This window comes from Pseudorca crassidens, chromosome 14 (genome assembly GCF_039906515.1).
Source record: "Pseudorca crassidens isolate mPseCra1 chromosome 14, mPseCra1.hap1, whole genome shotgun sequence".
Taxonomy (NCBI): Eukaryota; Metazoa; Chordata; class Mammalia; order Artiodactyla; family Delphinidae; genus Pseudorca; species Pseudorca crassidens.
In genome coordinates, this window is record NC_090309.1 from 75,597,887 (window position 1) to 75,886,244 (window position 288,358).

At 38.5% G+C, this 288,358-nt stretch overlaps 2 long non-coding RNA genes across 2 annotated transcripts; one reads left to right on the forward strand and one right to left on the reverse strand.

The window, feature by feature from the left end:
* Nucleotides 1–19,605: 19,605 nt before the first annotated feature.
* Nucleotides 19,606–157,625, reverse strand: LOC137205709 (uncharacterized). Its single transcript, XR_010934267.1, has 3 exons — nucleotides 157,312–157,625; nucleotides 79,475–79,607; nucleotides 19,606–20,278 (listed from the first exon to the last, which is right to left on the reverse strand). It is a non-coding gene; the product is annotated as an uncharacterized lncRNA (long non-coding RNA).
* A 32,101-nt stretch (nucleotides 157,626–189,726) lies between these two features.
* LOC137205710 (uncharacterized) lies at nucleotides 189,727–195,928 on the forward strand. The gene is made up of 3 exons (XR_010934268.1): nucleotides 189,727–189,882; nucleotides 193,133–193,241; nucleotides 194,548–195,928. It is a non-coding gene; the product is annotated as an uncharacterized lncRNA (long non-coding RNA).
* The last annotated feature ends 92,430 nt before the right edge of the window (nucleotides 195,929–288,358 follow it).

A 288,358-nucleotide genomic window follows, 5' to 3' on the forward strand; every position in this document is an offset into this window, starting at 1 on the left:
AAAAAAATGGTTCTGAAGAACCTAGGGGCAGGACAGGAGTAAAGACGCAGATGTAGAGAATGGACTTGAGGACACGGGGAGAGGGAAGGGGAAGCTGGGACGAAGTGAGAAAGTGACATGGACATATATACACTACCAAATGTAAAATAGATAGCTAGTGGGAAGCAGCCGCATAGCACAGGGAAATCAGCTCGGTTCTTTGTGACCACCTAGAGGGGTGGGATAGGGAGGGTGGGAGGGAGATGCAAGAGGGAGGAGATATGGGAACATATGTATATGTATAGCTGATTCACTTTGTTGTAAAGCACAAACTAACACCATTGTAAAGCAATTATATTCCAATAAAGATGTTAAAAAATTATTCACTGTCTTCATCTATCAAAAGATTATAATAACAAAATGTATTATTTATATTAATTCATCCTGTAGTGTATTTGAAATGAGATATTCATGGAAAAGCACTTTTAATACTTTTGGCAAATATTAAGCCTTTACTTATACTTAAAAAAAAAAACCTATTATGACAGTAGCATTTTTAGATAAAACGTTAGGCTACAAAATAGCAGCGGGCATCCTTTGTTGAATATTCAGAACAGACTAATGTGTAAACAGAGGCGAGTTGAAGGGATTTAATGTTGACGGACTAGGGAAAATAATCATTTAAGCATTTTTTGGGTGATTGGATAAACGGAATTCAAATTATTCTAAGATTCTAAGGTTCGCTAGGACTTGAGGATGGGGGTGGGACTCAGCCCAGCCTCAGCATGTAGATTAAGAGCTTCGAGGTCAGCAAAGAGGGAATTCAAGGTTTCTAAATTTTTTAAGCTTGACTTTTAATCTCTGATGGAAATGTTACAAAACTGACAACTTTTGCATCGCCATTGCATTCCAACTGGATGGCAGTGGTCTTATGGGCAGGGGTAGTTTCATCTCTCCTGAAGCAGATAGAACAGTAGAGGGCACAAGGTAGATGTTTGATAACAGCCTGTTGATTGATTTGTTTGCTTCATTTCAGTTCCATCTCTAAATAGAAGGCAAAATGCCATTTGATGCCTGAAATGGCAACATTAAATATTTTTATGGATGTGGTACCATGCATCTTGTGAAATGAGGGCCAAGTAAATTGCTCTTAGGACACACGCCCACGCAGGGCAGTGGCTCTGACCTGCCTTTGTGTGCTCACATTAGCACAGACCCCATTCTCAGGCACCTACATTTATTATAGATGGAAGAAATAACTCTGAGTGCTTCCACCCAAACCTAAAATTGCTGCTGCACTACACAATAACTGTCTAGCTTTCCTTATCCCTTTTCTTCTATTAATAATACATTAAACCTCAGTTATAAAAAACTGAGAGAAAAAAGAGAAAGAAAAGATGATAATGATTTCTTGACAGATCTTGAATGAAAGGCTTTAGCACAGCGTTAACTGAGCTTGACACACCATTTTTAATGTGCAAGTCCCTTCTATTTCCCAATCTCTTCAGACTTAATTGAGAAGTCCCACTTAGGGATGAAGCAAAGAGTTTAATGAACAGCCTTCCTAAAATCATTAATTCAAAATATCTGATGTTGATTATGCGTTTTGGGTGATAAGTGCTCTCCCTAGTGATGTCTGCATAGAAATGGGCTGAATAACCATGTTTTGTGAATAGAAACCACACTGTTCAAATTGGAATGTTTTATTAATCACAGTTCTTAAAAGATATTGAACATTGGAGGGGGTAGATCAGGAAATAAATAATACATACTCTTGAAATGGCCCTGAGATGAGTAGCTGTTCTCTTTATAAATATTACAAACCTCACGTAATCCCTTAGGTAAAGACACAATATTCAACACACATAATGATGAACAACAACAAAACAGCATTTTAATTTGAACCAGAGTAGCCCTGGTTATGGTTTGCTCATCCTGTTAATACAATATTCCCTTAGGTCTTATAAACTAGGCTTAAATTGGTAGCCCCCAGTAATAGATGATTATACCAAGATGTAACAATCAACCCACATAGTGATACATTTGGTCACTATCAGTGACTATATTATATGAACTGGAAGAGATAATTCATATTCAGGAAGAGTGAACGAGGGTATCTTTTTAGTATCATGGCTGGTATCACGGCATACAGGTGTTTTATAGCTTCTTTAATCATTTACCTACAAAAATAGAACCTGCGTGTTGCTGAAATTTGGAAAATAGCTTCAATTGAATTTATTCTTTAGTAAGAATTATTGTGGCATACATTAGCACTGTAAAACTAATTGCTCTAATTAGCAAATGTTATCAGTGAAAAACTAACACAGAGCATTTTATTTTCCACAACTGTCATTAGTATTTTTTTTTAACTAAGAAAACGAAAAGGAGTTTTCAAATAGCCATGTGTATGTCCCTCAGGTTTTCTTGGACCAAAATGATGCCTCATATTTCTTTTTCCCTGACTTTTGGCTCCAGCTTCTGAGATCAGGGACTGTAACTGGGGTACCTCAAGTTCCCGGAACCCTGTCTTCCCAGCAGCTCTGACATTTCCGGCTGCTGTTTTCACACTGATCTCCCACTGTCTTTATAGCTAATTATCTGTTGACATGGTTCAGGCTTGTCTTTTCTAGTGGAATGAGGCAGGACAGGAAACTATGTCTAATTCATCTGTGTATGACCAGTATCTGAGCCTGGGATAGTGTCTTTTTACAATGTCTTTATACAATAATAGGTTCACAAAAAAAGACAAGTTGACTGATTGGTATTTGAATGACAAATCAACTTAAGGACAAGCCAGCAAGTTTTCTTTCTTTGTTTTTTTCTTTCTTTCTTTTTCTAGTTTTTCTCTGCAAATATAAAAGCACACCTGCTTACAGTATGTTTAAGTAGAAATGATGTATTATATATTTCCAGTTCCTGATTTTGTGCAGAGTACACAGTAATAGCAGATAGCCCTATAAGGCTCTCCTATAGAAAAGCATACTTATGAGAACGATTTTGCTTCATTTTACTAAACATTTATTTTTGAGGACCTACTATGATCAAGTCATTGAGGATGCAAAACTATGTAGAATAAAGCACTGTCCTCAGGGTACATTTTTGGAGAAAACAGATATAGGTTTAAGCTAGAAGGAAAAATAGAAACAAGATAGAATTAAAAGAGTTTTAAATAAACTCACAATAGACTTGTTGTTACCTGAAATTTAGGATTGTTACACACCTTGTTGAATTTGTAAGCTCTTTGACTACAAGATCTACGTTTTTATTTCCTCTTGTGTCTCCATTCCCAGCAAGTCCTACGAAGAAAATCATATTATCAGACATTTATCCAAAAAGGATATTCTATAGAAATTTCTCTTCTGATTTTCTTTGTTGTAGTTCTGCAAGCTAGTAAGTGCCTCATATAGCCAACCTGTATGGTGGGATCAACAGATTTATATCCATGTTTTTCTTCTCATCGTGTGACTGGTACCTCAGTGGGAATAACACACAGAGGTCAGGAGGCAGCTGTTCTCTTAGAAATTGTTCAGCTTGTTCAAAAGGAACAAGGTGTTTGGCAAGAGAAGAAGTCAATTCAGCAATTTAATAATACTCTGAATATTTTATGTCTTCAAATACTTCATTTTCAAATAAACTGAGAGCTCTACAGAAGTAAAATATAGTCATGTATTGAATGAATGATTGAAAGGATCAACACTCTATGTTATATATTAAAGCCTAGCACAGGGAGATCAGCGCGGTGCTTTGTGACCACCTAGAGGGGTGGGATAGGGAGGGTGGGAGGGAGGGAGATGCAAGAGGGAGGAGATATGGGGATATATGTACATGTATGGCTGATTCACTTTGTTATACAGCAGGAACTAACACACCATTGTAAAGCAATTATACCCCAATGAATATGTTAAAAAAATAAATGAATAAAAAAATAAAAAGCCAAGAACAGCAATAGGCATGAAATAATTGCAAGAAATGAAGTGGACTTTGTTTACTTTCCTGCTATATTTGCATATCTGTCTTGCTCCTTTATTGGGGTGGGGAAAAGAGGCCCCTATTTTGGAAAGGTGGGGCTGTAAATGCAATTAGAGTAGAATTGCAAACATCACAAATCAAAGTGCTTTTTTTCTGAAACTGGTTTCAGTGTTTAGTAAGGTTTAGTAAGGTAAGGTAAAGTAAAGTAAGGTAAGTCCTGCATTATCATTTCCAAGCACTTCATGTTGAGTTCTTTATGAGTCAACTGAAATCCTTCTTCCATCACATTTGTGTGTATGTATGTGTAAGTGTGAGTGTGAGTATGTGTGACTGAGGGTGAGAAAACCGTTCCCAGGAACTAGGCCAGAAGAAGTGCACAAAGAAGCAGTGGTATCAGGCTTCTGGAAGGTACCGTGTTTTACAGTAAGTTGAAATTCACAGCAGTAACTGACCACCTAGCAAATCCCCCCATGATTTGCTCTTTTATAAAGTGAAGCTCACTGGGAATCAGAAAATGTACCCCCAGAGCTTTTGTGGAACTCTTCCTGGATTGTGCTGAAAGAGCACGATCTGGTGCGTATTCTTGGTTTTTCTTGTTACAGGTATTGTGTTGAGAACATAGGAGATCGGGGCATGGCACTCTCCTCCTGCCTCCTCACAAAACTCTTTCTCATCTCCATATAAAGTTTTTGGCAGAGCCCACGCAGTGAAGAATTCAAGGAATAGAACCCCGAGTTTGTTCGGATTCATGAATCCAACTGTTCAGAGACCTTAAAATAAAGCATCTCTGCTGACCACGGCAGTGAAGCCAGCACAGTGATCTTGGGCAGTTTACAAAACCTCTCTGCAGCTCAGTTGACTGATCTGTAAAATGGGGCCAATGAGGTAGCAGTCTTAGGGGACTGTTGTGAAGATTAAGTGAGTAAGCATATGCTAAGGTCTTCAAACACTCCCTGAGAACTGTGTAGCATCCGACATATCTAAGTCAGGCTGCTGACATTATTCACTGGGTCCCCAATATGGAGTTTGTTGGAGATCTACTGTACCATTAGAAGAATGGAGACAGAGAAACTCCTGAATCCTTGGAGACCAGGAGCTTGACGGTCATTTTCTTAATTCCTCTTCAGTAAGTCTCTTCTCCAGAGCCATTCACTTAATGGGGAACAATGAACCCATCTTCTCCCTGAAACTTTCCTGCCCACTCCAGGCTACACTGATCCCTAATGCAGGTCATCTGCACAGTACAGTTCACCATTTCATTTCTTAGTTGTGCATGTGTTTCTGCCCTGCTGTCCCACCGGCTGTGAGGCTCTACCAGTCCTTGGTGTTTTATATAACTTGAAATTCCTTATTGTCATGGCTCACGCATGCAGGGTAGATTAAGGCTTGTTAAGGCAGTACCTGGTCGGAAGTATACGTGTGTGAGTGAGGCAGTGCTGCTTTGGGGGTATATTACTTCTCCTTACCAGTCGGGGCACCAGAATTCAACGATAATTGCAGGTTGTATCCTCCTTGCCCTAAAACTTACATTTAGCAATCCCTGAAGTGGTGCTTAGAACTGTATATAAAGGCAATAAAGATTAAGCAACAATGGCTAAACCCAGTTTATAGAAATATCACTATGTAGTTTTCTAACTTAAGCATAATTAATGTATTTAGCAAACTATAAGTTGAAGTTGGAAGTGTGCACAGAGATGTTTCTTCCATTGTTAAGGCACTGCAGAGGCTTTCAAATGACTTTTCTGTTCTGTTTTTAATATATTATTTATTTTTTACCTACGCGCCTCTTTCTTCTGATAAAATCTTATGCTGCGAACCAAGTACATAAACAAAAGTGAGAGAGAGAAAAGAGTGTATGCAGAAGAGGGAGTGATTGGTAGCTGGTCCATGAGGGAGCATTGAGGGAGGTCATAAGGTTAACTCAGTCCTTTCCTATCCACTCCCTTGGGTACTTTCCATGGATATTTAAGGACCAGTGAGACCTACTGACTAGAAGGAGAAGGAGCTCTGGGATGAGGCAGGTTGGAGTTCAAGTCTTAGTTCTGCCACTTACACACAAGAAACTGATGGGCCAATCTTGACATCTGTGAGCCATAAGATAAAGATCATAATAGTTAATATATTACCTTCAAGAGTTGTGAGAAATTAACAAATATGTGGTTTAAGATAGAACATGTCCTCCTACAAGGTAGATACTGGTATTCTTTTCTGTGTTTCAGATCACTGGGGGCCTTGTGCCAACCTGTGTTGAAATAGCTGCTTCCTTGGGTAACATGATAGTCACAGGCTCTAGTGGAGAAAACAGAAATAGACCCATCATCGTTTGTATTTGATACTCACTGTTCCCAGTGCCCTGCCTGCTTTAGTACAGGAAACGCAGAGTTAAGACTCATAAATTCTCCGAAGCGAAGGTGTGCCCTCTCCTTGTTATTCACGGCTCTCACTTAAGCCCCCTGTCCTGAGGGTGCCCCCAAGGTAGTGGGGAAGGGCAGTACCTCTGCTCAGTTATCTTTTTATTTTTTTTAGCATTTTTATTGGAGTATAATTGCTTTACAATGGTGTGTTAGTTTCTGCTTTAAAACAAAGTGAATTAGATATACATACATCCCCATATCTCCTCACTCTTGGGTCTCCCTCCCACCCTCCCTATCCCACCCCTCTAGGGGGTCATAAAGCACCGAGCTGATCTCCCTGTGCTATGCAGCTGCTTCCCACGAGCTATTTTACATTTGGTAGTGTATATATATATATATTTTTCACTCTCACATCTTCCAGAACATACTCCTAAGTTGATGATGAAAACACACTACAAATAGACCTTGATATAAGAGAAACCTTTCACTACCCAGGCAAAAGGAGGCAATGGTTTTCCATTATTACTGGTAGCTGGGGCTCCACAAAAAGAGTTGCCTAAATTGGAAGAATTACAATGGTTATTGACATGGTGCTGACACCTGATGATCCCAGGTAGCCCAGGGACTCCTGGCCATGCTGGGTGACACCCAGGTAGGTCAGAATTTTGCATCCATCGTCATCACTGCCTCTAGACATCCACGTGCACTGCTGATTTCAGGAAGTGAGTAGAACAATGTGCCTTGGCTCTGCTCAAATGGGAATCAGAGCAAAGTTTTTTGCACTCCAAAGCACAGATCTTTCAAATCAAAACTACAGTGAGGTACCACCTCACACTGGTCAGAATGGCCATCATCAAAAAGTCCACAAATAATAAATTCTAGAGAGGGTGTGGAGAAAAAGGAACCCTCCTACTCTGCTGGTGAAAATGTAAATTGATTTAGCCACTAGGGAGAACAGTATGGAGGTTCCTTAAAAAGCTAAAAATAGAGATGCCATATGATCCAGTAATCCCACTCCTGGGCATATATCTGGAAAAGGCAAAAACTCTAATTAGAGAAGGTACATGCACCCCAATGTTCAAAGCAGCACTGTCTACAATAGCCAAGACTCGGAAGCAACCTAAGTGTCCACTGACAAATGAATGGATAAAGAAGATGTGGTATATATATTGGGTTGGCCAAAAAGTTCATTCTGGATTTTCCGTAACATCTTACAGAAAAACCAGAACGAACTTTTTGGCCAACCAAAAGTATATATAGATATATCTATATCTATATATCTATATATAGGTATATAGATATAAAATGGAATACTACTCAGCCTTCAAAAAGAATGAAATAATGCCATTAGCAGTAACATGGATGGATTTAGAGATTATCATACTAAGTGAAGTAAGCCAGACAAAGACAAATATCATATGATATCACTTAATGTGGAATCTAAAAAAAAAATGATACAAATGAACGTATTTACAAAACAGATGCAGACTCACAGACATAGAAAACAATCTTATGGTTACCAAAGGGGAAGGTGGGGAGGGATACATTAGGAGTTTGGGATTAATAGATACACACTACTATATATAAAATAGATAAACAAGGTCCTACTGTATAGTAATATCTTGTAATAACCTATAATAGAAAAGAATCTGAAAAAGAATATATACACACATGTATTTATATATATATATATATATATTTGTATAACAAAGTCACTTTGCAGTACACCCGAAACTAACATAACATTGTACATCAACTATACTTCAAAAAAATATTTTAAAAAAGGACAAAGTAGTTCTTTCAATGACCATACCCAGCTCCCTCCTTCTGCATACCTACAACCAGCTGGAGGAATCTGAATGAGTTCTAGCATGAGGTGATACACTGAAAAAGCAGTCACTGTTATGATATGGACTGTGTCATTGTTCAGTAATTTTCATAGATGTGCACATGAGTAGTTTTTATGCTCACTGTTGTAGAGTACATGAGCCCTGAGCAGGGCACACATCAAAACACATTTAGGACTTATTCATGGATGAGCCACTTCATAGATGACCCTCATGTGTGCATTACCTGAAATTAGAAATTCTTCAAGTGAGGTCCCCTTCCCCCTTTCAAAGGTGGACAGCAGGAAAGGAATTTGGGGTGTCCTACAAACTGCACATGCCCTTTCTCCTATTTCCTTTTAAACTCTTAAATGGAAGGTTTCCCCCTTTGGACCTGTTTGCTACCCTGGGGCTCTGCCAGGGTGGAAGGAGAGGGAGATTAGCTCAGGGATGAAAGGATGGACAGAAAGCCATCCTGTGCCCAGTAGTCCACCCTATTTCCATCGGTCTCTTCTATTCTGACTGCAATTTTCACCTCACCCAGGTGTGAAAACCTTTCCTGGGGAGAGGAAGATGCAAGCCTATCAGCAGCAGGTTGAAGTCACTGTCCTTGTTACCGAGGAAGTGGGTCTGTGGCTTGGCCTCTGATTTTGCTCAGACACTTGAACTATTCATACTCTATTAGACACACATGAAAGAAGGAAATTGGACTTTCTCAGGTTGCAGATGTATCAGCAGGGATGTATGGCTGAAAATTAATTCCCTGACACAGACTGATGAAGCCAGCAGTTTCCTGTGATACTGAGATTTTTAAAAATATTTTTTATAACTCATGATCTCAATGTTACATATTTTCCCTAGCTCAAAATGCTATTGATATTTTAACAGTGTGACCTGGAACCCTCCATTTTCACAACGTTCTTGTCAATTAGTCAAAATGTCAAGAAATTGGTCAGTGTGTCTAGTAATGAAATACTCTAAAGAAATCTACATATTTTTTAGCGATACAGAATATCATTTAATGGTAAAGTGTTCAATGAATTAACACACTATTAAATCTAGAGTTTATTTAGCACTAAAAAACTAAAGGCCCCTTTTCTTAGTGTTTTTATTTATCTCTGAAGTTCACATCTTTACACATATTCTTTCTTTTCCTTCCCTCCTTATGTAAGTAATAGCTTAGGCATTGCTGATTACTCAAGATTCATTCATGATGCATTGGTGGAGGTCATTCTTAAGCCAACCTTTCTTATTTTAAAATCTGATTTTTTTTTAACTTTTTTACTTTAATTTACTAAGGTCTCATACAAAACCTCTGCCATTAAAATTTACACGTCACTTATTATCCATGGCTCCTAGAGTAAGTCCCTTTATTTTTCTGATCCCTTGTCCTCTTACTTGAAAGAGGGCAGTAGCTGATTTATCTCACGTGGTTGTTTTGTGGAATACATGGCTGATGGATGGAGAACTTCAAAACCTATGAAATATTACACAGATTTGTAAGACTGTTGCTATTACTGTGTCATTATACTAACCCATATTGTACTTGGGAGCAGAAGCAATAATCTAATCAAGATGATTAAAATCTATAACAAGAATAGCATCCAGAGGGTGCTCAATATATTGACTGAATGATAAGGTGGAAGGATTTAATGAGAGTTGGCAGGACTCTCTTGACTGTGCGTCGAAGCCAAATAATTGGGATCTTTCTAGGCTACAAACACTGACATCATAGAACACTTTTAGAAACAGAGAACCATGCTGAAGAAAAATGGCAGAAACAAAGACTCAACAAGACCCAAGGGTTACAGATTTCCCCAAAATGCATCCCAAACCAGCTTCTCCTCTGCCCCAGCAATGGCTCACGCCTGGGCTAAGTTCTGAGATGAAAAGCAGTAGTCGTTTTTGAATTTTAACATACTGAGTAATATTTGAGAGATGAGTCTTGTGGTCACTTATCAGTCAAATCTCTGCATCTTCCTGGGTTTTAAACAGATCACTTTATAAAGTGAGTCTTGAAAAGGATTTGAGTAGACCAGCCAATCTTACTGCAAGCTCATTGAAGGAGTTCATTGCACCCCAGTGAATGGCCTTTTAGTTTTGAGTTTGGGTGTGTGTGTGTGTGTGTGTGTGTGTGTGTGTGTGTGTGTGTGTGTGTGTGTGTGTGTGTGTGTGTGTGTGTGTGTGTGTGTGTGTGTGTGTGTGTGTGTGTGTGTGTGTGTGTGTGTGTGTGGTTTGTATGTGTGTTTCCTTTTGGAAAACCAGAGACAGTATAACCAGATGCTAGTGTTTCTGAAAGTGGTTCTCTGTGCAGCTCTATTCCATTAGTTTAAGATAAAATCTGGGATAGCAAGAAATTAAACCATCCTGTAGGTTTTGGAAAGATGGCAGGTGATTTACATTGGGCTTATTGATGGATGGGATCAGGAGAGAAAATGTGGGTAAAAGAAGCACCAGTGATAGAGAAGAGAGGACGCAACTGACATCATTCTGGTTGTTTCTGTTATTTCTAGGTTGAAAAAAAACACTGGGAGAACCATAAGGAAAGGGAAGTGAGTGGTTGCAGTGGAATCCTAAGAAAAATGTCATTTTTTTCAGGTAAGAAGGTACTTCTTTTCCGATAATAAGGTACGTACTTATCTGTTAGAATATGGAGACTTGCAGTGCAATGACCGTTAAAGGCTTTCAGAGTCCCTGTGACCCCTTCGAGCTTCAAAACACATTTACCTTGATCTTTGAATGTGCTGGTGGGAGGTGGGAGGGGTTCAATGTTCTTGACTGTTCTACAGGAAGGAGCCATTTGGAAGTTCTCAGAAACGTATAGGCAACTCCTTGATTGTTGTTCTCTTCTCTGTTCAGCTTAATATGAAAATAGATATAATTTATAATAGTTTAACACTATATTTAAACATTAAGCTTTCTTTCTTTTTTTTTTTTTTTTTTTTTTGCGGTACGTGGGCCTCTCACTGTTGTGGCCTCTCCCGTTGCGGAGCGCAGGCTCTGGACGCGTAGGCTCAGCGGCCATGGCTCACGGGCCCAGCCGCTCTGCGGCATGTGGGATCTTTCCGGACCGGGGCATGAACCCGTGTCCCCTGCATCAGCAGGCGGACTCTCAACCACTGCGCCACCAGGGAAGCCCCAAACATTAAGCTTTCTTGAATCTATCTCTGCTTTGTGCTAGGCATGTTGCACCATACTTGGAGGTGTATGCTACAATAACAGTATAAGAATAAATCCTGCGTCTCGAGCTTGAGGAATTAATGTTATGCTGAGGTGTACTGTAAAAATAAAAAAGGAAATGCAGTATTTATTACAGATGTAGTGCACTGTAAATTACCTAAAGGTTAGCAGGCCTGATGGTGGAGACTTCAGTTCAGTGAATATTTATCAAAGACCTCTCCTGTCTCTTTCTGAACACTTAGGACACCAAGACAAATCCATCACAGCCCAGTTCTCTGCTTGCTTAAAAAACTTAAAAAAAAAAGATTGGACAAATAGAAAAATGAAAATAAAAGTATAGGTTAGAAGTCGGGCTGTTATTTTTATTATGGGGGAATTGGAAATGAGTTAAAGTTAGCTCTAGTGTGAAAACAGCCCACATGCAACATTTTAAACCTAATACCATTGCTTTCCTAAATGAAAGGTCCAAATTTCCCAGTATTTCTACATGATTCCATATGGAAAATTGGGAAAGAGATGGACTGAGTCAGCTTAATCTGATAAGTGACTTGGTTTTCTCTCCAAGCCTCTCAAGTCATTTTGAAATCTCATTCCTATAGGAAATGTTCCTTTTTCTGTCCTTTATTATTCAAAAGACCTTTTGTTCATGAAGGATGAGAACTGGAAAGAAAGAGTTTGGAAACCTCACTGCTCTACTTGACATGCCAACAAAATACTATTAAGTATTCTTTCTCAGAGAAGTGAGAAATTATGCTTGGTTTGTGTATCAGGAAAGACTTCAGAGAGTAGTTGGAGTTCAAAAAGAAATCTAAATACAGATTAAGAATCTTATGGGGGAGAAAGCTGAGGGAGGAAATTCCACTTGCAGAGACTGAGTGGAGACACGAAAATCAAACAGCATGAGACATGATAGGGACAGTGTGTAGTTATATTTTGTGAGATCTTAGCCTATATTGATGAAAAATTATGAAGTCAATCCTGGAATGTAGGTGTCAACCACATTTTGTAAAGCTTTAAATGCTAAGATGTGTAAAAAATCCAGTAGACAGTGGGAAACTCATAGAGGCTTTGTTGGAGATAGCAATACAGTTGAAGTTTATATTAGCAAAATTAGTATGGCTGTCAAATGTGAATTATCTAGAATAAGGCAAGCCAGTGTTAGAGAAACCAATTAATGAGCCATTAAATGAGTCAGGGCAAAATATAACAAAAGTCTGAATTAATTAGATGGCAATGGGCAGGGAGAAGAGTGGGTAAATGAGATCCATATCATGAAGGTAGAATCTTGCATGACTTGGCATCCACGATTTAGAATACAGTGAGTGGTTCTGATGAATATAAGGGAAACTGGAAGGGTGAGTGAATGTGACTCTAAGAATATGTGTCTGGTTGATTAGGAACATGAGAGTGCCACACTGGAAACTAGATAATCAGGAGGAGAAGCTGGTTGTTCCAGGTGATGGATGCAGAGCCACTTGGAGGTCTAGATGTTTTAGAAAGAGGAATGTATTACCTGCAAAGCCATATTTTAGAGTGATGGATTTGGTGGGAGTAAGAGGATGGACTGAAGGGAGTAAGTGCTTTGAATAGCAGTTTGTTGATTGTTATTAGAAGCTTCAAAAGGACCATCACAAAATGGCACGATACATAGTTAGGAACTAGTGGGGCATCACAGTAAACAGTGACAATTTGTGATTGCATAACTAAATGGACTTTGTGTCTAGCAAGTGGTCATGCACATTGATTTTTAAGAAGAGGAATTTTCAGGGGCATAGAGCCTACGTAATTTAAATATGGAAGTCAGTTTTCGCCAAAAAGAGCAGTCCTTACTAATCCTTCTGGGAGGCGCACACACATCTACAGGAAAGGAAGGGAGAACTCCACATATTTTCACTGAGGGCCCCCCTTAGTCAAAGGATAAAGACAAGAAAGACACATATTGATAAAGAACTTTTAATAACTGGAAGGAAAGGATAACACTTTTCAGCTTACAGAACTTGAGTACAATTACCTGACATATATTTTTTAAGAAAGAGAAGGAAATTTAATTGAATGCACAGTTAGACATCTATCAAAATGAATTTTCTTTAAAAACCTCATATAACAATATCCCATTTCTTTCTCAGCATAATGATTTCTTACAAACAAAGCCTGTCAGTGTTTCCTAGAAGCAATATTGAAGTGACTTCTTGCTGGAAATTCAGCAAATGAACTTTTTTTGCTCCCAGAATCTGTCTCCTCATTAGGCTAGTTAGAAATTCGCCCGGGGCTCCCAGCCCTTCTTCTCTCTGACGGATGCTAAGTGTAGAGGAGCTAATGGACACTTTAACTGTTAAGGGGTTTTCGATTCTATCCCTTGCAGCCTGGCAGCTCATTCCAAGTCCTTTCAGAAGAGCTGCAATCATATGCACAAATATGATGATTAAATATGGGCTGGAAGGGAAATACGTTTTTGTTTTTTTTTCTTCATGACTAAAGGAAAATCTTGTTAAAAACAGGAAATAACTCCTGAAGGTTTCCAACAAGCTGGGACCCTCACCCCTTTAAGAGGTCCACCCCCAGTGGACTTGTCCCTATAGCAATTTGCTCCTAACAAGGAGAAAGTGGGGAAGGAAGCCTTTTCTCTAGTTCCGGCTCTGCTGATACAGACTCCTACTATGGGCCATAATATCATATTATTTTTTCTTTAAAATACCATCTAATAGCAATTGCTAATAGAATAAAACAGTTTTAAAACAGTTTGGATTTCAAATAAAGAAAAATGTATAAGAACCCTGTGAATGTGAAACACGTTTCCATGTAAATGTGTATTATCCGAGAATAGGTACAATGAGCAGTTTTCCCAGTTACTTTAAATTTCGTTGATTCTCCCCTCTCTTCTCTGTGCTTTTCTTGCCCTAATATCAGCACCAATATATTGGTCAGTGATTATTCTCTGATTGTCTGTATCCCCTTTGTTCTTCCATCTAGTTGGAAGGATTTTAAGTGATCATTTCTTTTCTTTCACTTCTCAGTTTTCTCCCAACAAGCCTGGGCATTGAGGCTCTGCTTTTATAATTTTTGATTGCATTCTTAATCTATAGGTTAAATTTGGTTTGCGGAATATTGGTTCGATGTTTCAGATGGTTTAGATCCAATAATCCACAAATGTCTAGACATTCAAATGAGGTCAGGAAAAAAATCTATTCTTTGAAATTTATTTAGCAATTCCAGACATCGATTTGGCGAATGTGTCTTCCATAGGCAACGGAAAGAGAAATTTGTTCTGGTTCTAAATATGAATCAAAAAGGCAAGACCCAGACTGTCCTATCTTTCCAAATGTAAGCTTTTTTTGAAATCTGTAAAGATAACTTCTCTGAATTTGTGTGGTGCTGTAGCATTAAGACACAATTTATCCAAAATGACTGCCATTGCTAGGAGTCAAGAGCTGAATGTAAAGGGACACTGCTTTGCTAAGGTACTGGAGCTCAGACCTCAGTACCGATGATGGTGTTTTCTCCAGAATGTTACCTCATGACTTCTTCAAGACAATTGACTGTTTTCTTTTCTTGGAAAAAATATATTTTTCATGGTTGACTATAGGACTTGATGGTATAAAATCCAGCTCATGTACCTCCCAAGACTGTGTAAAAACCAAGGGCTTTTTTGAATCTGTGGATGTCTATACGCAGCTGCTCTGGCAATAGCACGTCTCATTGTTAACTCCTATGGCATGACCTAACATAATGTGACACGTACTAGAAGAAGTAATGTGACAAAGTGGATTAAGCAGGCAATGCTGCACTTGAAAAATATGACATCTCATCTGAAACCAATCCTGCTTTCAGCAAAGATACCACCTCAAAGCGCACGTTGCTTTTGTCCACATCCTTCAAACTTCTGGATAATATGAGGGCCACATAAAGGCCACATCTGTAAGCAGTAAGCAGTATCCAGGTAGTGATAAAAGGCAGTCCTGGAGAGCTGATGTGCTCCAGAACTCAGTCAGAGGAGGTGTAGTTAGGCAGTGAGCATGAAGATGAGCTACCTCTGCCACCACTAGGTCTCCAGGACTGGCATCTACAAGAAAGTGGTCAAGTTGTTCCTGAAGCAGATCAGGTTGAGTGGATGCTGTTGAGAAAGCATTAATCTGTACCATTGAGACTCCATTACAGAGAGTTTCACAACTTGGTCCAAGTTCATTTCCTCCTTTAATTAATAGAGTCCATGTATTTATTACATGTATCAGCCTGGAGGCAGTCAGAAATATAGAAACCACTCTAAGAATTTCAAACAGAAGAAAATTTAGTACAGAAACATAGTTTAAAATTGTTGGAAAGGATTACAGGGAACTATAGGGAATGTTGGTACTGCCCAGAGATCAGAAAGTAGAGGAGTCAACTACCCCCCTCTTCCCAGGGCTAGAGAAGGAAAAGTGAGGAAGTGGAATCAATTCCTCACCCCAACCCACAAATACTATTGGAGCCCAGTTTTTTTCATCCTTTATCTGCTATTTCTGTTGCTAGAACCCAAACCCAGGATCCATCAGACAATGAGTCCAACAAATGTAGTTTCCAGTCTTCCAACCCCTGAAATACAGAGCTGAGGACAGGTAAAGGGTATAGGGTGGAATAGGGATGGAGCTTAGTACAAGAAGACAATGTTTAACATATTATGCTTTAGTTATTTTGATGAAAGTGAAACAAAGCAAGTATATTACTTACAAACTGGAGGTAAATCTCGGGTAAAAATGTGTTTACTGTTAGCTACCTTCATCTATTGGAATTGGACAATAATATGTGATATGTATTATTACTAGTGGGATGCAGAGAATGCGACATTATCTAAAGATACGGCCTATTTAGCTACAGGGCATATCATATTATTTAACTTTAATCCTATTTGCCAAAGTTTTTGCAAATAATTTTAGCACTATATTTCTTAAAGTTTGGAACGGATGTGCAATAGTGGGTTAGAACTGGTGTTTTGCTATTTACTGTCTCCTCAACTTATAAACAATAAATATGTGATATTTAAAGATTGACCCTAATAACCATGGAAGAGAGATACATGTTTAATACATTACTATAAATCTTATAGAACACCACATTTCTCTTTTTAGAGCAGCATAAATAGAAAAAAGACAAATTATGAAAAATAAAAGAATTTACATTTGAGTCTCAAAAAGAATTTTCTAGAGCAAGCTTTTTTTTCACATGGCACAGAACTGCCTTATTATATTGATCATCATTGGCAAAATGAGGTGCTCCATTTAGCTGTTTTTTTTCACATAAGCAGAGGCTGTCTTTTTAATTTATTTTTAATCATTGTAATGTTTTAAGGGTAACATTTATTGTTTTCCTGCATACAAAAAAAATAATATCTTATGGAGGAGTTGGAACACGATTGCAAACTGAAGTCGTTTTTCTACTTCCCTTCCCACTGAAAGTTAACTGAAATGACAGAAATGCTATTAAGAAAGAATAATTTTATATAAACACTAGAAAATAAGAAAGGATTCAAAGCATAAACTTTTAGGAGTTGGGATACATTTTCAGAGGAATCAGAACATAGAAAATTGCCTAATACAAATAATAAGAACTCCCCTTTAATACAAGTTTGAGAAAATCCAAGCTTTATGACCACAAATGCAAAACCAGTAGAGGCCCATAGGATAATAAAACTACTGTATTTGGATTAGCTGAGCAAGCTGGATGCGTCCAGCTCTCCTACTTATTCTGTTTCTTTTTTCCTATATACTGTGTGTATGCATGTTTTAATTTTATTGAGAAACCAACATTGACACTGAGATTTCTTCTGCTTCTTAATGTAAATATTTTTAAGCTGGATTATCCTTTATAATCTGAGTACAATTGTATGTTATCAAATATTTTCTTACATACTTATATTTTAATTTAGTTGTTCAATTGAAAGAGATCAATCTGGGTTAATATTTGGCAGTACATGGTTGAGTAGGGGCATGGATTTGACTGGGTCTTTTTAACTTGTCCGACTTCTAGGATGACTGGCTGGAGGGTGAGCGGATAAGAATAACGTTTACCAAATTTCCAGTGTCCTGTAACCTCGATGGAAACTGTTCTTGCTATATGGTTTTGTTTGTATGCTTCTTTTGGGGTTTTTGCCTGTTTGTTTGTTTTTTAATATACAGAAGGGAACCTAAGGAATGTGTATTTAGTTCCTTGCCAGAATTAACGTGTCTAGATCTAAAACTGCCAAAATGCATCACTCCTACAACTCATTAAAGAGCCACCCCCTTAATTTCAGCCATCAGCCATGATTTTTACTTGGAATTGTCCCAGAACAAATTTATAAGTTGATGTCTAAGTTAGAGGGTGGAAGGGGGGTGGTATTCAGGAGTGAAATGGCCCTGGATACTTCAGAAATTATTTTTCCCATGTAGTAGGGGTGGAAATATGGAGTTTGATTACTAGCCTACTGGCTTGCAAATTTATCAAATCACATTGAAGGTGAGTGAAAATATGCAAATGTTTTCTGTCTGGACAAACTCTTCTTTCTCAGGACCACATTCATGCCTTGAATGGTTGAATCTCATCCTGGGTCCTGGTAAATTTTTAACCAATGATCTCCTAAATTTCAGGATGGTTGAAATCCGGCATCCCTTGTACATTTTCATACTTATTTTAATCAAATAATGTTATTTAGCCACGTTCTTCATTTCAAAGTCCAAGGGAGGATTATCTGCATTCTGAAGAGACAGAATTTTCCCCCCTTAGAGCAGTGTAGCAATTTTAAGAAATTTGTCGATGATCAAACAGCATGTAAAGTGGTGGATTCAGGATTTAATTCAAGTCTGTATGTTACTGAAGGCCATCCTCTTTATTTCTTCTTTTTAAATTTATTTTCATCATAGAATAAATCAACAAGACAGTTGATTTAAACTGGGGCTTACAAAGTAGAAAGAGTTTTAACACCCAGAATGACAGAATTAGGCATACCAAAGGATGAGAAAAGTTGGAGAACAATTCAGAAGCAAGAAATTACATAACATTCAGGAAGACGTCTACTTTCCCTGGAGTATAGAACATATGTAGAACATTAGTGGCAAATAAGGCAATGATAGTGAAGGTATTGTATCTCAAACTATTATACCCCAAACTGAAGAAATTACACCTGCCTCTGTAAGAGTTCATCATCATTAAAGTTGACTTATTTTTGTAACCTAGCAAAGCATGCTGTATAGATTGGAGTAGAAGAGGGTGTAAAAGTGATAAAGGCAAGTTCAAGCATTTTGTGATTGGAGGTGATCTGTATGTGGAATAAAATTAAGCTTGATTCAAGGGAATTTTGAAGAATTAGTTAAATACAACCTGGAGATTTATATATGAGTGGCTAAAATAATATTCACATTATTAATATGATCACATTAACCTAAGTAAGAAGTAGGTAGATTCTTATTTTCAGAGTAAAGTGATAAGTTTAATTTTAGATATGCTTAGAATGAGGAGATTATAGATTACCCAGGAGATGGTGTCCAATAGACAATGTAGGTTTAGATCCCTTAGACAGCTGAAGGTTGAATTTTAGAGTATTCTAAATAGAGGTGATAAATTGTATCTAGTACATAGTAATTGTTCAAATTAATTAAACTGAATTAACTTGCACTGAACTGAATTGAATTGAACAGGGTTATCAAGTACAACAGAGAAAAAGAAGTCAAACAATCAGAAGGAAACTAAGGTAGTGAAGCTGTAGTGTTACAGAAGTACAGGAGGAGCAGGAAGGTATCCCATAGGCTAGGCAGGGCAAGGGCTTGAAAGAAGATACTGGAAATGGAAACACAGAGTGGTCAGTATGGTAGCCAGAGTACAAGGAACTCTGGAATATGTGAGCAATTTTGCATTTCAAAAAAGTCATATTTATTGAATGTCTCTTATAGTAAGTACAGCAAATATAATAGTGAGAAGCCATTCCATGGATGTAGGTATTGCAGTTCACAAGGCAGGCAACTCTGCCAGGTGCTAAGGTAGTACTGAAGTGAACCTTAGATACTACCTGTCCTTGAGGGGCTTGCATTTTTCTGAGGGAGATCAAACAAGTGGAAGAGCAGAAGTGTCAAAGAAAACAACAATTTTGCCTTTTCTGCAAAGTCATTCACATTTTAGTGACATTTGGTGCTTCCTCATTAATTTCTAAGGAATTAATGAGAGCATAAAATACACCCTTCCTTTGCTAGGCTGTAAGCTCCACAAGGTCAAAGCCCATGTTGGCTTTGTTCATGATACTTCCTCAGCACCTAGAACAGAACTTGGCACAAGAGCTCCTCAAGAAAACACTGTTGTTTAATTAATTTATTTTATTATTTATTTTTGGCTGTGTTGGGTCTCATTGCTGCCCATGGGCTTTTCTCTAGTTGTGGTGAGCGAGGGCTACTCTTTGTTGCGGTGCGCAGGCTTCTCATTGCAGTGGCTTCTCTTGTTGTGGAGCACGGGCTCTAGGCGCGCGGGCTTCGGTGGTTGCAGCACGCAGGCTCAGTAGTTGTGGCTCATGGGCTCTAGAACACAGGCTCAGTAGTTGTGGTGCACGGGCTTAGTTGCTCTGCAGCATGTGGGATCTTCCCAGACCAGCGTTTGAAGCCGCATCCCCTGCATCGGCAGGCGGACTCCTAACCACTGCGCCAACAGGGAAGTCCCAAGAAAACATTTTTGAAAAAAAAAAAGAATTAACGGATGGATGGAAGGGTGAGTAGGTGAATGGCTGGATGAATAGATGAGTGCATCCCTGACCAATCTTCATATGTAAATATACTGCTTTACGTTGCCACCTTTCTTTTCTCAGTTGTATTTACTCGTTTACGCGTTTTTCTACTATTATTTCAGCCCTTACTTGAACCACAACAAAACAGGTGATGAAGTACTCAGCAGCATTTCTGTTTGAAATCGGCCACATTGTATCTCTCAGCCTTATGTCCTTGATTTGTTCCTTCAACATCATAGCAGCGACAGAGGTGCCTTAAAAATACAATAAAAGATACTGTCAGATATTTTTGAAAGATAGAAAAATGCAATTTTCTTCACTTTCTCAAAATGATATAGCTTTTGAAAATATTAGACTTCTGACCAACTTCCAAATTCAGAACTAAAGAGTTGCCTTTCAAGTACTTCCTACATGAACATAATGTGATTTGATATTGTCACCTGGTTCGAATAAATGGGAAGTTATTTGCCGTTAGTCTGAGAGGTTCTGAAGGACTCTTTTTGGAGAGTTGATCAGATTTTGCTACACTCTGAAGTCCCTGGGATCCCTGCAACCACCCAAGTACACCAACTTATTTGAGGGGGAGGTGAGAAAACTTGCTCTGATTAAACTGAGACTATTCTTGACTTTCTAAACCTCCAGAGGACTTAGGAACGAATGCACACTGCACACGTTTCTTTCTGAAATGTTCTCCACCTTAGTTTTGACATGAGAGTGAAAGCGCAGTTCTGAAATATATGAAGACATCTGTGGGTTCTGCAGACACAGGAAATGCGTGACATAAATCTCAGGAAGGCATCTTATCTCATAAATTTCCTGGTCAATTCCTGCTATTGTGCGAGGCTGGCCTCTTCATCTCTATTAAAATCAGTCTGGAAGCATTTGGAGATGACTTCATGAGAAATTAATACTCCTGCAGATTGGACCACAGAGGTCAACGGTATTGGTGTGCCTTAAAATTATATTGTAAATTGCATGGCTAGATTTGTATATAGAGTATTTGTTTGGGGCACTGATGGGCTTCAGGAGAGAAAGGACACTGAGCTCACACTTGGGGAGTTTTTAGTGAAGTCTAGGGAAGTATATGTGTTAAGGGCCAGAAAATTTGATATAGGATTGACATGTCAGAATTTCTTTTTCTGATAACTTCCATGGGCTGGAGAGGGGAGAGAAAGATTTATGCAGGATGCTGGTGAAAGGAAGCGAGAAGGCCTGGTATATTTTAGATGAATAGAGGAAGGGCCGTGGTACTCTAGTGGTAGAATACTCTGCATTGGAGCAAAGATCCGAGATGGATGAGAAGGCACTAGAGGAGCCACGTCTAATCTAGCAAGAGCACCCAGGAGAAGTGCCACAAAGGAGGCGGGGCCTCTGGATGTGTCCATACACAGGAATTTTCTGCTTACTTTTTACAATAAAGCAGGTTTTCTGCTAAGTGGAAATGCTTAGACTTGATCTCTACACATTTAAAAGCCATTCTGTGTCCTTGATATGGAAAAGCATTATGATAAAAGTAATGTTTTAAATTAAATCTGCAGTACTTATTGATAACAGCTAGCTTTTTTTTAGCACTTAGTTTATGCTAGGCACTGTTCCTTTATATTTATGAACTAATTTAAACCTCAGAATAATCTGATGAGATTGCTACTATCACCTCTGTTTTTCAGATGCATAAACTGAGAATTAGAAAAGTTAAATAACTTCCCCCAACAACACACACGTAATAGAAGGCAGAGTAGGGAAACCAAATCTGGACATTGGGACTCCAGAGTCTGCTGAATTGCTATGCTATGATTTCTGTTTTCTTAATAGCTTGTTTGTCATATATCTTTAAAATACAGTAAAGTTTTTACAACAAAATAACTTTTAATAGTTTCATATTATTGTTTGGTAGGAATATATCAAAAGACATATACTCAGTTCTCTTTTTGGTAAACAGTTTGTTTTCCATTTTTGAAAAATGCTATGATAAACAAAGCTGTGTGAATTTTTATCTTTGCAGACACACCCCCAGGAAAAGTTAGTGCTTAGCAGTGAAATGACTGGATCAAAGGGTATGCATTTTTAAGGATTTTGACATATGCTATTGTAAATCACTCTCCAGAAAGAATTTTCCCAGTTTGCATTGCACCATCAGAGACTGAGACAATCAATATCCCTACACTCTCACCAGAAGTTATTATTATCTTTTCTTTATCTTTGACAGTTTCATAATCTCAATATAACTCAACATGGTTTTAATTTGAATTTTTGATTGCTAATCAAAAAAGTTGACTATTTTCATACATTTAACACTGATTTACATTTCTTTTGTGAATTAAATGATCCCATTGTTGCTTAATTTATATGCAATAATGTTTTGTAGAGTACAATTATCACTCCTTTTATTATATTATTGAAAATATTTTCCCTAGAGATCTAATTTTATACTTTTTAGATGTAAGTGAGCTTTAAAATTTACACAGTCAAATATATCAATAGTTTTTTTTTTTTTTAAATCAGCATTTAGTTTGATCCTTAGAAAAGCTTTCCCTACCTTCAATATTATATAATTTTTCCTCTTATTTTGTATTGGTCTTTATGGCTTTAATTAAAAAAAAAAATTAGCTGTGATTTTTTTCAATGAATGATCTGAAGTAGGTAGATTGTTTTTTGTTTTTCCTCAGATAATTAGCCACTTGTCTTAAGTTTATCAAGTTACTTTCAGCCAGTAGTGTCATTATAATCATAATTTTATTCATACAATTAACATGAATTATACTATTAACATATAATATTAATAGATTGAGTAATGTCATAGAACTTCATTAATTTATGTGCTAATATGAATCAGCTCTTTTCCTTGAGATCTTCATCTTACTTATGCTTTTTTTTGTTTTATTAGAAAATAACCTGTTTTTAATTATACAAATGATACAGACTTATTGCAGAAACAAATCAAACACACAGTAGGAAAAAAACAGGTAATAATTGCTATTAGGTGTTTAGGTTAGATCCTTTCATCTGTGTTGGTGGTTGTTTTTGACATGCATTTTTCAAGATATTATACATCTTGATTTGTAATCTATTTTTAAATTCAATAACAGCAGAAAATTTTCTCTATTTAAATATACATCTATAACATCAAGTGTAATGACTACATAGTTTTGCACCAAAAAAAATATTGTGCTGAAGTTTATGCAGTGAATCACAGATTGTCTTATATTCAGTTACTTTTCAGTGTTGCTGACAAACAATAATATAACAATCATATATCAAAATCTTTGTGGAAAGATATGTTTGATTGTAAGAAGCTAAAACATAGGTTTTCTGGGGAGTTCTAACATTCTTCCCCTTCATTCTGTATAACATACCGCAACCAAAATTCTCTTTTTGAAGCATTGTTTTAAATTAAGGAATAATTTAATATGCAGTGAGGTGCCTACCCCTTAAGTGTACTGCTTTTGAGATTCTACTTACATACCAGCCCATGTAATCACCACACAGGAGGCTCCATCGTGCCTGTGCCATTCAGGCTCTATCTACTCTCAGGTTTGTCTCTCAGCTTCCCTGCCCATGCCCACCCCCCATTTTTCTTAGAGGCCTGGAGTTTGGGGGCTGCACCTGCAGCCCTTCTGCTCCACCCTCAGTCTGGAAACTTAGAAGGTTCATAACAGGCTTCTCTTAGCTGCCCGTCACTCCCATCACTCTAGGGAAGGAGGATCTTTCAGCACCACTCTTCTACCTTTGGCATACTCCTCAATTGCTCCATGAAGGCATGTAGAAATTTGCTGGCAATGTGACAGACACCTGCTCAGTGGTTTGCCTTTTTGGGATTCTATACTGTCAACCCTTGTCAGCTCTGAGATAGTTAGTTCAAAGCCTCATGGATGTTCTTCTGGTTTACCCCTTCTTAGCAGATTCCTCCTCCTTCCATAATGGCAAGCATGAGAGAAATGGTCTCAACTTGCTTATACGAAGAAATTCACTTTCTGTTGTTTAGTCCATTTCAGTTTCTTTGAGTCCGTAGCCCTTGAGGGTTTTTCAAAAACTATGATATTATAGCTTCTCAAGCTTGTTTTGATGTTTGGAGTGAGCTCTATATAGTTTCTTGCAATTTTCTACATTAGAACGAAGTGCAGGACTCCTAGTGTTTTCAATCTTGGGCTATATGTTTCTGTAGCTAAGGTTATAGCTTCTTTCTCATTTATAGTGCCAGGAACAGTATATGCTCTCTCTCATTTCACGGATGATGCTTGCTAGAATTTGTTCTGTTGTATGGGTGTTTTAAAAATTTTAGTTATTGACTAAATCAATTCTACTATGACTTCTTTTTCTAATTGTATTAATCATGTTTCTATTTTTCTTAAACTCATTTCTTCTAGTGTTATAAGATTTACTGTGTTGCTCTTTTATAAGCTTACTTAAGCTTAAATATTTTATAAGCTTTAAAAATAAAAGTATGTAAATCTATAAGATTTCTCCTAGTTACACCTTTGTTTTTATCTCATACGTTTTTGTAGAAGTTTTTCACAGTGCTTATTGATAAACAGACTTTTATCAGGGTTTTTTTTTTTTTCCTTATGAAACCATTATTTAGCAGAGCTTTTTTTTTCCCCCCCTAGTGATCTGTTACTGGGCTATCTGATAGTAAATAATTACTATTAGTATTTCATTATGTGTAAGGTACTGTTTTAAGTTTATTTAAGTATTCTTTATTGAGTAGAATATGATCAGTGTTATTTATAAATATTTCAAAGGCAATTTTGTTTATAAGACATAGAGTTGAACATTTACCAATTAAATCAAGTCCAGTCATTGGTTCCAATTCTCTATATCTTTATTTTTACTTACCACATTTCTCAACAAAAGAAAATTATTATAAATATTAACCTGTTGACTAGGTGACTCAGAAAAAAATGGAAGAAGAGCTAACATTTAGACCTCTGTCTTAAAATAGGATAGATTAAAGTCCTATATAAGAGTGGTGGCAGTGAAACAGTGACTCAAGCAATCAATAAATCATCGAACTAAAAAGATAAAATATTAATTTTATACTGATATAATGTTTTACCTACCGAAGTTATTTTGTATGCATTTTATCCTGTATTTAGAACAACTAAACTTTTGGGTAATACAGTCCCTAATTCAAAGATGCAGAAGCCTATAGAAACTAAGCAGTTTCCCTAACATCACACAACTTTTAAGTAGCAGAGCTAAAGCTTGAACTACACTGTAATGAATATTATTATTATTATTATTATTATTATTATTATTATTATTATTTTGCGGTACGCGGGCCTCTCACCGCTGTGGCCTCTCCCATTGAGGAGCACAGGCTCCGGACGCGCAGGCTCAGCGGCCATGGCTCACGGGCCCAGCCACTCCGCGGTATGTGGGATCTTCCCAGACCGGGGCACGAACCCACGTCCCCTGCTTCGGCAGGCGGCCTCCCAACCACTGCGCCACCAGGGAAGCCCTGTAATGAATATTAATTGTCTTCCCACAACATTGGAATTGTCTACATAATTAAAAGGTCTTGTTACTAAATTAATAGAAAAAAAAAAGTCAAAATTGTGCAAAAGGCCAGAGGTTTGTTTAATTCAGTAGCTCACTCAGGGCTCAGGTTATTTCCATTTTTCCCCTTCATCATTCTCAGAAAAGGTGACTTTTGTCCTCAGGCTTAACCCCTTATATTCTCAAGAGAGCTGTCATGGCTGTAAGTATCACATTCTCATACAATAATGTCTAAAGAGTCTCCTTCTCCACAAAAAGGAAACAGTTTCCCTTATTTGTGTCACTTTTTAAGAATGAAGAAAACTTTCCTAAGACACTCCTCAGCAAATATCCCCTCAGAGCTCACTTCCAGAATTGTATCACATGCCCAGTCATAACCAATTATAACAAGGAAAATGAAATTACTGAAATTAGTTTATACTTACCAAGATTGAGACCTGAGAAGGTGACCTCTGATGTTGAAAAAGAAAAAAAATCATTTCTATTGTCAAAAATAAGGCAAGGGGGTGGCTTTGGGTAGGTGACAGTGTCTGTGAGACAGATACAGATATTGGAGATAAGAGCGAGAGAGGATGAGTCAAAAACTATTACAAACCATACATTCTGTGAAATGGGGAAAATAGATTATTATTGAGAGAAACAGGAAAAGAACAAAGAGATGTCAGTCTTGATGGAAAGATGATAGCTCTAGTTTGGCTCAAGTTGGTCAAAGAGATGGGATTTTTCAAAAGGAATTTCAGGCACATAGTTACAAAGATTTGAAGCACGAAAGAGCAGCCAGAGTACAGACTGGGTCCTGAAAACTTTTTCATAAATGTGGTATCATTGTCATGCAAGTGAGTACAATGACTGGAAAAGAACAAAGACTGAGCATTAGGAATCATTTCTAATTAGTACAAAGAGATGCATAAATGGAGAAGGTACAAGTGGAAACAAAATAAATATTATTTTTAAAAAGCCAATGTTACTCCATTGCAAATATAGACTCTTAAACTCCACACTGAATTATTAACATCCTTCATCCTTTTTCTTCTCTTTAAGTAAATAGCATTTAAAAAATTGTAAATGTTCCATCAGGTGGCTGAACCATTATTTACTTAATCATTCCTTTGTGGTAGATATTTACTTACTTACAGTTATTATTTTTTTTTTTAATCTGCTCCTCTAATCTAGTCTCAGCATTCCACTTCAGAATCTGAGCAAGAGGTATATATACTCCCAGAGCAAGAAAGTAAAGGTATTTTAGCATGATAATTGGTTTGTAAGCAGTGTTTAATGGAGAAGGAAAATGCTTGAAATTCCTTTGGTATGTTGTGAAATAAGCTTGACTTATGAAATCATATATAACCCCTCACTTAGTTCAAGATGATATATTTACCCTCACCAATGCTTGACCACAAGGATGGATTCAGGAAGGAGAACATGACATAAAGAAAGTAAAAGAGAACCCTATCTGTCTTGTCCTCAATTATTGTGGAACAATAAAAAGGCCACAGAAGAAGTGCCTGATTAGATGGGTGTCCCAATATTTCTTTATCAAACTTAAACCTAAAGGGATCAAAATGTGTCATATTAATTTTTTAAAATGGGGGCTCAGAACACAACTATTCTACATTTGGTCATGTATAAACATGAAGGGGGGCCTGCATAATTAATGGATGATGTTTTGTGTCCAAAAGTGAGGATTCTAGTTTGTTTTCCTAAGCTTCTCTTAATTCTTAAGTGGCCTGGACACTGTGTGACAGAGTTAAGGTGACCTTACAACATAAGCTGGAAATGAACTACTACGGTAGGTAGGGAGGAAATGACATAGAATCAGAAATAGTCAGAACCTGAATGAGAGCTGTGTGGCCATTGGGTTAGCCAAGAGAGATTCATTAGCCTTTCTTTGAAATGAGAGCAATTGATTTGTGTATTATCAGCTAAATGTATCAGTAGAGGCCAGCAGAATGCAGTGGATAATGTGGTAGCTTGTGTTCAAAGTGGCCACAATGTATTTCTTTATCCTGTATGTGCATGACATTCCTCTATCAATAAGTAGGGTCTATGACTCTTCCCTTTGAATCTGAATTTCTTTTGGGACCTCCTTCACCAATAGAATGTGGTAAAAGTAATGTTTGGGATTTCTGAGGCTAAATCATTAAAAGCCTAAAGGCTTCCATGAAGTTCTCTGGGAACACCAGGCATGAGAAGCCCAAGGCACATGGAGAGGTCAAGTGTGGGCTCTCCACCTGATAACATAAAGTGAACTCTCATCCATGGATAGCATCAGCCATCAGCCATCTTGAATATCCAGCCCAGATCAGTCTATAGCTGCAACCCTGAGATCTGAAGATAGAACCACCCAGCTGAGCCCAATCCATCCACAGAACTGTGAAAGTTAACTTTCAATGTTTGTTCTAAGTCACTGTGTTTTGGGGTGGTGTGTAATGCAGCAAGCAGTCCAAACACACCCCAATAGATGCCTCTGAAGCCAACCTCACAGTGGATCTGGAAAAGGGCATTTTGGTCTGAGGATTCTTTCACCATGTAGGCAAGAGGCTATGTAAACCATTTTCCTAAATGCATTTTCAAGTAGAGCAGGAGTATGGAATAGGCAAAGAAAGATGAACCTTTTTTATTTTCCTCAAATGCTAAATATTACCTAAAATAATTTTTAAATTACTATATTAGGCTAAATATTAAAACATATTGAATATACTCAGTAGAGGCTTATTAGGGAGACTAGATCATGCACAGGCAAATAAAAAACATGTGTTTTACACAGATTACATTTGTAATTAAATAGAGCCATGAACAGTCCATCACAGGCTGTTTTTTAAAATAAAGTTTTATTGGAACACAGTCATGTCCATATATTTACATAATGTCTGTAACTGTTTTTGAGCTAAAACAGTTGCAGCAAAGACTATATGGCCGGGGGACCTTCAAGATGGCGGAACAGTAAAATGTGGAGATCACCCTCCTCCCCACAAATACATCAAAAATACATCTACATGTGGAACAACTCCTACAGAACACATACTGAACACTGGCAGAAGACCTCAGACTTCCCAAAAGGCAAGAAGCTCCCCAGGTACCTGGGTGGGGCAAAAGAAAAAACAGAGACAAAAGAATAGGGACAGGACCTGTACCTCTAGGATGGAGCTGTGAAGGAGGAAAAGTTTCCACACACTAGGAAGCCCCTTCACTGCCGGAGACGGGATGGGTGGAGGGGAAGCTTCGGAGCCACGAAGGAGAAAGCAGCAACAGGGGTGCAGAGGGCAAAGCAGAGAGATTCCCACACAGAGGATTGGTGCCAACTGGCACTCACCAGCATGAGGGGCTTATCTGCTCACCCACCGGGGCAGGTGAGGGCTGGAAGCTGAGGCTCCGGCTTCGCTTCGGAGGTCAGATCCCAGGGAGAGGACTGCGGTTGGCTGCGTGAACACATCCTGAAGGGGGCTAGTGTGCCTCAGGTGGCTGGGAAGGAGTCTGGGAAAAAGTCTGGAACTGCCCAACAGGCAAGAGACCCTTCTTTTGGGGTGCGAGAGGAGAGGGGATTCAGAGCATCACCTAAACAAGCTCCAGAGATGGGCACAAGCTGTGGCTATCAGTGCAGATACGAGAGATGGGAACAAGGCAAAGTTGCCCCACTCTCACCACTATTACTCAACATAGTTTTGGAAGTTTTAGCCATAGCAATCAGAGAAGAAAAAGAAATAAAAGGAATCCAAATTGAAAAAGAAGAGGTAAAACTGTCACTGTTTGCAGATGACAAGATACTATACATAGAGAATCCTAAAGATGCTACCAGAAAACTATTAGAGCTAATCAATGAATTTGGTAAAGTAGCAGGATACAAAATTAATGCACAGAAATCTCTTGCATTCCTATACACTAATGATGAAAAATCAGAAGGAGGAATTAAGGAAACACTCCCATTTACCATTGCAACAAGAAGAATAAAATACTTAGGAATAAACCTACCTAGAGAGACAAAAGACTGTATGCAGAAAACTGTAAGACACTGATGAAAGAAATTAAAGACGATAGGGCTTCCCTGATGGCGCAGTGCTTAGGAGTCCACCTGCCAATGCAGGGGACACATGTTTGAGCCCTGGTTTGGGAAGATCCCACATGCCACAGAGCAGCTAAGCCCATGTGCCACAACTACTGAGCCTGAGCTCTGGAGCCCGCAAGCCACAACTACTGAGCCCACGTGGCACAACTACTGAAGCCTGTGCACCTAGAGCACATGCTCTGCAATGGGGGGTGGGGAGCACGGTGGTGAGGGGCCCACGCACCATGGCGAAGGGTAGGCCCCGCTCGCCACAACTGGAGAGGGCCTGAACACCGCAGTGAAGACCCAACACAGCCAAATAAAATAAAATAAAATAAATAAATAAAAATTAAAAAAATAAAAGAAATAAAGATGATACCAACAGATGGAGAGATGTACCATGTTCTTGGATTGGAAGAATCAACATTGTGAAAATGACTATAATACCCAAAGCAATCTACAGATTCAATGCAATCCCTCTCAAACTGTCAATGGCATTTTTCACAGAACTAGAACAAAAAATTTCACAATTTGTATGGAAGCACAAAAGACCCCGAATAGCCAAAGCAATCATGAGAATGAAAAACAGAGTTGAAAGAATCAGGCTCCCTGACTTTAGACTATACTACAAAGCTACAGTAATCAAGACAGTATGGTACTGGCACAAAAACAGAAATATAGATCAGTGGAACAGGATAGAAAACCCAGAGATAAACCTACATATGGTCTCCTTATCTTTCATAAAGGAGGCAAGAATATACAATGAGAAAAGACAGCCTCTGCAATAAGTGGTGCTGGGAAAACTGGACAGCTACATGTAAAAGCATGAAAGTAGAACACTCCCTAACACCATATATAAAAATAAACCCCAAATGGATAAAAGACCTAAATGTAAGGCCAGACCCTTTAAAACTCTTAGAGGAAAACATAAGAAGAACACTCTTTGACATAAATTACAGCAAGATCCTTTTTGACCCACCTCCTAGAGAAATGGAAGTAAAAACAAAAATAAACAAAAATGGACCTAATGAAACTTAAAACGTTTTGCACAGCAAAAGAAACCATAAACAAGACGAAAAGACAACCCTCAGAATGGGAGAAAATATTTCCAAATGAAGCAACGGACAAAGGATTAATCTCAAAAATATATAAGCAGCTCATGCAGCTCATTATCAAAAAAACAAAACAATCAAAAAATGGGCAGAAGACCTAAATAGACATTTTTCCAAAGAAGATATACAGATAGCCAAGAAACACATGAAAGGATGCTCAACATCACTAATCATTAGAGAAATGCAAATCAAAACTACGATGAGGATTGTAGTCCCCACACTGGTCAGAATGGCCATCATCAAAAAATCTAGAAACAATAAATGCTGGAGAGGGTGTGGAGAAAAGGGAACCCTCTTGCACTGTTGGTGGGAATGTAAATTGATACAGCCACTATGGAGAACAGTATGGAGGTTCCTTAAAAAACTACAAATAGAACTACCATATGACCCAGCAATCCCACTACTGGGCATATACCCTGAGAAAACCATAATTCAAAAAGAGTCATGTACCACAATGTTCATTACATCTCTATTTACAATAGCCAGGACATGGAAGCCACCTAAGCGTCCATCGACAGATGAATGGATAAAGAAGATGTGGCACATATATACAATGGAATATTACTCAGCCACTAAAAGAAACGAAACTGAGTTATTTATAGTGAGGTGGATGGACCTAGAATCTGTCGTACTAGTGAAGTAAGTCAGAAAGAGATAAATACTGTATGCTAACACATATATATGGAATTAAAAAAAAATGGTTCTGAAGAATCTAGGGGCAGGACAGGAATAAAGACGCAGACATAGAGAATGGACTTGGGGACATGGGGAGGGGGAAGGGTAAGCTGGGTCGAAGTGAGAGAGTGGCATGGACATATATACACTATCAAACGTAAAATAGATAGCTAGTGGGAAGCAGACACAGCACAGGGAGATCAGCTTGGTGCTTTGTGTCCACCTAGAGGGGTGGGATAGGAAGGGTGGGAGGGAGACAAAGAGGGAGGAGATATGGGAACATATGTATACATATAGCTGATTCACTTTGTTATATAGCAGAAACTAACACACCATCATAAAGCAATTATACTCCAATAAAGATGTTAAAAAAAAAAAAAAAGACTGTATGGCCTATAAAGCCTGAGGTCTTTAGTCCCTGGCATTTTAAAACAAAAGTGTACTGACCCCTATATAAAGTTAAAATTGGAATCACGATTCATACTTATTTAAAATAATCTTTTGCTATTATAATTTCGGGGTAAATTCCTAGAAGTGGAATTGCTAAGTCACAGAGTTTGTACAACATTAAAGACTTTCATATATTTTGGCCCCAATTTATTTCCAGAAAAACTGTTGGTTAATATACAATCATCTTAATACAAGATGACTAAATTCCCTATATCCTCACCAATCTCATAAAATTGAAATTTTGAGTCTTTTATTTAGGAAAAAAAATCTTTATACACAATACTTTATCTGTATTTATGATCATTATTTAATATATTTTCCTATGAGCAAAATTATAGGGTCAAAGTGTAGTGTATTAAATCCTTTGCTATATATTGCCAAGTTAATTTCCAGAAAAGTTGTATCAATTTACACTCCTCTTTATATGAAATTGACATGTTTATTTTACTTAACAAATTAATGTCAGATAAATTGACATTTATTTCATTTCATAGTATCAATTACGTTGTTCACGTGTTGGGCAAAAATTGTATTCCATAACTTTTTTTATTGGAGTATAACTGCTTTACAATGTTGTGTTAGTGTATGCTGTACAATGAAGTGAATCAGCTATATGTATACACCCCACCCGTCTAGGTCATCACAGAGCACCAAGCTGAGCTCCCTGTGTTTAATTCATTCTTTATTCCTCGAGAAATGTAAGCATTTCCTATAAACGTATTAACCATTTTGATAAGCGTAAAAGCCCTCTTAAGATTTTTCCAGCTTTTCTTTGCTCTTCTGATTGTGTTTATATAACATATATTCAGGGATACATTTTTAAAAATATTCATATGAGTCTGTTGCTGGACTTCTTATTCCATTTCTGTGTTGATCTACTTCTATACTAGTACTATTCAAAAATAATTATTATGGATTATGATATGTTTTGGCATCTGGAAAGGCTTAGATATATTTATTGTTCTTCTTTAAGTTTTGATTATTCATATGCATTTTCTCTTTTAGATTATTTTAGAACACACTGTCAAAGCCCATAAAAATCCTTTTGAGATTTCTGTTGAAATTGACATGGTATGTTTGAAATTCTATCCAATTTTCTACTGAGATGTTTGTCACTAAAAATTATTTTGAATTTATAAGTTAAACATTTTTTAGTATTTATGAGAATTACAATTACCTTTTAATTTTTATAATTGTTTTTTGCACAAAGATTATTTTTGATTCTTTAGTTGTACTGATCTTTTAAATTGTTTTTTCTCCCCCTAGTTGACATATTTTAAATGGCATTCTCTATTGTGTACATGGTTAAATTGAAATCTTACCTCAAGAGAAGAAAAACATGATAAACTTTCTGTGTTGTAAATATAAACTATAAGTGTAAACTATGATGTAAATATTAACTTAAATGTAAAGTATATTAGAAGCTGTTGAGATTTTAAAATAGGGAGGCTAGCTTGGATATAAATAGAGCCTTTATTATGAGGAATTCAAACAGTGGACATAAATAATTTTGACTGTCAGGATAGAACTGTTTTAGGTTCAGACTTCATGTCACTCAGGCCTCATCGGTAGTTGACCCTGGAGGGGTGAGGTCCATGAGTTCATGGTGTTTCTGACTAATTTACATATCAATCTAGTAGAATCCTTAGAATGGCAGCAGGCGTTCTTTCTTGGTCTTACTATTCCTTAGTCTGATTTTAGACCTATTTCACTTCAGTAGCCAGAAGGAATGGGCTAGGCTGTGGGACTCGCTCATGACTATGAGAGTAGGATGCTGTGAAACTCAGAGTAATAGCCAACCTGAGTACTGCTAGTGGAAAATAATAGCAATAATGGGGTCCTTAGTAGATACTATAGGGATTAAGCCACAAGCAGTGAGTGTTCATCTTAATTCATCTTAAAGTGGGGCAGCCAGTGAAGATGATATCAAGATCCCTAAAAACTTCTGTGAAGACAATCCAGAGTCAAGCACAAGTTAATATTAGCCTCTATACTAAGCAAAGCACAGTGAAACAATTCCCATGCTATACAGCTTGAGATGCAAGGGTTTATGCCCATTGACCCAGGGGTTGCCAATTTTGTTGCTTTTTCATACTGCCATCCCTGCCATGGATGAAAGGCAGCCATCTTTGATGACAATCTTGACACTATATTATAGTCCCCAAATATGAAACACAACTTTGCCAGAATCATTCACTCTCTACCGTAACTCTTAGATTCCAATACGCTCAGTCCCAAGCACTGAAAAGGCTTATTGGAGAAAAGTGGAACATCACTACTTTTCCCAATTTTTGGTCTAAATTAGTGTCCTAGCCTGGCTCCAAGCTGGAAGTTTAATGCTCTGTATTTTGGAAATGTCAGAATCTGTTTAAAGAGTGTCCCCACAGGATCCTGACCTACACACAGGCGTTCAAGCTGCCATCTCCTTTGTTCCAAAGTCTCCCATGGTAGCTTTCTTCTCATCTTCTCTAACTTTCTAACTCACTTTTCAGTTTGCCCATGTCCTCATTCTCTTAACTTTCTCTCAGATTCTGATTCCAAGCTATTTTGGCTCTAGTTTTGCTGTCTTCCCAGGCATAACTAACCCACCATGAAGATCATGGTTTTTAACCAGCTCATAAACTCAATAGCGGAAGTGTGGACATGAAACAATCTTACTTTTCTCCAATAGCTGTTCCCAACTATGCTATGAAAATATTGCCTTCCTACTGGCAAATATATATCCTCATAATATTTGGGGCAGATTCCATAACTATCTTGCCACTTAGTTATTAAAAGAGTCAGTCTAATTGAGTTTAAAACTAAAATTTCATATCTACATCAAAGCTGTCTCTTTTCCATTGCTAGCCACAGCTGTGACTCAGGAGATCTGAAGCAGGAAAAGGTTATGGTCTGACTCTGGTATACATCCATTCAACAATACTTATTGAGTAATTACTCTGTGCAAATATTAGATCTAAGCAATCAGAATTCATCAGTCACCCTCCCAGCAGGGTCTGCTATATAACTTGTAGGGCCCAGTGCAAAATGAAAATGCAAGACTCTGGTCAGGTCCTCTTGTCTCATGAACCCACTGTACCAACTCATCACAGACAGGTGGACCAAAGGCTTTAAACCTCTGCTTAGGAATGCACCAGTTCCTGGACTGGAGATGGATGAGAGGGCACTTTATCTCCCAATGAATACACCCTGCATCGCCAGCACAAGGCAGAAACCTGGGCTGCTTGAATTACTTTGACTTTGACACTCTGCGGGGTTTGCATCTGGACCCTCCTGGCACCAAGGCGCCCCCATCAGGCAGCAGGGCAATGTCAGAATGCAGGGCTTCTACTTCATTGGAAAGGCCCCTCCCTCTTTTGGCTTTAAGCATATTTAATTCTTTAAGAGTGTGTGTCGGTGCAAAATAATTTATAGTTGCATTTTTTCATGCTAGAGATGGAATGCTGCTTTTAAAAGTGCTGGTTACAAATTAATCAACATTATGTGGGAATAATCTGTGGGAGGTGGTCAAAGTGAAGTAGAAATAATATTTCCTGAATGGATGCCCTTAGTATCATCACAGAAATGACATCTCATATAAGGTTATCACAAGTAGCACATTCACAGAATAAATTATAAATAAGATTAAATGAAATAGGAAACTAGGGAGGATTATGACACCAAGGAAAGAAAAATGTTGGTAGGGAAGTGAAAAATTATAAATGGTTGCACATAAAAATTGCAGGTTAGGACAGGGAAACTATTGGAATATAGACAAGAAGATTAGAAGATGGATGGAGAAATAAATCCCAGGCAGGGACAGAGAGAGCTCTGCAATTGAACAGTGTCAGTCTTACTTCCTTCTGGAAGGAGTTGGTCTCCCCAAACCTGACAGGCACACTGCACCAAAGGGGACACAGCCAGAGTTGTGGGACACCTCAGTTTGTCTCCATCCTCCCAGCAGGATCTTCCAAGCTCTGTTAACTGCATGTCTAAAGGAGTATTTTCTCTTGCAACATACAAAGAAGGTTCAAACTCTGTAAGTGTTAACTTAAAAAAAATCTTGTTTGTACTATTTTAGTCTTTAGACTATAATCTAGATTAATTTAATGCCCAGTTACTAGAATATAGATGTGTGATCTGAATGGGGGAAGTATCAGCCTCAGTACCACTGCTTGCTGGATCGACACAGTGAGCTTTGAAAAATAGCTCCTTGATAGCTCCCTGAAAGGCAGAAGAAAGGAAGAAGGCCTTTCTACCTTATATGTGGCAGTCCCTCGCTCTAGCTAACCACAGAGTTTCCAAAAATTGGTGTCATGATCCCCTCCAAAGGAAGGAACAAGATGTTCTCCAAAACCTGAGAATATGTTGTCCGCATATTCCCTTTGTTTCTGAGCCTTGATTACCGGTCAGTCCTTTGTGGAGCTCTAGATACAGAGGAAGAGCATCAATTCCAGGAAATAGATGAAAAGACCTGTTTTGATCCGTGGCTGGAAAATTCTGCCTCTGAGTAGCTCCTTGATTTCACGTTAGCAGAGCATACAATGACCTGTGAACGCAAACAAAGAGTATCTACAAACTCACCGGCGCTCATCACCTTAGTACGGTTTTCAGCCTTCACTATGCATCAGAATCATCTGCAAGGTTTGTTCAAACACTTTGCTGGATCCCTCCTCCAAAGTACCTTCATCAGTAGGTCTAGGGGGAGCCCTGAAAATGTGTATTTCTAACGAATTCCAGTTTGTTAGCTGCTGATGCTTCTGGTCCAGGACTACCCTTGAGAACAGCTGTTCGATATTATACAGTGGTGAGTGGCAGTGCCAGGACTGAAGCTGGGGTATTCTTACAGCCAGCACAGAACTCTCCCCATGGAAATATGCCCCTTCCCCCTCCATGCTCCATGGCCAGCACACTCATCAGTCTATGTATTTACCTGGTCCAGCATTTCCTAGTAGGGATTAATTAAGCTATTATTAAACAAGACAGAGGAGGCTCTATGACGTCTTGCTAATTCTATTTGCCTGGTTTTCAGCATCTCAATCTTCAAATAAACCACATACACACACACTATTTAAACTGGTTAAACTCTGCAAGCAGATCACTCTTAAACTGTCTGACCTTTGGGGTCAGGGAGGTACAAAGATGCCGAGTGGCAAAGTGTAGTTTACCCCTTTGGGTCTTCTTGACCCACACACTGTAACCTGTAGCTAGGCACATACACAGTCATTTCCACAATCCATCCAAGGTGCAGTTCACCCCATCTGCCCTGTTACTCTGTGCCTTCATATTCTATATTTTAGCTCCCTTTAACCTCGGTGCTTTTGCCCTCATATATGCTGAGTCTTTTTAAACAGGATTTTGGCATACACCTTCTGGAGCCACCCACTGCCATGTGAGTAACAAAACAGCAGGCAGGGGCTGGCCACCCACCTGTCACACCTGTCTTCCTGAAGATGGATGCAGGTTAGAGAGGAGGATCAGAGAGAAACACGTTGTGCCTAAAAAACAAGACATTGAAACTAAAAGACAAGACTCCCTTGAGAATACAGCTTAAGCCTCATCACATTTACCGCTGTTACCATACTGCTCTGTATCTACCTTTTACAGGAAGCTCTAAGGTGCCGCAGCCCAGAACTCTCTCATCTGAACTAATAAAGATCGGCAGTAGCTGTCGGTGGCTGAGCCCTTGCCAAGCCCCTGGGGAAACACTTTACTTGTAGTATGCCATTTAATACACAGATGTACATTCAATACAAAGATGTTAATTACAACACCTTTAACAGAGGATACTGGTTTTCTACATTTCACACGTGAGGAAATTAAGATTTAGAGAACATAAGTAACCTGCCCAAAGTTACACTTCTAATCTGGGTCACAACTAGTACTTCAACCCTGTCGGTTGGATGCCAGACGTCACACTTGTGCTGGTGTGATTTCTGCTTTTTTATGGAACAGACAGCCTCAGCCAATCACACAACACTTTCACAGTTTTTGTTTGACAGATTTGAGATGAATATCTTATGAGCAAATGTACCTCAATTCAACACAGACATGGGACACACCATTTGGGCTTCCAGCCAGCTGTGTGCAAGGATCCATCACAATTGGGTAGGCGGTGGGTGGGTAGGGGAAACCATTGAACTTGGTCCCTACCTAGGGAGAACTTCTATATGCAAGTAAGCTGTGGAGAATTGGTCAGGAGAACATATGGCTAAGAGGTCAAATGTGTGAAAAGCAAAGTATAAACTATGTATTTTAGCTAAAACTGAGCATTAAAAGAGGCTAATTAGGCTAAATAGTATAGAGGAATATCTTCCAAAATCAATGACAGCTGCCCTCAGCTCAAATGGTGACAGACCGGCTGCCTAACGTCCTAGGGACTTAGGCATGGATCCGTTGCACTGGGGGTATTTACGATGCCCTCTCATTTTAATATTTATTTAGAAGTTAATTACTGTCAGTGTCAGCTCTTTTATCTCAGCAACATTTCAGAGAAATGTATTCAGGCATTATGTGACTCGTAAGTAAGATTAACAAGAAAGTTCAGAGAAGTGTAATAATCAAGGGATTGGCTGTTAATAAAGAACTTAATGAAAAACAAATGAGTTAACACCACACAGAATTTGAACGTGGCTAAAGCAAATTCTAGAATTGCATACAGTAGACTTTCTTAAGTATTGTTCGTCTACAGTCAAAATTAATGATCAATGATCACATTCATGTGCAAGTGAGCAATGAGAATAACCAATTTAGAGGGTTGTTTTAGACTCACAAGCCATGGCTTAGCCCTGTATTATTTAAATCTTTAAAAAAACACAATGTGCTTTCCGGTGGGCTTCATTGGGTATATTATCTGCATTATGCCCAAATGCACACAGACATGCATGCAGACATGCACACACATACACGCACACTCACTACTGATGCGTTGCTAGAGTGTATTACTCTTGCTTTACAGATGGCTAAAGGGATTAAGCAAAATCTTTGCTGTAGCATGTGGCTGAGCCTTTGTATTCATTTATAAAGTTAAGGAAGTCACTGAAGAGAAAGAGAAATCATGCAACTGGAATGGAGAAGAAAAGCTCCAATTATAGTCCCAGAATTGGCTGCCACCTTTAGTGTTAACAGAGTGTGTGCATTTCTCAGAAGTGACACCTGCATTGTCTACTGGGAAACATTTAGTTCCTGAAGCTGTATTAAGGAGGCTGGTGAGCGTACAAGTGAATAGAAATGATGTCAGTTCGTTCCGTGATAGAAGAAGCCGCACTAATTTAAGTAGGAGCAGATCAGGGGTTCTGTGGACCTCTGCTAATTTGATTCTGGTTGCCACGTACAGTTCTGCCGCTGCTGAATACCTGGAAATTTCAAAAACATATGACGATTTGAATGTAGATATAGTCCTGATGTTCCCACTGTCCTTTGTATGTGCCTCTGTCCATGATTTGATTAGCTTGTGTCTCTCCTGCTAAAAGGGAAAGCACTTTGATTTAACGTAGTACAGAGAGTGACCAAAATGTGCTGTATGCAGATGGCCGGATATGGGGATATGTGGGGAATGTTTACGGAATGAATGGCAGTGTATCTACAAAAACACCCTCTTTTCTCAAGGTCACCTAACCAGCAGCCTCATCTATATAGACCACAGCTGAGAGAGAAGAAAAAGTTCTTCTGAAGAGTCAGAGTGGAGGTAGCAATGAGGCCCCAAATTAAACTCTGTGCTTTATCTAAAGGAAATGCTCTTGAGCCTTCACATAACATCTAACTTTCTATCCTTATTTTTGTCCCTAATAATTGTCGTAGTGCTTGGGACATAGTTGGTGCCCAATATATGAATGTTGTATTAAGAAAGCATTTTGTTCATATTGAGAGATTTTTCATATCTGAAAATGTTGAATGTGCTTAACTTTTGGGCACTGAAAAGCGTGTTCTGATAATCTGAGGGTGCTGCTCATAGTACTAGATGATTTTCTTGTGATTCCAGAAAAATGAAGTGGTTTTGTATTTTCGAGGCTGCATCACTGACTCGTCCAGATCAAGAGAGGATCTGGGTTGCTCAGCCTGCTACTGAGTTTGCTATGAGTGTAAAGTCAGGACACATGCAGATGCTAACAGGACACTGACACCTTTTCAGATAACTGGCTTCATCTGCCTGTGTGTGGAGAGAGCTGATTATCAGCCATGTGCAAGTGCAAGGGGGACCGATCTGATCTCTGTGATGTTTTACACCATAGGCAGAGGTTTCTTGCTAGCCAACATTCACTCAGCGAGGCAGAGAATATAATTAAGCGCTCATGCATATTCCTGTAGCACCCTGAACAGTCATCCAATTATTAAAAGAAGAAAATGAGCTGGTGTCACCACTGCTTGTTTGTTTGAGGACACTACCTAAGAATTTAAGAACTCTGGGAAGCAGGCAAAGGGCTGTAAGCAACGTGAGGCATTGGTTAGATAGGGCGTTTCTTAAGGAAGTCATGGAGGGGCAGAAAGGCGATCGTGAGCAATGATTCTGCAATGCACACAAAGTCTGCAGTGCAGACAAAGTGTATTTAGTCAGAAAAACAGAAGCCAGAGAGATTTTAATAGGAAAATTTAACCTCAACATTGAACTGTTTAAAAGAGTGCAAAGTACTTAGCAGTGGTCAGTATTGCCATAGTATGGTAACTGCTGTTTAGGCTCAACCTGGAGGGACAAGGGACTTTACTGAGAAAATCTGAGAGGCTGTGAATACAAAGATACATTGTTGAATTAACAATCATAGACCTGATCTGAATTCCTGTTCTGTTATTTATTGTGTGAACTTAACCAAGGTAAGTATTAGAGCATCAATTTCCTTATCCAACAAATGCATATGCTAATTCCTAATCATAATATTGTTGTGTGGATCAAATGTAGTTAAAGAAACACGTAGGCTGCCTAGACTTCAAAATAAGCTGTTCTTAGTTTTGTCGACACTTTGTAGTTGTTGTTCCCAGAATGGGCTCCATGAAACACTAGTTCTACCAAAGGTAAAACAAAGCAAACAGGGACATAAAGTTAGAAAGTGCTACATACTTGATAGATATAACACACGCTAGAACTGTCAAGGCTCTTAAAAGGCCTGAAGTTAAAACAATAACAACAACAACAAACACCTGTGCGGTTAGTCAGCATTTTATAAATGTTATTTGACAATGGGCCCTGCGTTTCTGATATTCAAGTTTTACCAGTATGTCTAAGTCACTAATTGTGACATATATTACAGATTATATTTTGGGAAGAATCAACTTTGTCCAAATTGTTCAGTTTCCAGGTCTCTACTGCCTCAGAATAAATCTCTACCCTATGTCAGGTTATGGCCCTTATCGTAGGACATTTCTTATCATGTTGCACTGGAATCTGACTCCACACTGCAATCAGCTGGAGTGTTTAAGAAATTACTGATGCTTGGATGCTTGGGTCCCATTCCTAGAGATTCTCAAATAATTGGTACAGGTTGTAGCCTAAGCACATTGTTTGGAACACCCTAGGTAATTCCAAAATGCAGCCAAGTTTAAGAACTAAATAATCCCAGGGTTATCATTTCTCACACTGTTGACATATTTTTCATTCAGATTTGAGAGTTAACCTGCAATCTTTCTTACAAAGCTCAGGGTATGATAAACACTCCGTGATCATAAGCAGCATCCTTCATTCTTTAATTCATTTATTTAATAATCATATTCTGGTCACAAGGGTGGTATCAGTGTTCAACAGGTTCTGCTCAACCTTCACTCCTGACCACTCCAGTTCTCAAAGCTCTTGTTTCTCTAAAGTACAACTCATCTGATGGTTTTTTTTACCATGCAGAATAGCATATGCATATGCGTTCTGCCCAGGTAATTATCTTTTTGTGTGTCTAGCTCACTCCTCCCTCCACCTAAGCTGAAACCATGAACTCATAAATAACATAGATACCAGCTGTGGAAATGTAAAGGCAGAGACAGCATGGCACGGAAGAGGAAACAAGAGCTTCAGAGTAAGACAGACATGAGTGTAAACACTGATTCTACCTCGGAGCAATGGTGTGGTCTTGGACATTTTCTGTTTCTTTTAGCTCAATTTTTATCTGTAACATAGAACTGATTAATACTGACCTAGAAGAGTTGTTATGAAGATCCAATGCAATAAGTTCCACAAAGTTTGTAGACCAAGTCATAGCACAGCAGAGATAATCAAACAAAGGAACCTTTTATTACCATCCATGCTGACCGTCCTGAGATTTGCCTTGACTGCACCCACCTGTGTACCGCGCAGGACCGCTGACTCAAGTGCAGTCTTGCAGAAGTCATATCTCCAGGCCCAGCGAAAAGACTCATAGAATTTTATGTAAAGTGAATTTTCCCTCAATTCATTATTTTTCTGCTATTAAGAAAAAAGATTTGCAGGGGGGAAATAATGTGGTGACATTAATACATGAAAGGAGAGAGGAAATGTATTACCCTTCTACGTAAGTAATGTCTTTAAATAGAAATAAATCTGAGGACATTTTATTTCAGTTGGACTTGAAGGTATTTCCAGTAAATATCACTAGAGGCCAGGAGAGAGAGAATTGGCAACTTATTTTCCATGCTAATGAAAACTATAAAGAAACTGCCTTTAAAGATACAGGGAGACTCCAGAGCATGTGGGGAACCAAGTGTGGTTGACGTATGACCTCAGAGCTTTAGGGCTCTGGCTGTGCGTATGTGCCAGACCTAAGAATATCATCATTGGCATTCACGCTGCATCAAGCATTAGCTTCTCTTTTATTGGTGGCCCATCAGTATCAGCAAACACACTCCATTTCTGTTTTCTTTGGGCTTTACTGACTCACCGCTGGATTATCTGTATGGCCCTTGCTCCTCAGAATAAAACTGAAGTTGTGTGTAACGTGGTTTTATAGTATTACCTGTCTTAGCTTCCCACACAGAAGAGACCTTTTCTCCTTGTGACCATGCAAAGTTCAGAGCAAAAATTATTAGGGAGAGAAGCAGAATGGGAATGAGAGACAGGCAGTGACTGAATAAACGTCAGGTCACAGGCATGTCCCAGCATCTGTTATTGCCTGATGAGTTAGTCCCTGCTTCTCTGAAGACTCTATCTGGGGCCTCTGGCCCCTTCCTAAAGCCATCCAGCCAGAGCACAAGATCAGAGACTCAGCACCACCAGCAGAGGGGGTTTGGAATCTTGAAAAGGGTATCCCTAGGTCCACAGAGCCCCAAGAGGACTCTCCACTCAGCTTCTGCTATATAACATATGCCCTAGTCTGTTCACCAGGGAATATGTCACATTTGCATTTCAGAAAAAAAAAAGTACAGTGTTAAATGCATGTTTAGCACAGTGCCTGGCAAATATTTAACACTCAATAATACTGTTAATCATGAAACAAGAGGAGAAAGGTGTAATATCAAGTAATACAAAAAGGTCTAGTAAGACAAAGAAATTTAAAAGGTCATTGGCTTTGGCAATCTGAAGGTCATTGTTACCCAGATAAAAGCACTTCTGGCAAAGTGCACTGAGTTGTGAACGGAAGGTGAAGAAACTGAACAGAGAGTAGAAAACCTTTCAAGAAATTAGCATGGAAAGGGTTGGCAAGGGGCTAGGCTGCAGCTAGAGAGTGAACCCCAGGTCAGTAAAATCATTCTTGTTTCTTCTCACCCAGGATGGGGACACCATGTGGTGATGCCAGAGTCTGTATCCCAGCTCTCCTGAATCTCTCACTTTTGTGGTCTTGCCCCCTTGATGTCCCCTGTGGCATTCATGGCTTTGCTGGTATCTGGGCACCTTCCAAGAGCAAAACCTTCCAGGACTACTGGATATGCTTGTTTAAATTGCTGGTCCACAGGAAGGATGTAAGAAATCAATGGATAATGTTCTCCCCCCATATCCTTTACATACAGCTGTGACCTCAAACTGAAATATTAGCACCTTTTTCTTTCTTAAATTATGACTCATTTAATCATCCTTTCAGAGATCTAGAGGGAGTGGGTAGACTCATTCAGCCGGGGCTTGATGGCCAGAGTCTGAAGAAAGTCCCAGAGCTGCTTAAAGGGCATCTGTTCTAAGGGGTGACCAAACAGAGGGTGACTGACTCCAAGAGGAATCCAGTTCCTTTCCCTGGAAAATGACTCAAATGCAGTCTTCTACTTAGAATTGGCCATTCCACAGGCTACCTTGCCTTTGTGTGAGGTCTTCAATTTTCTCAAAAAAGATTTCCGAGAGCCTTTAAACTCCACTACAAAAGCATTACGTCTTCAAATCATTTCTACTCTGTTTGTGTCATAGCTTTGTTTTTGCCAGTTTTTAAAAGAGTATTACAAATTGACAGTTGGTCAGTAAACATTGGTCTGATCATCTCTTCTCCCTGAAGTCCCTTAAATACATTCATTTTCCAGATTTCCGTAGGGTTTATTTCTTCATAGTCTCTCCCTTAAGTGTGTTAGTGATTCTTTTCTTCTTTCATTGGTCATATTTGCAATGTTTTCTTATTGACAAAATAACCATTGAAAGCAGCTCAGCAATTGGGCTTACGATCATGTTTGTGAATCCTTGTATTCTATGATTATCCAAAACTGGCTGGTTGGGACACTTTGCAGTGTATCATCTATCTCTGTTTTGAGAAGATGACGTGACCTGACTTCAGAAACTTCACAAAAGTTGACAAAAGAATCAATGCCATGGAAAGTTGTTTTTGTTGTTGTTTTAAATTAAGATGGTGTGTTTTTTTTTTTAAACTCTGCTAGCTCTCTATTGCCAGATAGACCCTCTGGCATAGCAAAAAGGTATCTTAGAACCAAGTGCTAGCATACTTCCCTAGCATCACGTTTTGCGGTTTTCTAAATCTGTGCTCTAAGCTGTCGTCCTGCATATATTCCTTGCATTTGCACATGCTGTCTCCTCTGCTTAGAGGTCCCTATTTCCATACCTACATCGAATTGGAAATCACTCCTGATAATTTTATATCCAATTCAAACATTAACTCTTCTATAAAATTTCTAGCAAGTCCCTACATGGAAATCTCATGCATACATTCCTGTACCGTGAATTGTATTACATTCATTTCAATTGGCTGGTTTCACTCACTGGGGGCATCCTACGTTAATATCTGATTCTAAATGTCTAGCTCAGTTCCTTGTAAGTAATAATTAATAAACAAATGGAATGTTTACATTGTTTATTGCCTACCTCAAGTAAATTGGTGACATTATTTCCAAATTTCTAAAGCTTGTTTAAAATCTGATAGTCATTAATTAACCCTTGATTAGCTGGTGATGCCCCCACATCCTCCTAAAGGAGCTTCATCTCCTTATTTTAATTCTGATTTATATTAGAGAATCTCCATTGCCTTAAGAGAAATCAGAATGTGTGAATGGTTAGATTTCAGTTTCTTAGTAGTATAGATGCTCCCAAATGGAAATTTGGGAGGAAAAAAAATGTAGTGCTTATCTGTTTCATCTTATTTTTGCTAAGTATGGGAAGAATCAAAGAATGGGTAAGTGGCTGGTCCCAAGCCAAGCAGTGATCTGGAATCAGATCCAGGACAAGAATGTAGGTCCCCTGATCCACATTTCTAGAATTACTGAAGATAAAATTAGATTAAGATATCTGAGTCCCATTTTTGGCTTTGCCATCAATAAACTGGGTAATTTAAAGCACGATCCTTATACTCTGAGTTTTGGTTGCTTTATCTGCAAAATGAGTAAAATCATACCTATATTATAAAGGCGTTACGAGGATTAAGTGTGGGAAATGGAGAGGCAAGGAACATTGTGTAAGTCACTTCGCATTATGGTATGTTTATCATAACTTTTACTACAAAATTAATTCTAGTTAATAGTTTTGTGGCAGATGAAGAACGCTGTAGGTCACAGCTCTGGCTGAACTCTCCCTGGCTTTGCCACCTCCATAATGGGAGAACGTTCTCATGGAGTGACTACTGGCAGCTTGTCAGGAATATGCCTTCATGTTCTTTGGGTTCTTTGCACCACTCAAAGGAGAGGTGTTTTATGACTGGATTTCAGGCATTTCAAGGGAGAAGAAAGAAAGGACGCAGTGGTGGAGTGTTTCTCAGGAAGCTCATTATTCACAATGGTCTCATTTCATCCCAGCAGGCCGTGTATGTCTAGTCCAGGCTGCACTGCTCGCACCCATCCAAGTCTCCTCTCTAACCGCCTCAATTGTTTAGCCACTCTGTGACTGATAAATACTTGTACAAAGATGTCAGCAAGAATAGGACAGATGCCCTCACAGCTTTCTGTGCTCCGTAATGAGGTTGGTGGGGCGGGATGCTTGGTAGGGGAGGATAAAAATGTGCCCATGCACAAAACCTAGTTTTCAAACCTACCTGTACAAGCCATATGTCTTCTACCTCTTCGTACCTAGAATAGTATAATACCGTATAGATATAGAACAGGTACATATATATGATCAGTATAGAGGTAAGATGGTCTCCTTCATGGGCAGCATTTCATGTGCCTTAGCACACACCAGACAGAGGTGCCAAGCCCTCCATACCCTGTAGACTGTATCATTAATCACTTCTTGTCTAGATTGCTAGTATCACTGAATGTGTATATGCTATGTGTGTGTATATGTATTAGGTAAAGCTTCCAAAGTCATTGCCTGATGGAGAGAGACGTTGCTTGGTGGATACCTTGATAACTTCTTATTAATAAGATGCCCAAAGCTCAGATTAACTCCCTCAGACTTTGGAGATTGCCTCAATGGACTCTTCCGAAATTCAGCATTATAACTACTGGTTACCCTTTAGCCACCCATTTTGAAATTTGGATATAAAAGTGATCACACTTTCTTGCCCTGTTTCATTTCCCCTCGTGGCTCTCTTATCACCAAGGGACACCCAGACTTATCTGCCTTAATAGTGTATTTCATTGTTTTCCGTAGGACTAGATGGATTCATAAAGAAAAATGGAATTGGATTTTTCTCCTTCTTTTGATAACTTAGTAGGAATTCCAAAATTATTACTTGAGAAATTTTCCTCACTGTGACTAGATTATTGTCCATGCTATAATTTAATTTCTCTTGCCTATATCAACATTTATTTTAAAAAAGATACGACCATTTAAGACATACTGTATTCACTCTGGATCCGAAAAAAAAGAGGTGAACGAGCTTCTGTTAACTAAAAGGTGTGCTGGAGGGGGTGAGATACTTGGGGGTCATTCTTTTGCTTGTTAATTTTGTGGTAAGTAAGCTGTGTCTGATTCACTATCACTTCGGACATTTAAATGTTAGTTATCTCAGTTTTTAAAATTATTGTCTGTCACTTTTCCATGCCCAGTGCCCTAGACATTATAAGCCATTACTGAGCTTGTGTTCATAAGGATATTACAGCTCCAATTTCTTGCCTGATGGTAGGATGCATACTTCACAAAGAATTGTAAAGAGCTGACTGATAGTGTTTTCCAGTCTGCTGGGTTATTAGGGGAAGAAGCTACAGAACGAAGAGAGGAAGGGACCGGAAACTTATATGTGACAAGGCAGGGAAGTAGGGCCAGAGTGGAGGTGAGAAAGCACTAAAGGAGCCACAGGGAGGTTGGCGTGTTCGATTCTGGCTAAGACAGCTGGGCACATAAGGGCAGGGAACGGCTGGAAGCCTGGATGGCACAGCAAAGCAAGTTCCCACAAGATCGCCTTCTTGATAACGAATCTTAACTGACTTCCCCCCACTTTGTGTGTGTGTGTGTGTGTGTGTGTGTGTGTGTGTGTGCGCGCGCGCGTGTGCTTCATGACATTAAATAGATTAGCTACATTGATTTTTACTTTGAGATCTCCGGGCAATCACACAATGCTTGAATTTTTCAATCCTATTGCTACATTATATGTTAATAAAAGCCAATAGCAAACATTTAAAAAGTTTTCCTAGATTAGGACCCTTCCAAGAATCAACGATCTCACTGACATGCTTCTAAAAGCCGTCAGTTCTATGAGAACCACTAATGGCTGCAGAAAGCGTGCATGTAAATACCACCAGTCTCTCTAAGTCATCAAGAATTCTTGATGGCTATTGGAATTATGAAAAACATAACACGTGTCTCACACCTTAAGCATTTGAAAAGGATACATGTCAGGCTAGCTGGCGTCCTGTTGTCCAGGACAAGGCAACTATGGGTTAGGCCTTGTTGATCTGATAACCTATACCTGGAAAATACCTTCTGGGTTCTAAGATAGACAGTCATAAACATTACTCATTTGACAACCAGAACCACCTTGTGAAGTGGAGAGGAAGGTAGTACACTCCTTATGTTGTGAATTCGTGGAGAGAAGAAGTTATATGTTGGCCAACCTACCTTGGGGAGAGTTGGGAGTAAAACTCTTCTGAGTCCTGTGCTTTCCTCTTGCATGGTGATGGATGTCCACACTACTACAACTGTAAATGCAGTGATTACTTCTTATTTACCAATTCTCATTGAGCTATAGTTAGGGAGTTTCCAGGGAAACCTGAAAACTAGTAAAGGATCCAGATGGGTCAACTACTTAGAGTACCTCACGTACGTTTATATAAACACAAAAGAGTACTCATTGAAAGATAAGAACTATACTTTTTCACGCTCTTCAATTGTCTCAGTGGTTACTGGAGTCTCTCTACTCTCTCAGGTGGGTGGTATTCGGCATTTCTTCCCATACATTCCCATTTTAGAGGGAGATAATGACGAATGGAGCTGAACTTAGATACCGGCTCCTAGTTCTGCCTTTTATAGGAACGAACAATTCTTTTATCCTCTAACATTGTAATATCTTTTCTGTAGCTGATTCTTTGGTTGAATATTTTTTAAATACAAATTTTTATTAAAATAAAAAAATATGTTTACAAATGAAATGAAGGTTTGTCCTCAAAGAAACAGAATTAATAGGAGAAAAGAATGTTCCTGGGAGCTCCTCAATGCAGTAATGAATTCAACATTCTTCAATCAAATTTAAAATTTAATTATAGGTAATCTTTTTTTAATGATGTACTTTTGACATAATGCTCTGTTATTATATAATTAGAAAATTAACTCCATTAATCACTTTCTAACTTTTCTTTATGATTTTTCTTTATGTTTTCTTTAAATATTTATATACTGCACCCATTTTTACAGCCACAAAGCTCATCGTAATCAGGAACGTGCATCAGGGTAGGCTGAGGAAGAGCTTAGTGAAGGATAGCCACTGTTATTTCCCCAAGGGTATGTCTCATGCTCCTTGATTTATCAGAAAATCAAATGTTTGCAAAGTAAACATATTCTTGAACCTATGATAGGCACTCAACACTTAACCTACCATTTGCTGACCACCTAATACGTGCCATTCAAGCACATTGCTGGGCCTGGATTCAAAGGAAAGAGATGGAAAGAGATGACTAAGACATAACTTTTGACCTAGAGGAGCTGACAATTTTCTTATGGAGAATCCGTGAAGGATGCTCATGGCTCCTTCTCTTAAGAAGTTCATGGTGCAAAATAGGAAGTCCAGTACAATACCTGTCACAGATGTGAGAACTAGACTGAGAGCCCCAGTGATGGCAGGAGAGTTTTTCCGGCTGCATCCAGTCTTGTTCTGGTGACCCTGACCTGGTTATGTTTTACATGTTAACTCTACATTACACATGAGTCCTTACAGGCTGTGGTAGACAGTTCACGTCCTAGCTCACATCCTTGTTTCTCAGTTGATATACTAGCATGGAGTGATACTCATTCTCCACATTTGCATATGGCCAAAAAACTATATTTAAACTCCATTTATCTTTCTCAGAGGCAGTTATAAAAACCCAGCTCTGCAGTCTGTATAATCTTGGGCAGATTACTTAACTTTGCTGTGCCTCAGTTTCCTCACTTGTAAAATGGAATATTTATGGAGTAGCAAAAATTTTAGAAGTTAATAAATACAAATCACTCAGAATAGTTCCTAACACACAGTAAAAATGCAAAATGATAGGTATTATTTTTATTCTATTTTTATTTTCGTATTCTCATTAACTAGACATGTAATGAAAATGGACTTTGTCAATGCCTTCTTTCCTGTCTAAAACTCACATCTGAATATCCATGAGTAGTTTTCATGGGAGTGTTTGAAGGCTTGTGCGTTTTATAAACCTCCTTGTTTTTAGGAGAAAAAAAAAATTTAAAAGACGTTTGAATTGACTGTATCTTCTCCATTGTTTTGATGTCCCTAATGGCTGTTTCCTATGGTTATTGCACTAGTGAATATTCTATTGGCTAAAGTAGTGGTCTCACAAAAAAATAATAAATAAAAGAAAAAAAAAAAAAGAAAATGAAGAGGATGCAAGAAAAACAACCTTCCCTTACTGCTGACTTACTAGAACTTTATTGTTTAACTGCTTCAAATTTACTTATATGTGGTTCTGTACAACTGATTTGTTGTCGTTGTGGAGAACCATCCACATTATGGAAATGCATCTAAACCCTAGGAATTGAGAGTCTCCTATAGAGGAACTGTCTACTTTGGGGAGGAAGTTCCTGAAGAAAGCCTTAGGAATGTCAACGTTAGTTGAGAAATTGAATGATTAAATATTGTAGAAACAAATATTTTCTCTTGGAACTGTCCCAGAATCATTTTTTTCTTTTCTATAATTAATAAAAAAGAAAAGAAAACAGCATATGCTAAAATAAACACTATAATGAACACCCAACAGAGTATACTGTGGGTTTCATGCTAGGTGTCCATGATGTGCTGAACTTTCCACAGAAGGGGTGTATGAGTCTGGTCAATGCATGTCTCACTGGGAAAAGTGACATCATCCACCGGTTGGCCCTTTCTTCACAGCAGTGGAAACTACGTTTGCACAAAAAGATACAGCCCATTGGAGATGAGAGGTGGAACTGAATATTTCACTGGGATACTGAGAAATATAGGGCAGAAATTGACCCATAAATTTTAATTTTTCTGTGTTGTTCTTTATCTTGTCACTAAACATACTGAAACTTCTTTAAAGTTGAGGTTCATATATTCTTTTCTCTTTTCTCTAAGCCCCTAGCTCACTGATGCTTGGTTCAGCAAAGGAGACTTTGTTTATTGATCGTGGGTGAGAACTAATGTGATAAGTGCTGATACTTAATGAATTATGAGTATGTGCCAAAAGCTTTGGAAGGTTCTATATATACATTATCTTATTTAATTCTCACAGCTATTCTCTAAGGTCAATAGTATCAGTCCCAATTTTCAGATGAGAAAACTGAGGCTCAGATAAGCTGAACAATTTTCCATAATCAAAACCATGTTTCTATCTCAGCTCCCTCTTTGCACATTTCCTGAAAGAAATCAGGTTGATGACACCTTTTGCCCACTTAATACTTCTCTCCCAGTTAACCGCTAATATTAGAGACCTACATCTTTTTCATACAATTATTCACTAAGGTAGCAGAATGTTTTGAGGATTTATAAGAAAGGAAGAAGGACTACAATTTGAGGTAAGAGTAAAAAGGCTTAGAAAATACCCAGAGACAAAAAAGCATACAAATAATATTCTGGAAGTATGCTTCCAACAAATTGCTTAACCAAAAATGAAGCCACATTTAGCTCCACTGGTACCAACAGATGTCCAAGCTCTTAAGTTTGTTCTTTTAAATTGCATGACCCCAGGGACTTCTTGAAGGATGTGGAAAAATGAAAGTGGGTGTTGATTAAAAGCAATCATGTGTAACTCATCAGGTGACTGGATGCAGAGTTGTTGGGAGAAACTGAGACCACAAAAGATAGACACATTTCACAGTCATTTACAATCTAACCTAAAGTGAGATCCCCTAGGGCTCAGAAGCAATACGAATCTCTCTGAACCACAGTTTTATAACCAGTAAAGTTGGAGAGCAAAGGCCTGCCCTCCCTCTTACAAAAGGAGAAAAGGTAGGTGGTAGTCACATGTAGGGACTCAACAGCAGGACACTTCTATGTTGGGCTTCCGTCCTCCACTTGTGAAACTTCAGAGCCCACAGTCCTCTTCCTTCCCCTCCTGGCCACATCCCTGTACCCTGGCTGAGGTGCTGTTTGAGAAGGTTGCACTGAGGAGCAGTGCATTCCTGCTTTGTTCTCCAAGAAAGAGCAAAACAAGGCTTTTAAATGCACAGCTCCTACCAATTTCGAAAAGCAGCTTTTTTCAAAACTGGACAGAGCTCCCAGCACAGAGCAAGCCCAGTGGGCCAGAGCTGCTCAGTAGCGTCTCTCGGGGGGCTAGGAACTTGTGATGCTATACCTAGGGTTTGATAAGGAAGTCTAAATACTATCTGCCAGTCCTGTCCTGGCTATGTCAAGTGTACCCCAGACTGCCTCGCAGGGGACCCTCATATGGTACCAGTTAGTTGATGAGTAGGGGTAAGTTAGTGACGGCAAAGGCCATTTTCTCTGCGTGGAATGGGTTCAGATGCACTGAAAGTACTGGGTCAAAAGTTCAAAGCGGTGCTTGTTCATTCTTCTAGCAGAAGTAGGATCACAAGGGAGAAGGAGTTACACTTTGCAGGAACTGAAAAGAGTGAAGATTTTGAAGACATATCAACCAGCTCCAGTGAAAGGGCAGCTATACTGCACTAGATTCCTAAGACTACAAAAATTTCAGGCTGACGCTGTAACTTCATTCTGAAGGGAAAAATAAAAAGTGTTTCCTCTAGCTCTGGCAGCCCAGCAAGGAAAAAGAGGTATTAGCAGAAGTCTGAGCCTTCAGGGTTCTGGCCCACATCCCAGCCATATCCTGAGAAAATGGCAGGACTTCCAAAAATTCTTGCGGCAGGGATCTGCATTTCCTGTCCTAAATGGTTAGGCCATCTGGAATGTCTGTTATGGAAGCATTAAACGTATGGAACTGTCCTCACAGGCTCCCGAAAACACTTCAAGTATTCTACAGAATAAAAATAAGTGGAATGAAGCAAACCATGCAGATTACCAACTCTTCCAGAGGGGCAGGCACAAATGTACTGGAGTGACATGGAAATATCAAAACATAAAAAAAACTAAGAATTTTAAAGTACGTTTCACTGAGTGATATCAAAGAGTCAATTTAAGATGTAGAACTGAATTTAATGTCAGGCCATTTTGGCCACGATTTTCTCCTGCAGCTCCTACAGCTATTTCCCTTATGTAGACAAATGGTCTCCATACAGGCAGGACCAAGGAAGACAGGCAGATCCATGCAACAGCCCACACCTCCCAGAAAGCAGCCACAGTGCTTTAATGATGGAGAGACAGGCATATTATATCTATACACAAGACAGCATTACTCTTCTTTAGATAGCACTGTCATTTTAGAATGTTCATGTAAAGGAACTGACAAGTTAAAATGCCTAACAGGAAATCTAGGCATAATGCAAACATGCACATGTAGTGTATTAGTTTTCTGTTACTGCATGACAAATTACCACAAACTCAGTGTCCTTAAACAATACCTACGTATTATCTCCCAATTATGTAGGTCAGAAGTCCGAGCAGGCTTGACTGAGTTCTCCACTTTGGGTATCAGAAAGCTAACATCAAGGCATCTGCCAGGCTGGGCTGTAACCTGGAGGCTCTGGGGAAGAACCCACTTCTAGGCTCGTTCCGGCTGTTGGCATAATTCAGCTCTGTGGGCTGTAGGACTAAGGTCCCCGTTTCCTCACTGGCTACCAGCAAGGACCTGTCTCAGCTCCTTAAGGTTGCCTAGATTCCTTCTCATGTGGCCCCCTCTGTCTTCAAACCAGTAAAGCCCATTGACTCCCTCTCACCCTTGGAATCTCTGACTTTCCTTCTGCCTGCAGCTTGAGAAAACTCTGCTTTTCAAGTGCTCATGTGAGTAATTTAGGGCCACATGGATAATCTCCCTTTTGATATATAACAAGGAACATAATCACAGGAGTGACCACAGGGGGCAGAGACCTTGAGATCATCTTGAAGTTCTTCCTACCACATATAGTTTGTGACGCCTCCTAAAGACAGAAACAATTGAGCTCCTTCTTAAGAGACAAGGACTTGAGAGGAGGCAGCCTGCATTTTTGTGTGTGAAATGCACAACCATAAAGAGTAGGATATGTGGTGGCAGTTGTGGTTGTCACAACCCACGTGATTGCCGCTTAGCATGCTTTAAAATGACCTCAGGCAAGGGCTTCCCTGGTGGCGCAGTGGTTAAGAATCCGCCTGCCAATGCAGGGGACATGGGTTCGAGCCCTGGTCTGGGAAGATACCACATGCCACAGAGCAGCTGATCCTGTGCACCACAACTACTGAGCTTGCACTCTAGAACCCGCAAGCCACAACTACTGAGCCTGTGAGCCACAACTACTGAAGCCTGTGCGCCTAGAGCCCATGAGCCACAACTACTGAGCCCATGCGCCACAACTACTGAGACTGTGCTCTAGAGCCGGCAAGCCACAACTACTGAGCCCGCGTGCCACAACTACTGAAGCCCGTTCGCCTGGAGCCCATGCTCCTCAGCAAGAGAAGCCACTGCAGTGAGAAGCCCGCACACCGCAATGAAGAGTAGCCCCCGCTCGCCGCAACTAGAGAAAGCCTGCGCACAGCAACGAAGACCCAACGCAGCCTAAATTAATTAATTATAAATAAATAAATGAAATGACCTCAGGCATATATTCTACCTCTGCCCGTACAGTTCTTCCCCCTTTTGACTTCCTGCCTTACCCCTATACCCCATCATAGAAGTCTCAGCCCTGAGGCCTGAAGAAACCACAGCTTCCTCTGGCCATCCTGCTCTTCTGAATAGTTAGTGCTGTTAATTATGCTCTGTCCACACTGATCTCCCTATATACACCTTCTCTTTTCCAGTTCACTCTGAGCTCCTCAAGGGCAGCTAGAGTGCCAGAGGGGATTCTACTCACCTGTAAAACCCCTGCTAAACTCTGCATGAAACCTGACCCAGAACAGGCACTTAGTGAATGACTGTAAGACTGAGATAGGTAGTGCCATTACCCTGCACTGTGTTATGTATAGGCAGTAAATTATATGCCCAACAGCTTTGCATGCTGTTATGTTAGCCAAACAGATTAAGGTTTTAAGTCCCACAATAGCCAATCAATATATATTGCAACACAGGATCCATACACTTCTAAATGAGTTTGTACAGTTCAGTTACCTTCTTTCTCCATTCAGGTAATATAATTCTCATATTTAATCTGTCGGCTGATACGTGCGCTCTCAGAAGCCAGGGGATTATCTTCTTTGCTCCTGCAAATGATACTAGAATTAGCTACAGTAAATATGTCAGTGCCACTTCTGCTCCAGGTAACCACATGATTTGGGGAAAAGGCAGCTATGGTCAATGAATTAGCTCTTCTCCACCCAGAGAATTCCAATCCCAGATCATCAACTCATACCAATGTCATTTCAACCCAAGGAACATACGAAGTTCATGCCACTGATCCAAATGTGATGTGGAGGTCTGATAGGTACTGCCAGGTCTATGAGGAAGTTCCAGATATGGAAGGTACCTACAAGAGCCACTGCCAGATAGCACTCAGGAGTGGAGACACTGCCACTCAGAAAACAGCATTTAACCGTTGCCCCTGGAGCATAAGGAGATAACTCTCAGCTATGCAGAGTCAGAGTGGGAAGATGAGTATGCATCACTGGGGCAGCTCTAAGGAAACCCCTGACTGCAGAAATTGAATGCCTCCAGTAACATGAATTTAAATGTTGTCCTGAGGCTAACACAGATCCAGGGACTTTTCCTGAATAAAATGTAATTGGAGAGCAGCCAAATAAAAGAGGAGGTGGGGGAAAAGTGTTGTGACTCTGAATCCTAAATGATACGTTCACAGAGGCAGGCTAGCCAGCCCCTAAAATGACCTGCCTCTTGGCACTTTCAGGAGATTAAACTCTGGACAGGTGTCCCACGGAATCAGGGACAGGGGCCAGATTTGGATACTTAAAAATATTAACTCTGTTCTCAGTGGCCTTACTGGTGCCTCAGCAAGGTCACTGAGGGCAGAGTTAGTAATTCAACACTCTATAGGTCCTGTCCACATACTGGTTGAGTCTTAAGAGTATGCAAGGCTAAAAATGTAAAGAAAATAGATGAGCTATGTATAAACTGACTTTATAAGAAAAAAATCAGAAAATGAAGAGGACTATAAGATGATGTCTTTATTGCTTACCATATATTATAAAGTTACCATATATTCTAACAATAATCTTCTGGCTTTATGCTTAAAAAGTTGTAGAGTAAATAAGGCCTTCTTGGTAATCTAGCATAAGTCCCTTTACATAGGGTTCAAAAACTGTCCAGAATATACTGCAAGTATGTTTTGCAGTGAATAAGTACATAATTGAGGTGGTTCTAAATAGATCAAGCTTTATAATATTTTGATTGAGTTGCTTTTGTTTTTGTTTTTTTTCCAGGGAGCCCTCTTGTGGGTAACAGGCATATTACTGATACAGATTTTCATTGACTTGGTTGGAAATGAGTCAGGGAGAATACTTCATGTTTCATTCATGATAAGCCTGAATATGTATACACTTTTGGCCCCCATATTGTTTCTTCATTTTTAACTTCCCAAATTCAATTACAGGATCCTAGACTTCTAAGCTTTCAGAGGACATTGAAGGTCATCTGGTCTGGTGTTTCCCAAACTGATTATCATTATTACCCAGAGAGCATTTTAAATGAACATATCCGTGGGTAATACTCCAAGATATCCTGTAAGTCTGGAATGGGGATAGCCATCTTTATTCTTATAACTATCCCCAAGTGACTGTGATTCTGAATCAGACTTAACCCTAAAATTGTCCAACTTCCCTTCTAGTTATATTTGTTGCAACCCAAGGGATATTCATTTTTAAGGTTATTCATTCTCTTTCCAACTCAGCTGTGAACTTGACAGGGACAGGGCCCTGCTTCGACTTCCTGTCCCCCCAGAACCTAGTGTGGTGATGAGAAAGAGTCGGTACCCAATAAATGTTTACTAGATTGAGTTAGGTAATTCCAGTCTACTAATCTGTATTGTTGAGTATGCAAATTACAGTCCAGATGGATTTGCACTTTGGAAAATTTTCAACAAAGAGATTTCAGTATAAAATCTCATAATAGTCAATCAATACAATGACCTTAGAGAATCTAAGAGCATCCAAACAAGTATTGTGTGTATTTACAATCCTTACGTTGAATAGTAGGAATAAAGCTGATATTTGTTTTCCCTCACTTGCATTTAAAAAGAATGTCCTGTTATATTTCAGTTAGAGTTAATAAAGTTTTCCAGCCTTTCTCACCATTCAGTGTAACATACTCATATGAGAGCAGTAATGGAAAAAGACAGTCTGTGAGGAATTGCACAACACGGATAGTCTCATTTATATGCACAATTTTGAATTCCAAGAAAATAAGAAGCAAGTTACTATGCATTTACCTTTACAAATGCTGGGATGAGGCAAGATTGGATATAAGCAATCGGATCTGACGATAATATATTCCATTTGCAATTGTTAGAGATTTATGCAAGATAGCAGGTAACACCTTCCTTTTGAATTTCAAATGCCGAATAACCTTTTGAAGATAACAAGGGATATGCATCCGAAATAGTGGTAAGAAATTTATAACGGAGACCACATAATTAGTTGTTATTTTTTGCAAGTACCATATACTCTGATAGGAACACAGGTAGGAAATAAATCCCTCAGGAAAAAGTCAGCTCCTTTTATTTTTTTCTCTTCTTTTTTACAGTCAAACAGCTTGGCACATTGGGTACCTAATAATTTAGAAGAATATAAATAAAATGTAAGACAGCATCCTGAAATGCTTATGAGCTCTATTGGATTTTCAGGTTTATTTCTAAAGTGTAGCCTTATCAAAATAGCAAATTATGTGGGTCTGGGTTAAATTCTTCAGCATGATAGACATCTTTTAGTCCAGAACCTAGTCATTCAATATAAGAAGAAAGAAGCATGAATTTCATTACCTTAGGGTGATCATTCTTTACACGATGTTTTCCAAAATTCAACACCTCAACTTCAGGTTTACTCAACATCTCAACTTCAGTAGCTGTACGCCAACAAGAGTAACACAACAGGTGTTCCCCTAGAACCATGACCTGACAGTTCTTTTCATCTAGGCTAATATTTTAAACTGATATTTCCAGATATGACCATTAACCCCCTGTGTGGTTAAAATGGCTCATGTAGAATAAACTATTACAGTCGGCCCTTCCTATCCACAGGTTTTGCATCAGGGATTCAACCAACCACGACTGAAACTTGGTTGAATCCACAGATGCAAAACCCACAGATATGGAGGGCTGAATGTTTTAATTGTACTGTACCATTTTATACAAGGGACTTGAGCATCCACGGATTCTGGTATCTGCTAGGGTTCCTGGAACCAAGCCCCCATGGACACCAAGGGATGACTGTATATTAACTCTTCACAGGTTTATAGAAAGTTCTCCACTTTGCAGCAGCTACTATCAAGTGAGGCACAAGTGAGTGTTGTATTCATTTCTGCCGTTTCAATGCTGGTTAGTTGGGGTAGAAGGACTCTCCTTTTGCACCCCAGAAGGATGCTTCAATTCCAACTACTAAACCAGTAGTTCTAAAGGCCCATCTTTTGCACCAGATTCTTGATGTGATTTCAGAAGAAAACTCCTTGACTCCTTGGCAATTCCTCTATTACCTTTCTCCCACATTTTTCTAAACATAGTGCCAGTTGAATAGACATTTACTTCTCTCTATATTCATCCAGTGACTTCTTATCAAGGCCCTGCTTCAGGCAAATATTAAATGAAGGATGTCTTCCCCTTCACCAACACCCCCCCCCCAAAATCACCCTTTTTCTTTGAGGATACCAAATATATATATATAACAGGTTAGTAGTAATATAAGTTCTTGTAAAGTAATAACAACAACAAAAAATATGGTAGACAACAAACTCTATGGGAATTCAGTACATGAAATGGATGCATGTTCCAGAATAACTGAGGAAAGCCTTGTGGAGAAAGTGAGATGCGAGTGGGAACTTGGAGGATAAGTAGATTTTGATACTAGAAAGAAGGAAGGAAAGATTTGAATATCTTGTGCCTGTGGAAAACACTGTCCGCTCAAACAAGAGGATGCCCAATCCTGATGCCACTCTAAAGAGGACTGACCCCTAGGCCACTCAGTATTTGCATATATATAGTAACTACAGTTGTTGGTTGAGTATACTTGGTCTTATGCCTCTCCTTAAATTAGAACTTAAATGTCAACATTAAGATGGCAAAGCTTTAGTTGAAAGTGATTGAGCACACACTACTGAAAGTGAATTGTATACTGTTTGCCAAACACATAACTTGGGAATATACAGACACTTTCAAATTACAATCATATCCAGAAATAACTGCATTGTGATGCTTGTATTAACTCTAATACTAATGCTCTGTAATGAAATGGTTTTGAAATGGATTTTGCTCCTGTTTCCTAGTCCTGATTCTGTAATTCTCCAGTTGGAAGACCCATTTATTTATGTGAGTCATTGTCTTTCCTCTTCTCCTCCTCTTCCTCCATTTTTTTTTTTTTTTTTTTTGTTACAGAGCATTGTATTACAGAACTCAGCATTTAAAGTACAGATACTTTGGTTTCCATACGAGAACTCATTGACACTATTTCTATTGTTCTGATCATTCCTGGTATCATTGAATGCTGTGTAAGATAGAGAACATTCAGTCAGGGCCTGACTCTTCCAGTGCAAACATTCTGCTAATGCTCTCCACAAATTGCTTGTATGTGGGTTTCTACAAAATGCTTTCTGCTGCAATAGCACAAACAATATTGAAAGGCTTCCTGGCTTTATGTAGAACAAAATAATATCTTTCTATTGAGTACCCAAGGGAAGATTTGTTTTTCTCTTTGTAATAATTGTGCTGTTGAAGCTTGCAAGGATGAAATACTCCCAAGCTACATAGTTAGGGAGTTCCTGCATGGATACGAAGGATTGGTTCATATCTCCTCAGTATAGAAGTATAATATTATATCACCTCAGTTTAAAAAAAAAAAAAAAAAGTACCAACAAAGAAATAGTATAGTGTTGAGTGACTTGTCATGAGTCAGCTAACACTCACACCTTCAAAGAGAGAGTATCTTTATGGATCAGGCACTCTCTGATATGGCTCACCCCCTGAGCAGAGTTTTTCACCAGACATTTTTTTTTGCATTAATCCAACAACCTATTATGTACCCAACACTGTTCTAGGCATTAGGGTTCCATTGTTTTTTTGGAACAATACCCTGCCTTCTTTGAGCTTACATTGTAGTAGTCTTTCATTTAAGAGAAATTTAGCTTTTAAATTTTTACTTTTTAATTAAAAAAAAAATTTTTTTGTAGCTAGTCTAAACACGCTGACCTTGGCTCTGGCAATAATAACCAGAATTGCACAACAAGCTTCACTTGACCCAAGTGGCAGTAGCCACTACAATGTCATACAGACGAGGCCTCCCAGAGATTTTTTTTTTTTTTTTTTTTTTTTTGCGGTACGCGGGCCTCTCACTGTTGTGGCCTCTCCCGCTGTGGAGCACAAGCTCCAGACGCACCGGCTCAGCGGCCATGGCTCACGGGCCCAGCCGCTCTGCGGCATGTGGGATCTTCCCGGACCGGGGCACAAACCCGTGTCCCCAGCATCGGCAGGCGGACTCTCAACCACTGCGCCACCAGGGAAGCCCCCAGAGATATTGTTTATTGGAGGGGATTTTAGCTTTATGAGCTACATGAGCATCACTCCAGGAGCCGTTATACTTTGGAAGTCTTTCCTCTGTGGTCTCTCCTGCCCTCAGTCTTAAATGACCCTCTGAGAGAAGTTGAAAGTAAGTCTGTCCCTTTTCTGAAAAATAGTTGTGTTGTTTCTTATATGTTTTATTTCCACTTTTGTATTAGTCACAACTATCAGGCAATCTAAAACTATATATCAGGGATATAAAATAAGCAATGATTTAATAACATAAAGCATAACTAATATGGTTTTACTGAAAAGAAAGAAATTATTCTGACACACAGACATACACTGTAGAAAACAAGCTTACATGCATTTAATTTCACCTTTATAACAGTTCTGTGAGATTGGTTCTGGAGGCATCACTGTTCCCATTTTACAGATGAATAAACAAGGTCACATATTTTTTAAGTGGGAGATAGAATTTAAACGTCACTTGTCTGGCTAGAATCCAGTTCTGTTTCCATGTTACATTCTGCCTCTCCTAAAACTGCTAATTTGATTCAGCAAATATTTATTAAATGCATGATTGAGTTTTATTTCTCCCATGCTTGCTACTTGATTGACTAGTGGTTGGAACTGATTGGTATAAGTGGCAAATTCTACCAGGCAGCTTCACAAAGGAACAAGACAGTTTTGTGCATAATTTTAAGTGATGATGTTGAAGCAACAACAGCAAACCCAGAAATAAGTACCCAGAAATAAGTACCCCTATTATAAATTTATTAAAATTCATACCCTGAATTATCTGAAGAAATTATTTGATTGGTATAGGTATAATTTCAAAGCACAGAACAATTGTAAGTGGCTTAGATGAAACTACCCAGGAGCCAGGAAGTAATACTAGCATAGCATGCATCTGAAATCTCTAACTGCCACCTCCGCCCTTTCCACTAAGATTCCTGAATCTGTCGGTGGCCCCATTTGGCTCACTTAACTTTCTCATCGTCTATATAATATATTATGTGTCACTCATTTTGCCTTTTTATCACATTGCATTTTTCATGATTTTTGAAAGCATGATAGATCTTATGCACAGCATAATTTGGGGTAAAGAGTGTTTTTCTACTTCTTGAGGTACCTCCTTAGTTTTTAGCACAGTGCTGGTGTTCACCACATTTGGAGAATAGAATTAAAACATCACCAAGCAATAGAAGTACCCATTATGGAAGTAACATAAAAATGCCAAAATCCTAGTTCTCAATTTACTTCTTTGCCACTGGAGTCTATTAATTTGGCTGATTAGATTCTAAACATGTGCACCCATGTTTCTAAGGGAAAAAAACATGGAAAGAATTTGTAGTCCTTTTAAAGAAAACATCCTACTTATTGATTCACTAAAATACTCCTTTTCCCAGAACACTTTCCCATGTTTGTTCTAAGGGAGAAACGTGGTACAAAGTCTTCAGGCAGAAATTGAAGAGAGAAATATGCCTCCACTGGGATCCATTGACTATACATTTGAATAATTCTGAAATGGAAAGAAAAGTGTTCATTATTATCCTAATTCTCAAGTGTTATGTTTCTTCCCTTCAGGGTTATGATAGGAGCTGTTTCTTATGGGTCATGAAGTGGTAGCCTACGTCTCAGGAATAAGCTTCCATGGGCTCAGAGCTGAATATCCTTGAGATGGAATTAGACAAATTTTACATATGGCATCAAAAGGGTATCTGGAAAAGCCAGTGGAGATAGATGTTAAATGGGCAATATTTATTGAGCATTTTCTACACGTCGAGCACGGTTGCAATATCTACGTAGCCATTATTTTAAACAACCTAACAAAAAGCCCTTGCAAGTTAGTTATTTTGATCCTATTTTCACAACTGAAGAAAATATGTTTTGATGAGTCCAGTAATTGGGGCATGAATATAGTAGCTCATTATAAGCTGTGCTTCTACAAACTGTCCTAACACAGACTTCTCTGTCGGCCTGATTCAACTAAACAAGGTTTATACATCCCTTAGTTCACTGTCTTATTTGCATTCGGCAGTGCTTTAACTCTTTAGCTTAATTGGAGTTTTTCATGCCTTATTGTGATGGAATCTAGTCAGACACATAATGTGCCTAATTTTGGTCATTTTTAATTGTGATATAATTTCAGTCTTACAGAAAAGTTGCAAGAATAGTATAAGGAACTCATGTATAACCTTTACTCAGATTGCCCAAACATTTATATTCTGACCCATTTATTTTATCATTCTCCCTCTCTCCCATATATTATTTTACATGCATATATGCATGTTATTTTTTCTCATTCAAGAGTAACCTCAAGACATCATGTCCCTTTTCCCCCAAATACTTCAGTGTGTATTTTCTAAGAACAAGTACACACTCAAAAATAATCATAATACTGGCATGAAAATTAAGAATTGAGGTAATACAATTATCTAACTCACAGTCCACATTTAAACAGCATTAATTTGAGATCACACTGTGGGGTGTACATAGTGTCTCTGCTCACGGCCCGCCACCATCTTGAGTTGAGTGTCCTGTGAGGAGCTTCAGCGCCTGTCCCGAGCTGAGGTGTCGGCTCAGCCGGTTCACGTGGAACTCTTGTCTGAAGGGCTGGGGGCAAGGCCTCTGCACGGGGCCTGCTATGAGCAAGTGAAACAGACTAAGCACAAAGGGGAAAAGGTGGATGGGCTAGGCCCGAAGTAAGACTGCCAGATTTATGTCGTTTCCAGATGAAATGTGGATCCTCTAGCAACAGGAGGCATGAAGAGAGAGGACCTCCAAGATGGCGGAGGAGTGAGATGTGGAGACCATCTTCCTCCCCAGAAATACATCAAAAATACATCTACATGTGGAACAACTCCTACGGAACACCTACTGAATGCTGGCAGAGACCTCAGTCTTCCCAGAAGCCATGTAGCTGACAGGGTCTTGGCACTCTGGCTGGCTGTCAGGCCTGAGCCTCTGAGGTAGGAGAGCCACCTTCAGGACATTGGTCCACCAGAGACCTCCCGGCCCCACATAATATCAATCAATGAGAGCTCTCCCAGAGATCTCCATCTCAACGCTAAGACCCAGCTCCACTCAATGACCAGCAAGCTCCAGTGCTGGACACCCCATGCCAATAACTACCAAAGACAGGAACACAATCTCACCCATTAGCAGAGGGGCTGTCTGTCTGTGAAAATCGTAAGTTCACAGACACCCCAAAACACACCACCGGATGAGGTCCAGCCCACCAGAAAGACAAGATCCAGCCTTATCCACCAGAACACAGGCACCAGTCCCCTCCACCAGGAAGCCTACACCACCCACTGAACCAACCTTACCCACTGGGGGCAGACACCAAAAACAATGGGAACTATGAACCTGCAGCCTGCTGAGAGGAGACCCCAAACACCGGAAGTTAAGCAAAATGAGAAGACAGAGAAACACACAGCAGATGAAGGAGCAAGGCAAAAACCCACCAGACCAAACAAATGTAGAGGAAATAGGCAGTTTACCTGAAAAATAATTCAGAGTAAGATGATCCAAAATCTTGGAAATAGAATGAAGAAAATACAAGAAACGTTTAAATAAGGACCTAGAAGAACTACAGAGCAAACAAACAATGATGAACAACACAATAAATGAAATTAAAAATTCTCTCGATGGAATCAATAGCAGAATAACTGAGGCAGAAGAACGGATAAGTGACCTGGAAGATAAAATAGTGGAAATAACTACCACAGAGCAGAATAAAGAAAAAAAGAATGAAAAGAATTGAGGACAGTCTCAGAGAACTCTGGGACAATATTAAATGCACCAACATTCAAATTATAGGGGTCCAGAAGAAGTAGAGAAAAAGAAAGGGACTGAGAAAATATTTGAAGAGATTATAGTTGAAAACTTCCCTAATATGGGAAAGGAAATAGTCAATCAAGTCCAGGAAATGCAGAGAGTCCCATACAGGATAAATCCAAGGAGAAATATGCCAAGACACATATTAATCAAACTATCAAAAATTAAATACAAAGGAAAAATATTAAAAGCAGCAAGGGAAAAGCAACAAATAACATACAAGGGAATCCCCATAAGGTTAACAGCTGATCTTTCAGCAGAAATTCTGCAAGCCAGAAGGGAGTGGCAGGATATATCTAAACTGATGAAAGGGAAAAACCTACAACCAAGATTACTCTACCCAGCAATGATCCCATTCAGATTTGAAGGAGAAATTAGAACCTTTACAGACAAGCAAAAGCTAAGAGAATTCAGCACCACCAAACCAGCTTTACAACAAATGCTAAAGGAACTTCTCTAGGCAGGAAACACAAGAGAAGGAAAAGACCTACAATAACAAACCAAAATGATTAAGGAAACGGTAATAGGAACACACATATCGATAATTACCTTAAATGTAAATGGATTAAATGCTCCAACCAAAAGACACAGACTGGCTGAATGGATACAAAAACAAGACCTGTATATATGCTGTCTACAAGAGACCCACTTCAGACCTAGGGACACATACAGACTGAAAGTGAGGGGATGGAAAAAGGTATTCCATGCAAATGTAAATCAAAAGAAAGCTGGAGTAGAAATTCTCATATCAGACAAAGTAGACTTTAAAATAAAGATGATTAAAAGAGACATAAAGAATGACGCTACATAATGATCAATGGATCAATCCAAAAAGAAGATATAATAATTGTAAATATTTATGCACCCAACATAGGAGCACCTCAATACATAAGGCAAATACTAACAGCCATAAAAGGGGAAATCGACAGTAACACAATAATAGCAGGGGACTTTAACACCTCACTTTCACCAATGGACAGATCAACCAATATGAAAATAAATAAGGAAACACAAGCTTTAAATGACACATTAAACAAGATGGATTTAATTGATATTTATTGGACATTCCATCCAAAAACAACAGAATACACTTTCTTCTCAAGTGCTCATGGAACATTCTCCAGGATAGATCATATCTTGGGTCACAAATCAAGCCTTGGTAAATTTAAGAAAACTGAAATCGTATCAAGTATCTTTTCCGACCACAATGCTATGAGACTAGATATCAATTACAGGAAAAAAACTGTAAAAAAACAAATACATGGTGGCTAAACAATCCGCTATTAAATAACCAAGAGATCACTGAAGAAATCAAAGAGGAAATCAAAAAATACCTAGAAACAAATGACAAGGAAAACACGATGACCCAAAACCTATGGGATATAGCACAAGCAGTTCTAAGAGGGAAGTTTGTAGCAATACAATCCTACCTCAAGAAACAAGAAAAATCTCAAGTAAACAACGTAACCTAACACCTAAAGCAATTAGAGGAAGAAGAACAAAAAAACCCCAAAGTTAGCAGAAGGAGAGAAATCATAAAGAGTCATGTACCACAGTGTTCACTGCAGTTCTATTTACAATAGCCAGGACATGACAGCAACATAAGTGCCCATCAACAGATGAATGGATAAAGAGATGTGGCACATATGTACAATGGAATATTACTCAGCCATAAAAAGAAACGAAACAGTTATTTGTAGTGAGGTGGATGGACCTAGAGACTGTCATACAGAGTGAAGTAAGTCAGAAAGAGAAAAACGAATACTGTATGCTAACACATACATACGGAATCTAAAAACAAACAAAAAAATGGTTCTGAAGAACCTAGGGGCAGGACAGGAATAAAGATACAGATGTAGTGAATGGACTTGAGGACACAGGGAGGGGGAAGGGTAAGTTGGGATGAAGTGAGAGAGTGGCATGGACATATATACACTACCAAATGTAAAACAGATAGCTAGTGGGAAGCAGCCACATAGCACAGGGAGATCAGCTCGGTGCTTTGTGACCACCTAGAGCGGTGGGATAGGGAGGGTGGGTGGGAGATGCAATAGGGAGGGGATATGGGGATGTATGTATACGTATAGCTGCTTCACTTTGTTATACAGCAGACACTAACACAACAAGGTAAAGCAATTATACTCTAATAAAGATGTTAAAAATCATTAATTTTCCCATTAATTTCCTTTTAACTATTTTTTCCCGGTTCAGGGTCTAATTCAGAATCATGGGTAGCTTTTGATTGTCTTGCCTGTTTGTTCTCCTTTAACCTGGAGCAGTTAGCCTTTTTATGTTTTGTCTTTCTTGACCTAGGAAATTCCGAAGAGCACATGCTGGTTTTTTTGTAGCGTTGCCCTTGGTTTTGTCTGTCCAATATTTGATCCTCTTTATATTCAGGTTATACATTTTGGCAGAAGTATTACATATGCAATTTTATGTCTATCACAGTGTGTCATAGCAAAAGGCAGTTAGTCATTCATCCCAGTATTGGTATATTGCTGATACTAGCTTTGAATCACTTGGTTAAATTGCTGTCCTTCACTATAAGATTATTTTCACCTTGTAAATAATGCAGTTTATGAAGAGATACTAAGTAATTTGTGGTTGAGACAATATAACGACTCTATCTCTCATCAAACATTCACCTGCTAATTTTAGCATTCATTACTAGTTTTCTAACTCCATCACTTCTCAAATAACTATTAGGTAGCATTCCACTGAAAGGAAGACTTTCCCCTTCTTCATTTATTTATATATTCATTTATTTATTTATATTACTCTGTGGATTCATGAATTCTTGTTTTATTCATTAGATTGTAAACCACTGCTATCATTACTTATTTTGAGGCCCAAATTGTCCCAGATTTGTTCACTGTAAGTCCCTACAAGCTTGTTCCTTTGTCCTTTGACACACTCCACAATTCCTTGAGCATCCCTCACTTTCTGGTCCAGGATGTTCATGTGTGCTATCTTTTAAAGGACTGTGTCAGACTTCTTCTAGTTACCCTATGTGTACCTTCTCTTTATTGCTCTCTCGTCTCATCTTGCTACTTATGGACACTTTGGAAACACAATCCACCCCCTGGAGTGGTCTCTCTCTCAATGCTTGAGGTTAAGCATGTGAAATGACTAGTTCCATAATCATGTGCTTTCTGTTCTTTATGCACCCTAAAAATATGAATGTCAGCATTTAGACAGTTCCTTAAATTTCTAATTTGCGTCCTTGCCTCTATAAACCGCTGGCCCCTGGCCCCCCATGGCAGATATAGTGCTATTTTGCTCAGAAATTAATCCTTTCAAGTTAGTTAAAAGGCCTGTGGAGGAGACTGTGTACCTTCACGAGGAATAAACTGAGCAGGGTAAGCTTTAACTAGGGTAAAATCAGAGGGCCAGGAAAAGGGTCCCAAGGGTCCTACCCACCAGTGACTGATTTAATGGAAATGAGAAAAGTATATCCTGATACATAATACCAACCAATAATAGCTATGTGACTTTGGGCAAGTCATTAGCCATATCTGATTTTCAGTTTCTTCATCTGCAAAAAAGTGGAAAATGGGACACTTAATCCATCAAATTTGAAGAGGTTTTTAATACACTGTAACTCTAAAGATAAATAATGTCTCGCCAAAATACATCCTCAATTTACTGAGTTCATTTTGATATTCATTTTGTCAAGTTAAATGTACTACACAAACATTGGATAGGGTTGTCTCAAAAAATGTACAACAAAATGGTAAATCCATCAACTATCTTTATATTGCAAAACCTGCTTAGATTTCTTTATATGACACAGGGGATTGTTGCAATGATACATATCATACTCAATGTAGTGTAAATATTTAGTGTGAAACTATATCAGCAACTCTTCAAGTATTCAGACCTCAGTGCTCTCAAGGCTGAGGCCAGAACGGAAACTCAGTATCACTATTCCCCTGACAATTTTTCTGCTTCCTCTATGTTCATCTAGAAGTAATGTTTCCACCAAGAGAGGAGTTGATTGGAATTGGGTTTTCACAGGCCAACCTAAAGGAAACTTATTGAATAGAATTCAATCCCAGGTGCCTCAGAGGCTGACACCATCCACCTTGCCTAGAACACAAGTCACCTTTGCAGTACACTTTGGCTAGAATGGAAGGGGTAGTTTACTGAGTCATTGTGGCAGGTCCTGTAACCTAAGGAGAAACAAACGTCTTTGGTTCACTTTCCTCACAGGGAAATGGAGCACAAATGGAGCAATGTGGAGTGTAAAAAAACACTATGGTATTGCTCCATATTGGTTCGTAAGCACAGAAAAGTGTTTCCCAGAAGACAAACAGACAGAATCCACTATCCTGCCAAGTTCCTTGGCTCTGGTTTGTGCCTTATTTTAATAATCTCCTCTCTCACAACTCCCTCCTTGAAATTGAAATAACTTTGCTTTTGGATATTGTGCCATCATGTTAATTGATAATGAAATGTTGATAACATAGCAATGGGAGGATCAATAACAAATGAATTGTACCATGCCTGATAAATATTTACTGCTGGTGAAACCAACTAGTTCAATGTATGCCACATAGCAGATGCTCAAGAGATGCTGGATTCTTTTATCTCCTTGAACACATCTAGTTTTACATATGTGCCTTGCCTAAGATGATGTTTTCCAAATTCTGGAAAAGTCAAATCACAGGATCAATTTTATCATGACGTAGTATGATTAATCATGTTACGTGAGTTAATTCTGAACGTTATTTTCCACAAACTACTTAGTGCAACGTGCTGTTGACAATCCCATTAAATCATACAAAGGTTCACTAACAGTGCATTCAAGGATTCATGCTATCTGACCTCAATTCTGAAACAGAAATAAAACTCAACTCTAATTTGTTTGCTACATATGCCAAGCTGATAAGAATAATGACCCAAAGAAAGTATCCAAGGCAAGCACTGTGCCGATAGCAAAGTTCCAGGGTAACATGCATCCTTGTGTCTAGATCAGTATCCAGCCACAAAGAGCCATGCATTAAGTATGCAGGCTAATAAACTATTCACTTTTTACCTCAAATAACATTAATCTCAAACTTTTTATCTACTCCTTCTGAGGATAGCATTGTAAAATAGAGTGCCTTCAATAAGATGTCTCATTTAAGATACCAGAACACATTTTGATAAAACTTCAGTAATTAACTTACTTATACTAATTATAGTATGTGGGTGGTAAGAAGTAATAACATTCACATTTTTGAAAAAAAATTCCCAGAAATAAACCTGCTACTTAAGCGCACAGTCCTCAACTTTATGATATTCTCTCACTAGTCAAAATAAATATACATATGAAAGTGCTAAAATCTTCATTTGTAGTGACATACGAGGGAATGTGACATAAAATATAATGAATGATTTGTCAACATTAGACTTAAATCTGTCTACTAACGCTGACGCAAAGAGCTAACTCTTTTTCATAATCTGTAGGTCAAAGCCCATAATAGTTAAAGTCAAAACAATGTATCGAAGTAAAATTAAAAGAATCTAAGTTCCGTCGGGTTTATTACCATTATATTCAAGACTTCATAGTACAAAAAATAACATCTTTGTGAAAGCGAATCAAATTATACTTTTGTTTTATTACCAGCCCTGTTTTAAGGTTTCTCATCTTATAGCTAATTCACTTCAACTGATTTTTATGCAAAAAAGTGTATCTTTAGATTTTCCCATCAAACTGCATTGAGACTTCATACTGGGAAAATGATTATCAAAATATTATATATATATATATATAATTTTTTGAAGTATAACCTAAGTTGGCTAATTTTGATACAGTTGTTAACGGTAACTAATGTGTTTTGTCTGTGTTTACCATTCTGCCATTTAAATGAAGAAAGCATATGCTTGCTTTCATTAGGAAAGTTGGCAGGAATATAATTTTTATGGTCTCACCCAAGGTTTATGAGACTGTGTGAGTCTCATAAATCTAGTCACTTAGCAGCGGTCATCCGAGTATCTCCCTAATGAGCAGCAGACTGGGGATGTTTAGGGAAGAGTCTAGATCTGAGAAAAAAGACTAGACAACAGGATTTGGAAACACAGGCTGGGGGTTGGGTAAAGTTTCTATTGAACAAACAAACAATGCAAATCCCAGTAAAGCTATTGAGCAGAGCCACCTAATAGACATTTCACAATGATGTTTCTGTGTTTGTCCTGCCCAAGACAACGGCCACATCCCTGTGGTAATTGACTACTTGAATTGTGGCTAAATTAATTGTAATTTTAATGTAAATAGCCATGTGTAGCTAGTGGCTACCATATTCACCAGGACAGCTCTAGAGACATCAGATCTAGGATTCAATTGGCAGGATGTAGTCTCAGGAAGTAGTGCCAGACCACAGATGAGGTTGGGTTAGTCCATCGCAGGACCACTAGGAGTGTGTTGTAATTTTCAGCAATACATATGTGTTTACTCATAATAGTCTTATTTCATACCTAGATTGTTCTGGAAACTTGGAATGAGCTAAGACTTTAGGGATACCACTGCATGAGTTTTGGGGAGGTCTGGGAAGTGGAGAGAAAGGGGGAATGCTAGCTTCAGTTACACTAGATTGTGAGCTCCCTGAAGTCACAAACTTTGGTTTTGTTGTTTTTCACTTTGTATCACCAGCAACTAGAAAGTAGGCATTTAATGGATATTTGTTTCAATAATGAATGAAAGGGCATGGTGTCTGATATTCCCTGTGTCAATGAATCCATAGGATTTGGGGCATCTGTGGGGACTTTGTTGGCCCATAAAAAACTCAGGTAACCAAAGCAGGCATCAATTTCCCCTTTGGGTAAATTTATTCCTGGTTATTATGGCATTTTACTATTATTATTACTGGAAGAAAGAACAATCACTGCTATTGCCATTTGCAGCCTGGGGGAGATTTGACAATCTTGACAAGATTAGTGAAGGAGGAACTTCAAACAGGGCTTGCTTTTGAAGGAATGATGTGCTCCCTTACCTACTTCACAGAGGTGTTGTGAGAATTTATAAATATTTGGCCATTAAATGCTCATAAAAATGCCCATTAAATGACCCTAGAATGTGTCCCAGAACCTGCTTCTTCGAATGTTTAGTGGATGAAGTGCTGTCAGCAAAAAAGGAGACACTCACTAAGGAAAGGGCATCTGTACTTTATTTTTAATGCTTGTTTTTCTTTTACTGACTGTGAAAACAGTGGATGCTTACTAAAAATAAAAATATTTAAAAGCGGAAGAGTTTAATGAAGAAAATAACTTTAAATCATTTTATATATGTATACATATATATATATAATTATATATAGCTGTCCATAATATATGTTGCCTTATCTCCATGTCTACACATACTCAGGTACACACTCATGTGCACTTTGAATATTTTGAGCTATTTTATACAAGGATTTTTATGAGTGTTTAAATGTGTGTCTATTAAATAAAAGTGATTAAGAGTTTTGTGTTCTGCTTTTTCACCTATTATGATGATGGGGGATGGTCTTCTACATGATTTTCAGTTGGTGCCTGTCAGTCCCTCATGCAGATATTCTGCATTTTAAAGTTCTCTATTGTTGAAAACTTGGATTATTTTCATTTTTTTATGCTATGATAAATTTTGATGCAGTAATCATTTTGTATAAACACTTGCCTGCCCCTCTCCCTCTCTCTCCCTCTCCCTCCCTCTCCCTCTCTTAAAAATTTGATAGGTAACTAAAAGTGATACTGTTGGAGCAAAGGGTAAATTTCCATTAAGGATTTTGGTAAATTAAAAAAAAGAATTCATAGTAAGGTTACCCAAATTTACACTCCCATTAGGATTGTATAAAACTGCTCATAAAATTCATTCTCTCTAGTACTGAAATAAATTTTAAAAATCTATTTCAATGTGGTGAGTGAAAAATCAATATTACTTTCATTTGCATCTCTGATTTCTTGCAGAGCTGATATTTTCAGTGCATTTTCTGGCCTTTGTAAATTGTTCATATCGAATGGTCACTTCTATATCGAAGCATTTTAAAAAATGGTTTCTTAATGACATTTTACAAGGTGAAAATACATGCTGTAATAATGTCTCAGTTTGTCATTTGCTTCATAAATTTATTTTTGTTCTGCCTTTTAAATTGTGTACTATGCATATAATACAATTATTTTTGTTTATATGATGTTATCCATGGATTTATTTTAATTTTTATCTTTAAAACTAAATTAATTTTAATTATACAAACAAAATTGATTTTCCTCATTGTAAGATACTGAAAAACAAAAATAAAGCAGAAACCCACCTCCCACTCTCATCCCCCAAATCTTTTTATCAGCTATCGTGTATCACTGCAGATGTGACCTATATATTAATTATATATGTATATATATAAAAAGGATATTTCCTGATTTTACATGAAAAGAAAACTGGAATCATGTATTTATGTTGCATTTTATGTTTTTACTAAACTACGTGTCTTAGATATCTTTTGGCTAATTTATACTCGGAAAAATCTATCTTCCAAACACATGCACACACAAACATGCACATATGAGTAGGTTTAGTATATTTTTGGAAGAATATCTTTATCTCTACCAGTTCTTTAAACGTATTGAATACATACTGATGAACTGTATAAGGAAAAAGAAAAAACGACTTCATCATTCTCATATACTTATTCTCCCAACACCATATCTTGAATAATTGATTGATTTCCCATTGGTGTATGTTGCTTTCTTTATCATAATTAGATTCTAATAAATTCTGTAGTGTAGTTTAAGGCCAACTAGTCCACTCAATTAACATGTGTTTTGATCCTTACATCAATTCAACTATCTCTTGGTGGTTGTAATTTTATAGTTACATATCCTTTAAAAACTGGATAATTTCTTACCACTCACTGTGACTTTCTGTTTCAACATCATCTGTGCTTTCTTCCAATCAAACCTGCAAATGACCTTTACAAGCCTCCCATTTCCTTGCCAGAAAGAACAAAGCAATCTAATTTAAATCTTGATTTTGATTATCTTAAAACTATATATTGATTTAGGGAGATACAACACTATTACAATGTTTGATATTTCCATCTAGAAAAATGATATATATCATCATGCTTTATATGCATAGTAGTTTTGAGTTTTTTGTTTAATTTTTCTAGTTTTTCACATTTCTTATCAAGGTGTTCCATTTGGTCTATGTTTTGTTGCTATCATAAATGTCTTATTTTCCCATTCCATCTTTCAGTTTGTTACTGCCAGTGCATCGGGAAGGTTTTGATTCACTTTATATTATCTTGAATCATATTTCAGTTAATTATCTTATGTTTCCACAGAAGCAACTCATAAATATTGATACTTTGTCCTCATTACCAATAACAGCAGATTTTATTTGTTTCATGTCTCCTTATCTTGGTCAGTGTTTTAAAGCAACGTGAAATAGCAGTGGGGACAGTAGGCAATTTTGTCATAATCTACATTTAATTAAAAATGCTTTTTCCAGTAACCATAACATTAGCTTTAATGACTGAGAATTCACATTATGTTAGTTTAGAAGTAATGTTGAAGAAATACGTTTATCCATGATTATTTTTTAATAAGTAATTTCCTAATATCAATAAGGAAACAAATCCTACTTTCATAATTCTACTAATATACTATTTTTCATTAATTTATTTAGAATCTTTGCACTGCATTCATAAATTTTATTGGTCTACAATTATGAGTTATACTAATTACGGTTTGCTTCTCAGGGCAATATTTGCACCATAAAATAATTTGATAAACTTTTTATATTTTTCTTAAGTGATGAAATATTTGACATGATATTGAAATTTTAAAATTAATGATCTAAAATAAATCTTTAATAAATCTATCAGACCCTAGTAAGCCTTGATTATTTTTCATTCTTTCCAATAGGTGTTAGACATTTTTTGTTTTCTAAGATTTCTTGAGTCACTTTTCATCAGTTAAAAATAACCTGTGAATATCTTTTTCATTAAGGTTTTCAAATTTGTTGAAATAAATTTTTACATAAAATTTTCTTACACTTTCTAATGACCACTCTGTTGAAATAGCCCTTTCATTCTAATAACATATATTTGTGGTTTTGTCCTTTTCTTTTCTTAATTAAAACAGCAATCTATTTGTCTATTTAATTCATTATGTTCTTAATACTCCACAGAGTAACTTCTTCAATTTATTTTTCAAATGTATCCAATCAACTAATTTTTATATTTTTTATTCTTCTGCTGCTCTTGGGCTTGTTGTGTTATTTTATAGAAGTTGAAAGCTTAGCTTAATATTTGTTAATGAATAATGAGAGCATTTAGGGCTGTACATTTGCCTCTGAGCATAATTTTGTATACATTCTACAAATTTTGATTAAAAGAATTTTATGGTTGCTGCATAAAAACTGAAGGGTTTTCCCCCTCATTTATTTATTTACAAGATTCTGATTTCTTTCCTAATTTGTTTTGTTCAAGAAACATATTTTTTACTTTCAAGTAATGTGCTTCAGTGGCTTTGATGTTGGAGCATCTTGTATGTATATTTTCACATATTTGTAATATTTCAATCCTTAATCTGTGGTCCAAGATGTAATTTTTAAAGTAAATATTTCATCAGTTCTTAAAAGTATATACTCTGTGTTTGTAGGGTACATATTTCTGTACAAGTAATTTTAATTGTATATTATTAATGACTATGTTCTGTGTTTAAGGATGCAAAGTTGAAACTATTTTTCTAGTTTTTATAAATATATTTCTTTCAAAACTACTTATCCATGAAAAAGCTGAATGTTTCTATCAGTTTAGCTTTGCATTCATAATAGGCTTTATTTTATATATTTAAGAAAAAAATTATTTCATACATATAGATTTATCTTCATTATGGGATTATCCAGTATAATCTGAAGGTTAAAAATACATTCATGAATTTGGTCTTATTTCTGTCATATTGTTTCTGAATTTAAGAAACATTATACTTGTGCTGTGTCCTTATTTCTCTTGCCATATATACTAAATTACTAATTTTAAAAATTTCTAGTGATTATGAAACATTTAAAAATAGAACTATAAAGATAATTTTATTTGTAAGAAGTCATTTCTAATATTAATTTCTAAAATTACAAAGGTCATGAATAGAATATTGCCTTTTGTATTTACCATTTCAGGTAAGTCACCTTAGCTTTTATTATTTCATTTTGAGGTGTTAGATGTAGATTACTGTTCATAAATGATGTGTATACCATTTAACTTTTAAGAATAAGTTTAATATTTGAATTTCACTTTGTTACCAAAATTTAAATAATTATAGTTGTTTTATCTGTTTCTAATACTGAACCAGGCTTTTGATATCATCGCTATCCTAAGTTATTACTTTTCAATTTTGTTGTTATTGGTTGGGATATTAATATTTTTTAGTTGAAAACATGGAATTCTAGTACCTTTCTTTGCGTATGTAAGATGGCTATTTATTCAGTACACATTTATTTAACTGAAGCCTTTGTCCTTAAATTTCTATGGATATTGCTCCAGGGGCTCCAGGGATTTTTGTTTGTCTGTGGAATGTTGGTTGGTTTGTCTGTTTTGGCATTTTACTTTGGACAGTAGAAATCTGGAGACCAGCTTGGATTTTAGTTAATGAAGCTATCCTTGTTTACACCTACATTTTTATTTAATAGATCTTTATTGGAGTTAAATTGCTTCACAATACTGTCTTAGTTTTTGTTGTACACCAGAGTGAATCAGCCATATGCATACATATGTCCCCATATCCCCTCCCTCTTGAGCCTCCCTCCCACCCTCCCTATCCCACCCCTCTAGGTCATCACAAAACATCGAGCTGATCTCCCCATGCTATGCTGCTGCTTCCCACCAGCTAACTATTTTACATTCTACACCTCGATTTTTTTAACAGGTTTTATTACAAATAGGAGGATGTCCTTTTTACCTAGACCAAACTGACCCTTCCATTTAGGTACATTTTAATCTACTGTTCACCTCTATATTTCTGTCTTCATTTTTTTCTCTGTACCTATTTTTCATAGGTTGGGCCTCACCTCTTCTATTCTATATGTAATATATTCTTTTCTAGCCATATTCTATTTTTCTTTTGAATTAGCAAAAAGCCTTTCAATTGCATCTTACGGATGATTCCATTTCCTGTAGGGTCACTTCTCATGATTAATACCCCTGATTTCTACTATCAACCTTCCTTTAGAGCAGAGTTTCTCAATCCCAGCACTATGTGCATTTGAGCCAGATGATTCTTGGTTTGACGGAGTGCCCTGTGTAGTGCATAGCAGCATATATAATATATTGTATAATATTTAGCAGCATCCTAACCTCTGCCCACTGAATGCCAGTAGTATCCCTCAAGTCATGACTATCGGAACTGTCCCCAGACATTGCCAAATATTTCCTAGGGGCTGAAGGGGTGCAAAACCACCCCTTCTAAAGAACTACTTCTTTAGAGTTTAAAGTATTTTTGTATCTTGCCTTCTGTTTGTATCAGTCATCACCTAAATCTTTGCTTTCTCTATTACTCCTCTTTTTGTTTTATTGATCCAGTAACTCTGTAACAACTACCTGTTCATGTTTTCTGCATAGCCAGTATTTCTGTGGTGGACTTTTCTTAGGCTCCAGTGTCTGTGTCTTTCCACAGTGTGGCAAGGAGACATGTTCAGTCTTAATTGACATGTTCAAAACTTAATTCTTAAGTTATGTACTATATTCAAGAGAGCAACTGTAGCACCAAGTACTTCAAGATTTTTCCCAGGAACGACTCCTCCTTTGTGCTGTTATTAAGGAGAAACAGGACAATGCATGTCAAGCAGCACATGTTCCACTTTTCAGACCACAGTCCTCCTGCAGTACCCTCAGTCTACAGCAAATTATATAATCCCTAACCCCTCCCTCTCCCTCTACCCTTCTTCTCTCTTTTCCTCTGTCTCATCTTTCCTCCTCCCTTGTGTGTGTACGTGATGGTGGCAGGAAGCACAACAATAGCTTGATAGATGCTAAGTAAGAACAGCTATTGAGTACTTAATGTATGTGGACTCTTAGGCTAATTGTGCTATGTACACCACCTCGAATAAGCATCACAACTCTTGGAAGTAGGTACTGTTATTATTCCCATTTTACAGATGAGAAAATTAATACTTAGACTTAGTTAATACTTAGACTTAGTAAAGTGCCTAAACTAGTAAGTCATGGAACTAGGGTTTAACTCAGGTTTTGCTGACCCCAGATACTGGTCACCACTTTATTCTACACAATGATTTCTTAAGGCCCAGGAAATAGTCACCACGATGTGGGGGTGAGGAGTAGCTGCTTAGTTTTCTACTTAAATAGTCTTCTCTGACCTTGAGCAAGGGATAGACAACATAATGAATCAAATGCTTTTCTTACCACTTTCCTGGATGGAAAATGTTTTAGTTCAGGGGGCAGACCATACATAAAACATGACCTGTTTCCCAGGTCAAATGTATTAGTTTCATCATTAGTGATTCTTACTGACATGTTCTGGCCTGAGTTCACTTTTGTTCTCAAACTTCAGGGGCTTATAAGTTTATCCTAAATTATATAATTTTGTTGATATTTTTATGGGATCTTGGAAGACACTATTAATCATTGATAGCATGCATGTTAAAATTTTTACTAGAAATCTAACATTTAAAAGTTTTTTAAGATTAATCTTTTTGAGCACTAATGGAAATATTAGTGGTCCATGAATTAAATGCATGTATTACATTTATGTATTGAATTGATAAAATTTTTATTGAATTAAACCTGTTATATTTTAATAAAATATATGTTTTTTTTTTTTTTTTAAAAAGGGCCTAGAATAATGTGGGAATACTTCTCAAAAATCTGGTTGGGAAATTCCGGTTTTTAAGACTTTTACATTGTCATGGGGCAGCCCTTATATCCATCCTACCTTGCCTCAAGAGTTATAAATACACATGGGAAACTGAATGAAGATTTTCAGCCTCTCATCCTCTGACTGACAGTTTTATTTGAAAATGTCTCTTTTCTTATTTTTAACAAGATACTCAACTTGCAGAAATAATTCTTCAAGTTTGTATCCATGCAATAGACTTACATTCTTTCCAGAGAATAAAATATTTCACAGAACAGTCACAAGGGAAGCTCCTGAGCTGTAGTGGTATGAAGGATCGGTTGAATCTCAATCCTGGGAGGCCAGTTTTACATTCTATGGCACAGGGTTAAAGCCAGGGAATATCTCTGCACCTGAGCTACCTACCAGGATAGATATCACATCAGAAATTCAAATGGGGCCCCAGTCTCCTTATACCCAGAAATTGTGTTCAATTCCGTTTAGTCTCCAGGATATCCAATGCCCATGTCCTCTTTTTCATGGTTTATGAAAACTTGATTTTGTTTGGGATAGCAATATGACCAGTCCAGGTTATAAATTAAAATGTCTAAGTTGGTCTTAAATGGACACACAGCACATTTCCGGCCAATGAGACCTCTGGAAAAGTCACTGGGAGCCATTTCTGGTAAAATGCTTCTTTTCTGATCTTGATAGGGAACAGACTCTGAATAAAGTTCTGTGCCCTTACTCCCTCCCCCTCTTCCCATGAGGTCCAGTGCTTGTGCAGCTACCTTGTGTCTATGAGGCAAAAAATGTGAGGACGAGAGCCATCACTGAGGATGATAGAGTGGGAGGATGGTAGCAGCCTTGGTTTCTACCCTGAGCAGCTAAGCAAACACCAGCACCTCAACCCTCAAATCTCCTGTTACGTGAGAATAACAAACCCCTGTGTTCAAGTCTTGTCACGCAGATTTGTGTTACTTGCAACAAAATAAATTCCTAATTTGTGGAGTTCCAAAGATTTCTTTTCTGTCTGACTTTTGAAACTTAGGAGTGACCTCTACATACAAAAGTGGAGTATTAAGAAAGAAGGAAATTTGAAGAGAGTTGTAGTTATTTCACAGGATAAATCATCTATGGAAAGTTTATGAGAAAAGCTTCCCCTTCCTCACCATCACAATCAACAGTCTCTATAATGTACAGTTGGTTCTCATTATTCACAATAGCTATAAAGTGCCCTAGGAAGATGGAATTAGTGAATAGTGAGCTAGTGCCCCTAGAGGAAACAGATAGTGGAGAGAGAGAGGGAGAGAGAGAGAAAGAGAGACATCCCATAGATTATAATCCTGTATCTTAAACTCATTCAAGTAGATTCTCATCTCTTTACTTTACAAAAAAGTAAATCAGGAAATCAGGTTCAGAAGTTTTAACTGACTTGCCTGAAGCTGCTCCAGTAGCAGGTGCCAGAATTGGATTCAAACCCCATACGACTGTCCCCAGAGCTGAAGCTTCCTGCACCACGCTGCACTGCCCTGGTCTTCTCCATCGTGGTCATCTCTCTCTGAGAGCTGAAACAAGGTGGCAGAGTGTCCCGTCGGTGGCTCTCAGCTAGGACCATGGGGGAAGGGAGCCGAGCGTCTCAACTGTTCTGCTGTTCTACACATTTCTGAAAATCACTGCAAACCATGAGTATTGATGTTGGGGTCACAAATGAATTTTAGAGGAGCTGCGGACACAGAATGTCCGAATAAGGAGAGTCCGCTGTAATTGTAGCTTCGTTCTTTTCTTTAAAAAAAGAAAAGAACACTTTACCACTACTTTTTTTTTTTTTTAATATATTTATTTATTGATTTAGGGCTGCGTTGGGTCTTAGTTGCTGCACGCGGGCTTTCTCTAGTTGCAGCGAGAGGGGCCTGCTCTTCGTTGTGGTGTGCAGGCTCTAGGCGCATGGGCTTCAGTAGTTGTGGCTCGTGGGCTCTAGAGCGCAGGCTCAGTAGTTGCAATGCACAGGCTTAGCTGCTCTGCGGCATGTGGGATCTTCCCGGACCAGGGATCAAACCCGTGTCCCCTGCATTGTCAGGCGGATTCTTAACCACTGTGCCGCCAGGGAAGTCCCAGTTTTGTTCTTTTCTTAGTAAAATGCATCTTATTATACTAAATATCTCTGCTGACAACTTTGCTATCAAAGTGTAAGCTGACTTCCAATCTCTGCTTCTCTTCAGGAATGATTTCTTGCACTTTCGTTTAGCTTAAGTGCACGGACATAAGACTACAGATGCTCATACATGTACACACATAGAGCCACGTTATACCCATATGATATCGTGTTCTCCAATGAATGTAAGCACCATTCAGTTATTCGTTGGCCCAATACACAAAGCAGCAAGCATGTGGAACAGTCAGTATCTTCTATACTAAAGTGTAGTAAAAATGAAGCATCCTCGTAGTTGTCTAGGACTGAAGTTGGGGGGTAAATAGGGAATAATCGTAAATGGGCGTGAGGTTTCTTTTTGGGGTGATGGAAATGTTCTAAAATTAGATTCTAGTGATGGTTGCACCGCTCAGTAAATATATTAAACCTTATTGAATTGTACATTTTCAATGGGAGGATTATATGCTATGTAAATTACACCTCAATAACTCTGCTAATAAAAAGAAAGTGATACATCAGCTACACGTGCACGGGCCTGCAGAACAATGGGGGACATATCGCCTCTGCTCAGGAATTTACACTCGCAGAGGATTTTCTATGTAGAGTTGCCACATTCTTGTGCAGCTTTATTATTCACCTGTCACAAGAAAGCTGCAAAACTCCATGTGCTGGCATGAGTTGGGAATGTCTATTAACCTGTCAGCAAGTGGAAAGGGTGAAGGGTTCTCATCTCTGCAGATGAATTGGAACAGGTGCAGAGTGTCTCCAAGATCGCTAATTAAAACTACTCAGGACTTGTATTTATTTCACATGGAAAAGAGTTTTACACGTGTTTGAAAACTGTACGGAAATATAGCTTTTTAAAAATTTGACTATAGAGTCAAGCTTTACTTCAGCTTTATGTCATTTCATGAATGGAAGCTTTGCTAGGGCATTTCTCACGTTTGGATTAGTATACTGGTATGTTTTAGATTCCACATACCCATAGAGCAAATTGATGCTGTATTTATTAGCAAGAGGATTTGAGTTAGTTTGGGCATGAATATATGCTTTCAATTTATAGCAATTGTACTTGACTCCATGGCATGACACTAACATATTTTTATACATAATCTTTGGAGAGTCTGAGGTGTTTGTCCTTCCAAATTCTGCATATTTCTTTGTTTGTGGTTCAAGGAAAGGGAAATAACGTATACAGAGAAAGAAAGGAACAGCTAGATGGGTCTGTATTATACGTTCTTGAAAAAATGTCTGAATCTGAGTATAAGAAAAGCTGTATTTGAAGAACTTATGAAATTTTAAACAAGTCACTAAGCCTATCTGTTCCTTAGATACTTAATCTCTTAAGGCGTAGCTCAAATGTCACTTCTTTCACAAAGCTTGTGGAGATCTCTTTAGCTGGAATCAATATTTCCTTCTTCTACCCTCTCATGGAACTGTGCACCTTGGGCACATTATACAGCATGCAGGAGGGGGTGTGAAGGTTTGGATTCTGAAGTCAGAGTCAGAGTAACTGGGGCAAAAGCCCAGTCTTACCACTTACTAGCTGTGTAACCTTGGAGCAGATTCTTTAACTTATTTGTCTACAAAATTAGAGTAATAATGGTACTTAGCTCACCTAGCTTTGTTGTGAGGGTTAAGTGGGAGAAGCCACGTGAAATGTTTGGTTTAGTGTCTGGGAGGAAGTAATAGCTCCATAAACAATGGTTGTTAATACTGTTTACCAGGCAGGCAGTGCAAAATAGTAAAAAGAATGTTGAAAAGGAGAAATGGATGGAGTCTTGACTCTCCCAGTTGCTAGCCTTGTGATCTGGGAAAATCAGTTAACTATTTGAGTCTCAATTCCCTCATCTATCAATATCATGTTACACAACTCATATAGGGGTGGTAAGGATCCAGTGCAATGGAGTGTGTGAACATGTTTTACAAGTGATGAGGCACTATGTAGTGCCTTAGACATTATCTGGAGGAAACCGGATATTATAAAAATTGACAGTCAGTTAGACCTGGATTTAAATTCTGGCATCATCATTCACTAACTCTGTGGGTTAGTAAATTACTTGTCTGTGTGCATCGGTCTCCTCATATCAGTGAGGACAGAACTGTTGTGGTAAGCATTAAATTAAACTATTTTAGGTACTGGATCTACCTTCGAGTACATAGCAAAAATCGAATTGCACAATTTCATTCCTTAACCCATTTGTTCTGTTATTTGTACAAATGTCCACGTAATCTTTTAGACTCAGAAACTACATGGTGCTCTGTTTTGTACATTCCCAAGCCTCTTGAATGAACCCACACAGTATAAGAACCGTTCAGCCAAGTTTCAAGTTGCTGGACAAATACTGTGCTTTGACTCACCTTCCAGGATTTAGACAGAAAACCGATAGATTCTGGGCTAGGTTTCCCTTGTCAAACTAAAGGTTTTGTATAGGACTGAAGTGAATCAACAAATACAAAAGGACTTTGACAACTTCCAAGTCCTTTAATATAAAGATACTTTATTGTACAAAGGTTGTTACTATGTCAGAATCCTTCACTCCTGCCTGTTATCTGGTTGGCCCTGCACTTTTCTTTAGCCTGGCCAGCAGCTGGACTCATGTGTGGCATCCTGAATGGAATTCCCTGCATTGTGTGAGTGATGGCAAGTATGAGCTGTTTGTTAGCCTCCTTTATCTGGAAGAAAGAAGGCCATCTTGAAGAAGAATCCCGTATCCCAGCGGGCTTGCTTCAGTGTAAGCGCCAGCCCGCCAGCTTTTAGGGGATCTTGAGTTTAAGATTATCAGTGTCTCTCCTTTTTGCTCCTCAGCCCTAGTGGTTGAGAAATAATGGTTGAGAAATAATGAAAGGTATAATAGAAGGCTAAGCCCAGACTGAAATAGTTCCTCTCTGGCCAGAAAGACTCTGTCTGGTGCCTATATGCACTTAGCAGTCTTAGGAAACAGTGTGGAATGTAGAAAGGGAGATCAAGAGGCTTGGAACTTGGTTTTGGATAGAGAAATAAGGAAAAAAATGCAAGTCATTTGTCAATCAGAAAAATATACAGTTTTTCAACATAATTTCCACGACACCAGGCAGCAACTGAGAGGTCTTGACTGACGGTGGAATTTTCCTGGGCCCAACACAGAGTAACCACTGGTGGTTCCTATGCGTAGCTCTGTGAAACCGGAGCTCACTTCTGCCCGCCTTTCTGACAGCTGTCCCCGGGTTACTCATCCTTCTAAAGCCTTTACGATGCCAGATCTGCCACTTAGCCACATCCCCAGCCCCCAGCACTCGGCTAAACTTAAAACACAAGACTCACTAAACAGCAGCGGAAACAATTCAGGGACAGTGGCTGTTTGTGCCAATGCCTTGATCCCGGACAGTTTGACCACAGGCTGATGTTCATAGAACTAAACGGTCAAGTAAGGGTCAAAAAGTAAGAAAAGGAAAACAAAAAAGGAAAAGCACAAGAAAAAATGCTATACTTAGTAATACACAAGAGTCATGCAATCAATTCAAGCTCAACTGGTAAATCCACATCTTTCTGGAGGAAGAGTGCTGGACCATTTTCAAAGTTTTGTTTACACATGCCCACAGGAAGCTGTGTTATAAATGTTCCCTGATGTACCTTTTTGAGCAGCTGGTCAGTCCCAGGGAGTTTCAAATGTTAAGCATTAATTTCCCCACCTTCTGGCTCTTTCTACTCTGCGTCCTCTACTCTCACTCTCAAGGCAGAAGGAAACTGGGGTCTGAGTTGCACTATGAAAAGACAAAAGGGTTTCTGCAGCTTGCAGCGTATTCTGTCCAGGAAAGCAGCACAGACTTCAGGTGCTCAGGGAAGCCATCTGTAGTTCTTGAGGCAATGAAACTGGGCTGAGAACGCAGTGCTTTCTGGCCGCTCTGCTTCCAGCTGGAAAGACCATTGAGGAAGCCAATCTCACAGTACTTTCTGCAAAATTGCCTCTATCCATCCCATCTGGTGTTTTCTAGTGATGGAGGGTTGCCTGAAACATCCCTGAAACTGAGGAAAGAGCTGCTAGGCTTCCCCGCAGAGAGGCGTGGGGGACTTGTGTTTTCCAGGTGAATCATGAATGCTTGCCTCGTGCCTGCCCTGAGCAGGCGGGTGACCTGAGCTTGGAGCCGGAGCAGGGGCTCAGGCAACGGTCCGAGCAGCCGGGGTGGGGAGAGGGACAGGAGAAGCTGAAACACAGGGAGCTGCTTTTGAAACATGCAAACCATACACCAAACTCTCCTCCAGGAAACCACAGCAACTTTTAGCTAAAAACTTGGATGTCATTGGACTGAGATGAAATAGAAATCTCCAAAGTGTACAGAAAAGAAAGCCTAATAATGCCGTGGGGAATGTAGAAAAAGAAATGAAGAGGCGCTGAGGATTGAGAAAGGAAAGGCAGCACGGAAGTGAGGGAGAACCTCATCCTGGACGGTGCTGTCTGGGGAAAAGGGCCTTCATCTCCTTGCCGACCACTATTTATCAAGGCACGTGGGAGAGCAGAGCAGAGGCATGATGTGCTCTTTGTGTGTTTTTTCATCATTTTTTTCCAGCATGTTCCCATTGAACCAAAGCCTCCGCATGGCACGCTGACAATGTCCTTTACCCTCCTTTTATCCGGCCCGTTCTCCAGACTTGTCATTATTTCTCAGGCCCCACGGGTTGGGTCCCTTTCATCTTTTCTCAGAAATGATTATCTTCAGACCTTTATGTGAAAAGCTATGTGAAAAGTTATGTGAAAAGCTATGACGTAGCGCATAATCCCCAGGCCCTTTCAAATGGACTGCCTTGAAAAATCCTTGTTAACACGAGACAGGGCCCTTCTGGATTAACATTTGTTGTGTATTATTATCACAAGATGAGAAGGAAGGCACCTCCAGGCACACTCACCTGTGAGACCCCGGGGAAAAGAGGAGAGGAGAGATCTTAATGTGAAACTCCCGTACAATCTAGTTTAAGCATTCTTGGAGAATAAATATCCGTTTTTCTTTTTAGTAAATTATTTACATAGAACCAACTTCTAATAAGGACTTGGGATGTCTTACAAAAAAGACCGTGTTTGACATTAGGCATCAGAATAACAAAAATGGGGGAGGACGCAAATTTACCAAAAATCTGAACTATGATAACTCCAAAGCATTGCACGTAGCTTCCTGGTGGCCAAAGCAAAAATATTAGAGGATGCTAGTTATTAATAGGAACAAAAGCGTAACAGTTAATTAAGGGGGATGACTATTTTTTCTGGAAGTGAGTTCTAAAATATGTTTCAATATATTTAGATACCGTTGGATAGATAAACATGGGAAGTAAACAAAGTCATGGGAATTATTGTGTTTGTGTGTGTATGGCTTTGAGAACTAACATCACTTCAAACTTATTCCTTATATGTTTGTGCATCTACGTAAAGGCTCTTAAAACACAGCGGTGTCCAGCTGGAGCAAATTATATCTCAGGATTAGTACCAGAGATTTTTAAAAACACGCCTGTTCTTCCCATCTCCCAGAAAATTCTGATTCAGGTGTATAAGGGTAAGGGATCAGTTCTCAGGAATATGACTGAAATAAATCTTCCCCTTCTGTCCCTAGTAGAGGATTCTTTTGAACAGCAGAAAGAGTTGGAGAGATGATGGCAACCAGTGGGGACGGCTTTGCTCTTTCTTAAGCTGGGCAGGTGTGTTCTGTGGGACAGAGCTGATTTTAGCTTTCTTGGGATTCTTCCAAATATAACCTATATCCTGGGTTTGCTTTGCCTCATTAAGGTGTGAAATCTGGTTTGCACCTCACTGCCCTGACTGCTAAAAAATGTTTTGTTTTGTTTCCACTGATCTGTACATTGCTAGTTTGACTCAAAATGTTCATTTTTTAAAGAAAGAATCAAAGAGTAGAAGAGGTTTCTTCTTTCTTTAGAGGGTCCTTTGAGGTAAGTCTTCTTGGCTTAAGTAGGGGATTTGGTGATGCTCCTCTCCATTCCTGCAGGCTTTCAGGAAAGCTCTGCAAACCTAATCCTGGAACACAGAACCCACAAGCAAAGGATGTGGCAAGGAGGCATCCAGGCTAAAATCTAACGATGACTGTCATGTTTTGTTGTTTACCGAAGGCCAAGAATACATACTTTCACCAACATACCCTGTGACACCAGTATTATTATCTTCCTTGTTTTACAGATGAGTCAACTAAATTAAGGAGAAGGGAAGTGATTTTCCCATATATCATGCACCAAATAAATAATAAAGTTACACTCTGGACAGAGCCACAGATCACCCCAGCAATGATTAGACTGGACTTGGGCTACCCCATGTACCTTTAAGAATGACGGTCCACTCTGTCCCCTTCAAGATTTCACACCAGATAGAAGCTATTTTGGAAAGCACTTTAAAGCAAGGTCAAGAGCTTTGTCAATTCTGAGCCCACAGTTTAATATCCACACTGGTCATCAAAGAAAGGCAGGGCCCTGTTCATGGATTTCATTTCTCAATTGGAGAGGATCTGTGGTAAAATTATAGGTTTGCTGCTAGAGAAGCACGGACCCCGGAGCCATGCTGTCCATGTTCAAACCCTGCCCTGTCACATATTAGCCGTGTGACTCTGCCCAAGTTATTTAATGATATCTCTATGCCTCGGTTTCCTTTTGGGTTTTATTTTTGTTTATTTATTTATTTTTGGCTGCATCAGGTCTTAGTTGCAGCACGAGGGATCTTTGTTGAGGCATGCAGGATCTTTCGTTGTGGTGCATGGGCTTAGTTGCCCCGAGGCGTGTGGGACCTTAGTTCCCTGACCAGGGATGGAACCTGCATCCCCTGCACTGGAAGGCAGATTCTTTACCACTGGACCACCAGGGAAGTCCCTCAGTTTCCTTTTCTATACAAAGACCCAACTATGGTGCCTACCTTAGAGGTTTCCTGTGGGGATTGAATATGTTCTTACAGGGATAGTGTTTAGAAAGCTCCCAACATAGAGTAAGCCCTCAATAGATTAAAGTTATCCCAATTTTTAGTATTTTTTCCATTGAAATCATCCATTTGTCACCTTTGGCCAACACGAGTCGTGTTCTTTTTCTCAAGAACATGCATTTTAGGGTGAACCAGTGAGTCCAGTGATACTTGAGGCAACATCAAAGAGAGCCTCCCTCTCAGGGGTCACAACATGAAAACCTGTACCAAGCTACAAAGGAAAACTCTATCTTTGTATTTCTCCTCCGAACATTGCTGTGCCTTCTGCCTCATAACTCAGAGCATCTGAATAAAGGACATTTTCTCGCTGGCTCAATCTCTCTCTCTTTCTCTCACTGTCTCAAACAAACACACAGAATTTCTTAAGACATTTTTAAACTTCCTTATCACAGCCTCCTTTTTTATGTTTCCTAATTTTAAATTTAAAAGACTACCTATGCTGGGAATTGTTCTGTGATGTTGATTTATGAGACTAATGCAAAAAAGGACAGTCTTACCAATGCACATATCTATTTGGCAAGGCAGCAGTGATTTATAAAAAGACAGTCTGGTGACATGCATATAAAAGCAGCTTTCATGTGGCAAGTGTAAAGGCGAAAAGAAAACCCCATACCAGTGGAATGACAAACTCTTTTTGCTATTTTAAGAGGAGTGTAAATGCCACCGTAGCTTCAGCTCAAAGTCCACACGTGGAGAGCATGCCATCTCAGATGGGGCGCCCAGGGTGAGCTTGGATTAATTGTTCTTGATCTCTGAACTCAGTTTCAGGTCAAGTTGGCCAGTTTTTATCTAATCACTGTTTATGGGTCTGTCATCCATAAAATTTTCTCAACTTCATTGAAGCTCTAACACATTTTGTAGATTTTTTTTTTTTTTCATCTAGATGGTCCACTGGGGAAACAGTATATAATAACAAGCTTCTTTTATTAATCCCAGAAGAATGTACTTCTCGTCTGTAAGGTGTGTTCTATGAAAACTAGACTTGGGAAATTAGGCAACACTCATTAGATTTTCTGGACTATTTCCCAACGCTCTAGCCTCAGTCATTAATGGTCTGGTTTTACACTGAAGCTCTTAATTCCTTCTCGCAAGTCAGCTATCGGCTCACTGTAGTCTCCTATTCTTGAGACTCATGTAGTCTACCTCAGACAGGCGTCCAGCCATGTCTCCAGGCCTTTCCCTGACAACGCCCAAGCTGTCAGACAGAATGGCTGCAGCAGCGAACTGATCAAATACTGTGATGCACTGTCTGTGGCGAGTTATTAAGCCCTTTCCATGACTTTAGAACATCACACACATGGAGTGGAAGTTCATTGCACAACTGTTTCCACCTGTCACATCAGTGAAACGTTCATTCTTCCCTTCTCCCCGCCAGTAGCTGTCAAGCCAGGCTTGGTGCTACAGAATGAATGCTTGGGTCCCCCAAAATTCATGTGTTGAGACACTTGGTTATAACCACCAACCCAGCAGCTTATGAACAGAGGTTATTTCTTGCTCAGGCTACATGTTTGCAGTGGGTCAGTTGAAGCTCTGTTTTCTATTGTCTTTACTCCTAGGACTGTGTTAATAGAATAACCTCTATCTTGAGTGGAAGAATGAAATGGAATCATAGTAAACTCTGAAAATATCTACTCAGAAGTGACACATACTTCTCATGTTTCTCTAGTCAAAGCAAGGCTCATAGTATAATCCTCCTCTAAGGAGGGGCACCACTGGGAAGGAAAATGGAATTTTTTTTTCTTTGACAGAGTTTAAACTTTAGAAAATGATTGCTCCAACTATAATGAAAACTCAAAGAAGCAAGAGTAAGGAGGTCACTGAATCTTCCTAAACCTGGTTTTGAGGGTAAGATGTGTCTGTGTAGTGGGCTGACTGGAAACCTATTGTGCCATGAACATAAACACTGGAAATGCCTAGAAATGTCTAGAAAGAAGGAGGTAAGCTGTAGTACCTGTCTACCACACGTCATCATTAGGTCAACAGGTCAAGAATTTTTGCAGAGCGGGAAATAAATAATGACTGGTTTAAACTGTTAGACCCTCGGAGGATCTTCCCAGAATAGCTTTTGTAGAGGGAAGTAGGCATTAATAAAATCAGAGCCTGTGTGCTGCTTGAAGTCCACAATTCCCCAGCCTAAGGGTCTGCAAAGTACAGGATAACCTCCCTCTTGAGCAGGAAACCACCCTACATGGCAAGGGAGAGATATGACTGGTTGAAGGGCTGATTAAGGGAAAATGTTTTGCCGTGAAGAGAAGCAGTAGACATTTCCACATAGAATGGAAATGTAATTTCTTTCCAAAAAAAGGAAAGCAGCAGCTAAGACTGAGGGAATGTGGATTGCAGAGAGAGAAGTGTAGCAAACACTAAGAAATGGAAAAGTAAAGGAAATTGAGAAGTTAAAATCGAGGAAAGAGAAGTTAATATCAGTCAGGGTAAGAGCAGCAGACAGAACAAAGCCTGGAGAAGAACTGGCATATGGTAAGAAACCAAGATGAAGGAGGATCTATTGTTTTACTCGCAGAGCTTAGTAGTGCTAAAAGGGGCTTATGAGAAGTAGTAGGGAGATTAGCAGCCTTAATTTTTCAATTCAACAACAACAACACAAAGTTAAATCCTTCTATGGCAGGCTCTGTGCCAGAGCCTGAGAATGGAGAGTTGAATAATGCACAGAGCCTGACCCACAGAAGCTCATATTTTAGCAGGGGTGATGGCTAATAAACAGGCAAAGTCAGTACAGGTACTGTGTGACTAAGTACAAACAGAATTAAACTCAGGTGCTAACAGAACACAGGACTTTGGCACCAGAGACAAACAGAGGGACAAAAGTGGTGAAGGAAGGTCAAGAAAGTTTCCGGGAAGGTAATGCTTGACTTTCATATTGAAGGATAAATAAAACTTAACTATATGAGGGGAAGTTGGAAAAGTTGTACCCGGCAGGGCAATGAACAGATGTAAGTGTGTAGTAATGACAAAGCAACAGAATGGAAGGTCACGTTTAGGGAACTCACCACGAGACGTTTCGTGTGGCTGAACCCGATGGGATGAGTGAGGACCACTTGAGCGTGATTCACAGACCAGGGCCTTTTTGTCAGCTCTGCCACCGATGAGGTTAACCCAAGACTTCCCTTCTCTGGGTCTCAGTTCTATTTCTAATGAAAATGATGGTGTTGAAAGAAGTGATGTCTAAGACCCCACTGACACTTGCCATTCTAAAAGGTCAAAAGCAAGAGTTTTCAGTGGAGAGCTAGACAACCAGAAGCACTTTATTAGCTGTTAGAGCAAAGTGAGTAAAGAAGAGGAGACTATATCCTGAAGAAGCAAGAGCCTCAAAGGTTGTCCAAGTCATTGCCCCCCCACCAGCTTCCCACACTCAGCATCCCTTCCAGACCCTTCCTGAAAGCACTGTTCAAGAGCTCACTACTACAGGAGACAGGCTTTTTCAATGACAGGTCACTTTAATGTCTGGAAGTGCTCCCTTCCCCTGTGCTCAAAGATTACAGATGAGGGATGAAAGCCACAGAAGCATCTTCAAGCTGCCCTACAGATGTGTGAGAGATAGGACTGAGTGAGGGACCAACTGCAGAAAACAGGAGCACTGGATATTCCCGCACGGGAAGAAGGAAGATGCAGGAACACCGAGGGAACATGAATTGCAGAGAGAAGAGAGGAGAGAATGTTAGAAAGTGGGAAAAGATAGGAAGTTGAGAATCTAAAGCTGAGGAAAAAAAGGAAGGGACTCCAATCAAGGTAAGCGTAGCAGAAATCATAAAGCCTAGCAAAGAACTGGTGGATGAGAAGGAACCAAGGTGAAGGAGAATGTATTTTTCACCCATAAAGTTCAGTAGTGCTTTTAGAATTGCAAATACGCATTTAAATTTAATAATACAATTATGGTATATTAAATGTCAAATGACTGTTACAGAAAAGCACTTAAAATTAATACATATGCATGAGATAAATCCTGTCTAGTTGTCAAGGTCTGAATTCAAAGTTACATAAGCCAGGATTTTGCACTGAATTTTCTTACGCTTAAGGTGGCAAAGATCTATGAATTTCATTGGTATTTAACAAAGAAGCATGAGCAAAGCTTAGTTAGAACTGAGAGTAAGAGCAGGGTGTCCAGGCAGTGAGCTGCAAAGCCCCAGTGCTATTCAAATCCAAAGTAAAACGAAAGGCAATAGTGGTCATCATCATTCTTGTCATCAACATCAATATCATCATCATCACTACTGACAAATTGGCTATTGAAGTACTTAAGTGTAGCTCTGTATTATCAAAGAATTCCCCTTTTTTTCTCTACTTCCTTCCTTCTTTTCTTCCTTCTTTTCTTCCTTTCTACATTACTTCTATCTTTTACTGAAAAAAAAACCCAACGTTTAATTTATCTGTTTAATTATTTTAATCATATGCGTGTAGTTTTAATCATAAATATATGCAATAAATATATATGCAGGAACGAGTGGAATTTTCCTGTCACCGTCAATATCCCTTCACCAATTCTTCTTTTCAAAAGTACTTTGTGTCCTTCCAAACCCTCTTCTTCAAGAAAATCTTTCCCAACAAATGTGTGGACTACTTCTAGAAGACAAGTCATTTTGTTAAGAAGCAAACAATTGTCAGTGGGCAGACACAACAAACACCCTTCACACATGTGTTCTGTGCAGAATGGAGTTCTGAAGGAGGGCCACCATCTCCCCATGATTGGGGGCAGATCTCCTGAAAGTCTCTTTGCTCTCTAAATGTTGAAGTCAAACATGTGGTGAAACACAGTAGACTGAACAAATGCATCTACCTTAACTTTGTCCTGAGACGCCAACACAGTAACAGTAAACAGATTTTTTAAAAAGGCATAAACCCACAAAGACAAAGAGTGACAAAACCACAGCAACACAGTTTTAGAAACTGCAGGGCAAATAGACAGGAATAACTGACTAGCAGATGGCAAACACCTCCAACCTAAGCCAGTCAGAGGGAAAACTCAGAGCAGGCTGACTTAAACCAGAGAACCCAGAAAAGCTAAATGTTCAGGTACTAAATAGCTATAAAATTCAGGATGTTTGTGTTTTTAAATAACAGAACTGGTTGAAAGTGTTAGGGGGCTTACTGTTGTAGCAGACTGGACTAAAAAATAATATGAGAATTAGAAGTTCTCCCCAATTTGGCCTGATACCAGGTAGGTCTTGTAGCTCTGGTTTTGTTCCCACCATTTATATTTGGAGTTCACAGCAAATTATCGTGTTACTTAGTTTTCTTGTAAATGCTGTTGATGGGTTTTTGGTTTTACATTCTCAGTTCTTTGTTTTTAGGGGGGAATTTGAAGAGATTCAAAAATTATGCTATGGCCCCTATTTTCCCCAAATCTTCTTTTTGTAGATCTTTTGAATTTTTCAAGATTACACATGTGCAAAATTAGCAGGTTAACATAACACTCATGCATTAGCTCTGAGTTTTGTAAGTCAGAAATCTGACACAGCATGGCTGAGTTCTCTGCTTAGACTATCACAAGCTGAAATCAAGTTATCAGTTAGGCTGTGTTGTCACATGGGCACTCTCAGAGAAAATCCCCTTTTAAACTCATTCTTTTGTTGGCATAACTCAGTTGAGACACTGTCCCTATTTCCTTGCTGGTTGTGAACCAGGGGTTTCTCTCAACCCCTGGATACCACCTCGATTCCTTGATACAAGGTCCCCTTATCTCCTAATCTAAGGTAAACTGTGCCATGTATACAAGGGGAGTGAGTGGGAAATCCTGGAGGTCATTTTAGAATTCTGCCCACCACAGACCCTCTTTTGCCTTTGAAACCAAGGGGAAAATAAAATATAGGAGATGACTATGAAAATGACAGCCTTATTTCTGATGAAGGTGATGAGAGAATTGGTCTTTGGACCATGATGAAATGGGCTCAGAAATATTCCCTCACCAAATCAGACCACTTTACTTTTCCCATCCCTGAAGCCATGTACAACTTCAGGTCTCCCCTGAAGTGGAAGATCCTGACTTGATAAACCTATCTCATGGCAGGAAAGTAAACCAGAAAGCAGCTTCTTTGGACCCAGGCATATCTGAGAGTTAGAGACCAAAATACAAAAACCAAGAGCACTGAGGTTAAATTATTCAAACTCACTACTTTTTTTTTTTCAAAATTCACTAACTGGAGAACATGCTTCTCCCCGCCCAGAAGAAATGTGTAAGAGGCAAAGAGAGATTATTTACTCCATGAAAAGTAGCCTCAAGTGGAAACAGAAGACTAAGAAAATGTAATCTCCCACCTATCTTCAACCACCCATCATTTTTGTCTAATTGGCACTCCTATAGTCTCAGCTGAAATCGCCTTCTGGGTGATAAATTCCTGAACAATTTAGGTGAATTTGAGGAGTACCACATTCTTTGTATAGTGTATATTCTGATAGATATAGCAGGCTACACATAGTTAAGCAATGGTTTCTCCCTTTAAAAAGACAATAACAAAGAAAACTTGATGATCTACTAATGGGAACGGGCAAGCCCATAAATAGCTATAATGAAAAGTAAAACCATATGTATGCGGTACAGAAGGGGCTAGTAAAGAGCTACAGATTGAGAGAAGGGAGTGGGCACGTTTGATTCAGGACAAGAATGGGGGTGGGAGTGCAAGAAATACGGGAAGTGAGGGTGTGTGGAGATGGGCATGAGAGTCACGAAGAAAGCCATCTATGGAGAAAGATCATAAACCATGCAACTGGGGAGTAAAACTCCCCCACCTAGTCCTAGACAGCTAGAGGAGAAAGTTGAAACGCAGCCTGATAAGCTTCTTAACACAACATGCCTGTTCTGAACCCCTTCTCTGCTTATCTCCACCCTTCAAAGGGGCCATGAACCATAGCTCGACTCTAGAGTTTAGAATTTCTCTTTCATGCCAATGTATTTTAAAATTTGAGGAGGCTTTTTATATCGAAGTGGAGGAAATATATTACAAGTCATTATGATAATAGTTCTTCTCTTTGGTTTACAAAGAACCACGCAGACTTTACAACATGAAGATCACAGAAACTACAGTACATTATTCTGTAGGGATCTCAAGCTCAGCAGGACCCAAATTGAGCTCATTATTCTTACTTTTCCACTCAAACCCACACATCCTCCTGTGTCCCTCTATGTTCATGCTATCAAATGCCACTAGTCCTACAAACTAGAAATCTGAGATCCATACTTCATTCTACGTCACCAGTGAAGGAATTTACTCAAACCCTAGAAACTTTGTTGTTTCTAATTCCCTATTTTCATTTCCATGCTCTTTTAATTAAGACCCTTAACATACTTAACTGAGATTACTAAAAGTTATTTCCTAAGTAATATTCTTATTCCCAGTCTTGCCAACTTTCTTGTCAAGCCTTCCTTCAAATCTGATAATAGAAGAACGCTTCTGAAACAGATCATATAATATCATGCTTAATATGTTAAGTAATTCAGCTTACAAACATTTACTGAAAGTTTTCTATGTGTCAAACATTGCACTATTAGTGTTATAAAAATGAGAGACTCTAATTTCGATAGTTTAGTGGGAAAGTTACATATGTAAAAAGTACTTATAGTATAGGGTCTGAAGGGCTTTAATAAAAGCACAACAAATCATGAGTAAATTTGTCATGCTAAGGTATTCAGGTTGTATTACTTAAGCAATAGTTTCCCAGAAAAGGACATTAGGCAAGGAATGCAATAAATTTGATTTAAATTAATTAGAGCTCTGTGGCAGGGATAGACTAGATGCCCACCAATCTATTTCATTTTTCTAAGCACAGAAGAAAACATTTCCCAGCCTCTCTTGCAGTTAGGTTGAGATGATGTCATTGTGTTCTGGACAATGGGAAATGGGCCAAAGGATTACATGCCAATACTGCTTTAAATGTGGTCTGTGGAACACTGCCTGTCCATTGTTTCTTACTGGTCCACAGTGATATAAACATAGAAATTGAAAGTAGGATTTTAAAAACTTTTATCGCAATTTGACAAAGTAATTTTAAATCTACTGATATGGAAATTTTTAAAATGTAATTATATTACATGTGTCTTTTACTTTCATCTTATTGTTTCTATTAAATCATTAAGAATCATAGGTGTGTGCCTCTTCAACATGTGATCTCTAAAATACTTCCTGTATTCCTCATGTACTCTCTCTCTTACCATAACTGAGCAGAGCCAGAGGGTGGAGTCACAAGATGGAAAAAGCCTTGACTGCCAAGTGCACCAATTAGAGGAGAACCATCTGACCCATAGTTCCACAGGACCCCACTGGATTTTCCTGAATGAGAATCAAACTTTTATTGCATTAGGTCATTAATATTTGGGGTAGTTTATTACAGTAATTGAGTTCTCCCACAAATGGCCAAAAACATTCTTCTCTCTATAACTTTGTCATACTTTTCCAGTCATACAGACCATGTATTTTCACAGCTCTATTTCCTTACTAATGTTAGCTTAATCATCACTTGAAAAATATTCAGCCAGTGACACCTGGACTATTGCCTTTCCACATTGTCCTTTTTATCTCTTTCTGTATCTATCCGTCTGAATCAAATATAATACCGTCCTGGATATTTAAATCTATGGTAATCAAAATACATGAAAAGATCCTAAAAAGCAGACATAAAAAAGAATAGGTATAAATCAAAATTTAGTATATGGTAATAATAAAGGCATTTCATATCAGTGAGTAAAAGTAATACAGTTAATACATTATGTTGGGATAACTAGTTAGTCATTTGTGTGGGGAGAGAAATCTGGATCATTATCATAATTATGCCTAAGTATTTAAATATAAGATTTAAACATAAAAGTAACAGTAAAGATAGGTGTCTGGCATTTTTAATCTTAGCATATAGAAGACCTTTTAAAGCATAATCCCTGCATAGACTGGAAAAATAATAATTCTCAAAGATTTCACATATCTCATGAATCACTAGAAAAGATGAAGAATCTTGTAGCGAAGTAAGCAAGATAGAAGAAGAGTAATTCACATATTAAATTAAAACAGCCAAAAGATATGTGAAAATACTTTCTTCATCTCATCAAAACTTAAACCTCATGAAGGCGGAATTCTTTTCAAGTCTGCTCATCAAGATACCCTGCAACTTAGTTCAGTCCCTGGTATATATTCATTTGTTAAGTAGAAGACTGACTGACTGAATGAATGAATGAATCAATCATTAAACAAATAGCAGTCTGCTACCTTCTGTTTTTGCTCATTAGGTTAGCTTTACTAAAGATTAGTTCACATACAATGCCAACTTAGTTAAGCTTTCTGTATAAAAATTTCCAGTACTCATTTACATGTGAGTCTTATTTTTTTAGTCAAAATTCCAATTAGAGGAATTAACTTAGAGAATAAATAATCTAACAATGTAAAGATATATATTTGTTTTACAAGCCTAGGTAAATATTAAAAACTGTACTTTTAAAGGCAATAAGAACTAGATGAACTACAATTCTAGAATGAGACTATCTTAAAATAAACTGATAATGATTGCCATTCATTTTATTTCTTGGGGCATTTGTCAGATCTAGACATGTGCTAGGTATTGAGTCGGGGAGAGGGACAACACCAAGGGAAAGAATAACTAGCAAAGCTTTTAGTGGTGACACAAGGATAGGAATCTAGATTGGATATTTAAGAGGATTCAGAGGCATGGCTTGTTTTCTCTACAAAGCATTTTCTGAGTGTTAGGGTTGTATGGAGGGTGGAAGTATAAGGTCAAAAGTTTTAAAGGCAGAATGAAATTATCCACATCTTATTTTACTTAAGGAAAAAAAAATCTTCCAAAGGAAGGAGTTTACCTCAAATACTGCTGCCCTGCTTCTTCAGACATTACCAAACTTTGAAGCTGTTTTGAGGTGGGAGGCTAAAAAGATAAGACATAAATCCCTGAAGGTGAAGAATAAATCTCTGCAGTTTTCAAGACAAAGGAGACAGATATCCACAAGGCTTTCAATAAAAAATTTAGGATAATAAATCCATAGGGACAGAAGTAAACCAGAACTAGACTGAATCTCTTTAAAACTAAAATCAAACCCAACACAGCTCAAATCTTGATTGAAATGAGGCAATCAGATCCTCTCTGCCTGCATAACAACAAAAAAAGGAAACAATCTCTGACAAAACATAATCATAAAAGGCCTTTGCAACTCCTTTATTCACAATGTCTGGCATATCATCAAAAATTATTAGATATATAACGAGGTAAGATTTTAACTGACCAAGACAAATGTAAGATAACAGAAATGAACCCAAAGATGAAGCAGACCAGAGACTGATAAATTACAGCCTATAGGCCAAATGTTACCAATATCCCTTTTTATAAATAAAGTTTTCTTGAAACACAGCCACATTCATTTATTTATGTATCATCTATGGCTGCCTTTATGTTACAATAGTAGGTTGAGTAATAAAGACAGAGATCATATAGCCAGCAAGCCTAAAGTTTTTACTGTCTGGTCCTTCACAGAACAAGTCTTCCAGTCTCTGAAGTAGATAATAGAGTTGACAAGTGGGGATTGTAAAATTAATGTTAATAATATTTTAAAGATATTAATGGAAACTAAGGACAAAATAGATAAAGAAGGGCTTCCCTGGTGGCGCAGTGGTTGAGAGTCCACCTGCCGGTGCAGGGGACACAGGTTCGTGCCCTGGTCTGGGAAGATCCCACATGCCGTGGAGCAGCTGGGCTCGTGAGCCATGGCCACTGGGCCTGTGCATCTGGAGCCTGTGCTCTGCGACGGGAGAGGCCACAACAGTGAGAGGCCCGTGTACCGCAAAAAAAAAAAAAAAAGATAAAGAAAATTTTACCAGAAAATTGAAATTTATTTTAAAGATGGATTAAATGTTTATTTTAGAACTTAGAAATATGATACCTGAAATTAAGGATAGATAAGTTTATGAGCAGATTGGTCACAGAAAAACACAGGATTAGTGAACTTGAAAACAGGTCATAGAAACATAAATTGAAGTGCAAAAAGAATAAAACATGTAAATATCAGCACATGAGATGTGTGTCAAAAATATGTGTAATTAAAATTCCGTAAGAAGAAGAAAGAGTGATAGGGCAAAAGCAGTATCTAAAGCCATACCATTTGAAAAATTTCCAAAACTACTGAAAGATATCAACCCACAGACTCGATAAGTTCTGAGAAACCTCAGCAGAATAAATGAAAAGAAAACCACATGTTGGCGCATCACAGAAAAGTTTCTGGAATCCAAAGAGAAAATAAGGAAACTTAAAGGCAGTCAGAGAAAAACAGACATTATCTGACAAAAATATCAGGCTTCTCAAAAGAATTAATGGAAGTCAGAAAACAATGGAAAAAACATCTTCAAAGTGATGAAAGAAAACAATTGTAAACTCAATATTGGTTACCTAGCAAAATGTAACCTTCAAAAATGAAGGCAGAGTAAATACAGTTTTCAAACAAACAAAAAAATTGAGTGACTGTCGTCAGAAGAGATGCACTAAAAGGAACATAAAAGGGAATTTTTCAGTAGAAAGAAAATATTCCCAGATGAAAACAGCGAAAATGTGAAAGAGAATGAAGAACACCGAAAAGTATAAAAGTATGACTAAAGATAAATGAATATTGATAGCACAAAACAATAAATGTAATGTTGCGTGAAGTGTCTGATATATTTAGAACTAAAATGCACACAGATAATGCTAAACAGAAATAATACTAAAATTGGAAAAGGATAAACAGTGAAAATTTTCTAGGATTTTAGCTGAATCAAGGAGTGATAAAACTAATAATTTTTATTATGTTCTAATAAGTCAGAGATGTATGTTATTACCTCTAAGGTAACAACTAAAATACTTTAAAAATAATCTAAACTATCAAAGTAGTAAACTAAGTCAGTAATTCTATTAAATGCAAATGGTTTAAATACTCTGCCAAAATATGAAAATTGTCAGATTGTATTAAAAATTAAATATCTAACTATAAAGTACTTACAAAATACATCAATCCCACAAAAATACAGCACAGTTCTAAATCTATTTATCTCTAAACTACAGCTTCATTAAAATCAAAGCAAGAATCAACACAACTAAAAGGAGAATTAGACCAATTAGCAGTGTAATAAGAGTTTAACACACCTCTTGCAATAGCTGATAAAAGAAGAGATAGGCATTGGCAAGGATATAGAAAATCTAAACAAAACAGTTAATGAACTGGACTTAATTAACACACATATAACACTGCACCCAAAATCATAATTCTTTTTTTTTTTGGAGTACATGTAGAACATTTACCAAAATCAACTATATGTTGGACAATAAAGAGCTCTACATTTCAAAATACTGAAATCATTCAGAGTAAATTTTGTGACTAATAATGGGATTAAGCTAGAAAATAATAACAAATACCAAAAATGTAAACCAAAGCCACAAAGGTATGCCAGCACAATGGGTGGGGGGGGGGGGTAGAGAAGAAGAAAATATGAAGATATCGTGAGGATGGAAAGCAACTAGAGATTCTCCCATGAATTGGTGAACCTCTTTAACAGTTTCTACACAGGCTGAATATGCACAGAAGACATGAATTGGCAATCCCACTCGCAGACATATAGCCAATAAAATATATGTCAGCAAAAGACATGTACCCAAATGTTCAGATCAACACTAACTGAAATAGACAATCGAAAACTAACCAACTGAAGAGTAGAATAGATAAATATATTTTGGTATCTTCACATAATGGAATACTATAGAGCAATAAGAGTGAACTACATGTGGTAATATTAATACAGCCTACAAACACAATATTCAACAAAATCGCCAGCCACAAAAATATATGATTTCATTTATAAAAATTATAAAACTGTCAAAACTAATTCTACATGGATTATGGCTATTCTCAGGAACGTAGTGACTGGAAGGGTATCTGGGATGCTGGCAATGTTTGTGGTCTTGTACTGGTCAAACAGTTGTGTATAACTCAGAAAACTCACCAGACTATACATGTATGGTATGTACACATTCTGTACATATATTATACTTCCATAAATTGCTTAAAATACAATTGCAATTGTGGGACTTGAAAAAGGACAATTTTGACCATAGGAGTAGATAACTGGATTAGATTAGAGGTGAAGTTCATTGAAGTTGAGAACTTCAAGAATATAAGCAGCCAGAATGCTGGGTCCATTGTTTAAATGCACATTGGGTGTCCTCCACATAAAGGCAGAACTTGTGGAAGACTGTGAGTCAGCTGCTAAAATGAATAGCAGAGTGGAATATAGAGACTGGAAGATAACACTCCTGAAAAAGTTCACAGGATGTGAGCTTTTAACAGGGCAGTGAAAAAGTAATGATTTGGAATTTAAAATTATGAAAAAAAAAAAAAAAAAAGACAGAGCCCATCTCCCCAAAACATGACAAATGGATGGTGAGGAATTAGAATCCCTCACTTTGGAAGAATGCAAGTCAAACAAAAGACTCAGGATAGAGCTGTATTTATTTTTGTTACTGTAGGGACCAGAGGAGACATTTAGCCATATATTTAGGAATATAAGAAGCGCTTTTTATTATAGAAACAAGGTTCCAGAGAGAATGCTAGAAAGATATGAGAGGGGGAGGGGTAAAAGGAAGTAGGTTTAGAGGAGAAGGGATAGGATACAGGAAGAGTGAATAAATAGAGGAGCCAAAATATTAGATGTAACCAAGGGTAACTAGTTTCTGAGGATATCTCAATCCATGTGAGTGGACTTCTAACCTTGGTCATCCAGGTCATGGGATACACCTTCCAGCATAATTGAAAACAGTGACACATGCTGATAGTGGGATGCTTGGGGAAAGAGAGAGAAATAGGGACAAGCTTGCCCTCCCTTCAAACTACACCCCCCAACCTTACAAGATCTCAGTTACTTTGATCTGGGAGATCACTTACTCCAAGCATGCATGCAATGTAAGAACTCTTCTGCAGCATCCTTGAAAAGAAATCTACTCTCTTCTTTAATAACCCAAGACATGGAGAACTGATAGCCTCATGCAATTGCCCTCTTCAATTTTAAACAACTTTAATGATGAGAAAGTTCTTCCTAATCTGGAGTCCACATCTGCCTCCATGTAATTCCCATATATTAGTTCTACTTCTGCCTGCTGAAGCCAAACAGAGCAAGCCTGCTTCCTGTTCCACATGACAGCGTATCAAATATTTATTGACAGTTCTCATGTCACCAGTGTTTTCTCCAGGCCAAACTCCCTTAGGTCCTAGCTGTCTCAGAATCATTGGGCTATGGAAACACAGATGATGTATCCTTCATTTCCAAACCACTAACACCTGTTTCAGATACTAAATGGTAGCAAAATAAATAAAATCCTGGTCAGCATTTACACCTGGGCCTCCACTGCCATATAATAAGACAAGTCTGCATATGGAAAACCAAATGATTCACTCTCAAGGCAATACCATTGTACCGATAAATGCATGCTCTGCGTCTACTATTCAAACTGCAAATATACTTTAGACTCCATGTGTATAGTGGTTTTAAAGAATCACAACTACAGTTTCATGGTTGGTAACTACTAGTTATAAAACACCGATTTTATGAGAATTGTAAGTCAAGTGAACTGAACCATGAAATAGCAAATGTGTCTAAAGATCATATTCTGTCACAAAGTCAAGTTATATTTGTACTCCAGAACTCTACCTTGGAAGACCTGGGAATAAAGAATTGCTTTAGGAGACTCAAATAATAACACATTTCTCCAGTTAATGTCTGCTTGTTTCAGAAGTGGCCTCTGGACATACTGGAAGCAGGAAAGGGCCAGGGAAACATATTTTCTCTGTAGTGAGAAGAAATATCTACATGAGTTGAACAGTATGACAGTTATTGACTGTCACTCTTTCTGCCTGCATTTCTAGCATGGTGAGTCACCACGAAATGCAACTCTTGCCCAACCAGCTGGCAAACTCCAAGCACCTTCTTTGAGTGGAGCTGTGTTAGATGCTAAGGTGAGCTCACTAAGCACGTATGCCATTGCCTCTTCTCTAAAGAACTTCTGATTTGGTTCAGGAGATAAGACTAAAGCTTCAGTGTGATTAACGTAGAGTGACCAACCATAGCAGGTGGGAAGAATGAATATAAACATATACATACATACATACATACATACATATAATAACAGAGTTGCATGTGAGTCCTGGCTTTACCATATATTAGCAGCATGACCCTTGACCAATTGCTAAACCTTTTTGAGCTGATATCAGGGGGACAATAGTGACTTTCGGATTAAATGGCCACTTCTCCAATCTTCTTACTTCAAAGTGGAATTGACTATCATTGATTTCTCCCGCCTCACTGAAATGGGTGCTCTAGGATTCCATAACACCGTACTCTTCTGGTTCTTCTACTCTATTAGCTGCCCTCTCACAGTCTATTTTGTTTTGTTTTCTGTCTCTTCCAGAATTCTCAAAGTTGGACTGCTCCAAGACTCGGTCCTATAACATCTTCCTCTTTCTAGTTATATTTCTTCTGCATGTAATCTTATCTAGTACCAAAGATTTAAATATCATCTGTCAGTGACTCCCAAAACTGAATCTCCAGATCTCATCTTCCCTCTAAGTTCCAAACTACAGATCTAATTACCTTCGTAACACATTTTTTATGAATTCTATGAATATGTCTAATAAGTAGCTCAAGCTAAACATGTCCAGCTCTGAAAACGTGACTATCCCCTCTTTAAAATCTGTTCTTCCCTTACTCTTCCATTCTTAATAAATATAATCCTATTTACAAAGGTCCTAAAGCCAAAGATAAGGCATGACCCTTGAATAATGTTTTCCTCCTCTGTAGGAAATCTATCAGAAAGTTCAAACTATCAAAATCATTTTGACTAGACTTCCAAATACATTCCAGGCCAGTTAACTCGCTTCCACTTCTCCTGTTTCTATCCTAGTCCAAGTCCTGGTCCACCTTCTCTCACCTGGACTATGTCTTCTAACTAGTTTTCTTTCTTCCACTCTTGCCTCCTACATACATCAGACTGATTAATCCTTAAAAGATTTTAACTAGGGCCAGGCTAATCACCTGATGGCTTTGCATTTTATGCTAAATAACTCAAATGTTTCATCTGACCTATGAAGCCCTACGTTATCCAGTCTCTGACCGCTTCTCTGACATCACCTCGTACAACTCTGCCCTTCTTGCAGTGCTCCAGCCATACTGGCCTCCTTGAACATGGTGGGGGCTCACTGGGTCTTGGAACCTTTATAGTAGCTATTCCTTCTGCCTCCAGCTGTGCCCCACATCTCTCCATGGCTGGTGCCTTCCCGTCATCCCTGTATGTTCTTCTGAGAAAATTCCTTGAGTGTAAAATATACATAGCAGCCATGAGAATGCTCTTAGATGTCCAGCTAACAGAAGCACGACTGACTCAGCCATTGCACTTTGGTCATCATTGCTGTCTTTGCATCAAAGCCAAGCCTCCCCCAGTCAGTGACTGAGTTTGACAGAGATACTAAGGCAGACCCGTTCCTAGGAGATGCAGGACTCCCTGCACAGCCATGTTTGTCTTGAAGACTTGTGGATGGCTTTGCCAAAACGTAGACTGCACGGCAATCTACGACACACCCACCCAAACTTCCTCCCTCTCTCTCTTCACTCAGGGTCACACTTGCATCAAGGTATGTCAGTTCTCCTCAGCTCCCTCCCTAACCTCCCTCGCATAGACATTTCCATGAGTAAAATGCTTGCATATTTAAACCCTTCTTTGTGCCTGCTTCTCAGAGGGTTCCAAGTAAAACGGCATAAATATTTGATCCTGTGACATTAATGATTTTTAAAATCTGTGCATCATAATTTAAAAATCGTTTATATTGTTACATTATTCATCCCACATACAACATTGTTCCCATTTTATACATTAGGAGCTGAGACTCAGATAGAACAAATGACTGATGCCAAGGATCATAATAAGCAAATATAAAAGCAGAATTCGCCTTCTACCTCCAAACTCTTGCCACCATAGCTATCAAACACCTTCCTCTATACCAAGGAGGGCTTCAGAGATTCCACAAAAGGCTGAAAACCCCATCGCATGTGCATCCAAATGATGCTCGGAGAGTTCTGTACTGTGGCTGTGACTTCGCCAGGGTCATGTGTTTAGTTAGGAAGGACAGAACGCTTCGCGTTTTATTCTACATGACATTCTTCTTGGGCAGTAACACAGACACTCTTTACATTATGCAAATGCATTTTCTTCTGGCCCCTAATTATTTTAGTGAAGCAAGTCTACCAAAGGTCAATGTCTCTGTCAGCAATAGGGTGGATGCTGGCAGTGTGACGTGACAGAAGCTGCAGCCTGTTAGCAGTCACTGTCAGCAGTCGGCTGTGATCCTACCTCTCCTGCCCTAGCAGGGCCATTTCACTCTCCCTTCAGACCAGCCTAGAAGAAAAAATTTCCTCTTCTTTTGATGTTTCAAAGCCAGATCCACCCACTTCTCCAAATGCCCAGCAGAATTGCTTCTGGCTGTTTGGAAGGGTCACTTTTTATTGAAAATTTACTGCAAAAATTTTCCACGTCTCCACTCAGCTATCATTCTTGCACCAACAGTACTGTTTCTTGTTTCTTAAGGAGACTTAAACCCCAGACCAGCCAGAGAGTGCAGCCACCAACTTGCAAATCCTGAAATATTCAAAGTAACAGTTCTCAGTAATATCCCGCACTGTGTATGAGTCCTTCTCCGTTATATTTATTTATTTTTTTAACATCTTTATTGGAGTATAATTGCTTTACAATGGTGTGTTAGTTTCTGCTGTATAATAAAGTGGATCGGCCCTATGTATACATATATCCCTATATCCCCTCTCTCTTGCATCTCCCTCCCACCCTCCCTATCCCACCCCTCTAGGTGGTCACAAAGCAACAAGTTGGTCTCCCTGTGCTATGTGGCTGCTTCCCACTAGCTATTTATTTTACACATTTGGTAGTGTATATATGTCCATGACACCCTCTCACTTCGTCCCAGCTTCCCCTTCCCCCTCCCCGTGTCCTCAGGTCCATTCTCTACGTCTGCGTCTTTATTCCTGTCCTGCCCGTAGGTTCTTCAGAACCGTTTTTTTTTTTTTTTTTTAGATTCCATACATTTGTGTTAGCTTACAGAATTTTCTTCTCCTTCTGACTTACTTCATTCTGTACGACAGACTCTAGGTCCATCCACCTCACTACAAATAACTCAATTTTGTTTCTTTTTCTGGCTGAGTAATATTCCATTGTATATATGTGCCACATCTTCTTTATCCATTCATTTGTCAATGGACACTTAGGTTGCTTCCATGTCCTGGCTACTGTAAATAGTGCTGTAATGAACATTGTGGTACATGACTCTTTTTGAATTATGGTTTTCTCAGTAGTGGGATTGCTACTATATGCCCAGTAGTGGGATTGCTGGGTCGTATGGTAGTTCTATTTTTAGTTTTTTAAGGAACCTCCATACTGTTCTCCATAGTGGCTGTACCAATTCACATTCCCACCAGCAGTGCAAGAGGGCTCCCATTTCTCCACACCCTCTCCATGATATTTAGATGGCATGCCATCATTTCCTTTGGAAAAGCCCCGGTCTACCAGCATAACACCCATACAATCTTTGTACCATTTCCTCCAATACAAGTTTTCTTCTAAATTTTATATTTAGGTGTATTTTCATTTGATATGCAGGCATAACAAGAAACTATTTGCTGAAAATAAATTTAAGTAGAGAAAAAGTTGTTTGCTGTCAAAATAATAAAATAAGTGCCATATTTAAAGGATGAATACATGGTGTGATTCTAAAATAATAAGATTTTCATGAGGTGAAATAATGAGATTTTCAAGTGTAGTTTACACATACCTCCTTGCCAATCTTCTTTTTTAAATTTTCATCAACTAATAGCTTTATTATGTTTATCAAAGTTAAGGACACACTGTGATTTTTAATCTAAATCTGGCTATCAATATGAAATGCCACTAATCTGAAATCATAAAAAAAGGATTTTTCTAATAGCAACTTTATATGACAGTCAGTTCATTTATATAGCACCCTCTTTTTGCAGAAAAGTAAAACTGAAATGCCCAGAGGAGAATTAAGTTTTCCAAGGTCATACATCTGGTTAGTGCCTAAAAAGGGATTAGAATCCAGATTTGCTAGTACATAATTCATTTCCTGCTCTGTGATCATCTTGCAAATGTTTGAACCCCAAGATACACTCTAACTGGTTCTTAACAATGTAGTCCATATATGATATGCCATGGTAAGATGAGTATATCGTGGAAGTGCTGTGGCTTTATATTCCTAGAGGTGTCCAAAAAGTAGCTGGGGACCACTTGTCAGGAAGTTTAGGAAGATTTCTACACTGGTTTGGAGGGGGTAGGACTTGAATTGAGCTTTGAAGAATGGGTAAGATTCAGGCAGTCAAGAGAAGAAAAGCAATCAAATGAATGGTCCCAGAAGAGAAAAGAGTGGGAGCATTTAGAGAGGAGTAAGTATATTACTATGTACAGAAGAGAGGCTGCAACAAAGGCTGGAGAAATCAGGAGAACCAAATGTGGGGCTCTTGGAAGCTTATTGGAGAGGAAACGCTGGTTAAGTGTAATGGACTCAAGAGAGAGCTGGCCTAGATAAACAGCCAAGGCACAAAAACGGTTGAAAATGAAAAAGACCTTGGAATTTTTCAAGAATCTAAATTTCTGTCCAGCCCTATATCTGACACATACTAGCTATCAGGATTTAGTCTCTTGTATTCAGAGGTGGATGCACATTCCCTGCAACTTCTAAACAAAGCTTGAAGGTGGTTATTCTAAGTGCCAATATGCACTGAGCAGTAACACACAGTGCAGACCCAGGGACCATGGATTTGACCTCACAGGGCTGATCTGGAATATGGTCACAGGTGAAGGTAGAAGTAACGTAACATGAATCAATGCAAGGAGACACTGAGGGCCATGAAAACAAGCAGGACAACTCTTAGCAAGGAAACGAAACAGTGATATGTTTATGGAGAGGGAACTTAAGGGATTCAACACCACCGATGAGTACAAAGAGAAGTTAAAAAAAAAAAAAAAATCATTGCATCTTCCTTCTCCACTTGGCTCTACTTCCCACTTCCATATAAAAAGCATCAGCTAGTGCTCAGATACCATCATTAATTACAAATGTCTTTAAAACAGATGTGGACCCACCTGAACCTTGTGTCTCAGAAGCAAATGCAGCTTCACCAAGGTTCAGGAGCAATCAAATGACAAAACAAATGGTCTGTTGCCAGAATAAAGCGTGTGGACAACTATCAAAACTCAGGGAAGAGACCTAAGTCTTCATATCCAGCCCAAAGTAGACCATTAACTTAGGAATTTAAATTGGTGCATGAACCCCACAGGGCAGAAGGAAATCCAATGCACTCCAGAACCAAATTACAAGGTAGAAAAGTTCAATTCACATAAATACATGGATTAGCTGATCTGAGAATTGGGTTCAATTGTCACCTTTGGGAAAATCAAATCTGTCATATTAATAACAAGAGTATTAAGATGATCCTCCTATTCACATGCTAATCACAATACGGGCTTTTCTACGTGTTATCAAGCAAAATAAAACATTTTTCAAATATAAAGATTCTTCAAACTTCATAATACCTCGAGAGCCTTATTAAAAGTGTTCACACATTTAAATAAAATTAAATTACAGCCTAATCACCTCAGGCGGATATTGCTGTACGTGAGGTGGCTTTCCCCCAGAGTCCCATCTGAACAGCCATGCACGGGGAATTTCACAGTCATTTATCTCTCACGGCGTTACAGGTATTGAGTTCAGATTATTCATGTTGCAAAACTAGTGGTTTAATGATCTAGAGGCCATGTCCACACTCCTAGCACCTAATCACTTTGGCGGTGTAACAGCGTTGAAGAGCGTTGATATTAAAGGAAAAACAAAACAAACTTCTTAGAATAAGACTTATTTCTGAACAAGTCTGCCAAGCCTTTTTCCCTAAGCAGAATTGTCAGTTTATGTTCAGAATACTAGAGCCCAGGTTCATCAGGTAGTTTGGAAATAAATGACAACCTCATTAGGCAAAGAAGCTTACAGTCCCGCGCCCTCTGCACTCACAGCAACAAAGCCAGAGACTCAGTCCCAGACTCCAAGTCCCTTAAAGATTTTGTTCAACTCTCTAATTTAACGATGAGAATCATGAGGTACTCCGCAAAGTCCTGTGGATTTATTATCATCATTATGTAAAGTGTATTAGTCAGGATAGTAAATACCCAGCTACAGAAACTACCAACTTCTCAACCCCTGCAACGTAACACAACGCAGGCATATTCCCACTCATATCACAGTCCAATGGCTTTTCATCAGTCAGAATTCCAGCTCTTTCCATTTTGTGGCACCACCATATTTGAGGGCCTTTTCTCAGTCCTTCACTGAACTATTTACATCCCAACCAGTACACAGAGTAAGTATGGACACTATTGTGGAACAAGAGAAAACAGATAAGATGAGTAAGTCTCTGCTACGTAGACTGACTGTGTTTAAGTTAAAAGGGGGGAATTTCATAGGAGAACATAGGAATAATGGTAGAATATGTGACAAAATTCCCAAAGGAAATTATAGTTTCAACAAGGACAATTCTAAAGTTTGTGCTGCCTCCATCCATTCTCCATCACCCACTGACTTATACATTGAACACGTACTCTGTATCGCATCCTCAGAGCTGGAGTTGAGCCTCTACACCCTGCCTCCGCTGTCCAAGAGCACCTAGGTTACTGGACAGGTGTGTGTGGAAAGAAGAATGCAATATGGTAGGAACAAGAGCCGAGAAGCATTAAAAAGTGCTACTTCTTCTGGATTCTTCTTCTCTTCTGTTTTAGTCTCAGAATTCTTTGTGACAACAACACATTTGCCTTTGAATTGTCATCTCTTGGTCTCCCACAAAAGATGTGTATGGGATCTGCCCAAGAGCAAATGAAAGAGGAAAAAACGCTTAAAATACGTTGAAGGAAAAATTAAACCTAAGTGCCTAGTCTGTAGCAAAACACATAAAGGTGTTCATTCTCTCTAACCTAATAATTATTTTCACATGAGAATTTATCCTAAAGAAATCATTCAACAGAAGCAGAATGTTATTTAAATCAACGTGCTTATTGCAGAGTCAGCTACAATAGTTTAAAAAAATTAGAAATAGCCAAAATGCCTAATATTTATTAACCTTACATTTACTTGATGGGGTGTGATAGACTCATTAAAACTACACTAAGTTGGAAGATGGAAATATTTATGTCACTATTTTAATACAAGTAGACAATGAGATGTTTCTTTCACATAGACTATATACATAATACACATAACAAATGAAAGTAATTGCTTTATTGGGGTGGTGGAATGACAGGTAATGTTTTAAATTCAAACACTATCTTTAATATTGCTACATCAGCTTCTCAGTAATTAAAACATTTATACCATCTGTATGTGGGAGGTAAAACATACAATTTATTATTCATTCTGAAAAAATTGTCACTTCGCAAACTCACTAGCATTTGCTATCTAGAAAGTTTTATGTTGGTTGCATGCCCCTCCCCTCACAAATGAATTACTTTGCTTTTCACAAGGTCCTCCCCCAAATCCTATCTTTTTCTTGTTCTCTTCCAGCACATTCTCTCCAGAATCATAAGATTCCCTTTGGCTCTCAGAAAGCTGGCTTCCTGCGTTGTGGCAAAAGCCCACAGGCGTGTCCATTCCCAGCAGTCACAATTTGCAAACTCTTCCTTAAAATTCAGAAAATCCCTAAACTCTGGGGCACAAGGAATTATGTCTTGTTCTGAGTCATACTTGAGGCAGGAAGTAATATTTATTGTTGTCTTCAAACCACAAATATCCTCTAGAGCTGAAAATTAAATAAGGTAAAATACGTAAATTCTCAAATTAGGAGTACTAGCTCTGGAGTAACTTGCTTTAGGTCAGATTTTGACTCTGCTTCTTACTGTGACCTTGGACAATTTATTAAATATTTCTGTATAGGCAGTGCTGGAAAATTAATGGGTTGAAGCTGACATGGATTTACCTAAATGATTTTTTATTTATTTTTGATAAAAATGATTTATAAATTACATTGCTGAGGGACATCTCTGTTAAAAAAGAATATTTCTGTGCCTCAGTTATTTCATCATGTGAAAAAGAAGAGGAGGGGAGGAGCTGCCACCACACAGAAGCAGGATAAGGATTAAATGAGATAATAAATGCACTTGCTTAGGACAGTACTTGGCATACTATGTATACTCAAATGTGTTAGCTATTTTTTCAGTAATGGTTATGAGAATGGAAAGAGACTGTGTTTTCATATAAGTATAGGTGAATTATGTAGAACTGATCACATATAAAATTCAACTTTCCGCCCTCTTTTTTATAAGTGTTAATTGCATCTATGATGACCAAAATCCTTTTTCTTATTCACGCCACCTGTGTTCTTGTCCCCATACTTTTAAACCTTGAAAATTAATCCATAATTTTTCTCTTCTCTTTTCTTTATGTTCAATTAGTCCCATTTTTATTGTCTTTCTACCCAAGCTTATAAATACATTCAAATCTCTAATATTCTTTGGAAAAAAATCTTCCCCAGATCATTTAAAACCTAGTCTTTCTTTCTCCTTCCATTTTCAACTAAATTTCTAGTTGTTGTATCCAACCGCTCTGTTCCACTCAGTTCTCAATCTACCCTAAATAGTTTCTGGCCGTATCATTCCATTGAAACTGCCCTAACTAAAGTCATCAATGAACTTCTTATCTCCAAAGAACTTTTTCATTACTTATTAGATTTCTCTGATAAATCTAATTTTATAATGATTTCTTTTTGTTGCTTATATTTATTTTTTTCGCTTGTTCTTTCTTATTAGCTATTTCTTCTTGAACTCTGTGATTCCGCTCTCATCTTTTTACCTGCATTCACCACCCTCCTACCTTCTCATTTTCAGATTCCTCCTCCATCAACCACTAAAACATCAGCATCCGCAAGATTCGGACATCTAAATGCTGCTCTTCTCTCATCGGTCAACCTCATGAGACACTTGGTTTTACCTATAATGTTTGAATTGATAAATTCCAAATCTGTTAGTATCCTTGACCAGTGCCCTGAGCATCGGACTCAGGATGAATAGCACAGAGTCTGGCACGTATTGACACAATAAATATTTGTGGAAAAATAAATAAATAACACCTGTTAGTTACAGCATTTCAATGTCCCAGACCTGCCTCAAAGGACAAAACTACCCTAAGGAAAAGTTCCAGAGGAGGAGCAAAACCTCTGTATTCCTAGTCTCATTCTGTGAATGGCCACAGCATACAGCCATTTACTCAAAACAGGAATTGGGAGTCATCTAATGCCTTCCCTTTATTCAGTTGCTATATCATTTTCCTTCAAGCTATGAGCAAATATTGTTTATTTTACCTCCTGATATTTCCCAAATCTATCTTCTTTCTTCTATTTTACCTCTGCTGCCCTAGTTTGTTTCATCATTTCCTGTCTGAAATATTGAGGTAAGAAGCTACCTAATTGATCTTGCCTGGGACTTTGTACTGTCTTAATTCCACTCTCCACTCTGTCATCTAGAAAATTTACCTAAAACACACAAAAATGGCTGTACCACTTATGTCTCTCTTTGTAGACCTTCAATGGCTTTATTTATTTACAGGATAATTTGCCAGACTTAACAGCATGTCACGCCCCTTCTTCCATGCTTGCTCTTTGACTCACCTTGCTATAAACTTCACCACTTTTTTTTTTTTTTTTCTTGCGGTACGCGGGCCTCTCACCGTTGTGGCCTCTCCCATTGCAGAGCACAGGCTCCGGACACGCAGGCTCAGCGGCCATGGCTCACGGGCCCAGCCGCTCCGCGGCATGTGGGATCTTCCCGGACCGGGGCACGAACCCGTGTCCCCTGCATCGGCAGGCGGACTCTCAACCACTGTGCCACCAGGGAAGCCCCTTACCAATTTTTTTTTTAAATATTCATATGTATCTACCCAATATTTAATTTGAAAAGTTAAGAAAAAGAAAGAAATCCACTGCCCACTTTCAGTTTTATTCCTAGTTGCCTAAACATAAGCTTCTGCCTGAAACACCACTCTCTCTTATTTTTGCCTGGCTAACACCTGTACTTATCTCTACTCTCAAAACCTTTTCATCAAACCCTTGGTGGGTCTAAGAACTGACTCTCTCTACTTCTCCCCTAAATACATATATACACACCTTCCTTCGTTCTCTCTGGGTGCAAACTCATCTTTATCATGTTTTCTCTATTATTCTGAAGACACCTTCCTGCCACCTCTCCCAACACACTGTGAGTTCCTATTAAGTGGGTATTTTCTCTTATTTTGTATGCCCAGTGCCTGGCTCATAGTAGATGGTCAATGAAATTTAAATGGACTATCACCTGAAAGTAGAGATATATCCCTCTACTCATCAAAGTGTCTCTGGAGGGGTTGGAAACTGAACAAGGCCTGACCAAGGAGAAAGAAGAGGAGAATGAGGAATTTAAAATCTGAAGTGACTATGAATTTCATCAGGTTTAGAGATGATTCTGGTGCTGCTTCTACAGTTATGGCTAGAAGTCCTGACTGCTCTCTTCATATGCACATGCATCTCTGCTTCCAAGTCTTTGCTTCAATCCTCCTTTCTTCTGGTATGCGGAAGGCCCTACCTTTACTTCTCTCCCTTTCACACCCAACTTATGTATGAAAGCACAACTTTCCTCACGCACTGTCAGTGCTTATGAATCATTTAATTAAATAAATCAATCATTGAATGAGTTCGTGATCAGCCAGTCAGTTTACGTTTTCATTACTTTTGCCACCCTCAGAAAGATAAATAGCCCTCTGAGATATTAGGTAAAACACTTTTTGGGGCCTGACTTAAGTAATTTTTTTCTCAAGGAAAATATCGCATAAAATAAAACAAAGCACATCAAGAATAACTACGGCTATGGATGAGTGATAAATAATGGCCCAAGATTCCTAGAACCTAGTTCTCATGAAAACTAAGATAACGCCCTCGTTTGTACTTCCAGATGAGTCAAAACCATCAATCGACATTTCCATGGGGTATCTTCCCTGAGGGCCAAACAAAGAATTTTTACTGAGCATTTAACATGCACTCTCCTCTAAGGAACTAAGAATATAGAATCAACATAATGTTTTGTCTTAGGCCCCTACAATGTAAAAATTATTCAGGGAGAAAACACTAAAACATCCACATGGCAGTAAATAAATATAAAAAGATGATTCCTTTCAATTGCAAATATTACTGAAAATCAATGATGTATACAGCATTCTGCTTCGTACCGGACATAATCAAGACTGAATTACGTGGTGAAACCTATTCTTACAGAAAAAAAAATTTTTTTTAACTTTACCAGTCCATTATTTAATAACAGGTATGTTTCTTTCAACCTGAAAAGTCTACAGTTATTGATATGTACTTATATTAATACATTTTATTTATACATAATTAACCTGGGAAGGTAAATTTTCGTTTTGATTTATCAGATCCCCCCCACCTCAAGTTTCATAAACAAAAATGTAGTTTTTCTTAATTAATGAAAATGTGGAGAATGCCAAGTAAACCTGATTATTTTTACCTATTTTTAAAATAAAATTTTGTGGTACCTAGGGGTCTTTCCAGGAAATTCAATGATAGTTTAGTCAGCCAAAGACATCTTAATTGAAAAAATTTCCCAAGTTGGGACATTTGTAAGGACTCATGAGACCCCAGAGAGTCAAGTCAGGTAATGCTTTGATTTAGAGGTGAAGGAGAGAGCACAGCAAGAAGTGCAGGCGAGAATGACAGGTCGGAGAAGTGGCCTCTACCAGGCTCAAGCTTCCCAGGGGACGCGTTCACACACACAGCACGTCCAGTGTCCTGGCTGAACCCACCACGATCTACGAGGGGTATCTTAGCCTCGGCTGGAACTCAAAACCAAAGCTCCCAGCGTGTATGTTTACGACTCTGCCAGCTAACTTAACTGGATGGGCCAGTTGCACATCATCAGTAAAGAAACTGATCTTGGGGGCAGAGCCGATTTCTAATGGGGTTTCATTCTTTAACTCACCATAAAAGTGACCCCTTTTTGGCCAAGAGTCAAAAATGTCATCCAGGAGATCCAGAGAGAGAGTTTTTCCATTCCATTTCTTACAGATAATTTGAATAGCTATTGAGGCTTCTCTATTTTCACTGCCTCTCACAGAATCTACAAGGGTGCATTGAACAGGTTCTGTGTTTAATCGAGGTCTTAAAGTTTAGAGGGTAATGGCAGCCGTGTATATGTAAGAGAAGTTGGTAAACAGTTTCTGATATTAGAATATCTCTGACATCAGAATGACTTTGGAATTACATAGGGCAAAGACATGGTTTTATGTATATTTTATGCATATTTATTTAGGCAGATTATGACTATTGCCTCTAACATATTCTTGTCAACTATCTACAGAACTCAGACTTCTTCCATTAGCCTGAACTCAAATGTTGCTGGACATGCTATTGGGCTGAGTTAGCATGAAGTAGACTACCAGACAGAATTGCCCTCTGAGGACCACCCACTGCCCACCACCAACCATGCCCGGATCACTATCTGAAGAATTGCGTTAAGACTGAGGGACCAAATGTGGACAAATAGAAGGGCAGGGAGTAGGACATTTTCCTCTGGCTTCCTCAGAATGCACATGACTTAGAGGACAATGATAATGGAGTCATTCAGCTCTCAAGCATCTTTGCTACAGACAATCCAGGCCCCTGTTTCCCTTCCTTTCCTGAGGTCTTGTGTAGCTTATGCAGCCCCTCACAGTCAGCCATTTAAGTTTCTCCAACACAGCAGTCAAGTTGCTGTTATAATAACTCTCTTTCCCTTCAATGATTTCATCTCATACTACTCCCATGAGATGAAAGCTGATTTACTACATCTTGAAAGATCTTGCTTCTCAGAGACTCAATATTTTTCATTCAAAGCCTCAGTCTTTCAGCTTCATGCTCTTTTCCATCAGTGATGGAAGAATAAACAAAAGGCCAGGTAGGCATCTTTGGATATCTACCATAAGGGCCAAGCAGGGGCTAGTAGTTTATAGATGTTATCTAGTATAATCCTCACAACACTGAATCAGCTGTTAGTATTCTCCTTAAGTGCAGATAAGGGATCTGAGTTTCAGAGAGATTAAGTTATTGCCCAAGCAATTCTGAATGAAACCAACTTCAAACTTTCAACCAAATTGTATCAAACCCAACCTTGCTTTGTTTACACTAAACCTACCCCAGACCCCTTGTTCCTCTTGGAAAGATAAAACTGCCAATCTTGGGTATGGCAGATTCAACTCTCTTAAAGAAAGCCCATACAATTTTATTGTGAGGACTTCGCTAGGGAATCAGTAAATAGTTTATAGGAAAAAAAGGTTTGGGGTGTGCGTGCGTGTGTGTGTGTGTGTGCGCGCGCGCGTGCGTGCGTGTGTGTGTGTGTGTGTGTGTACAGGCATGTCCTAAATCTGAGGTCCCTATAAATTATTGTCCCTTTTATATTATAAATAATTTGAAAATATTTGTGTACTTTTTACAGATTTTAAGATTTTTATAGTTCTTATATCCTTAGGAATTAAGAAAAAGAAAATATTCTCTACAGTGTTCACTTCTTTAGTAATCCTCAGAAGAAACATAAAATGTGACCTATACTTCCTTAGCCAAAACTAAATATAAAATCTGCCACCCTGAGCTGGGTAGTCCTTATGCTAACTCTTGGAAAGGAATAGCCCATTTCCTCTCAATTCCATCTGGATCTTTCTATTCAGCTGAGATTAATGGATTCAGATAATGAGTCACCCTGTCAGTGTCTTGTTATTTAGCACTTGAGTTTAAAAAAAAAAAAATCCTCCCACCTCTTCTTATAACAATTAAATTCCTTAGCTGGAGAATACATTGAAGAGGAAGATATAAAGTTATGAAAATTTGAAGATTTTTCTCCTCCAGTTTAACAGTAGGGATATTTTATGAGGTGTGATTCCAAAATGGCCACATATGGATGGGCTCAGATACAACAGGGTGTCTATAAATTGGATTTGGTGTTTAGTACAGCAGTTGAATAAGACATTATGACCTTTCCTTTACCTACTCGGCTGTTCAATGCATTACACGTGATTAACGTGTGTGAGTTGTGTACATAGGGATGTGTGTTTGCCAACTCTGCCTATTTCCTTTTTTGGAACACAATGGGTGATGACAGTAAAATGATTACTTAGGACTACAAGAAATTAGAGTCCCTAAAATACAGGAATCCCAAATTTATGCCCTGCTTTTTTTTTTTTTTTTTCTCTAATTGACTCTCTGAAGAATTAGACTCAAGATGAAAGAAAAGGAGGACTAGGCCATAGGACTAGGACTGTGATTCACAGGAACAGCTCTTTTATGTTGGCTGTAATAATGTCATTTCAGGTGATGGACCAGAGAGAAAAGAAGAAAAGGCAGGATCAGAAGGGTGACAAACAACATTTCAGGATAAGCATATTGGTGAGTCCAAGTGATGGTCTAGAAATAAGAGTATCTACAAGGAAAGCTCACAACGAAGCACTGAGACTAACTGGAGAAAAATCTTCCACAGATAAGAGAAAGTTATATCATTTAAAGTACCAGTTACCCGGAAAAAAATATCCCAGTGTACAACCCACGAGAATGCATGGTATAAAAAGATGGAATGACCAGCAATGTCATTCTGGAGCAATTTCAAGAACATTCAAGGCTAAAAGTCCGAGCAATTTTAATAAATGTTACATGTGTTAGGCTAAGTTTTCAGAGTCAGTGTTTTGAAAGTTGAATGGTTAAAAAATAATAACTTATCTCTGGAGAAAGGAACATAGCAGATGAGCCTGGAGTGCTGACACCAGAAGAATAGTTGAACTCATAAATCTTTGGATGTGACACCGGAAAGACTATTTCCAACGAAAGAGGCATATTCCCTAAGAACTGAATCAGCTCCAAGAAGGCCAGACTGACACTGACATGGAAAGAGAGAGCCCATGACAATTGTTTCCCACAGCCTTGGAAATGAAGAAAAGCCTTGGGTATCTAACACTTCAGGGGTCTTCTCTGGTGGAAGGAAGTGCAGTGGATGACCTAAAAAATGATGTTGTTTATATAAGCCTCATATCAGGGAAAGGGTAATCTTATAGACATGGATTCAGGATAGTAAAAAACAATATGATGGTTGTCTATCCAACCAGAGTTGAATGGTCCAGTTGGTCATGATGTGTTGTTGTTCATTTTATATACTGTTGAACTCAGTATGCTGATATTTTGTTTATAATATCTGCATCTTTGTCATGAAGGATACTGGTCTACAGCTTTATTTTCTTGTAATACCTTTGTCTGGTCTTTTTATCTGGGTAATGCTGGCCTTAAAACATTAGCTGAGAGGTATTCTCTTCTTTTTGGAAGAGTTTTGTAGAATTGGCAGTATTCCTTTCTTAAATGTTAGTAGAATTCACCAGTGAATCCATCTGGGAGTAGAATTTTCTGTGTGGAAAGATTTTTTTTTTTTTTTTTACTAGAAATCACATTACTGTGGTTGATATTAAGCTATTATATTTATTTTTAAATTAGGTTTTCTAGTTTGAGTCATTCAAGGAATGTGTCCATTTATTCTAAGTTGTAGAAATCACTGGTGTGAGGTTGTTCAAAATATTATCTTATTAACATTTTAGTATGTGTAGAATGTGTGCCAATGTCACCTCTCTCAATTTCAATATTGACAATTTTGTATCCTTTCTTTTACTTTTCTGATTAGTCTGGTTAAAGATTTGTCAATTTAAAAAAAAAACCTTTTCAAAGATCAGAAAAAAAATATTTGGTTTTAATGCCTTTCTCTATTTTTTTCTGTACTCTAGTATACTGATTTCTGCTCCAATACTTATTCAGTCCCCCCCCTTTTTTTTTTTTTACTTACTCTGCATTTTATTTGCTCTTAATTTCCTAGTTTCTTAAGGTTGAAGCTAAGGTCATTGGCTTTATACATTTCTCTGTTTTTCAACATAGGCATTAATGCTATAAATTTCCCTCTAACTATTGTTTAAACTTTATATATATATAAATATATATATTTATTTATTTATATAAATTTCAATATGTTGTACTTTCATTTACATTCAGTTCAAAATGTTTTCTAATTTCTTTTTTGCTTCTTTTCTGATATGTATTACATAGAAGCATGGTATTCAGTTTCCAAATATTTGGAGTTTTCTAGAGATCTATTTCTGAATTCTGATTTAGTGTCCTTTTGGTCAGAGACCATATTTTGTATGACTTAAATCCTTTTAAATTAATGAGACCTATTTTAAAACCAGAATATGTTTTTTCCTAGTAAATGCCCCATGTGCACCTGAAAAGAAAGTGTATTCTGCTGTTGTTAGGTGGAGTGTTCTATAAAGTTCAGGTTGGTTGATTGTTATGATGGTTACTTTTATGCATCAACTTGACTGGGCTGAGGGATGTCCAGATAACTGGTAAAACATTATGCATTCCTGGGTGTATCTGTGAGGGTATTTTTGGAAAACTTTCACATCAGTAGACTGAGTAAAGAAGATGGCCTTCACCAATGCAAGTGAACACCATCCAATCCACTGAGGGCCTGAATAGAACAAAAACAGTGAAGAAAGGACAAATTCGCTCTTTGCTTGAGCCAGGACATCCACCTTCTGATCTTGAGCATCAGCACTTCTGGTTCTTGGGCCTTTGGACCCCGACTGGGACTTATACCATTAGCTCCCCTGGTTTTCAAGCCTTCAGGTTTGCACTGAAACTACACCACTGGCTTTCCAGCCTCCATAATTGTGTGAGCCAATCACTCACAATAAGTTTCTTTCTATATATCTATACATATCACGTTGGTTCTATTTCTGTGGAGAATCCTGATTAATGCAATTGCGCTACTGAAGTGTTTTATATACTTAAAGATTTTCTTTTTACTTTTTTGTCTACTATTGAAGTAGGAATATTGAAACATTTAAATATAATTATGGCTTGTCTGTTTCTTCTTTTTGTTCTATCAAGTTTGCACATGTATTTTTGAAGCCATATTTTTTGGAACATAAATGTTTGGGATTGTTATGGCCTCTCAATGAATTGATCCCTTTACCATTATGAAGTAACCTTCTTTTTCCCCAATAATATTTGTTTGCTCTGTGGTCAACTTCGTGTGACATTAATATAGCCACTAGAGCTTTTTTTTGATTAATGTTATCATGCTATACCTTTTTCTATCCTTTTATTTTCAGCTTATTTATGTCATTATATTTAAAGTGCATTTCTTTTGGGTCTTGCTTCTTTATTCAAACTGATAATCTCCACCTTTTAATTGGGATTTTTAAACCATTTACATTCAATATGACTTTGTTATGATTAGGTTTAAGTCTAATGCCTTGAAAAAAATTGTTTCATACACTTTATCTGCCTTTTGAGTATTTGGAGGATAAATTCAGTTTCCTTTTACTCCATCTTGACCAGATGTGGAAGTTGTTTTGCTGGATTTTAATTACATGTTTACGTTTCTATCTCATGCTCAAAGTCATTAACGCATTAAGAGCAGAAAATGCCTTATTCATTTTTCTTGCACTTTTGATATTATTGGTACTCCATAACTAGAATCTAAAAAGTAGCTATAATTATGCAGCAAATAAAGGAATGAATATATTAATTCATTCACTTTTCACCTGGGAGTATCAGTTGCAAATGAATGCTTTATTCAAAGGTTAACTTCTCATTGCAAGACCACAAACATCATCTGGGTTTGAAAGTGTGCTTCTATTCTATGGTCTCAGACTCTATGTTTAACTGTAAGGACACGTTGGGGGTGAGGGGTGAGATGGGTAGGGGGGATACTTGGATTTGATTTGATGTCTTATGCGATGTTATATCGAATGTACCACAGGTATTCCAGTGGGAGTGTTAGTGCATCAAGTGTATATTTCAACAAGATGTAACAGAGAAAACTAGCATCAGTTACTTGTCTGATCACTTCTCTTACAGAATAAGATGCTTACCGCAAGCTGCATAAATGCTATTGATACTGTAGAGGGAAAAAAAAGGAATATCTGACACGCAGAGTTATTGCATTGGATTCTGAAATACTGGTCTTAGCCTTTCCAAATTCCAAAATGTGGCAAAGCCTAGAATCAGATGAGCAGCTTGCCCTGTCTCAATTACTCAGGATTTTTAAAACAGTAACATTAATTTTGAAAGTACCTTCAAAGAATTAAAAAAGCAATTGATTCAAATTAAGTTAAAATTATTATTAATTTCTGAATTCAAGTATTAAAATTAATTGAACTGGTTCGATATTAATGCAGTTAACATGCTTTCAATTTTTTTAATTAAATTTTTGTGCTTATTGTAGTATAACAAAATATAAGATACTTGGGTTTATTCATTAAGCCTCAAATCAAACTTTGCTGTAAATTTGGACTGGTACTAACTAGAAATTTTAAGAGAGAGAAGAGCACGCATCTCATATTTTGAAGAAGCTGTGGAAAAGACATCCTTAAAGAATGCTTTTTCTAAAAGAAAAAAATATGATTTTCCCTCCTTAGAAAGTTTGAGAATTTGAGTGAAAGATGAAAAATGATTATTTCTCCATACACTGAAACCACAGGCAAGACAGAATAGTTTAGCCATCTTAGGAGCTGTAGAGTGAAAAAATGAGTTCCTAAAAGTAGATAATTCTATTTTGATTGTTCAAGTTAAAGCAACTTAAGGGAAACATAGATAGATAGATAGATAGACAGGGAGATAGAGATACAGAGACATGCACGCATGTATATACTTGAAGTATTATGAATTAGCTAACATATAGTTAAGCTTTTATAATTCAAAGTATGTGAAAGGCAAAATTATAATTGGACATCTTTTATCGCAAATGACTTAAGAGTAAGATTGAGTTCTGTAGAATATGAATCATATGCACACTTACATATTCTGTTACATCAACTTGGTGAGCTATTGCCACTGCTACTCTAGCATGTAATTTATTAATAGTAATATTAAGCAATATTCCCTTGATTTCCATAATTGTAGTTTCCCAGGACAGTGTGATGCAGTGAATAAGCTAGGGTAATGATAATTGTCATTTGTATTCATCACTTTGGAAGCTGCTCCCAAAATAGAACTACTGGAAATAGTTACCATGTCTGATTTTGTGTTCAGAAAGGTGTTATGATTTTAATAAATTCTTGCTCCCTTATGAACCACAGTCTGTTAGTCTCCTACCAACAACTTTGAAGTTTACCTAAACCAGGTTTTTAAGGGACTCTTCCCAAAGGCTGAAATTACCCAAAGGTACACTTACTAATTTCCCTGGAGTGAAGCTGCCCTGCAAAGCACATTCTCCCAGCCAGCCATACAGACTGGCAGTATAGTTCACACGCACAGGAACTCTCAGTCCCAGAGTTTCCTCCCCTGAGGGATGTGATTCAGGTTTTGCTTTAAGCACATCATACTGCTCCCTCCCATTTAAAGGCCCCGGCCTCCCACCATGGTATAATAGCATGTCACTGAGGAGAGAAGTGACATTCAGAGAGCAGCTCTTGAATGAGGAACACCTGGGGGACTATTCCAGGAAGGGTAGTTTACAAATGTCAAAGATGATTATTCCCCAGGACATAAAATTAAGGTAAATAGAGAGTATAAATCTTGTCTTTCTATGTGGAAGGTTTTATTGTGTTTCCCTCTAGTTATTGCAAATCAAATTTTCATTGGAATCCCATTGGGAGTGTGGCTCACCCTAATTTTTGAGCTTGAGAATTATCAGGGAACAAAGTCATTGTATTGCTTTTGGACTCAGATGCAAATACAGTATGAATATGGAAGAGGTATTTCAGTACAATGAGAAAGTATGCTTCTTTTCAACTTAAAAAACAATCTACAAGAAGACATATTTCTCTCCAAACTTGAAGAAACAACCGAGCTAAGTTGCAAAATACCTTCTCTTCATAGGTTGCCAGAACGTGAAAAATTGCAGAGCTTCCAGGCCCTGAGCCAACCTTTTTCAGGACTCAGGGGAAACAACAACAGCAAAAACAACGAAAACCAGTCTGGGTAAATTCTCACTGTAAACTGCTATGGGAGCATGCTACCATGTTTAAGTCTAAAGAGAGGATGCCTCTGAGGGTGCCTCTGTACCTTCATCTCCCCTTACTCTTATTCTACCTTTGGCAAAATGCACCCAAGTTTAAAGTGCCACCTCCAGCCTTCCCTTCATTCAGTTTCCTCGGTTCATCTTTAAAGACTGCATCCACATACTGTGTATACACACATTTCCTAAACACTGTCAAGTGAAGCGGTCAGTTTTATTAAGTAAAAGAAGAAAAAATTAGATATCAGACATATTGTATGATTGAACTGACAAGGTCTGAATCAATAAACAATTTTACAGCACTGGCTTTCTACCTGTGTTTTGTCTCAGATGCTTTTTCATCGGTCAAAAAGCCAATGTGGTAAAATGAATAAACCAGAGGGCTCTGGCTGAAATGCTCACAGAGATCTTTAAGCCAGACCTCCCGCCACCCAGGTGCTTCCCTTCTGCTCAATATTGCTATGAACTTAAAAATTCTCTAAAAAGGAAAGTCTATTAAAAAATCAAACTGGTCCTGGGCTTCCCTGGTGGCCCAGTGGTTGAGAGTCCGCCTGCCGATGCAGGGGACGCGGGTTCGTGCCCCGGTCTGGGAAGATCCCACATGCCGCGGAGCGGCTGGGCCCCTGAGCCGTGGCTGCTGAGCCTGCGCGTCCGGAGCCTGTGCTCCGCAACGGGAGAGGCCACAACAGTGAGAGGCCCGCGTACCGCAAAAAAAAAAAAAAATCAAACTGGTCCTAAAATAACACAAACCTTTGGAATAAAATAAAGAAGAAAATAAATTTTAAAAATAACCATTTCTCTGTGAGGAGTATTCTTATTTTTTCCATTGTTTTAAACTGTGGTAAAATATACATAACAAAATTTACCACCTTAACTATTTTTAAGTGTACAGTTCTACGGCATTAAGTACATTCACACTGTTGTGCAACCATTACCATACCCATCTCCAGAACTTCTTAATCTTCCCCAAATGAAACTCTGTACCCATTAAACATTAGCGCCCATTCAACCTCCCCCAACCTCTGGCAACCACCCTTCTGCTTTCTGTCTTTATGAATTTGACTACTTTCTAGGTGCCTCATGTAAGTAGAATCATATAATATTGTCTTTTTGTGACTGTTTTCTTTTTCACCTAGCATGTTGTCAAGGTTCGTCCATGTTGTAGTATGTCAGAATTTCCTTCCTTTTTTATAAAATGCTGAACGACATTTCATTGTATGCATACACTACATTTGCATTTTGTTTATCCATTCATCCATCAATGAACACTTGAGGTGCTTCATTCTGATTTTTTTAACCATATATAACTTTGAAGTCATATACAATAAAGGTGAAAGAACATTATATCATCAGCATTTCTTTAAAAAAAAAACAGACCACATTCTGAGCCATAAGACACACCTAAATTAAAAGAGAGAAAAAGAGAAAAGAGGTAAAAAGAAAAAAAGAAATGACCGTATTTTGCCAGCGTGAAAAGACTTAGCTATTCATTCAAAAATCAAAGTGGAGGAAATACGACTGAAAAATTCTAGGAAGTTATTATGTGACTATTGTAAATTTAATGGAGCTTTATACAATATCTCTATTCTAATAATGGATGATATTATGCCCACATTTTTCACCTTTCTCCTCTCTAAATTCTCTTCTTGCTTTTATTTCTGTACCTCACTTTAGGATGCCTGCCTTCTCCCCCATGTATTTTTTAAATATCTCAGGTCATATCTCTTGCAAAAAGTCTGGCACAAGTACAATTATCTGCCTACCCTGATCTTGCCTTCTTTATTCTGCAAACATGCGTTGATGACTACAGTTGACAAGCTGTTGTCTAAGTAAACAGGGTTAAGAGGTATGACTTGTTTGACTTTCTTGTGCATGTCACATACATTGAGAAACATGATTTATCATATACATATTTACTAATGGCTTCATGTGTCTTGGTCCCTTTTGGTTTCCTCTGCAATGTCTCACATAAAACTGGGGCCCCGAGTTAGTGCTCAATACACACTTTTTAAAAATTAATTTTGTTATTTGAGTACAGTTGATTTACAATGTTGTGCTAGTGTCTGCTATACAGCAAGTGAGTCAGCTACACATATATGTATATCCACCTTTTTTTTTAGATTCTATTCCCATACCGGTCATCACAGAGGGTTTTTTTTTTTTTACGTATACATGTATCTATTCTTTTTCAAATTCTTTTACCAGTTAGGTTGTTACATAATATTGAGCAGAGTTCCTTGTGCTATACAAGAGGTCTTTGTTGGTTAACCACTTAAACATAGCAGTATATACATGTCAATCCCAAATTCCCCAACTATCCCTCCCTCCCACCTTTCCCCCCAACAAACACAACTTCATTCTCTAAGTCTGTGAGCCTGTTTCCATCCTGTAAATAAATTCATTTGTATCACTTTTTTTTAGATTCCGCACACAAGCAATATCATACAATATTTCTTTCTCTGTCTGACCCACTTCACGCAGCATGACAATCTCTAGGTCCATCCATGTTGCTGCAAATGGCATTATTCCATTCTTTTTAATGGCTGAGTAATATTCCACTGTATATATGTACCACATCTTCTGGTTAATAGTATGTTTGCTTGGCATATGCTCACATGCCACCTCTCTAATAAACAGACAACACACTCTACTGTCAACTGTGTGTAAAAGTTAGTGGGTTGGGACTTCCCTGGTGGTCCAGTGGTAAAGAATCCTCCTTACAATGCATGGGACATGGGTTCAATCCCTGGTCAGGGAACTAAGATCCCACATGCCAAGGGGCAGCTAAGGCCGTGTGCCACAGCTACTGAGCTCATGCACCTCAACTAGAGAGCCTGCATGCCGCAAACTACCGAGCTCACGTGCTCTGTAACCAGTGTGCCACAACTACAGAGCCCACATGCCCTGGAGCCTGTGCACCACAGCTAGAGAAGAGAAAACCCGCAAGCCACAACTAGAGAGAAGCCCACACACCACAACAAAGGGCCCGCGCGCTACAATGGAAGATCCTGCATGCCTCAACAAAGATCCCGCATGCCGCAACTGAGACCCAATGCAGCCAAAAATAAATTAAATAAATAAATAAATAACAAATTAAAAAAAAAAACAAAAAACCTGGGGGTTAACAGAATGGTTTAGTTCTGAGGAACCATATTCATTACCTGAATTAAGTATGAATGTAAGCATCCATTTCCCAAAACTCCTCGAAAATATTAGACAGCACATTGTAAGGGTCACAGCAGGATCTATGTCGTTAGATGCTTTGGTCAGAGCTTGAACTACAGGAAAGGACTCGCAAACCTGATGCCCTTTGTGATGGCCATCATGATCTTTATTGCCCAGCACCAACCCCAACCAGCTGAGGGCAAGTAACTCATCACAAGGAGTCCTCTTCATAGAAAAGACAGGGTGCACCAGGAACCCAAGCTCCGGGTATGATGGGGTGGGATAAAATCACGAATATCTAAAATGCCACTCACTTTTATTCACACATCTACCTCCTAAAGAAGCCCCAGGTTTCTTTCTATTTCTCTCGGGTCCCTCTGTAGAGACCGGAGCAGGGGGTGTGTGCTACTAGAAGCCAGAACAACTGGGCTGACTTCACGTCTGCCACACTCAAGCTGTCGGAATTTAGTTCCTAGTCTCCTCCAGTCTGAGAACTGGTTTCCTCTTGAAATTAGGCTCAGTAAGCCTCTCTCACACTTTTTGAAGTCATGTAAAATGAAATGTGATAATGGATGTAAAACTACTTTAAAACCTGTGAAGGTCTGTATGCACACAAAAGAAGTCGGTTCACATACTGTCTATGAGGCAAAGACTTGTAGCATGGAAATAATGGGTATAAGATATTACTGATTTTAAATATTGTTTCCATTCCACCAACATTTGATCTCGTATTCTTGTCTAAATAGTCCCTAGTGACCAAAAAATTCCAGGTCGCTAGGATGGTTAGAGGTGTAAATCATGGCAGGAAGCACATAGGAGTCCTAGAGATTTGAAGTGTGGGTGCATCTTGATAGTAATCTGTGCAAAGATTCTAGGGCTCTGTGGATGAGCGTAATAAGCATGCAATAATGGATGGCATTTACTGAACATGTACATGCTGGACACTGTAATGATATTGAGAGCAAATGTTTATTAGGCCCTAGTTTGTATCAGGTACTGTCCTAATCACTTTGTATACATTATTTCATCTAAATATCACAGCAGTTGTAGCAGTCAGTGAATATTAATATCCTATTTTACATACATGGATACTAAAGCCTAGAGATGTTGAGAAACTTATCCAAATTTCCTCAGCTAGAATGTGGCAGAGCCAGAATTCCAAACCAGGCACTTGGGTTTCAGAAATTATGCTAAGCATTTTTCTGTTCCCAAGATAACAACAAGGCAAAGCAGAAGCCTGGCTGGGTGAGGAATGGATAAAACGTCTCTGTAAAACGGCAGTTGTGAGTATTTCCGTCTTCTGCTCTAAACCCTAAGTGTAGACAGTTACAACCAAGAGAAAGAAATTCTTAGAAAAGTCCCAGGATTTTCCTGAAGAGAACAGAAGATTGGTAGTGACACAGCAAATGGGTATGTCAGGCTATCCAACATTAAATTCACCAGGAGGAGCAGAAGCCCTTATCCCCTGGTAAACAAGACTAGCTAAAATAAATGAGCTTAAAGAGAAAACTAAGGAGTCATCTGAGTACAATTTTTCAAATAGAATGGCAACATACAGAACAATGTATATGCTGTGATTGAGAACAGATGGAATACAGAGGTCAACATTTAAAGAATAAGAATAATAAATCTCTTAAAAGAGTGATGGGGCTTCCCTGGTGGCGCAGTGGTTGCAAGTCCGCCTGCCGATGCAGGGGACACGGGTTCGTGCCCCGGTCCGGGAAGATCCCACATGCCGTGGAGCGGCTGGGCCCATGAGCCATGGCCGCTGAGCCTGCGCGTCCAGAGCCTGTGCTCCACAATGGGAGAGGCCACAACAGTGAGAGGCCCACGTACCGCGAAAAAAAAAAAAAAAAAAAAAGATTAAAAGAGTGATGATAGGATATGTTGATGGCATTAGGCAACAATAAGCAGTAATCAGGAAGAAGCAAGTAGATTTACTGGATATAATAATATAAATATATTTTTAAAATCACAAGAGATGGATAATTAACAGAGTTAATAGAAACACAAATTAAATTAGTGAACAGAAAGATCAGATCCAGGAACTTATTTAGAAGGCATTAGAAAGTCATTAAATAATGGAAAATATTAAAGAGAATAAACGCAGATGATAAAAACACAGCATCATCAACGATTTATAACAGTACCAGAAAGAAAGAAAACAAATAAATGAAGAAGTGGAAATAGATAAAATAATAATGCACCAGAATTTCTAAGGATTTAAACATATGAACACCTAAGATAAAGGACCTTAGAACGTACAAAACAGTATAGATAACGAAAGGCCCACACACGTGCATTATAGGGAAACTTTAAAAAAAAATTCTAAATGCTTTCAGAGAGCGAAGTTATGTTAGAGAAAAAAGTTTCAGATTGTTACCAAATTTTTCAGTATCTACAGAGGGCTAACATTTTCAAAGTGTTCAAAGAACTCCAACTCTATATCTACCAATTAAAAAAAAGTTAGAATGCAGATGATTCCTTCAGTAATAAAATCCTTCTTTGAAAACACCAAGAAATTAATCCTGCACTATGCTATGTGAAATTTGGGAAATAAGTGTAATCAAATATTTTAGTAAAGTTGAATACTGTCTAAAAATGAAGAACATGATGAAAACTTAGAGGAGGTGATGATGAAAACAGATGGGAGTTTACTAATCACGTGGGGACATCTACTCCATCTCTCCATCTTTCTCAAACTTTCCTAGCTAGTGAATAACAATCTAAAGCAATTGCCTCCTAGGGGACTTCCCTGGCAGTCCAGTGGTTAAGACTCTGTGCTTCCACTGCAGGGGGTGCGGGTTCGATCCCTGGTTGGGGAACTAGGATCCCACATGCCACAGGACACAGCCAAAAATAAAAAAAAAAAATTAAAAAATCAATTGCCTCTCTCAATGCTTCTTTCCTGTAACCATTTAAAGGCAGAATCTGTCCCAAAGTGTTGCCAGGTGGTATGGGAGCCAAGAGGAGCACACAACAGAGGATGGTGGATACTACTACTTCTACTGCTGTTTAACCAACTGCCAAAAACTTAGAGGCTCAAAACAGCACACATTCATTATCTCCCAGTTTCCATAGGTCAGAAGGGTAGACACAGCTTAACTGGGCCCTCTGCTTTAGATTCTCATCAGGCCGGAATCCAGGGTTAACTGAGGTTGCAGTCTCATCAGAGGCTTCACTAGGGAAAGATATGCTTCCAATCTCCCTCAGGTTGCTGGAAGATCATCTAAAAGCTGTAAGACTGAGGTTCCCATTTTCTTGCTGGCTGTCAGTAAGGGCTGTTTTCCATTCCTAGAGGCTGCCTGTGATTCCTTTTCCAGAGGCAATTCACAACATGTCTGCTTGCTTCTTCAGACCAGCAGGAGAATCTCTCCCTCCAGCCAGCAAAGATGAAGTTGGGACACAGTCCATCACCTTTGCCATGGTCTATTGCTTAGAAGGAAGTCACAGGTTCTGCTGGCATGGAAGAGGAGGAAATTATAAAAGAATATGACCTAAGGTGTGTCCATCACAGGCACCTAGGGTTTTTCAACTCCCTCATTAGACTGCCAAGGTAGGTTCACATTTAAGCCTGTCCATTACCACAAGAGATAACTAACATTCAGGAAAATATGAACTGACATGCACCTACATGGTATAATCATTATACAAGAAAGACTACAAACCAAACAGCATATGCTACATGAAGCAGAATTATTGAAATAGATGATCTACAAATATAAAATAAGCACATAAATATTCTCAAGATAGAAGGGAGTATACTGTTAATATGAAGAAAGAGCAAAAAGTCATAGAAAAGTTAGAAATATTAAGTGTGCAGAATACAGTAGCTAACATTTTTTAAATGGCTGAAATAGGATGAGTACAACTGAAGAGTGAGTGAACAAGCTGAAAGATCAGATCAAAGAAATTCTCTCAGAAGACACCAAAAAAAGACATAGAAACAGAAGATGTAAGAGAAAAGATGGGGAATGCAGAGGCTAGAAATACAAGAGTCAATATCTGTAATAGTTTCAAAAGAACCAAAGATGACAAACAGGAGAAATGAGATATTTGCAAAAAGAATGGAGACCAATTTCCTAGAGTTATAAATAAGATGAGAGACCTCAGCCTGAAAGGGTCCAAAGAGTGCCAGATAGGAAAGGTAAGAAAACATCTGCACCTAAACCTGTTAGAAACACCCAACAGGCAGTGACATTATCCAGAAAGAATGTAGGCTGCCTATGATGAAATTGACATCAGATCCTAAAATTCTTTGTTCAACAGAATTGCCATTAAAATATGAGGGTGAAAAAAATATCCTCAGGCATGTCAGCCTCAGAAGATTTGCCATACAAACATTCACTTAGAAAACACTTTGAGACAAAACATTCAAACAAGAAGAAACATATATCCAGGGGGCTGCAGCAACCCATGTGAGAAGTAAGGGTGATTACTCTTTTAGCACAGATTAAAGTTACCTCTTGAGACAAGGATAAAAAAGCAAAATAGTAGTCTACATTTTGCAATGAACCCAGAACTAAAATTCAGTGAAGATAAAGTGGCAGAAAAGACCAAAACATCCTGAAAATGTTAAAAATTTCCTAATTTGTTAGAGGAAAGATAGAGATAATAATAAATTTAAGAAATCAACATGTATATAAACATGAGAAGGATTCTTTACTTAAAGATTACTAACATAAAAACAAAGGTAGAATGTGTAATTTTGAAACCAAGACAAGAAAACCTAACATGACTAATGTTTATCAAAGTAAACACAAAGGATATTAAAGGAAAAATATTAAATAAGATAACCAAAAAAACTAATATAATTACAATAATATAACTGGATTAAACTCACCAATGAAAGAGAATAACTCACACTGAAAATAAAATACTTCCAACAGTATAACATCTACAATATTTGAAAATAAAATAAGAATTGAGAATAAAGGGTGAAAAAAAGATATGTCATGTAAATATTAACCAAAAGAAATCTGGGAAAGTATTCTTGGTATCTAGAAAAACATAATTTAAGACAAAAAAACCCACAAGAGATAATAGGGGATCATTATATTGGTAAAAAGTACAATTGAACAAGAAAATAAAACCATTATAAACAGCTATCACTACTACAATAAAATCACAAAATATATAAAGTGAAAATGGGAAAGACTAAAGAGAGAAAAAGATAAATTATCGATTGTTGCTGCAGATTTTATCACGGTCCTCCTGGAAATGGACAGAGCCAGAAGGCAAAATAAATAGAAATATGGAAAATCTAGTTAATGAAATATATAAATGCAGTTAATCTATGGGATAATTCAGAGTTCTGCATCCAACAAACAACAGGGTACATATTCCTTTGGGGTGTAGATATAACATTTAGAAAATTAACTATGTGTTTAAAAGAGAGAAAACTAGAATAAATTCTTAAAGTAAATAAGTAGATAAAGAAAGGAAAAAATGAAGGGAGGGAAGAATGAAGGAAGGGGAGAACAAAAGAAAAAGAGAAATAAAACAATATCATGCATAGATTTTATACCCACAATTCAAGAAAAAATTAGTAACAAAAATAACTTTAAAAATGCAATGTGTTTGGAAGTAAAATCTCATGCTAGCAGATAACCCTGTACTTATAAAGATATTATAAAAAAATAGAAATGGACAGTGAAAACTAAATGGAGTTTTTGGACCCAACTTAAGTGCCAAATTTAATTACAATGATCAGAAGAGACTTTTTAATTAAAAAAAATTTAATTTAATTTATTTTTTTTATACAGCAGGTTCTTATTAGTAATCCATTTTATACACATCAGTGTATACATGTCAATCCCAATCTCCCAATTCATCCCACCACCACCACCACCACCCCCGTCGCCGCTTTCTCCCCTTGGTGTCCATACATTTGTTCTCTACATCTATGTCTCAATTTCTGCCCTGCAAACGGGTTCATCTGTACCATTTTTCTAGGTTCCACATATATACGTTAATATACGATATTTGTTTTTCTCTTCCTGACTTATCTCACTCTGTATGACAGTCTCTAGATCCATCCAAGTCTCTAAAAATGACCCAATTTTGTTCCTTTTAATGGCTCAGTAATATTCCATTGTATATATGTACCACATCGTCTTTATCCACTCATCTGTCGATGTGCATTTAGGTTGCTTCCATGACCTGGCTATTGTAAATAGTGCTGCAATGAACATTGGAGTGCATCTGTCTTTATGGGATTATGGTTTACTCTGGGTATATGTCCAGTAGTGGGATTGCTGGGTCATATGGTAGTTCTATTTGTAGTTTTTTAAGGAACCTCCATACTGTTCTCCATGGTGGATGTATCAATTTACATTCCCACCAACAGTGCAAGAGGGTTCCCTTTTCTCCACACCCTCTCCAGCATTTGTGGTTTGTAGATTTTCTGATGATGCCCATTCTAACTGGTGTGAGGTGATACCCCATTGTAGTTTGATTTTCATTTCTCTAATAATTAGTGATGTTGAGCAGCTTTTCATGTGCTTCTTGGCCAGCTGTATATCTTCTTTGGAGAAATATCTATTTAGGTCTTCTGCCCATATTTGGATTGGGTAGTTTGTTTTTTTTAATGTTGAGCTGCATGAGCTGTTTATAGATTTTGGAGATTAATCCTTTGTCCGTTGATTTGTTTGCAAATATTTTCTCCCATTTTGATGGTTGCCTTATCGTCTTGTTTATAGTTTCCTTGGCTGTGCAAAAGCTTTGAAGTTTCATTAGGTCCCATTTGTTTATTTTTGTTTTTATTTCCAACACTCTAGAACGTGGGTCAAGAAAGATCTTGCTGTGATTTATGTCAAAGAGTGTTTCCTAGGTTCTCCTCTAAGAGTTTTAGAGTGTCTAGTCTTACAGTTAAGGTCTGTAATCCATTTTGAGTTTATTTTTGTGTATCGTGTTAGGGAGTATTTGAATTTCATTCTTTTACATGTAGCTGTCCAGTTTTCCCAGAACCACTTATTGAAGAGACTGTCTTTTCTCCATTTTATATCTTTGCCTCCTTTGTCATAGATTAGTTGACCATAGGTACGTGGGTTTATCTCTGGGTTTTCCATCTTGTTACATTGATCTATATTTCTGTTTTTGTGTCAGTACCATATTCTCTTGATTACTGTAGCTTTGTAGTATAGTCTGAAGTCAGGGAGTTTGATTCCTCTAGCTCGTTTTTTTTCCCTCAAGACTGCTTTGGCTATTCAGGGTCTTTTGTGTCTCCATACAAATTTTAAGATTTTTTGGTCTAGTTCTGTAAAAAATGCCATTGGTAATTTGATAGGGATTGCACTGAATCTGTAGATTGCTTTGGGTAGTATAGTCATTTTCACAATATTGATTCTTCTAATCCAAGAACATGGTATATCTCTCCATCTGTTGGTATCATCTTTAATTTCTTTCATCAGTGTCTTATACTTTACTGCATACAGGTCTTTTGTCTCCCTAGGAAGGTTTATTCCTAGGTATTTTATTCTTTTTATTGCAATAGTAAATGGGAGTGTTTCCTTAATTTCTCTTTCAGATTTGTCAACATTAGTGTATAGGAATGCAAGAGATTTCTGTGCATTAATTTTGTATCCTGCAACATTACCAAATTCATTGATTAGCTTTAGCAGTTTCCTGGTGGCATCTTTAGGACTCTTTATAAATAGTATCATGTCATCTGCAAACAGTTTTACTTCTTCTTTTCCAATTTGTATTCATTTTATTTCTTTTTCTTCTCTGATTGCCATAGCTATGATTTCCAAAACTATGTTGAATAATAGTGGTGAGAGTGGACAACCTTGTCTTGTTCCTGATCTTAGAGGAAATGGTTTCAGTTTTTCACCATTGAGAATGATGTTGGCTATGGGTCTGTCATATATGGCCTTTATTATGTTGAGGTAGGTTCCCTCTATGTCCACTTTCTAGAGAGTTTTTATCATAAATGGGTGTTGAATTTTGTCAAAATCTTTTTCTGCATCTATTGAGATAATCATATGGATTTTATTCTTCAATTTGTTAATATGGTGTATCACATGGGTTGATTTGCATATACTGAAGAATCCTTGCGTCCCTGGGATAAATCCCACTTGATCATGGTGTATGATCCTTTGCATGTGTTGTTGGATTCTGTTTGCTACTATTTTGTTGAGGATTTTTGCATCTATATTCATCAGTGATATTGGTCTGTAATTTTCTTTTTTTGTAGTATCTTTGTCTGGTTTTGGTATCAGGGTGATGGTGGCCTCACAGAATGAGTTTGGGAGTGTTCCTTCCTCTGCAATTTTTTGGAAGAGTTTGAGAAGGATGGGTGCTAGCTCTTCTCTAAATGTTTGATAGAATTCACCTGTGAAGCCATCTGGTCCTGGACTTTTGTTGGTTGACTGTTGGAAGATTTTTAATCACAGTTTCAATTTCATTACTTGTGATTGGTCTGTTCAGATTTTCTATTTCTTCCTGGTTCAGTCTTGGGAGGTTATACCTTTCTAAGAATTTATCCATTTCTTCCAGGTTGTCCATTTTATTAACACACAGTTGCCTGTAGTAGTCTCTTAGGATGCTTTGTAGTTCTCCGGTGTCTGTTGTAACTTCTCCTTTTTCATTTCTAATTTTATTGATTTGAGTCCTCTCCCTCTTTTTCTTGATGAGTCTGGCTAATGGTTTATCAATTTTGTTTATCTTCTCAAAGAACCAGCTTTTAGTTTTATTGATCTTTGATATTTTTTTATTTGTTTCTAATTCATTTATTTCTCCTCTGATCTTTATGATTTCTTTCCTTCTGCTAACTTTGGGCTTTGTTTGTTCTTCTTTCTCTAGTTTCTTTAGGTGTAAGGTTAGACTGTTTATTTGAGATTTTTCTTGTTTCTTGAGGTAGGCTTGTATAGCTATAAAGTTCCACCTTAGAACTGCTTTTGCCACATCCCATAGGTTTTGGATCATCGTATTTTCATTGAAATTTGTCTCTAGGTTTTTTTGTTTTATTTCCTCTTTGATGTCTTCAGTGATCTCTTGGTTATTTAGTAACGTATCATTTAGCCTCCACGTGTTTGCTTTTTTTAAGTTTTTTTCCCTGTAATTGATTCTAATCTCATAGTGTTGTGGTCAGAAAAGATGCTTGATATGATTTCAATTTTCTTAAATTTACTGAGGCTTGATTTGTGACCCAAGATGTGATCTGTCCTGGAGAATGTTCCATGCGCACTTGAGAAGAAAGTGTAATCTGCAGTTTTTGGATGGAATGTCCTATATATATCAATTAAATCTATCTCGTCTATTATGTCATTTAAAGCTTGTGTTCCCTTATTAATTTTCTGTTTGGATGATCTGTCCATTGGTGTAAGTGAGGTGTTAAAGTACCCCACTATTATTGTGTTACTGTTGATTTCCTCTTCTAGAGCTCTTAGCTGCCTTATGTATTGAGGTGCTCCTATGTTGGGTGCATATATATTTATAATTGTTATATCTTCTTCTTGGATTGATCCCTTGATCATTACGTAGTGTCCTTCCTTGTCTCTTGTAACATCCTTTATTTTAAAGTCTATTTTATCTGATATGAGAATTGCTACTCCAGCTTTCTTTTGATTTCCATTTGCATGGAATATGTTTTTCCATCCCCTCACTTTCAGTCTGTATGTGTCCCTAGGTCTGAAGTGGGTCTCTTGTAGACAGCATATAGATGTGTCTTGTTTTTGTATCCATTCAGCAAGCCTGTGTCTTTTGGTTGGAGCATTTAATCCATTCACGTTTAAGTTAATTATTGATAGGTATGTTCCTATGACCATTTTCTTAATTATTTTCGGTTTGTTCTTGTAGGTCCTTTTCTTCTCTTGTGTTTTCCACTTAGAGAAGTTCCTTTAGTATTTGTTGTAGAGCTGGTTTGGTGGTTCTGAATTCTCTTAGCTTTTGCTTGTCTGTAAAGCTTTTGATTTCTCTATTGAATCTGAATAAGATCATTGCTGGGTAGAGTAATCTTGGTTGTAGGTTCTTCCCTTTCATTACTTTAAGTATATTGTGCCACTCCCTTCTGGCTTGTAGAGATTTTGCTGAGAAATCAGCTGTTAACCTTATGGGAGTTCCCTTGTATGTTATTTTTCATTTTTCCCTTGCTGCTTTCAATAACTTTTCTTTGTCTTTAATCTTGGCCAATTTGATTACTATGTGTCTCGGTCTGTTTCTCCTTGTGTTTATCCTGTATGGGACTCTCTGCACTTCCTGGACTTGGGTGGCTATTTCCTTTTCCATGTTAGGGAAGTTTTCGACTATAATCTCTTCAAATATTTTCTTGGGTCCTTTCTCTCTCTCTTCTCCTTCTGGGACCCCTATAATGTGAATGTTGTTGCATTTAATGTTGTCCAGGAGGTCTCTTAGGCTGTCTTCATTCCTTTTCATTCTTTTTTTCTTTATTCTGTTCTGCAGCAGTGAATTCCACCATTCTGTCTTCCAGGTCACTTATCCTTTCTTCTGTCTCTTCTGCTATTGATTCCTTCTAGTGTATTTTTCATTTCAGTTATTTTATTGCTCATCTCTGTTTGTTTGTTCTTTAATTTTTCTAGAGATTTGTTAAGCATTTCTTGCATCTTCTCAATCTTTGCCTCCGTTCTTTTTCCGAGCTCCTGGATCATCTTCACTATCATTATTCTGAATTCTTTTTCTGGAAGGTTGCCTATCTCCACTTCATTTAGTTGTTTTTCTGGGGTTTTATCTTGTTCCTTCATCTGGTACATAGCCCTCTGCCTTTTCATGTTGTCTATCTTTCTGTGAATGTGGGTTTTGCTCCACAGGCTGCAGGACTGTAATTCTTCTTGCTTCTGCTGTCTGCCCTCTGGTGGATGAGGCTATCTAAGAGGATTGTGCAAGTCTCCTGATGGAAGGGACTGACGGTGGGTAGAGCTGGCTGTTGCTCTGGTGGGCAGAGCTCAGTAAAACTTTAATCTGCTTGTCTGCTGATGGGTGGGGCTGGGTCCCCTCCCTGTTGGTTGTTTGGCCTGAGGCAACCCAACACTGAAGCCTACCTGGGCAATTTGGTGGGGTAATGGCAGACTCTGGGAGGGCTCACGCCAAGGATTACTTCCCAGAACTTCTGTTCACAGTGTCCTTGTCCTCACGGTACAGTGAGACACAGCCACCCCCTGCCTCTGCAGGAGACTCTCCAACACTAGCCGGTAGGTCTGGTTCAGTCTCTATGGGGTCACTGCTCCTTCCCCTGGGTCCCGATGCACACACTATTTTTTGTGTGCCCTCCAAGAGTGATGTCTCTGTTTCCCCAGTCCTGTTGAACTCTTGCAATCAAATCCCGCCAGCCTTCAAAGTCTGATTCTCTAGGAGTTCCTCCTCCCATTGCCAGACTCACAGGTTGGGAAGCCTGACATGGGGCTCAGAACCTTCACTCCAGTTGGTGGACTTCTGTGGTATAAGTGTCCTTCAGTTTGTGAGTCACCCACCCAGCAGTTATGGGATTTGATTTTATTGTGATTGCGCCCCTCCTACCATCTCATTGTAGCTTCTCCTTTGTCTTTGGATGTGGGGTAACTTTTTTGGTGAGTTCCAGTGTCTTCCTGTCGATGATTGTTCAGTTAGTTGTAATTCCGGTGTTCTCGCAAGAGGGAGTGAGAGCACATCCTTCTATGCCACCATCTTGAGCCAATCTCTGAGACATGTTTTAAAAATTAGCTAAAATTAAAACTCAAGAGGTTGGAACAAAGACAGATAAAGTCAAATAAATCAGAAGGAGGAAATGTAAGGACAGATTTCAATGAAACAGTGCATTTAGAAACACAGAAAATATTAACTAATATTCCATACTGATTTTTGGAAAACTGATTTTTGTACAACTCTAATATGATAACTCAAGAAAAAAGAGAGAATTTAAATTTAAAAAGTACATATATTGAAAAGAGTAAATCACTAAGGACACAAATAGATAACAATAGATATAAAAACATGACACCAGTCGTTAAAAAATAAACCCTAAATGAAATAAATTCCTTGAATAAAGGTCAGAATTAGGAAAAAATGAAAACCCTCAGCATAACATAAACACTTAAAAAAATGAAATAGTAGTTAAAGACCACCCTCCCTAAAAGTTCCAGTCCAACTACTTTTATAGGTGAATTCTACCAAACCTCTATGAAAATGTTAATTCCTATTTTAAACAAATTGTTCCACAAAACAGAAAATGTCTCCAAAGTAAACTACAAACACAAACGCAATTCTATTAAAATGTTTAGGTAGAACTTTTGAGGGACATGTCACACTTATTTAAAAAAAAATATTATGGAAGAATAAAATCCCATGAATTTCAATTTTATGAAATTAAAAGAAAAAGAGAAAACTAACTCTACCAGATCATAAGAAGACTTACTAAAAAAAACAAAATAATAAAAAAAACTGAGATTGGCCCAGAAAGAAACAAATAGACCAATGGATTAAAACTGGACCCTCAGAAATAGCATCCTTAATTGATAAATAGTAAAACTGAAAACATACTGTTTAGAGAAATGATGTAATGGAAACTCACAATAAGGAAAAACAAAATCTGTACCGTAACTCACATCACATGTAAAGGTAGAGTCAGATAAATTAAAAATCTAAATGTGAGATATTAAAAGTTCACACACACACACACACAATAGTAATTATATGAGGTGATAGATTGGTTAACTAACCTTACTGTTCTAATCATTTTGCAGTATATACGCATATCAAATCATAATATTGTACATCTTAAACTTACACAATGTTTTATGTCAATTATATCTCAAGGCAATTCTCTGGTGGTCCAGTGGTTAGGAGTCCTTGCTTTCACTGCCGAGGGCCCAGGTTCAGTCCCTGGTCAGGGAACTAAGATCCTGCAAGCCACGTGGTGCAGCCAAAAAAAAATATTATATCTCAATAAAAGCTAGAAAAACAAAGCTAATTTAATCTAATTTTAAAAAAAGATCTAAATGCTGAGTGGGTATCTAAGCAGGTGATAGAAAAACTATTGAAAAATAATTGTGATACCTAGGAATGGGGGAAAAAACACACTTTAAAAGATATCATTAGGGAATTCCATGGCGGTCCAGGGGTTAGGACTCTGCACTTCCACTGCAGGGAGCATGGGTTCGATCCCTGGTCAGGGAACTAAGATCCTGCATGCCAGGCAGTGCCGCCAAAACAAACAAATAAATAAATAAATAAAATTTAAAAATGAAAAAAGATATCATTTCTCTAGGAGACAGATCCAAAAACATACTGCTGCAATTTATATCAAAGAGTGTTCTGCCTATGTCTTCCTCTAGGAGTTTTATAGTATCTGGTCTTACATATAGGTCTTTAATCAATTTTGAGTTTATTTTTGTATATAGTGTTAGAGAATGTTCTAATTTCATTCTTTTCTGTGTAGCTGTCCAGTTTTCCCAGCACTGCTTATTGAAGAACTATCTTTTCTCCATTATATCTTCTTGCCTCCTTTGTTGTAGATTGACCATAGGTGCATGGGTTTTTTCTGGGTTTCCTATCCTGTTCCACTGATTTATATGTCCCTTTTTGTGCCAGTACTATACTGCTTTGATTACTGTAGCTTTGTAGAACAACGGAATATCACTCAGCCATAAAAGAGAATGAAATAATGCCCTTTGCATCAATATGGATGGATGGACCTAGAGTTTATCGTACTAAGTGAACTAAGCCAGACAGGCAAATATAACATTGCTTATATGTGGGATCTTAAAAAAAATACAAATAAACTTATTTACAAAACAAAACTAGACCCATAGATATAGAAAAAAGCTTATGGTTACCAAAGGGGAAAGGCAGGGGAGGGATAAATTAGGAGGTTGGGATTAACATATACACACTACTATATATAAAACAGATAACCAACAGGGACCTACTGTACAGCACAGGGAGCTATACTTAATATTTTGTAATAACCTATAAGGCGAAAGAATCTAAAAAAGAATGTGTGTGTGTGTGTGTGTGTGTGTGTGTGTTTGTGTGTGTAACTGAATCACTGTGCTGTACTCTTGAAACTAACACAACTATACTTCAATTAAAAAAAGATCAGAAGCATACACAGTGTGGAGATATTAATGGATGTGGTTACACAGGAATTAAGAACTTTAGTTCATTGAAGGACACCAATGACAGCAGGGAGAGAATAGGTGTCATGTTTAAAACCTTTAGGACAATGTCTATAAAGTCAGGGAACCCAACAGAAATGCGAGCAAAGATATTAATAGGTAATAGAAGAAGAGGACAAGATGACTAATACGTGTCAGAAGAAGCTGTTAAACTCACTAGCAAGCAGAGAAATGCAAATGAAAATAATGAGATACCATTTTATATCCATAAGAAAGGCCAAAAAATAAAATTTTACTGGCTATAACTCATTAGAAAAGATGTATACACGTTGTACTGCAAGTGGTGAAGCAATGTCCCAAAGAAACCCAGCTCCCTTGGCACTAGCACCAGTATCTAATGAGGGCACAATCTCAGCCAGGAGCTATGCCAGCAGAAGTACAGTAAGTGCAAAGATCTGAAAAGCAGTTTGTCCTAGGCGATCTGGGCTGGCATTCAGACTGTGCTTTACTTCAAATCTAGAAAAAATAGCATGGACAATAAGAGAGGAAAAATACAAGTCCCACCCCCTCCCTCCAGGAGAGAGGTTAGGGCAGGCCTCCCATAGTTCACCTGTCCCAGAGGCTCAGAGTATCTTCAGGATCTCAGACTCTGTCCTCCCGGGAGTCCCCAGTCTCTAACGCTGCTCGGTGATGCCCTAGGGGTGAGTGGCTTGTTCTCCCCATGCTTTATTTCCTGAGAGGAGAGTAAACTCTGAATGTGGTGGGTCCTCTCTTCCTAAGCAGCAAACACCAGGCTCAAGATAACCCACATCCATCATGTAACTGGATATAACAAATCAACAACAGTAATCTCTTATGAGAAATTAACTGCCAATTAAACACAATGTGATAATTAAGATCTGTTAGCAGTTACCTATTTGATTGGCTAAGTGCTAACATATCATAATGATTAGTTAAAACTGATTCTTACATGAACCTCAGCAAGTGCCTCTCCACATGGTGCCTTTTCAACTCAGTCATAATCAGTCCGCGGTTTCCCCACGTACATTAGCCTTGCCTGGTGACCTTCACATAGACACACATCCTTTCTGCCACATATTCATGACACTTTGTGATTAGTGTTGCCAATAAAATACAAAACCTCCAGTTAAATTTGAATATCAGATAAGGAATTTTTTTTAGTGTAAGTATGTCCCAAATATGGCATGAGATATATTTATACTAAATCTGGCAATTCTGCTTGTGTTTCTATCAATACATTGGCCTGGCTTTAAACATCATGGCTGTTGATATTTAGCATTCTCTTCTTTCTACTCACTTTTGCCTGAACCGACTCTCATGTTTCTGTTAATTATTTCACTGCCAACAGACCCAAATCTGTTGCCAAGACAAAAGAAGGAAACATGCAATTTTTCCTTAATTCCAATAAAATTATGATGTCGGTATTATTACCCCCAATTTACAGAGAAGAAAGACTGAGGTTCACATATGCTCAAAACTGCGCCTGGGATCACACAGCTAGCAAGTGGAGTCTAAGAATTCAGGGTAGTCTGAGTCGCAAGTCATTCCCTTTCCACTTCATCATACTGCCCATTAGGAAGAATAAAGGAGAAATTCAAAGACTCGGTAGTACACTGGGATGGGTGAGTGGGGCAATATTTTTCCACCGATTAAGGAGTTTTGACCAAAGTGGGACTTGTTCTCAAAGAACTCCAGATAATGATGTTGGGATCCCAGGCTGCCCCAGAGCAATGGTGCCTGTACCACTGTAAGTTGCATAGCTGAGCCCACTGTGCTGCTTCTTATAGGTCATCTCCTGGGATCCCAACACTGAAGACCTACCTTCAACCGGCAAGTGAAGGGAGAAGAAAAACTCAAAGCAGAAACTTGAAACCCCATTTACTTTTCCCTATACCCAGAGGCCCAGAATAAGCCATCCTACATCTTCTTGCATTAGTCACCATGTATAGAACAAAACAAAGCCCAAATTCTAAAGCAAAGGATCCATTTACAAAACCCAGTGCCCTTTCCTCCACCTGCTCTCCTTCACTGAGAAGACTCAAGCTTCCCACCTTTAAGAAAATCACCCAATTTATATGAGCTAGTTATCTGTGTTGTTTTTCTTTTTCTCCCCCTAAATTATGATCACCTTTAAGAGAATCTGATTGCTTTTATTTTTAGCATCTTTATTGGAGTATAATTGCTTTACAATGGTGTGTTAGTTTCTGCTGTATAACAAAGTAAATCAGATATACATATACATATATTCCCCGTATATCCTCCCTGTTGCATCTCCCTCCCACCCTCCATAACCCACCCCTCTAGGTGGTCACAAAGCACCGAGCTGATCTCCCTGTGCTATGCGGCTGCTTCCCGCTAGCTATTTTACATTTGGTAGTGTATATACGTCCTTGCCACTCTCTCACTTCATTCTAGTTTACCCTTCCCCCTCCCTGTGTCCTCAAGTCCATTCTCTACGTCTGCATCTTTATTCTTGTCCTGCCCCTAGGTTCTTCAGAACCTTTTTTTTTTTTTTAGATTCCATATATATGGGTTAGCATACGGTATTTGTTTTTCTATTTCTGACTTACTTCACTCTGTACGACAGTCTCTAGGTCCATCCACCTCACTACAAATAACTCAATTTCGTTTCTTTTTATGGCTGAGTAATATTCCATTGTATGTATGTGCCACATCTTCTTTATCCATTCATCTGTCAATGGACACTTAGGTGACTTTCATGTCCTGGCTCTTGTAAATAGAGCTGCAATGAACAATGCGGTACATGACTCTTTTTGGATTATGGTTTTCTTGGGGTATATGCCCAGTAGTGGGATTTCTGGGTCGTATGGTAGTTCTATTTTTAGTTTTTGAAGGAACCTCCATACTGTTCTCCATAGTGGCTGTATCAATTTACATTCCCACCAACAGTGCAAGAGGGTCCCCTTTTCACCACACCCTCTCCAGCATTTATTGTTTCTAGATTTTTTGATGATGGCCATTTTGACCAGTGTGAGGTGATGTCTCATTGTGGTTTTGATTTGTATTTCTCTAATGATTAGTGATGTTGAGCATCCTTTCATGTGTTTGTTGGCAATCTGTATATCTTCTTTGGAGAAATGTCTATTTAGGTCTTCTGCCCATTTTTGGACTGGGTTGTTTGTGTTTTTGATATTGAGCTGCACGAGCTGCTTGTATATTTTGGAAATTAATCCTTTTTCAGTTGCTTTGTTTGCAAATATTTTCTCCCATTCTGAGAGTTGTCTTTTCGTCTTAAACAGAAGATTGAACCACCTATTAAAATGTAAAATAATGTGCTAATTGGAGTGCAAATCAAGTAAGAGGACACAGTTCAAGTTTATACTTAAAATGAATTACTCTTACCTTTGCACCCTTAACTCCATGGGCTCCAAACAGCAGAATGACCCAAAGTCACCTTGAATTCATCCACCCTTACAACCTGACAGTGACTGCTTTTTCTGTTTGTTTTTAGTCTCTTTCAACCAGAAGTAACTGCTCTTAACTGTGAGATTATGCAGCTCTGTTTGGAAAGCTTTTGTGAGTCCCTGTAGTATAATGATTTTCCTTTAGAGAGCATGTAATTTTAGGCTCTTGCATAACAGCACACATTTTTATGGTATTACTAAACTTTGTAATTTTATTTCCCTCTGACAATTAAGTGCACATTGATGTTATGGAATTTTTTCTTCCTTCCATCGCAGTTGTATGAAATTGGAAAGGCAGCCTGTGCTGTGTTGGGAGTGCTCATGTCTAGAAGTGTAAACGTTTTGTGATTCCCTTGTTGAAGATCCGTTTCACACATAGGCGAATCCATCACACAGCTACTGTTTGCTTTCAGTTACAAACAGTCTGTAACCCAGAGCACACAATGTACCAACCAAAACCAATCAATGTGCCATTTATGCACTCCCTTTGTTTAGGAAATAGTTTAATTGTCTACAGTACATTAACTCAGATGTTTAAAACTAGCCTTTCTGCATCTTCCAAACCATCTTCCAAATAAATGCATTTTTTCTTTCTCCTAGAATTCATCATTTCTCATCACTAGCCACATCTCTTTCTTATCTATTGCACTCAGAACTGGGCAGTAACTCCAATCTTCTATAGAGACCCTCACTGCTTCCCAGTGCTGTGTAAATGAGACACATCACTTGTTCTAATCCAGGCAGATGAACGCAGACAAATGTATCGCCTGTGAAGTGGGCAACCCCATTTGGACATATGTGATTCACTCTGTCCCTTGTAGTCAAGGTGAAGGCTCCCCTACCACAAAGACGAGTGTTCAGTACCCATTAGGCATATGACAATCAGCCCTTGAGTCCCTCGGAACTGAATTTTGTAATTTATCCAAGAATCTATAAGAATGATGGTGCTCTCTTTTCATCTTCATCTGTCGGCTTTAATCCATTCCCTGATGATTAGATTTTTCAGACTTGCTAGGACTGAATGGTGTTTCTCCTCGAAAGGTTTACATGATCAATAAGACGTGATCCCAAGACAGAGTGGATAGAAACTCTGAAATCCAGCCTGGCGCAGTCTCTTCTCTGTGGCCAGGTGGAGGCACTTTCTACTGGAGATCACTTCCCGTAGTCAGCAGATCTCACGTCCTTATACTACAGCACTCAGATTTGTGAAACGGACACTAGATCAACGTTTATGATCCTCATTCGGTGGAATAACGCTACCTTAAAATCTTCCTGCAGCTCAACACTTGGATATACTCTATCATGAACTGTTTGTGTCCCACAGCCCCAATTCATGTGTTGAAGACGTAACCCAGAGTGTGGCTGTATTTGGAGACGGGATCTCTAAAGAAGTAATTAAGGTCACCATTGTGCGCGTGTGTGTGCGTGTGTGTGTGTGTGTGTGTGGTAAGAAAACTTGGAATCTACTCCCCTAACAAATTTCCAGTATATAACACAGTATTGTTAATGATAGTTATCATGCTGTACACCAAAATATCATGTTGTACTCCTTTTTTTGTTTTTTTGGGTTTTTTTTTTGTTTATTTTTTTGTACTCCTTAAATGTGGGCAACTGTTATTTAAATTTTTTTATAAAACTCTAAAAATTTTTAATTGAAAAAAAGAAGTAAGGTTAAATGAGGCATAAGGGTGGCCTGATCCTATAGGATTAGCATCCTTATAAGAAAATACACCAGAGAATGCTCTCTCCCAGCACACATGAACAGAAGAAAGACCATGTGAGGACACAGTGAGAAGGGGCCCTCTATAAGCCAGGAATAGAGCTCTCATCAGAAGCCGACCATGGTGGCATCCTGATCTCAAACTCTCTGCCTCCAGAACTGTGAGGAAATAAATTTATGTTATTTAAGCCATCCAGTCTGTGATATTTTGTTATGGTAGCCTGAAAAGACTAATGCATACTCATGTATGTCATTTTAAAAACCATCTTAATCAAAACAAACAAAAAACAAAAAAAAATCTTAATCTTAAGGTTCTCACCAAAGAAGCTGTAGATGAATCTGGACTTAGTTCCATACACAAAACACCATCTTCAAAACTACATAATCAAGAAATTAATACATGTAGATATGTAGTCCTAGATTAAGCAGCATCGGGCAAATACTCATGAGTACATTCACCCCAAACTTTGAATATTGCTTCTTTGACTATTCTGAATAAACACAAAATAGCCAAAAGGAAAGAGAAAAATCTTCCCCTAATCAGTGGTCTGTCCACTGTGTCCAGAGGAATATCAGAGCTCTTAAGATTTTGCCAAGGTAAGGCTATGATGACAATCTGTTAATTCTTGACACCCTCTATATTCACTTTCAAAACTGATCAAACCCACCAATTCCCCATTTTTTGGTTTTTTTCTAACAAAAGTTCTTCCCAATTCCTGGACCTTGGTTGTTAGGCTGATTAGATTGTAGAGTTTAGTGGCTGTGCTTTCCTAAGAAGAGTGAACGCAAAGAATAGAGCAGAGCCCCAGACACTGCTGGGTGAGGACGACCCTTCTGTGGCCACTCAGTCCACAGTCATTTAAGAAATTCTCCAGCAAAACTGACCCATATTGGCTTAATAAATAATTCCATTCAGTCCAGGAAAATTACTGGGAAATTTTGCCTAACATATTAATATAGATTCAAGATATATAGCTTCATTTTTTTTTAGGGGTATGTGTCTGTGATTCTCTCTCTGGGTGTGTTCCATGTGGTCTAGGAGGCTTTTAATGGAATTATCGTTTTTAGGCATGCATGAAACATCCTGTATACTGAAAACTGAGGAGAGTCAAAGACCCAATACAGAGTTAAGGGAGCCTCCCACACTTCAGGAGCTCAATCAGCATTAGATTTCTTCCTTCTCATAGATTTCTTCCAATTGGTCCCCCCTACTCCTCTTTCCTTCCCAAATTCAGTGCTTTCAGTTAAAAATCTAACTCATCTGAACTATGAGTATTTTAATCAAGAATACCTAAGTACAAATAAATGTGGAGGAGGAGGGTGAACCTAGCTTCCTCTTGGCCTGAGGCAGTAAGAACTCAGGGATCCCGGTTCTCAGACGGGAGAACTTTTTCACCGTCTGATTTGCATTTCTTCCACTTAGCGACTACGGATTATGATTTTTTTTTTTTTTTTTTTTGCGGTACGCGGGCCTCTCACTGTTGTGGCCTCTCCCGTTGCGGAGCACAGGCTCCGGACGCGCAGGCTCAGCGGCCATGGCTCACGGGCCCAGCCGCTCCGCGGCATGTGGGATCTTCCCGGACCGGGGCACGAACCCGTGTCCCCTGCATCGGCAGGCGGACTCTCAACCACTGCGCCACCAGGGAAGCCCCCGGATTATGATTAATGCCTCTCTTCCCACTCATTTTGTCCAAAGCCCCTCTACATCCTCCCCTGGGCTCATGGGGAGACTAGGCATACACTTCTCTTCCCCAAGCTTCATCTTCCATTCCTGGGGTGATTCTGTAGCTTCCAATTGGACGGGGCTGAGAGGGCAGCCTGTGTGTAAGCTGCCCAAATTTAAAGCAGGATTTATGAATCTTGAGCTGGATTTTCATGCTGTCTATACAACCGTGAAATTATCTGCTGATTCCATTTAGTAAACAAGGCAGCAGGTTGAAGCCTGCCATTCCCAAGCCCAGCAGAGACTGTGGCCGCAAATGCTAATGTGCTAATTCGGGGACTAAAAGGACTTCTGTGGGGTTGGTGGGGCTTGTCCACCCCGGAATCACTCTCCTGGTGCCTAAATGGGAGCCAACTGGAGAAAAGCATGTTTGCTCACTGTGCCTCCCCTCATTACTTATGCACAGTATATATTATTCAAAATAAGCAATTATCCCAAAGTAAACAAAACTATTTGCATTTCCCAGGAGAGAATCTGCCCCTTCGTGGAAGCTAGTGTCAGGCAGAGAGCAAGAAACCACTGACTAGAACGGAAACAGTACCACATTCTCTTTGCAGGACAAATTCCAAAAGCTTCTGCCTGGCATGCCCATCCTTCCACATGTGGCCCTGCCCAGTCTGATTTCATTCACTTCACAAATGCCCAAGATGTTCTTTGCCCTTGAACTGGACTTAATTCTTATTCAAAATAGAGACCGGTGCTGTAAGCACCAATGTTTAAAAAATTATGGGTGGAAGAGCATTAAAATGAAAAAATGCTGTCATTAATTCCATTAGTTTTCCTGTAAGTTATGAACAACCTCCATTATTTACTTGTTTTAGTGAAATATATATACAGTGAGGCATTATGGTACGGAGATGATTTCTCTGCATAAATTTTTTTCTTAGGCACTCTACACACAATGTTTCTTCCTGAAGTTTTAGAGCAGTTGTTTTCAAATTTTCACAAGTAATCAGAATTCCCTGGGAGTCTTGTAAAAACACAGGTTGCAGGTCCCCACCTCCAAAGTTTCTTATTCAGTGGCCTAGTCTAAGGACCAATAACAAGTATTTATACAACACTCCCAAGTGATTCTGATGCTGCCAGTCCAGGGACCGAGTTTGATAACCATTTGTTCTAAAGTTGTGCTGTTCAATAAAGTAGCCAGTAACCACATGTGGCCACTGAGTACATGAAACGTGGCTAGACTGAATTGAGATGTGCCATAAGAGTAAAATGCACATTGGATTTCTTAAGACTTGGTACAGAAATAAAATGTAAAACACCACACTAATTTGTATAGGATTATATGGTAAAATGATAATATTTTTAGATATTTTAAGTATAGCACATTATTAAAATTAATTTTACTCGCTTCTTTTCATTTTTTTTTTATATGGCTACTAGAAAGTTTAAAATTAAGTACATGGCTCACATTCTATTTCTGTCCTACAGTACTGTTCCAGAGGATCATATGCAGGCTAAGGACGGGATACTGCCAATACGAAAATCGAAGGGCAAAGATAGATGCAAAGTGTTAAACCGAACTTGATTACCTGAGTACTGATCGACTATTGCAAGATCTTAGGGAAGCATATATCAGCATATATCAGGTCCTGAACACGGTCTTTTGGTGGGATGACCACCAAGTCGAAGGTAGCTCTTGACCAGTATCTGATAGGCCTGAGCAGCAGTCTGGCCAGGAGAGCGAGCAGACAGAGATGAGGAAGGAGTGGAGGAGAGCAAGGCTGTGTTCAGGGGCCAGGGACCATGCTTCCAGCAGCTCCCTTTTAAATATCTTAAAAGGTGCTTGAAAAGGACTCTAGTAACAGGTATTATTTTTCAGAAAGCCTATACAGTTAGCTTTGGACAAAAAGGATGTGGATCCTTTCATCATAGCTGAGACTAAAGTAATTCTGAAGGCAAATATTTAAAGTAAAAATATGTTGTTTGCCTTAGTTCCAAATCACGAACAACCATCGTTCATTCCTTTAAATTGATTGGGGATTCTCTTTGACAGCATTTTTACTCTGGCTGGACTTTATCCCCCTAATTCCAGTTTGCCCTATAGCTGATTGAGCAGGACTGAATTACTAATTTATTTTTCCTGAACACTATCTCAGGTTGCATTGCTTGGTTATGAGTAAGCATACCATGCAGCTATACTCCTTAGGGAACGACTATGTAAGTAAAAGGCATTGTTGGAATTTCTTTGTTTTATTATTCTGCATTGTTATTCCCCAAGACTAAACATAGAGTTTTCTCTGCTGATGCGGAACCAGAATGCAGTTCTTACAAAGTCATTTGGCAAAGATATGCTTCAGTGGGAGGGTCAAGAAACTATTCCTACAATATTCTTGTGTTGGAGAATCCAGCTCAAGCTAAATCACTTTTCCTTAATTTCATAAATATTCATTTCATCGGAAGGAATTTATCCAAGTCAAACTATGTTACACTCTTGTAAGTGACAGAGGGCAAGGGATAAGCAGGGTTGGCGTCCTCAAATCCCAAGGTTCCTACCCTGTCAAGTGATGGAACGACATGTCACTGATGTAGTTTTTCCTTTCTGCTAGTCTGTATGGTGCGTAGCTAAAAGGAACCGATTCACTTAAATAAAATATTAGCATTCATCAGGACATTTTTTTTTTTTACTCTGTGATTAAAGCACCGTGGAAACAAATGTAGTTCCTTAAATGGGGCGTGACTGTGCCAGTCCCAAGAAAAAACCCTAGGCATGGTGGTGAAGGGGGAGAAAAAAGCCAAGTAGACATGGAAAACCTCTCTCATTACTCTACTATAAGAATCTTAATTAGTCCCAAAGGTTTCTCTCACTCATTTTAAAGCAAACTCAGGTAGATCAGACAATGAAATACTTGTCAATCAAGATCTGCTAGAATTGGCCATCCTACTTACACGATTTGACCCTCGATACTCGGAATTGTGAGTTGGCTAGGATTTTGCTCCATTCAAAATAGCAGGTATGTAAGTGGAATTGTGCCAGTAACTGAGCTTTTCTAATTGAGTTCATCCTTGTAAATTAATAAAAATTCCTGCCAATCAAACATGTGCATGTTTGCAGGAATATTACCAGTAGGTAATGGAGATAATTAATACTTCATGACATCAAGGTCTGAAGTTAAAATCAAATCTGAGACTTAACTGCGATTATTAAATCTGAGGAAAATTATCTTTCAGATGACAAGTGTCACAACCTTCAACAGCTGAATTAGTAACAGGGAGCAAGCCTCCAAAAACACAGTGCACTTCTTTTTTCCTATGTTGCAATAATTACCACTTCATGACATCAAGGACCTATATCTGGCTCAATATAATACTGCAGATCAGTGAAGTATTATTGCAGCAGAAAACACAAATTTCAGGCAACTTATCTAGTAACAAAATATAACTGAAAGAATACAGGACTGGAAGGTGGGAGACACCGAGACTTGAGTTCTAGCCCACAGTCTTACTGATGTTTTTCCCTTTTATTCTAGCTAAGCAAATCATTTCGCCTACCTGGGCCCTAGTTCTTTCATCATGTGAAGCTAATTTCTGCTCTGTTGAAAAGATTCATATGAAGATCACATAGAAAATTTTTAAAATTATTTATTATGTGTTTTCTTTTATTCATTCATTCTTGTATGTATTGCATGCCAGCCATGACATGCAGTGTTCGGAAAACCAAGATTAGAAAAGATAGTCTCTGATCTCAAAGGACTTCACAACCTAGCACAGAAGTTGTCTATGTAAAGAGTATGGAGACAGGTTAAAGCTTGGTGTCCATAGGAGGCATGTCTTGTGTGGCAGAGGTGGAGAGAAGCCCTGGTGGGCTGGCAGGGAAAACTCCTGGGACTGAATCTTGGAAGGCAAACATCTTTTAACAGATAGATGAACGTTCAAGGGAACAAGGTACATAAATTATTTTTTTCCACCGTAACTAGCTTGGAGGGGTTGATTTCCAGGGAATAATTACTGATGTGTGAGTATCATAGGTACATGCTGAAAACAAAACACTGTTTCCCAAATCACAGCTGCATTCTGGAATTGAAGTGGTATGGTTTATAAAAAGAAGGAAAATAGTAACTTGCCTGAGGATAGCCGGCTAGAAAGGACTGGAGCTAGGATTTCAACCATGTGGCTTAATCAGTATATGTATGACCTCATTTTGTAATTGTTAAGATCTAAGAATTGCTGGGGTGAGGCCAGCAAGGGCCCTTTCTCATAGGGTCAGGACCCCTGTAGAGCGGCTGGATTGAGAACAGATTCCAGACCCAGAAAGAAAACGCAGCAACCTGCAGGGAGTGAAGTCATAAAGACCAGGTTGGTTTGCAGGGGGTGAGAGGAAGGATGGGGCTGACCAGGAGGCCACTGAACCCCACACTGAGGGCTGAAGAATATACTTATTTCATTTATACTTATTTCCTGACACTACTTTAGCATCTCTGAGCTGACTCTGGTCCTGGCTCCCTCCGCTAGGACTGACCTATGGAAGGCTATAACTTCTTGCAATTGAGAAAAGGGAGAGGCGGGTCCTAACAACACCCAGGGGTGACAGAGGTGTGGTGAAGGGTAATGCTGCGTTCATCTGAATCAGCCAAAGCTCTCCCTGCCAAGGGCCAAATAGAAGAGCGCCAGCTGTCCCTGCTGCTCTTTGGAGCCTCACCTTCTCAAATATAGACCCTGAGGCTTCCCTTCTGTACAAGCTGGACTGAAACTCAGGTGGTGTGCACCCACAGTGATGGTTAAAATAGGAGAAATCTTTCTTCCTGGTGTGTAAATAACCACTGTCCAAGCCCCGCGCCCCCCACTCCCCACCCCAGCTCCTCCTCAAGGATCTTACAGACCTCCCCATAGGGGACCTTCAGGGCCTCTTTCCAACACTAAGACCAGTGTCTGTCCTGTGGACTGGCCCTGTGCCATATACACTCTTAAATATTTTGAACATCACCATTAAGTGCAAGAACAGTGGTATCCCCTGTGCCCTAGGGGACAGTTTCCCCTGTCCCTGGTCCCACTTCCCACTTATAAGTGAAATCTCCTCTCAGCTCAGGTATGACTGGAAACTGTTGGGAAACTGACTGTACTGCAAAAGGATGGAGACCAACTCTAAAATCTGGGTCTCAAAAGAGCCTGCAGAATAGGGAATTTGGAAGGTATTTGTAAAGAGGCAAACATATGCTGCAGTTGAAAGGTAGCTGAATTTCCAGGCCATATCTAGTCTCTGGGGAATTTGGTGTGTATTAGCATAACTAGAGATATCATTTTTTGAGCAACCATCCAATAGAGTTTCAGTGGACTCCTTATTAGCTCAGGGAGCCCTGCTGAGCTGTGTGTCCTCCTTGTGTGCTCCAGAAAGAGGGATCTGGAGACGTCTACCCCACTTCTCTTGGAACAGTGTTTATCCCCTGCCTCATCTTTCAGAGAAGGCATATGTTTCTTGGATTTGTTGTTTGCAGCAAGATGCACCTTAGAGGGGAGTGTGGATGTGCTGGTGTTTGCCATGAAATTAAATAAGAGCAATGATACACAGCCAATGTGCACCCATAAATTTCAAGAAGGAAAATTCCAATGTGGCATGAGGATAGAAGCAGCTGCTATATTAGAAGGGAACGACACTGAATCTTGTGCAAAACGAGAGAAATATAATTTCCCTGCATTATCTTGTCACTTTCTTAATTGCCTACCAGGATGCATTCATCAACTAGCTTCCCTAGGCCTGAGCTTTCGACTCGCATGCATTTTTATATAAAACCAGCTTGTGTTTTAAGTATAAAACACACTGCTTGTGCTATCACACCAGACACGGCAAGTGGATAAAAATCTTCACTTGTCAGTTTCTAGCTATATCGCACTTTGCATTTCAAGATTAGGAAGTCGGCTGCAAACACCAATCGTTGACAATAAATACAGGGGTTAGGAGCATCAGCTGGGCTATATTTACTGCAGAGCAGGCTCACACAACTACACGGGACTTTGTGCAATCTTGGGGTTGATAGGGAGAAAGGATGGCCAGGCGATTCTGATCCCAGTGGCAGGCTCAGTGCCCCCATTCCAGACTTGGAATTAGTTGCTGAGAGGAGAGATACACTCAAGCTCCTTGCAACCCTAAAGGCCTACAAGAAAGGCAAATTTGGAGAATGTGGAAAAACTGGCAAGTCAAGACGTATGGAGGAGAGAACATGAAGATCATACAAAAGGGGCACATATAAAAACCGTAACAGCTCTTCCTGAGAGTAAGGCCCTCTGGTATATGCCCTGAAAATGACAGCATACAGAAGCTGACGGTGATCCCCAAACCAGAGAGCAAATAGGAAAATGCTAATTAACCATAAGCCCAGTGATTCCTGAGGTGGCAGAAGGCACACTTGCATCTGCTCCTGTTTTAAAAGGGCCCTATTCCACCTCCTGCCAGCCTGCCTCACCACATAAATAGGGTGCAATGAGAACTTGGCCCATAAAGCCAGAAACATATGGAAACGAACCGTGTGATTTTGGGCCCATTATATAATCTCCTTTAGCCTCAGTTTCTTAATTTGTAATTTGGGGCTAATAATAATATCAACCTCACAGAGTTATTGTGATTATGGAATTAGATATTTCATGTTAACAGCTGAGCGTAGTGCCTGCTTTATAGTAAGTAAGAATAAACCTTAAGTATCATTATCAGCTTTTACTGAAGTTGCACAAAAGCAGTGCATAGGCATAGAATTGCAAGGGACTTTGTTTAACAGTTTCGGTTTTTGAGGTAAAGGAAGAGTCAGTGACTTAACCCAAAGCTACACAACTAGTCAAAACTTATATTCTTTGATTTCTTTCATCATTGTTGTGTGGTTTTCAGCACATAGACCTGGCACATGTTTTGTTAGATTTATTTCATTTATTTTGGTGTTATTGTAAATGGTGTAGTTTTTAAAAATTTTAAGTTCCAATTGCTCATTGTTAGAATATTTAAAAAGTTGATTTTATATGTTATTTGTATGTTGCAACCTTGGAAAACTCATGTATTCATTCTAGAAGGGTCTTTTATAGATTCTTTGAAACTTTCTATGAAGACAGTTATGTCTTCTATGAATAGTTTTATTTCTTCTTTTATTATGTGTATGTCTTTTATTTTTCTTTCTTTATTTCACTGGCTAGGTCTTCCAGTACAATGTTGAAAGGATTAGTGAAAAAGGAAATTCTTGCCTTGATCCCAATATTAGGGGAAAAGCATTCACTCTTTCATATTATATATTATGTTAGCTGTAGGTTTTTGGTAGATGCCTTTTTATAAGGTCAAGAAATCCCCCTTCTGGGCTTCCCTGGTGGCACGGTGGTTGAGAGTCCACCTGCCGATGCAGCGGGCACGGGTTCGTGCCCCGGTCCGGGAAGATCCCACATGCCGTGGAGCGGCTGGGCCTGTGAGCCATGGCCGCTGAGCCTGCGTGTCCGGAGCCTGTGCTCCACAGCGGGAGAGGCCACAGCAGTGAGAGGACCGTGTACCGCAAAAAAAAAAAAAAAAAAAAAAGAAATCCCCCTTCTATTTCTGTCATGCTCAAAATTTTTATCATGAATGGGGATGCTGAACTTTTTCAAATGCTTTTTTCTGCATCTATTGAGATTATTTTTCTCCTTTTTTTGATAATATAATAATTTTGATAATTATATTCATTTTTTTCAGATTTTTAAAATAAAAATTGGAAGAGTCATAATTCTAGTGAAATGATTTTTTTTCCAAGGACAGACATTCTGATTTAGAGAACTTCAGTAGGGAAATAGGAATGGCCATTTACATCAGTGGTAAATTTAATCAATGGATATCTCTTGTAAGTCCAGAAGGTAGGACAACTACTTCTGAGCTCAGAGAGTGCTTGTGGATTTGTCTCGGTGTCCCATGTGAAACTGGTCTATGCCATTACTTTAAAAAATAAACTCATTTTAACATGGAATTCTTTCCCTAAGCTTAAAATTAAGTGCTATATAATTCAGTGGAAACGGTCCATATAGAGACCAGCCAGGTCTGTCATAACTGAAGGAAGCAGCAGAGATGGCTGAGCTAGCATGAGCAGGGCACAAGAACTACCACAGCACCTGTTCTAAGGGTCCCAAGCCAAGCCAGAGAAGATAAAAGGTGGAAGAAATGAGTTAATACCCAGCCACTGCTCCCAGAGTTTTCCAGCCTTCAATGAAAATTTGATGTGTGGGAGCTTGGATGGGTGCATTAGTAAAATACTGATTAATTTGAGTCCTGATTTTTATAAACAAATGTACCTTTTGTCCTTTAAAACAGTCATTGTTACTGTCGAAATGACGACCATCCTAACTTATACTTTGCTTTCATCATTCAAGTTCGATCTGTCTTAGACTTTAATGAATCCTTTTGGTCATATTTTTCTTGGTTCCTTTGCCCACTGTCCTCTTTGTCTCATATTCCTCCAGCAATAACTATACTATGAAATGAGATTCCAAAAATTAAAAAAAAAATCACAATACTTAAATCATTTTAACAAATAAAAATAATTGAAACTTCTTTCACTGTTTAATTTCCTCCCTTGTAGTCTGGTGTGGAGAGGAACCCTCACAGCCCAGGTATCTAGCAGATATTCTGGTTCACATGTTCCATACGAAGGAAGCCATGTATTAAATTGGGATGAGCCCTTGCATTTCATCACAGAAAGTGAGTGTTGGCTTGAAATGGAGGATCAGCTCATGTGGGTATGAGATGGTGGCTGGGATCATAAACTGCTGCTCCTGGGCAAAGGACCGAATGATTAAAACTGTTGTTTATAGCCCTTATCATTTACAAACAGGTGAACACAGAAAAAAGACTTTCAATTTCCCTAAATTAATTTTCATTTGAAGGTTTTCTTGTGTTAAAAAGATAAGAAACTTGTATAGAATTACAGTACAGGAAGTTTACAGTTGCCTAAAGGACCTGCAGATCTAAGGTTATCTAGCAAATATGGGTAAAATGACATTTGTCAGGATGACTCTTAATCTTTATGACACATTTGAGAAACTGAAATGGCTTTTAGACAAATAATGTCCTAATTCGTGATCCCATCACCTGCGAAAAACTACCTGGGTAAGTTCAGTAAAGTTGGCTCTGTGATATTAATTGTTGGCAAAAGAGGTAGTCAGGACACTGGGAAGCCTAAGTCTGGTGCTGTTATTGTAGTCTAATATCAAGGAATCCTTCTCCCAAGCCAGTGCTCCGTGCTAAGTGAAGGACTCCTCAGCTTTTCAATATCAAGAGGTATCAGCTCTTTTTTTCTCATTGACCAACTGGTACTACTACCATGATGCACTTAATTAACCCCCATCTACACATACTCATTTCCATAATATTCTGTTTATGTACTTCTCTCTTCAAATTTGTCTATATATTCCCCAACATACACATACTCACAAATCTTTGCAAATGTATAATAGTAATGATAATTTATAGTAGTAATAACTTATATTTGGTGTTTACAATGTCCAAGCAACTTGCCAAGCATTTCATATACCTTAACTCATATCTACCACACAAAACGCCTACTTGCTATAACTTCAATAACTATACCCATTCTACTCATGAGAAAGTTGAATCTTTGAGGTTGGGTAAACTGCTCAAGTTCCCATCAGTAGCAGAGAAAAACTTCAAAGTGTAACCTCTCTGATTCCAAAGTCCATGCATTTAACCAGTCGATAGTTCTACCTGATACATTAACTCATTCAACAGCTATTTACTGAGTGTGTCAAGCACTATGCTATATGCCTCTTTAAATATTTGCACTTCCAACCATACACACAGTCCTCTTCCCACTTCAAATTTACTGTCACTCATGTACCCTCAGTAACACTGAAGTATGTTTCTTATAAAAATTCTCCCAGTTCTTGTCTTTTTTAATGTAAGGTAGCATTTATTTGTGTACTCTTCCATCTACTCATCTATTATGCCACGACAAATTACTGAGAAACTCAAATCTCGCTTTATTTTCATGTTTCTTCTCAGCATCTCAACCTACAGAAATCCCTCCCACATTTGAGATTTTGGTATTTCACTTAGCAATTGTCAATTTGAACCCTATGTCTTTTTGTTCATTCTGGGTTTTAATACTGTACAGACTTATTTTAAGGTCCTTCTTGAGCGCAGAACTGGGAGCCCAGTTTAAGCTTGGTGACTCCTATTGAATAATCAGATGACTGAACAAGTAACCCAAAGATGCATGCTCCGAACAGCAATGACAACAACTACAAATAAAATGCAGTAACAATTTTTAAAAGAAGCTTTGATGCCTTTGGGGAAAATGGTGCCCTATATCGAAGCCAAAGGAATGATTCCTGTAAGAACACAGGGAATCAGAAAGGGTCCAGGGCAGAGTAAAGTCAATGATTCCACTTTTACATTAGGGAAAAAAATCTTCTAACCGGAGGTTGTAGCTTGAGCTGAGAACAAGGCCACTTAGTCCTTTACACAAAGTGAAGTGAAACAGCTATGCTCCATGTCAGCTACCTTCTCTGGGCTCATACAAGTCTACAGTGTGACCTAGAGATCACAATACATTCTTTAATTCTCAAAGACCAGATACCCGACAGCAGTGTGAAGACAGATCTGTCCGGATCAGATGTTCAGGATTGTTTTGAGCAGGACACAGGATTGACATTCATTAAATACTTTCCTTCAACCATTTTACTCTCATTATACACAACAAGGGCTTAGGTGAGCAGGGATTAAAGAAGGAAGTATTCTAAAGCAAGAAGCTTTAGCCTTAAGACATAAAAATAGAGAGAAACTGGCTCAAAGGAAGAAAAAAAAACAACAATGTAGGATTAGATTATGAACGTATTCAGCGAACAGTTACACAGCAATTTGCTAAGGTAATTATTACTGTTAATTTGAGAGCCAATAATTATCATAGCAGTTCTATCATTTCATCTCTCGCTTATTCTGAAACCCTAGAAGCAGGTTTTTTGGGTTTTTTCAGATACCTGGTTTGCTTGGCTGGTCTGGTGGGAATCACAAACTTCTCAGATAGCCTTCTTACGTTAGTGAAACAATGCGCTGAAATCCAAGAGGTAATTCATCTTGGTCACCCCTCCTTCTGCAGAGCACTCCAGCCTGAAGGTTAATAGAAAAGAAGTCAGTGGCTGCCATCTTGGATCTCATTCCATTTCAATTTTCTGGTCACAAACACTATGATTTTTCTAGCCAAGAGGGGTGAACAGGAGCATATAACTCTCCCCTTCATGCCTTTCCCTCAGGTCCTTCAGTCTTTGGAGTGCAGGACTTAGTGCTAGTTTAATTGAACTGCTGTGCTTGGCTTCTCCTCTGAAAGAGAGAGATATATAGTCCCTCTGGTGACTTGTTGCAACAGATTTCAAACTCAGCTGGCTTTAACTCTGGGAATTAAAAATACTGCCTGAGATCAAGAGCCCAGTGAAAAGAGCAACTCCAGACACTGGCATGTAAGCAAGCACTTTACAAAGGGTGTACAAAAGTTCTGGCTTTTCTTCCACTTGGCCACTGCCTTGGATTGCTCAATTCTCTTTTTTAGACCATAATAATTGCTGGTTTAGGGCATGGGTGATCATGTTGTATCTTAGTGGAACACCTAATAAATCTGTGCTTGAGCAAATAAAATACCAGTATCTTTGACTTAGAGAAGATATTAGCTTCATAGTCTTCAAAGGAGACAATTATCAGCACTAACACATTTGCTCACATGGGTGAAAATGAGTTCATTTAAACCCAAATAACCTAATTAAGTACACTGATGGCTTTAGAAGAAGAACTAGAATCAAAGGTTTACAGAATCTGGAACTATATAGTATCGTAAGAATAATCTAATGCAACTACTTGAAAATAAAAAATGAAAAAACTGAGGCCCAGGGAGTTAAATGACTTGTTCAATTGCTCAGCTGGTTGTGGGAAGGATAAAGCCAACATTCAAAAGCCTTTAGGTCTTCCATGTGCAAAGACTTTTCTCTCCTCTGCACGACACTGCCTCAAAGCACTTGGGGAAGCTCTGAAGTCAATTTCCTAATTATACCACATAAGAGAAGGATGAGGTAGATAGAGCTTTGTAAAGCCCCAGTAAGCAGGATGCTTAAGTGAACTAGAAATGACAAAAAGAAGCCAAATAAACACCCACATTTTCCTTTCTGTATTTGGTCTAAGAATCCAGCTTTCCCCAGTTACCCTTGGGTTGGGTTAATGATGTAAACAGCTAGATAAGGTTGTGTGTCAGGAACCAAAGTTTCCATGGGATGTGCATGTGGGACTCATGACCAGAGAAAATCTCGCAACAGACAAAGAGGAGGCTATCCAGGAAACAGGGAAATCAAGTGTCAGGAAACAGATACTGATTTGGGTGGGGATTGTTACTAGTTAGGCCTTGATAGGCAGGTTGTGCCTTTAATCCATTATTGCCCCTCCAGACCCGGGACTGAAGGACTAGATTGGAGGATGTTGCAAGGTAGAGCCTTAATCTAATATGATTTTTTTCCTATCTAGTTCAAAGCAATGAAATACAGCCACTTACTAAAGATCTTAATGTCTGCCGTACCCTGTGCTCATGATAGACGTACAGAGATGAATGGGTAACACTCCTTGCCCACAAGAAAGAGACAGACATGTACAGTGAGAACTTCAGAACCATGTGGTGCCATGACAGAAGTAGCATGTGGTCCTGAGGAAGCAGCTGAGAGGGACTCAGTACAGGAGGACAAGACACAGACCTCATTCATGACCGCAATGAACCCTCCAGTTGAGGGAACAGAGTTATCCCAGAGCTTTTGTGTAAGAACCACCTCTGTCCAAGGATAAGCCAGTACAGCTGAGGAGATGGAAGTGTTATTACAGGGGGTCAAGTGGTCTTTCCTTCAATGACACCAGGACAAGAGGAGGGAGTTCTCCAGCCATGATCACCTCCCAGTATCAGTATAGTTTGGGCTCCAGGAACTAGCTGCAGGGTAACATGGTTCTGCCACCACCCCCACAAAAAACACCTTTGCTATTGAAAAAGCTGAGATGTGGTGTAGGATACTAAGGTCCTCTTCAACTGGGGAATAAAAACAGGACCCTAGGGTGCTGGGAGCAATACAGCTGTCAGCAACAAGTGGGCATCAAAACAGATTTGCGGCATTGTTTATGTTTTCAGTCCGTGCTTAAAAATAGGTATGATGCCTGCAAAGAAAGACAGCTCAATTTTTCAGACACCTGCTTCTGTTATGAGCTGCTACTCTGCTTTCACCTGGGCCCTCGGCCCGTCACCTCCATAAAGTCCCTCTATGCTCTGTATGGTGAACCACTGGGAGTCAAGACCCTTTAGGGTCAAAGCAGTTGAAAACATAAATGAGCTGGACTCTGATTTTTGAACCTGGGCAAAGACTCTTTCCTTGGGCCTTAGTTCCTACCTGAGATCCCCTAAGGCCATGGCAGATGGAGTAAGATCCCTTCCAAGGAAGCCGTAAAGAAATATTGATTCAAAGATAGCATCCAACTTTACGATTTTACAATGGAGGGAGGCAGCCCAACATCAGTGCCACAGGGGGGTAGGAGGGAAGAGAAAAGAGGCAGTAAACATACAACGTGTCTTGAAGCTGTTGGATGTCCTCCGCACAGTCGAGCAGAGAAAACAAAGGAGAGGCTGAATGCTTCCTCATGTGCCTTGGGCTCCACAGCAAACAAAAGATCATCATCATTACCCTGCTCTACCTCAGTGAAGATGAGTCCCTGTAGCAGAGGGATAACGCACGCTAGAAGCACATTCTCTCCCCTGTTCAGGGAGCTCTGGCCTCAGAATGCACCTCACTGAAGAACTTCTGCTGTCTGGAGATTCTGGACCCACACCATTACTGGCCTGGCGTTGCAGCTGGACCGTCTGCCTGGCTCCCAAGAAACGTGATCTGTGACTTTTCCCGTGGTGACATCCATGCACACTCTAACACTCCCGATGTTGAACACTGACTCGGCACCTTTCCCCTTGACCTTGACGTGCCTCTTCCTGCCATACATGTCACACCCATTTTCCCAACATAGGCCCTTCCCAGTTTCCTTGCGTTATTCGTCTCCGCTCCCTTTCGCCCACCTTCTGTTCCTGCCATTTCTGAAGATTCACCGCCCTCTGCTAGCTACATCATTTTGTTCACCTGCTCCTCTCATGGCTAATGCTTGCCTACTCTTAACCTGCCCAGAAAAACTGTTTCCTTTTTGAAACATTCCCTTTACTGACTTTTACTCTCTTTTATTCTCTCAAACTCTGGAACTCTGGAGCTCGATTAGTGTGCTAGAGATTGTGCATATCTCTTCCCAATTCTATGTTCAGGCAAGTCAAGGTTGGCAGCTCAGAATCAGCCCTGGTGGTGGGAGTACCGTACTTACACCATGGAAATTGGCAAGTGCTACAAATCGGAGCTTCTTGCTGCCCCCAACACCAGCATGTTTATGAAGAGCACGTAGCACAGGAGATGACATACAGGTGGTACTCGATAAATTTTTACTGAATGGATTTTCACAGACTAAAGACATTTCTTTTTTGGTCTCCAGTACAGAAGATATGTTTTTATGTTTGCTTGTTTTTTGAAGAGTAAAATATTTATCCATTGTGAGTAAAAGAACTTGGTAAAATAATAAGGAGCACGATTAGTAAGAATGTTGCTTTGTTCACAAACAGAACACGTGAATTTCAGTAGGACCAAAGCATTAGTGCCCTCTGCAAGGCCAGTGGGCTTCTTGCTCTCCTCCAGCAGATAGGTTCGTTCACCTGAGGATAAAGGTCTCTCCTGCCAACAAGAGACTTCTAAAATTGTTGGAGCCACAAAATAACTGTGGTTCTTTATCTTCCTTTATTTTTTTTTTTCCAGAGCAAGAACGGCCTTAAAAGAAGTTTTTCATCTGAGATACCCATTTTCTTGGACCGTAATCTTAACCCACATGCCATCTAGCTATGAACTTCTTTTTGATGAGAAAAGCTGAAAAGGGAGAGAAATGGTCTGGATCCAATCTGGCAGGCAGAGGGTATGTGGTTCAAAAATAGTCACGATTTTTCAGTCTTCAGGGAGTGAAAGAGGCAGCCATGTGACATTAAATTCCAGTTTTAAATACCCCCCAGCCTCTTATTTCTGAAGCCAGCCATATTAAAAAGTACATCCAAGCACACAAACAAAATCTGGCTCATTTATGTAACAAAGGATGTAAAGCAGCTCATAGATTCAACAAAAGTCTGGTGAACCAGACTCAGAAAACAGGCGGGAATCAAGAAAACAAGGCGGCAGGATACACCCTAGGTCATGCCCCTGGCAACTCATGTGTTAGAATCTCTACACGTCTATTACTTGTGAATAATTTCTCAATTGCATCTGGGTGTTTCAGTTTCTTCCTCCAGATCTGAAGTCCTGGGCAGGAGTCTTAGCTTAGCTGAGCCCAGATCACATGTTCCTTTGTTAGCTTCCTGGTTGACCTCTTTAGGCTTCTGTAACGGGAAATAGGCACTGCCTTCCATAAGAATTCCACTCTAGGGGATGACTTCAAATAAAGAGGGTGCCCAGATCCTGTAGAGCTAAAACACTGAATGAGAACTACATATACAAGTACAAAAAGAATGAAGACAGGAAAGAACAAAACAACTCCTGATCTGCTTCTGCATTTGTCTTTCCAGGTAAAAAGAAATCCTGAAAGTAACTCACAGCTTAAATTGCCATTAAGGTATATCTTGAATATATCTAAACAGTGAAATACTACTTAATTTTATAAATAATTTCTTCCATATCACCAGTCGATCAGGTAAAGTGTTTGGTCCAGCATTTGTTTATAAAATGGGAAAAAAAAAAATTTGGAACAAGAGACGCCTGATTTGCTCCTGAAAAACCTATACCAACCCTTGTTTGGCTTATGCACTAAAAACTATGAATTAACTCCACATCCATTTTCCCACTATATCATCAAAGAATAATGACTCCCATTTTAAAGTTGTAGAAAGTCATTTTGACATTCAGAAAGAATATAGAGTCATTACTAAAGTCATCACTATTGGTTGGCTGACCCATATGTTTGTATAGTTTGGGTTCTAACAGGAAACTCTTGGGACTTCCCTGGAGGTCCAGTGGTTAATACTCCGTACTTGCACTTCCACTGCAGGTGGCACGGGTTTGATCCCTGGTTGGGGAACTAACATCCTGCATGCCATATGGCCGAAAAAAAACCACAGAAAACTCCTTTGCTTCATGTAACCATCTTTATGTCACAGCATGTGCCTCACGTGCACAACCAGACTGGCCTATACTTATTACTACCACCCCCCTCCCTCTTGTCACAGATTGGCTTAGAGTGAGCGTATGAACTGACTCTGGTCAATGAGATTTGAAAGAAGGCCTGTGGAGTCCTTCTTGGAAAACATGGAAAGAGACATGTTCACCTCTTCACCTCCTGGATGTTACTAGGACAAAATATGATGCCTAAAATTGCTCTAGTCACCATGCTACCCAAGAATGAGGCTATCACTTGGGAAAATAACCAAGTGAAACAGATATTCAGAGCCAAATTCATGACCTACCTTGCACAGAACCTGCTCTGCCTCTGGACTTCTTATTATTTGAGACCATGGTTTTCCTTGCTGTGAAAGCCAATTTAAGTTGGGATTTCTTGTTATTTGCTACCAAATGAGTCCTGATGTAGCTAGTTAGAAAAATATGTTCTCTCTCTCTCTCTCTTTTTTTTTTTTTGAGAAACTGAAAGGCTACTCTGCTCACAGCTTCTATTAAGAGGCAAAGCAAAACAGGGGCAGAGAGACAAGTGAATTGTTTTGCTTTGGGGAAAGAGGTAACAGTATATCCTTACAAAGCAATCATCCTAATTCTTTAGAATTAACTCAACCTGAAGAGCCAAGCTGCATGTTCTTCCTGCTTTCCCAAAGAAAGGATTCATATTAGAGTCTATTGCTAACATACACTTGTAGGGGCAGAAAAATTCTCCCTTCTTCCCTTCTAGGTCCTTGGACTGGTCTAATAATTAAACTGACATAACACAGATTAACAGCAGAAAAACAAATTTAATTTCATATGCATGGGAGCTCCATAAAAATATGAGATGCAAAGACAGTCTGGTAGTTGAAGCTTACATGCCATTCTGAGCTAAGGAATGGGACAGGGGCCTGGAGCTTCAAAGGGGAGGAGGAAAATTCACAGGAAGATAAGAGCAGATGTTTGATAATCATATGTTTTCCCTGTCATGCAGGTAAGTCTTTTGGATTAAAAAAAAAAGTTATCTCTGGTAATAGCTCTCTTTCTGGGCCAGGCCCCCTATCTCAATTCTTTTAGGTAGTTAAGGGAGAAGTAAAAGGTTTGTTATAGTTGTTATTGCTGTTGTTTTCTGAGTGTGCAGGGTCTTGATTGCCTTCAGCTCAAAATAATCCACATGCCAAAGTAGCACATTTTGGGGTGACATATTCTGCTCCCCTCACACTAAATGTGACATTCACAGTAAAGTTGTTTTCCAGTATCATGAAGCTTACTGCATTTGTCATATATGCTGTAACACAAATGTGTACAATCCTAATTTCTTAGTAATGGGAGCTGGGAAAGCCTGTTCTATTAAGGGGGTATGCTTTAGAGAAAGAATAAATGAACTCAATTAGTTGGTTTGATAGGAAGCAGGTCTATTGAGAAAGGGTTAATGCAATGTACTTACCATCCATAGCCTGCTAACTATATGTCTTCTGTGATTCATAATGTATCAGAATCGCGTAATCTTTAAACAACCCCACAATTTAGGTTTTATTAAACTCATTTCTCTAGGAAAGAAACTATGTTTCAAAAAGCTTAAGTAAATTGTCCAAGATCACACACCTAGTAATTAAACGGCATCAGAAGATGAATCCAGCATGCCTGACTTAGGATACTTGTCCTTTTCTATATCTTATTTCCTGAGCTAATAAGCCCAGAGGAAAGAATGCTGAGAGGCTTCTTTTGGTCTTTTCTTTTCTTTTACTTCCTTTTCTTTATTTTTCTTTTCTCCTCTCATTTTTTTTTTCTTTCAATATTTCTTCATTCTTTATAACATATTTAGAGCAACTATGAAGGACACAAAGCTGACTGAGAACAGGTCCTACTCTTGCTATCTCCAACAGAAGCTAATCCACACACAGTTACCTAAAACTCAAAGTGGAAATGGATAAACATTGTAGGAGAGATGAATGAAGGACAATGGGAGTTTAGGAAGAAATGACTGATTTCATAACAATGAAAAATATGTATGAGAGGAATGCAGGAGAGTAGTTCTCTATAAAGACAAGCAACAACATATATTGTACTTAGGCATCAATGAGATCTTGACTTTTAGTGATGACAAAATCTTGGGAAATAACACAAAGAGGTGGAAATGTCTAAGGCTCTGTAAATAGTTTATTGTCCCAATGGATATGAAAGTATCTTAAATGCATCTTTAATCACCCCAAGATGTACCAAGCTGGATTCATGTGGCTTGACTGAATAGAGGAGTGGCCTCTTCCTCCACTACCCTGGGGGTACCTTCTATCATCAAAGACTTATGATCCTCAGTTGAACACTCACACATTTTCCCTAGGCTATCTGTAGGCAGTGACCTGCCACTGAAGAGGCATAGTGTCTTTCAAGATTCCTTCTATCCCCATCCCTATAGGAGATCATATTTCACATGAACTTTCTTCCCCCTTGGGAAGAATATGCAGTGTGTAAGAATGAAATATTTGTTAAGCTCTTAGTGTTTTAGGGAACTAGAAGGAGTGAGTAATATTACTTCCATACTAATAATTCTCTTCATGGCAGGAAGATAATATATTATACTCCACAACTGAGATTGGGAGATAGGGGAAAAAAGACTTGAACACTTCAGTCAAGATAACCTTCCCTTACCCATGAAAGGTAAGTCACCATTTGTCTTCCTTCTACCCAGATAGCTGTGACTAAGTACTATTATGTGAATGAAGAGTGTAGTAGAGTTTAAATAGGAGGGCATAATATTATATTGAACATGGTTACATATCATCTGTGCTTTCATGAAGCTCTTGTAACAACTATTAGTTCATTCAAAATCATGTTTGAAAACACCCTCTTACTGGTTTCACTATTTCTTGTCACATGGCACCAACAGACATGGCTGATTCATGAGCTCTGTACATATAAGCGTTCCCTAAAGTGACCACTTCCATATTTTCCCAGCACTGTCATCAAGTTATAGACATAGACCCATAGGGATAATTTTATAATCTCTACTTAAAGCAGAGGAACAGGTTATAAAAATTATATCTAAAAATCCAATAAACAAATAATATAAGCAACAACAACATTCCAGATTGTCTAACGTGATTCAATTTAAAATACATTTAGCACAACTTAGTAGTAGGCATTCTAGGGAAGCAGAGGCAAAGAGGAATAGAACATAGTTTCTCACGGAAGTTACGGTCTGCTGTGAAGTATAAGGCCATAGCTGAATGACTGACTCCAGGTGGGGTGTGGGTATGACATAGATAAGTGCCATGTGATTGAGAAAAGATGGAGTTCTTATGTGATTGGAGAATCAGAAAAAGCTTCAAAAACAGTTGAAGTTTCAGCTGCTTCCCAGATAAATGGATAGAAAGAACTTCAACACAGGAAGGTGGGGAGAATGCATTTTAGAACGAATAAAAAGAAGGCTGTGGATAGGCTCATTCAGACAATATAGTGGTGAAAAAAGTCAAGAACTGGCATCAGACAAAAATGGATTCACACCCCGGCTCTTCAGCTATCTGGACTAAATAAAGATTACTTAATTTCTTTAGGCCTCATTGTTTTCCTATGTGAAATGAGAATTTTTACATAATAAAACCAACATTAACTGGTTTGTTCTGAATATTAAATGAAGTGATATACGCAAATACTTAGAGTCTGGCCAATGGTGAGTCCTATTATTTCCCCTTCTGCAGTTTCCTCCACTTACCTCTGCTTAACAAACTCCATTCTACCACCTCTAGAAAGACATACGGCCTACATTCATTTATTCATTCTTCAAATATTTATTGAGCACCTTCTGTATCATTCACTTTCTTCTCCTAATAGCTACTGCACTTAAATTTGGTGTAGCGATTACCTTGAGCACAGAGAAGTGTTAATGTTTTCTGTCTACCCTAGTTCTGAGAGTCTGTGCGGTCACGAGTTAGGACTCGTTGGTGACCTACGGAAGAGGCAGATGTGAGTGACAGCCATGTGTAAACAAGAGAATCCAGGCAGGAAGGCTGCTCTGGAAAGAGTGGTTACTCTCTGTCCCTCTTTAGCCCAGAAGGGCTGGAAGAATCCTGACTTAGCCAGCTCTGAGCTGATGCAGACAGCATGGGATTTAATTTCCCATTTTTATTTGTCACTTGAAAATCCTGGCATAATCCAGCACTGGTTCCAGGAAGAACACACCCTGGCACAGTGTGAGAGTGTCATCAGGTGTTCACAGCCCAGGAAGGCCATTTGGAACAGAAGGAAGATTATAAATAAAAGAAACCAAGCGCATTAGCAACTCATTTTTCTCCGTATGTTTACATAATCGCAGCTTCCCTTTTCTCCCACACAGCCTTCAGACGCTCTAAAATGCGACATCTCACTGTTGTTGTTTTTTCCCTTCAGTCTGTGCTACAAGGAAAGGAGAAAGTAGGGCTATTTTCACTAGACAGAGAGAAGCAAGGAACACAGTGGTAAAGTCAGGGAATCAGTGAAGGTGTCTGACAAACAAAGCCACTGCTGAGGGGTCCCTGGAAGAATCCTTTCCCCTGTGTGCCAAAAGGGGAAGGTCCTGAGCCCATTTCACTGCGTCAGCTTCCTCGGAACCAAGCCTTGAAAATCATGCATGAAGATCATTATAAATACAGTTTTATTTTTGCCAATTTTTTTTGTTTATTTTTACGTTGTTATCTCTTTCTCCTCCACCCCTCCCCCCAATTCTATATTATACAGTTTCTCTGAGACAAGAAGGAGAAAAACCACCATGAGTCCCCACTTTTACAGAATTAGTGATGAGAAAGTCAATGAGTACCACGGGGCTAGAGCCCACTTCATGGAAAGACCAATAAAGACTTTATCACCTGTTCATTATGTTTGCCCACCAGCCTTTAGAGAGGTCCCATCAAAGCTAAGGAACCCACAGTCTAACACAAATAAACAACTGATAGCTATTAAATGGGGATTGATATATCAAGCATCGCTACCTTCTCCCTATTGAGTCTCCCTCCCTACATGACCCCATTGAGTCACTTGGGTGATGTAGTTAAGAAAAAATAATCTCAAACTTATTTGTCTTGCCTTTAATATTTCCCAAATTCAACCACTGCAGATTCATAAGGTATTATAACTTACTTTCTTTAAAAGTCCAGGTATCATTGAAGAAGAAAGAACAGCCAAATGTGAATTTAAATCAGCAGATTGCTTTTCTCCTAACCCTTACAAAACCACCATGCAGACAGAGGTTATAAATGGCTGGAGGAAAGAATATTATGGTGTGGGGGTTATCTTGGAGATTTTTGAACTTAGATATGACACTGGGGTCTAGGACTTTAACCAAGGGAAAAAAAAGGGAGAGAGAAAGAGGGAGAATTCTGCCTGTGATAACCAAGGGTCAGGCAGTGAAGAGAGAATGTTAACGGAATGTGGGAAGTACCAAAAGGCAACTTCTTAGTTGCGAGATATTCAATACAGTAAAAACACTTTCAGAGGGTGGCAACATTCTAACTACTATGTTTCTTTAGAATAATGTTGTTTATTATTAACAAAGGAAGTGTCTGGAAACACCTTCTAGCCAAGTAGATTCTTGGCTAGAATAACCTTCTCCAGGTTTATCACTGGATTGTTGTTGTTGTTCTGTTGCTGTTGTTGTTGCTTTTTAAATCATTATAATGTGCCCAGAAAGCATTTTGATTTTCCCATAGGAGATATATCCAAAGACCTCTGGATTAGATTCTCCCTCAAATTTTTGCTAATCAGCACTGGGCTCTGCTGTAGGAAATGCTGTCATCCACCCAGGAGTGACAGAGCTCTGAACTAGGAGGAGGCATTCTCAGCTTTCAGGTCATAAGGCTCAACTGTACACTTCAAACTCTCTGTCTTATTCCTTTCCTTGCCCTGTATGACTTTCAGTTCATGCCTCTTTTTGTTTCTAGCATGATACTGCTTAACATACCTTCAGTAAATAAATATTTGGCATGTTACAGGCTTTTTTCATGCCACTACATGCAATGAGAACTTTCCGTTGGTTCTTTTTTCAGTCAGAATATCTTAAAGACTGCAGGTTAATCCCCCCTTCTTGTTAGATGCTTTATTCAAGAGCATCTTGATTCTGGGAGATTCAGCTTTCATTGGTTATTTTTAGCACTCAATTGATTCAAGCATCTTCCAAATTCTGAGGAAAAAAAATCACTTCAACGAAGAGATCCTATCAATCACAGCATGGTTTGCATGCTTATTTAGCTGGTTAGTAATTAAAGGCAGCTAAAAATACCAGGCATGCATGAATGGTGTGATTTTTATATCTTAGCTCTTTTCCAGAAAAGATACAAGTTCCATCAATCAAACAGTTGGTAGCTGAAGTCATTATCACTGAAATTAAGGCAATTATATACAAATGAATATTAATGAAGTATCTAGTCAAAATTAGGGTCAGTTCTTAACACTTAAAAAGAAACTGCAGAGAATCTAGGCTCAGTGTTAACCCATGTAAGATAACTTAAGGACACACCTTCCAAACTAAACTGCCACTCCAGTTAAGGAGGTTCCATCACATTTATGGTACTTCTTGTTTCAGAGACAACTGGTTTTACATCCATCAGTATTTCAAAATTGCCTATAAACCTACACTTAATATAATCATGCAACATCGTAAAAAGAAAGAGGCACACTGATCCCAGACATCATGATTTTATAACTTAAAAAAAATTTACATGACATTCATTGCAATTTACAACACCACCTTTATTTATAAAATAGGGAGACTATACCACATGATCTCCAAGGCTTTTTAATCCTACAACATTCTATTGTTACAGGATTCTAATGTGGTATGAGAATGTATCATTTTAAGAACTTTGGGAAAGCTAATGTTAGTACATAGTTTATAATTTGATCCTTTACATAGCTATGACTAGGAAAGAAATAGTGAGAATGCAAGGGGTCTAAATTTTCTAGATATGCTTGCAGACAATTAAAGGTCCCCAAGTGTAACATTCTTAATTAAAAGCTGGTAGAAGCCCCCAACAGCCAGATGTATGCTTCCAAGCATGGCAATCACATCCCACAACTCCAGAATACCATTCATATCAGGGTATGAGAATGGACATTTAAATATTTATACTACTGTGTTTTTCCTAGGTTTATGCTATCTATTTAGTATTCAGGAGGAAAGGAGAAAGAAAGAGAGAGACAGGGAGGGAGGGAAGGAGGGAGGTAGGAAGGAAGGAGAAAGAGAAAGGAAGGAAGGAAGGAAGGAAAGAAAGAAAGAAAAAGAAAGAAACAGAAAGAAAGAGAAAGAAAGAAAAGAAAGAAAGAGAAAGAAAGAAAGAGAAGGAAAGAAAGAAAAGAAAGAAAGAAAGAAAGAAAGAAAGAAAGAAAGGAAGGAAGGAAGAAAGAAAGAAAGAAAGAAAGAAGGAAAGAAAGATAGAAAGAGAGAAAGAGAGAGAAAAAGAGGGAAGGACAGGGGAAGAAGGAAGGAGAGAGACCCTGTTCCATGCCTGAACATTGAAAGTAGAACAGACTTGGACTCAAAGGGTCTTTGGGTCAGCCATGCTGCAGCCAGAAAAATCACTGGTCTCTAAAAGGAGCCAAAACCCAAGTAGTCACTCCTGTTTCAGAATATGCAGAAATTTGGGAGCTGGCAAAGAGGAATGAGAGTAAGAGGCAGGTAGGCTAACTATGCTAGAAGGATCCTAAAAGGATGGATCTGGAGGACTATAGGGGGAAGTAAAAATGATTATGCAATGCAGAGAAAAGACAGGAACAAAGGGGAGGGCATCTTAGTTCCCCACAGTTGTGTGGAAAGATACAGCTGTTCTGGCTGAATCCCACTGCCTCATTTTTTAGGTTCTTGCATTCTCCAAGAAATCTCAGCTGCATGAGAGAGGAGATCACTGTAGAACTACAAGGCCTAAAATAAAAGCCCTTGGTCTGGGGCATTTGAAAAATTGCCACACTTGGAAGAGGGAATATAGAGTAGATGTTCTCTAATTCCTTAGAACCCTGTGCAGCACTACAGAATGATTCACTGTCTTTGTGAAGCACTGCACAATAAAGGGTAAAACATTATAGTTCAGTTGGTTGAAGTCACATATATAGCCTCCTCACTAAGATCAGGGACAAGACAAGGATGTCCCTTCTTGCTTCTCCTTTTCAAAATCGTACTGGAAGTTCTTGCTAAATGCAATAAGGCGATAAGAGGCAATAAAAGGTATACAAGTTGGAAAGGAAGACATAAAGCTGCCTTTGTTTGCAGATGGCATTACTGTCTATATAAAAAATCCTAATGAATCTATGAAAAAGCTCCGGGAACTAATAAGTGACTATAGCAAGGTTGCCGTATACAAGATCATTATAAAAGGTCAATTGCTTTCTTTGTTCCAGCAAAGAACAAGTGGAATTTGAAATTAAAAACATAATACCATTTACATTAGAACCTCAAAAATAAAATACTTTGGTATAAATCTAACAAAATATGTACAAGATCTATATGAGGAAAACTACAAAACTCTGATTATATAAATCAAAGAAGAATTAAATAAATGGAGAGATTATCTATGTTCATGGGTAGAAAGACTCAATGTTGTCAAGATGTCAGTTCTTTGCACTTTGATCTATAGATTCATGCAATCCCAACCAAAACCTCAGAAAGTTATTTTATGGATATTGACAAATGGATTCTGAAGTTTATGTAGAGGGGCAAAAGACCCAGAATAGCCAACACAATTTTGAAGGAGAAAAACAAAGTTGGAGAATGAAACTACCCAAGTTCAAGGCTTACTTTAAAGCTACAATAATCAAGACAGTGTGGTACTGGCAAAAGATGAGAAAAAAAAAATAGAACAATAGAAGAGAATAGAGAGCCAAGAAATGGACCTACATAAATACAGTCAAAGGAACAAAGACAATATAATGGGGCAAAGACAGTCTTTCCAACAAATGGTGCTGGAATAACTGGATATCTACATGCAAAAAATTCAATCTATATACAGATCTTACTCCATTCACAAAAGTTAACTTAAGAAGGCTCACAGACCTACACATAAACTGCAAAACTATAAAACTACTAGAAGATAACATAACAGAAAACCTAGATGATCTAGGGTATGGTGATGCCTTTTTAGGATTTACCAAAGACAATCCATAAAAGAAATCATTGATAAGCTGGACTTCATTAAAATTAAAAATTTCTTCTTTGCAAAATATAATATCAAGAGAATTAGAAAACAGAACACAGACTTGGAGAAAATATCTGCAAAAGACATCTGATAAAGGACTGTAATCTAAAACATACAAAGAACTCTTAAAACTCAACAATAAGAAAGCAACCTGATTAAGAAATTGGCCGAAGACCTTGACAGACACATCACCAAAGAAGATATACAGATGGCAAACAAGCATATGAAGAGATGTTCCACATCATATGTTATCAGAGAAATGCAAATTAATGAGATACAACTATACACTTATTAAAATGGCCAAAACCCAGAACACTGATAATACCAAATACCGGTGAGAATGTGGAGCAACAGGAATTCTCATTCATTGATTTTAGGGATGCAAAATGTTACAGACACTTTGGAAGACAGTTTGGTGGTTTCTTATAAAACTAAACGTACTCTTACCATATGATCCAGAACTCACACTCCTTCTTATTTACCCACAAGAGCTGAAAACTTATCTCCACACAAAAACATGCACATGGATATTTGTAGCAACTTTATTCATAATTGCCCAAACTTGGAAGCAACAAAGATGTCCTTCAGTAGGTGAAAGGATATATAAACTGTGATAAATTCAGACAATGGAATATCATTCAGCACTAAAAATAAATAAGCTATCAAGTCATGAAATGACAAAGAGGAAACTTTAAATGTATATTACTAAGTAAAAGAAACCAACCTGAAAAGGCTACTAACTGTATAATTCCAAGTATATGACATTCTGGAAAAGGCAAAACTATGGAGACCTTAAAAAGATCAGGGATTACAGGGGTAGAAGGGAGGAGGAGGAGAGACAAGCAGAACACAGAGGATTTTTAGGTCAGTGAAAAACTCCACATGATATTATAATGACAGATATATGTCATTATATATTTCTCCCAACCCACAGAATTTATAACACCAAGATTGAACCCTAAGGTAAACTATGGACTTTGAGTGATTATGATGTGTCAATGTAGGTTCATCCTTGATAAGAATATGTACCATTTTGGTGAGTGATACTGATAATGCAGAAGGCTATGCCTGTGTGGAGGCAGGGGCATATATGAGAATCTGTGTACCTTCCTCTCAATTTTGTTTTAAACTTAAAACTACTCTAAAAAAATTGTCTTTAAAAAAATCACATATATTGGTATAGTCAGCATAACTGAAATTAACTTTCAATGTACAGTCTATTTCAATGAAGATGGACAAATCCTGTCAGTTATTACTTATGTACAATTATCACTCATTAATTTTCTCTGTCTTGCCTGAACTTTAGAATACTCTAGGGAGGTGGAAAACATATCTACACATATACATATGCTCTTCCCACAAGATTTTCAGTTGGCAGCTAGGATTAAGAATGATTGTGCTAACCTGTAAGTTGCTAGTGAATAAATGTTGGATCTCATATGTCCCTAGCCCACACATGGTGAATTCTAGATAAATGTTTATTTTAAATAAAAAGTTTGTTTAAAAAAACCCAGCGCATTGCACAATCAATGGAAGAATCAGATAAATAAGCCATACTCACAGTATTTGTGTGGTCAGTACTATAATAGAGCTATTTTCAGGGTGCTTTGAAGCTAGTGCTAAGCATTATGGTTGTCCTAACACAGGGACCGTGTACATGTCCTTTCGTTTCATTAAGAACCTACTCAGGATAGGGAGATGCCAGGATCATTAACAAATATAAGACTGTGGCTATGGGTTTAGCACAAACCTTAGAACTTGCATTCTTCTCACTCCTCTTCCAAATAGACCCCTTAGGAAGAGTGTGGTTAAATCAACACTGCACCTCATCAGAATATCTTAAAATGTACTCTTTGGGAACTAAGCCACACATACATGCATGAGTGATATTAAAAAAGATTCACCCTCAGGTGTCTCTTAAAACCACATGTTAGGGCTTCCCTGGTGGCGCAGTGGTTGAGAGTCCGCCTACCAATGCAGGGGACACGGGTTCATGCCCCGGTCCGGGAAGATCCCACATGCCGCGGAGTGGCTAGACCCGTGAGCCAAGGCTGCTGAGCCTGCGCGTCCGGAGCCTGTGCTCCACAACGGGAGAGGCCAAAGCGGTGAGAGGCCCACGTACCGCAAAAAAACAAAAAACAATAAACCACATGTTAGGAAAGAATGCTGATCGCACTCAGAAAATTCTGTCTCCAAATTCTAAATTCCAGGAGTAATTTGCTGTTTTGCTGGTAGCATCTACAATGAGCTTTCCTAAGTCATTTATATAGAGACAATCCTTAGTACGTAGAATGATATGGCAAAGGAAATATCAATAGACAGTTGTAATTTTAATTATACTATTGTGAAGCAGCGGGCTAAATATATAATTTACATGACTCTGAAGATGCTAATTCCTCTCACTAATCTACCTTTTCATTCACTTACTGTATTCTTTTAATTTAAAATAATGACTTATTTCATTTGTAGTGAAGTGGATAGACCTAGAGACTGTCATACAGAGTGAAGTAAGTCAGAAAGAGAAAAATAAATACCATATGCTAACACATATATATGGAACCTAAAAAAAAAAAAAAAAAAAAAAGGTTCTGAAGAACCTTGGGGCAGGACAGGAGTAAAGATGCAGACATAGAGAATGGACTTGAGGACACGGGGAGGGGGAAGGGTAAACTGGGACTAAGTGAGAGAGTGGCATGGACCTATATACACTACCACATGTAAAACAGCTAGTGTAAGCAGCCACATAGCACAGGGAGATCAGCTCAGTGCTTTGTGACCACCTAGAGGGGTGGGATAGGGAGGGTGAGAGGGAGACGTAAGAGGGAGGAGATATGGGGATATATGTATATGTATAGCTGATTCACTTTGTTATACAGCAGAAACTAACACACCATTGTAAAGCAATTATACTCCAATAAAGATGTTAAAATTCTTTTTAAAAAGGAGAGAGAAGAAATGAGTTATTTCAAGAATATAGAAAATCACAGGAAATTATATCATAGCCATTTGTACATTTAGCACCAAGATGAGAAAGACATTTATATTCTGCTAAGTGGCTTCAGCTCTCCTTTTTGTTTTAAGATAAAGATAACTGTATAAATTCAGCAAAATACCTCCTTCCCTATCTCTCCCCTCCCCTTCCTCCCTCTCTAGAGATACTCGGTCCCCTATGGCTGAGATGTTTGTCATCCATTGTTTTATACTTTTATACCAACATTTATGCCATCCCCAAATTATGTTTCCAGTGGTTCATACAAATATAGGTCATGCATTTTAATGACAATATACTCTGACATATGAACAAATCAGTTTATTCAGCTATTTTATTGTGGATCAGTTAGGTTTTTCCAATTTTTCTACTCTCACCAACATTTCTACAGTGAATACTATTGCAACATATATTTTGTGGATGTGTGAGAGTTTCTCTAGAGAACACGATTATGGAGTATTTGGGACTGCTGGGTTATCAGGTATGTTTATCTTTACTAGATATTGTCAAGTTACTCTCTAATGACTGTGTCTGTTTATTCTCACATTAACTACGCATAAAGCTGCTTATGTCCACATAATTTTCCCAAAATTCAGTTTTGTTAGATTTTTAAATTTCTATAAATTTGATGAATGTAATATTATATCACAGTAATTTTAATTGGCATTTCTTGTTCTTGTTCAAACTACTAGTTTATTGTCTTTACATTTCTACATGTAAAATTTACTTTATATATAAACACAAAAACGTAAATACAATATATATATGTGTGTGTTTGTGTATGAAATCTATTCCATTTTATTTTGTGCTATTCATTTACCATGATTTCTCTTTGCTTCAGTTTTGTCTCAATTTTTTATTTCCATTGGATTATATTTTCTTTAGTTGTTTTGTTCCCATTCACTAATTTAAAAGTTCTACATTCTTTATATACATACATACACACACACGTGTGTGTATGTATATATATGAATATATCTATATCTATACACTGTAGCATGCATGCTTATCAAAAGCTAAAGTTAATCACATTATTACCCTCCTCCTGAATGATGCAGAGACCTTGGGATGCTTTAACTCTCATCAATCTCCCAGTTTCCTTGCAATCATTTTTGGATAACATAACTTCAGTTTGTTTTTATATCATAAAATAAGTTAAATATATTCTTGCTTTCAAAAAATTTAATGCATATATATTAATAGAATGCTTACTAATTTACTTGTTCCCATTTTTTTTTGGCATTCTGTTTCATCCATTTAGCTTACAAAGTAATTATTTCATTTTTTATTTTTTTTTACATCTTTGTTGGAGTATAATTGCTTTACAATGGTGTGTTAGTTTCTGCTTTATAACAAAGTGAATCAGTTATACATATACATATACATATGTTCCCATATCTCTTCCCTCTTGCATCTCCCTCCCTCCCACCCTCCCTATCCCACCCCTCTAGGTGGTCACAAAGCACTGAGCTGATCTCCCTGTGCTATGCGGCTGCTTCCCACTAGCTATCTATTTTACGTTTGGTAGTGTATATATGTCCATGCCACTCTCTCACTTTTTCACAGCTTACCCTTCCCCCTCCCCATATCTTCAAGTCCATTCTCTAGTAGTTCTGTGTCTTTATTCCTGTCTTACCTCTAGGTTCTTCATGACACTTTTTTTTTTCTTAGATTCCATATATATGTGTTAGCATACGGTATTTGTCTTTCTCTTTCTGACTTACTTCACTCTGTATGACAGACTCTAGGTCCTTCCACCTCCCTACAAATAACTCAATATTCCATTGTATATATGTGACACATCTTCTTTATCCATTCAAAACATAGGCAGAACACTCTATGACATAAATCACAGCAAGATCCTTTTTGACCCACCTCCTAGAGAAATGGAAATAAAAACAAAAATAACCAAATGGGACCTAATGAAACTACAAAGCTTTTGCACAGCAAAGGAAACCATAAACAAGGCCAAAAGACAACCCTCAGAATGGGAGAAAATATTTGCAAATGAAGCAACTGACAAAGGATTAATCTCCAAAATTTACAAGCAGCTCATGCAGCTCAATATCAAAACAACAAACAACCCAATCCAAAAATGGGCAGAACACCTAAATAGACATTTCTCCAAAGAAGATACACAGAGTGCCAACAAACACATGAAAGGATGCTCAACATCATTAATCATTAGAGAAATGCAAATCAAAACTACAATGAGATATCACCTCACACCAGTCAGAATGGCCATCATCAAAAAATCTAGAAACAATAAATGCTGGAGAGGGTGTGGAGAAAAGGGAACGCTCTTGCACTGCTGGTAGGAATGTGAATTGATACAGCCACTATGGAGAACAGTATGGAGGTTCCTTAAAGTAATTATTTCTGAAGTGCATCCATTTAGAAATCGTTTCCATAAGAATTTATGAATGGGAAACTCTCTCAGACTTTATTTTTCTGAAAATGTATATCATTCTCCTTCACTTTATCCTAACCTCTTGTTTCTTTTTTTGTTACAATTTACTGTAATTTCCAGGATGCAATATTCTCTCTTATCTCTTTGAAGACATTAATGATAGTTTCTTTTATTTTTCCTTTTTTTTTCCTTCCTCCATAGTCTCTGTTTTCTCCAAGTTGCTTTTTATTCCTTATTTTGGTAACGATGTTCCTTACTGAAGAATCTCTTCAATGTCTGGTGATCATTCATTCTTATAATTAAGAGGAGAAGAGTGAAAAACTACCACGTGGATAGAAGCACTGATGGGGGAGGGCAGGGTGTTGACTCCAGTTTCACGCAGGGTGATCTGGGTGACCGTGCTTGGTGTTGGAAATTGGCCGCTCACCCCACAGTGCCTTCAGGCCTTTCCTCTGGGATTAGCTAAGTGGTCTAGGGAAAAATCTCCCAACCTTCTGCCTGGGTAAGGATATAGCTTCCAGGATTCCAGAAGCCAGGTTGGGAGGGGGCTCTGGACTCAGGTTTGGCATTCATGTACGTGCTCCTTTACATCCCATGATTGTGCCTGGATTCGCCCATTTCAGACACCTTCCATTTTAACAACCCTAGAGAATAAACCTCCAGACTTTCTCTGGAGTGGGGATGAGTTAGTGCCCAGAGTTAAGGGATGTGAAAGGACATTATTACACAGATTTTACCAAATCTTCATTTTCTTAGCCCTTCCTCATTCACTTCCAGTTTCAGAGGTATGTGGTGTGTATTTGTCCCATTCTTGTACAGATTACTGAATTTTTTTTTCTTTTCCACTTTACACAGTGTAAGGCCTGTAAGGGTCACTGGATCTATGAAGGGGTCTCAGTATAAACTCCCTGTTTCTCACAAACCTGGGTCCCTTCAACCTTCCCATTAGAGACTTCAAAAGCCAAAATTGACACCACTTGCTCTCAGCCTCATAGCTGCCTCCTTCCATCCCTCCGCCTGGATGGCCAAAGCATCAATTCAGATGCTCATCGCTCTTAATTTCAGTTCCCTCATCACTTCTAGATAAAATTCTCAGTCATTTAACTTTTAAGAGTTCATCTCTGTATTTCATATATTTTAACAGTGTTTTTGTTCAATTTTATCTAGCTTTGTAAAATGTTCTAGGTGAATTTCACAGTTAACTTTTAGTCTATCACCTTCCAAGAACCACGCCTCTCCATCCACCTAATACAACAGTGACCATTCATTGAGTGCTAGTTGTGGGCCAGCCCCTCATCCTCACACTATTCCTACGAATTGGTAGACCTGGGATTTAAAACCAGGTTTGCCCATCTCCTAAGCCCATTTATGGTAAACCAAACAATCTCCCATGAGAAAGAATAAAGCCTATAGAGACGTGCCGGCTGCCCCCAGGGGAAGGGGATGCAAAGCCATGTGTGTGGGTGTGCACATGTGTGTGAGTATGCACACGTGCGTGCCCGCTTATATGTACAGGTAGGGGTGTGGGTAGAGAGTGTCTAAGACATGGTGCTATCCTGATACTTGGTTCAGGCAATGCCACTTGCCAATGATTTGCTTTCTTTCTCTCCGCTCATTCAACAGCGTCTAATAAATACCTTATTTCCCTTCTCACTGACTTTCTATTTATTCCCTGCTTTCTGCTGAAAATGCCTATTGTGTTCAGGCAGATGAATGTCACAGCAGGCACACTGCATTGTAACACTAGGGACCGTGAACAAGAATTTTACTTTGAAGTGAAACAGTAGTGGCAACAGGGAAGATAAGGAGGTTATGGAGAGACAACACAGAAAACAAATGTGTGTGAATCTATAATTTTCCAAGAAAAGCTACAATCTGTGTAATACTGTACTTTTGTTGAATAAATTGTTGTTAACAGTAAAGTGCATCTATACATCTTCCAAAGGCAGAAACATCATCTTAAATATGCTCTTATTTCAAGAGCCTATGAGACTAGGTGCAGAGTAGTCAGCTAACAAACATGTGTTGAGCTGAAAGGGTTCCCCATTGGGGAACCATAAATTCATGCTAATATTATATATTTAATCACATTTCCACTAGTAGTGTGGTCTTAGGAAAGCACCTTGTTTTATTCTTTAGCTATAATGAATCATAGATTTTACTTCTCCATAATATCCTGGTTCCCCTTTCCTCCTTGTATGGAATAATCAAGGTCATTTTTTGATATCAGGATCTGCCTTTTACACCGTTAATGCATTTATCAATGTGCCCAGTTCAGTGACTTGTACACAGTAGGTGCACAGTATGTACATCATTAATGATAAGGATTCTTGCCTCTTTGGAAAAAATAGATGCACACTTAGTTACAACCCCTCGGCTGTGAGCATCTGGCCTAGCAGATGGGGCAGCAGACAGAGTGCACAGCCAGGTACCAGGAGGTCCTAGAGGAAGCCGTATTATATGGTCCCTCCCCAGTCTCAGAAGGATGATTAGGAACACCTAAGACTAAGGTTCTTCAAAGACTGCTGATTTTTTTCATGGCTCAGCTAAATGTCACCTCTTTTAGAAGCTAGCCATGGAGACTTCAACTAAGATAGGGGCCCCTTCCTTCTTTCTCCTCCCAGTTACTACTCTCTTCACATCTCCTCAGAACTTATTAGAATTTATACTTATTTTTTTTACTTGTCTTTTTAGTTGTTCTCTGATGGTCTTTCTGTCTAGACTGTAGGCACCCTGAGGTCAAGGATCAGGTCTTCTTCACATATCCCGAACATGAGTAGAGACTCAATGTTTTTTAAATGAATATGTAATCCAGCAAGTCACTTTTCTCCTTCCTCTTCTGTAATCCAGAAATAAGAACTGTCATTAAGAACACCGAGCAGCCGCTGAACTTGACACCATTCATTTCCATGCTTCACACAAGCTTTCCAGGCTGCATATCCCAGGAATAGTGTTTCAGAGAGTTGCGGAGTCTCTCTGCAGTTGAAATGCTCTTTCCATGTAAAATCCTCCTGTGCTCTCTGTACTGCTCAGCAGCAGTTGAGAAGCAAGTCACTAGTGCAAACTCTGAGAGGCTATTGATAAAAGAAAAAGGATGACATTCGCTTCTGGCAGTTTTACTCAAAGGTATGTGCCTGGAAGTCAGAAAAAGATACGAGCCATGGGAAGTATGAGAGATCTCTGAAGAGAATGTAGGAAAAGGCTATTCATGGGGTAGGAGTACTTTTCCACTATGTTTGGCAAGAAAAGGCAGCTCAAAGACTGAAAGGAGAGTGAATGGTCAAGGCCAGGAGAGAGACTGCAGCAAAATGACTCTCATCTCTCGTGTGTCATGACCTTGAGCCTTACTGGAGCTTCTGTGTGAGTTACATACAGTCCAGTGGTAAATAGAACTAAGGCCAGGAATCATTGCAAACACTTGCAATGATGGCTTAATGAAGGAGTCAAACAGGATGTGGATGGATAAATCTGATCAAGCACACATCTAGTTTGACAACAGATACATAAAAACAGAGAAATAAAATCCTTCTAGGAAGGATATTGGTTGGAGGAAAGGAAGAAAATTGCCCTGTATCTTGTGATATTTCAGCTGAGGGTTCACGGAAAATTTCACCCAAGAGATCAGCTGACCCCCAATTATAGCACTTCATGCTGCTTCATCACCCAGGTAATTACTCTTCATCAACCTAAAATTCTCCAGTACTTCCAGTTGGAAAAGCTAGTCTTCATTTCCCCCGTTAGAAGTCAGTTGCCAAATGTTACTGACCTAGGTCTGCTGCCCTCTTCCACTTGAGTGCAGGTGCACGTGTAAGAGTCCTTTACACTATTTACAGTTATTTTCATGAATACTTAAAAGCAGTACTTAGCCATATGGGTGGATAAATGATATAGAGAATAGACGGATGGATAGATAGGAGGATGAATTATAATGGGTAAATAAGTGAATGTGTGTTGTGTAAGAATAACTTCATTTATCACGTTGATTCATTAATTCAACAAACATTGAAAGTAAAATATTGTTATTATTTTTTTAAGCTACAAACGGGCAATTTATGTCAGGGTTTAATTAGAGAACCAAAATCCCTTGCGGGATTATAGAGAGTTGATGATGAGATCGTAGGAGCTGGTTAATTAGTTTATGTATGACTGCTGCTTTTGCACATGGTGCTGGGGCCTAAAGTCCACAGGTCAGGACATCAGGAAGGGAAGATGGAAATGAAGCTCTAGAGAGAAAGGACAAACAGGAGCCGTGAGATGGCCTATAACCCTTGATGATGATGAACTGGACCCTCATCAATTTCTCACTGACTGTAAGTGTTCAGGTTTGATGATGTGGGTTACTTACAAAAGACGGTGCCCTTCTTCATGAATCGAAACACATACTTGACCCAGGAGATGGAGAAGCTGAAGAAGGTTGCTGGAGGCTGCATGCCTGGTGATTAACTCTTACCCACAAGGTGAGCCAGCACACCTATAACAATATGTGCTAATTTCAACAGCACCTGAACCTACACCCACCTTCTGAAATGCCTTTGATGGCTAGTTCCATCCAAGAACCATACACTGAGAATTCTAATAAATGAAAGGATGACACCTAGAGTAAAGCCTGGGTGAGAGAGGAATGGGGAAGGGCTTAAGAAATAACTCCAGTTGAGTGTTGAGTCTCTGACTCTTATTGGTCTGAGACAGGAATGTTCATCTTTCTTATGCTGTGTGAGCCAATAAATCTTTTTGTCTGCTTAAGCCAACTCAACTTGCATTTCTTCTATTTGTACCTCGAAGAGATCTGATCAGTGCACATATTGCGTGATAGGTTGGAGTATGTAGGTGTGGGATGTAACTGGGGGAAGGTAATTCAATTACGAAAATCAGTGTCTAATGTATTTACATGCTCAAAACAATGAATTAATGAGTAAATGAGAGGCTCAAAAATGAAAAACATGGTGTATATGTGTGGAGAGCACAAGATGATAGTACTGACTTTTTCCGAGAAAATTCCGTTTGCATGAAAAGAACCTCCAAATGAGTTGGGCTTCATTACAGTTCCAAAATAGACTTTAGGGCACAGTTCTCCCATCACTAGTTATCATCACAGTGATTACCGAAATTTCCAACAGGACTAAGACCAAAGCATCTGGTGTCCAGTTTATATACCTGTTCTCCTTTGAATTCTCAGCAAAGTGCCTAGCATTATTGTGGACCAATAATTATGATAAATCAAGTTAAAATTAATCTAATTAAATAATTCAGAACTTAAAGTTGATTCCTCGTGTACTATCAGTTCTGAGATTCCAGGATTCTACAGGGCTGGGGGTAAAATGAAGTCCCAGTGATTACTGAGTTCTTACATTTATTTATTTTCCTGAATTTCATTTCTCCCTTCTTACATGCTAGTATTTAGTCAGGATTCCTTATGTTCCCTAATGAAATTGTCTGGAGACACACTCTCTAGCAGTTCTGATCATTTGTGTTTCACTCCAGTAATCCACCAGAGAAAAGAAAGATCTCTCAATGTACTCTCCTGAAAGGGAAAAAATTCTCAGCTCCCTGTAGAAGGTGCTACCCACCCCCTGATCCTAGTTTTGCTGGCTAGGGAACACATTTAATTACCTTGCAATCTTGTCTCTAGTAAAGAGAAAGCAAGGGCTTTCTTCACTTATCTCTAGGGAGATAAGTGAAGAGATTTTAATAGAAGGTGCAGACCAACTGCCTGTGGTTGGAAAGACAGGTATGCAGGAGCCCAAGGCCAACAGGGCTTTTCTCAGAGCTGCATAAAGGATGCCCTGCATGTAAAGGAGCCAGGGAAAAACTTAACCATTTTCAGCTACAGCACATATTTGGCTCTTCACTATGACTTTTCTTGTGTGGCTGTTTAAATTAATTTTCTTAATGTCTCAGTTAGATGCATACACTGATGGTGAATTAAGCAAGTCGAGGCTTATTTCCTTAAACAACAAGAAGTCTGTTTGAAAGCAGTTGTGGGTATTTGTTTAGAAGCACAACATTTTCAGGACTGGCACTCCTGTGATGTTCTTGACATTCTTCTCTCTGTTGGTACATTAAGACTGCAAGGTGCCTGTCGCAACTTCAAAACTCATGTTCATGTCAGAAAGGAAAGGGGATGGGGGAAACCACACCGAATGCATTCATTTACATGGATTATTAAAAGCAAGTATCTTCCCAGAATACCCCACAGATTTAATTATATCTCAGTGGAAAGGTTATGCCACATGGCTACCCATTCTGCACGGGAAGCTTCTTCTTCTGTCTGTAAGGAAGAAGGGGTAAATGGGTACTGGGTGGGCAACCAATGTCTTGGGCTACATTTGCCTAAATGGTTTTGAGTGCTTTGAAAGCAGGAACTAAGTTCTGTATCTGGTTCACATTATATTTCTTTTTGTTTTTGAATTTTATTTTATTTTTTTATACAGCAGGTTCTTATTAGTCATCCATTTTATACACATCAGTGTATACATGTCAACCCCAATCACCCAATTCATCCCACCACCACCACCACCACCCCCGCCGCCGCTTTCTCCCCTTGGTGCCCATACGTTTGTTCTCTACATCTGTGTCTTACGTTTCATTTAAAAAAGTTTTTCATACCCTCATTTCCCTTCTCTGACCATAACTGTGAGAAAATTGGCCTGTGACAAATATGACTCATCTAAATTAAAAATGATTCAGCATTAGACATAAAGGCACTTACACATAAGATGACTTAATTTTTTTTTTTTTTTTCCTGCGGTACGCGGGCCTCTCGCTGTTGTGGCCTCTCCCATTGCAGAGCACAGGCTCTGGACGCTCAGGCTCAGTGGCCATAGCTCATGGGCCTAGCCGCTCCGTGGCATGTGGGATCTTCCCGGACCAGGGCACGAACCCGTGTCCCCTGCATCGGCAGGCAGACTCTCAACCACTGCGCCACCAGGGAAGCCCTGACTTAATGTTTTAAATTGACAATCAGGTTAATACAGACATTGCCCAGTACAAGATTAGTCAAGTAAGCTGGGAAAAACTGAATGAAACAGACAAAACAGCAACAACAACAGAAGGCCTAGATCTACGCAAAACTAGAGAAAAAATATTTTATCAGCATCCAGGCAGAGAAAACAAATCTTACATTACAAAGGAAAAGAAATCTATTGGTTAAAAATGATTTTAAATACAATGGAAGAATACGAAGAAATTTTTGAGGAAGCAAGAAGACTAGAGTTCTATAGATGCTCTTTTTCTTGACATTGATAAATATAGAAATATAAGCTTAAGTATGTGTGTTTAAAACATAAAAGAGTCTACCACTGGAATTAAAATGTGCTATGCAATTTTCAAGTTAGGAGAAGAAATAAGGAAGAACAAAAATTTAAACAATAGTAAAGATAGTTAACTTCTAAAAAAAAAGCAAAGAAACAGAAAGCATAACATAGGTTGAACTTGGACTTTCAATTCCAGTTAGTTCTTTCTGTCAAGAACAGCTAGTAAACTGGGATAAAACAGGAAAAGAAAAAATCATCATATGCATGAGAGCTGTGAAGCTATCAGCACTTGAGGGTGCAAGAGAAGAGAAAAGTAGAGCACAGGAGGCAACATTCTGTAAACCACTTTCCTTCTTAGGCTCTTTTTTCATTCTTGAGGGCGAATGGATGGCAAATGAGTCACAGGGTCACAGCTAAGTGATTAATATTTACCCATCTTACAGAACAGGAGAGAGAATCATTGGAGGAGTTGGGGCCACAAAAGAAGACAGAATGTGAGAGGCCAAGATTCCGTAGGAAAGGGAAGTGCAGAGAGACTAGCCCAACACTGGTGGTTGTCCTTCGTGAGGCATTTTCTGAATTTCAAGCTGTGCAGGGTAGAAGTTAAGAGACTAAACAGAAAGCCACTGAAATGTAGAGCTGAGTTTTCAGCAGTCTCATTGTACTCAGGAGGCAAAATTAGAGTCTAGGGCCTGCCAAGAATAGAGGCTCTAGTAAACATCCTAATCTGTCAGGCAGAACCCTTGGAGAGCTACATCCTAGGAGCACGGATGAACAGAATGTAGACTGAGACTTACAAACCAGGCACAATCGGTGCCTGGGTAGAATAAGGTTATGTGTTTCCATTTATGCCTAGAGCAGAATACAGTAAACCCACTGTGGACAAATATGCAATGTAAAGAATTTGATAAAAATTTAACAAGAGCACTAAGGAAATATATATATATATATATATATGCATATACTGTATATATAACTCTCTCTTTCTCTGACCCATCCATTCCATTTATGTCTTGTACATTGAAAGAGATGTACAATAATGTTTATACAAGTTTTATAATAAGTTTATAACCCAGACTGGAAAAAAAAAAAAAAAACTAAAAGGGCTGTAGAATGAATAAATACATTTTGTGATAGAAAATGAAACACTATACAGCAGTGAAATTACAACCTTGTTTCTTGCAATACCAAGGAGGATTTTCACAAAAAGAATGAATTTAAAAAGCTGATCCAAGGATTCCTTTTATATAAACCTCAAAATCAGGGAAACTATTTGCTATAGACAGTAAGGTTGTGCTTCCCTAAAATTCATCTGTTGAAAGCTAAGCCCCAACGTGATGGTATTTGGAAGTGAACCCTTTGGGAGGTGATTAGGACATGAGGGTGGAACTCTCAGAAATGGGGTTGTGCCCTTATAAAAGAGACCCCAGAGAGCTTGTTCAGGTACCCATGTCCACCATGTGAGGACACAGTGAAAAGATGGCTATGAACCTGGAAGCGGATCCTCACTAGACACGGAGTCGGCTGACACCTTGATGCTGGAACTCCCAGCCTTCAGAATTGTGAGAAATAAATTCTTCAGTTCATAGGCCACCCAGTCTATGGTATTCTATTATAGCTCAGACTAATCTGTGGTGATAGTAGTCTCAACGGTGACATTCAGGGAACTAACGACTGGGGTGGGGCATGAGAAGGGGTTCTGTTAAGTTCTGTATCTTAACCTGGGTGGTAGTTACATGGGTATATTCACTTTGAAATATGTCATTGAGTTTTTCACTTATGATTTGTAAATTTTTTATAGTTTTTTTTCCATTAAAATTTACAAAGAGTTTACAAAAAAACCCCACAGCAACATTCATAGTATCAAAATAAATGAAAACAGGTTGAATATGTGGAACCTAGAAAAATGGTACAGGTGAACAGGTTTGCAGGGCAGAAATTGAGACACAGATGCAGAGATCAAATGTATGGACACCAAGAGAGGGAAAGTGGCAGGGGGAGGTGGTGGTGGTGGTATGAATTGGGAGATTGGAGTTGACATGTGTACACTGATGTGCATAAAATGGACAAATAAATAAATAAATAAGAAAACAGGTTGAATCCTTGTAATGAAGGTCAAAACTGAGATTGGTTTTGGTTTAAAAAAATTCAGTTTACAACTTCCGTAAGAATCAAAACCAAATCAAAATAACAAAGGATACTAATAAAGAGATGGGCAAATAGTGGATAAATGCTTACGTATAGGCACTTTTTTATATACAACAGAGAAAGTATTCTTAATATTAAAAGTAAAATTATGCAAAAAGCATATATCTGTAAAATGAAATAATTTAATGTGAGGGGCAAGTCACAATGAAGATGCAATTGTCATGGATCTGTATTCCAAATTTACGAACCTCAAGGTATATAAGAAAAAACTTTAGAATACGACCAGCAAGATGAAAAAAAATATTAGTCAGTCTTGGACTGACATATATTGTCATATTTTTTACAGCACAAATAGGACAAAATAATAGATGTAATATTAGAATAATGCAATTAATATATTAAATCAAATAAATGACATCAAAATGTGTCCCTTATATAGAACAAGCATTTTGTAACATTGTTCCAATACATTTACAAACCAAAGATCACAGTTATAATCATAAATTCTATATTCACAATGTAATAAAACCAGAAAGTTATTACAAAATGATAAAGAAACTAATCTAATCATTTGGAAATAAGAACAAAAACCTCTGCTACATAATCTTTGCATCAAAAGCTTAACCAAAGCTCCTATGACAAGTTATTAAAATTAACTACGATAAGATTTTATGTATCACAGTAATCTCATTGTAGCTGTTTAGTCACTTATAGGCGTGGTTGAAACTTTAAAAAGAGGAAAATTAATTTACTTAATTATATTTTTCATTACATAAGAAATAATGAAACTAAATGAAATAAATATTCAACTCCAGAAACCAGAAAAGTTGCAGCAAAATAAACCTAATAAATTATAAGGTATTAAATTAGAAAATAAAAAAGTTTTAAATGCATCTGAAAACTTTTAAAATTAAAACCAATAATATGGATGCAAATATATCAAGTCTCCTAATGAGAGCCAAGAAAAAGAAAATATAAATATGCAACATGATGAAGATCAAAAGGCATAAAAATCATAGTGACCTAAGAGACTGCCTGATAATGCTGCATTTTCTCACAATGAAGAATTGTGAAGACTCTTAGCTTCCTTCAATCTGCTCAAACTGTGCTACATATAGTGAAATTTTTTCCATTACAAGGAGATCAATCCCTTCTAATTTACAGTGCTGCCATAGGTTTTTCCCTTTTGTTGTTTTAATTCATCAAAGTCAGTTTTTTTGTTTGTTGATATTGTTTTTACCATTGCAAGGCATTTTACCACTTCTCTGTTAGTTTCCAAAGGAGGGTGAAAATGCAAGTAGCATGAAGTCAACATGCTACTTTATTATTAGGGTTACTCGATTATTAGTACAATATGTGCCTCATACAACACAGGACTTTCTAAGATGTGTCTGGAGGACTGGCTTGATCTCAAGGCATGGTCAAATTCTTTGCCCATCTTACTACTGACCATGTCCTGGAAAGCAAGGATCCCAACACCTCATGAGTGAAGAATAACAGAAAACTACCAATGAGCAATTTATCCAAGTTTTGAGCTTTGAGCAAAACCACTTAAAGAGGATGCAGATCCTGTATATACGTATATATCTCCCCCCCCCAGTTTTATTGAGATATAATTGACATACATCACTTACAGTGATCTGACTTACATACATCATGAAATGATTACCACAATAAGTTGAGTGAACATCTATCATCTCATACAGATACAACATTAAAGAAATAGAAAAAAAATGTTTTCCTCGTGATGAGAACTCTTAGGATTTACTCTCTTAACACCTTTCATAGGTAATGTACAGTCGTGTTAATTATCTTTATCATGTTGTACATTACATCCCTAGTATGTATTTATCTTATAACTGGAAGTGAGTACCTTTTGACAACCTCCATCTAATTCCTTCTACACCCACCCTCCACCCCCACCTCTGGTGGCCACAAATCTTATCTCTTTTTTCAATGAGTCTGTTTGTTTTTGAAGTATAATTGACCTGTAAGACTATATAGTGTTATGTTGTGTTCCTAGCACACAGCGTAACGATTGGATATTTCTATACATCTCAAGATGATCACCATGATAAGTCTAGTTGGCATCTGTTACCATACAAAGATACTAGTTATTGACTATATTCCCCAAATGAATCATAGAGAAAACAAAGAGGTAGCTGCCAGAGGGGAGGAGGGTGGGAGGAGGAGAGAAACAGGTGAGGCAAATTCAGGGGTAGAAACTTTCAGTTACAATATAAATGAGCCACAGGTATATGTATATATCCCTTTAACACATATGGTCCTTACCTATCGGAAATCAGAGCTTTGCTAGCATCCTGGTGTCTGAACAATCTCATAAGCAACACCACTTGGGGAGGTAGGACAGTGAGAGAGGAAGAACACTGCTTCCAGCTACACAGTTGCTTTCCTCTAGATGAATGTGGCCTGAGGCAGAAAGGGATATACTTAGGCTTAGTAATAAATCCAGGTCTTGCCTAAGTGTCAAGAGACTCCAAGAACAAGAATGGAACACTGGTCTCGGCATGGTTAAAGGTGTGGCTGTGGCTTTTCATTTGCTCCTCCTGATAATTTATAGGATATGCATAATCAACTTGATTTGGCTAACATATGTAAATGGTTCCTAATGATGACTCTGCTATGAAACCACCTTATAAAAGCAAATTTCCTCAGAATAGAGTTCCTTGAGAACAATATTTTTCTGAGCCTTGATACAGGGTAGTGAGTTGAGCCCACTGTATTTTTATATAACTCTGGGAAAAACAATTAGTCCTTTTCAGTAAATGAAAAGGCATTTACGCAGGAAATTTTTTTGAAAATAGTTCATCAACCAAAGCCTAAGGGAATTGGAGGGAAAATAACTGTTGTAGAGGATTTAGAAACTTTTTTTTTTTTTTCTGCCTCCAATTAGAAAAACAATATATTTAACCCCTGGTCTTTACCATTGGGTGAGATTACTGGTTTGTTTCTCAATTCTATTCCCCAAAGATTTTCTGGGACACCAAGTGCTGAAATTATGAAGATGAATGAAAACCCTGAAGTTTGTCAGAGACAGATCTATAAGCATGTGTAATTCATCTTGTGGCTTCGTCTACTGAGACTTTATTGCAGGATTTAAAAATATCAGTGAGAATTCAGGCATGTGGAGTCATCAACCAGAAATAACTTTGCATCAAATCCCCAAATGGTCTTTCTGATTGGCAGGCATGCACAGGCTGAGAAGCAGCATTTCCTTTTTCTCAGACTTGTTCTTCCCTTTATATAAAGGAAGCAGAAGTTCTAACTAAAACTCTTCAAAGTAATAGATCTTCATGTGGATTCAGTTCCATATCGGTGGCAGATCCCTGCCACTATAGATGACAGGTAAGTTATAAAGGACTTCCTGGCTGTCTACAGTAGCTAAACTTAAATTACAAAATTTTAGGACTAAATGAAATTTTAAGAACTATTGCATTCACTGCTGATTCTCTCCTTTTGGAAAAAAAAAAAAAACCCATAAAACCTATGACTTGAAAAATTTAGCTGTTTTAACAAAGGCCACAATGCTAAATAAAACCTTTAGAATTCTTGACTCACAAAAGTTATCTGTCTGTTATATTAATATTTTTATCATGCTCAGGATGATTATCTTACTAATAAAAAATCATAATACTTTGATTACTGCTAATTTTTTTTTTTAACTGACAATCTCTGGAGCATGGGAAATATACCAGAAAACATAAGAAAGATATTGTCTGAATTTTCAGAAATGGGTAGAAGATGTACTGTGGAAATATCTGATGGTCAGTTCTTGCTAATTGCTTTAAAGATAGGAGGAGTAAGATGGCAGTGGCCATTGGTGAAAAATATGGGGAAAAAACATCAGGTCACACTAAATCTGTTTTCTTATTACCCAGATGAAGGCCATTGAAGTAGGTATATCTTGGTGTTATAAAAAATGTTTGTTTGTTTGTTTTCATTACATTTTCTTTGATAGTATTACAAAATGTTAGCCAGAGCACGTATATGTTTAAACAAGAAGCCCAAGGTGTGCTCACTTATTGACAGCTTCTTATCAGCCTGGATAACACTTCCAGTGGTCCCACTTAAGGTTGCTTCCTTGGATCTATATGGTTCAATACTCTCAGACCACCAACAGACAAAAAATTGTAGGATATAGGCTTATCAAATGGAATCCTTGGTAAAGTTTGAAGAAAGCACTTGGTATTGTCAATGGCAAAATCGGAGTTTAAAATTATCTTGAAAATCTGTAACGTTTTCAGCCAATAAAATAAAATCTGACACTTAATAAATGCATAAACATATTTAGGATCAGAAATCCATTTTCATCAGTAGAGAACTGAGAGAGACCATAGATGTCTCAGAGTTTTATTTTTAAAACAGGCTCTACATGAGCCTGTGATCTCACGTAGCAAATATATTCTAACACCGAATTTGCATGAATTCATAGGTAAAGTTTACCGAGTCATAGAGAGTCTGAAGGTTAACACTGTATTGGGAGTTTTGCAGTTCAGGTATTATGTTTTTAGAGGACTGTTGGTCAATTAAAAAGCATTGAGCCGAGAGGGAAAGAGGCAGGCAGATATGGGGGATGAAAGATGTCAGAGTCTGGAGACATATGAACAAACTGTAGTTGAAAGAAACCCAGTCATTCACCAAAAACTTCCTTCACACATTAAGTACTGATTACTATATAAGATCATGGAAATATAGAGCCTTACTTCTTCTCTTGAAAAACTCTCAGTTGAATAAGGAAGAAAGAGATAAATATTTCTAATGTTATGCACTGGAATGGAATAGTCTACAGAGCACTGTGATGGCACAGAGAGAGGAATGATCCTTTATGGGGAGAGCAGCAGACCAGGGTGTTAGGATGGCTTAAAATTGGGAATATTTAGCTTGAAAGGAAGGCTAAGGAAAAGAAGTATTTGAATTTACCTAATAGTGCTTTAGCCATCCTACAAGTAGGCTACGATCATTTCACTTCTATATCTTGCTCATTCCGTTACCCCTCCTATAATGTCATCTCCCCTAAACTCTACCAACCCTTCACACCTTTGTTGGAAACCAATCTCTTCCATCTGGCCAACCCACTGGGCAATGTCTGAGCTGACCCCAAGAGCAGGTACTTCCATCACACACACTCGGTGCATCATTTGTAACATCAGCAAATGCTTCTATCAGAACCGATTCACCTGATCTTGTATTATATGCCCTTTAGGGCAGGAATGAAACATCTTTTTTCAGTCTGTGATCATGCTTTGTACCGAAGCCGAGCACACCTAGACTCAATAAATGCCTTGTAGAAAGTCAATTAGCCTGCTTTCTTTAGTAAAGAACAATTCTAGGCTGACTTCCCAAGACCCTTCCTTTGCACATCATTTCTCCATCTAAGAAAGCAGAATTCCTCCCTCTGACATGAACTTCCAAGCCTATGGAGGTGGAGTGAGAAGGCGTTGCACATCCCTGATGGGTCGGTCCTGGTGAGGCTGTCAGGTTAGACAAAGCTCCCTGTCCCCAAAGGTGGTCCTGGATCTAGAACAACCTCTGTCTGTTGTCCCAGGTGTAGTGATTTAGTCCATAAAATTTTGGGCCACAGGGAAAACTGACATCTTTGTGTCCTGTATCCTGAAACTTGCCAAGGTATCTTGCTTTTATCATTCTGATATATATTTTTTTCATCCTTTACAAAGCTGTTAAAAGCCCCAGGCATGGGCACTGGCTCTTTGGGCTCAGCCGTGCACATCCCAGTGACTTCTTTGCTTCTGAAAACCAATCTATTCTGTCGAATATGCCTTCATCTTGTTACAAAATAGGGCTCGTGAATTCGGCCCTGCCCAGGGAACAATCAGCATGCTGGGGATTGCTTTGAAAGCAGTATTATACTAATACAGGATCTCATTAGAACCCCTTTCCTGGGAGCTGGGGGTTTCTTCCCAATCCAAATGGAGATTGTGGTGTTCATTATGTGTTCAGAAGTGCTGCTTCTCTGTACCGTCAAATGGCCTGAGGAAAGAAAATCTTTTAACCTTTGTAATTGCTACAATACTACTAGGGTTCTTTCTCCAGTTGAACAGAGCAATAAATATTGCAGAGCTCTACTTTTTTCTTTCTCCTAAAATGCAATTAAAATAGAGGGAAAAAAAATTCTTCTGAGGGCATTTCAGTGATGCCATACCATCCAACCTTTGGGAGGGGCATTCATGGGGGATTATGCGGCAAAACTCCGGGTCCATTTGGGATAATTTCCAGCAACTGGCTCAGGGCCTCGGGATGCAGAATTAGTTCATCTAGGGCTTCAGCTCCTGGTTTCAGACTCATTAAGACTGTCTTGTTAGGGTAGGTATGTGATCAGTTTTGGGACTGCAAACTAAGCCCAATAAATTGCTGAACTCTGCTTAAAAAGTTAATTACCAAATCTGGTGCATGGGGTGCAGAAAAAAGGACAGAAACTAAAACCTAATGTACAGACAAGCACATTTTTAAAAAATTAACTTCAAAAATATAAATATTCCACTGCTACTACTTGGGCCTGAGCACAGTCTCAATTCACCTCCGAGTTCCTGTTTCTTAACTACTTGCCAACCTGTTTCCTTTTTCTGTTCTCTTACAGGTACACGTGGGGATGCACTCTGACACTTGTCAAGGTATTCTGACAGATCACGCACAACGCACAGGCATGAATGGCTTTTCCAGGCACATTAAAAATGCCCGCATTCAAGGTAAATACGATGTGGGTTTTTAGTAGAAATATTTATATATTGAGTTCCAGTTCACAAGTTTTCCTGAAGGGCCACCATTTTTATGGAGGAAATTCCTTGGTGCATTCACCAAAAAAGATTTTTTCAAACTGGTAATATAAAAATAACTGCTGTAGTGTTCACACTGGACCCAGCCATGTGTCTCTGCCTGGAACTTTGGAAGCTGTGACAGGAGGCAATGGGGCCATCAGCACAGCTATTCTGCACTGGGGGCAATTTAACAGGGTGGCTGAACCATCTCCCTCCCACTCTTCTCTTTCGCCACACCTTGGGCTTGGTGAGTGCAGTGAAGAAGTGGACCTTCATCTTCTTTTTGTTTCCATCCTCTTCATCCTCATGGGTTGAACATAAACATGGTTCCTTTTACCAGATATGCTTGAACAATCCTAGCTTTCCTGTGCCAGATTTAAATATATCTAAGAAAACAGAGTTAAGCCAACGGTATTGTCAAGTATAAACTCCGTAAAAGCAGAGACCCATCTTTCCATTCTTGATCCCTATGGTGCCTGGCACAGTGCCTGGCATCAAAACTTAAGACTCGCTCTTAGTCCTTGTTGGAATAAGCAGGAAAAGCAAAGAAGAGGAAATGTAGTCTGTTCATCTACAAGTTCACAATATTTTAAAGAGACGCAATGTTCAAAGACTAGCACGTAAATACGGTAATGCCTTCACAGAAGTACATTCAATGCACGTCAGGATCACCGCGGATGGAGTTCCTGCTGGACATAGCAGTGTTTCAATAAATGTTGAAGAAATCATCTGAGGGGTTTCACACTCTGGATCTGTTGTCTCACGTAGATAATTTTCCAGAAAGCTACCCTGTTCCTGATTTCTGCAACCAAAAACATGTCTCATTTCCAGAGGGCTTACTGGGAGGCAGGCATCACAGCAGGTGCTCCAACTCATTCTGTGTAATCCTTCAAATCATTTCGTCACATAAATATACTCTATGTAAATATAGTTATACCAATTTTAAAGATGTAATAATCGAGGGTCAGGAAATGTAGGTCACTTCTCAAATGCACGGGAGTTGTAAGGAGCAAATTAAGGCTTCAAATCTAATTACGTCTTAAACACCAAGCCTGTTATCCACACCATCATGATATAGAACTGGAGAACAGGAGAAATGAAATCCTGTCTTCTCTGCTAGGAAGAAAAAGTGTATACATTTAATCTCCTCCCTCCTAATTCTGCAAATGCTATGTTCACTTCTTAGGTGCTTTTCTTAACAATACCTTACAACGATTTTTTTTTTTTTTTTTGGCAGTACACGGGCCTCTCACTGCTGTGGCCTCTCCCGTTGCGGAGCACAGGCTCCGGACGCACAGGCTCAGCGGCCATGGCTGACAGGCCCAGCCGCTCCGCGGCATGTGGGATCCTCCCGGACCGGGGCACGAACCTGCGTCCCCTGCATTGGCAGGCGGACTCTCAACCACTGCGCCACCAGGGAAGCCCCTCACAATGATTTTTTATTAAAAATTAGGGGACAAAAAGAAAGTGTAGAAAATCCATAGAGCCATCCAACACTACGTCCTCCCAGTCCTCCAATTTATCCTGAAAAATCTTTGCAGTTGGCTAATGGTTACAACATCAACAAAATAGCTTCCTTCTCTTTCCTCATTTAATTAAAGAATAAACAAAATCAACTAATGCACTACAACCTTGTTGACTGGTGGCTCATTACAGAGGCTAATAAGAGAACATACATTCTCATATACTGATCATTGGAGCTCAGAGAATTTGAAGAGAGCCACCTGCTGAGTAAGGATCCATTTTTGCTTCTGACTTTGTATGTATTCATCTGGTCAGTTTCCCCAAGCTGGCCTGATTAGGAAAGTTTTATTAAAACAAATGGAGGTGAGACTTAAAATTAGTAGAGAAAAGCAGAAGCTCTGTCTGAACCACTCATACAATCGTCATCCTCAGCCAGATGTGCTGACCACTTACTTGGCAGAGGTCTGTGGCAGAGATTGCAGTACATTCATCAAAACCTAAAGGTCTTCCTCTTGCACACAACTAGGCTCATTTCCCAGCCTCCCCGGCGACCCAGCTGCCATCTTCCATTTTCCATCCAACTGAGGAAAATGAGGCATGCTACATTCAGATCCCAGCAATCAAACACCTTCACATGCACATGCGCAATTCCAGTCTCTCTCTCTGTCTTATCTGCTTCCTAAATTTTTTTGGCTCAGGTGACTTATAAACCACATATAAAATATAATAGACCTTTCTTTAGCCTGGATTCCTGAAGGACTGCATGGATATCGGTTTCACATTGCCAAACAGTCACTAATTGGACTTTAAATGAGCAAGAAGTACGTTTCTATGTATTAAGCGCCTCAAATTTCAAGGACGGACTGTTACTGTATGTTATGAACGAAATGTCTGCTGAAACCCTAACACCCCTTCCTCTGCCCCATATAAAATGTGATGGGATTAGGTGGTGGGGTCTTTGGGAGGTGATTAGATTTAAATGAGCCCTCATGAATGGATTAGCGGCCTTACAAGAGTCACAAGAGAACAGTTTTCCCCTCTCTGCTGTCTGCCATGTGAAAATACAAGAAGTCCAGAGTCTAAGATCTGGAAAAGTACTCTCACCAGAACTTGACCATGTGGCACACTTATCTCAGACTTACAGCCTCCAGAACTAGGAGAAATAAAGTTTTTGTTGTTTATAAGCCACCCAGACTATATTTTTGCTACAGTAGCCCAACTAAGACCATAGATAGTGCTAATTTAACTAATTTATATCCCTTAACAGATTTAACTGTTTATGGGATATACAGATTTTTTTTTTATTTTAGAAAAAAATCATATGTCACATTTTAACATACTTACATTGAAATTCAGAAATACATATATCATTGTATATATTTATTTAACTCTATAGATATAGATGTCAATATAGACATAGAATAGGCATAGGTATAGATATAGATGTAGATATAGATTTAGATATAGATAGCAATATAGATGTGTTCCCTTCCAAGGATAAATTGACATCTATAAACAAGTTTGGCAAAAAGCTCATCACATAATATGTTTTAATGAAGGTTTTGTGAACTTGAAACTTAAGGTAAAAACAACCAAATTGAATACAGTTGCCTGGAAATTTTACTTGCGAATTATTTAATATGACATCAATGAGAACTTCAAGACAATTTAATTTATAAACAGAGGAACACAAAAAGAGACTAAGATAAACAGGGGAAGAGAAAGAAGGTCACTTTATAGTTATGTTTGTGAAATTCTCCATGAAAGGTTTATCTTGAAGATCTGAGTACAAATCTCTTAGGTTCAAGCAGGATAAATCAAGAAGAAAAATTCAGAATTTGATAAGAAGTATCACTGTAGATTTTAAGTCCCTTCTAGAAAATAAGCCCTTCAAGAACCAGAATATGTTCAATTTAACAAAGCAGTTTGAGGAATGACCATGAATAAGTCATTCTGCAAAATTAAAATATGAGTAACACCTGGAGTGTAACAGGAGAGCTTCCCAATCCAAGAGAAGGACAGGCTTAGGTAAGACAATTTAAACACTGTGTACTAAGTACATTAGAGGCATACATAGGATACAATGGAAATTTGGGGAGATCACAGAAAGATTACTAGGGGAGATGACAACACAGCTGAATCTTAAAAGACAGGAAGGTCTTGGATAAGCATAAGCTGGAAGCAGACAAGCGTAGGAAGACAGCAGAGTCGGCATATTTCTCCACAGTCTCATTCTGCTCAAAAAAAAAAAAAAAAACCCTTACATGTCAGAAAAATTGTATGTACAAACTTTTTTATAATTGTTATTTAGAATAAATCTATTAAAAGGCTGAAAATATGAAGAGTGCCTCAATGAGATCAAGAATGAAGAATTTTTAGAAGATAAAAAAGCAGATAATATCACAACTACAGAGAAACAAAATAGAAAATTACAAAACATGCAGAAAAATAAGAGTTGCTGAAGTAGATGCAGTAAGTGGACTGTGCTTTGAGATACAAATAAGGGAAGAGGAAATTAAGAGCCATATAATCAATTCACCTACAAAACATTCAGGATATGCTCCAATCCAGGTCGGTTCCATGGATCCACTACGGCATCAATGACCCTCAGGCTCTTCTTGTATTCTTTGTTTGCTAATATTTTCTGTTGTCAAGGTTAGATAAAGTTTTTTGTAACTCCAAACGCTATTTCCTGACTTGAAATCTCCCAAGCAGGAAAAAGTAGAGTAAGGGAAGAAAGACTTTCTTCTTGTATATCACTTTCTTTTAAAATGGAAGGAGAAAAATCTTTCCCAGAGACCAGAGCACACATGAGAACCCCTTAGTTCTTGCATCCTTTGCAGCCAGATTTGGGCTACATGTTCTCCTCTTGACTAAGCACAGACAAAGACAACAGAGCCTGCTATGATTAGATAAACTAATTATCATTCAAACTCTGGGACTGGACACATCGTAGCTAACCCCAAAATGAAGGTCTTGGTAGTAAGAAATAAGGGGTACAATCTGATGGGTGGATAACTAAATGTGTCAGGCATAGGGAACTCAGATTAGGGTCACATGGCATAAGGAGCTGGAAGTAACCTGGCAATAAATGTCGGGACAATTGTCATTAGAACTGTATTGAAATAACTAGGTCTGTGTATCCTTTCCATCTTTCCAGCTTATGTTTCACAGTGTTCCTTGCTTGCCTCGCAAGCAGATAAAGCAGTGGAAAGGAGAAACTGGGCTGGTAGGGGGCCCTAGATGGCTTCCTAATCCAAGAGGGGCAGCAACCCTAAAGCCCAGATTACAAATTATCAGCAAATTCCATACATCAGTACATCCTTCCTCTACTACACATAATGAAAGCAAACTCCTATAGACAGAGCTTCCCTCCAGTAGGAGGCAACCCAAGCCTCTAACAAAATACGGTTAAAAAACCATCAAATCTTCTTTATCCATTCATCTGTTGATGGACACTTAGGTTGCTTCCATGTCCTGGTTATTGTACATAGAGCTGCAATGAACATTTTGGTACATGACTCTTTTTGAATTATGGTTTTCTCAGGGTATATGCCCAGTAGTGGGATTGCTGGGTCATATGGTAGTTCTATTTGTAGTTTTTTAAGGAACCTCCATACTGTTCTCCATAGTGGCTGTATCAATTTACATTCCTACCAACAGTGCAAGAGGGTTCCCTTTTCTCCACACCCTCTCCAGCATTTATTGTTTCTAGATTTTTTGACGATGGTCATTCTGACCAGTGTGAGATGACATCTCATCGTAGTTTTGATTTGCATTTCTCTAATGATTAATGATGTTGAGCATTCTTTAATGTGTTTGTTGGCAATCTGTGTGTGGCACATATATACAATGGAATATTACTCAGCCATAAAAAGAAACGAAGTTGAGTTATTTGTAGTGAGGTGGATGGAACTAGAGTCTGTCATACAGAGTGAAGTAAGTCAGAAAGAAAAAAAAACAAATACCATATGCTAACACATATATATGGAACCTAAAAAAAAAAAAAAAAAAAAAAAGGTCATGAAGTACCTAGGGGTAAGACGGAAATATAGACACAGACCTACTAGAGCAGGGACTTGAGGATATGGGGAGGGGGAAGGGTAAGCTGTGACAAAGTGAGAGAGTGGCATGGACATATATACACTACCAAACGTAAAACAGCTAGTGGGAAGCAGCCGCATAGCACAGGGAGATCAGCTAGGTGGTTTGTGACCACCTAGAGGGGTGGGATAGGGAGGGTGGGAGGGAGGGAGACGCAAGAGGGAAGAGATATGGGAACACATGTATATGTATAACTGATTCACTTTGTTATAAAGCAGAAACTAACACACCATTGTAAAGCAGTTATACTCCAATAAAGATGTTAAAAAAAATAACATCAAAGACAGGCACCAAACTAAACCCAATGAACTGAAAAACAGATTGAAAAGTGTAAGCACAAATTAAGCAAATTTGATATTTCCAGAGAACTTAAAACAATTATCACATTCATAAAATGGGAACAGGCTGCTAAAAAAAAAAGAACCAATTAGAGATCCGGAAAAATAAAAGTAAAGTCACAACTGTAAGGGCAAAGACAAATTTAAAATAAGAGGCTAAATTCTCTCTGTTGAAAATAAAGGCATAGACTTCCCTCCTCCCTTTTCTTAGAGCATTTACTTTGGAAAACTTGTAATTCCAAGTTCTTGTTTCAATCTCTTTGAAATGTATGAAAATCTTTTCAAAAGTTAAATAAGCCTCTTGCCCACTTTACAACCCAGGAATATCTTTATCAAGGACCTGGGAGCCGTATCTTTAAAATGTAATTATCCAAAGAGAGAGCACACCCCTATCTCCCAGTTTCTGTGGGAGGATAGACACCTAACCTAGATTCCCCACCAAGTTGTAAAACTACCTTCTGTCATAAAAATATAAGAAGTTTCTTTTTTCCTTTGGATAAAGCCAATTAGCTAACATAGGTGGTCATCCCAACTACTGAGTGAATTTAGGATGACTTATGTGTGACAAGTGGTGCTATAAGTGCTCTTACTTGAGGATTAGTTATTATTTATCTTGAAAACATGTGTGTAATGGGCTGTGTGTGCTAGGCAACATGAAAGAGTGAGACTTCTTTTTGTGTTTGCAAATTCTTAGAAGATTACCTGTGATGCACATCACATTCTGGTTTAATGCGTATTTAAATAAAAAATGTTTTTCTTTCTCTTCTAACTCTTATGGAGAGGTTTTCTTGGGTGGTAGGAAAGTTTTTTTTAAATCATATTTTCCTCAACACAAGTAAAGAATAAATTACAGAGTTGGAAGAATGAGCCAAAAAGTCCTTCTGGAGGGCAGTGTATTATAAACCAACTATTGAATATATGACAGAAAGTTAAGTGACATAGAGGATAGGTCCAGGGTTCTATTATATAGTTAATATGATTTCTAGAAAAGAACAAATATAATTGAGGTGATATATAATACAAAAAAAGGAAAATCAACTTTTCTACATTGTAGGGGAGACATTAGCTTTTAAATTGAAAACAAACACAAAAAAATTGAGTTTCAAGGAAGATAAATAGAAAAGAAAAGAAAAAAATGACACTTCAACATACTAAAGTGAAATTTTAGAACTTCAATAAATGGTAACGCCCAAAATGTGGTCAGAGGGGGAAAAAAATGCACATTCAAATTAAAAAGATAAAACAAATCATTATTAGCAATATAGATACTGGAAGATAGTTGAATCATCTCTGTAAAGATGTGACAGAAAATTATCTCAAACCTAAAATTTTGTATCTACCCAAATAGTATCAATACTTGGGAAAGAACCAAACTCAGAATTTTTAATGTGGGCATGGTCATAAAAAGTTTTAACCTACACACACTCTTGGTTATATATGCCATCAAATTTTTTTAAATATCCAAGAATTAGAAAATATGGGATGTAAGAGTAAAGACGCTAGTAACACAGTAACATTTGGTGATATATAACATAAAGCAATAAACCTTGAAACAAAATACCAAATGATCTTAACATAGGAAGTGAGCAAGGAAGAAAAAGACAAATAAGTATAAGAATTTTAAGCCTCTTCTCTTATCTAGGGGAAGATATAACTAAAAATTAACCTTAGATATTAATAAAAAATATAAGATTGAAAATGTATGTTAAAATTTTTATGATAATCATTAGAGGGATAATGAGCATGTACAACTGTTATGCTGTCAGTGCAAGAAAATTTAAAAAAATTAAAACCCTGTTCAACTAAAAAAAAGACAAAAAAGAGGAAAGAAATTAACAACAAATCAAAGTAAACTCAAATAAAAATCAAGATAGTAAAAGTAAACTGCATTCACCATAAATTTAAATAGATTAAATCCCCTATTAAACAGAGACCCTCCAATCAACTATCAAAGTAATATATTCTAATGACAACACTGATACCTAAAATGATTTAGCAGTGAGCAGGTGGAACTGAACAAATGGAAAAATATATACATTATATATATATATTTTATATATATATATATTTATATCAGGAAAAGACTAACAGTAAGAAAAAATGTTGCTATAAAAATTAAAGAAATTGCTATAAAATTAGATATTGCTACAAAAATTAAAATTCAACATGAAAAGTAATGAGAAAAACAAAGTATATAAATTCATTCAAGAATGATAAAATTGAATAGACAAATATCTATTTAGAATATTGGAAAGGTGTCAATAATACGTCTCTAAGATGTCACTAAGCATATTTTTACTGCTGTGTTCTACCAAATTTTCAGGAAATAGTTTATTCATATGTATTACAACTTTTTCCAGATCCTCATCCCAATCATCCAGTTAATTAATGAGTATTATATTGATGGAAAGCTTCCCAAAATAGTTTAAAAGATTAGCAAAACTATGTTATAAAAACAAGATAAGGGCAGCACCAAAAGTTAAAACTATAAGTTAATATCACTTACAAAGATAGATGAAAAAAATGTTAAATAAAATAGGAGTGAATAGAATTTAGGTGGAAAATAGAAGTATAAAATATAAAAACACAAAGAATAATACATAGAGACCAAGTGGATTCAACCTCGTAGTCTAAGTATTGGTCAATATTAGGATAAAAAACTAGAGCATGGTTGATCGTCTGGGAAAGTAGTCAGTACAGAGGACAGGATGAAAACGAAGAGAAAGAGAGTAAAGAGAAGGTGCAAGCCTAGGATCATCACAGGAAAAAATGAAATCCAGAGCACACATGGAGATTCACCCTTGAGTAGCTCACCCTCTGAGATTTGCAAGGCAAGAAGTAGCTGTGGGGAGAGCGTGGGTAAAGTATGAAGCAGAAAAGCTGAAAGTGGAGAGTGATCATGCAAAATCTGCCCATTTCCCTCCAAAACTAAAAAGAAATTTTGTGTTGCAAATTCTGGGATTGTGGTTTGGGTGGGAGGGTCTCAAGTAAAACAATGAAAGTTTAAAGTTGTTACAGGGAATGGGAAAGAATGCTGACAGATGGGAAGTAAAATGAAGGTCAGTATCACTGAGGTTACAGTTGAAATTGGATCATTTATTCACATGATTTCTATTATTATTAATCAGAGGCGATGCAAAAGTTGCTGTTTTCAAGGCCAGCTGTAGTTCATATGACTGATGTTATCGTGAAGTAGAAGGGAAAGCCAAATTGTTCTTTAGCTTCATGCTCCTTTTTTTTAGGAAGGAGAACGCGCTTTTTGGATATGCAAAGGACTGGCCCCAACACTACCTAAGGCTGAGACAAAGAGGGGGAAAAATGTTCTAAACAATAAACTAGCTTCAAGGTGGGATACGGATTTGGGGGGTAGTCCAGGACAGAGAACCCTGGAATTTGGCAAGAGAGACCAAGAAGGAAGCTGTGATCTGAGGGAGGGCCATATTCAAGAACGTCCTTATTGTCACATGTCATAGAAGTTTCAGTAGAGATCCTGTGGGGGTGGGAGATGATGAAATTTAGGAGCTGTCATACCTAGTATCTATTTTTAAAGATTTATTTTCTGCCTTCAGATTCCTTTATTTTATCTTCACATCTTAGAAATTAAACATACAACCTTTATCAGTGATGTCCTGGAAGTAAATTGTCAGACCTCTCTCCAAGTATTAGGTGACAAAGTGGACGACAGAAAGTTCAGAAACCACCAGAGGTGATAGGAGAGAAGGGGGAGCATAGAGTAGGAGCAAAAAGTGGCAGGAAGCACTCTGGATTTGTTATCGCCTCATCAAGGATGTACAGAAATCCTGAGGGAGGGACATATGATAATTATAATGACAGAATAATTTTCTGGTCATGCAGAATGGGAAATTCAATATTTAAATAAACATTTAGAGAAAAAGGTGATGCCAGAAAGTTGGAAACTTTGAAGACTTTCAAGTTGTCTTTATTAGGAATGATACCAAAACAAGGCATGATTTCTTGAGTTCAAAGAACATATGTATTCTATGGTCGAACATCCATGGGATCATGCAGATGTGATATTAAGGAAAGGGGCAACAGTTAATAAAGTCTCAACTTAAAGTACGTTTTGGGACACTAAGTTGTGTCACCTCATACCTAAGAGCAGAGAAGGAGGGGCTCCAACACCACCTGCACAAACCCCTCCTGAGATTCACAATGGATTTTGCCTTAACTGAGAAAAGAACAATTTATTTTCTCAAATGATGACTTCCCTGAAAACCATGTCTGTGAATCCAACATATCAATTATAATATGGACACATAGATACTCCTATTCATTTTCCTGAGAATAAGACCCAGATCTCTGGAAAGTCCCAGGGTCGCAATAAAAGAGAGTCAGTTCTCTGATCCACAAAAGCATCTATCTAAAGAAGAGGAGACAGTACCAATGTTTTCTTAGGTCAGTCTCCCAAGGCAATAGAAATAAAAGCAAAAATATGCAAATGGGACCTAATCAAACTTATAAGTTTTTGCACAGCAAAGGAAACCATAAACAAAATGAAAAGACAACCTACCAACTGAGAGAAAATATTTGCAAATGACGGATTTGAAAAATGGGCAGAAGACCTAAATAGACGTTTCTCCAAAGAAGACATACAGATGGCCAATAGGTACATGAAAAGATGCTATCATCATTAATTATTAGAGAAATGCAAAAAACTACAATGAGGTACTACCTCATACCTGTCAGAATGGCCATCATTAAAAAGTCTACAAATAATGAATGCTGGACAGAGTGTGGAGAAAAGGGAACCCTCTTATACTGCTGGTGGGAATGTAAATTGGTGCAGCCACTATAGAAAACAGTATGGAGGTTCCTCAAAAAAATAAAAATAGAGTTACTATATGATCCAGCAATCCCACTCCTGGGCATATACCCAGACAAAACTATAATTCAAAAAGACACATGCACCCCTATGTTCACAGCAGCACTATTTACAATAGCTAACATGGAAACAACCTAGATGTCCATTGACAGATGAATGGATAAAGGAGATGTGAGATATATATAATGGAATATTACTCGACCATTAAAAAGAATGAAACAATACCATTTGTAACAACATGGATGGACCCAGATAATAATCATACTAAGCGAATAAGCGAAGTAAGTCAGGAAAAGACAAATACCATATGATATCACTTATATGTGGAATCTACAGTATGACAAAAATCAACATATCTACAAAACTAAAACAGACTCACAGGGCTTCCCTGGTGGCGCAGTAGTTGAGGGTCCGCCTGCCAATGCAGGGGACACGGGTTCGTGCCCCAGTCCAGGAAGATCCCACGTGCCGTGGAGCGGCTGGGCCCGTGAGCCATGGCCGCTGAGCCTGCGCATCCGGAGCCTGTGCTCCTCAACGGGAGAGGCCACAACAGTGAGAGGCCCACACACCGCAAAAAAATAAATAATAATAAAAAAAACAGACTCACAGAAATAGAGAACAGACTTCTTGTTGCCAAGGGGGAGGGGAGATGGAGGAGGGAAGGATTGGGAGTTTGGGATTAGCAGAGGTAAACTATTATATACAGGATGGATAAACAAGGTTCCCTGTGTATGGCACAGGGAACTATATTCAATATCCTGTGATAAACCATAATGGAAAAGAATATGAACAAGAATATATATATATATATATATATATATATATATATATGTATACTGAGTCATTTTGCTGTACAGCAGAAATTAACACAACACTGTAAATCAACTACACTTCAATAAAATTTTTTTAAAAATAAAGATGAAGAAAGAGTCCAGATTATTTTTTTCTAGACGACCTTCATGCCTGCAGGTCAGCTGGGGTCTACTTAGGTAGACCAGTAGCCAGGCCCTTAGAGCATTATCTTTTCTTTGATCCCAGCAAGACATGCGGATTGATTTTAAGGTATGCCTATTCTTCAGAAGCCTTGATCTCTAGCTTAAGAATGTGAGTTAAGTAGGGATTTTATAGAAATTTTTTTTTGGCTTTAGGAAATAAAACCTAAGAGACCCCCTGCCTCTTACAGTCTTCTGTAAATCTCCATCTCTAATTGTTTCTCCCCTTCAAAACAAATTCCCATACACTTCATACTGTATTAGTAAAGTCTCCAACAGGCATGTATCCAATTACCCTTTACCATCCAGGAGCAGTTCAGAATGAAAAGATTAGCAGTATTTGTTGTCAGGTTGTCTCCGAGAGATGACAATTTATACCAAATCATTATGTGTCAAAAATCTGAGGGTGTGCCAGGGTAGAAATGCAATTCCACAGTTCCCAAAGGTGGATAAAATTCCCTGTTCCACATGTGACTTTAATATGTTTGCTGCTTAGAGAGAGGGATCTGGCCTTTTCAGACAGTCAGATTCTTACACTAGGACCCACCAGCTGATAGAGCAACGTTGCATTTGCCCAAAATTATTTGCTCTGATTGTTCAGAGGCTTTTCACTTGTTCCCCACCGGCTCTCTCTCCTATTCAGTCTCTGCCAACTCAGAGCTCCTGGCTCCATTTCTCACTCTTGATACACCCCTAGCCTTCCAGGCTTTCAGCCTACTTAGCATCAGAGGAGCAACTTTCCCTAACAAACTCCAGCTTGAACTTGGCCCAGCCTGTTCCTCCTACCCCACCTTTACTGCTACATTCTCAGAAATCAAACCCTGGCGCCAGCAGTTCGTGTAGGGCCTTGGCCACATCCCCTAGGTCCCCTGTGATGAAATTCAGGATAATTCGTAACACATGCAAAAACAAGGCAAGACAAAACAACCTGCCATAATATGAAGTGGGGAGTTATTCTCTTTCTACCGCTCAGTTGCACTTCCAACATATTTGTCAGTACATCACTGTGGCACACTCTCAGGTAACACAGGAGAATTATAGCCACCTCCTCTACTTAGAATGCCATTCTCTGTCGTCTGCTGGGTCAGTGCCGGTCATATAAAAATATAAATCACTCCATCTGACTGAATCTCCCCATCAACTTTGAAATTTTCCGTATCATTTGGCAACCCCTTGATCCTGCTTTTCAATACATACCACCAAAAAAGAAAGGACCATTCATAAAAACAGAATGGTCTACCAAGATAAGATGAAGAGAATGGGGGGGTGGTGGTGGGATGAATTGGGAGATTGGGGTTGACATATATATAGTAATATGTATAAAATAGATAACTAATAAGAACCTGCTGTATAAAAAATAAATTAAATTAAATTAAAAAAAAAGATGAAGAGAACAGATGTCCTTTGCATCTTGAACCATTTTGACCTTTTGGAAAATGGAGGAGGAGATATGAAACACATGATGTCTGCCAGCATTTGCTCCACCAATCTCTTCCTCACTCATTTTCAGAATTCACAAGTGTTCCTGTTTACTCCTAAATATCCTGAAGTTAGTAAATATCCTAAAGATAGTAAATATCTTAAAGATAGTAAATTTCAAGTAAGAAAATCATCACAAATGAGATCTACTGTGACTAAGCAGCTGCCCTCAACCCATCTGAGACAACATAGGGACTTCCAGATTATGTTTTAGAGGGTAACACCAGCAATTAGAATATTAGGTATGCAATATGACCATAGAATCTGTGTTTGAAATTCAGCAAATTGCAGGTGTCTTAGTCTATTTGGGCTTCAATAACAGAGTACCAAAAACTGGGTGGCCAATAAGCAACAGAAATTTATTTCTCACAGTTCTAGAGGCTGGAAGTCCAAGGTCAAGATCAAAGTGCTGGCGGATTGTCCAGTGAGGGATCACTTCCTGGTTCACAGGAGGCTTTCATTTCCCTCACAAGAAGGAAGGGGCCAGGGAGCTCTCTGGAATCTCTTTTAGAAGGACGCTAATCCTACTCATGAGGGCACACTACCTTCATGACCTAATCACCTCCCAAAGTCCCCGCCTCCAAGCACTATCACAGTGGAGATTAGGTTTCAATATATGAATGTTAGGTGAGGGACACAAACTCATTCTATAGCAGCAGAGGAACTATCCTTGACATCAAAGTTAATTCCTTTTTAATGGAGAGGAGTGCTCCTCTGTTACATAAGTTTTATCCTCCACATCACCCACACCAAGACACACATACTATGGGTGCTTAATGGATAACTAACTGTTCCTTGCAGTGACTGAGCTGCATTTCTTGGCTGGTAATGCTTAGTATATTTATTCATTCTGGATTTTTTTTTCAGCACCTTTTCCTCCTTCTGCCTTACCACTGCACAAGTCAATTTTCCCAACAACCTATCCATGAGTCTCCAGAAAATTATACCATGATCCACCTCTGAAGTTAGCAGTTATGAGTTAACATTCCCTGCTTACCAACCACACCTAACTTCCCAGATAGCTCAACCTGGTTAGCATAGAGAAAGGCCTGAGGCAATGTTAAGGCCTCATCACTCAGGGGTTGTGACATTCCTGACACGCGGTATCAGATGAGGACTCTTTCCTTCTGGCCTAAAATGATGGACAATACTGATGTCTAAGAACAAGTTGGCAAAAATATCATAAGGTATATTTTTTCTTCACGCTGCACTTGATTTTTCTAAAGGCACTGGGTAGCCTGAATCTGTGGCATGTGTGTGCTCAGCACTCTGAATTCATTGCTGTGGAAAATGGAGCTGAAATAACGTAAGGCAAGACACAGTTTGAAACGTCAAGCTTTTGCCACGTGCCTTTGAGCCACTCTCAGTACCTACTGAACCATTTATAGAACATCTTATTGTTTGCTTCCTAAATCCAGCCATATAAAAGTAATAGGGTATTGTCTTTTGCCCTTTGTGTTGTGAGGGTATCTAATTTCCATTCCCAGATGCACATCATGCCTGCTCTTTCTCTGTCTTTAAAATAAACCTGTTGCCCAAAGCTAAATATACAGTACTTTGAACATGACAATGAGGCTATTTTTAATTTGTCCTTTCAGTTTAATTAGCTGTTGGTATTATTTTGTAGGTACAATTTGCAACATTCTTGCTGCCACCTACAGGCAACCCTGAGCGCCACCTGTGATTTCGGGGGTAGGTGCAGAATCAGCTGTTTATCTTGAATTAGAGATTTGCTGCGTTTCTAGCCCATTATTTATCAGCATGCATATGAATGTATTGAAAAATCTTTTTAAGCCATGCCCACATCTTTATTTCATGAAAATAAAAATATCTGCAAGATCCTCACAAAATCAGTAAATAGGACAACCTCTGCAAACATAAAAAAATCACTTGGGACAATACAGGAGAAATACTACACAAATGTGTTCTTAATCGTTTCCGTAAGTAACAAAATCAGCATGTTTATGAAAAACCTAAATACATAATTGATGAAAGCAATTTTCACTGTTAAAATTTATTAGCTATGGAAATAGCTGATGTGAAAAGGAAGGTTAAGAGAAAAAAAAACTAAGTATTTAAAAAAGTAATTCTAACTCATCTTGACAACTATTACTCACTGCACTGAGCTAACTCTGGGGGAAAAAAGCACTGAAAAGAAAAGCAGAAATGGAGAGGGAGCAGCTCTTACGAGGTCATTTATCACCCCCAAAATGGAGGAGAGAATTAAAAAAATATGGCAAAAGAGTTCTTGAACCCAATGATGAATCTTAGACCTCTCTGAGGCAAGGAGAGCCCAGCACTTGTGGGACCAAAACAATGTTCTCTCTTTGGGAAACTGGCCTCAAATGAGAGATGCGGGTTACTTGTGGAATGTGCCAGTGATCTTTAAAATAACTTCTTATGGATCACGCATTGATTTTCTTAAACCTTCTATTTCTTGTTGCAGTATACATAACTCTTAGAGTAAAAGTCACTATTCATTATGTGATAAGGATCTGTGTGCCACTTTTTCAGTCTTTAAGAATTGTATCCCCTGACCCTAAAACCCCAGAATTTTGAAACTCTTTCACATAGTACATAGCAACATTTGAGAGCAGGAGAACCTGTATATCTATGGCTAATCTATTTAATCTCCCTGTGTCATTTTTAGTTTATTTATTGTAGACACTCATTAAGTGCCTACTGTGTTCCAGGCTGTGTGTTTTACACTAAGGATCAGTGGTAAATATGATATAGCATCTACTTTGAGGAGGATACTTTCTCAGAAGCAAGGAAGTGCAATACAATGTGATAAGGACTATGTTAGAGGTAGGTACTGGCAGCACAGCAGTGCAAAAGAGGATGGTTATCTCTTTGCTGGGAAAAGCCCTGGAAGGCAAAGTGGTAGGGAAAAAGGATAAATATACCAGGAAGAAGGGAGAACATTGTTTGGGCCATTCCCTTTGGTTCTTCCTGTCCTCTCCTTTTGTTTCTTGCCAAGAACTGAATTTTCAAAATAAAAATAAAAATAAAAATCTTAGCAACATAGTCTTGAAAATATAAACTGGGACCCACGGCTCAGTACTTTAATTGTCACACAGAAGACTGTCATTAATAATTCATTACCAGTGCTCTGTCCAGCCCCATCACTTAAAATGCAAATACACCAGAAATGTACAGCACACCAAACCTTCCCCATCACACTTTCCTGCACAAAAGCAAGACTAAAAGAGACTTGATCAGCACCATAGAACTGTTAAATGAACATTACCTGAATGGACATCACCACTGTGTGACTGCTCCCATTCTTGCCAAAATACTAGATCCAGTTTTTTTTTTCCTCCATTTTGTATTTTTTTCCTCAGACTATATATTTTTAAAATTTAATCAATGTTTAAATTAAGTATAAACTACTATTTGTAACATTTCCATTTTGGAAAACTAAATTTCTTTCATATAATAAATAAAATAGAAATAACCAAAAACATTTTACTTCAACAATCATGTTCTCAGAAATTTCTGTATACTTAAAACTATATCAGATACTGTACTAGGTATAATCTTTGGATATATTTCTTTCCATAAGGAGTGTTCAAGTTTATAGAGAGAAAAGGAAAAAAAATTATAGAATTATACATAAAAGTAGATAGGTTTGATTACGAAATTTTGAAATCGATGAAGCTCATTATTAATATCTTTAAATTTCCTTTTGGTACTATTTCCTAATTTCCTCAAATTATTTTCTCTCTCTTCACTATGCATGATAATCTTCAGACTACCAAATAACAATGCTGGTCAAAACTCTGAGTCTTTCTCATTGTGAGAGAGGAAATGAATTAATACAGTGGAAAGTTTAATATGCTACACTTTATAGCAGTATATATGAGGTTCAACAGAACCAACCAGAGAAAACACTGTTTATACCAACAGAATAATTGCTCCTGGTGGAACTTCACACACCATAGGCAATCACTTGCAAAGAAGGAGACCTTTTGAAATCCTAAAATCACTGGGGCATTGTCTTGCTGGCTACTCCTCGTATGTATGATGCCTGTCTGAAAGCACAGGATAAAATGGTAGAATTTACCATGTAAATTATGAAATAAAGCAGAGCAGGAAACAAACATAATTGTGAATTTTCAAATAGTCTAGAAAATCTTCCTGCAAAAAGAGAGATCTGAATAGGTCTTTAAGAACAGATATGCTTTGAACAATCAAAGAGAAAGAAGGACTTGGGAAGAGAAAGGGCATTCAGGTAGAGGAACAACAAGCACAAAGAATAAGCATGGCATGTATGGGGGACAATTTGCTTTTGAAGAATAATTTAAATTAAAACATATTAAGTTCACCAGTAGCTCTTGTTAGATCTACATGACTTTCAAAATACTCAAAGTAGAATGACTATTTTCTGAGAAAAATGCACAAAAATTTAACCAAATGTTTTCTCATGTTAAAAATCTACCTAATGTACAAAATGGACATAAAACTCTTATGATATTTGATCATTTTCATGATTGTCTACAAATACGGTATATGAAGTACTGTAATAAAGTTTAAGAACTGGACTTGTTTTTGAATTATTGAAGTCTAATCCCAAAGCAGGATTTTAATTAAGAATGAGAATTGGAGAGTGTTTGAAATGAATTCTGGTGAGTTTCTCCACAGACAAGAGAAACAGATATGCAATATTTTGACCTTTCCCTGAAATTCCCTAGGCCCATTGATTTCTGACTTAGATTAGTCTACTCTGGATTCTGAGAATTCCTAACCAAGCATATTCCATTAAAAATAATATTTATATCTGCAAGAATATAAATTATTAAATATACAAAAGTTCTGTTCTTTTGCTAACATATCTAGTCAGAAGTTTAGTTTACTTTCATTATTTTTTATTTGTATAAGTATTCAAGGCTATGAATTTTCCTCTGGGCTCTGATTTAACTCTGTCCCATTGTTTATTATATTGTTTTCTGGAAATTCTGAAGTCTAGGGGTTTTTGTTTTCATCTTTAATCCAAGAGCATTTGAGAAAGATTTTGCTTAACCATATGTATTTTTTATATCTTGTTATCATGTCTAGTTTTATTGCATTAGAATCACAAAGATGTATTATTTTCTACATTATTTCTCATTTTCAGATATATAGACACCATCTTTATAGTCTAGAAAGACAGTTTTAAATGTCACATGGGTATGTGCTGAATTTTTAAAGTAAAGAGTTCTGCATGTATTTTCTTGCTTATGTTGTTAAGGAATACCATAACCTTAAATGTGTTTTTGTCCATTCACCTGAGAGCAGTGAATAGAAGTCTCTGATTATTTTAAAGTGTATTTTGGTATCTCCCATAATTTCTGATCTATGAAAGTTACTGCTATGCTATTTAGTGCATAGGTGTTCATAACTGTTATATCTGTACTCTGAATTATACCATGGAACATTTTAAACTGTTTTCCCTTGGATCAGATAGTGTGGATTGACCTGAATTCGACCTTAGCTGAAATTAAGACCAAGACTCCTGCTTTCTTTGTGTTTGCATTGATCTGGTATAGCTTTGCCCTACTTATCATTTTTTCCTCTTTTTTTGCTTCTTTTGAGTCACCTTGTTTTAAGTGTGTCTCATATGACTTTAGAGTTTAGTTTAGTTTCCTTTAAATAAGTGAATTAAGCTTATATATAATTATATTTATTAACATGACACAGATGTTTCCTTTTACTTTCATATTAACTTGTTGTTCTCCTATTTATTTGTGAAATGTGTTTTCTTTGTATTTTATATAGCTCTTCTGACATTTACAAGGGTTAGTATTTTAGATTAGAGTGATTACTTACCTTTAGCTTATACCTTTATGTAATACTTTTGCCCTTCTTTTTAGACAGAATCATAAGAGAGACATCATCTCAATTATAATTAAAATATTAAGATATTATATATTAATAAAATTTGACCCTGGGTCAAATTTATTTCTCGTTTTTAAATTTGAAGAAAAGTTTGGTTGCATTTAAATATCTTGGCTGACTTTTTCTGGAATATATTGTAGGTGTCGCTTCTTTGTTTCCTGGTATTGAATGTTACCATTAAGAAATCTGTTGAAAACCTTATTTTATTTCCCTTAAAACAATAGTGACCATTAATTTTTGTCCAAGCCACATTTTGAGAGTGAAAGAGGCCACTATTTATACTGATTGATGTTTATGAAACAATAAGCATAAACTGGAATTATCTGAGGGTAACTGAGCCATATATGGTCTTCCCACCTATACATGGCATGATCTTTTGGTTTAGATCCCTAAAATAGCCTTTTTCTCATCATCTTATCTATAATATTCTTTATCTTACCTACCTTACATTTATCATCCATCTAAATAAAGATATTTTTCTTTCATTCATTTTTCACCTAAATTATGTTTGTGTTGACAATTCCTAATTTTTGGTTAGTAACTTTTCAATATGTAGATTATTTTCTTTATATTTTAGAAAATTTTTCTTGATTTATACTTTAAAAATCTATGATATGTTTTGTTTCTTTGTTTTTCTATTCTCCTTTACTTGTATTCTATAGCCATCATTTTCCCCTCTAATTTCTCTTCTTCATTCATGTTCTTTCATTTTTTCATGTCTTTATTGTTCATGTGGTATATTGTTAAATAATGGTTCCCAATTAGTTATGCTTCCTGATACCCACACACTTTTATAGCCCCTTCTACACCAATTCTTGACTTAGCTATGTGACTTGCTTTGACCAACAGGGCACGAGCAAATGTGACAAATGTCGAGGCTTGATAAATACTTGCACTTAGGAGCTTGCCTTTTTGAAATGCTACCATCACCATGTGAAGAAGCCTAGTTTAAACTTCTTGAGAATGAAAGACCACGTGTAGAGAGAGGCTCAGCCATCTCAGCTTAACATAGCTCCCAGCCAATTCAACAGCTAAATTCAGCCGTGGGAGTGAAACTAGTATAAGTGTGTTATTGGGCACATCCAACTCACAGCATCTTGAGCAACATTAAATCATTGTTTTAAGCCACAAAATTGCAGCGTTTTTGTTAGGCATTATTAGATAACAGATAGAGAAATTGTTGCCTAGAAGTGTGGTGTGGCTATAACAAAACTCAAAACATGTGGCATTGGCTTTGGAACTGGGCAGCAGATGGAGGCTTGAGAAGTGCAAGGAGGCTATTGGCAAGGGCTGAAGGAATGGCAAAGAAATTGTTGGCAGAGGCTTGAAATGAGTTGAGGCAATCAATAGTGGCAGGAAAAATGGCAGCCCATATTTTATAATAGCAAAACATTTGGCAAACCTGTCAAGTGCTGGTACACAGAAGAAAGAATTGTACCTGATGAACTAGTGGATCTGGCTAAGGAGGTTTCCTGGCAGGATCTTTAAAGTGCCAACTGGCTTCTTTTAGGTGCATATGGTAAGGCATAAGAAGAGACAGATAAGCTAAGGATAGAACTGTTTAGTTTGCAAGAGGAATTTAGACACGAAGAAGAGGCAGAACTTTTTGGACTGGAAAATAAAACACTTCACATTTCCAGAGTTTCCGGTTGGTAAATATTCTCAGTATAACAAATGGTCTCAGGGTAAAGAAGCGATCAAGAATATTGATGTAAAACCCCTTTTTAGACCTCACAACAATTTAAAGTGATTCTTAGGACACTCTCAGCTAAACAGAAGAGCTTCTAGGACCTTTAAAAACATTATCCCACAGCATCCTGAAACATCCAAATTAGAATGAGTTCTAACTTAAAAGAGTTATGGTTGTGAGTCTGAGGCATGAAGTGAATCCCAGCCATAGTCACAGGAAATCATTAGAATTTTTAAGGTAGTTGTATCAGCTTGGACTAAAAAGAAGAGAGAGAGTTTAAAATGAAAAGAAGTCTCTGGGCATTTACCTTTCTACATACAGAAAACACACGGAGAAACTACTCACGTATTTCTTAGGAAAAAAAAAAAAATCTCTAAGAGATCTGAGCCAAGGACAGCACCGGGAACCATGGGAAAACAATGGATTAGAAAACCACTCCAAGGGAGCAGAAGGAGGTCTTAATCAAGGAACATTCCTTGCCACCAAGTAAGGATTCCTGACAACATATGCTCAGCTGGATTTCAGACCTGTTATAGACTAATGATTGCTGTAAACTTCCAATTTTTTTCCTTTTTAAGTGAGAATGTCTATTGTGGTTATACTGTTCCTGGCTCACCATCCCACACTGAGTCTGTGGGGGAAATTAGGTAGATAACTTGCCTTTTTGTCTTGAGTCTCTGGATCAATAGGAGCTACATCCAAGGAGATTCTGTATCCAGATCTAATGCACAAAATCATAGCCTTTGAGCCTGAATGGACTTAACATGAATCATCAGGGCCAGATAGCAGATTGTGTTATATTGTTACATCAGTGGCCCTCAGTGAATCACACCTCCCTCTATTACTCTGTGTAGGCAACTCTCACCTTTACTCTGAACATGGCCATGTCATTTTTGGTTTCATTTTGTTTTGATTTTCCATTGGGACACCAAAAACTTCGGCATAGGAGGGGGATTAATAAGTACTTGCATATCTGGGCTTTCCTTTTTTTTTTTTTTTTTTTTGCAGTATGCGGGCCTCTCACTGTTGTGGCCTCTCCCGTTGCGGAGCACAGGCTCCGGACGCGCAGGCTCAGCGGCCATGGCTCACGAGCCTAGCTGCTCCGCCGCATGTGGGATCTTTCCAGACCAGGGCACGAACCCGCGTCCCCTGCATCGACAGGCGGACTCTCAACCACTGCACCACCAAGGAAGCCCCAGCTTTGCCTTTTTGAATGTTGTCATTACCATTTCAAGAAGCCTGGTCTAGAGTCACTGAGAGTGAAAAACCACAGAGAGAGTAGGTTAATTTTACCAGCCATCCTAGTTGTTCCCAGCCCCAGACAACCCGCCAGCTGAATGCAGCTACATGAGGAGCCCAGGCAAGATCAGCAGAAGAACTCTCAGCCAACCCACAAAGTTGCAGTAAAAAAATACACAATCATTATTTTAGATCCCTAAGATCTGAGATGGTTTATCATATAACAGATTACAGAATTCCTTACTGTGTTTTGCATCTCCCTTTGGCTCCTTTAAATTTAATCTTCATTTCTTAAACAGTCTGTCTTTTTCTGGGTTTTTTTCCCTATATTCCTCCAATATTAATTTTACCTCCTTCTGTTATTTAGCCTTTATCTCAGGCCTTCCCTTCCCTGAGTTCTTTATTTCTGCTGAGTGACTTCCTTCACAGCAGCAATAGCTTGTTCTTATATTTTAAAATTCTTATTGGAATATCAAATAACAAATTTATTTTTGCTTTCTAGCTACATTTTACTCCTAACTTTTGTTTTGTTTTTACGGGGAAGCTTCTATTGCTATTTTGCACATTTCTTTCTGTAGCATATTTGTATAGCTGTAAAACTGGTACCTTTAGTTTGAAATACCAACAAGGAGGATTTTCACTGAACCAGCTATTTTTAAGAGGTGAGGGATAATGCAGGGGAGGGAAGATTCACCCGTATTGGCTGCTATAATAACAAACCATTTTTTTTTAAAGGTGCCTCTGTATAATTGCTTTCTTCCTTGCAATTTAAAATCTAACTTTCTTAGGATTTCTACCATCAGTCCTATGATTTACTTATTCTTGTTGGTTCTAACGCCAGTTGCAGTCACTAAAGGACACAGCCTCTGAATTTTAAGTGAGCCACTCACTTATAGTACTTATATATTGTTTTATTGGTGTTGCATGAGATACTCCACTTTCTGCAGCACTTAAACCTAGATTGCTTGATCTGCTGGTCCCAGTGCTTCTAAAAGTACTTAAAAATAACTTGGAGTTTACAAAAAAATTACAAGTTTTACAAAAAAAACTTGTAATTTCACCGAATATAAGAGTTTCATTTTTATTTTCATTTTCTATGCATTTGTAGAATTTTCAAGAGAATTGAGAAATGAAAAACTAAGCTGCCATCGTGATCTTATTAGAAGCCCTCTGCTCAAGAAGTTGAAGGATCCTCAACTCTCGGGTATCTATAAGCCAGTAAAAAATAATTTTATTTGATTTAGTTCATCTAATTTTGAATTTTTTTATAAGAAAATACTTCTTTCTGCTTAAAATTATGCTATTGGTGAATATTTTACTCTAAACAAATGAAGGCATCTGATTATACTTCCATGGTTAGAGAACATAGAATCGTATCACTGCCTTATTTTGATGCATTGTATATCTTCCCATTTTTAGAAAGTAATGAAGACATACCCTGCTATTAAGACTATGGTCACTATCTTTGTTAACAACAAGCATGCCTTAAGTTAGGAGGATAGTGCATTTCGTATCTTTAGTCAGAATCTCAGTGTGTTGGGACATAAAAATGATGGTATTTTCACAAGGCAAAATTTTAGCAGGGGAAGCTTATGAACCTGAAACCTACTTCACTTTCTTTTATTCAAAAGAGAGAACCAGACAGTTCACAACTTTTCCATGAGCTCAAACCTGGATTTTAAGGGCTAGAGTTTTACTGAAACTCAAATTGGCACAACACAAAAGTTTTGTTTTGCAACATTCTGTAAGGTTTCTTATCACATGGCCATGCTAAACACATGAATAATGCTGTATATTGAAACCACACGCCTTAGAAATTTGAAAACTCATTTGCACTTTGGTCAGAACGAAGAAAGATGAGTCATTTTTTTCATTACCATTCAGAATCAGGGACATCCCTCTAAGACTGTGTAGCAGGTAATGGAGGATTGACAGCCAAACTGCCTATTATCAATACTCAACTGGACAAAACTATGGATAGCTCCAAAGTTTTCTCTATCAAGACACCATTTTGAAAACTGCATACATAGGCTGTTGAGATGTTTGAATTATGAAAATATTTCTTGCCAATCAAACTTCTACTGGTAGAAACATTGCACTACTTTGGGCACATATGGAACAACTTTAATTAGCAGTGTAGTGCTAATGTGTTGGTGAAGAAAGGAGCTACGTATCTTAGTTCCTTGCTTCAGGATCTGCAAAATCTGTGCCGTAATCCTGCAAGAATTAGGGCCTTAGGTCATGAAGGTTGATTAACTTTATCAGAGCCAGGGTCTTAAATTATTGCCTGTACAAAGGCTTTTGTTAAAAAAGAAAAAAGTCAAAATCTAATATTAAGTTACTTGCCTACACAAAACTTTACTGGTTTTCTAAAAAAGAAAAGAGAGTACGTCACTGAATTTTAGAATTTTTTTGAGAGTGAAGTGAAAGCCCATTCTCAGAACACTTATAAGGGAAAGATTTATTCATAGAATCCTTGGAAGATATTTTTCACCATATGAATGAAGCAAATCTTCTGAATCAAGGCCTTGGATTAGCTATTTAAAATGGCACTAAAATTCTGTGAGCAATGTTAGATAAACTGCCATTTTAGAAGAGGAGGCTGGATGCAAACAACTTTGCAAACTTTCAAATATTGGAGGAAGAACTTCTGAAGACTGGAGTCTCCAGTAACTGAGCATGCCAACTCTTCTGTAGTCAAAAATCTGCATAAATATTTTGTAATTTTTAATGTCAACTCTGCTCTTTAGAAAGCTTTAAATTTCCCTTTTTATTATCAGGTATTGCAAAGTTTGACAGTGTTAATATTTTCACAATATTTAACTCCTTTGCATTTAACTCTTTAGACTTTTCGGATATTATTTTGTTATATTACATGAGGAGAGAATCTAGTTAATTTTCTTTCACATAGTAAATGTTCTATATTCCATTTGCTGAGTACATTCCTTTCTCTTTGTTTTCAGATGCTTCTTTTAAAAAATCACATGTCAAATTATTATATGGTAAGGGTGTGTTTATTAAATATTTTCATATGAAAGGAAGAAAGGGAAAAAGGAAGATGAACTTTGAGCATTGTGCTAAGTAATTTTACATAAACCATATGTAATTTATTCTTAAACTGACTAAATATCTTATATAGTTTTAGAACACATTTTACAAATTATGAAAATGAAGTTCAGAAAATTAACAGCCAATACTTTAGGCAGAGATATGTAGGGAGACTTGACCAATAAGGATTATGAAAAACTAAGCCAAAATGATGCGAAATTTGGGTATAATCTAATTGCATATGTATTTCCTGACTTTTAAAATGCATGTTGAAATTTTATGGGAAACAAAGATTAAATATGAGCTTCTATTAACTCAAGTATGTAACACAGTGGCCAAGTCCATCATTAACATTATATTAAACTATTGCAACTTAGTACTTATTCATCCTGCTAGCAATGTGTTATTGGATTGTATCTCTTACAAAGACATCAGGTCTAGACATACCGGTTGGGAGCTATACTTCATTTACCCGAGATGTGTAACATTCTGGGGATTAGATTGAAGAATTATCATTTTTTGATGCCATGATATCCCAATCTTTCAAATAAATATAGTCATGCTGATGACACATTTAAAGTAAAACATATAGAAATTGTATAATTTTATTTGAGATAAAGTAAATTTTGTTGTTGAAAAACCCTTTTGAATTAAATCCTTCCTATTTCTCCATTGGGTATTCACTGAATGTCAACTGTAATCTTTCCCCAAACTGCTGCTGTCCTCAAAGACCGATTCAAATAGGCCTTGTGTGAAGTGTTTCCCAAATCTGTTCAGCAGAGTTTGGCAGTCCTTCTCACAGTCCTGTGTTCATTCCATTATTATTGCACTTAGCACAGTGGAGAGTGCCTATGTATCAGCACATGGGCTTTCATCATTAGACCTTGGGTACCTTGAGCCAGTGGCTAGGGCTTTTATCTCTACACCTCTCAATCTAAGTGCAGTGTCTACTCCACTATAAGAGCTCAGTAAGTGTTCTTATTAGATTTGTTTTTATGATTAAAGTAATGTACATTTATTGGGAAAGAAAAAATAACTTTAGAAAGTAATGATAAACAAAAATAAAAAACAGGATAAAAGTAAATATATAACTATTATTAATATATATATATATTTTTGTGTGTGGTACGCAGGCCTCTCACTGTTGTGGCCTCTCCCGTTGCGGAGCACAGGCTCCAGACGCACAGGCTCAGCAGCCATGGCTCACGGGCCTAGCGGCTCCGCGGCATGTGCGATCCTCCCGGACCGGGGCACGAACCCGTGTCCCCTGCATCGGCAGGTGGACTCTCAACCACTGCGCCACCAGGGAAGCCCTAATATTTTCATGTGCTTTATTCTTCCTTATATATCAAAACTTCAGTTTATACTATATGTTCTGTTTAATACACTTTTTAAACAACAGTATTACTGAAAATGTGAACTGTGAAATTATTTCACTATGAAAATAATTCTGCAAACTGTGAAAATATTTCACCTAAATAATTATTCAACAACAGAATTATTTTTATTTGCACTATGGGCATTTCAAACATATACTGAAAATGGAGACTGTAGTATAATAAATCCCTATGTACCTACCACCTAATTCAATAATTATCAACATTTGGCAAATGTTTTAAGTTTCATTATATCTCCATCCATTTATTCACTCCCCACATTGGGTTATTTTAAAGGAGATTCCAGGCATCATACTGTTTCATTAGTAAATACTTCAGTATGTATGCATTTCTAAAAGATGAACATTTAGAAAAAAGGCCCAATGCCATATCACCCAAAATTATTGTAAATAATTCTTAATACAATCAGTGCAGCAATCTCCCTGATTGTCTCATCAATGGCTGTTTACAGGTACTTTGTTGAATCAGTGTCCAAAGTCTTCATTCTGAATTTGGCTGATTTGTTTCTTACATTTCTTATCTCATCTCGTTTTATTTTTCTCCCTGTCATTATTTTATAGCAGCATTTCAAAGCCTTCATCATATTCCATGCTATGGATAAAACACAATTTATTCAAACAGTTCTCTGTTATTGAGCATTTAGCTTATTCCCAATTTTTCTCCTATTAAACAACGTGCCAATGAATCTGCATACAGACAAATCTTTGAGCACACCTAGAATTATCCTATTAGGATTAATTCTTAGAAGTGGAATGCCTCATGGGTTTTTGGGTTTTTTTTTTTTAAGCTTTTGATACAGCTTGTCAAATTACTCTTCAAAATGATTGAGCTAATTTACACTCCTACCAGCCATAGGAGCTACCTGTGTCCCCACACCCTCATCAATGCTGCATAATATTTTCATTTTAAATATTTGCCAATTTCGTAGACAAGAAAGATATCTTGCTGTTTTAATTTGCATTTTTTGGATTAATAGTAAGAAAGACTGCCCTAAATCCTTGAATCCTTGTTCAGTGCTTACGGTGGCCACCAAACCACTTTCTGGTAAGTCCACAAAGGAGATGTATGTTTAAACGGCAAGGCCCTTTAAACACAGATTTTTATTACTAGACTTAAGTGGAAATTCTGGCCCTGGTGAGTCTATGACTGCCAGAATTAAGATTTGTTTCTTAGTCTTGAAGTAAGTTTAAGTGCTTTTAAAAAATATAGTATTTCCCTTACTTACTCTGTCTAGAATGGTGAAGCTTCTCAATCAGGATGCAGCCCCAGACTCAGTGTACTGCACTCAGCTCCAAAAGTGCATGGTTCCTAAAGATCCTTTAAACTCTTTGTCACACACACAAAATGTAACCCCTTATACCATGGCCACATTGTCACCTTGGCATATTCCTGGGAAGCATCCATACTCCTTCCCTGGAGTAGAATTTCTGGGAAGGTGGGGTGAGGGTGCTGTACATGGGATAGGAAAGAACTGAGTTCCCCTAGAACATTGATGTGCAGCCAAAGTGAAGTTAATTTTTTTTTTTTTCTATACTCGTTTTGGCCATTAGAGTATATATCTTTTGTGAATCACCGGTTCATTTTCCTTGCTAATCAATGAATGAGGAACACATGAAAGAATGAATGATCACATTTTGGGTATAACGACTCAACTAGTTACAAGTCAGCCAAATTGCACCGTCTTTTAGTCCATATTTCATTTTCTTGTCAACTTTTATTGGAGGAACTATCCAGTCTGGCAGCCATCTATTTTAAAGCAGGCTTTTATATCTAACTTCTTTCTCAGAATTTGTCAAAGTAACTTAAATGGTCAGGGTCTTATCTCTGTGCAGCCTTTAAATGAGGCCAGTCAAGATCCTACTGGGTCTAAAAAAGCAACAGATCAAAGATCACAGAATTACTGATTGTGGGTTTGCTTCCTTCAATGTTGAGCAAGGAAGAGGGTCCCTCCTTTCTGAGAATAATCTAATCATGTGCCCTGCATTTTTATTCAATTCCTTTCTCTCATCCAGGCCCTTCCTCCACCAGTCGTCTCCTCTCTGTTAGGTCATCGATCTCACTCAGAGAACAACTGGTAACAAAACGCTTTATCCCATCTTTTCACAACTGACTTGAATATGAAATCATTTTCTGATCCTTACAGTGCTTAATTTATCCAAGGGAGTAGTGCTCTGTAGAAAATGTAGGCTTGAAAAATTACAATGAGACGGCAGTTAATGTCCTTACAAACTCATATTGAACACTGTCAACTTATTTAGGTGGATAAATAAATAGATTAGGTAGGTGATAGATAGATAGATAGGTACGTAGATAGATAAATAGGATTTTCTATGGTCTATAGAATAGTATTTCCTAACTGGTGCTCCATGGAACGCAGGTGATAGATAGATAGGTAGATAGATAGATAAACAGGATTTTCTATGGTCTATAGAATAGTATTTCCTAACTGGTGCTCCATGGAACCTAGAACTCTTAGATTATTAATAAGTATGCTTCGAATTTTATTTTTTTGCAGTCAAATACATTTGAAAAATACTTCTTGCATTTGTTCCACTTAAGATTCATAATACGTATGAATATTAGCATATTAAACCCTTGGAGAAATTTTGCATTAAGAAACTTTATTTACTGGGACTTCCCTGGTGGTCCAGTGGTTAAGAATCCGTCTTGCAATGCAAGGGACGCCGGTTTGATCCCTGGTCAGGGAACTAAGATCCCACATGCCTCAGGGCAACTAAGCCCACACGCTGCAACTGTAGAGACCAAGTACTCTGGAGCCCGCATGCCACAACTACAAACCCCACACGCTCTGGAGCCCTTGCAACACAACTAGAGAGCCTACACACTGCAACTAGAAAGAAGCCCAAGCACCGCAACGAAGAGCCGCTACACCGCAACAAAAAAGATCCCGCATGCCACAACTAAGACCCGACACAGCCAAAAAAAAGAAACCTTACTCACCTTATTTAACTGAAGGTTATAAAATATATTTGACCACGGAATCAGGGGTTTTTGTTTTGTTTTGTTTTTTAATGGAGTGCCCATTACTATTTCTGCAGAATTATTTGGAAAGCACTGTGATAGAACACAGGTGAAGGCACTTGGAATGGCATTTCAGAAAATGCTCTAGACGCAACATAGGTTTTTGGTCATCTCCCTATTGCTCCCTATTGCTCTTTCCCAGTCTCTCCACCTCCATCTCCAATCCAGGTACACTAACTTCATTCATATGAGGTCTTAGGCCTCTTTGAACACAAAGTGCTTTATAATACTCCCAAGTCTTTTCATGGGCTCTTTACTATCTTTAAAACATTCTTCATCACCTGCAAATCTCCACATATTCCTTCACCCACAGCTCATACAATAGCTAGTCAGCAAGACCTGCCCATCTTCCTTTCCTAGAAAGATTCCAAGCTTTCTATTCTTTACATCTTGGTTACCCCAGAATTTTATTTGTTCCTTTATAACATTCTATCTACACTATATTATCTATACATCTGTCTGTTTCCCTCTTTAGACTGTTTTCTCCTAGAGGTCAAGGACCATATCTTATCAATTGTTTTATACCTACCGACCCACACAGTGTCTAGCACACAGAAGGCATTCCATGTCTATTTTATAAGTTAATTCATTTGCTTATCCAAAAAATTACTTTAAGCTGTAAGGAGCGTAAATATCACGCATCCTGTTCTGACTGTGCATCTCCTTGAAATATTTTAAGACTGCATTGTGTTGTCTTAACAGAAAACAAACAAGAATCATTTGATTATTCCCTACAGATATGATAAAAAGTCTGTTTGCCCAAATATCTTGGTCATTCTATTAATTTGGCTGTTACTCGAGCCATGGAACCATGAACTCTCAGAATTAGATGGGCCATTCAAGTTATCTAGTTCTACCAATTTTGTTTCTTATTTGTTGTGAAGTTTTTTATGGTTTATTTTTTTGTCTTTTAAAGAAAATATATTAAAATGCAAGTTTTATTGTGCGTTTTTTGCATTTATTGAAGTAAATAAAAACAAACTGACAATGAGCCATAAATTCATGAGCCTCCAAGTCTCCTAAGGATGGTTGGTGCATTGTAAAGATTGTTCTCTACCTTCATGGAAGGCAGAAGTGAGCATCTTCATGGGCAGTAATTACAGGTTTGTGTGGGGGACACTATCAGAAATTGCTCTAGCATCTAGTATAAACAGTAGTTTATACTTCTTCGGTCCTTAAATTTTCTTAAAGTTTCCAGCAGTATCATTCACCTGACATCATGATGACACATAGAAGGCCCAAATGGATATCGCATGCCCATGTATAGGGAAGGAAAGTATTCAATGTGCTCTCTTTTAGTCACCCTATTATTAAGGACTAGTATATCTGACAAGTCACAGCAAATCAGAGGTCTTTGTTAAACCATTTGAAAAATGTACTCCTCAACTATCACTATCAATTCAGATCTCAACTATCATTATCAACTCAGATATTCAGACAGTCCCACCCAGAAGCTTGTTCCTGGGTGCTGTCGAGTGCTGTAGGCACTCCACTTGAGTAGAGTAGGCACTCATCTATTGTGTGAATAATTTGCACTATGTCTGCCTGGAATCTCCAACCAGAAGGGACAAGAATTTCATGAAGTTAGAGCAACTGACACTCTCTCTGTAAGGTTATTTGGCATTATGAAAGATATATAATTTCAATTTAAGTGCTTAATTTGGAATAATACTAACAGCCAATCCCCACTGTTGATTTATACTCATTAATTAATTTACCTGTTGCTTCATTTAATCAATTATGTAATAAAATTAGATATTGAATGTTTATTATGGATATGATGATGTATAAGGCACATATTGCTTATCAACATAGTCCTTAACCTTCAGGAGCCTGAGGTCCCACAGAGGTCAAGGGCACACATACCTGCAATTTACTGTAAAGAAAGCAATTGCCTTAACAGACATTTTCAAAGACAGAAAAAACATCAAGCTTAGAGGAACTTAGTGGAATTGCTCTACTGAGTATATATGTAAAATACAAACACTGGGAAATAGTATATATATGCTTTCCAATATGGTAGCCACTAGCCATAGGTAGTTATTAAGCGCTTGAAATGTGCCTACTCTTAATTGACACATGCTGCGCAGGTACAATGTATACCTAAGTTTGAAGATTTAGTATGAAAAAATAACATAAAACATGTCATTTATAAATTTATCTTGATTACTTGTTAAAATATTAACGTTTGGGATATATTGGATGAAATAACACGTTACTAAAATTAACCCCCCTTATTTCTCTTTACTGTGTTCATGTGGCTATCAGAAAAAATTAAAATTACACATGTATCTTGCGTTTTATTTTTATTGGCCATCAGTGGTAGACGATTTGTGTGCACACCAGATATTGCAGCTTGGCTCACACAGCATCTATTCCTACTACTTTCCTATATTGCAAAGGGCTAATACTGAAAATTACTTTCCCCCAAATATGGTTTCAGAGATGATTTAGTCTTACTAATTAGATGCATGAGCAGAAGACTTGAATTATGGGCTATGGAGAAATACAGATCATTTCGCTGGTCCAAATTATAAGAGAAGTGGCAGGGTTCTGAAGTAACAGTGGCATCAGTGGATCCCCAATTCAACAGGGAAATTTCCTAATGTGGCAGAATAATCAACTTCCTGGATGGTTCTTTCCTATTGTGTAACTTCAGGAGTCAATCCTAGAATGAATGTCCTTTTAGCTTTGTCAATAATTGTATAAGCCATTTAAGAATCTATAATAACTCTGTTTCTTCTTAAATTTGCTAAAGTTGATTCTGTTTCCCACACTTGGGCACTTCCCAACACAGGGTTTGTGGAATAGGCACTTAAATCCATAATTTAAAGCACACACATACATACTCATCACCTGTTAACATCTGTTTCTCTGTTGTCTCCCACAGGTACAGATGCACAGGAGGAGAGTATTTAATTACTGCCGACTGCATTTATATAAAACAGAGAAATATAATGAAACAAATGACTAGAAGTCCCATATATTATAATTTTCAGTATGATCCCTTTATCATCTAACATTTAATTAATGTTATAATAAACTCTAAAGAATTACAAAAACCACACATTTTCTATAGTATATATGTCAGCACTTTTTTCTTAATAAATGGGCCATCAGCTGGGCTTTGAGTGTTATTCCTCATATCACAAATGTGTCCTTTTCTCTCTTTCCATCATAAGGACCACATACATTCTCTCATATTTTGATATGAGAGAACTAATTCAAACCTTTTAGAAATTGCAGCAGAGTAACAGAGGAGGACATGTCCCTGAACTGTCCACCTAAGGGCTTGGGACCTTGGTTGCCATTAAGTTCATGGCTTAGCATCTTAGCAAGAAAATCAAGAAATCTTCTGTGAACACTCTAAAAAGTTCACAGCAAGGTCAGAGCAAGCTAAGTTTGGTCATGATGAGGCATCCGTAAGGTGGAACAGAGGTCAAATGCATTGAGGACTGAGCTGGCCCTGCTCTCTCCATCAGCCAAAATCCACAGGAGTCACAACTGCCTTGGGACCCCGAGTGATGCAGGTCAGAGAAAGCACCAGACCATGCCATAGAATTCTAAAAAAACAATTAAGGATTTTCCGGTTTAATTTTCCCAGATAATTAGCTCTAGAGGATGCCTTTGAATTTTCTAACCTTTTTCAGTATGCAAATTTTTAGTTTTCTAAATCAGTGGTGATCATACTAATAACCACTTTGTGCAAACAGAAGCGACATACTTCTATAACCATTTGCAGTCTCAGTCTGGCCACTATTTTGCATAACTCTTTTCCATTTTTAGCCATTATTCCAATTTTAGTGTCACTGCCTAACTTTCCATGAGCACACCACCTAGTATTATTGAAGCAGAAAGGGTGAGCTGAAGAACTGCAAAAATATCAATGTGTAGATGTTTTTTGTTTGTTTTGTTTCTAAAAAATAAAACCTTATAAAGTGGAAGAGAAACAGAGAGAGTACCTGGAAGACGATACAGTGTTAAATGAGAGATTTTGGAGAAAGTGGGTGTGCACATGCATATTTGTGTTTTAAGATCAGAGATAAAAGAGCTAGTAAGATAGATAAGAATGATGAAAAAAAGAGAATAAAAGAGGCTTTGGGGAATAGCGTTTGACCACGTTGGTTCATATCCTCACCATAGGTAATGCTGTCATAAGACTCTGTTTTAATTCAAAGAAATAGAACTTGATGAAATGGACTTTTTAAAAAGCCATTTCTATCTTCAGATACCTAATTCAGCCCTTAGGCATGATTAATGCTCCAGTGGACCTGACCCAAAGTGAAATCATTACAGCCTATGCAGTTCATGCTTTCAAATGATTCATTCCTACAGGAAAGTGAGGACTAAAGAGAATTGTATAAATACAATGATCAATCCAAAAGAGAAATTGGAAAGTTTAAAACTCATCTTTGGCTCCCAGGTGGAGGCCATCCATAGATCCCAGCACTGAGGTCAATGAATCTAAGTCTTGTTAATGCAGAACGCTTCTCTCTAATCCCATGGATCTAGCCCCTAACTAGATTCAAAGATGCCCTGGGAAAGCACTTCGACATTAGTAACAAACTGCAAAGGCACAACAGCTATGCCAGTAAAATCTTCAAAGACCTCTCACCTTACTGTTGTACATCACTCTGAAGTGCTGGGCAGTGTGGGGCACATGTTTTTTCAGAATAGATTTTGACGACAGAAGATTCCTTTCTTTTTTTCTTGGTCCCTCAAATCATAATTTGTGTCCCTCTTTCATGTACCCTGGAATTGTCTTCTCCAAACTCCAAATAGTCAGTACACTAAGACAACCTCCAGATCATGTTCAAATGCCTATCCAATTAGCATCATCCCATCCAACCCCTAACAACTGTATACTGTCTTCCTTTATAAACCCAACTCCCTTCATCACTGCAGTGGTTTAAGACTGATGTTGGGAGGAAAGAAATGTTCTGAAATCTCCTTAGAATATGACTGATTTTTAAGGAAATTGGCTCCATCACTAGAAGTTCTCGGACACTTGAACATTTTTTATTATAAATGCCATAAAAGGGATTTCTACCCTTGTTAAGAGATTGGACTAGACCCCTAAGGTCCTTTCAACCTCTGAAATTGGAAGGTGTGAGTAACCTGTGGACAACCCAACTTTCCAAGTGTAATACGTGTTTTTGAAGAGAAGGTTGAGGTGATGAATACAAAGTTAGATGCCAGGGGCCCATTCCCAGCTCAGAAACTGTTAGAGGCAAGACAGATCATGCTTCTACTGTGATTTCCACACCTGACTTAACACAAGCCCCAGGAAGACAATCATATAGCACCTTTTTTCTCAGTCAGGGTCAGATAAAGTCTACAAAGTTCAACAAAAAGCCAGTGTGATCCTCATTTTTCTCTCCTCAATGTACTGTCCAAGTCTCTGGGATTTTGACTCAATTACAACGTAATTTAGGTCAGGAGAAGAGAACAGGACCGTTGTTGATTCTGAAATTGCAATAGAGTTGTTTTCTGAGACATTAGCAATTGGGGACAGTTAGGTCATTTTGGCCTTAACATCCCTACCTCCCGGCTTTTACTTGCTAGTTGCATTCGCTCTGTTGCGGTAGCAACAGCTGTGGCAGCTGTGAGCGAATTACAGCTGCCAACCATCCAACTGGAGGCATCAGGGACTGAGGCTGGGATAATAAAGTCAGGGCTTAACAGCTGTGGGCACAGCAGATGTTCTTAAGATGGACTAGAAGGAAGAAGGAGAGGTATGATAGAGAAGTTACTAAAAAAGGATTAAGCCTTTACATAATAGAGCTAGTAAGATTCCCTCCTTCAGAAAACATGTAATTTGCTCTCCCTTTCCAGCCAAGCTACTTGACATGTCCTATCCACTATTATCCAAGGCCGTTTCTTTAACCAGTAAGATGGGAAATGACATATCTTACAGTCTGGTTCAAGATCAGTCAACCCAGCATTACAAATAATTTCTTATGTTTTCTGAGCATAATTATTTCCCGTGGAGATACAATAAGGAGCAGCTTTCAAAACAAGCTCGGCCCGAACTCAGGCCTGGAGAGAGTGTGCTCTGGGGTAGGTGTTACTGGTGTTCTCCAATGTGATTTGAAATAAAAATAATCTCACGTGGCCCGGATTTCTATACTTAGCATAAGAATGCACTTTGTTTCACATAGTTTAGAATTTGGAGACTTGGTCAAGGGACTAGAAGACCCAACAGATATCGACCCCCATGTTTTGTCCTTATCAGTAAAATTCTCCATAAAAAGAAACTAGTAAGGATACAGAATATTTAAGGTTGTCTAGGGTGCTCCCAGAAACTGAGCAGGGAAGCCAGAGATGGGGATGTAGTCAGACAATAGATACCACATCAGTAAACTGAATAAACGTGAAAATTTGTAAATTAGGATTTGTCTGAAGAGCACTGGTGGAAACCCGGCTTGAAAAAAGTCAAATGGTGTCAAATGCATGAATAATATCAGTGTTTATAAATATCCTCTATCTGATTAGTAGATATTACTCTATTGGGTGAGCTTAGGGGAAACAAAGAAAACCTGTTTCTTTGGTGAATAGATCCCAATTTAAGCGTGCAGTAGTCTAGTGCATCTGGGATGTTGGCTGCTTCTTTGACAGACACCTCTAGGATGGCCTCCTTATGGTCTACATTGCTACCTTATTTCTTCTTTCTCCCATCTCGAATATGATTAGCCTGCTTTACACACATACCCATGCACCAAGGAACAGGGCAAGGGGAAGTGCAGAGGGGACCATCTCTGGAAGGTAGGACTGGCAAGAGACAGTGCACTTGCATATGGACAAAAAACTCAAGTTTTTAATGAAAAAAATATGCATACCTTGTAGAACTATTTCTTCCTAATATGGATTAAGAATCTTACAACATAGGGGAATTTTCGGAATCACAGATAGTAAATTAGGTTGCTTGCATTTTGGGTAAGATTCTCAAACAGTATGGATATATTATGGTGGATTCACAGTGCAGTCAAGGGTTTATTTCACTCCTTCCAATGACCCACTAACTCTATACTCTATCCGTGTAGTGTATACCTTCCTAATATCCAAGATGCTGTCTCTAACGGCTTAACAATATCACAGCAAACCTTAGGAGAAAAAGAGATCACTTATTTACTTAAAATCAGATGAAGCATTTTTCTCTGCTGTCATCTTTCCTCCGAAGCAAAAGTTGGCATTAAGCCTTTTGTCTTCTCTTGGATTTAGAGACATTTAGAATTAAACTCAGAATTGCTTTCAGGAAACACAAACTTGAATTCAAAGATATTGCCCTGCCTCTAATTCTATTAAATGCAACCTTGTGAGCATCTGCAAACTTCTGCAAATGACTATACCTAAAATCTCCAAAATCCAGTGTGCTTTTTCAGAGATAAAGGACACTCCACATACTATAATCCTGGCAAAACACTTAAGAGTGAAAGGGCATCGCCCAAAGCTAGTCTGGTAATGGTTGGATTGTCACCCCAAATTAGTATTCATGAGGGTCCCTCTGACAAATGGAGTTGTTATCCACAGATGCTGTAAACATAAATCAGGAGGATATCATCAATAATGTTGTATTCTCTTTGTCCTCATCATGTTTACAGATCTCGCTTTGAAAAGCACATAAATACTTAGAGCATATTGTGGGAAACACGCCACTCATCTTATTAGCTTTCTCTGGCTCCAAGCTCTGACGCTGATCATCCCCTGACAGTGTTTGCCAACAACAAAAGACGGCTATTGATCACAATGCTTCTCCCTTTGGCAGCCTTTCTGCCCACGATTACCTTGCATCATTTGCCTTAAGTCAAATGTCACAGAACAACTTACAAAGGATGTATCTATCTAGTAGAGCAAAATGTATTACTATGAGTTCAATTGGAGGAAAATCCTTTGGTGTTATGAATTGTTTACAATTTAAAATTTTATTTCTTGGCATTAATGAACAGTCAAAATCAGAGCTTACTTTGTAAGCTCCAAATACATAAAATTGTACTCATTTGCAAGTTATTTTCTGAATAGTTTGCAGAGTCTCAAATATCTTGGAAGCTGACCCATCAATCATTCTCAGAGTCACTCTATGTATGAACAGTTTTCTCTGCTGGCATTTCTTTCTGTAACAGAGTATCTCTATTGAAATTTCCTGGTAATTTTTCATCTGTAACGTAGTCTTCATTTGTCTTTTTACCTTGATCCTAGAGAGATGCCAGGAAAGGATACATTCTTTTTTATTTAAATTGAAAAGAGCACTTCACAGATTGAGAATTTAGGGATACAACTGGAATATACATCCTCCGTGTGAAAAACAGAAAGGTTTTTGTGGGGTTATTTTCCAGGGAGAAAAATAATAGCTGCATCAGGATGCCACAGAGAACAGGTGCTCACATGTAAAGACAGTCATTTCATAACTGGTCTTCTCAACACTTTATAGTCTACACCCTGTTACCTATAATTTGTAAGGTGTATATTAGACCCTCCAGAGGAAACAGCTGTCTACCTTGATCTAATCAGGAGCAATGTTACCTCACTGAAGCATATCCTGTGTTTTGGCTGTTAGTGTACACCTTCAAGACAGTGTCTATTGACATGTCTCATGAAGGATGTGGGTACTCAGCCCTCTTTACCCAATTACCTGATCCTAGTTTCTGCCCTTGGGTAAATATCGAATCATCAACTGCTCTGTCTTTTCTACTTGTGCTGGCTTGGCTCTACTACATAGGTTAATGTTCAGTGCAAGTATCTGCTATTTGAATTCCCTGCCTGACTTTTCTACCTTTCCTTCCAGTCCTTGACCTCTAAGATTCATCACCTCTTCTTCTTTTTAATTTTTTTACTTTTTAAAAATTTACTGAGGTAACATTGGTTTATAACATTATATGTTTCATGTGTACAACATTATATATCAACTTCTTTATACATTACAGTGTGCTCACCACCAAAGTTTAGTTTCCATCCATCACCATACAGTTGACCCTCTTTACCCTTTCACCACTGCCTCCCGACCCCACCCACCACTTCCCCTCTGGTAACCATTATGCTGTTCTCTGTATCTATGTTTGCTTTTGTTGGGTTTGGTTTATGAATTTATTTTGCTTACTGTTTGCTTTTTATAGTCCACGTTTGAATGAAATCATACAACATTTGTCTTTCTCCATGTGATTTATTTCACTTAGCACAATGCCCTCAAGGTCCACCCATGTTGCAAATGGCAAAGTTTCATTTCTTATGGCTGAGTAGTATACCTTGTGTGTGCGTGTGTATGTGTATGTGTGTGTGTGTGTGTATATATATATATATACACACACACACACACACATACACATACACACACACACATCACATCTTCTTTATCCATTCATCCACTATTGTAAATAATGCCATGATGAACATAGGGGGTACATATATCTTTTCAAATTAGTGTTTTCATGTTCTTTGGATAAACACCCAGAAGTGGAATAGCTGGATGGTAGTTCTAGTGTTAATTTTCTGAGGACTCTCCATACTGTTTTTGATAGTGGCTGCACCAATTTACACTCCCAGTGTATGAGGGTTCTCTTCTCTCTTATTCCTTGTCCTTTTGATAATAGCCATTCTAACAGGCATAAGGTGATAGCTCATTGTGGTTTTGATTTGCATTTCCCTAACAATTAGTGGTTTCATCTCTTTTCATGTGCCTGTTGGCCATCTGTATGCCTTCTTTGGAAAAATGTCTATTCATCTCCTCTGCCCATTTTTTAATCAGGTTGTTTGGTTTTTGTTGTTGTTGAGTTGTATGAGTTATTTATATGTTTTGGATATCAACCCCTTATCAGAGGTATGTTTTTCAAATATCTTCTCCCATGTGGTAGCTTGTCTTTTCATTTTGTCGATGGCTTCCTTTGCTGTGCAAGAAGCTTTTTCGTTTGATGTAGTTTTGTTTATTTTTGCTTTTGTTTCTCTTGCCTGAGGAGACAGATCCAGAAAGACATTGCTAAGACTGATGTCAAAGAGTGTACTGCCTATGTTTTCTTCTAGGAGTTTTATGGTTTCAGGTCTTATATTCAAGTCTTTAATTTCTATTGAGTTGATTTTTGTATATAGTATGAGATAGGCTCTAGTTTCATTCTTTTGCATGTGGCTGTCCAGTTTTCCCAACGCAACCTCTTGTTAATCTGATTGGTAGAACCTAGGATACCATATGCTTGGCCAACTGATGGCATCCAGGGGACAGCTTTGACCCACAGCCACCCCCTCACACCCACGTAATGGTGTCTCTGGGAAAAAAATATGCTTAACAGTATCAAAGCAAGAGACTTTCAAGCATGGGCTTTGATTGAGAACAGGAATTGAAGACTGTATTCCTAGGTATCATGTTTAACTAAAAAGGCCAAGTCACCCCAAATGCACAAATATGACTGAAACGGAAAGCTTATGAAAGAAATTACTGCATAACCTGTTGAGTACAAACTGAAGGAAATACCTCATTAAACAAGGATCTCTTGAACTCTCCTGGAAAGCTACTGAGACTCCACACTTTAACCACAAAATAAGTGCAGTGGTGTCATTCAAGAAAAGACATATTTTCTAAGTCTCTGTACCATTCATTAAGTACCTATTATGTGCTTCACTATTTTCCTTCAACTTCTCATACTCACGGTCCATATATTTTCTTTGTGGTTTTGAACATGTAAAGCAACTTTCCATTAATTTCTCATGGAACTCTCCTCTTTGAAGCTTCTTCTCTTCCAAGAAGTCCTTTCTAAACTACCACAGGTTAGCCAGTTTGAATATCAGTAATTTTTCAACTGACTTAGACCTGACATGTCTGGTCTGGACTCCTGAACCATCATGCTTATATCAGCTTTACCTGCCAAGGCTTTGGTCTATCTGACTAATTTGATTGAATCATTCATTAATTTATTTATTCATTCAGAAAATAACTGAGAGAGAAGCATGAGTCAGACTATATACCTGGAATCTTTGGATCAGCAACAAAAAATAACCAAGGCTAGCATAATCCCTGGTATTATCATGATTTTTTTTCCTTTGTCTTTTGTAAACAGTAATGAGTTAAGCAACCTTAGACCCTGAGGGTGGAATAGGATCAAGACTCTAGCTCCAACCACGAAAATAATGCATGTGCTACACTGGCCCCCCGCAAAACTCAGCTTCTTCATCTACCTCTTTTCTTTTCCTAAGGATATTTGGTGAATAACTGAAATAATTGCAGAGATACATATTGAAAAGCTCTTTGTAAATCCTGGATATTACTGTCACTATAATTAGGCTGTGCACGATATACGGAAATCTTGATTAGACTACTGCTTTTTCAAAAGGTAATTAGCTTGCACAACAATATGTTTCCTGGATGTGTTTTCAGAGGATTGTTTTATATTTTCTTTTCACTCCTGTCCCCAGAGCTAATGAATTGAAGTGTCCTCAAGAAAAGACTCAGGGCTTCCCTGGTGGCGCAGTGGTTAAGAATCTGCCTGCCAATGCAGGAGACACGGGTTCGAGCCCTGGTCCGGGAAGGTCCCACATGCCGTGGAGTAACTAAGCCCATGCGCCACAACTACTGAGCCTGTGCTCTAGAGCCCGCGAGCCACAACTGCTGAAGCCCTCATGTCACGACTACTGAAGCTCGTGCACCTAGAGCCCGTGCTCCGCAACAAGAGAAGCCACCGCAATGAGAAGCCTGTGCACCGCAACGAAGAGTAGCCCCCGCTCACCACAGCTACAGAGAGCCCGCACACAGCAATGAAGACCCAAAGTAGCCAAAAATAAATAAATAGATAGATAAATAAATAAATAAACAAATAAATTTATATATTAAAAAAAAAGACTCAGAACCCTGAAGGGTGAAAGACACTGAGTGAAGACTGATAAGGGGACATTTCCCCTGAGGTGGCCTGGGATAAGTCTGTAATCCCTGAGCTGGGGCAAACAGGTGACTGGGCTACAGGGAAGCTGTCAACTCTCCTGTGATTATGTCAGAGGCAGAGAACTGTCAAACCCTATGGTTTCACCTGTAGAGTGACATTGGGAATCTTCCCTGTCCGACAAGCCCTTCTCATTTTGCTCAAATGCTTTGAAGACTTATTGACCTTCTATGGACTCTGTGCCCACCCAGCATTTAGTTGACCTATATCTTTATGATTTGTTTAATATGTCTGTCTCTTCCAGTATACCAGGGTCTCATCTAATCTCTTTGCCTGGTTGAAAGAAAGGAATAGGAAAATATGTCACTTGTTAAGTCAATGGTCCTTAAACTTTCTGGATCTCAGACCCCATGAGTCTATTAACTCCCAAATGAAATGCATATATACATGAATTTTTCATAGAGTTTCAGGAAATTTATGGACTCCTTCTACTACTCAAAACACAAACACTTGCTCCAGAAAAATCCTTGCATCATTTCTGCCCTCTTCCCCCAAATCGTCCTGAGAGTCTGGCATGAGCTGACCAAAGGCAACCATGGTTCTGCATCTGAGTTCTGGTGAGGTACAGCGAAATCTAGTTGTTTTTCAATCCCATGGGAAAGTGACTGGCACTGTCTTCAGGGTGTAGATATTCACTTCTGAAATTCATAGAAGAACACATGGGCTGCTCCAGCATATAGGGCCACCCTGTGAACCCCACAGAGTTATGCAGAGAAATGCTGGGAGGAAAAAGTCTAGACTCTTGGCCTCAGTTGAAATCATTTCTACAGGAAATTCTCACTGGTGGACTGAATCTGTGTTTTGCTATTATCACCAGCAATGCACCTGTCATATAATTCTCCACTATACGTGTGGAATGGTTCTCAACTGATATTAAGGGTGGGGGATATATCAAAATTACTCAGGAGGCTCTTATCAAAGGGCACATACTCCATCTCCCTCTCCCATGAGTAGCGCACACGCAAAGAATAGGGGCTGCTGTGTTGAAAGAAGTGAGTTCCTGAGGCTAAAGAATCCTGGGCCACTTCTCCAGATGGATGAGCATTTCTAACTAAAATAATTTCATGAATTTATAAAGAAATTTACTGAGAACTTCATATATGCAGGGCCTGATGCTGAGCTCTGTTTGTATTATCATGTTTAATAGTCACAATAATCCTACAACAATAGATATCACTATTTCCATAGTTTGCAAATGAGGAAATGGAAACACAAAGTTCACACAGTAAGTGGCAAACTCAGACCTTCTGACTCCAGAGAGTATGTCTGGAATCCCCTTACTACTTGCTTCCCTGGGTAATTATAACATTTCCATCTCCTTCCTCAGTCAGGTGAAAGCTACTATGATAGGACTCTAGCTGGGAAGGCAGCAAAGCATCCATCCATCCCCAAGAAGCAGCCCTGTCTTCTGAATCCCTCAATTATCTTTCACCCTCCCTACCCCCTCTGCCACTTCTCCTAACTTTGCCCATGATTAGAAAACACACATCCTCATTAAAGTCCAACTCTCCATCCTATTGGCACAAATTAAAACTAGCAGTGGCCCGTGCAGTGAACTCAGTGGGATCCCAGCTAATCATTTTTGTAAATTGAAAAATAGACTTTTTCTCCATAAGAACCATCTGTACCTTCAGGACATTCTTATTAACACCTTCTCTCCTGGACTATGCATTTCCATTGAAAATAAAAAGAAGCAAAGATCTCAGTGTTTCCCATTTATCTGACCTCTGAGATTTTTCTAAAGGGCTTCAGGCAGCCAGCAGCTTCTCTGGCCATTATAGTGAAGTGGTAGAGTCTGTAAGAGACATGCTACTATTTCCATGTGATAGGTGAGTCTACAGAGGCTCAGAAACGTGAAACAGATATGCCCACTCACTGAGCAAAAGTGTTGGGTGCTCACTATGTAAGAGGCATTACTCTAAGTTCTTCGGATATAGTAATGAGCAAAACAGTGAAAACTCCCTGACCACATGGAGAATACATTCTAGTGAAAAATAGGCAAACAGTTATGTCACACAGTATTCGTCAGGCATCGTTCTAAGATTATGCACAATATGTGCCTGCGTGTTTGCTCAACAGCCTTATGAGGCAGTTACTGCCATCATCTCTGTTTGACAGTTGAGGAAACTGAGAAGCAGAAAAGTGAAACACCTTTTCCAGGTCACATGCCTTATAAGAAGCAGAGCTGGCCTTCAAGCCCAACAGCCTGGTGCTGGAGTTTATGCTCTTAACTACCATTTTATTTCAGGCATTGTCATCAGCTGGCTAGTGGAGAGACGTCCAGGACACATCCTGTGGCTTTTGGTCTAGGCTTTCGTCACAGGACTAACTTCCTGGGAGAATAGACATGTATACTTATTAAACTTTATTGACTGTCTCTAAAACAAGGATTTGTTTGTTTTCTATTTTTCCATATGTGTCATGGCCAAGTGTATTGGGCTTCTGCACACATTCACACCTGGCTCAAACTGAGGCTCCCCCATTTGGCAGCTGTATGGCCTGGGCAAGGCCAAACCCTCCAAACCAACGCAAATGAAGCATCACCTCATACATTTGTTTTAACAATTATATATATATATATATGTATGTCTATATATGGTACTTACATAGTGTCTAGTACAGAATAAGCACTCAAAATATTAACATTATTGTCTACCACATTACAGTGATGGGTCTGTAGCCTTCTCCAATGACTTCCTGTCTGCCTCTCCTTCTGTTTGAGAGATGCTGGAACTACAAGGAAACTGAGTCAGTCATAGACCCTATAGGGATTCAGCCTCTAGACAGTAGGGCAAGGAATTCCAACAGTGGTTCTGAGGGACAAATATCACCTGGAGTTCTGAAATCCCTGCCCAGCACCTTTGCCACTGCTGAGAGTTTCACCTACTCTGTCACCAACTTTTACTATGTTTTCAAACCATGAGCAAAAATTGGTTAGAACTCGAGTAAATTCATTGATTCACCAAACTTTTTTCTGATACATTATGTGAAGGGCATAAATCAGACAAATGATGATGATGATGGTGATGATGACGACGATGACAGCTACGGTTTCTGGAGCATCTTCTGTGTACCAGACACACAACAGGTGCTTCACACTCACCATCTCATTGAATACCCATAATATTCCTGCAATATAATCATCTGAATTTTACAGATGAGGAAGTCCTATGTCCAAGATCATACAGTCAGAGAAGCACAACCTCAAGGCTGTCAGACTACAAGGCCTCTTTGGATTTTTCTGCTCCTTTGGGACGTGGTTCCCGATCCTCAGGAGCTCTTCACAGAGACAGGCACGTGGCTGTTCCCCGCCCCCTCAAGCCAGGGCTGGTGCCACCTGTGCCCAGAGTGCATTCAAAAAGCTGCCCACTCCAGGCACTGAGGGCTCTCTCTGCAGCCAGGATCTTGCAGCCTGGAGTGCTAAAGGATTCACCTAGCCAGAATCGATGCTCAGTCAATGAAGGACGGGACTCAAAGGATATGCACCTAAGTACCCCTGCTCCTTGGCGAGACAACATCGAACTACATTCTATAGGATTCCTCAGAGGATCCCCTGGGAGACTGAGCCCTCAAGGGTAACCTGGTCATTAACACACTCATTATTGGCATTTCACCCTTCCCTGTGACCTTTGCTCCTTCCTCAGCTATGTTTCCTGAGATCACCTCCTAAGTAAAGTACTTGTGCCCATGTCTTGCTTCAGCATCTGCTTTTGACGGAACACTATCTAAGACAGAGTGGGAGAGATCTCTGGTTAAGGACACTGCCATTTCTTCTGGAAAAATTACTAAAGAAGTCCTTGCAAGTATTACTTTTTTTTTTTTTTTTTAACTTATGTCCTTATTACATACTGACTCTGGCTGATTAAACAGCCAAATGTCAATCTAGCTGCTGATGGCACTGAGCTTAGTGCTGTCAGTAGGCAATGAAAGAAATGTCAGATCCAGGGCCTGTCCGGGGGAGGTTTAGAGTCTGCAGGGAGAAAAGGGTGACTCTCGTGCTGTAATTAGAGAATAAAATAAGACAGTGCATAATCAGGTGTGAGTTTGAGAGACAGCTGTTCTGCTGGCTTTAAGACTTTAGAGACAGCGGGGAAGGGTAGAGGCACTAAATAATGCAGGTCTCTCCAGATGTGCCACAGGTGAGTTTCCAGTGCTCTGTGGTTTACAGGATGTAAATTGCCTCTGCTCTTTGGTTTCCATCAACCCCGGCCACACCAAGTTAAGCTCAGCATATAGAAGCATGGGATTCCAGGAGAAGATTAATGAAGCACACCAAGGAAGAGTTTCAAATACGCTGGGGCTCAAACCTTCCTTCCGCATGAGGTGGCTGGAGCTCTGGCAGGAAGTATTTCCCTCAAGACAGCCTTAAGGTGCAGGTCACACACCATACACAGGGAACTGTGTGCAGATCTGAATCTAGGCAAATCCTAAACTTTGCTCACTCCAGAGCTCTCAGTCGAGTTACATGGTACGTGAATTTGGTCTTGGATAAATTCCTGCAAGTGGGATTTATATTGAAAGCACAGCAATGAAATAATAGGGAAATTCACATTTGACTTAAGTCACATAGGCCACAAAGTGTGATTCTGGCTCTGAGGGCAAAAGGACTGGGCAGTGCCAGCTGTCTAAGCCTGAGTCTGGTGTGTGAAATTTTTAGGTTAATTTTGATCCAGAGCTCATCAAGTAATCTCTAGTGAGATTCAGGTACAGAGTGAAGTGCTTCACATTATTCCCCTAATCCTGACAACAAACTCATCAAATAACACTGTACCCATTTCTCCAATGAGGAAACTGATGCTCAGAATGGTTACATAGCTTAGAAGAACTAGTCAAGATTTCAGATAGGTCGGACTCCAGAGCCCTTCGTCCTAACCACATTTCTACTCATATTCAGCAAATATATAACACTGAACACTTTTGAACATATGGGTTTTTGTGGCTGTAGGTAGGTGTGTTTCACGTAAAATGCACACTATATGTATGCATATTCATGTGTTTATCATAACTAATATATTTGGCTGAAAAAAAGTTAGCTTTCCAACTGGCAAACCAGCACACTAGTGCTTTTCAAATGCCTTGTCCAATGCAAGAGACTGGCCTGCTTCATTTGTGAGAAACAAATGAATGAAAGATTGAGAGTTATGCTAGCCTTTCATTTCCAAAGGTTTCCCATGTTCACTAACCTAAATACAATGCTCTTATTCAAAGCAATATTATGCATGAACAAATCTGTTTGAGCTTCTCCAGTTGCCTTTTTTTATGCAATCTCAACAGTGTAGCTCAGGCAACATTTCCACTTAGCTACTGAATAAGGAAAAGGGGACAAGTTTTCATAAAATTAATGAAGCATTATTTGTGAGTTCACTAAGTTTTCTTTTCTGCTACAGACATCCTTTCTTATAATAATGTTCATGTATTTTGGATTACCTTTTTCAAAGTAATTTCACATAGATTTTTCTATAGCAGTTATGTAAAGTCAGCAGGGCATTATAATGCCCATTTACAGCAGAAAAAAAAAACTGAGTCAAAGGAGTCAAAATTCTTCTGAACACTATTCAGCCAATAACAGAGTCAGGACTTCACTCCAAAATGCAGGGGTGTATGTATGTGTTTGTGTGTGTGTGTGTTTCAGTGTCAGTCAGACACACATTGACTGAGCACTCACAGCGTACCAGACAATGTGTAGAGGTGCCTGAGTTATGGACTTTACACCCAGATTATGGAGAAAGGCATGTAAAACACAATTTTCCAGAGTCACAGGTATCATAATAGAGATGTAAATAAAATATAAGAACATGGGCAAGGGAGACAGTAATTATGTCTAGGGGTGGGAAATCAGATGAATGTTCTCAGGGCTATTTTAGTTAGCCCTGGAGAAGAAGAGGATTTGGACAGGTAGAGAAACTGGGAAGACGGGATTCTATGCAAAGGATACCACACGAGGACAGTGAAGACGTTTGGGAGGCTGTGGGTATCGTAGGATGGCTGGCCTCTAGGGTCCAAGAAGGAATGGTGAGGAAGTTAGGTGGAAGTGAAGAGGCAGCAAGGCTACTAGCATCCCTTAAAGGCACACCTGAGGGTGCAGACTTTATTTGACAGGAATTGAAGAGGGATCACAATTTCCAAGTGAAATGGAAATAATACTTTTGTGAGAGGAGTATGGGAGGAATTGGAACATGTTGGTGGGGATGTCATGGGTGACTGAGAGAGCATCACCTCCTGCTTCATCCTTGACACCACCCTCCCCCAGGTGAGGGTAGTTGCTTTTCCTCTATATCAACAGAACATTCCCATGTGCCCATAACAGCACTTAGTATATTGTGTTTTACTTTGCCTGTATCTGTATCTGTCTCAGTTTGTCTTCTCTCTTTCTCTACCCCACAAAAATCAGTCTGTGAACAACTGGAGACAGTAACTGTCATTTTGATGTACTTAATCTTTATATCCAAGCACTCAGCATATTGATTGGCTCACAGTAAGTGCTCAACTAAAGGTCTATTGGGTTTCACTGAATGGAATCCACAGGTAAGGAGACAAGGACAGATGAAAATATTGATGTCTTTTTCATAGAGTGAAAGTAGTTCAGAAATTTCATGTCTGATGATCATTATTTTCTCAGTGTGATAGGAAAAAAGTCATCTATTGTGAGGGAGAGAAACATAAATTATGTTCATTTCTTAAGGAAATCAGTAAAGGTTTGGGCCTGAAAAATGCAAAAAAAAAAAAAAAGTTTAAAGTAGAAATGAGGTGGGGTTAGGGAGGCATTTAAAATTCCAGTTCATGTCCAGATGAGAACAGAATGCATTATTGCAAAATGGAGCATTTAGGTTTGGTTATACGGCTCGTTTCCAGAGAAGAAAGATGGTTCAATGACCTCAAGGTGGGAATCTACCACACACTTGGGTTCATGGTCAAAAGAACTAAGGATGCTAGAGAAAGAGTGAAATATCATACAGGGACAGGGCAGAAAGGCAAGAGAATGTGGAGTGAGATACTCCACTGGGAAATTTTAAGGGACTGACTCTAAAAAATGAAGAGGATAAAAAACAAGTTCAGGAGATAAAGGAAAAAGGTAGGCTTTTAAGACCACTGACAAGGGAGATAGATGGGAACCAAACAGACCTCAGTTCTAATCACAGCTTCACTACCATATATTAGTTGTGACCTGACTTGAATTTACTAACTACTCAAAAACTTGATTTTCACACTAGAAAATAAGTATCATCCCATGGTTTGGAAACTGAGATGTTTGCTGTTCTTTCAGCCCACAGCTAAGAAGTATCCCACGGACTAGGTTAAGAGAACCACCGGAAGTTGGCATCAGCCACCTCCAGGCAAGAAGTGCCACTAATAGAACTAAAAGGCGCGAGCAACCCCACCACTCAGTGATGCTAGAAGGAAGGATACCCAAATATTAGCGAGGGAAGGTTATCATGACCACCCATAGACATCCTCTGCTTATATATCAGAACCTCTCTCTACCTTTCTCACCCTGTTGTAGACCCTGAAATGGTGGCTCCTGTGAATTCCAACACCAGGGCCCCTTGTCCTCTGGTTGCTAGTTGGTTTCAGCCATCGTGAGACACCAACCAAAACCAAAGGGCAGAGAAGAGAGAGGTCACACTATTTACCCCCTGGCTGGCTTCCTGTCACATCGTGAGTTGCCAGTGACAGTGTTTCTAAGAGCAGAGCTCCTACCAGGCAAAGCTTCTCATAGTTACAACTCTCTTTATTCACATCCCTACTGAATAAGGAAACTCTAAAAAACAATATTTAATCTTTCTTTTCCGATCAGTTGACTATCTTGCATATTTTTAAAGGCATCATTTTTGAGCATCATTCCTCACTGCTCAAGGCACAAAAAACATAGAACATTTCATAGAAATTTAACTGACATGCTCTGTCACTTGTTTCAATATGTGTATGGGGTGTGTGTGTATATGTTGTTGTGTTGTATTGTATTGAACTAAATCATGATTTTTTTGCTGAGACTTTCTCTTCATCTTAAGAAGAAAAGGTAGCTAAAAACAAAAGTCAAACCACTAAACTGAAACATGGTTCCTTAAATTCTGGTTAATTGAAGTTGACAGAAATACACCTGCTGAGAAAGCAAAATAAAACATTTCCCACGGAAGTTCTGCTTAAAAAAAATTATAGGATTTACTAACAGTGCCTAGAAAAAAAGCAACCTGCAGGACATGCAGAACATGAAGCAGTAAGTTTCCTAAAATGTGTCTCCGGGACACATTTTAGAGAAAAGGAAAAATCACTGTGCCTCTGAGCTACCGTTGATGCAGTTATATGCGCCTCACATAAAATCAGCACAGCAAATGGAGCCAGCTCTGCCCGACGCCGCCTTTGTTCAAAGTGCACCTGGGAAAGTGGGCCCAGGCAGCCCTTTGCAGCTCATCTCACAGTGGTTGTAATTTGTGGTGCTGGGAAGCACACAGAAACCCTAAAAATAAAATCTGTCACCTTCAAGTATTCTTGCCTATTCATATTCACTCAGGTTAGTTTCACACTGCTCTCTACTCACTCAGGATGACAATGCCAGAGCAGTCATTAATTAGTTATTAATAAAAAGCATTTTTAAATCTCATCACAAGTATCAAATACTCATCAGTTCTACACAGAAAGCCAGGTTCCTTCCTGAGAGCAGACAGTGGCTCAGTTAGATTTTGCTCAACTTTTTTTTGAAAGAGTATATGTAGCAATTATGATTATTTTTATTATAAACATCTGATAAGGATATTTTTTTCTAATTACAAGACATAGTTATGTGGAAGAGACTGGCTAGATGATCTCTGAGCATTTAAGTCTACCTCCACCCAGCCACACACAAATCACATGAAAAAGTGGTAAATGCATTTCTATAGCAAATGACTATACAAGTGCTATTAACAAACCAGAAGGTTTCAGTTCCTGAGATAGAGGTAAAAACCAGAATTGGATCTATGTAAAAGCAACCCTGGAGGAAGCAGATGAAGACTGCTGCAGAGCCAGTGGCAGTGCTGGGGAACTTCAAATTCAGACTTAGTAGAATCAGAGAGGGTGTTTCAGAAGAGCTGAGTCCTTAAACAGGTGATGATTCAGAGAACTCTACAGAACAGCTCAGCCAAGTGGTCCTTTCTGGCTTACGTGCAGAGAATGGTGCAGAGGTATTTTTGTCTTCACTGAGGCAAGTAGAGAGGTGCTGCAGCAGGGCATTGCCCCTGATAGCTCCTAATCCCCAGGGAGATCCTGGCACACCCAGCAGTGGAGTAATTACTATCCTCTACCTCTGGCAAGTCCCTCCTTCCCATGGAATAACTGAACGCAAACCAGATTGTACAAAGTCATCACCCACTCAATGGCAAAGTGAGAATCATAAAAGCAAAGGTGAGAAAACAACCAAGATTGCCACACACATGACAAACAGTATCACGAAAATTCATTAGCAATTATAATGCCCAAAGTCAATACCAGAACAAAGAGAAGATGTATTTCCCACCTTATAAGAGTAATTTATTTTATTAAAAAAAAACTTTCAGGGAATTGTTCTTGTTTCAATTACTGAGCCTCTAAGTTGACATACCTTGATACTAAAAGAGCGTCAAATCCCATTCAAATGAAGATTTGCATCAATAGTTCATATTAGTCATTGTTATGTAACATAACAATGGATTTTTTTGAACTTTTACTCTATGATGTAGCTGATTAGTTTTCTCCATAAGCTGTTTTGTAGATATTAGAAACTGTACACACAAGCAAAGCATTTGGCCCAAAGATCGGGGAAGTCAACATCTAATTTAAAGGTTGGATCAATTTTAAAAGGACAAAGTCAATCAATGGAAATAATGTAAATGGTATCACTCTTTCAAACAAATATTTTTATTACAATGGTCACTGTTATCACTGCTATAGATGGTGCAACTTTGAATATTTTTAGTCAAGTACATAATGCCACACAAAACAACTGAAAAGCTGGGAACGTTTTGTGGTACACTGCTGCTCATGAAGTGTAGGAAATCCAAATTCAAAGCACTATTCATTGGCTGAGTTTTGAGAATCCCTGCCACTCAAATGGGTATATGTTGAGGCATGCCGTACCTCAGCATATACCCATTTGTGATTATGGACTGCCATAATCAGTCACAGCAGTCAGGCTGAGCAGAACATACATAGGTAGAAAGAAAATTCGTTCCTGGGAAGATAGAGCCAAGAAATTCTCCTGGATAAAAGGGAAAAGAGATGGAAAGTCTCACAGTGAAATTAAAAGACAATGGAGAAGAGACCCAGAAATTCCAGCTAGAGACAACAGGGAATAGAATAGGAAAACATCAACAAATAACTGAAAATAAAAATACAAATCTTCTGATTCAAAGGCCAAGCATGATTATTTTTAAAAGGTATGTAGACAATTTGATGTGTGAAAATAATGGTTTAGAGAAAGACATGCCAAGCAAAGGATAAGGGGGAAAAAGATGATACAAGAGAGTCAAAATAAGATTAAATGGGTAAGAAAGGCTATAAACTAGACAAAGTGAAACATACAAATTGATCCACCCGAAAGGCTATACCATTTTAAAATAGTTTTCACATGGCTACATCACTTTGAAATATTTCAAACAAATCTCATAAAAAATACAAGAAGAAGTTGAGAAATCCATAACTTGTTGGAGAATGTAATGCCATCTCCCTGTACTGGACAAAACAAATAGATAAATAAAAGTAAATAAGGGTGTCAAGGATTAAATAAAACAGTAGCCTTGCAAATAAAAAGTTCTACCATGCAAAATAAACCACTATACCCTGCAAATAGAAAAAAATAAAATAAATAAACATTCCTTCAAACACACATGAAACATATACCCATACATGATGGCTGTAAAAAAGGGCTCACTAAATTGCAGCCATATTCTCTAACTATAATACAACAAAATACAGAAATTAAACATAAATTAGACTACCTATAGAATCTATTAACTTGCAAAGTTTTACACTGTCTTTTAAACAACTATTGCGTTGAAAAGGCAATCTAAACAATCTGGTTAGAAAGGGAGAGCTTGAAAACTGTATTTACAAAGCACTTCATATAAGAAGTAGAAAAATCTCTTTCCATATTAAAGAAAAACATAAGGAGACACTGGTGGGGTTATGGAAAGTTAAATTCCTTCCCGACCCTACCCTCCCATCACAGCCCCTCCAAAAGTGAAAAACTAAACAAAAACAAAAAACATAGTAATAAAGTAAGCTATAGTGACCAGCTTCGGAGAAAGAAACATTCTCATGTACCATTCATGGGACTTCGCATCAATCTTTTAAAAATCTTTTTTAAAGGGCTAAAAATGTTTTTTAAAGGGCTACCCTTTTATGAAGGGTAAATCTTTTTAAAGGGCTGCTTTTCAGCATCTATAATGATTTAAAATGTATATACTTTTTGATCTAACAGTACTACTTCTAGAAAACTAACCTAAAGCAATACTCATACAAGTACAAATACTATACAAAGTTCAGAATAATGAGAAACAACTGTAATTCAATAGGGAAATAGTTATATAAGTGACTTGCCATCCATTTTATGGGCTATGAGTCAGATATAGTTCTATTTTGTTTATTTATTTAATAGTGAAGTATAACTACATCTTCCAACATGGAAGTAAATCCAAGACATATTATTAAGTGGAAACATACAAGTTATATAATAATGCATACAATGTGAGCTCATTTACTTTGCAAAGATATGTATTTGTATTTTTAGATATATGTAGAGACAGACAGATAGATAGATAGATATGAAGAAAAACGTAAGATGATGTTATGATAGACACATTTAAAGGCACAGAAAAAACCCAGGACAGTGTATAGTAAAATGTTAAAATCTGTACTTCTTGATACATTTAGGGGAGTCTTGGGGCGGACTTTCATCTCTTGATTCTGAATATTTAAGTAGCACCTGGATCTTAAACAGTGAAAATATATTTACATATGATTTCTGAATACAAATGAAAACAATAATCACACTATTTGAAAATTTAGAAAATAAAAAATAATAAAAAGAAAAACAAAAATCACCCAAAATTCTACAGAATTCACCCACAGAAACCATAGTGTACATTATACAGGTTGTTCTATTTGAAATATCTGAGCTAATTTTTATGGTCTGTTCTTTTTGTGTAGAGTCACCCTCATCTTTCATGCCTTATGTCAGAGCCCTGAATAGTGACAACTGATATTCAGAATAATGGTGACAATAACCCACAGGAGCGTCATGCGTGAAAGAAATACCCAATTTCTTCATCAGACTCCACTTAAAAAAGCACACAAGTGGATTAAGACATTTAAAGTACTTTTTTCTATGAAAGTTGATATGCACAAATTATAATATCATTATCTTCCTACTCTCAAAAAAAAATCCTCAAAAATATCATTTAATTCTTTCCACTTCTGCATCAAACTTCTTTCCTAACTCTTACACTTAATAAATAGTTAACCAATTAGGTATTGATTCTCTTTCATTCAATAATGAATCCTCTTTTCTTCACATTCCACATTCAATTCCAGTTCCCTGTCTCCCCTTTGAAAATCTGTCTTGAGTTGATCCTTTTCTCACCAGCTCCACCGCACTCCCAGTCCAAGCCATGGTTCTCTCCTTGAAGATGTCAGTCATAACCTCCCTACTCTCACTTTTCCCACCACAGTCTTTTCTTCACAAAGGACCCAGTGTTACTTTTTAAAATACAAAAAAAAATTAAATATAAATTATATAATTTACTTCCTGATCAAAAATACATGTGCTCAGAAAAATAAAAATCCATATGCCTTACCACGAGCTGCATGATTAAGCCCCTGCCTTACTCTCCTTTGCTTACTCAGTTCTGTCCAAACAGGTCATCTTGCCGTTCCTTCCCCCAGCAGGCTTACTCAAGGTCTTGGTTCTTACTGTTCTACCCAGGAAGTGCAGTTTCCTCATCTCAATAGGGCCATTGGGTCATTCTGTTCGAATGCCACTTCCTCAGAGACTTACCCTGACCGCCCCACCTACAGTGGCAGCCACTCTAGTTCCTGCCCTTAGTTTTCCTCTCAGCATATCGCTACCTGACATTAAGTTATATGGCATGTGCTGAATGTCAGTCTCCCTGACTAAAAGGTAAGCTCCATCACATCAGGGATTTTATCTTGATCACTTTTGCATCTCTTGTGTCAAAAAGTGACAGGTATATATTACATTATATGTAATCCTGCAGGGCATGTGAAAAATATGAATACTTGGAAGAGTAAGACATCTAGAGCAGATACGAGGGAATTGCTTATGAAGTTAAAGGGTGATAAACAACAAGGGCCGACTGTATGGCACAGGGAACTATATTTAATATCCTTTGATAAACCATAAATATATATATATATAACTGAATCACTGTGCTGTACAGCAGAAATTAACACATTGTAGATCAACTACACTTCAATAAAATAAATTTTAAAAAAAAGAAGTTAATGGGTGAACTTGGACTATGGCAATGGTGATGGAGACAGAGAGAAGCAGTCAAACACAAGAGATATTTCGGAGGTAAAATCATCATATCTGGTGACAGACTGGAGAGGGTGTGTGAGGAAAGGCGTCAAGAACTGGTTATAAAAACTGGACAGGTGATTGTGTCATTGACTGAGATAGAGAACATTGCAACGTGCCCAGAATGATGATGTAGGTAGTGTGTGTCTGATAAGGCTGCCAGTAAGTTCAGTTTGGCACATAGTGCTTGGGAGGTGACTTTGGCAACCAATTTCTAGTCCAGAGAGAAGGGTGCACTCAGTTCAGGCTTATTTTTCTGGAATCATCTCATCAAAACATCCTTAGTATTAGAAATTGCATATGGGCCTGTCTTCATTAATCAGCTGTGTAGCTGTCACTTTTCATCTCAAGTTGGACACTTTGGAGTCTTTAACTGGAATAGGATGAAACGTAACTCAGGCACGACCTGGCTGCCACACTATTCAGGAAGTCTTATTTTGTCGACCCAATTTGAGAGCCTTTTTCTTTACTAGCAGTATTTAAAGTTTTATGTTGATTTAAAACTCTGCCTACGTTTATTTCTGTCATCCTGTTTTATGCTTTCCAGGTGGGTATATTCTGTTTTGTTTTTGCTACAATACTTTTCTCTTTCCTCTGCCTTTCACCACATGGGCTATTTTTACTTATTTTTTTTAAAGCTTCTAATGGAATTTGGGATGCCAAATTCTCCTAGTGACTACTAGATCTTAAAAAAACCTAGAAGAACCTATATTTGTAGAATTATCAAAATCAAGAATAAAGCAATAACTGTATCTTTTCCTAGGGAGGATTAGGAACTTAGTTCCTGACATGATCCATCCTTATAATCCAATCACTTGAATCGTAACTACTGACAGCATCATTGTGTCCTCCCTTCCCCTTTCTTCCCCATCAGCACTTTCAATGAAATACCAATTTCTACCTATTTTCCTTCCTACCTATCCCTTGAATCCAACTTGTTTTCTCTGGTAACTACTTCCCTCTCACTGTTCCACATCCTTGTTAGTTTTTGTTTGTTTCAGGTTCATTTTTTCTGGTTTCCTCTCTAGAAAACCCTATCATTTATCTGCTAGCTATCTGCTCTTTGTCTTCAAACATATTTTCTTTGCTCCCTCCATATTCATTCCTATCCTTTTACTTTACATTCTGATTTTTATTACACAACACTGATTTAATTTTGTGCAGTGGAAGTTTTATAATTTATTGTATCCTGTGAGGATTATAATTCTGCTTTTTGTTTTCTAGTGTACGTTAGCTTTTTTTTCCTTTTAATTGTATTTCCATATAGCACACTGCTTAAGAACACTTGCTCTGGAGATAGTCTAGTTAGTTTGGTGGTAGAGAGATCAGGTGTGTGTAATGTCTTGCAAATAATTTACTCTTCTCTCATCTATAAAATGATAGATATAATAATATCTACCTCATAGTTATTGTGAGTGTTAAATGTAACAAAATATAGAAAGCACTTGGAGTTGGGCACATTATAACGTTTCAGGAAGGAACATGCATTCCCCACTGCTAATATTTCCTTCCAGGTTGAAGAGCATCTAATAGAGGAATGCTTCCATCCCTGTCTTTCCCATCCCTCTTCCTCCCTTAAAGGTACTTAAAGGATTGATATGGGAGAAATTCCCAGCCTCCTTTTCTCTCTTCCTCTTGGGATCTCCTGCCTCCTTGAAGAGAGAAGCATGGGTTCTTAATTGCTACTAGCTAACTTTAAGTTTTTAATAAATGTGTTATTTTAGTTTCCTTATTGTTTTTGCACTTTTTCTTTTAATTAATTGGTTCAAACTCAGGTGGAAAAGAAGAAAGTTATTTACTGGGCCATCTTAAATTCCCAATATCTGGTTCAATAGGCTGGGAATCTTCAGAAAAAAACAAACAAAAAACTTGGAATGAATTATGGGAGATCAAGCTAACACCTGGAGTTCGAAGCTGATGGCACAGCCGAAGGGTGTGGCTGTCAGTCTAGAAGATCCTATACTAGGCAATGGCTACATGGGATTTTTTTCATTTGTTATGATAACTATATATTTACTGCTTCTAAGAGAGAACTCTATGAATGCTTCTAAACTCTACAAGACTTTAATGTTTCTAAGAGTAAAATGAGAGTTCCAAGATTAGAAGAAACTATTTATTGTTTCATGTGAACATAATTCTACTTCCTATTCCATGTTCAAATATTTGTTGTCTTTATTGTGTTGTTGACAGTTCATGCTGACATTTGGATAACAATGACTAAGGATGATATCCCTTATAGCATCCTTTGCTTTCTTTGTTTTTTGGACCCACCTAACTTAGAGAATTTCTCTGAGCTTGAGCTAATCATGGATGCTTTATACCTTGCTAACTTGCTGGGGAATAGCTTAACCCATGAAGAATGCCAGACGTTTGAGGGCAAAGCCTCTGTAAACTTGGTTTTCATGTAGCTCGTCAGTTTAGAAGGTTTTTTAAAACGAGTATGATGTGATTTTAAGCCTTTCTTCTTTCTTTGTTGCAATTCACAACTCTAAAATTTATTTTTTCAAAGTGTATAATTCAATGTCTTTTACTATATTCACAAAGTGGTGCAATCATTACTGCCATCTAATTCCAGAACATCTCCATCACTGCCCAAAATAAACCCCATACCCATTAGCAATCCCCTCTGCCCCTAGCCCTGGCAACCACTAGTCAACTTTCATGTAGTTGCCTCTTCTGGAAATTTAATTTAATTTAATATGAATGGATTCATATAATATGTGGCCTTTTGTGTCTTGCTTCTTTAACTTAGCATAATTTTTTTTTTTTTTTTTTTGCGGTACGCGGGCCTCTCACTGTTGTGGCCTCTCCCGTTGTGGAGCACAGGCTCCGGACGCGCAGGCTCCGGACACACAGGCTCAGCGGCCATGGCTCACGGGCCCAGCCGCTCCGCAGCATGTGGGATCTTCCGGACCGGGGCACGAACCCGTATCTCCTGCATCAGCAGGTGGACTCTCAACCACTGTGCCACCAGGGAAGCCCTAGCATAATATTTTTTAAGGTTTATCCATGTTATAGCATAAATCAAGATTTCATTATTCTCTATGGTTGAATAATATTCAAGTGTGTGGCTATACCACACACTGTCCATCCATTCATCAACTAATAGATATTTAGTTTCAATTAAACAAGGGGATTTTAACCTTGTTGGTTTCTGTAGCTTTTTGTCCATAGGCGAATGCTTGTTTCTACAGAACTAGGCCCTAAGCAAGGCAATATTATCCTCAGAAAAACTGAACAGGATGCATAGGCTCAGAAAAGGCACAGGCACCAGGTAGGAAACGAGGGCCAGACAAGTGCTGACCAGGCTGGTGGCCTGTGAGGACACTGGCCGCATAGGCATAGCAATCAAACTTCAGCAGGTACAGGCAGCCTCATGCAGCCTCACACGCCTTGTGAAGCTTGATTTAATTTTAATTTCTTTGGATTTTTGTTCTTAGTATAAAAAGAAAAAAAATTGATTTCCATCTTTAATTCTTTTGAACTGTAAAATACAAGGGGATTTAATATGTGAAATTTAATTTCTTGCTCAGAATTTGATATTGAAAAGAATTATCTTCAAATTTGGAGTATCTCTACATAGGTAGGCATTTAATTTTATTATTTACTTATGAATGCACACTTCTCATGCATTTGAGTGCCTTATGAGGACAAAAGTTTGTATTTGCCACCAGCAAACCCAGGAGAGTACCCAAGAAGCAGTGCGTGATATTGGACGAGTGGCCCTGCAAAGGTATGAATATGACTTTCCCAAGAGCGGACCTCCTTTCACAAGAGAGATGGTTACAGCCTTTGCCTGTGGGTTTCATGGGTGTTAGTGGAGAAAAACACATATTACCAACACAGATTTCCTTCCATGGCTTATTTAGGATGATAGGTTTCCCAACCAATGGTTTCTATTTTCTCTGTCAACCTGGAATGCAGTTTGACTACTGAGATCAAGAAGAGTAACAGAACATGAAGATCAAGGTGGCTAGAGATCTGAAGACGACAGAGTAAGTTTGAAATCGCTGCGTGTGAAATGGAAGAGAGGGCTCAATGGGTGTACACAGCAAGATGGCTCTACAGTGTTAATGCAGGTAACCCTCCATTGCTAGTGACCCCAACTGACCACGGGTGCAATTCTTCAGGCTGTTATCAGCAGTTCAGGTAGAGAGATAGAACCACCCAGTTCTATAGTTAGTTGGATTCGACCACAATGAGATTTTGTCAGGTGTATGTGATAAAGATAATCACAAGTTCATTGTGCATATTGCCAAGAGAGTGACTAAAGTAAAAGAACAGAGACTCGGGCTTCCCTGGTGGCGCAGTGGTTGAGAGTCCGCCTGCCAACGCAGGGGACATGGGTTCATGCCCCGGTCCAGGAAGATCCCACATGCCGCGGAGCGGCTAGGCTCGTGAGCCATGGCCACTGAGCCTGCGCGTCTGGAGCCTGTGCTCTGCAACGGGAGAGGCCACAACAGTGAGAGGCCCGCGTACTGCAAAAAAAAAAAGAACAGAGACTCTAATCTGGATAGAGTGCAAACTAAGAATATAGGGGAGTGACAGAAAGACAGTAGTAATACAGGAAAGTATAAACTAAAAAAATGCTCACAATCCCTCAACCCAACAATAACGAGTATTGACACACTGGTGTATTTCTTCTGAACCCTTAAAAAAAAAAAAAAAAATATATATATATATATATAGAGAGAGAGAGAGAGAGAGAGAGAGAGAGATGTATGTTCATATATATTTATATTTGTATATATACATATACACATATTTACATACACATGCATTCCATACGCGTTCATTTCGTAAGCAAAAATAAAATGGTATTACACTGTGGTTAATGCTTTATGCCTCTTTTATAACTATCTTTCCAAGTCAATAAATACTCATCTAGCATTGATTTAACAGATAATATTCCCTTTTTGAAAAATAATATAATTTAACTTATTCTCTATTATATGACATTAATATTGTTAGCAATTTGTTTGCTATTATAAATACTGTTGTAATAATCAATTTTGAGATTAAGTCTTGATAAATCTCAGTTAATTTCTTAGAATAATTCCCTAGATTTAGATTGTATTAAGGGGTTAGTACTTTTTTTTTTTTTTTTTTTTTTGTGGTACGCGGGCCTCTCACTGTTGTGGCCTCTCCTGTTGCGGAGCACAGGCTCCGGGCGCGCAAGCTCAGCGGCCATGGCTCACGGGCCCAGCCGCTCCGCGGCATGTGGGATCTTCCCAGACCGGGGCACGAACCCGTGTCCCCTGCATCAGCAGGCGGACTCTCAACCACTGCGCCACCAGGGAAGCCCTGGGTTAGTACATTTTAACTACAGGTGATACTCTAGGAAGTTTTACTAATATATGCTCTCACCCAGTGTATGGTATGAAAAAGTCTATTTCTTTGCACCCATATCTATCTCTATGTATCTATGTATGTATCTATCTATCTATCTTTACATATCTCTCTGTATTTTTTCTGTCTATATCTATAAATTTGGTAAATGGTCTTTGAAACTTCTTCTCTAGCACTCTCTAGGAGAGAATGTTTCATAACACCACCAAGTGTAAGAGGTTGAACCCAGAAGTGACTTTTTCTATAATTCTTCACTGACTGTAAGAGGCAGATATCACACGGATACAATGAGCCCTGAACTCACACTAAATTCAGTTCCATACATTTCAGTCTTGTTAAACATCCTGAGACTGGACACAGAAAAGAGCAATCAGCTCAAATTTCCTCTCTTTGTTCAATTCTTTATATCTGAGAATGATATAATATTCTTTCTGCTACCCAAGTCAATCACTTTACAGTTATTCTTCCTCTTGTTTATCAACATCCAGCCAATTTTCCTGAGCACACAAGCTACTCACCTAGTAAAAATCTATTGGGCTGACCATGCAAGTAGCACTTGCAAGGTTTGGGAAATAAAGAGATACTTTAATGTAGAGAGTTCTCTCTCTTCGATATTCCTGTAGCATTTATTATCTGTATACTCTTTGAACCTTAAAACACACAAGCTGTGGTAGGTAGATTAGGTTTCCCAGGAAACAGACTCTGAGACGGAGATTTGTGTGCAGGTGGCTTATCCAGGAAGGCTCTTAGGAACAACGACTGTAACCAAGTGAGGAAAGCAGGACTGGGTACAAGGAAATGCTGAACAGTGATGCATTGCAACACAGGCTATAGCTAGTCCCTTGGGGAGCTCTGCAGCTAGAATGGCCCTCAGTGATGTCTCCAATTTAGACACGGGGTTGAGCCTTCGCACATCCCCATCTACCAGTCAGTGGATGTGTATTGCCCCTGGAGAAAATGAGTAGCCTTGGGTATGGCAACTACCTAGGGCAGTTCCTGGGGAACACTCATCTGTGAGTAATCGAAGGGCAGTACTCTTGAGGAATGAGTAATTTGGTATAATACTTTATACCAAGTATACATAATACTTTATACAAGTATACATAATACTTTATAAGTATTAAGTGCTCAATAATACCTGCTGTTTAAGTTTACAAAATCCTACCTCTTACTTGTGTAAAACACTGAATATCCCTGTGTTTCCTTTTCACTTATAGCCACCATCTTAGTCTAAGCATTCATAATTTGTTGCCTGGATTGTTCTTTAAATTTTATAAGCAATTCTGACATTTTACCTCTTCAGTAAAATCAGGTTTAGCAGGAAGATGGTGGATGTTGTCCTGATGGTTAATCAGTATGGGTGTTGCACTTTGAACACGATATCTTAAAGTAGGGCCATGTATCTTTCTCTTTTTGCATAAACTGCGTATTTACTGGGCTTGGATTTATGCATCTGGTGACCAGAGCTGTGTCTGCCTAACCATTTTTGCTTAGCACCCAAGTCCAAACATGTGGATGGTAAGATGAATAGTTTATATGATGTTTCACATGAAGTCTCAAGGTAAAAGACATTTGGAGACTGGATGAAGCTATAGCAGCAGGCATTTGAGGCAAGCCATACAAGGATTCTGGTCTAACTCTGATCAAAAGGTATAGCCTTTAGGGACCAGCCCTACTGCTTTTCCTAAAATTTTTTCTCAGTGGAATTCCAGCTCTTTTTCAGCAATGGAATCCCAAATTCTGCTTCTCAGTTCATCTTTTCTCTCCAAAGATCAGAAGATGCAAGGCATCTGCTGATAGGAAAGATAAAACTGAGAAGTCTGGTGTGTGCACTGCTATCCAGGGAGGCACACAAGTCATGGTACATGTGGAATCCAATGATTTGAATTTATTTGTAGAATTCCAAAATTGTGTACATTTCTCCCTGCTCCAAGTACTTATATTTTTGGAGACACAGCATATGACTTTTCCATCCTTTGTTTCATCAAAGAAAATGGTTAAATTCATATTCTTTCTCTGTTTTTGTCTTTCTCTTGTTGGATCTCCCTCCCTTCATTCCCTCCATTCTGAATGGTTAGATATACCCTTTTGTGAGTGCCTGTTACGACCTAGACATCATACCAATTGCTTTGCATTCTGCATCTCAATGCATCTAATCCTCACAACACCTGTCCTTATGTGTCCCTACTGTACAGTAATTGAGACTTAGAGATTTTCCATTTCTTGCCAAAGGTCACATTGCTGGCAAGTAAAAGAACCAACAGTATGGCATAGTCCATACTTTTCCCAATGCTCCATGTTGTCTGTCCACAAACACCTGGAGGGGAAATTTCTTATGACTGGGGTCAAAAATAAATAAATAAAACCTATGCCCCATATTCTTGGAGTTTTAGAGACCTGCTCTGGATCTACCACTCTAGCATCTGTCTGGTCCTCCAGTACAGAAACTAGTTAGGTTGGCAGGTAGGGAAGAGGAAGCCCAGTCAGGAACAAAGCAATATAATAACAGTGCAAGACTTGAATGACACCATACACACGTTCCATTACAGCTACCAGCCCCAGACAATGCTGACTTCTCCAAAGTATCACAAGTGTGTGGCCACGGGCACACAAAGCTCCATGAAATGGGATGACTAATCAATAAACATAAGCATGAAATGGAATGAAATATATGTTAAGAAATATACACTGTATTAATTTAGCACAGACAGTAACATACTCTGTAGACCTTCCTGCACAATGTAGTGACACCCCACTGAGTTATTCATGCTTTGGAAAAATTTATTTATTCTATGCCATTAGTGTATTTTAACAAACATTGCTTTGGGATAGCATGCCTGCCAATTTATGTTTATGAGATTGTCAACATAATTTACATGCAGACAAAAATATGATACAATATTGCCAATACAGAATTGGCTTGTCAAATGATATTGTCACCAAAAAATGAAACAGTACCCCAGCTGAGGAACTGAGCATATTCATCACTGTTGGCTGCACAGAATTTGAGGTGACACGCTGAAATACATTCAATGCCTTTTTTTCATGCATCAAATGAATAAAAAGTGAATGAATGAGGTACTTGTAACTGCCATATACCATGCAAAAGCAAATAGATTTCTTGTTTCCCAAGGAAAAAAAAAGAATAAAGACAATCCATGGGTTTTCCAAAATAGTTGAAGAATTATATTTATTATTCATCTGGAAAACTGAGGATGCTACAAAAACCACAAATAGTCCTAAGTGTTCAGCTGCAGTGGTGCAGCAATTTAAAACTGCAGTGGAAGCAGATCATGTCCATTTAAAGCTCCTGATCCACCAGGATAAAAAGCTGGAGTAGCGTGGAACAGGAATTGTGAGAATTAAATGGAAACTGTTAAGCCACTGAACTGCCTGATATTCAGGCATATTTTTCTGTACAAAAAAAATATATCTTATGGTTCACCAACCACAATCCTAGACTTGTAATAAATGCTTATTGGATGCTGAACTAAATATAACACGTTGAAAGTTGAAGAAACTATGCAAAAAAAGGTAAAGTATGACTATTTTTACTACTACTACCGCTGCTACTCTTACTATTATCCTAACCATTATTCTCCATCAATAATATTTGCAGTGTAATCTGTGAAATATGACATTTCAAATATCTCAGTACCAGGTAAAGCATGTGATGAAACACACTATTGTAAGATAGTCTATCTCAAAACGGATTTAAATTTTTGTAGCACATATATAGTACTTTGGCTACTTATCTTTATGCTCCATGAAAACATCAATCCTAACAGAAAAGATTTTACCTGAAATTAACCTCTAACCCAAGACCCTGAAAACTCTTTTTAAGCTAGTGTCTCCCATTAGCATAGAAGTTGCCACTTTCCATTTTATACCCTCATTGGTAGCATTGTCAAAACAGCAGCTGGCTTCTGCAATTCAAACCAGAACATCAGTGAATTCATGGCTGGGCAGAAGAAATAATGACAAGAGGATATGGGTGGCCAACACACCAACAGGGATGAATGGACAAGTGTAGCTTCTGAGAGCTCCCAAGCCTGGCTGCAATGCAATTTGTTAGTAAAAGGGGAGAGGAAAAGGGTAGGAAATGAAGAAGAAAAGTAATGTAAGAAAAAGATACTGAGACAGGAAGTGGATAGAGGAAGGGACAATAACATAACAGAAAAACTGCTGTAGGAAAACAGGAGGAAGCATCGTTAAGAACAGCCCACACCTGCTGGGTCTGAGAGAGGTAAAAATGTTTGTATTAGGCACCAATTAGAGTGAATTATAGGACACTTTTTATCTGGACAGAGAAATTTCTTCCTGACCCCAGCTGATTATCAGATGGTACCCTGGACAATGAAAATAAATAGCTCTTGTCATTTCGATATCACATTGGAAATTATCATCGCCATCCTTATGAAAGGGTTAAATTCATTTCAAAGAAATTATAATGAAGAAATATACTTCAATACTAACTTGTAGCCAAATGAGGATGAACTAGTTTGGGGTAAAAAGGCAGAAAATAAAACAAACAAACAAACAAGAATCTCTTCCTTCCAAGTCTCTGCCAGCATGAAAGATTAAAGTATATTTCATCTTTGTTTAATTGCATGGGGTAATATACATATTGGTCAAAGACACTATTGAATTTGACAAACTACTGAATCTGGAATTTTTAGTCGAAAATGCAAGTGGAATCTGACGACGTACTACAAACATATTTGTACCTGAATCAGAATATTTATAGGTTCTGAAAAGACCACTGAAATGCGGAATCAGATATAAGTTCAGTTGGAATAATTTTTGTGTCAGATACTAATCAAAGAGCCAAATAAACTACCTAAAATAATCTGAGCTTTTTAAAGCCAAGCAAGACTTGACAAGACTGAAAATGCCTCTGAGTGGAAGAACTTTTACCCAGCCTTCACTACATCAGTTAGCATGCTCAGATTATGGCTTCCTACACCATCCAGAGATCTGTTCTTTGGCTCCAGGACAGAAGGTAATACCTCAGATGAGCAAACATTTGGTCATCAACCTACCCACCCCTCTATTGATGACAGGAATAAACTGTTTCTGCAAGGTGGTATGGTACTATTGGTGAGTGGCTCACATGAGAGTTTTATTTGGTACACAGGCCAATATTGGTTTATCTATATAGATATCTTGTACATCAAATCTGTTCTATAAAATTCTTTTATGATAAATTTATATAAGTAAAAAAGTGAGTTGACAAGGACAAACGTTAAATTTATAACATGTGTGTGAATATGCAAAATGTGTCAGAATTGTGATGCTGGTCCTCAGATGATTAAAGTTTGCAAAACACTAACTTAAATGAAGGTATGGGCGGCTGTTGGCCAAATTTCCAGATGGCGCAAAGTTAAGAGGGATACAGCAATGTCTGTTGAGAGAACCTTGATGGGGGCGGGCAGCGATGCCGAACCGAAACTAAAAAGAACAATAACAGAAACATAAACTTTCATATATTAGGCGTGACACAACATCAGAACAAGCATAGGATATGTGGAACCTCATTTCACTGCAATTTATGTGAAAACAACTTGTTTCATTAATAATATAAAAGTCTTGTGCTTCTGTTTGCCCTCACAGTATACAGTTGGATTCACAAGTCTTTTCCCTTTCAGCTCTTGATGAGCACAGTTAAATGTAAGTCAAGAACTTCCTAAAAGTCTAGTTTAATTTAGGATGTAAATAGAAGAATATAGTGGAAGAGGAGGGCAGTGTTAATCACACTTCAGAAAGGGAGAGAGGAAAAGAAAATCAAATCCTATCATTTTAATCATGTTTTTTGATATTGTAGTTAAGATGAAATGTTTTCAGTTTCCTACCCTTTTACAACATTGAGTTCTGTTCTTTCCTATACTCCTGTTACCCTTTGTCAATTATCTGGGAACTTATAACCACTTTATTCTTAATGTCATTAATTGGACAATATGTTTTTTTTTTTAAATTTACATTCCGTTTTAAAACTAAAGTTATAAAATATTTATTCTTACTTTTTAAGTGGGTGCTCTTCTACCTTTTTATGTCACAGCATCTACATTCCTGACCTTTTGCTTCTTTTTTTCTTCTTCCTTTATCTCCCTATCAGAAAACTATATCTTCAAGAGCCTGTATGTGTGTGTGTATGTTGAGTGTACTTGGCTGTTAGAGAGTCTGAAATATTTTTATAGCTGAATATGTTTTCCTATTGCTTTTCTACATAAAAACGAGAAAAACAAGGAAACTGGGCAAAATATCCTCAAACCGCAAAAACGTTTCTTTAAAATTCTATAGATTTTTCATCTACTATCTTCTGACAGTTGGTGTTACAGAGAAAAAAAAATTGAGGCTACCCTTAAATTGGTTTCTCTTTAAAACTCCATTTCTAGTTTTGCTTTTTTCCTTTTACTGAATGCTTATGAGTCACAGTGTCTCTCTCTATTTATTGCAATACAAAATTTTGTTATGATATGTCTAGGGATTTTCTTTAACTGATAATGTAATATTGTAAGATAGTTCAGTCTATGTCTTTACTCAGGGGAAAAAAAAAGCATGCGTGATTTTTTTCCTTGCTACATTTTTGGTTATTAATTAGTCTTATCTTGTGTTGTTATTCTCTGTCCACCATATTTATCATGTTTTTATTATTCTTATTTTTATTTATTTTATTATTCTACATTTTCAGAGATCTTCTCAAATTTGTTATCTACATCACAGATTAATTATTGCAGCATCGTACCTACTTCTTATGACCTCACCACTCTCTTGCATTCTTAGTCCCCTTCTGATTCTTTCTCATCTCCTCTTTCTTTAGCTTTCCTTGCTTCTTCTCCAATGCATCATTTTACTCTTTCTCTCCTAAAAGCTTTTATAAAGTATAATCCTATTTTATAAAGTATAATCTTCTTTCACTCTAATAAGAATGCCAAACAGTGCCCTGGAACTTTCTCCTGGAATTTAGAGTACATTATTTTCAGAAACCTTCCTCTGGTCTCCCCTTAGTCTGTAGTATTTCTTCACTGGACAGATGAAGCATCTCCCCCACCCTCCACCATTCTTCCCCTTCTCATCCTTGAACCAGGAAAGATTAATTCATAAATTCACAGTCATTATTTGTCAACAGAGGGTGCAGCTTGTCTTCTTTCACTAAAGTTTATCCCTTCTTAGTTTCTATCAAGGAACTACCATCTTTGCAGTTGTAGTTAAAACAAAACAAACAAAAAAGAAGCAAACAAACAAACAAGAAACTTAGGGATCAAGTTTGATACTTCCTTCTCTCAGACTTGCTATATTCTGGTGCATTAGCAAGTCCTATGGGTTTAACGTGATAAATATATCATGAATATCTTTACTTCTCCACTTCTGTGCTGCTATATTCCTAGCCCAAGTCTCACGATCTCTGGCTTGGACAGTTTAGATAGTCTCCTAACTGGTTTTCCTAAACCTACTTTTCTCCTGCCCAAAGTGACCTTTTCAAATGCAGATAAACTTGGGATTCCCAGATGAAAATTTTTCAATGGCTTCCCACTGCTCGTGCTTAGAATGAACAATCGATTAACTTCAGACTACCTACCAGATTCTGCATCTGCTGGCGCTTGCTCAAGTCACCAGACTCATCTGGCACCCTCTCTAGCTGAGATTTCCCTTCAGGTTCTTAAACAGTCTTTTCCCTTCTGTCACAGGATCTTTACATTTACTGTTTCTTCCAGAAAAGCTCCCAACCCCCACCCCATACAAAACATCTGGCTAATACTTACACAAATTTCAGTGTTTCAGCTCAAATTATGTCTTTTGGGGAAAAGTTCCTTGACATTTTAGATAAGAATTAGTGCTCCTGTTACATATTTCAAGATTATACTCTCATTTTCCTCTATAATACACTTCACAATGTATAAACTATATTTCTGCCATTTTTTGAGTACCAATATTTTCCATCTAATGGTTCCATGATGTAGTAACTTTGTCTGTTTTGATCAACATTTGTTGCATTAATAATTGCATCTCTGTGTCCTCTTCTCAGACCTACAGTTTGAAAGCAGGCTGAAGTGCGTAACTCCTAATTCAATCCATTTCAAGCAGGATTTCAAGCTAATTCTCTCATGCCGTACCAAAGAAGCATCTTGTATATGAGAAAAACTACAGTTCCCAGCATGCATGAGAAATAGAGATTTGGGCCTTGCCCACAATAGCTTTATGTTAAGGACTCCATCTCCTCCAGGAATGCTGGCTCTATCAGTTTACTGCCCCCAGCCCCAGCCCCGCCGCCCAACCAATTTAGGATCCAGTTAGGTTCTGGTTATTTTGGACTTAAAAGTCACCTCCCTGATATCGATAAATTAGCCTCTTCAACTCACTATATCTTATCTCCCTGTTTTATTTTCTTCTTCATAATTAACACAATTTATTGATTCCTTATTATTTGTTTGACTCTCCACAAAGTTCTTGAACAAAGAGACCCCACCTGTCTTGTTTCCACTATATCCAATCACAGAGGACAGTTGGTTAGGATTGGACTAAAATGAGAGGTAAAATATAGAGCCATCTCCTCCTTATCAAGAAAGACGGGCTAGATTCAGAGCTGCTGAGCACCTTTTTGCTCCAGGGGCACTAATATCACCAAAGAGAAGTCCTTTTCCAATATAGTCATACCACCCTCCACAGGTCACAGCCCCAATTTGAACCATGTCCATGAGATTATGTCCTCAGCGTAAGTGAGGTGGCTGGAGGGAGAGCTGTTTTCATCTGTTCACATGTTCTTCCTTGCCAGGTCCCAGAGGAGCAGAAGAGCGGAAGGGGAGGCAATCGTAGGCCAGGGAGAGCCAGGAGGCGTCACGCCCTAGGAATGACTGGAGTTCTCCAAATCTCTTCCCATAAACATCCTTGGCAAAGAAGTTATGAAGTGAAGGAAAGAAGGTGTTGTAGGTAGGAGTCTCTTTAGGAAAGAAATAGGATGATCCTGTGCTCAGAAACAGCACTTCAGTGGCCATTATCCCTTCTTCCGATGACCAGAACTGCCTCATGCCCTGTTTTGAGCCTTGGAGCCCTGGGTTCATGTCTCATGTGACTAAGGATCAGTGGCACCTGCATAGACACAGGCACTGCCTTTCAGATTTGAACTGTTCTAGGGCCAGCTGCTTCCACAGAAAGCCTGAGCTGGAAATATAATCTCAAAGCAGGAATGACCTGGCTGAGATGGAACATAAATTCAGGCAGCAGGATGGGGGCCTGGTTAAACTCCCTTCTTCCTCGTGTGAATGAGGAATCTCAGTTATGGACAATGTTTTTCCTGCTTCCTTGATCCCAAGTCATGTGTTTGGTTTCAGAACCTAATCATGAGAAATTCCACACTGAGATCATTGCAGGACCAGAGCTTCCCTCCGTTGTCTTCAGACAAAAGCTGGCACTTTTCCTTCTTTCTTCTCTTTTTTTCCCTTCTTACCGCCTATTGCTTTGGGCACTTTTTGGTAGAAAGATTGTTCTGTCCAAAGGCATGTGAAATATTCTAGATGTATTGCACTGAGGGTATGTGTAGCACAAATCAACTTGCCTTGAGCTTCTCTGATATATAGCTAGTATTTTAATGTTCCCATTTATACCAATCTGTAATACATCTTCACAGTGTTGGCTTAATCACAAATGACAAGGGTGGAAAATGTAATAAAGACAGGGGCACATTAATGCACTTCGTATGAAAATGTGGAAAGGTAATCCAATTTTGAACTGCTTGCTCTTAAAGAAATATAAAAGTTTGCAAGATTTCTGCATCTTATTTGGGGAGATGGCAGTCAATCCTGAAGAGCAATATTTCAGGATAATTGAGGCCTCGGTACCTCTAGTGTGTGCATAGCAGTAGTGGGCCCAGGCTGAGAAATGAAGCCAGAGGCTCTGGGAAGCGCATTGCCTGATGATCTACTAGAAGCCTCCTTGTCAGTAGATAAACATGCAGACGGCGTCCAGGCAAGTTCATTCTGTGTGGGCCTCAGAGAGATTCTAGAGCTAGGGATGCTATTGTGCTTCTCCCTGCTCAACCCCTAAGCCTAGTTCACATGAAAGATAATTCTGACTCTGCTCCCTAAAGACAAGCCAGAGTTCGTTTTGTTAAAAACCCATGGAAGGGAGGTAGATGTAGCTCGAATGCCTGTTTCTAGCAGGGGAGTTAGGACGAGAGAGAGTGGTCATGGCGATGTCAGGTTTGTCTTAAACCATGACTGATGTCATTCTGATAATTAGACGTGTCTGCACTTGGGGGATGGTGTTCATGGCAGGCGTGGACAGAGCTGCATATTTACTGCTCACCCCTGACAGAAGCACAGTGGGGGAAACATGAGCTCTGGACTTAAAAAGTATAGAGATTTAATCTCATCTTCAGTTTGCTCTGTGACATTGGGCAAGTGGTTTAACCCCTCTGAAACTCAGTTTCCTTATCAGTAAAACATAGTTTGTACTACTTACACACAGGATTGTTAAAAATACAGAACCCAGCAGTTTCACTTGTATGTATCTATTCAAGAGAAATGAAAACAAAACCTGTACAAAAACCTGTATATTAATATGCATGGAAGCATTATTCATAATAGTCAAAGATGGAAACAACCCAAATATCCATCAGTTGATGGATGGATAAACAAAATGTGGTACATCCATACAATGGAATATTATTGCTCCATAAAAAGGAATAAATCACTGGTAAGTGCTACAACATGCATGGACCTTAAACACACAATGTTAAGTAAAAGAGACTAGTCACAAAAGACAATACATTATAATAATATTATATATTATATTATATATTATATATAATTATATATATTATATATAATAAATAGAAACATATTTATAAATATAAATATAATGAATATTTATCATAATAAATATAAATATATTTGTATATAAATATATATATAATATTATATAATATATTATATATAATTCCTTTCATATGAAATGTCCAGAAAAGGGTAATATAAAGAGACAGAAAGTAAATTAATGGTTGCTTAGGGCTGGGGAGGTGGGGAATAGAGAGGTGATAGCTAAAGAGTACAGAATTCCTTTTTGAGGAGATGAAAAATTGAGTCTAAAGTTGCCTGTAATAATGGTTGCACATACCTGTTAATATACCTAAAACCACTGAATTATACATGTTAAATAGGTAAAATATATGGTATGTGAATTATATCTCAATAAAGTTATTTTTTAAAAAAATATAGAGATAATGTATGAAAAGGCTCCTATTCTAAAGTAGGCATGTGATAAGAACCAAATAAATAATAACTAGTATTATTTTTTTTCTTTTCTGTTTTTTTAAATTTTTTGGCTGTGTTGGGTCTTCATTGCTGCATGCGTGCTTTCTCTAGTTGCAGTGAGCAGGGGCTTCTCTTGTTGCAGAGCGTGGACCCTAGGCATGCAGGCTTCAGTAGCTGTGGTATGTGGGCTCAGTAGTTGTGGCTTGCGGGCTCTAGAGCGCAGGCTCAGTAGTTGTCGTGCACAGGCTTAGTTGCTCCGTGGCATGTGGGATCTTCCCGGACCAGGGCTCAAACCCATGTCCCTTGAACTGGCAGGTGGACTCTTAACCACTGTGCTACCAGGGAAGTCCCATAACTAGCATTATTACTCACCATCATCTCTACCCCAATATATATACAACTTACATAGTGGTAAATGCATAGAAAGTCTGGAGTATACTATGCTTAACTTGCATTTCACGTTTTGCAGACCTGATCAAAAGGGGCCTATTCTGGAATTAATACAAAATTGGTATTGATTTGCATAGCCTTGAAATCACTAGTCAGCTTAGCCTTCCTTCCATGACCTCACCCTGGGGCAGCACTCCTCCTCCACAGCCCACAGCCCTCTCCTAGGGCAATGGGCTCAAGCGTCTATCCCAGTGCCTTCACCTGGGGTGTCTCAGCCCTCTGTGAAAGGGCCTGATTGACTAAATCAAATCAGCCCTGACCAGGAATCTGGACAGTTGGTAAAGAGCCTTCTTCACAGAAGGTAGCATCTTAGCACCTCTATGAAATCACTACATCTGGGCAGACACATGGCCCAAGAACCATAGCAGTGACTAGAACAGAGGACTTGACCTCAGTTGTCATAGTACACGCACAACTCCAACTTCTAGTCAGCCTTTAGTGTCCCACTGTACTGGACTGGTATTGTGTCAATGTAGCTAAGTGAAAACTACCCTTCCCTGCAGAGTTCTGGGTTCATGTGGGCCACAAAAGACATTTTTCACAAGATTAAAGGACCAATGTGAAGCAGCAAGTCGTATTCTTTAAAATGATGGTGAGAACTCCCTGAAAGTCCAGTGGTTAGGACTCTGCACTTCCAATGCCAGAAGCCCGGGTTCAATCCCCGGTCAGGGAACTAAGATCCCTCAAGCCGAGTGGCATGGCCACAAAAAAGAAAAATCAAAGAACACTTTAAAAAAATTAAAATAAAATAAAATAATGACTTCTCTGAATTGGTTCTGGGTTTCTGGAATTGATCCTCTGACTTGAAGAGAAAGTTAAAAGGTGTTCCTGACCCTATCTACAATGGTAACGGATACTCTATTAGTTCATGCCATGCATTAACACAATTATTTAATCAATCACCTGTATATACCTTTTTTTTAATTTTATTTTTGGCTGCATTGGGTCTTTGTTGCTGTGCATGGCTTTCTCTAGTTGTGGTGAGCAGGGGCTACTCTTTGTTGCGGTGCACGGGCTCTCATTGTGGTGGCTTCTCTTGTTGCAGAACATAGCATCTAAGCGCTTGGGCTTCAGTAGTTGTGGCACATAGGCTCAGTAGTTGTGGTGCACGGGCTTAGTTGCTCCGCAGCATGTGGGATCTTCATGCACCACGGCTCAAACCCATGTCCCATGCATTGGCAGGCGGATTCTTAACCACTGCGCCACCAGGGAAGCCCTGTATACACCTTTAATTAAGGACCCATAGAATGTGATCAAGTATTTGCAGTCACAGAAAATTGTAGGAGAAATAAGTTGTATGATATAGTTGATAGGTTAGGTCTAAGTGCACCAGAGAAACTGGAAAAATAAAATGATGAATTTGGGGCTTTAAATTTCCAGTTCAAGGTCTGCGTGTGATCCCCAGTGAATTGGACCCTTGTATGATCTTCATCCTTTGAGTCCTCGTGGAACCTGTGACTTACTAGAACATGAAAATGTACAGATCCCATCATAATGCAATTACATGATGTTATAGAAAACTCCATCGTAGCAGACTGGAGAGAGATCCTTCTGCTGGCTTTAAAGAAACAAGCCATCATGATTTCTACAGCTGCAAAGAAATGGATTCTGCCAAGAAACATGTGAGTTTGGAGGAGGACCTGCACCTCATCTGAGGTGCCAGTTCCATCAGAAGTCCTGACTGTAGCTTTGTGCAGCCCTAAACCAGGGGCTCGGCTAAGCTGTACCTGGAATACTGACACGTGGAATCTGTGAGATAGAATAAAATGCAGGTTGTTTCAAAGTGCTAAGTTTGTGGTAATTTGTTATGCAGCAAGAGAAAACTAATACAGCAAGGGCTTGGAGGTTTCATTGGCTGCCTTAAGGAAACCACTTACATCCTAGAGCTACAGGTTCACGGTTTTTGAAAAACCAAACCCAAAGTTTAATCCTACAGATGGCTGAATTATAATTAAAATTGAATTCCCAATTTTGTAAGCTGTCATATTAAATTTAAGGCATTGAATGGATATAAGAGGGGCTCTGGAAATTGGGATGAGGACATATGAGGTGATTTCAGCAAAGGTGGCGAACATTAATTCCCACAGTTTGTCAAGTAGCCTGAGGGGGTTAATTTTCCCTTGCTTAATGCACTTCTAATGGCCTCTCCTGGAATAGAGCTGCCTGCTGATTGTCCTGAGGACATATCCTCACCACCTTTCATTACTTCTTTAGCTGTAACCAGATTCAGGTCCTAGCAGGTGATTCACACATTGTGAGGTACAAACTATGACCAGTGAAGAGGTATTATACACACCCAAATAAGTGCATGATTTTTACAATTTAAATCAACAAACTCGGAGATTGGCTCAAGATGGCAGAGTAGAAGGACGTGCCCTCACTCCCTCTTGCGAGAGCACTGAAATCACAACTAACTGCTGAACAATCATTGAAAGGAAGACACTGGAACTCACCAAAAAAGAGACCCCAAATCCAAAGACAAAGGGGAAGCCACAATGATACGGTAGGACGGGCACAATCAAAATAAAATAAAATCCCATAACTGCTGGGTGGGTGATTCACAAACCGGAGAACACGTATACCACAGAAGTCCACCCACTGCAGTGAAGGTTCTGAGCCTCATGTCAGACTTCCCAAACTGGGGGCCTGGCAACAGAAGGAGGAATTCCTAAAGAATCAGACTTTGAAAGCTAGCAGGATTTGATTGCAGGACTTTGACAGGACTAGGGGAAACAGAGACTCCACTCGTGGAGGGCACACACAAAGTAATGTGTGCATCAGGACCCAGGGGAAGGAGCAGTGACCCATAGGAGACTGAAGCAGACCTACCTGCTAATGTTGGAGGGTCTCCTGCAGAGATGGGAGTGGCTGTGTCTCACTGTGAGCACAAGGACATTGGAAGCAGAAGTTCTGGGAAGTACTCCTTGGCAAGAGCCCGCCCAGAGTCAGCCATTAGCCCCACCAAAGAACCCGGGTAGGCTCCAGTGTTGGGTCGCTTCAGGCCAAACAATCAACAGGGAGGGAACACAGCCCCACCCATCAGCAGACAAGTGGATTAAAGTTTTACTGAGCTCTGCCCACCAGAGCAACAGCCAGCTCTACCCACCGCCAGTTCCTCCCATCAGACTTGCACAAGCCTCTTAGATAGCCTCATCCACCAGAGGGCAGACAGCAGAAGCAAGAAGAATTACAGTCCTGCAGCCTGTGGAGCAAAACCCACATTTACAGAAAGATAGACAAGATGAAAAGGCAGAGGGCTATGTACCAGATGAAGGAACAAGATAAAACCCCAGAAAAACAACTAAATGAAGTGGAGATAGGCAACCTTCCAGAAAAAGAACTCAGAATAATGATAGTGAAGATAATCCAGGACCTCGGAAAAAGAATGGAGGCAAAGAACTAGAAGATGGAAGAAATGTTTAACAAAGAACTAGAAGAATTAAAGAACAAACAAACAGAGATGAACAATACAATAACTGAAATGAAAACTACACTAGAAGGAATCAACAGCAGAATAATTGCGGCAGAAGAAAGGATAAGTGACCTGGAAGACAGAATGGTGGAACTCACTCCTGCAGAACAGAATAAAGAAAAAAGAATGAAAAGAAAGGAAGACAGCCTAAGAGACCACTGAGACAACATTAAACACAACATTCACATCATAGGGGTCCCAGAAGGAGAAGAGAGAGAGAAAGGACCCGAGAAAATATCTGAAGAGATTATAGTCAAAAACTCCCCGAATATGGGAAAGGAAACAGCCACCCAAGTCCAAAAATGCAGAGTCCCATACAGGATAAACCCAAGGAGAAACACACTGAGACACATAGTATTCAAATTGGCCAAAATTAAAGACAAAGAAAAGTTATTGAAAGCAGCAAGGGAAAAACGACAAATAACATACAAGGGAACTCCCATAAGGTTAACAGCTGATTTCTAGGCAGAAACTCTACAAGCCAGAAGGGAGTGGCATGACATATTTAAAGTGATGAAAGGGAAGAACCTACAACCAAGATTACTCTACCCAGCAAGATCTCATTCAGATTCGATGGAGAAATCAAAAGCTTTACAGACAAGCAAAACCTAAGAGAATTCAGAACCACCAAACCAGCTTGACAACAAATGCTAAGGGAATTTCTATAAGTGGGAAACACAAGAGAAGAAAAGGACCTACAAAAACAAACTCCAAACATTTAAGAAAATGGTAATAGGTAAAGCAATTACACTATAATAAAGATGTTAGAAAAAAACCTGCAATCATACAACATCAAGGAAAAACTTAAAAAAAAAAAAAAAAAGGTATAGGAACATACATATCGATCATTACCTTAAACGTGAACGGATTAAATGCTCCAACCAAAAGATACAGGCCAGCTGAATGGATACAAAAACAAGACCCAAATATATGCTCTCTACAATAGAGATGCACTTCAGACCTAGGGACACATACAGACTGAAAGTGAGGGGATGGAAAAAGATATTCCATGCAAATGAAAATCAAAAGAAAGCTGGAGTAGCAATTCTCATATCAGATAAAATAGACTTTAGAATGTTACAAGAGACACGGAAGGACACTACATAATGATCAAGGGACCAATCCAAGAAGATGATATAACAATTATAAATATATATGCACCCAACATAGGAGCACCTCAATACATAAGGCAACTGCTAACAGCTATAAAATAGGAAATCGACAGTAACACAATAATAGTGGGGGACTTTAATACCTCACTTACACCAATGGACAGATCATCCAAACAGAAAATTAATAAGGAAACACAAACTTTAAATGACACAATAGACAAGACAGATTTAATTGGTATTTATAGGACATTCTATCCAAAAACAGCAGATTACACTTTCTTCTCAAGTGCGTACGGAACATTCTCCAGGATAGATCATATCTTAGGTCACAAATCAAGCCTCAGTAAATTTAACAAAATTGAAATCATATCAAGCATGTTTTCTGACCACAACGCTATGAGATTAGAAATCAATTACAGGGAAAAAAACTTAAAAAACACAAACACATTGATGCTAAACAATATGTTACAAAATAACCAAGAGATCACTGAAGACATCAAAGAGGAAATCAAAAAATATCTAGAGACAAATGACAATGAAAACACGACAATCCAAAACCTATGGGATGCAGCAAAAGCAGTTCTAAGATGGAAGGTTATAGCAATACAATCCTACCTCAAGAAACAACAAACATCTCAAATAAACAATCTAACCTTACACCTAAAGGAACTACAGAAAGAAGAACAAACAAAACTCAGTGTTAGCAGAAGGAAAGAAATCATAAAGATCAGAGGAGAAATAAATGCAATAGAAACAAAGAAAAAAATAGCAAAGTTCAATAAAACTAAAAGCTGGTTCTTTGAGAAGATAAACAAAATTGATAAACCATTAGCCAGACTCATCAAGAAAAAGAGGGAGAGGACTCAAATCAATAAAACTAGAAATGAAAAAGGAGAAGTTAAAACAGACACCGGAGAACTACAAAGCATCCTAAGAGACTACTACAAGCAACTCTGTGCCAATAAAATGGACAACCTGGAAGAAATGGACAAATTCTTAGAAAGGTATAACCTCCCAAGACTGAACCAGGAAGAAATAGAAAATCTGAACAGACCAATCACAAGTAATGAAATTGAAACTGTGATTAAAAATCTTCCAACAGTCAACCAACAAAAGTCCAGGACCAGATGGTTTCACAGGTGAATTCTATCAAACATTTAGAGAAGAGCTAGCACCCATCCTTCTCAAACTCTTCCAAAAAATTGCAGAGGAAGGAACACTCCCAAACTCATTCTGTGAGGCCACCATCACCCTGATACCAAAACCAGACAAAGATACTACAAAAAAAGAAAATTACAGACCAATATCACTGATGAATATAGATGCAAAAATCCTCAACAAAATACTAGCAAACAGAATCCAACAACACATGCAAAGGATCATACACCATGATCAAGTGGGATTTATCCCAGGGACGCAAGGATTCTTCAGTATATGCAAATCAACCCATGTGATACACCATATTAACAAATTGAAGAATAAAATCCATATGATTATCTCAATAGATGCAGAAAAAGATTTTGACAAAATTCAACACCTATTTATGATAAAAACTCTCCAGAAAGTGGGCATAGAGGGAACCTACCTCAACATAATAAAGGTCATATATGGCAAACCCACAGCCAACATCATTCTCAATGGTGAAAAACTGAAACCATTTCCTCTAAGATCAGGAACAAGACAAGGATGTCCACTCTCGGCACTATTATTCAACATAGTATTGGAAGTCCTAGCCACAGCAATCACAGAAGAAAAAGAAATAAAAGGAATACAAATTGGAAAACAAGAAGTAAAACTATCACTGTTTGCAGATGACATGATACTATACATAGAGAATGCTAAAGAAGCCACCAGAAAACTACTAGAGCTAATCAATGAATTTGGTAAAGCTGCAGGATACAAAATTAATGCACAGAAATCTCTTGCATTCCTATACACTAGTGATGAAAAACCTGAAAGAGAAATTAAGGAAACACTCCCATTTACCATTGCAACAAAACAAATAAAATGCCTAGGAATAAACCTACCTAGGGAGACAAAAGACCTGTATGCAAAAAACTATAAGACACTGATGAAAGAAATTAAAGATGATACCAACAGATGGAGAGATACACCATGTTCTTGGATTGGAAGAATCAATATTGGGAAAATGACTATACTACTCAAAGCAATCTACAGATTCAATGCAATACCGATCAAATTACCAATGGCATTTTTTATAGAACTAGAACAAAAAACCTTAAAATGTGCATGGAGAAACAAAAGACCCTGAATAGTCAAAGCAGTCTTGAGGGAAAAAAACAGAGCTAGAGGAATCAGACTCCCTGACTTTGGACTATACTGCAGAGCTACAGTAATCAAGACAATATGGTACTGGCACAAAAACAGAAATATAGATCAATGGAGCAGGATAGAAAGCCCAGAGATAAACCCACACACCTATGGTCAACTAATCTATGATAAACGAGGCAAGGACATAAAATGGAGAAAAGACAGTCTCTTCAATAAGTGGTGCTGGGAAAACTGGACAGCTACATGTAAAAGAATGAAAGTAGAACACTCCCTAACACCAAACACAAAAATAAACTCAAAATGGATTAGAAACCTAAATGTAAGACCAGAGAGTATAAAACTCTTAGAGGAAAACATGGGCAGAACACTCTATGACATAAATCACAGCAAGAAATTTTTTGATCCACCTCCTACAGTAATGGAAATAAAAACAAAAAATAAACAAATGGGACTTAATGAAACTTAAAAGCTTTTGCACAGCAAAGGAAACTACAAATAAGATGAAAAGACAACCCTCTGATTGGGAGAAAATATTTGTAATTGAATCAACGGACAAAGGATTAATTTCCAAAATATATAGACAGCTCATGCAGCTCAATATTAAAAACACAAACAACCCAATCCCAAAATGGGCAGAAGACCTAAATAGACATTTCTTCAAATAAGACATACAGATGGCCAAGAAGCACATGAAAAGCTGCTCAACATCACTAATTATTAGAGAAATGCAAATCAAAACTACAATGAAGTATCACCTCACACCAGTAAGAATGGGCATCATCAGAAAATCTACAAACCACAAATGCTGGAGAGGGTGTGGAGAAAAGGGAACCCTCTTGTACTGTTGGTGGGAATGTAAATTGATACAACCACTATGGAGAACAGTATGGAGGTTCCTTAAAAAACTAAAAATAGAATTACCATATGACCCAGCAATCCCACTACTGGGCATATACCCAGAGAAAACCATAATTCAAAAAGACACATGCACCCCAATGTTCATTGCAGCACTATTTACAATAGCCAGGACATGGAAACAACCTAAACACCCATCGACAGACGAATGGATAAAGAAGATGTGGTACTTATATACAATGTAATATTACTTGGCCATAAAAAGGAATGAAATTGGGTCATTTGTGGAGACGTGGATGGATCTAGAGACTGTCATACAGAGTGAAGTAAATCAGAGAGAGAAAAACAAATATAGTACATTAACGCATATATGTAGAACCTAGAAAAATGGTACAGATGAACCAGTGTGCAGGGCAGAAATTGAGACACAGATGTAGAGAACAAACATATGGACACCAAGGGGAAAATGGCAGGGGTGGGGGTGGTGGTGTGATGAAGTGGGAGATTGGGATTGACATATATACACTAATATGTATAAAATGGATAATAATGAGAACCTGCTGTATCAAAAAAAAGTAAATAAAAAATAATAAATTAAAAAAATAAATCAACAAAAGCCATGTGTGTGAGAATGGGTCTTAAGACTGCTGGATTAAAAAAAAAAAAAAAGAGACTGTTTGATAAGAACGGAAGGATACTAATATTGGATTGAGCCAAATTTACTGACATAGGTTTATTAAAGAGATTCTGGATTCAATATGTTAACTCAGGTGTCTTGAGTGATTCTACTAGCCTGCTTGGTTGGTTGACTGAAATTTGAACTCAAAAGTGACCTATATTAAATGAAGTTGAAGCTCCAAAATTCCCTGGCATATTGTAGAGGATATACTCACTTGCTTGGGGAAACTGGAACTTTAGAGTGGCTTTTTCATGTAACACTCTACCCTGTTAATATGTCCCCCAGAGGACACACCCTTTACGAAGGCTATTAGACATATATTGATGAGGAGAGCCTCAGGGTCTTTGAAGAACACTCTGATATTTACTCTCTGTATATCAAGATTGACAGCAGGCACTGCTGCGATTGAACTGGGCTCCCTGAATTCATTGGAAGTAACGGGCTTCGAGAATTGCAAGAGCCAAGTGAGGGCACTTAGTCACTAAAATCAAAGTAGAAGAGGTTAGCATAACAAGGTGCAGAGCCAAAGCAGTGATCAGTTTTTAGTGTTGGTTGGTTGATAATGGTGTCTTCAGAATTGAAACAGATGGGCAGACTTTTAAAGTCTTACTCGATTTGTATTAGCAAGGATCTCTAGGTCTGAGGAACAGAAGTCTGACTTGAATCACCAAACAAACAGTCATGGCCTGTCAACCAATTCCCAGTCTTGAGCCCATTCACATACACAGAGCCTCTTGACTGAAGGGGAGGCTGAGGCCCCTTGAGAAATAATGCTGCCATATTGCCAACATTCATACTGTAAATCTTCCTCTTGGCCTTTCCCAAAGGAACCTGTGGCTTAGCTATTTACCAGGTGATAATGCAATGGGGAAGAGAAACTAATCACACTTTTCAGGGATTACTGACACTCCTATGAATCGACTTTAATTCACAGAAATCCATAATACGACTTTGGTCTACTAGTGAGAAAAGGGGCTTATGAAGGTGGGATGATTAATGGGACTTTGTTGGGTTCTGACTCACAGTGGACTCAAAGAGTCACTTTTCACACTCGGTGTTTATTTTCCCTGTTTCAACATACATAATTAACACAGATATGCTCAACTTCTGGTAGAATCTCCACATATAGCCTGACCTGTAGGATGCAGGTTTTTATTATAGGAAGAGTTAAGTGGAAAACTCTCTAACTGCTTCCCTCTATCAAAATAGTAAACCAAAAGCATGGATTGAAAGACAGGAGTTCTTCCACATCCCTACTCGATTTCCCTATGCAAAAGATCAACTGATCTTGGAGGATGACAATGGATTATTAAAAACTTAATCATGTGATGACTTCACCTGCATATATGGATTCACTGTTGCAGAAAATCAACACATGCCTTGGAAACTGGTATGCATCAGCTGATCTGATGAATGTTTTTTTCTCTATACTTGTTAGTAAAGACCATCAGAAAAAGTTGACTTTGAGGCAGCTAGGCCAGCAATATATCTTCACTGTTCCACCCAGGACTAACTTGCCAGACCTATGTCATAATCTAGACCAGAGGGTCCTTAAGAGCCTTTCCTCTCTACAGTACATCATGTGGATTGGAGCAGGTATATGGTGGGAATGAGTGGTGGTTGCTTCTGACCTCAGTCCAGGCAGCTCTTTTAACTTCTGACTTTAGAGTTAAATATGTTTTCACTTTATAAAGAATTAGTAGCTTCAAAACTTTGGGCCAAGTTAAACTTTGAGACATTTCCCTTATGCAGAAAAATGAAGATACTGACAGTCCTTCCCTCAGAGTAGTAGAGAGAATTAAATGAGATAGTGAATATAAATATAGTGTCTAATACACAGTTATCACTAAGTAAATCTTAATCATTGGAGAAGAATGACACAAAAAATGATCATAATACGTTACACGAAAAACCGTTACAAAATATGACAAATTTACCCATATATATATATACACTTTTCTCTTAGTGATGGGTTTAGTGGTAATTTATGTTATCTTCCTTTTATTTGTCTGTAGCTTCTACCATGAACAAGGTTAATTTTTAAAGTTTTAACTGATGATATGACACTGATTGGACTTGGTGAACTGAAGTAGCAACCTGTGCAGATACTCTGGAAGGCACATATGCACCAGAGGAGAGGAAATAAATCTCACAGAAATTCAAGGGGCTTCCAACTCAATGAAACTTGGGGCCCAATGATCTAGGGTATATGAAGAAGGACAAGTTGCTGCATCTTGCCCCTCTTACCAATAAGACGCACAATATGTAGTGGGTTTCTATGGGTTTCAGAGGTAATATATACTTCAGTTAAGCATGCTCCTCTGTTTCATTTGCCAAGTAACCTAGAAAGCTTCCAGAACAAAATCCCGGAGCAAGAAAGGCTCAGCAACAAGCCAAGAGAGCCATGCTAGCTGCTCTGCATTTAGGGCATGAGACCTCGCAGATCTTCTAGTGCTTGAAGTGTCTGTGGCAGGTAAGATATTGTAAAGGAGCTTTTGTCAGACCTCTACATGAGAATCTTACCACATACTCAGTGAAATCACGTGCTTCACTGGAACTTATACCAGAGATCTGGGTGTTGTCTCTTCCTTCTAAATAAATTTTTGGTAATCTCTTTATTGAAATATAGCCTTCATTTAAAAAAAAACTATTCAAATCATAAATGTTCAGCTTGGTGAAATTTTAAATCCTGGTTCAAGGAAAAAAACACATCAGCAGGACCTCAAAGATATTACTGGAGCTCCACCTATACCTCCTTTACAAGAGTTATCGTCCTTATTTAAATACTGTATTTTATATTTTCACAAATAGAACTGTATGTTATGTACTCTTTCGTAGCTGGTTTCTTTTGTTCAACATTATTTCTTGAGACTCATCCACATTGTTACATGTAGCAATGGTTCATTCATTCTCATTGCTGTTTATTATTCTATTGCATGAACTCCCTACCAATCCTTAAACCAACCTGCTGTGTTTTACAGATTAGTGCTGGCACAGGTTTAAATGCAAAGACCTCAGACTCTAATGACAGTTTATCTGAGGACATATGAGGAAATGTGGGGAAAGGAGATAATGTTAGAAATCCACTCTGGATCATCCTTGACACAAAACCATAATGATTTTTCACCGACATGGGGGAGGAATCATTACAACAGAGATTCCCACTGCCTAATGAATACAGAACATTTAACACACCAGACTGAAGATTAATTTCAGTACAAATTGGCCAAATTTATAATTACCTGGGAGCTGCTATTGGCCTTGACCAAGCAGCTGAGATACTGAGGTTTACTAGCAGGAACTGAAATGTGGAACCTCTGGATCAATAGAGTGATGGGTAAGAAAAGCTGGGACGAAAGATGTAGTTCCCAACATCTGGAATGGGGAGAGCTAAGAAGCTGTTCGTACAAATGGAGATGTCACTTACTACTTTATGCAATAAATTTCCACAGGTTTCTGTCAGAAACACCTTCCGTCCTCTCATTCTGCCTCCGGTGAGCTTTATGCCTATTATTTTACTTTCCAGTAATGAAGACCATGCAGCTCTCTAAGCTAATTTCCTCCTCTTTAAAATGCAGATAATACCTATGTACCTATGTTGAGGGGATTAAATAAGTCAATGTACACACAATGACTGGTGTCATAAGTCCCATTAAAGAAAAGCCATTTGAATCTTTAGATACCCCTTCCAGCAGTCACTGTCCATTTAATACACAAGTTTTATGTTGACAAGTATCAAGGACAGAATAAGCTGCTGATGTTTTATCTGACAATTAATTTGTGCACAGACTTGAGCACTGATATTCCTGTATCTGACAGAAACTAGGAGAAACACTGAGATGTCCTCGCTGCCTCCTCTGTGTCCTGAGGGACCTGCCTGGAGTCCCTCTTATTCTAGGTTACTGAGTATTAGGTCTGGCAGATGCATGGTCCACTGAGCATGCCAAGTGTCACTACAGCCTTGGCTTTTTTATGAAATTTCAAACTCTAAAGACTGTAATGGACCTTACAGGACATGTGACCCAACATCCCCCCTGGGCTAGTGACTATGGCATCCTTGACAGAGGTCTTTTACCTTCTGTTTCAACACCATCAGTGACAGGAAGCACTGTGCCTTACAAGGCAGCCTGCTCTGTTGTTGGGCTGCCCTGATTGTCACCTGTTTCCTTCTTACATTAAATTGAGGGATTCCCTGGTGGCGCAGTGGTTGAGAGTCCTCCTGCCGATGCAGGGGACACGGGTTTGTGCCCCGGTCCGGGAGGATCCCACGTGCCGCGGAGTGGCTGGGCCCGTGAGCCATGGCCGCTGAGCCTGCGCGTCCGGAGCCTATGCTCCACAACAGGAGAGGCCACAACAGTGAGAGGCCCGTGTACCGCAAAAAAAAAAAAAAAAAAAAAAAAAAATTGAAATAGTGTCTCCATGTAAGTTCCATCCAGTGGTCCTACTTCTGCCTTCTGGAGTCTGTCTGCACCCTCTTCCACATGGTAGCCCTACAGAAAGATGTCCCTTCCCTTTGGAGACACATCACTTACCAAAAAGATTGTTCACAAGTGATCTTCAATCCAGGGGAGTTACACAGTGTCTTCTGAACTTCTAGAGAAAAACCGTGTGCGTGCGTGTGTGTGTGTGTGTGTGTGTGTGTGTGTGTGTGTGTGTGTGTGTTGAATTTTATCTGTATATGAGGTAGGGTGTTCACCAATAAGGTCCACCAAAAACTTTGATATATATGAATACAGTCTGACAAAGAAATAGTCCAAAATTCAAATTCATCAACATGTTGAATCCATACTTCTAGAAGGTCCGGATTTGGTGATAATTTTGGGGAAAGGGAAGAGTGTTTAAGAATATGAGTCACGGAGTCAGACTGAGAGAAAATTTTGCATTTCACTACTCTGTAATACCTGTGTCACCCTGAGCAAATTTCTTATCTCTCTAAGCTTCAGTTTCTTTATCTATGAATTGTTTTTTGAGAGGATTAAATGACAAAATTATCATGAAAATTTTAGTTCATAGCAGACAATCATTAAAAATAAATCATATGATAATAGTTACTTTGATTATTGCAATTCTGGAATGCTCATGACCTCATTTTATTTTTTTTTATATAGAAAAATTATTTTAATTGTTTAGAGAGGTAAATAGGTTTCTCAATACAAAACACAAATTTGCATTTCTATACACCAAAACAAAAAGAGTGAGAAATTTACAATGCATCAAAGAAGTTACTTCTGAATGGGAGGCCTTGGAATTGTTCAGGGAGGGACAAACAGCATGCTTCTGGGGTTAGTAATACTCACAACCTCATTTTAGCACAATCACCTGATCCTTTTTTTCCCCAAAAGGCAGTGACTTATCCAAAGCCACATACGTAGCAAGCATCAGGGTAGGAAATCAAGTCTAAAGCATCTGACTTTAACTTTCATGCTTTTGTTACCAGGGCCAAGCTGCCTCCATGTCACAGGACTAATTAAATAAACAAGCAAGGTCTTCAGCAAAAACTGAGACCCAGGGCTTCCCTGGTGGCGCAGCGGTTGAGAGTCTGCCTGCCGATGCAGGGGATACGGGTTCGTGCCCCGATCCGGGAAGATCCCACATGCCGCGGAGCGGCTGGGCCCGTGAGCCATGGCCACTGAGCCTGCGCGTCCGGAGCCTGTGCTCCGCGCGGGAGAGGCCACAACAGTGAGAGGCCCGTGTACCGCAAACAAAACAAAACAAAACAAAAACAACTGAGACCCATTCTTCCAAATAGTCCACACGGGAGATAATGCATATATTCCGAGGATGTTGTCTTTGCTCAGAATATGTCTGGACCCCTCTTTAGAATGGAATTTTTCTTAATTCGCAGTGGCAGCAAATTATGTCTTTCATTGCCAAAAAATAAAATTCACCCTCATTCAGAAGTTACTCAGTCAGCTCTGATGAGTGAGTTGGGTAATGAAGCTGGTAGTTATTTTTTCTGTCACATAGGCTATGTGCTAGTGAAGCTGAGCCCAATTTCCTTGATTTGTAACTGGGCTCTAAAAGCAGTCCCCAAAGAGGAGAGTCCATCAGGTTTGGGATTTTTCTCACTAGATTAAGCTTACACCTCCAAGAAAGTTCTGTCACGAAGAATAATGTTTATTTAAAGACATAAGTTCCCACTTATTTTTTTAAAGTACAAGTCCATCCCCTTAATTCACTTAAATACATTAATTTGGTGCAAGATGTGCTAAAGACATTATGCTAAATCCTAGGGCTACAAAGATAGAGCCATTTCCCACAAGGGATTCAACCTACAGACAGTGAAAGAGAAGGGAGAGCAAAAACGACATCATGGAGATGGGTTTCGGATTGTTTGATGCATAGGGTGTGTTGAAAACAGGACGGATTTTCCTAGTTAGATTCAGAGACAATGTTGGTAGCCTTGTTGGAGATGGTGACAACTTATCGACTTTGGATGGACCTCAAGGAGGTGAGCAGGCAGACAGTGAGGCAAAAGACAGGAATTCTAGACAGGTGGGATAGAATGAACAGAAGTCCAGAGACATGAAACGGAATGGAGCATTCAAGCACCTACAAGATTATAGCTACAGCTAAAGTGGGGAGCATTTATAGGGTTGTGTTGCAAACAGATTTACAGAACCAGGAAGGAACAGTATCACAAAAGCTTGTATTTGAAATATTAAGCATTTTAGCTTTTATACTCATAAAAGCCCAGTTTTAGGTTAAAAAAAAATTACTCTGGTAGTAGCATGGAGGGACTGGATTCAAAACCAGTAAGGCTGTAACAGAAATTCAGTTGAGATACCTGCCCATCTAGATGAAGGTGATGATGATGAAGGGGTATGGATTTTAGGTAGGACTGATGAAGATATCAATTAACAGGACTTGTTAACCAACGGGAAGTGGCAAGTAAAGGAAAGGAGGGAGACAAAAGGCATTTTTATTATCATTTGGCTCACTTAGGGACCTTCTATTTTTGCAAAGTCTTAACATTATCAGAGAGGATATCTGGGCACCAAAATCTGGAAGAGTTAAACCCGCACACAACTCTGCATAATGAATACATTTCATTATTTTTAGTCAATTGCCAATTGCAGGGCCATCACATAGAACGTAAGTGATGCATGAGGCCAGAAATAATTTTAGACCTCTGTGTTTGGCATTTATTTAAGGTTATTATCAAGAGATAATAGACTATGTGCTCCTTATAATAGAGCTGTATTTTTCTTGAAATTAAAGTAGCAAGTAGTGAAATGCCTCGTGCATGGCAATGATATTTAGCTGCTTCTTTTAGTTTCTTTCTGAGATATGGGGTCCAAGGTGATTTTAAAAAGAGTCCTTGGAGACTGCTGTGAGTTTTCCATTGATTTCATATGCACAGAGCCTTCAGGTGTGCTTTCAATGGTGCCTATTGTTAACCAGTTTTAAAGGGGAAAGCATTTACTGAAAAAATTTTTTTAAAAAGCCATAGAGATGAATTTCAGGCCAAGAGAAAAACAGAAACCACCAAAAACCTATGCCTTGCCTCTTCTACAACTACCTTTCTTCAGACAGAAGAAGTAGGTAGGTAGACAGAACCCCTGTCTAAAAACATCTCTCCTCTGGAATGCTCAAGCTGGCTCCCTCAAATCTCTTTGGCAAAAAAATAAAAAGGATTATGTCCTTTTCAGGGAGAGATTATTCATAGAGAGAAGAGCCCAAGGAGTACTGGGCAGTGATCTGGGAGCACATCTGGTTAAAGCAGGAGGTAAAGAACACAAGGGCACCACCAGGGAGCAGAGAAGGAAGAAGGAGCACCACAGACAAGTTGCCTCCCTCCTAAGTTCAAGGCCTGGCCTTGCAGAAGGGCCCTGGGACTAAGAACCCAGAGACAGCACCCAAGCCAAGTAGCTCTCCTCTCGAAACACGTCAAACTGGCAATTGGCTTCAGCCATCCTTGCCCTGAATGAACTCATAATCTGTGGTGAGTCCTGTCCTAACTCTAGCCCCTTACAGTACAAGGTAAACAGGGCTCAGTGTCACAAAATCAGTGCAGGTAACATGCAGAAGGAGCAAGGAAGGGACAATCAGCACAGACTTCCTGGAAGAGACAACATTTGCACAGGACCTTGCAGGACACACGAGTTCCAAAACACAGACAGAGCAGACTGTTCCCCTCAGGTGAACACTGTGCTGAGATAAATGTACACGGGCACAAGCTTCTACCTTCAGTCAAGACACCATTCTCTACCTTCAGTAATCGAGTGGCTTCCCCATGTGCCATAAGTGAGTAGGCGACACCACGACCTGGTGCTTCCTAGTATATCTCTCCATCTGCTAAAACGACATCACTGAATTTAGCTTTAGAGAATTAAAGGGACACTTACGGATTCACACCAGTCTGAGATCAGAGAATGAGATTACCAAAGGGCATGAAAAGGCAGAAGTATTTTAGGAAACGAGAGCACTTATTTAGAGCAAACATGGATTAAGAAGCAAATCTGCCAAGTGACCAGTAGAGGTAATTTACAGCACTCTGGGTTAAATCTCAGTACTTCGTAATCCCTTTTTTAGCCCCTCTGTTTTCTCTTCTCCTCACTTCTTACTGCAACATGAAAGTACCAAGATTTAGTCTAAAACTTCCCCAAGATTTACTCTTCAGTCTCCCCTGAAAATCACAGAAGGGTAAAACTGTACCATAATTTGGAGATAGACTAAATAATGAGGCAAAAGAGCCAGGTTTGATCTTGAGTCAAAGCATTTTTTCTTTATTGTGGACACCCTTGAAATCCTAAAACAAAAACAAAATCCAGGCATGTAGGGTGTAGGGGTTTCATTACAGGAAATCTTTTGAGGGACAGAGATCATCCAAATCTACGTGTTTTAAAGAGCGGAGAAGACAGCCTTCTGTGTCTGTGTCTGTGTCTGTGCGCTGGGATGGCCACACTGAGGCTGCAATAGTGGGGAGTGTGGATCTCTGCTCCTCTGTGACGTGAGACAAGACTCAGATTGTTGGATCTCAGCCTCTGCAAGGAGGACCACACCGTGTTTGCCCTGCTGACCCCCAGCTCTGTTATGTAAGGGTCTGCTGTGTGGCTCCATCCTGATTCTCTGAAACCATAGGATAAATATGGCACAAATTTCTGAAGCATTAATTTAACTTGAATATCAGAAGAAAATAATCTAGATAATCTTTTAAAAATAGTAACTAATATTTATTGAGCCCTTAATAACTGCTTAGCACTGTCTTGAGTGCTTTTATAGATTAACTAATTTACTTGCTTATATCAATGAGATAAAAACAACTGCCATCTTTGTTCTCAAAATGAGAAAACTGATGTATAGAAAGGGTGATGGGCCCAAGGCTGTACAGTATTAAGTGCTGGAGTCAAATTCTGGACTCAGTACCTTGACACAAATAAATTGTGGTTTAGAATGCAAAATTTAAAAAAATGAACATTGCATATGCAAATTCAAGAAAATGACAAACTTTTTAAGCACATGCCTTAGAGTGAAGTCCTTACTCGTCTTTGCTCAAGGATATTTTTGTAGAAAAGTTTAAAATATACTAGTTTGTATATGCCAAGTCATGTGCATATTGATAAGTCTGAGAGAAATGGTAGATATAATCCCTGCCCTCAAAGAGCTTGAGGAAGAACATGCAGATGCAAACGAAACAGCAAATGACACACAGATTTTAAGACACAGCTAGGGCCATGCTTTGTTGACATTCAGGGCAGGATTCCATGAGCATTTAGAGGTAAAGTAGATCCTTGAGGAAATGGAGATTTAGGTGGGGAGGGGAAAAGGCCAAGGCAAGGTCAAGCTTAAAATAGGGATGGGGATTTACACTGGAAACAGTGGGGAGAAAAGTCATGACAGGCAGAGGGGACCCATATTTTTCAGTTAGAAAAAAATGTTAGGCAAAGTGAAAAGCTCTGAGAGAGGTCCTTGAATGTCATTTAGCTGCTCCTTTTGCAAGCATTTACTGAGTGCTTTCTATATCCAGGCACTGACAATTCAGTCTAAATTTGATCCAAAGAGAAGGGAAGAACATATATGTAGCTAGAAGGTATCATGGTGACAGGGGTCTTCAGCAAGGTTGAGTAGAACAGAAAAAAAAACTGGCGGGGGGGGGGGAATGTGAGAGATCAGAACTTGTCAATAGGTTGTTTTGCAATAATCCTATTGACAGATAATGAAAGCCTAGATCAGGAAGAAAAAAATGGTGAGAGACAAGGAGGGAACATTTGAGAGACGTCATGAAGAAAAATATCAATGTGCCTTACTAATAGATTGAAGTGAGAGACAAACTGGCAACCTAACTGAACAGTTTGGGGACCTGGAAAATGGTGGTATCCATGGCTATAAAAGGTAGGCCTGAAGAAGCACTGGGCTAGAAGGAATATTTTGATGTTTTCCAGTTGAGTTTTAGCTAAAACGTGACCGAATATCTAGGTTAAGTTCTGCTGTAGGAAATGGACCGCTTAAAAGTAGACCTTGAATGAGCTAGTATATCTAGAAACTCTGATCTTCCTATCAACAACAATAACAAAACAGAGTTAGTTGAACTGTAAAAGTTGATGAAGACTTTCAGTTAAAGATAGAAGGCTGATCACACAAACTGAATTCAGCCATGACCAAGAAGAAATAAAGATAGAAAACCATGGAAAGTGATTGTAAAACAACATAAACATAATGGCAAAAAGAACAGAAGTGGATACAACAGTGACAGTATTTTAAAGCTGTAAAGTAGTCCGTGTTAACTGCCTTAGCTGGCTGGAAAATGCTAAATCCTAATCTGGGGAAAGCTAAGAAATATCCTCATTTACATCACAAAATCGCCAAGGCTCTGGAATCAGAAGAACTAAGTACCCAGGAAACGTGTATTTGTATCGGAGGGTGGGAATATAGGGTTAAAAACAGGATGGTTAATAGAAAATCATTTTATGAAGCAGTTAGACTCCCAGTTCCTCCTCCCATTCCATGCAACTTCTTGCTCACTGCAGAAGCCTAACTGGATTTTCTCCAGAGGGAATAAAACAGAACATCTCTGGACTGAAGGATACTGAACACCAATGAGGACAGAGATAATGAAGGTACTGTGAACAGGGGGATTGATGAAGCTCAAGACTGCCAACTCAATGTTTAGACCAAAATTCTGATGGAAAATAATATCCAATTAAAATTCAAAACCAGTCAAATGCTCAGTTAAATTTGAGAATAGGAAAATAATGCCTGAGTTTACAATATTTTGCCTCCCTTACATCCTTAATCAAGAAGTTCCTGAAGAATATATTCAGCTGAAATGAGGAAAAACAAAAAACAAAAAAACAAAAAAACAGGGAGAGAATCCACACAATAAGAAGTGAAAGTAATGTTAAGGATGCAGTTACAGGGAGATTCCCATGATGCAGTTAGGCAGCATGCTCAGAAATCAACAAATCCAGATTGAACAGGTCAGAAAATTCTGGGAGAGAGTTCTTCAAGGAGATGGAACTGACAGTACCTAATCTGATTAGAAGAACCAGGGCAGGGAGGGAATTTACACAACTGGGAGAGAGTATAGGAGTAACTGAGAGATAAATACAGAGTAAATTTAACAAACAAAAAAGTTTTGCCAGAAAAAAAAAAAAAGTATAACATAATTCAGCTATGAAGTAGTAATATAAAAACTGTATTTAATTTTATTTTAATTTAACCATATAAGGAAGATGAAGAGACAAGAAACAGACATATTTTATAGGAGGCTGAGTAGAAAAAGTGGCTAAATTCTCATATTCTATAATTGGAAGCCAATACATAATTACAAAAACTGAAAAAATCAAGGGTTTCTATTTAGAGATACTAGGATAATTAACAAATAATGACCTAAAAGAGCTGACTGTGGGTACCTGTGATATAGTAGGCAGAATAATGCCCCTACCCCAAAAGATGTCCAAGCCCTAACTCCTGGAATCTGTGAATGCTACCTTAAATGGCAAAAGTAACTTCAGATATGAGAAAGTTTAAAGACCTTGAAATGGAGATTATTCTAGATTATCAGGGTGGGTGCAATCTGGTCATGAGTCCTTAAAAGTGGACAAGAAAAGCAGGAGATGAGGGAGAGAGAAGGCAGGATGAGAAGCATCCTAAGTCCTGTGGCTTATTCTGAGATGTAGGAGACTGGTGTGAGGACCAGGGTACCAGGCAGCTGTGGTCTTACAGCCAGCAACCATCCTACACCTGCATAGAACTGAATTCTGCCAACACCTGAATGAGCAAGAAACCAGATTCTCCCCTAGAGCCTCCAGAAAGGAATGCAACCCCACTGACATCTTCATCATATCCCAGTGAGAGCTGTGTCAGACTTCTGACTTCTAGAACTGGGAGATAATAAATGTATTGTTTTAAGCCACTAAGTTTGTGGTAACTTGTTATGACAATAGAACACTCATATACATGAGAAGTAAGAAATATTTGCAGAGAAGCAGAGACTGCAGTTTTTCATGTGCAACCTTAATAAAGTTTTTTTTAAAGTTACAAAGTAAATATATTAGAAGCTATTAAACTCACCACCAGAAAATTATAACTCAAATTTTAAAAATTTAGGATAGGTTGAAGAAGGAATGACAGCAAGCATGAAGAGAAAAGGTAGAATTATCTTTACTGGAAATAATTATTAATGGGTAGAAATTGTATTTGGTTATAATTACAGATTTGTGTTACAGTTTTGTTTAATTTGTGATAAATATTTATTTTACATATTATGTTTTAAAAATATGTGTGTTATTTTAGTTTGTGTGTGTTTTGTGTTTTTTTTTTTTTTTTGCGGTACGCGGGCCTCTCACTGCTGTGGCCTCTCCGTTGTGGAGCACGGAACACAGGCTCCGGACGCGCAGGCTCAGCATCCATGGCTCACGGGCCCAGCCGCTCCGCGGCACGTGGGATCTTCCCAGACCGGGGCACGAACCCGTGTCCCCTGCATCGGCAGGCGGACTCCCAACCACTGCGCCACCAGGGAAGCCCTGTGTTTTGCTATTTTTAAATAAGCTTTGTGCGAAGCCCTGTTTCTAGGAAATCACACTCAAAGAAGATGTACCTATGGGAAATTAAATAAGATCTTGAGTTCTGGCCTTACAAAAGCATCCATTGCTTTTTTACCTTTTGGTGATCTATCTGCTGCCTTGAAATGAACTGGTTCACTTTTCTAAAACAGACAAATAAACAGGATTAAAAGAAAAGAATAAGGAAAAGGAAAGTGATGTGAAAAAGGGGGAAAAACATAAAATGGGATGAGAGAAAGATTTAAGACAAAACCCTGGGAGACCCCCATGGTTTGGAGCCAGAGTATGTAAGAAAGAGCCAGAAAAATTGACAGAGAAGGGACAATTGGAGGCAGGCGTTGGCGTAATGGATTCAACAAGGAGGAAAGTGAGTGCATGAAGATCCATTCACTCAGCAAACCATTACTGACATTGGCAATGGGCTAAGAACTCTGCTAGGCACTGAAGATACAGAGGAAATAAACAGATGTCAAAACAAATGAGAGAAACCAGGAAGAGAGTGAACACTGGAGGACAAAATTTCAATTGTACCACTCACAACCAGTGAAGCACAGCTAATTAATGACATCGGAAAGAACATTAGCATCTGCCTTGGTTTGGTAACTGGGAAGAAAGAGGTTGTCAGGGACACTGAATCCTTCAGTCCAGCTGTTCATCCAACTGTGTGCTCAGCAGGTGTGTCTAGAGATGGGCTCCGTGGACATTTAGTATCAGAAATTGGGAGGGGGGAGCCAGAGAAGGAATGGCTGAAAGCATTCCCTCTGGCCCTGAGGGAAGCTAAGAGTCAACACAGGAGCTCAGTGAAACAGAGGCCATGACCCTTCTGCCTCTGCTGGAGGGTCTGAACATCTATAGAGTCGGTGCCACCACCTACGGAGTGGTCACCCTCAAAAATGAGGGCCCATGGCCTAGAGATCCCACAGGAGCACCGAGGGAAACTTGCTCTGATGAAACATACACGGCTTTGAATAAGTTGCTTTGCAATTTGAATAAGTTGCTTTGCAATTTGAATAATTTTCATTTTTTAAAGTATTTTTTGGTAATATTTCATGTAAAGGCAGATTAGTAGTGAAAGGCACATGTTTCTCTTGGTTCTTTTATGTTGTCTTGTAAATGTTGGGTCTTCAGAAGTTGTATTATTTTTGTCTCCGCTTTGGAGGCCTGCTGTTTCCTTAATTGATGTGGTAACATTTGACTGGCTTTATTCCCATCGTCACATAATCATTATTTTCCATATCTCAGTTGTTGCTCCATTTCATTAACTTTTTCAGAAAACTGCTCCCTATTTATCTATTTATAGGTTCTGAATGCATGTAGTCTTTGTCCAAAACCAGTATGATTTCCTTTATCTTCTTGCTTTTGATCTTTAATTTTTCTTTGTTCAGAATCAATCACTTTTCCCCTGGATACTTCCTTTGATATTCCCTTTTTCTAGCTACTGCCACAGTAATTGGAATTTTCTTGAATTTGTACTTTATTTAAAATCTGTTGGTTAGGGCTTCCCTGGTGGCACAGTGGTTGAGAGTCTGTCTGCCGATGCAGGGGACACGGGTTCGTGCCCTGGTCCGGGAGGATCGCACATGCCGCGGAGCAGCTGGGCCCGTGA